Source organism: Anolis carolinensis, chromosome 2 (assembly GCF_035594765.1).
Source record: "Anolis carolinensis isolate JA03-04 chromosome 2, rAnoCar3.1.pri, whole genome shotgun sequence".
Lineage (NCBI taxonomy): Eukaryota > Metazoa > Chordata > Lepidosauria > Squamata > Dactyloidae > Anolis > Anolis carolinensis.
Window position 1 is genome coordinate 80,798,691 of NC_085842.1, and position 214,552 is coordinate 81,013,242.

The 214,552-nt window shown below is 41.6% G+C and overlaps 2 protein-coding genes across 4 annotated transcripts; one reads left to right on the top strand and one right to left on the bottom strand.

Moving 5' to 3' along the window:
* Positions 1-4,241: 4,241 nt before the first annotated feature.
* On the bottom strand, positions 4,242-177,177 carry grm2 (glutamate metabotropic receptor 2). 3 transcript variants are annotated; one of them, XM_062970066.1, is made up of 7 exons: positions 75,343-76,285; positions 70,747-70,809; positions 65,291-65,413; positions 47,617-48,454; positions 44,180-45,246; positions 11,649-11,823; positions 4,242-10,623 (listed from the first exon to the last, which is right to left on the bottom strand). In XM_062970066.1, exons 3-7 carry the CDS (start codon positions 65,303-65,305, stop codon positions 10,550-10,552), a joined length of 2,169 nt encoding a protein of 722 aa, XP_062826136.1. In that variant the 5' UTR covers positions 65,306-65,413; positions 70,747-70,809; positions 75,343-76,285; the 3' UTR covers positions 4,242-10,549. The 3 variants fall into 3 exon arrangements, with proteins under 3 accessions (XP_062826136.1, XP_062826135.1, XP_008103295.2); XM_062970065.1 differs by having other exon boundaries at positions 75,545-75,622; XM_008105088.3 differs by lacking the exons at positions 65,291-65,413; positions 70,747-70,809; positions 75,343-76,285 and adding exons at positions 98,780-99,530; positions 175,835-177,177.
* On the top strand, positions 65,694-79,471 carry LOC134296088 (IQ domain-containing protein F2-like). The gene is made up of 3 exons (XM_062970067.1): positions 65,694-65,807; positions 69,438-69,536; positions 79,036-79,471. Exons 1-3 carry the CDS (start codon positions 65,760-65,762, stop codon positions 79,393-79,395), a joined length of 507 nt encoding a protein of 168 aa, XP_062826137.1. The 5' UTR covers positions 65,694-65,759; the 3' UTR covers positions 79,396-79,471.
* Positions 177,178-214,552: the final 37,375 nt, after the last annotated feature.

A 214,552-nucleotide genomic window follows, 5' to 3' on the forward strand; every position in this document is an offset into this window, starting at 1 on the left:
AATAGGCTTTTCCTTGATCCCTCCTTATTATCCAAGATATTCGCTTATCCAAGCTTGCGGGCCCGTTTAGCTTGGATAAGTGAGACTTTACTGTATTTAAAAATGAAAACAATTTTAACCAACATAAACCTATCAGGATTTCAATGGGAAATGTGGGCCTACTTCTGGCAAATGAGATAGTCAAGTTAATTAGGATTGTTGTTGTTGTGTGCCTTCAAGTCATTTCAGACTTTGGGCGAGCCTAAGTCTAAAATTATTTATTTATTCATTTACTACATTTATATCCCGCCCTTCTCACCCCGAAGGGGACTCAGAGCAGCTGTACATACAATATATTATATTATTAGCATAGTAGAATATTAGCATTATATATTACTCTATTGAACTATACCACTATACTGTAATATTATATGTAATATAGAATTAATATTAGTATATGGTATTGTTATTAGTATTATATTGTATAACATATTATTATCAATATTATATGTATATACAATATATTATATTATTTAAAATCATATAAAATATTATATTATAAAACTGAGTGTGGGGGCCAGGTAAATGGCCTCGGAGGGCCGCATCCGGCCCCCGGGCCATAGTTTGGGGACCCCTGCCGTAGACCACAATATCCTTCTGGAGCGCCTCGCAAGAATGGGTCTTGGAGGTATTGTTCTTCAGTGGCTCCAGTCCTTCCTGGAGGATTGCTCCCAGAAGGTGTTGGGGGACACCTGCTCGGTACCACAGCCATTGTCCTGTGGGGTCCATCAGGGATCAGTACTGTTTCCCGTGTTGTTTAACATCTACATGAAGCCCTTGGGAGAGATCATCCGGAGTTTTGGAGTTCAACGTCATTTGTACGCAGATGACTTCAACTCTATCACTTCTTTCCACCTGCTACTAAGGAGACTGTTCAGGTCCTGAATCGGTGCTTGGCAGCGATGACGGGGTATAGGGTTACAGCCTGTGTTGGATGGGGTTACACTCCCCCTGAAAATGCGGGCTCACAGCTTAGGAACTCTCTTGGACTCATTGCTGAGCCTGGAGCCCCAGGTTTCAGTGGTGGCCAGGGGAGCATTCACACAATTAAAACTTGTGCGCCACTTGCTCCCATACCTTGGGAAGTCAGACTTGCCCACAGCAGTCCACGCTCTAGTTACATCCCAAATAGACTACTGCATCGTGCTCTACGTGGGGTTGCCTTTGAAGACTGTTTGGAAGCTTCAAATGGTCCAATGGGCGGCAACCAGATTGCTCACCGGAGCGGTGTATAGGGAGCATACAACCCCCGCTACATCAGTTCCACTAGCTACCAGTCTGCTACCAAGCACAATTCAAAGTGCTGGCTTTCGCCTATAAAGCCCTAAACGGTTCTGGCCCAGCTTACCTATCCGAATGTATCTCTGAGCTTAAGATAGTCTGGGGAGGCACTGCTCTTGGTCCTGCCTCCTTCGCAGGTGCGGTTAGCAGGAATGAAAGACGGCCTTCTCAGTGGAATTCCCTCCCCAAGGACATTAGATCAGCCCCTGCCCTCCTGACCTTCCGTAAGAAAGTAAAAATGTGGCTTTGTGACCAAGCCTTTGGAGAACTTGTGCAATAGATTGATATGGAATGATGTGCAATGACTATAGGAACTGTCTGTGGATTATGTGATTAATTATGATTGTATTGTTTTAAATGTTTCTAATTGTTTTAATGTATTTTATTACATTTATTTTAAATGTTCATTTTAATTGTACATTGTTTTTAAGGCATCAAATAGTTGCCTATGTGTAAAGCCGCCTTGAATCCCCTTCAGAATTGAAAAAGGCAGGTTAGAAATGTCAAATAATACTCAAAGTAGTTTTCTGGGGACCAGTGCCAGTCTGCATGCTAGCAACATCTGCTCCCAGGCTAGTTTCCAGGAAAGAAAGAATTGGTTGTAGCCAATGGATGCAGGTACTGTTCTGGTAAATGGTACATTAGCTAAAGAGATTTGCTTACATTAGAAGCAGTGCTCTATCTTTGAGAATGTAAATGGGATTTGCAAATCAGTTCTAACCTGGCTGGGATCTTTTAATATCAGGCTACCTGAAGATATCTTGGGTTCTAGGGGAAAGGTAGAGAATACATTTAGTAGTAAGAGTAGTAAGTTAATGAAGAAATTGCCATATATAAAGTTACAAAATCTAGGACTGACCTCTAGATTCTTGCAAAGAATTTGAAAATTTAATGGTGCATAACTTGAGTCACTAAAACTCAGTTGACCATTAATCAACAATGATGATATTGTTGACCGAAACAGGAATAACTTCTGTACTTTATAGCTCTTATTTTTCATCTATCATTCCCTTTTGCAAAAGTCACATTTCTCTCCTTCAAATCCATGCTGTATAGCTTGATTGCTCAGTCTAGATTAGGTGAAATGTGTGCTTGCAAACCTCTTTAATCTCAGAAGCCCTCAGTCACATTAGATTTGCCTCATCCATTTATTACTTTTCTTCAGTCTCCACTTGAAATGAACATCATAGTTATATGAATATTTATTTGGAAATAAGCCCCACACTGTTCAGTGGACCTTAGTCCCTATTAAGGTACACACTATTGCATTGTTAGTTTGTTTTGTACATACAAAAGGAAAAATATTCTTATTGGAGCAAAGATATATAAGAATTGAGTAACCTCTTCACAACATGAGCTGCTATTTTTCTTTCTTTACTAGTTTAATAACCAGAAAACCATTTATTTTGTAGATGTGCCCACTTTGCATAGAAAACAGCTGAATTTGCTAATATATTCAAGTTTAGTCATTCCACTCTGAAGCATCTCTTTGAAATTCTTTATGTTGAGATGTGTAACTTTCTGGTTGGCAGCCAAGTGTCTGAGAGACTGAAAGTCTTTCCTACTTTTTAAAAAAATGCTGCTAGTTGATATCTTGTTAAATTGAGACTGATCTTATGCCACAATAAAGATGCTTCAACATGGAAAGGGTAACATCTTTCCCATTGTAAAAAAGGACTTATTGCTGATGGTACAACAGTCACACTGTGCTCTCAATTGCTTCTATTTCTTCTTTCAGCATCTTGTTGAAATAGTCCATCAGACTGTCCTTGTGAATACTGTATATCTAATCAGCTGCACATATCAGGTAAAGATGGGCATAGAGGGGGTTCTTGTCTCTTATGGAAACTGTCCCCAAAGGCATATTTATGTTTCTAAATATTGCTGTAATCGTTACTGAATTCCAGGCTTAGGAAGGACAGCAGGGCAAGGCCATCATATCCCAGCTCTGCCTATAGAGCCTGGAAATAACAAAACCCTCAGGTGGTAGACTGCCTAATCATGAATTTTTGATCAGAAATTAAAGCTAGAAATTTACATATGCAAATATATATATATATATATATATATATATATATATTCCTTCATTATTTTAATTTGGGCATTAGACTATTCCAGAGTTATTTGTAATGTATGATTTTGTTATTTTCTCAGTAATACTGTGGAGCATGGATGTGGAAATCGGTTTTAGTTTCATTTCTCTGAATCCTGTCTGCATTTCCTGAATCTCCTTTTTTTACAGTAGTTTGTGACACCTTGTTTTCCCTTTTATATGATTTGTGCAATTTTTCTTTAATTTGTGCATTTTGATGCTCCTCGGATGACAGTTGTGCACATTTATTTTCGTATAACTTTTTTTAAAGGAATAATAATAATAATAATAATAATAATAATAATAATAATAATAATAATAAACTTTATATCCCGCCCCATCTCCCCGAAGGGACTTGGAGCAGCTTAACAACAATATGACAGTGCAAACAATATGGGCAATAATAAACATATAACCAATTTGAGATTAAATCAAATCAAACAATAATAATGCAAAATCTATATAAAAGTAAAAACAAAAATATAATATTTGTAGCTGCTTTCTGAGGAGATGAAGCCGAAAGGTGAGTCCTGCTGAGTATGTTTGTTTTACAAATCTCTTAATGTGGGTTTCTTTTCCATCTGTAGTCTTGAACACTAATGACGGTGATATTGTGTGTGCGTCTATGAGTGCAGCATTTTAGTATCACTCTTTCTGAAGAGAAGGCCGTGTGTATGAGAGACATGCCTTTTATAGAGTTCTCTAGAATTATGAATTACCTGAGAAAAAGCTTTTGTAGCGGTACTGCGGTTTCCTTGGTTAAGTCTGGATTCCTTATTTTTGAAATCTCTGACCACTCCTAATCCCAAAAAGTTCATATCACCATGAGTTCAGTAATAAAAAAGCACTTTATTTACATAAATTACAAAAAAATCACAAACTTGTCCACACAAAAAACTACTTTAAACTCTTGGTTTGTTTTTCGAACAATATGAATCACAATAACACTTTCTTTAATTCAAATAAAGCTCACATTCTCGTTTTTCAAACAGCATTTTTGTAGCAGCAGGAGCACTTTCTCCCTCTTATCTCCCTACCCACCCCCTTGTATTAACTGCTATAGATTCTTCATCCCACCTGGTGTTGGCAATTGGAAAGGGGCACTGTTAGTACCGTGCTTGTATATGCTATTCTGGAGGAAAATAACACTATGTAACAACATTTGAAAAAAAATCTGTTCCTGGTTTGAAAGTGTTTATTTCCTGTTTAATTGTGTGATACTTACTTTGAAAGTAGTTGTTATATTCTGGAAACTTTGTTTTTGTGGCTGCCACAAACAATGGTGAATTGGTTGAGACTATGAGATATTCATTAAAAATATAGCAAAATGTGCTGCAGGATGTCCCAGAAAAACAAAGTTTTTCCAGGTTAATAATTTTTTTCCATGTTTTTATGATAAAACCAATTAGGAAATGATGTTTATAATCCAGGAACAAAAATTGTTTTACATAGTGTAATGGGTGTGAGGTTTGAGTATTTCATTGAATGTTTTCCGTGATGTATGTGTTGCTTTTACTGGCCCTTTACGTCTTTTATTAATAGAAGTTCAACATTAAAAAAAACTGGGAAATGTGCTTTTCTTTGTAATGAGAGAAGAATCTGTCCTTCAGTGTAAAAATGCCTGTTTCTTGAAGGCACTGGTGCAATGCTAGGAGAAAAAATTGGCAATCCCACATTTTATAGTAGTTTAAACAGTACTCAAAAGCTGTATTGAAATGTATTGTGAGTGTGCCTTCAAGTCGATTCTGTCTTTTGGTGATCCTATCTTAGGGTTTTCTTGGCAAGATTTTTTCAGAAGAGGTTTGCCATCTTTGTCTTCTAGCCTCTTAACTCTAAAAAAGTGATACGTTTACTGTTTTGCATTTTTCTCAGAGCTGTGCAGTCATTGAAATAAACACCTCTGTCTAGAACTTTAATTCTGGTGCCCTGTAATATTGCATCATTCTAGGGATCTGGTGCTGAATTGGTATCTAAAATTATGGTTCAAAAAATCAGTCACTCAATGCATTATTAAGAACACATGGGCATTCGCCCAATTGATGTATTTAATGAGAGATTCTTGCAAATTCCATTTCTACAGCACGGGGGAAAGATTCACCTGTCTTCATCCTGCTACTGTGTTCAGAGTCATGAGATGTGGCACTTAACAATAGTTCATATAGGTTGTCAATATGGATGACAGGTGAGGCAAATGCACGTTATATTGTAAATGCCTCAAGTTGTCACAAAATTGTGGAAGAAATCTAAAATGGACATGCCATAGGTTTACTGTTCTGTTTTTAAAAAGTGGCACTGACACAACATTTGTAATGTTACCTATTAAGTATTGCTTTAAAAAAACACTTCTACTGTAACTTGTCATAACACGTTGCTTGGTTCAAACACTTAAATGAATACACAGGAAATACTGCAATTTGCAAATACCTTTTAGACACCCAAGTCCCTGTTTTCAGTGTCTTCATCACTTTGACTACCGCAGATGCCATTCTATTGCAGGTCCCATCAGGAAGATGATACATGTGATATTTGTAGAGGGGGGAAATCATTCAGCCTTTGAGTCAGTTAATTTTGACTTTTTAAAAAATTGAAACAATCCCATCACTTGAAATATGAATCTTCCTGGGATTGTGAGGTAGCTTCACCTTCCCCCACAAGCTTTAGGGAGAACTGTTTGTCCCCGAGGCAAGAATGAGGCCAAGAGTTTGTACACAGGGGCACACCTTCCTGGGTTTGGAAACCATGCAGTGCAGAATGCTTCTATAAATTGATTCCCCCCCCCCCAAAGAAGTAAAATTGTGCTTCTGACATTTTCATTTAACTTCCCTTATGATGAGTTACTAAGGCCTTGAAATATTCCCTACTCCATCCATGCTCTTTGGTTTTTCCCTGAACAAATTTGCTAATCACATAGCACAGTAATAGCAAGCATACCATTTCTGTCCCCCCCCCCCAATAGAGAGAATTAAATGGGAAATTTCATTTTCTTCATCTGCTAGAGAACAAGTATTCCAACCGTTCACAGAGAAGAACTTCCTTCCAAATGATTGTCAAGCATCAGAGTTGAACTGAGATTATACCGCAAAAATAGCACTAGGTTTCAAAACCTTTGATTGATGGCATCTCCTTTGCCATTTCTCACTAATACATCTTTTGTGGACCTTCACCAAAAGAGAATCTAGGCTTAGTGTATTTAGCATAAACAGAGCAAACACTGTGGTATGCAAAGCCAGCTGCCTTTTTGTGTAAAGAGAGCGATCAGGCCAAGTAGCAGTAGGAACCTCGGATCCCTTGTGGACTCAACAGTTCACCCCGATTAGTGCTGCCATACTGATTTTGATTTGGTGCAAATCATAGGCAAAGAAAATGTAGCCTACATTGGCCCATTATGATGCAAAGAAGCCAGTGTTCATGCATTCCTTATTCATCTTGCTTCCACTTTGCAACCTATTGGTAAATTGCAATATATTGTCAATCTGAGGCACCAAAGCAGGCACCTTTATCCAAAGCTTGAACTACAATTCCCACTATGAGTTATGTGGGCTAGGCTTTCTGAGAGTGGCAATCCAGCAATATCTGCGGGACTGTATGAGTCCCATCCTTGGTTTGGTGCTTTAGATTGGCAATACAGTGTGGTTTATCTAGAAAGTACACTTTATAGCAGCTGCCTATAATAGATACTGGTATGACTATTGGTACTGAAAAAATGGGTCTTCATCAAGCAGCACTATGTATACTCAAACCTATCAAATTTCCAGCACTATTGTAACACAAGAGTCTGGCCAGTGTTACAGCCTAGAGAATATTCTGTTGCCAACTTCTTGGCCTGGCAATATAGCTTTAAAAGGATATACTTTAACCTAGCTACTAAACACATCAAGGAGGGAACAATGCCAGATGCCCTGGAATGTAAACAACTGCACCCAAGGGTGGTGCACTAGCCTGACCCTCCTTGGAGATGGAGCAGGCAGAATAGTTATAATTTCTAGGAAACCATAGGGTCGATGAACACGGGCATCTAGTGTTCACGGGCCCATCTAGAATAGTTTATTTTTATTGGTCAGTGGACAAGATGAGTGGGTGTGGGGAGAAGATAAAAAGACAAAATAATTATTAGCAGGCTGCTTTCAGCATACCCGCAATGCTGCCCTAAAATGCTAATTTATGCTGGTACTGGAAATTGTTTTGTATGCCATCAAGCTGTTTCTGACTTTTGATGACCCAAAGGTAAATCTATCAAGGGATTTTCTTGGCAACCTTTGTTCAAAGATGGCTTGCCTTTGCCTTCCTCTGAGGCTAGGAGAGCATAAGATACCCAAGGGTTTCCATGACTGAGCAGGATTTCTCCCAAGTGTAATAATAAATGCTGCTTAGAATTAACAAAGAGATTACTTTTGTAAGCTGGGCACTCTGTTGACCAGAAGGTGATAATGAGACCCTAGACAGAATTCAGAATTAGCTGGCAAGTGGCAAAGATTCTTAATCCCTCCATCTAAGAGATAGGGGTAGGGAACCAAGCCTGTTTTGACAGTGAGTCAGCTTCATGTGCTCTATTACAGGTCTGTATCGGTGGAATCTTCTAGAGTGAAATCTTTCCTTCTTTACATAATAGAAAGACATAAAGAATATCTGTAACATATTTTAGGCTAGGCTAATGGAGAAAAAGAAATTTCTAGCATAAATTTTCATTGGGTTCAGTCCACTTTATCAGATGCAACAAGTGAACTGGAGTCCAGAAAAGCTTATGTTAGATTTTTTTTTTAGTCACAAAGATGTACCAGATCCTTATATATATATTGAAATGGACTAATCTACCTATGTCCAAATCCCCCTTTACATAATGGAAGAGATTGTTGTAGTGTTTGCTGAAAGACTTGTCCTTGTTTTGTGTGTCACATCAAAGATGCAAGGCAGGACTGGACGGGCTGTTGCCTTCAATTAGTTATTCCATTACTGCTCCCATGATTCTTCTCCACTGATTAGGACTGATGGAAGGAGTCCAACCCTAGCTATAGGGCTCCAGGTGCCCAACCCTACTTCATACATTTTATGAGGAATGAGATTGTAACAGCATCTTAGATAGATACAGAAAGGTATGGTCCTGTGGTTCCCAATCTGGACTTATAGATAATGTTAAGACTTCAGTTCTCAGAGATCCTAGCCAGCACAGCCAATGTTGAAAGATTCATAAAGTTATAGTCTGGCAAGATCTGGGGTCCAACAGATTGAGAGTTTTGCTATGCACTTCTCAGCCACTTAACATGAATAGTTAATACAAATCCACTGTTTGTACACCTACATAGAAGGTTTAGTTAGAATGGAAGAAGTGCAGGGAGGAATGGGAGACAAGGCAGCTTTTTCCATTAAGTGAAGTGCATTTTGAGCAATTTAGCATGTAGCTTGTAGAGTACAGAAATCTGTACAGAAAGAATACAGTTATTAAACAGCAACCATAGCATACCAGCTGAGAATAGGGCATGTACATATGAACTCAAGGGTCTACAAAAGAATGGACACATCTCCCTGCTAATCTTTCCTGACCATACTATTTACAGAAGTTTCTCCATAGCTCTCTGCTTCTTCTTTTACTAGGAGCTCTTTGAAGGCTACTATGCATTTTCCCCATTAGGGACCTGGCACAAAAAAAGAGCTTACCTAACATTTTAGGGGTGAATGAGCAGGTTTAAAAATGGCAAGCAGCTGGTAGTAAAATGCATGTGTGAATAGGATGGTAGTCATTAGTCCCTACAAAATGTCAGTGTAGAAGGCAAGCAGCAATATAGGCTCTTTGTCAGAAAGGTATTCTCCTCCCATTCCCATTCTACCAGTGAGGATTTTGTCCAACGTGCCTCTGCCATTTTGCAGCTGTGCTGAATTGGCTGAGGTTTGAAATACACTTTTCTGGATAAACTCTTCTTCCATGGTTCTACAGTAAGACCCACAATCTCTCTACAGATTAATCTCAATCACTAAGAAATGTGGAAATCTGATCCCATAAATGTATGCCAGCAATGTATTTTGCCCTTTGTTATTTACCATTGTTATGTGAATGAATCCTACAAGGGCCTTTTGCCTCTATGATGAGCTCTCATGCCAAGATCTGCATCTTTTTCCTACATCCTAGACAATGCAGAAGCAGCCTTCGGGATTTTTGGTCAATCGTTGCATCATTGCACATTCAGGCCTCTTCTTATTGGTCAAAGAACTGGTTATCTCCTTATTTCTGAACTTAATTACTGACAGTCCCTTACCAGAGCAAGTATTGGGAGATATTTTTCAGTGATCCCCTCTTTCTGTATTTCTGTTGTTATCATTACAGGCAATGCTGTAGTCTCCTCTTATGTGTTGTTTCCTGGATTCATCTGCTTTACTCAGCAGAGTAAACTGTCAGATCAAAAACCAGATGTGATTCTCTTTTTTTCTTAGATATTGTCACAGTTCGGTTTGTTTTAGGTAGCATCTCTGCTGGGACTATGCCTGCAAAGCAACAGGCAACCATAAGAATTCATCTATTTATGTTTTGAGTCACTGTAAGTATCTGTGTGTGCTGTCAGCTTTTAAAAGCGGAAGATTGTTTTATCCCATCTCTTCTATTGATAATACTGTAGATTCCTTCATATTCTTTCAGAGTTTGTAGCTATTGATCTTCCCTCTTCCTCTAATAGCAGAAGTATTGTTTTGTGTTTTGAGAAGAAGTTTCAGGACTTGTGGAATGGTAAACAAAGCATCATCATTCTTTTTCAAGTCTTGGAAGAGATAGAGGAAGATTAATACATACATAGATTTTTTTAAAAATAGAATGCCATCGTGTTGTCCAGGTGAACAGCTACGAATTCCATTTTGTTCAGTTCTTTATCCATACCATAAAGGTACGTCATGGGCCACTTTATAGATATGTTCCAGACTATGCTCAGGTTTTCCTGTAGCATTTTATTGATGCTGGACTTTAGGGGACAAAGGTTTAGTCTCAGTTCTCTTGTGCCTATTTCATTTTGTTGGGAAAAGCATATCCAACAAGTAAGTTTAGGAAACAAGGTTTTTTTTAAGGAAGCAAAAGGCCCAGTGGGAAAATAAAAGGCATGTGTTCATAGGGAATGAGCACAGAGGCAACACACAATCACTGATGGAGAACACAGGTGTTCACAAGGATGACGTTGTGGAGTCCACCACTTCACGGCCATTACACACAGTTGGGACATATTGAGAAGATGACCCTGTGAAATATAGAAAGCATTTTTTTTTAAAAAAAATAGCTGTTAAATATCCCATACTCATCTCATTTTAAAAGTTTACTCTTTCCCAAGCATAACTCCAACTCAACCCATACTGTGGTTTGCCAGTTGTCATTAGGCTGCCAAGGATGTCTTATTTTTGAATGGCAACAAGTAGATCAATAACAGATCTATATATTTTGTGGTATGTCACTATTGTATACTGTAATACTACATTGGCAGAATTTTAAATAACAGTAACAACAACAACAAAAATAAACAATTTTATTATTAAATATAATAAACAACTCAACAACTTTAACCAACATAGCCAAATGTGATAAATGATGGGAGTTGCTGGAAGGCCACTTGATTCTCATCTTTAATTGAGAATTATGTCTAAGCCAAAACTAGTTGCAGTATGTCTTCAAAATAATAAACTGTGGTTCAATGTAATTTGCAATTAGAGCCAATGATTATGAGCAGACTTGGACATCTGCTATCCCTTTTTGTACTTTACTGAGCATATGTGCTCTCCATCTAACCAATACAATTTGATCCCTGTTGATAACATCCTGTTGTGTATAGAGCAATTTCCCAATCTTTAATGCAGACATTGGGTACATCTAGAGTGATTGAAAAATCACAAGTTGTCTTCCTGTTTGTTTTCATTTTAAACTGGGAAGCTGGTATAAAAATATCTGATCATACTAGGCACTGACATAAAGTATTCTGGAATAAACAAAATGTGTATGGGTCTTCACAATAAAACTGGAATGAACTGGAACAAAGTTAGGACTTTCTCATCTTTTTAAACAATCTGGGCACGACCTCTGTGGAATAAACCAGCAGGTGACAGAGAATTTAACTTAGCAATAGTTCAAAGCCAATTCTTGTTTGAGAAAGACTAGCTTAACAACTGGATTGTGTTTATGTTGGAGGTGGGAGGGCAGGATTTGTTGTAAATCTGGTTGAAAACAAAGACAATGAAAAGGACATTGCTTAGAAAAGCCTGTTTTGTCACTCACCATGCGAATGGCTGGAGCCCACAGCTGTCACACTAAACCGATTGGTGGAAACCCGGTGACTGGCTACGTTCTTCTGGGGCTGGAAGAGGATGATATGTAGCTTCGGTGTAAAGAGGCAACCAAGGACCACTGTGCCACTGAGGCTTACTGAGATACACATTGTGGTAGTTTGGACCTGTGAAGAAAAAGCAAGAAACCAGCGAAGCAGTCAAGAGGGAAGGAGAGAAAGGGGCTCTTATATTTGCCCCCTCCCTCCTGTCCTTCAGGAAGAAAGTAAAAACCTAATTATGGGACCAAGCTTTTGGCTAGTAAGTTAGCGCAATATGAGTATATGAATCATAGAATCATAGAATCATAGAATAGTAGAGTTGGAAGAGACCACATGGGCCATCTAGTCCAACCCCCTGCTAAGAAGCAGGAAATCGCATTCAAAGCACCCCCGACAGATGGCCATCCAGCCTCTGCTTAAAAGCCTCCAAGGAAGGAGCCTCCACCACGGCCCCGGGGAGAGAGTTCCACTGTCGAACAGCTCTCACAGTGAGGAAGTTCTTCCTGATGTTCAGGTGGAATCTCCTTTCCTGTAGTTTGAAGCCATTGTTCCGTGTCCTAGTCTGCAGGGCAGCAGAAAACAAGCTTGCTCCCTCTTCCCTATGACTTCCCTTCACATATTTGTACATGGCTATCATGTCTCCTCTCAGCCTTCTCTTCTGCAGGCTAAACATGCCCAGCTCTTTAAGCCGCTCCTCATAGGGCTTGTTCTCCAGACCCTTAATCATTTTAGTCGCCCTCCTCTGGATGCTTTCCAGCTTGTCAACATCTCCCTTCAACTGTGGTGCCCAAAATTGGACACAGTATTCCAGGTGTGGTCTGACCAAGGCAGAATAGAGGGGGAGCATAACTTCCCTGGATCTAGACGCTATTCCCCTATTGATGCAGGCCAGAATCCCATTGGCTTTTTTAGCAGCCGCATCACATTGTTGGCTCATGTTTAACTTGTTGTCCACGAGGACTCCAAGGTCTTTTTCGCACACACTGCTGTCTAGCCAGGCGTCCCCCATTCTGTATCTTTGATTTCCATTTTTTCTGCCGAAGTGAAGTATCTTGCATTTGTCCCTGTTGAACTTCATTTTGTTAGTTTTGGCCCATCTCTCTAGTCTGTCAAGATCGTTTTGAATTCTGCTCCTGTCTTCTGGAGTGTTAGCTATCCCTCCCAGTTTTGTGTCGTCTGCAAACTTGATGATCGTGCCTTCTAACCCTTCGTCTAAGTCATTAATAAAGATGTTGAACAGAACCGGGCCCAGGACGGAGCCCTGCGGCACTCCACTTGTCACTTCTTTCCATGATGAAGACGACGCATTGGTGAGCACCCTTTGGGTTCGTTCGCTTAGCCAATTACAGATCCACCTAACCGTAGTTTTGTCTAGCCCACATTTTACTAGTTTGTTTGTCAGAAGGTCGTGGGGGACTTTGTCGAAGGCCTTACTGAAATCCAGGTACGCGACATCCACAGCATTCCCTGTATCGACCCAACTCGTAACTCTATCGAAAAAAGAGATCAGATTAGTCTGGCATGACTTGTTTTTGGTAAATCCGTGTTGACTGTTAGCAATGACCGCATTTGTTTCTAAGTGTTCGCAGACCACTTCCTTAATGATCTTTTCCAGAATTTTGCCTGGTATTGATGTGAGGCTGACCGGACGGTAATTGTTTGGGTCGTTCTTTTTTTCCTTCTTGAAGATAGGGACCACATTCGCCCTCCTCCAATCTGCTGGGACTTCTCCCGTTCTCCAAGAACTCTCGAAGATAATTGCCAGTGGTTCTGAAATAACTTCCGCTAGTTCCTTCAGTACTCTTGGGTGTAGCTGATCTGGCCCTGGGGACTTGAATTCGTTTAGAGAGGCCAAGTGTTCCTGGACAACTTGTTTCCCTATTTGGGGTTGGATTTCCCCCAATCCTTCGTCCATTCCGTGTTGCTGAGGTTGGAGATGGCTTTCTTTTTCTGAGAAGACCGAGGCAAAGAAGGCATTAAGTAGTTCTGCCTTTTCCCTGTCCCCTGTCGCCATCACCTCATCTTCTCCTTGCAATGGCCCTATCGCCTCCTTTTTCTTCCTTTTTCTACCAACGTAAGCAAAAAAACCTTTTTTGTTGTTTTTTATGTCCCTGGCAAGCCTGAGCTCATTTTGCGCTTTAGCCTTGCGAACCTTTTCCCTACAGGTGTTGGCTATACGTTTGAATTCTTCTTTGGTGATTTCTCCCCTTTTCCACTTCTTGTGCATGTCACTTTTGAGCTTTAGCTCAGTTAGAAGTTCTTTGGACATCCATTCTGGCTTCTTTGCACTTGTCTTATTTTTCTTCTTTGTTGGCACTGTTTGCATTTGCGCCTTGAGTATTTCACTTTTGAAAAACTCCCATCCATCCTTAACTCCCTTGTTTTTTAATATCGGCGTCCATGGAATGCCGCTCTGTAATTCCTTCATTTTTTGGAAGTCTGCTCTCTTAAAGTCGAGAATGCGTGTTTGACTTGTCTTAGTTTCAGCATTCCTTTGTATTGCAAACTCCAGGAGCACATGGTCACTTGCCCCTAAGGATCCAACCACTTCAACTGTATTGATCAGGTCTTCCACATTTGTTAAGATTAGATCAAGAGTTGCTGATCCCCTTGTTGCCTCTTCTACCTTCTGGACCATAAAATTATCTGCAAGGCAAGTGAGGAATTTGTTGGACTTTGTACTCTTGGCTGAGTTTGTTTTCCAGCAGATATCGGGATAATTGAAATCGCCCATGACTACTATATCTCTTCTTTGTGCCTGTTTGGTCAGCTGTTGACAGAAGGCTTCATCAAGTCCTTCATCCTGACTCGGAGGTCTGTAGTAGACACCCACGACAAGATCTTTTTGAGTCCCGGTTCCCTTGATTCTTATCCAGATGCTTTCAAGCTGGTTTCCCGGATTACAGTCTTGCATTTCTTCTGCAACGTAACTGTTTTTGACATATAAAGCTACTCCCCCTCCTCTCCCCTTTGTTCTATTTCTGTGAAAGAGGTTATAGCCCTCAATGGTTAAATTCCAGTGATGGGAGTCATCCCACCAGGTTTCAGTGATGCCTATGACATCGTATGTGTGGTGCTGTGCTAGGAGTTGGAGTTCGTCTTGCTTATTTCCCATGCTCTGAGCATTAGTGTAAAGACATGTAAGCCCCTGTGACCTCCCCTCGAACTGTTTATTTGGGATTATTGTGCTCTCTGTACTTGGTCCTTGCTGTGTTTGTGCAGCCCTCCGTTTAGCCTTTTGGCGGTTCCCTGTGGTCGTGGGTAATATAGTGTTCGCCAGGCTGTTGTTCCCCTCCCCCAGTGGATCTAGTTTAAAGTGCGCCTGATGAGGTTTGTGAGTCTGTGTGCAAAAAGATGTTTTCCTACTTGTGTGAGATGCACCCCATCGCTTGCCAGTAGTCCATCCTCTTGGAAGAGTAGACCATGGTCAAGGAAGCCAAAATGCTCCTCTTGACACCATTTTCTGAGCCAGTTATTGACCTGTACTATTTTTCCGGCCCTTGTAGAGCCGTGTCCTACAACAGGGAGGAGGGATGAAAAGATCACATGTACATTATACAGTTTTAGCTTTGTTCCCAGAGCTCGAAAATCATTTGTGATCTTTTGAAAAGTATGCCTAGCGGTGTCATTGGTACCTACATGAATCAACATAAGGTGGGGAGGGTGATGGGGCTTTAGGAGCCTGCTGAGCCTCTGAGTGATATGGTGTATTTTTGCCCCCGGGAGGCAGCATGTTTCTCGAGCCATCCCATCCGGTCTGGAAATGATGGCTTCCGTTCCTCTAAGGAGGGGGTCACCTACTACCAAGACCTGTTTCCTTTGAGGATTGACAGGGTCCCTTTTGTGCAAGACAGTGTGTATGTCCCCTGAAGAGTGTTCCTGTTGAAGTGAATCATGTAGGTGTAAAGTGTTGTCCTCCTCCTCAACATCCCCAGTGCATTCATCAATGACAATCCATTGAGATACATCCGAGAGCCCATTACTCTCCCAAGGATGTTCCTGTTGCTCCTGGTCTATGATTGGGGATGGAGCATTTGCATGATTACATAAGTGTGACTGTGGTGATGCACTGTCCCCGTCAGGGCTATCCCCTGCGCATTGATCCAGGGTGGTCCACTGAGTGGTATCTAAGAAACTGTGGTCCTCCACAAGATGTGTTTCCTGATTGTATGTTAATGATGTAAGAATTTCAAATCTGTTGTGTAAATGCAGCTGAGCAGAGGAGTTCTGCGGAGGCTGCCTGGTCCTGCGTCTCCTTCTATGGGTGACCTCCTTCCAAGCCTGAGGGTTGTCTACCTTTGAGTTGATCTCCCCATAAGGTTCCTGATCATGGTCTTGGTGGTGTTGGTGTGATGCAGGCTGCTGATCTACAGCAGCGTGTTGTGCAGTGTCCAAGAAGAGCTCGAGTGCCTGAATGTCCTTAAGGGTCTTAATACGGTGCTCGAGCTGTTGGATCCTCTGCTCCATCAGAGTCATCTGTTTGCATTTGGAGCAGATGTAGTTGTCTAGTTTTTGTGTGAAAAAGCGGAACATGCCACAGCTGGTGCATGTGATGGGAATGTTTTGCTTTTGTTGCATCTCTTGGTGAGCGTGGTGGCCAAGTGGGATCTTTGTACAGTTAAGTAATATGCACGCACTTTATGTGCAAACTGCAACAAACCACCTCTTTGTGTATTTGTTTATGTTGCTTTGTTTCCTGTATGTACTGCAAAGGATAGTTAGTAAAGGTGCCTTTTTCGTGCGCGCCGTGAGGCGCGCGCGACACTGGCAAATAAAGCTTTCCCAGAAACTCAATTAACAGGGGACAATGCCTGCTGTCAATCAACTTAAGTACCTGGCTCTCTTTCAACACAACAGTCACACAACAGTTAGACTTTGACCACAGGACCACAATGAAATTGTGAAATGACTAATGGAACAGCCTTGGATTTGACTCTGGATGATGTGACTTTAATAATTGTTTTAATATTTCTCTTAATTTTTTGTTTTAATGTATATGTTTATTCTTTACTGTGTGTGTGTGTGTATGTATGTATATGTATGTATATGTATGGTATCAAATTGCTACCTTTCTCTAAGGCTGTTCTGAGTCCTCCTTTTGGGGTGAGAATGGCAAGATTTAAATGTAGTAAATAAATAATAAATACATAAAATAAATGTTATGTCTACAATTGCTAGTCAAATAGAGCATTACTCCAAAATAATTTGTTTGTTTGTTTTAATGTCCCACCTTTCTCTCAGTATGGGACTGAGTGTATAAAAGAGCATTGTATTCTGGATATATCATCCAGAATACAAAGGTATCAATGTAGATACTAACTAAGAGAAGTTGGTAGCATAAGCTTTTATATAAAACTTCATTCATTTAATCTCTAAAGTGCTATGAGTTCCCTTCTTATACTGATATTAAAAACTAACATGGATATGTCTTTAAATTCTACTTCTACTTGGAATTACATAGCCCTTCCATATTTGTATATCGTATACTCGGGACTGAAGACTGGAGACCTCGGTACACTCCTTCTATACCTGGGACAAGATCCCAACAACTATCGCCCTATTAGCCTCTTAGATATTGACTCGATGTTATATAGTAGACTTCTGTTAAACAAATTAGAAGACTGGGAATATGATAACCAAATCAACTACCCTGAACAGGCTGGTTTCAGAAAAGGACAAAGTACAATCGACCAGTGTTTGACCTTGTATTTTTTAGCCCAACAAGCCATTGCCGGACCTACCAAACATCTATTTGTTGCCTCTGTTGACTTAGCAGCAGCTTTTGATTCTATCGATAGAAACCTGTTGTGGCATAAACTGGCTAACACCAGCATGGATAAGCGCCTACTGTTTTTAATCAAGGCACTTTATACTAACACCACGGCTAGAATAAGAGTTGGTATCTCTGGCTCATTAACTGACGCCATCCATACAAATAAAGGAGTAAAACAAGGATGTCTACTGGCACCAGCACTCTTTAATCTTTATCTGAATGACATAACACCAGCACTCTCAGGGCCAGAATTTTTTCCACCCACAGTAGGATCCAAGAAAATTTCCATTCTATTGTATGCTGATGACATGGTTCTAATCTCACTTACCCAAATTGGGCTGAGGAGATTGCTTTCTAAGCTTGGCACTTACTGTTCTGAAGAAAAGCTGAATATCAACTATAATAAAACAAAAGTAATGGTGTTTGGAAGAAGACACTCTCAACACAGATGGACCATCAGGGGTCACCAAATTGAACAATGCCAGGAATTTAAATACCTTGGAATCCATTTCACAGAAAAACTATATTGGAAATCCCATATAGAACATACTAAAACAGTGGCTTTGAAAACTATTGGAGCAATCCTCAGATTTTACAACACTGCAGGGGGTCATCTTGTTGTCCCAGCACTCAAAATATTCCAGAGTAAAGTCATAGCCCAGATTTTGTATGGTACTGCTGTTTGGGGATGGGATGAGACCCAGACAGTGAAACTAGAGACCCTTCAATATACATTTCTTAAGAAACTACTGTGGCTCCCACCAGGCGCCCCAGCAGCCTTAGTCCGGGCAGAGGTTGGTCTCCCTTCCATTAGATCACGTATTCACTTCACCCTATTTAATTATTGGAGAAGTGTAAAAGATTCATCTGTTAGGGTCCTCCCCAGGGGATGTTTTGAACAGATAGCAAAATGCAAAGTCTGGAATACAAGATACCAGAAGCTGCTTGAATTTCACCCCACTCTGACCAATACACCCTCCATCTTGAACTCAAGGGAGAAGCTCAAGGAATATATTTTCAATCACAGTGTTCACCTGGATAGGCAGGCTATTAATAACTCAAAATTTTCTCACTGGTACAGAATATACAAACTTGACCATGAGAGGACTATCTACCTGACTAGGCTCACATTTCCAAAACTTAGGCAAGCCTTCACAGCCCTTCGTTTCCAAAGTATGCCCACAGCTGTGATTGATGGTAGATATACAGGCATCCCTCTGGCTCTTCGTTTATGTGTGTGGGGGCCCCCAGAAATTGAGGATTTGCCTCACTATTTGTTTTCCTGCCCTCTGTATTCTGAGCCAAGAACTAAAATTCTGGGACCTATTCTTTATCCCCTCCTAATGAATACGGTGTCAGAAAGGATTTTCTACCTTCTGTCCGACATTAACCCTGCAGTTACTCATAAGGTGGCCCTTTTTGCCCTGGCAGCTCAGAAAATCCAGACAAAACTGATCTCCGATGTCGCGGTCAACTGTGCTGGGGATGCTTTTAACTAATAGTGGTTTTTTATATCCAAGGTGTTCACTGCTTGGGTTTTAATAATGCTGTACTTACTTGGTTTTATCTTGTTTTTAATTATTTTGGTGCTAATCCATGACATATGTAGTATTTGAAGGGCATATCCTTAGATTGATATTTGCAGCATTTTAATGTTTTAATGATTTATATAGGGTTTTAATGGCATGTTTTATATTGTATTTGATGGTCTGGCTTTTGTGTATTTGTTTGTCTTGCATGCGAAAGACCTATGGTCTAAGCATTAAATAAATTTGGATTTGGATATTTGTATATGTCAAACAGGACAGGTGATTAGAGTACATCAAGGATGAGAAATGCTAGCCTGCCCCCAGTATTTTCTGATGTGTAAAAATGTCCCAAAGGAGGCATTTGGGATTCCTTGAGATGAACTCCTCCATGCCATAATGCCATCAAGTACATCCAAATGAATAACTGTAATTGCAAATGAATTACGTACCTGAACCATTGTTTTGCCAGAACTGTTTCTCTGATGTTCATATGCATCCAAAGACCATTAAAACATGAGATATCAATCACAGAAAATATAATTCACATAAATAATAATATAAAATTAGTAACAATTCAGCAGCAATTTAAGATATTAAAACATAGTAAACCTAGTATAATTGAAAGAATTTAAAAGCCAAAATATTACAGATATATCCAGAAATCAACAAGACAACCTTGGGCAAAGTCGCACACTCTCTCAGTCTCTGAGGAAGGTCATGGCAAACTTGTTTTAAACAAACCTTGACAAGAAATCCATCTTTTCAAGCAAACTCTAAAACCCTAAATTCACCATTAAGTCAGAAATGAAGGCAAACGATGACAACAACAAGCTGTTTGAAGAATCATTTTATGATTCTTAACAGCAGAGAAACAAAGCAATTTCTTTTACATGTTTATTAGCATAAATAAGTCATGTACCAATAAGATCTTCCAAGGAATTTCCTAAAGCTGGATTTAATATGTCTGGTTGACTCTTCTCTATAAAAATTACAGAAGAAAAATACATGAAATAGAGACAAACTTATGTAAAAGGACGAACTTATGTAAAAAATGACCTGGAAACTATCTTCCAGTTTAGCAGAAGAAATAATGCTGAGTAGAGCTTTATTAAAATTATACAACTATACAATATTTAAAGATAGCCAGAATGGATACCAAAATCAGTGGCTATTAATGTCCCATTATATACAATGGTGTAAAATGTTGAGCAGCTAAAAATATTGCCAGAGAGAGCCTGAGGATTTGTGAAATGGTGAAAGGCTATGGCAGGGTATGCCTAAAGTGTAACGCTCAGCATGAAACAAAATCAAGGTTTACTTCGTGGATCCCCCCCCCCCCCCCCCGAATATTTTCAAGCCATGATACCGTAGGTTGAATCTTTGGATGCAGAATCTCCGGATATGGAGGGCTGACTTGAGATTAACTCTGGGTCTCCTCCCTTGCCATTACTATAGGATTGCCCTGGAAGTTAGCCAATACTTGTGTGGAACTTTAATTCAGTCTGCAAGGTTCAGCACAAGTCAGTGTTGAAAAATATAGGGAATTTGGAATCAAGATACTCGGTGCATATTTTGCAGTTGCATAGTCAAAAGAAGTGTTTAAAGAAGTACAGTATATTGAGTTTTCATAATAAGGAGAACAGGTCTAGGGAATTGATAGCCCCTGCCTTGAGTTTCTGATAAAACAAACATAGCTGTTCGGCAGTGGAACTCTCTGCCCCGGACTGTGGTGGAGGCTCCTTCTTTGGAGGCTTTTAAGCAGAGGCTGGATGGCCATCTGTCGGGGGTGCTTTGAATGAGATTTTCCTGCTTCTTGCAGGGGGTTGGACTGGATGGCCCGTGAGGTCTCTTCCAACTCTACGATTCTATGATTCTATCTATGATTCTAGTTCCATTTCTGAAAATCACTACATATTTTGGCACTCAATTGGTGCAGTTGCTATATTGACAAAAAGTCAACTCCCACAGCATGTAAAGAAAAATGAAGTGAAAATTATTGCCAAAAAAGACATGTAGAGACTCAAGGGATTCAGCTGAATTCATGAATATGTAGATACACAATTGTTTTTTTAAAAAGAAATCCTTCAACAGACTAAGAAATTAATATATCTTCTTGGCAGCTTTGCCGAGAATGTGTGGGTGGAAATGAAAAACGAAGCTCAAGCAACAAGAAGCTAACAGTGTGTTATTGAGAAGCTTGGTCGCATATTTGTGACGGTATCATAGGCTTGGCAACAACAAAAAATGCAGGGCTATGCTCCATTTTTAACCCCCATTCAGCTATTTCTTCCCCACTCCTTTTTTTTAAAAAAAAACTTGTTACGTCATCATTTTTTAGATACAACTCTACAGTTTGGCTAGAGGGGAAAGGAAGAATGTTTGTGTCTACAGCAGCAATCTCTACTTCCGCTCAGGTCCATAGCTAAGATTGCTTTTGTCCTGGAAATGGTGCACGAAAAAGGGCAGCTAAAAACAGAAGGGTTCTGGGGATAATATACTAATCCATCAGACCTGATTAAAATTCTCTATATATGCATTCTCTATTGTAACAGAATCAACGTGAGCTGTTAACATATGATGAAACACAATAGGAACCCATAATAGGAACCCTGAATCTGTTTAGATCCTTTAATAACTTCTAGGTCATTGCTATTTATTTCCATCATTTCTACCCCACCCTTCTCACCCAAGGGGACTCAGGGTGGCTTACAAAACTGGTGAAATTAATGCCAATACACCATAATACAATAGAATAAAACATTAAAACAGTTAAAACAATTAAATAGCATGATAATATACAATATACAGAATTTAAAACAATGCAAAGTGCTTGTGCCGTTCATCCTCAAACTGGTGGTGTGTATGCCATCAGCTGATGGTCTGCACTCAGTGTTCAGGAAAGAAACAAACAGTTAGAGCCAGTGGTACTAATTTGGTACCAACATGAGGGTATTGGGGGGAGGGGGGGGGTTGCTGGTCCACTACATCAGATAATTTTAAAGGTTCCAAGTCATTTCTGCAGTCACGCAAGCCATCTACTAATTGGCAGGGAATAGGGTTCCACCCAGCTATCCATCAGGGCAGGAGTGGCCAATGAAGGCAGCTATTTCAGGCAATAAGATAGCTGGGGCATCAGGAACATAAAGTATGTTTTTAGCTATTGGATCAATTTACTGCTAGGGATGGAGAGAACTGCTTATAGGATTTTCTGTCTCATATGCCAAAAACCCCTGCCTCTTCATTGGGCAGGGGGAGGGATGACAATTTCCTGCTTTGCCCCAGAAAACAATTTTGAGTGTGCAGAGCTCACTTGTGGGAAGCACAGTCTCTACTATGGCAGAAGCTGACTGTAAACTCTCAGGTTTTTAAAAATAGCATTTTTACATTTGCTATTTTTCACTTCTATGGAAATCCTGTGACCCTCCCCTTGCAAAAGTGGAGGGCCTACTTTATTTCAATTTTGATCTTTCTAAATTAAAATGTGGCTCTCATCTGCCACATCGCTTTCTCTGTTGATCAGACAAGCGCTCACTCTGGAAGCCTTTAAGAAAGATCTAAAATCCTGGCTCTTCCAGTGTGCCTTCAATGACTGATCACATATATAATTCCATGGTTTTTGACCATTTTCAGGCCTGATGTATTGTTTTCTCGCCCTTATTTGAAAATAATTATCTCTGTTTACCCCACCTCCGAATTCTCCCATTACACTAAAGCACTTTATTATCTACCTCATCAGATTTTAATTATGCTCTCTTCATACTACTGCCCAGTCTTTTATTATTTTAATTTGTTATATGCTCTTATTTGGTCAGTTTTACTTATTATTATACTGTTGTCTTAAATGGTGAAATTTTGTATAATTTTAATGTTAATGATGCCTGTCTTTGCTCTGAATTATATTTTTTATCTTACTGTAGTGTGGAAATTTTGGCTTGGCCCCATGTTAGCCGCCATGAGTCCCTGCGGGGAGATGGAGGCAGGATACAAAAATAAAGTTGCTATTGTTGTTGTTGTTGTTGTTATTGTGGTCATCTGACCCCTTGAAACCTCTTCCTCCTTTTGAGGGGCAGAAAACCACTAGGAAGTAGTACCCTATTGAATGCTTTCCTTTCTGTAAACATCTGTGGAATAGCAAAACAACAACAACAACAAAAAAAAAACAACAACAGAATTTTCCAAGTCTTTATCAGCATTCTTGAGGGATATTTTTTGCCTACTTCAACTAAGCACATAATCCATGTTGGTATGATATGCCACTGCAAAAGAGCATCATATTTCCTGGTTAGTCAAGTGTGTGTGTAAAGATGCACACAGCACTTCACCACTTGCTTCCCCTTTTGACAGACAGTTTATGATACTCTCCAAAATCACATGAGCACATGATTTCCAGCCACACACAGGTTCCCTATCTTGTTTCCAGATGATTCCTTCCAGTTACAGCTGTTCTCCAATATCAATGCTATAGCTGGGTTTGCATTTTTGGGACAGTCATAACCATATGTGCACTTCTCAAACTAATAACAAGTCAACAACATCATGGGCATAAACATTTAAAAACAACATCTTGAATTCTGGTACTTTGTTTCTATGGTTTGTGAAATACAGCTATCTCTCGCATTCAAATCAATCATCTAATTATAATCTAGTCCATGTTGGCATCTTCAGTTCCACTGAGAAAGCAAAAGAATTCTCATCTAGCTAGCAATGAAGAATATATTTGGTTGTTTTTTTGGGGGGGAGGGGTAGATTCTACAAGATCTGAAAGGGTACATATGCAGGCCTGATCCCTAGTTATACCGACTTATGTTGCCAATGGGATGCTGATCACAGTCATGTCTCCCCCTTCCCAGTGTCATGATTCCACAGCACAGACCTCTGTCAAGCCAGTAAGGATACAGCGCTCCCTCATTTTTCACGGGGGTTAGGTTCCAGGCCTGCCCGCGAAAACTGAAAAACTGTGAAGTAGCGGCACTATATTTATTTTAATATATAAACATTATTTTAATAGTTAAGTGGCCTTTCTCCCCTTGCAAAGCCTGGAGGGAGTGAAGCTTTTCTTACTAGTGCTGGCAGGCCCCTTGCTTTGTGGCTGCCATGTTGCCCTGGCTGCCTTTGCTCCTGAAGCCAGGGAAGAAGGAAGGCCGCTCCGCCCAGTAAGCGAGCGAGCGAGCAAAGGAGGGAGGGTGAGAAGGGGGGGGAGGCGGGCAGCAGCAGAGGCTCTACCTCGCTCTACCTTTTTGTGCCACCCCCAGCACCACCTCAGACCAAGGCACGAGCACTTTGGGACACGCAGGAGGCTCCTACCCTCACTTCCGGGTTCGCCCTGGTGGTGGCTATTTTTGGGTGTGCAATTTCAGAGTCTCGCGAGAGCGCCCCATGCGCAAGCCACACCTCCGAGGCACGGGGCGCTGTCATGAGACTCTGAAATCGCGTGCCCAAAAATGCCCGCCACCAGGGCGAACCCGGAAATGAGGGTAGGAGCTCCCCCCCTACTATTAAAAGCAGCAATGGGGGGTGGGTAAACAAACAAATAAATAATTTTTAAAAATCCGCGATAGAGCGAATCCGCAGAAAGCGAACTGCGGGATTGTGAGGGAACACTGTACTGCATAAAGCAGGGGGAAGGAGGATACACTTCCCCACCCAATGATCCTTGTGTCAGCTGCAAAGGATGATATTTCCCCATTGACCCTTTCTCCATGCTGATCCTACTCCAAAGACGTAATTTAAATGCTTGTGAAATGAGCTAAAATGGTGCAAGGCAAAATCATTCTATAAAACGTCTGTGATTTTGGACAAAATGTAGAATAATATACAGATTTTAGTTGCTCCCTGTACTCAGGGATATCGTATATGCATTACACAGGAACAATTAGTGACAGCTACATCAATGCAGAAGAAAAGCAAATATCACCTGCTATAACTTAAAGCAGACAAACTGGTCCATAGATTTTGGTGTTAAGAATAATGCTAGTTTTGGAACTCTTTTCCATCAATAAATCATAGATTTAAAAGAGAAAAAATTATTTGAGCTAAAACTAAACCTACCATTGATTAGAGGTTTAGTTATCTTCAAGTCTATCTGCGCTAAGAACTTGACAAGGTTAGAAGAGAGCTGCTAATCTACTCCACTTCTTTTCTATGTAATCTTGGATGAGTCACTTGTTACACAGAAGGTTTTCAAGGCATGTTACACTATTAGATCTCTATTATTCACAATACAATTTTAACAATATCTCCATGATACATTTCATGTGCCAAAATGTGAATAAGGGCTTTTTATCACACAAGGGGGCAAATCTCAATCACAGCAGGATAATAGCATTGTCTGTTGAGACTTCTCACTCAATGTCATGTCTATCTCCTTTTTGCGTTGCATGGATTACATCTTTTCATTGATAAGTGGAACCTGTTAACGGTTCTAATATGGCTGCTATTCAACTATTTTTTTCTGGTTTAATCATTTTATTCTGCTGCTTTTCCACTATCCGGCAGTCAAGTGTGTATGTGTGTGTGTAGTTCTCCTCCTCTTTCACTCCCTATCTCCAAGCAGGGTGAAGTCATGCTACTTCCGGCATTCAAACAAAGGGGACATCATGGTATACAGGGACAACATTGCCTGTATTCTGTTCCCTGGATTTTATTTATTTTTTAATTTGCTTTGCTGTAATTGCCCAATTGCATTGCCATGGTTTGCTGCAATTATGAAAGTACAGCAATGTTCCCAATTTCAATGAAGCATCAAAACTGCAATTGCATATATGTGTTACATAGGGCAGACAAGGGTAGGAAGGAAGTGTCGAGTGAAGCAGTGCAAAAGATTATCTGCAGGAACATGCATCACCAAATGGGCACCATAACTCTACAGGAGATAAAGTATGAAAGTGATTATTTCCATATCAGTATGTTTCTATTTGCTTAAACAATACAGTTGTTGTGACAGAAGAGACTTGTGTCATAAAGCCTCAAGAACACTATCATCTGTCAACTGTCTTCTGTCAACTTTATACATCTGAAAATAAGTGGAATGCATTTCTCTGGGAGAAATAAGTACTGTAGCAAATTCCAACTTGCTATCACACAGTCAACTGGCTGTTGAGTCTTAGGCACATAAGGCAACTTAAATCTTTTTCGATCCATGCCACTCTATGCATTCAGATGATCCCTCCAAGCTGCTCCCTAGCTCTAGAAATCCCTCCTGCGGGAAGCTAGTTGCTCCCTTTCTGCTGGCAAGTAAAACATTAAAGCCTCTAGAAATGGACTGTGATGGGCTTTTCATGGTGTTTGGAACTGTTTTGTTGATTTGTTGGGAGGGAGTCTTTTGATGGTTTTTAATGGCTTTAACTTTACAAATTGGTGTTTTATTGATTTTTTAAAACTTTTAAAATCTGTATTGTTAATAAGATCAATAATAATAATAATAATAATAATAATAATAATAATAATAATAATAATAATAATGCTTTATTTATAGAATGCCCTATATTTCCAAGGGGACTCAGGGCAGCTTACAAGAAAATAAAACACAATGGCAAACATTCAATGCTGATGATAGCATATATAAAATCAAAAGCAACATAAATAAACAAGACATAATACATTACACACAATTTGACATATAAATCCTTAAAAACTCTTCAAATTAGAGTAAAATTATTTGAATTAAAACATATTCAGCAGATTAACAAAGGTAGATATTCAACAACAATGCAGGGGGTGTATATAAGGTGTAATTAGTCCTCCTCCTCGTCCTCCTCCTCCTCCAGACACATTGAAACCCATTACTGTGGGAAAGGTGGAAACAAGTGAATAAAAGAAATAAGAATGACAAATAACTACTGTAAGCTAGTCACCTCACTTTGAGGTATCATCAGTGAAAGCAATTTGGCTTTATTTATAAAACATTATTTATCACTCCATTTGGATGATGCACTGTGTGAGTTGATACACACAAACATAGTAATTCAATCCACAAGCTGAGCTGAATATAGAACTATACAAACAGCCAGCATTGAGGTGATACAGTGAGCCTCTTCCTTGGCCAAACACTATCTATTCCTTCAGTAAAGCACTATAATTCACTGAAGTAGCCAGCAGGTGGTGACTAGTCTATAATTTTGATTGTGGTCTTTGAGGGATGCGGAAGATATTTAACACCAAGAAAATGATGTATAATACTTTAGTTGGAACCGTTGCCTGGAAATAACAAGTACTCCTTAGGGGATTTGAATAGTTCCCATTGCCAATTTGTCACTTTCCAGATATGTGCAGATCCCATAGTGTGATTTTGGGGTTGATGATTGTGGGATTGTAGTTCAAAATATCTGGAAAATGCCAGGTTGGTTTTCTAAAGCTCCATGGTGTGTAATTACTTTTTGAAACAGATCTGTTATATCTCTTCTTTCTTTTCTTACCACTTTCCAACCCACTTTCCAGTAATAGGCGTGCATTTTATTCACTCTTTCAAGAGTAGACAGGTTAGGAGATAAAGAGAAAGTAGGGGGATGGGGGAATGCTAGTTGGCTTATACAATATGCCCCGTGTACGTGCTGAACTGGTACCTGCAGTTTCACCTATCCACATCCAGCAAAAAAAGTCATCTCTGGAAACAGTCTAGGATGGCCATCTGGGATGACATATAGTACCACGCAGAGGAAGTTACTCATTTCAATAGGATTTGCCATCATCCAGAGTTTTCTGTTTCATGAATGTATCCCCCATATTTGCTCGAGGTGCAGGGGGTGAACTATAGTTCAAACCACTGCAGGAGGTCATCCATGTTTTTGGAGTCTGGTTCCCATGTTTTGAGGTCTTCTGGGGAGGCCCTTTGCTTTGTCCCACCACCCCACACGGACATCTGGTGGAAACATAGGAGATGGCCTTCTCAGAGGCTGCCCCCCGGCTCTGGAACTCCAGAGTGAGACCTTTTTGTTTGAGCAAACCTTTGGTGGTTGATTGCTCATCAAGAAAACAGCTTTTTAATATGCTGAATGGTTTGTTTGTTGTTCTCTTTTTCATGTTCATGCTCTCAGCTGCCTTTAATTTTGTTGTTAGTTTAATTACATTTTTAATGTTGATATTATATAAAATCTAAAGCTAGGACTTTAATTTTTTTTGTTTATTTATTTATTTTGTGTCAAAAGCATTGCATAATAAATAAGTTTAAAAGTGATAGAATAAAGGAATCACAAACAGCTAAATAGTTTTGGACCAAAAACGGGCAACAGCAATCGCATTGTCCATAGCTTTAAACAACTCCTCCTCCGTGCATGAGGCAGGGCATTGTGGGCAAGCATACATATGAGGACTAAGTAAAAGAGAGACATAACAGCAGCAATCATCACCACCAACGCCATCCATCTCAAGAGAAAGTCAAAATGTGCAACACTACGAAGACAGAATGTGTGAGAACCCATGACAACTGCACGATGCATCTAGGCCAGTGGTTCTCAGCCCGTGGGTCCCCAGATGTTTTGGCCTTCAACTCCCAGAAATCCTAACAGCTGGTAAACTGGCTGGAATTTCTGGGAGTTGTAGGCCAAAACACCTGGGAGCCACAGGTTGAGAACCACTGATCTAGGACATTACCAAAGCTTTAGGGATGTTACTTCTCCTACACACACACCCCTTTATGCATGGCTATATGCTTGGTTTTTGTGCAAAAAGCAACTTTCCCTTGTTCTTTTTTGCCTTTTGCTTCTATGCTTGTTTCCTAGACTTGGCTCTAATAGAGGAAGAGAAAGAAAAAAGCCATGTTTGAGCAGCTTTGTAGTGTATTTTGTACTAGCTTCTAAAGTTTTCTTGGGCACTGAGGGCAGTGAGAACCCTGTCACTCAGCACTTCAGAAGATAACAGCATAGCAGGATTTCTCCATTAACCAAATGAAGTTACAGACTTCAGCTGGCACATTTCACGCTGGCAAATTCTTGCTTCCTGGAGACTTCAATTGAAGCTTTGCTGTTCAGGAGCCCTAAATAGCACATTTGCACACCTTTCGTCTGTACTGAAATCAAAAAGTACTAATAAAGCTCCTCTTCTGCCCAGTTTCTCAGAAACATCTTTCCAAAGTTTCTCACAGAATTTCATTAACAAGCTTCCAAAGGGCCCTCTGTTCCACCTTTAAAGGCCAAGTGCATTTTTAGAAAACCAAAGTGATGGATTTAAGGCAGGATGGGCAAAGTATGGTTCATGGGCCTCTTACGGTCCTAAGACCATTTATGATGTCCCCTTAAAGGGCAACCAGGTCTTCCCTAGATTTCTGAAGGGTTAAAGGAAACACATGACCACAATGTCTTATTTATTTGCACATCTGAGATCCACATATACAGTCTTCCCCCAAATAGTCAGTGCTAAAGCATGGGTTAAACCAGTAGTTCTCAGACCTCAGTGCCTTTAGACTTCAGCTGCCAGGATCTCTGGCCATTGACCCAGCTGGCTGGGGCTTTGGGAACATCCCAAGACCAAGGCTTGAGAACTGTTGAGTTAAAGTATGAATCTTTTTAACATGAAGAGCTGAAAGGAAGTTTTATCTGGATGATGGTTGCATTATTTCAGCAGGCAGGAACCCATAGGCCAAGGATGATAGGGAGATCTAAGCCATGATGCCATTAAAACTGAAATGACTACCACCCGCATTATAGGATGCCACCTTTCCAGGCTCCTCTTACTTTGCAATTAAAGAGCACCCATCCAAAAGACATACTCACCAACATTTCACAGATAAATCCCAGGACATATCTAGCCAAGCTATACCACAATGTGGTCAAGATGGCAAAAGATACCAGTTAAGAAAAATACAGATGCTACGAAAGGCTGCAGAACTTTGATTTTGTTCTTTCCTCTCTCCTAGTTTATTTTTTGCTGAATTATGTGAATGCAAACTACTTTTGAACTCAATTTGCAGCTACTGAAATAAGCAGAGAACAATGGGGAGGGGGGAATGAGAGAAGTAGAAACTGCAACATTTTTAAAACAGCTGAAAAAGTGAAATGACAGAAGATGAATTAGGACTGGGGTGTGGTGTGGTTTCTGGGCTGTATGGCTGTGTTCTGGCAGCATTTTCTACTGACATTTCATCTGTGTCTATGGCTGGCATCTTCAGAGGACAAACCACTGGAAACCCAATGATTCTGGCCATGAAAGACTTCGACAATGAATTAGGACTGTTTCCAACAAAGCCCACCGGGAGCTATGAAACTGAAGACTCTGAAAGCTGCATGACAAGTACCACCTAGCTCTGAGCCCAACAGGTAGATCAAATATGATCAGTGTCTTATGGAGAAATCATGACGCTTATTTTCATGCAGAAATCCTCTGCTGCACTTCTTTAGTCTTAGCAACATACACACTAGAAGCACATTACCGTCATTAAACATTTTGGAAGCTATTCTACTATTAACACTTAAAAACCACAATTTTCTGCTTTAGAGTAACCTTATGTTTATTGAAAATGAGACACCCACACAATCTGTATCTCTCTCTGATGTCCACCAGGAGCTGCTGTTTCTCTAGTGAAAAAAGCCCTTCCCGAAGGCAAGACAGCGAGCAGTAAGACCTCAAAGGAATGGGGCAGGAGGAAGCAAGAGCTAAAAGAAAATACTTATTTTTAGATTGCCTAGAGGTTCAGAAAGTAATTATTTTCCATCTTCTAATTACTCAATTGCAGATAACCATTTGTGCTATTGCTAGCAAAGTACATTGTCCCCTGATTCAGAAATCTGATGAGTCTTTGTTATATTTGATCAAATCTGTTTTAAACAGCCGCAAGACTGGGAAAAAGTGGGGCCCTTTAGCCTCCCCTTGCCCCCAAACAACAGCTGAATTGCTGTAGCTTCATTATGATGGCAAGCAATGGCCTTACATAATTTAATGGTTCTTCTAAATTGCTTTCTCCACCAGGTGAGTGTGAAAAAATTCTAGGCATGTTTACTAAAATGTAAGTTGCACTGTGCGTTTATACCGCATGTTTTGTATTGGATTATGGTTGATTAGATTTTTATGATGTAAAGATGTAATCATAATACCCAGAGAAAATTCAGGCTACTATTTTGAGAGAAGCACCTCCAGGGCATTCCGCTGCCTTGGAGAAATCTTGGAGAATTATTTGCTGGAACAGAGGAAGCCGACGATACCATACAACAATTCCATTTTTTCCCAGGCAAGCCATGGGAATTCAATGCATTCCCAGTCTAGGCCTGGTCTAAGAGAAATCATAGGGTGAGGAGCAGTCCAATATATATGAGTATGTGTGTGTGTTTGTGTATACACACACACAGTAGAGTCTTGCTTATCAAACCTTCACTTATCCAACCTTCTGTATTATCCAACACAGTCTGCCTTTTAGTAGTCAGTGCTTTGTAGTCAGTGTTTTCAATGCATTGCAATGTTTTGGTGCTAAATTAATAAATACAGTAATTACTACAGAATGTTACCGTGTATTGAACTGCTTTTTCTCTTAATTTGTTGTCAAACATGATGTTTTGGTGCTTAATTTCTAAAATCATAACGTAATTTGATGTTTAATAGGCATTTCCTTAATATCCAACATTTTCGCTTATCCAACGTTCTGCTGGCCCATTTATGTTAGATAAGTGAGACTCTACTGTATACACACACACTTACTTGAATCTAATCTCACCTTTTTTTTGAGCTAAATTACCTCACCAAATTTCGGGTGCACATCAGATTTGCATAATAGTATTCTGAGAGCCAAAGCAAAAGAGGAAGCTCCTTCAGGAGCTGCACCTGGAGCTCCTACTTCAGGGATGTCATTTCTGATTTAATTGCCATGGCTCAATGCTATGTGTGCCGTCCGCCGGACAATAAAAAACTATAAAACTGAAACGTGCTGTCCTTTATCCGGGCGAACTGCAAATCCCTATAAGCTGTCCTATAGATATTGAACGACTGAGTCTGGATAACTTCAAAAAAGGATGTTTATTCATACAAGGTTGTAAACCTGGCACAGATCTTAAAGTTGCAGAAAATGAAACAAATTTCTATAGGTTTTAGGTACAGAATTATCCCTGGTTCCAGAAAGCAAAGGTGATTATAAAACCACTATACCCTAATCACGCTGCCTATATTAGAAGGAGAAACTCTTTCCTTCCCTATCTTTACAGCAAAGATTAGTTCTAGAAGCGATGGAATAACTCTGCTCCTCTAACTAGATTTCCTATTCCAGATCAATATAATTCAATACTTATCTAATTTGGATAGGCTTAGATTGGCCTGGTTTTGAGGATGATTTGTCCCAGTTAGCCTTGCACAGCTCCAGCACGTTGGAAGACTATAGCCAGAATGAAACTCTAAAATGGAGACTAGACCCTGGTAAAAAGGGCGGTCCTAAGATGTTGCACTCTTTGACCAATCACTGCAAAGAAAACTGCAGCCAGCTCTTGCAGATTCCAAGCCACTTTTCCTAGGCTTTTGCAGCCAGAGGCTCAAACAAAATGTAAAGGAGGGAAAACAAACAAACGACCAATAGGTAAGGCAAACCATCGTCCTGGGGGACGGAACACTCCCCGCTAAATTCCCAGGATGTGGGAATTTACCAATCAAAAACATACAAACACCTTTGTATACACAACAATACAACAGTATAAAACTTTAAACATCTCCAATAAGCAACACGAGGTCACTAATTGGTCTGTCCAGGACAGACATTTTGTCCTTACTATGAGTCTTTACTTGAACTTTTCTAACCTTACCGTCAGGGCAAGGAAAGGTCTTTAGTATAATGCCCATAGGCCAGGCATAGCGGGGCAAGTCTTTGTCCTTTGGCAACACAAGGTTTCCCACCTTGGCATTGTCCTTTGGGGTTTGCCAGAGTCTTCTGGTTGGAAGCTGGCTTAAGTATTCGGCCTTCCACCTCTTCCAGAAGTGGTTGGCTAAGGTCTGTACATGCAAAATTGGTGCCACAGTCCGATCGAATTGACTTAATTGGCCCTCTGAGGGCTATGAACCTTTTCAATGCATTTAAAAATGATGAAGTGTCCATTCCCTCTACATCCTCAATATAGACAGTTCGTTTTGACAAACAAGTAAACAAAACCGCCCATCTTTTATTATTTACAACACCACCCCTGGTTTTTCTGGTAACAATTTCCCAAGGACCAAACACATCGATTCCCACATGGGAAAAGGGTGGGTCTGTCAAAGTCCTATCCTGAGGTAGTTCTGTCATTAACTGACTTTGACAGTTACGTCTGAGTCGCCGACATTTGACACACTTAAAAATACAACTGTTGACCAACCTTTTGGCATTAACTACCCACAGACCTTCATTTCTAAGGGCTGCCTCAGTTAGAGTTCTACCCTGATGATGGATTTTCTCATGGTAGTGACGAACCAACAACAAAGCAATATGGCTATTGGGGGGTACAATGATGGGGTTCTTTGTACACACTTTGAGTTTAGCCTTAGCTAACCTCCCTCCCACTCTTAAAATGCCCTCCTTGTCTAGAAATGGGTTTAACTCACGCAAGAAACTCCGGCTGGGGGTGTCAAGCCCTTGTTCTAACCTGGCTATTTCTAGACTAAACTCATGCCTCTGAACTGACCTGAATATTACTCCCTTAGCCTTCAACATGTCCTGAACTTGCAAAGGCTGACTATCTTTGCAGACTAAGCGATGTATAAGCCTAGCAACTGCTCTAAGAAGACTGTGCCATTCCGAAAAACGTTCAAAATGGTGTCGTTCCAGACAAGATCTTTGGCCCATCTTGATTTCTGTGGTTGATTTGCAGGCTTTCACCTCTGCACTTCGTGAGACTTGAGCATTCATAATGTCCGAAAACCTTTGCTCATCTTTCGAGAGCGCTGTGGCTTCGTCTCTCTCAGAGACTTTGAAGATGGAGGAATACTCTGGAGTTATTGCTTGGCAGTAGACCGAGATATGACTTAGGCAACTGCGCACAAGTGTAGGACGTCCACCTTTAAGCACCTGTGCTTGATTGGAGTCCAACGACGATAGTGGGTGCATCTTGTTTATGCACACTGGGCCTATGACTGTCCAGCCTAATGGCAATTGTTGTGCGATAGGTGCACCTGGAGGTCCTTTAACTTGGTCGTTCACACAGAACAAGCTCGGGCAGTCCGAGCCAAGCAAAAGGGCAATGTCCACATCTGGCCGAAAGGCTGGTATAGCATTCTTTAGCCTTCGCAAGTGTGGATGAGCCTCCACAACTTCTCTGGTGACAATCTGCCTTTTGTTCCGGGGAATAGAGGAACACTCAATCAGGTCTGGCAACTTGAACTGTCTCTTCTGGTCGCAAGAGGAGACAACGAAGCCAGATGCTATGCGACCCTGCAACTTCTTTTTTCCTGCACACGTAGTCATAGTGTAGTCGACCATCTTGGTTTTAAGGTCAAACATGCGGAAGAACTCTGGAGTAGCCAGGGAGGCGTCGCTCTGTGAATCCAGGGCCACATAGAGTCTCTTTCTAAGCCAAGGGCTCTTGGCTGGATATACATCCGCTAGGCAGATAGGATGACAAACTCTGTACTGGTGCGAGTCAGAACACAGCTCTGTACAGGCGACTGCTGAAACTTCCACCTGCATCTCTGGTGCGGCTGGCTTGTCGGTGTCTTCGACTGCTGACTTTTCTTTTGGTGAAGCGTTCTCTTTGGGGTGGGAGATGATATTGGAGTTGTGCATTGCGGTGCAATGCTTGAGGCTGTTGCATTTCTCACACTTGATGTTTTCTTTGCAGTTGGATGCAAAGTGTGGAGTTGCTCCACAGCATCTAAAGCAGATTCCCTGCTTTTGAACTAGCTGTTGCCTTTCTTTGTATGTCTTTCTACTAAACTCCCTGCAGTTGGCCAAGCTGTGAGGCTTTTGGTGAATAGGGCAAAGCAACTCTTTTACCTCCGACCTGGGTTCGTCAGTCTTGAGTTGAGTTTCGACTGCCTTTACGCTGACAGGTCTATTGGCCTCTCTAGGTGGTTTCTTGTCCACTTCAGGTGCCTTCTCTGGCTGGGTCCCTTGGTATAAGGTGGGGAGGCCCGTCTGTGGATCATTCCTTTCTCTGGCTGCCCTGGTGATGAACTGGACCAAATGAGAAAATGGAGGGTATGCCTGGGAGTGGGCCTCCTTGTAGTTGAAGACCTCCTGTCCCCAGCGTTCTTGCAAAGTGAAGGGCAGCTTGGTCAAGATCTGCCTCTGGGACAGGTGCTGATCGAGGCACTTCAAACCGGGCAGTTCTGGATTCTCCTTGGCCGACTCTAATTCCGCAAGGAGATCGCTGAGGTCCCACAAGAGTTTGAAGTCTTTGAGTTTTAAAGCTGGGAACCTTTGGAGCTTGTCCATAAGAGATGCTTCAATCTCTGTGCTGGCCCCATACCTCTGCTGCAACCTGGCCCAGGCCTTTTCCAGGGCTTTGTCGGGATCGGCTACGTGGGCTGCGTAGATCTTCTTAACTTGTGAGGATGAGGCTGGGCCCAACCATGCAGCCAGAAGAGTCAGTTCTTCCTCAGGCAATAACTTTAAGTCTCTGATTGCTCTCTGGAAGGTGGCCTTCCAGAGAAGAAATTCCTCAGGCTTGTCCGAAAACTTTTCGACACCCTTGTCCTTAAGATCTCTTCTGGGACTTCTGATGATGGAGACAAGCTGGGACTCCGGCGTCGAAGGGAACAATTGAGGAGTTTGCTGTTGTGGAGTGGACTCCCACCGTGTACCTTGCGTCAACCTTTGGCCTCTTGGAGGGATGACATCGACCACTGACGAATCGATGGTTCCCTGTGCAGCTGTCTGTAGGGGCCAACTAGCGCTCGGCCTTGAGGCCCTGATTGACTGACCTAGGGTTTTAGCAGGAGGCACAGGTAGCTCGAGCAAGGGTGAGCTCCCCGCTATGACGCTCTGCTCTGCAGGAAACTCAAAAGTGACTTTGGGGCCCTGCTCTGGGTAAGGAGAGAAGTCTCCCTGTTCCTCATCTGAAAACTGGCTGTACATGCTGCCAAGGTGCGCAAACACTTTGGCAGAAGGGTCCTGTATTGGTAACTGGCTTACATTTTCTTCTGTGAGTGGCTCAATTAGGGCCTTGGCCAAAGTCTCAGCCCTTACCCTTTTGGCTGCGGCATCCATCTTTATTCTAAGCATCTCTATACGAGCCTGTTCTATTTGCATTTCGCTTTGTCTACGGGCCTGTTCTATTTGCATTTCGCTTTGTCTTTGGGCCTGTTCCATTTGCATTTCGCTTTGTCTACGGGCCTGTTCCATTTGCATTTCGCTTTGTCTACGGGCCTGTTCTATTTGCAGTCGTTGCTCTTCTTCTTTAAAGGGAAGGGTGAGATCAGCTGCCTTAGCATCAGCCTCCGCCCCCGCTACCTTGCTCTTTAGCTCCAGACGTGCAGCCTCCTTAATGTGCAAGGCAGCTAGGGAAGAGATGGCACTCCCAGCAGCAGAAGACTTGCTAGAGTGGCTGTGTTTAGACGATGCACGCTCCCTTAGTTTAGATACCTGGCTAGAGCGGTTGGACTTAAGACTAAGTGCCACAGCAGGTGATTTCAAAAGATTGGTCTCATGGCTGCATAAGGAAGCTAGGATTGCCCTCACCCTATTTTCTTTCTCATTAGTGTCAGCTAAAACACTCCCTATTTCTAACTCTGAATCCTTGGCGTTAATGCGCTCGAGGACCTGGACTAACTTAGACACTAAACCCCTCCAAAGACCGAAGGCTTCTTCGAGGTCTGTCTGTAATATGGCTGGCACCCTTGTGATACCCAAGCTCTCTATTCTGTCCATTAATGTTGTGATGCGCTCCCATGCCGAACCTAACCTCACATGGAGGAGCTCCTTTTCGTCTATTAGATGGGCTAGCATTTTGGCTGAAGGGTGCTTTATCCTTTGGGGCCTTTCATTCCTACTTTCAGCCTCAGAAGGAGGTATACCATCTGTATCATCTTGAAATTGCATAGACATTATGTATTCTTAATAGCAAGTAAATTTACAACAAAGGCAAATGCAATATACCTGCAAGTAAATTTACAATAAAAGCAAATTCAATATATAATACAATTCACAGCACTTAACCATAGCAATATATATCACTAAGTAACTATACTTTACAAAGATTGTGACCTTTGGCGCCAGATTTTGGTGGGCAAGTTGCAAAATGCCAACTGACAGCAACTTGTCACTTGTTACCTCCCTTGCCCGAGTGACGTAAACTGCCAAAATGGCGACTTCGCCAAATTTTCAAGCACCTCGTGCTCTGCGGCTCGAGGCCTGCCGCCGAAGGAGCACCGAGGCTGGCTTTGGAAAGGAGGAGAGAAGAGACGCCTCCTCCCCGCTGTGAAGGGAGGTCACCACCGCAGGTCGATGAAGCAGGTCACCACCGCAGGACGATGAGGCAGGTCACCACCGCAGGACGATGAGGCAGGTCACCACCGCAGGACGATGAGGCAGGTCACAACCGCCGGACCATGAGGCAGGTCAAAGCCGGCCGAGTGCTCCGGCCGAACTCCTGATGAAGAGGCTGTCAAAGCCGGTTGAGTGCTCCGGCCGAACTCGCAGCAGCGTTGCCAGGCCTGTCCAGGTTCTAGCCTGGTTCTGGTGGGCTCCACGCCTCAGAGCCAGCCAAAGAACTGTCGCTGGTGCTCCGCGGCTCGAGGTCTACCGCCGAGGGAGCCCTGGACGTTGCTGGGAACTGCACAGCCTGTGCAAACCCAGAAAGCCACTGGGCTACGTGCGCACACGCGAGCCAAATAGCAAGGAAATAGAGCCCCACTATTTGACTCCTTCAGGTCTGAGAGCGGGCTCCACTGCCTCAGACGCTGGTAGAGTCTTTAGGTATGCAGACTGAGCTCAGGCGGAAAAGCCGCAGCCTATACTAAAACTTCCTAAACTATAAAAAACTATAAAGCCGTGCAAGCTAGCTGAAGCGGAAAAACCGCTGATCGACCTCAAAACTGTGCCGTCCGCCGGACAATAAAAAACTATAAAACTGAAACGTGCTGTCCTTTATCCGGGCGAACTGCAAATCCCTATAAGCTGTCCTATAGATATTGAACGACTGAGTCTGGATAACTTCAAAAAAGGATGTTTATTCATACAAGGTTGTAAACCTGGCACAGATCTTAAAGTTGCAGAAAATGAAACAAATTTCTATAGGTTTTAGGTACAGAATTATCCCTGGTTCCAGAAAGCAAAGGTGATTATAAAACCACTATACCCTAATCACGCTGCCTATATTAGAAGGAGAAACTCTTTCCTTCCCTATCTTTACAGCAAAGATTAGTTCTAGAAGCGATGGAATAACTCTGCTCCTCTAACTAGATTTCCTATTCCAGATCAATATAATTCAATACTTATCTAATTTGGATAGGCTTAGATTGGCCTGGTTTTGAGGATGATTTGTCCCAGTTAGCCTTGCACAGCTCCAGCACATTGGAAGACTATAGCCAGAATGAAACTCTAAAATGGAGACTAGACCCTGGTAAAAAGGGCGGTCCTAAGATGTTGCACTCTTTGACCAATCACTGCAAAGAAAACTGCAGCCAGCTCTTGCAGATTCCAAGCCACTTTTCCTAGGCTTTTGCAGCCAGAGGCTCAAACAAAATGTAAAGGAGGGAAAACAAACAAACGACCAATAGGTAAGGCAAACCATCGTCCTGGGGGACGGAACACTATGCACTCCTGGAATCTGTAGTTTGGTGAGGCATCTGCACTCTTTGGCTGAGAAGGCTCAAGAACTTGTAAAACTGCAGCCCCTATGATTCCATAGCATTGAACCAAAGCAATTAAAGTGGATTTGTTCTACAGCATAGATGCACTCCAAGGTTTTCCTTTCAATTGCTGGAAGTGTTGGTGTTTTAGCATTTTTGTTTTTAAAGAAGGAATTCTTAGCAGGCAGAAACTATAATGCACACTTTTTTTTGGCCAAATTACAAAGAGTGCACTTTTTGTCACTGCACTTGACATTCAGAAGTAAATACTTCTATTTTTTTTGTTTCAGTGTTTTGAAAATTGAGGTATGCATTAGATTCAATTGTGTATTAGACACTAGTTAATATGGGCATACATATACATATATGGATGTTGTGACCCTTCATGAAAAAAAATCAGAATGAGCAAACATGGTTTCTGTTAGAGATGGCAAAAGAAGAGGAACTGATACGTCAGGATTTTGGCTGCCACATATGACCCATACTAGTCCACCTGGAGGCAAGCCAGTTAAAAGGCCAGCAATCATATTCATGCCCTTTCTCTTTCTGAATAGAGTGCAAAAGGTTGTCCTCTAGTCTCTTGTGACTCCATCCCAAAGCACCATCACACCAGGCAGTGGTCATGTCCCCATGGAGCCACTGATTTGGGGAAGGGAGGGACTTGTCCAGCATGCCCTTTGCAGTTTGGAAGAGGAAAAGCAACATTGGCGATACTTTCTTCCCCATCACTAATAGCGAGGGATGAATTGCATCTGCTCAAGGCATTTCTACGTAGCCATTTAAACTGAGTCAGGAGGTGAATTAAAGAGAACCGGGTCACTGTAGGGTGTCTACACAAGCACCTCAGGAACTGGTTGGAGGCTGGGACACTGGACACACAGACCCACTGATTGTGGATCAATCCAAAACCAGGAGAAAGCAACAATTTGGCTGGATCCCTAAAATGCATTGGGCAGAAGTGATGGGTTGTTGCTTTGTGCCTTTAAGTCATTTCTGATTTATGGTGACCCTAAGGCAAATCTATCATCAAGGGTTTTTGGCAAGATTGTTCAGAGGATGTTTGCCTTTGCCTTTCTCTGAGGCTGAAAGACTTGGCCAAGGTAACCCAATGGCTCACTCAATGGCTGAGCGAGGATTTGAACCTTGGACTTGAGAATCATGGTCCAATGCTGAAATCACTACTTTTTACTGGATCTCTTTCTGCAATTAGGTGACAGTAAAAGGAAACACAGTTTCCACATAACACTTATTTCATGCAGCTCTGACTTTCCCATTGAGAGCTAACATGGTGTAGTGGTTTGAACATTGAACTATGACTCTGGAGACCAGGGTTTAACTCCCTTCTAAGTCATGGAAACCCACTGGGTGACCTTGGTTGAGTTATACACTCTCAGCCCCGGAAAACCCCTTCATAGGCCCCTTCTACACTGCTATATACAATATATATGACTGCACGTTGCTTAAGGTGCAGGGTTCCATACTTTGCACTTTAACAACACAATTGTTCAATGCTAAGGCTTCCTGCTAAATGGAACTGTAGAGGAGAGTCTACTGAACAAGCCAGTCCCTGGCGCATACCAGTACTGCCATCTGTTGAGGAGCTACGAAGGTGGAGGCATTACTTTTCATTCAACCCTTGTAAACTCCATCTGCTTTGGACTGGATTATATGGCAGTGTAGACTCTTATAAATGGAGATGAGCATCAACCCCCAAAGTCGGAGACAACTAGACTTAATATCAGAGGAAAACCTTTACCTTTACTAGACTCTTATAATCCAGTTCAAAACAAATAATGTGCCGTATCTGTTTTGATAATCTGGATTATATGACAATGTAGAAAGGGCCATTCTAAAATCATTCTATAATGTTTGTTCACAAGTGAGTCCCTTGGAATTATAATGGAAAGAATATTGCTACTAGGCTAATAATGAATATTTTTAATTAATTAATTAGCACATTTTTTGTATTTGTGGTTCTGCCACGTTTTGCAGAGGTTCTGCGCCCCAACTCCTGCAAAAGTGTAAATGTCACTCCATACTGATCAAAATCCCAGCATTTGCCTTGAGTTTTTATTAAGACACTAAAGGTAACAACACTTCCCACTGTTACAAAATAAAGGGAAATGTGGCAATGTTTACTTTTAATGTGTGACTCGCAGTATATACATGCTAGTGTATCTAAAATACCCACCACAAATCCCATCAGGAGATGGGGGTGCACAAGGGAAGTCAGAAAGCACCTGACCACAGCTATAGATTGGTAATGTTACCTGGATGTTTTTGACAGAGTAGGCTAGCAACAGATGATTGCATGCAAAAAGATCTTGTTGCAGCTTTGAGCTATCTGCGTGAAGGAAATGGTAGCATAAGCTTTTGTAGACTTAAGTCTCCTTCCTCAGCGATCTCCACAACTATCTATATATATGTTCTGATAGTTTTTCCCTTAACTTAAACAACAAAAGTACACAACCAAAACACACCAAATTTGGCCACAAAAGACATGGTCATCCGGACTGTGTTTTTACATAAAAAAAACAAGAAAAATAAAGTCCTAATTAGAAGGAGAGGAATAATTGTTTATTTCCCATTGCTGCCAGTTAGAAGGCTAAACTCCACCGACTTTGTCTCCTAGCAACCCACTCAGCCATTTAATGGTGCCCAGGGCTTCTTCAATCAGGCCTCTTCCACACTGCCTATAAAATACAGATTATCTGATTTGAACTGAATTATATGGCAGTGTAGACTCAAAGCCCTTCCACACAGCTATATTACCCATTTATAATCTTATATTATCTGCTTTGAACTGGATTATCTTGAGTCCACACTGCCATATAATTCACTTCAGTATGCATTTTATACAGCTGTGTAGAAGGAGCCTCATATAATCCAGTTCTAAGCAGATAATATAAAAGTATAAATATACAGTAGAGTCTCACTTATCCAACATAAACACCCCAGCAGAACGTTAGATGAGCGAATATGTTGGATAATAAGAAGGGATCAAGGAAAAGTCTATTGAACATCAAATTACATTATGATTTTACAAATTAAGCACCAAAACATCATGTTATACAACAAATTTGACAGAAAAAGTAGTTTAATGCGCGGTAATGCTATGTAGTAATTACTGTATTTAGCACCAAAACATCACAATGTATTGAAAACATTGACTACAAAAACATTGACTACTAAAAGGCTGACTGCGTTGAATAATCCAGAACATTTAAGCGAATGTTGGATAAGTGAGACTCTACTGTAATATGAAATATTTACTGTAGTATAATAATACAGAACAATATAATCTCTAAAACCAGGACAGTAAATAAAGAGCAACACTCTGAAAGCAGGGAAATTGGGAATTCCAGAAAGGAAACAATCGGTGCCAGCTAACACTTCCCAACAAAGGATTCTCCCAGGCAGGAAGCAAACAGGCTTTGAAGCTGCAAGGGCATTAAATGCTAATCAAGATGGCTAATTGCAGCATTCATACCTGCCACACTGAGACTATTAATTGCTATTCAACCTGGCCAACCAAGGATTCCGCAAGGTAGAAAGCGGCCAGGCTTGCAAGCAGCAAGGCTACTCAGTGCTATTCAACCTGGCCAACCAAGATTTCCCCTAGATAGAAAACCCCCAAGTTCTGGAGTACAAGGCTACTACGTCCCGTTCAACCTGGCCTAGCAAGGATGCCCTATGTAGAAAACGGCCAGGCTTTTAAGCTGCAAGACTATTCAGTGCAGTTCAAGCTGGCCAAACAAGGATTCCCCTACTAAGGAAGTAGCCAGGCTTCAAAGCGGCTCTTTGATTAAGGGTGCCACTCCAGCTACTCCAGAAAACGGCCAGGCTTTGAGAGGCAACAGCTGGATAAAACCAGAGCTCTGTTGGAAAGGAAAACCTAAAAGCATTCAATATAGCTTCACCAAACATTAGAGATGTATAGAAATCAGGAGACTGATGGCTATAAGGTCAGTAGAGCAGTGAACTCAGCTTTTAGTCCAAATGTTAAATGATTCATGCAATGTGCTGAACCCTATTCACCAATTAGGCTTAGCACTTTGGATAATTCATTTAATGTTCAGACTAAAAGCTAAATTAAATTCACTGTCCCACTGGCATGGGAGGCACCACTGATAGAAATGGAAGTGGGACAAGTGAAAAAGCTGGATTGTAGGGCACGATAACGGGATGTTTAGAGTCCCAAGTGAGTGTAGAAAACCCAGCTCTGGAACAGGAGTAAGCTAATTGTCAAGCCAGCAGCCATGAACAAAACTCTCCATGAGAAGCAAAGAATAAGAATAATGGGGCATATCTGGTGGCGAAAGGCTCTTTGGATCATCTGAAGGATGCAGCTGACTCTCAAGTATGTGACCCTCAATTTGTTTCAGAGGTCTTGGAATATCTCCAAAACAGCATGGGAAGTGACACAGAAGGCTCCAGAAACAGGAAATTGGCATTTCCCATTCTGCTGCTGGAAGCATCCACTGATCCAGAGACTACCCTAAACAGATAGATGCACACAGCAATGGAGATGTGAAGTATACTGGAATGCAGGACAGTAAGAGGCTCTTTATAGAAGATACAGGCCGTCTATGTCTGTTTCCAAGGATGTCACTCACAGTATGTTCTGCGAAGCCTGTTCCCAGGTAAATGTACAAAAGATCACAGCTTTTATCAGGGATATCCAGGAATGGAACAGAAGTGTGGGGTGTCTGATCAGAAAGAAATAGTTATGAGTGAAGCTAAGTGATGCTAGAGGAAAAGAACTGAGAGTCTAGCTGCTTTCTTTTAGTTTTTGCCTGGTGTTTTCAAATGCTTTCATTTCCTACTGCAGACTTCAATAGGCACTTCTTAATGTCCTGCATGGTGCTTTAAACCTCTTTTATAACTTTACAGATTCATGTTAGCTGCAGAAAGTATTGGAAAGGAACCTGGATTTTTTTCCTCAGTTGCAAGAAGGGAATGACAATTGATTTCCCTCCAGCCACAGGTATCCACATCTCCAACTGTAAGGCAGGGCTGGGTAGCTACAGGTGATCTCTGGATGATTTGGAGGATCAAGTAAACATTGAAATAGATCTCATAAATCTTAAATTTTGTCCACCTGACCTTGCTATAAGAAGTATAGCAAAGAGAAGCACTAAGGAGCTGTTCCTGTAATGAATTTTACCTACCTCTTTGCGTTTCTCATTCCCTCCCCATCAGGATCAAGATTGGTGCAACCACAATGCACAACTATAAAAGCTTGGCATCACTTAAACAGCTGTCATTCCATCTTATGGAGTCCTGGGATATCTCCTTTGGTAAGGTCCTTAGAGTTCTCTATCCCGCTCTGACAAATTATAGCACTAGAGCTCCCCAGCAGAGAATTCTAAGTACTACAAATTCCAGGATTCCACAAAACATGGTATCTAAAGAGAAATTTCAAGGCTATAACTGTGCAGTATGAATCTCCTTCACCACTCTCCAATTATGTCTATGAGGTTCCCCCTCCCACCCTGATCAAGAAATTACTTACCCGGTAATCACTGGAGGTGACATAGAAGATGGGCAGGAAGGCCAACCAGATGATGCATGTGGTATACATGGTGAATCCAATAAACTTGGCCTCATTGAAATTTTCAGGACATTTCCTGGTCTTGAAGGCATAGACTGTACATAAGACGATCAAGAGGACGTTGTAGGTAAGTGAAATCAGCATACTTGAATCTCGGTTGTTGCACTTGAGAGTGACAATGTATCTTTTGTCTGGCTCTGTCTCCTTTCGTGTGCCAGGAGTTTCCACCATGAGCCAGATGACAACAATAATTAGCTGGCAAGAAATGAGAGCCATGCAGATAACCACCTGTGAAGTGGGGCTTATGAACCGGGGGCGTTGCACACCTTCTTTCACCCCACTGAAGATACGAGCGATACGGTTTGTCTTGGTCAGGAGAGCGGAATAGCAGACAGCAAAGGAGGTACCCAGTCCTAGGCGACGCAAGGTACAGACTGCAGTGGAGGGCTTGGCAATGAAGATGAATGTCATGCTGTAGCACATCAATACCCCAGTGAGCAGGATGTAGCACAGTTCACGACCAGAAGCCTTCACAATGGGAGTGTCATTGTTCTTAGCAAAGACCCCAAAAACAAACATCGTGGAGATGAAACCAAGGCAAGAAATAGTAACAGGTCCAATAGCCCAGACATCCTTCCAGCGGATGTACTCTTGGGGTAGCTCATAGCATCCATTTAATGTCTCATTGGGCCAGTAGCCAGGACCACAGTCTTGGCATGTAAACTCATCCACCAGATACTCATAAGGCTGGCACGGAATGCATATCCAACAGCACATGTCTCCTGGCTGCATGCTCTTCATCTCATTCTTCTTGCAAGGGTCACTGCACTGGGAAACAGGGATTGAGGTCTTCACCCATGGAATAAGGCTTGTGTCAAGGATGAGCCCTTCTGCCCAGTAGCCAACTTTCTGATAGTGATATCTCCCATTGCTTCTGTGGTAATTAAAGATATTGTAGCGGCCAATTCCATCTCCACAACTGTCAAATCGAACTGTACTTTTGGTGTCTAATGATGGCCGAAATGGAGCTGTGAAGCGGAATAGAAAAAAATCTAACTCAAATGATAGGAAACGGAAGAATGGTAAAATTGGATGTCCACATTTAATTGAATTGCAGCTTTGCACATACCTCTCTCTCTCCTTCCCGGGGAATGTCTATAAAGGATTAACTACAAAGGATGAACATACTTTGAAAGGAACCCGCTTCTGCCTATTGGCATTGACAAAAGAAAAGACTAAGAAAAGAAACATTTGGGCAGAAATAGGGTGTTCCATCAGAACATCTGCTCTGTTATCTTTACTTTTAGGGTTTTTTTAAATTTCACCAGCTAAGGAAGCACTGCAGAACAACCAGAATAAAAATACACGTACATATGTTTATAATTCTATTAAATATTAGTGAAATGTAATCACAACATTTCACAGAATGGTATAATGCTTGTTGGTTATCTCAGTACTTTTACATTAATTGACTACAATAGCTGCAGGCAGGAGCAACTTTAGGTGTGAATTAGATGTACAGTGTTCCCTCTGTGTGTGTGTGTGTGTGTGTGTGTGTGTGCCTCCGCTTCCCCCGTCACTCCCTCACACAGAAATGGCGGCTCTGCTGAGACAACCCAAGCCCCTCCTCCTCCTCCTCCTACTCCTTCCTTGAAGGCAGCCCTGCCCACCCACCAAGGGCCTCCCATTCGATGCCTGCCACAATCTTTTGATTGACAGCAGATGGCAAGGAGGGGCTGCAAGGAAGGAAGGAAGGAAGGAATCCCCTCCTCTTCCCACAAGCCTCTTCTTCTTCTTCTTCTTCTTCTTCTTCTTCTTCTTCTTCTCCGAAGGGCAGAAGGGACGTCTCCACTGCCCCCGCCCCCTCCATGTTGGGAGGCAGCCAGGCAGCGGATAATAGTGTATAACTACTAAAATAACATATACATATTAAAATAAATATAGCATCCCTACTTCGCGGATTTTCACTTTTCATGGGTGGTCCTGGAATTTAACACCCGCAACAAGTGAGGGAACACTGTACATAGATTAGAAACCACAACTGAGTTGCACAATGATTTGTGCCCCAAGGAACATATCTGATGTTGGTAGGGATTACACACATGGATATGCACATACTATGTGTATATATATATATATATATATATATATATATATATATATAGCACATTTAACATATCTCCCGCAAACTGAATATATAGTGTTCCCTCACTTATCGCAGGTGTTACATTCCAGGACCACCCGCAAAAAGTTAAAATCCGCAAAGTAGGGACACTATATTTATTTTCATATTTATACATTATTTTAGTAGTTATACACTATTTTAAGTCTTTATAAACCCTCCCCACACACTACATAACCCTTTCCCATTCCTATTTCTGGAGAGGGGTTGCTGCGCACGAAGGAAAGAAAACAAGATGTGACGGTTACTGAGCCAATCAGCAACTGGAATACAGAGCAGCATTCTCTGGTTGGTCGCTTTCCATCAGGCAACCAATCGTGTGTTGTTTACAATCTCATGTTGGCAAGTAGTGTCTCAAGCGGCTGCTGTGCAAGTCCTACTTTTCTGAATAAATATGCTATTTACTGTAAATCGTATTTTTTATTTATAATATTATTTCAGTGTTAGAATTAATATTTTTAATTTGCGAAACAGCAAAAATACCGTGATAAATATTTTACATTAATATTTATTGAAAACAGCGAGTCTGCAAAAAGCAAACCGCGAAGTAGCAAAGGAACACTGTACATACATGCACCAAAAGATTACATAAAGTCCTGTGTACCTCTGAAATAAAACCCCTACACTGTTTTCAAAAGGTGGTTGGTTTATAGCTTCCAAGCTTTCACACTGATGTGAATACAGTACCTGCAGAGAATACATTCCCGAATTTCACATAGATATACAAAACTACAGGTAATAGTAAAGCCTACTGAAATGAAAGACTTCTGGCCTAAGAATACTAGAGTCAGATATTTTGTCAGATATGGATAAATTAAACCACAGATACATCCACATAAATACGGGGATTGTACTGTAATGAACATAAAGGAGACCAAGTTATGACCCATTAAATCTTGAGACAGAGCTGGCACAGGTGAACCACAGTTAATTCTATCCATACCAAAACAGAAAGCCAGGAAGTTTAGTTGTCCTAGCAATAAAATTGAATTCTGGGGCAAGTTTCATCACAGAAAAACTCTCAATGGATCCAGGCTCCATGCAGCATATGTTCATATGAGGGTGAGAAAGGCTCTCATTTAAGTAGCCCTGGGATCTCACCCACCGCTCACTACCTTAGGCTGAACTCCTGCTCCCTTTGCCTCCTCCCCTTAACTCCTGTGTTTTAACTAACACACCCCAAGCATAGTGTTGCAAACCACAGTGATTAGCTTACCATCAAATGTCACATTGAGCATGAACTCCTTGTAGAATCTCTTGCCATTCACTGGCTTCATGGAATCACAAAGCTTGGTGGCATTTGGGCACAGCGCTTGGTACATGTTGTGCAGGGCATGGGCCATTGCGTAGACTGCGTTGACTACAAACATAATCTTTGATTCTTGCTCAAACTTTCCTGTTTTCAGGGAGAAGCGGCTACAGTTTTGGTGGTGGAAGCTGCACTGGAATTTGTGTTCCCAAAATTCCCGGAACCATGGGTTTCGACTGTTGTTGTATGGGTCAAGGTTCCGAAAGTACACAGCAAATTCCTGTACTGGATAGGATGCTAATTCAATCGTTATAGCTCCCTCAGCCACTGGTTCACTACCAGCCACTACACTCTCAAGAGCACCCCAGCCATCACTTGCTACCCATGTGAAGGAAACATTGATCCTCTGGGCAGCTGCCAACAACTCCCGTGCATCCTCACTTCGGGTGAACAGAACTACCACTTTTGCACTGGGCTTCTGCATCAGTGCCTTAATCACCCCGTCAAAAGTCTTCTTGTTCATGGATCGCCCCACTTTCTCAGAGGTAGCAATACAAATGTTACGGGCCCGGGCTTGCAGTTCAAAAGCTTCAATGCCTGTTTCTCCATAGTCACCTTCCGAGGCCACCGTGGAAACATAGGTCCAGTTAAAAAACCTCAGGATCTCAGACATAGCCTTAGCCTGGTAGAAATCTGGTGGGACGGTGCGAGCAAAATAATCATAGCGAGACTTGTCACTGAGCTTGGCACTGGTGGAAGCATAGCTGATCTGGGGGATCTGGAACAGTCGCAGTAGATTAGCCACCTAAAGGGAAACAAGAGAGGGAAGGGACTTGTTGAGCCACAGAAAAATGGCAAATGAAGATGCATACACGAGCAATGGTGGTTCAGACTATTGATTTCTGCTCCAGAGAAGAAAGCAATAACTGTATTTTAATTAATTGATTTGTTATTTATTAAAATATGTACATCCAAGGATTTCAGTGTAATTGACAATAAAATGAATTTTAATGGTTTAAATATCTCCAGGTCCTCCTGGTTAGTCGCAAGGCTGAACAGGGAATAGGGTTACAGCCTGTGTTGGATGGGGTCGCACTCCCCCTAAAGACACAGGTTCGCAGTCTGGGGGTTCTCCTGGACTCATCGCTGAGCCTGGAGCCTCAGGTTTCAGCGGTGGCCGGGAGAGCCTTCGCACAACTCCGCCTCATGCGCCAGCTGCGCCCGTTCCTTGGGAGGTCTGACTTGGCCATGGTGGTCCATGCTCTGGTCACATCCCAGCTGGATTACTGCAACACACTCTACGTGTGGCTGCCTTTGAAGACGGCCCGGAAGCTCCAGCTGGTGCAGCGGGCGGCAGCCAGGTTAATAACGGGAGCGGCTTACAGGGAGCGTACAACCCCCCTGCTAAGCCAGCTCCACTGGCTGCCGATATGCTACCGAGCCCAATTCAAAGTGCTGGTTTTGACCTACAAAGCCCTAAACGGTTCTGGTCCTGCTTATCTATCCGAACGTATCTCCTCCTATGAGCCCGTTAAAACCTTAAGATCTTCCGGGGAGGCCCTGCTCTCGATCCCACCTGCCTCGCAGGCGCGGCTGGTGGGGACGAGGGACAGGGCCTTCTCGGTGGCAGCTCCTCGGCTGTGGAACTCCCTCCCCAGCGATATCCGGCAAACCCCATCCCTCCTGGGATTTAGAAGAAAACTAAAAACTTGGCTCTGCGCCCAGGCATTCAGCGAATAAGCTCATTGGCTGATGTAATCGGGTCACAAATCTGTAATTGTAGCAGTAGTGAATGACTGAGGATGGTGCAATATCGCTACTTTGCAGCGTTTTAATTTTTGTATACTTTTTATCATGTTTTTATCATGTTTTAATTGTTTTGTTTTTATAGTATATTTGTTGCTGGCCCTCGTGGCAGAATGTAAGCCGTTCTGAGTCCCCTCGGGGAGAAGGGTGGGGTATAAATGCATGTAATAAATAAATATCTAAGAAAAGTCATATGTTGGACTCTGAAACAAGGGCATGCAGTAGATAATAATCATTTTAGTCCCCAGTTTGAGCAATTAAATTCTTAAGGTTCAATCGAGACATCTCAAATCATGGGTTAAGAAATATGGGAGTGGTTTAATGTTATATTTGAGCTGATACTAGCGGTTTGCAATCAACCAATCAACCAGAATCAGAAATCACAGTTTGAAGTGTCAGTGTGATGTTTAAACTGAAATATGCTAACTGTGAGCATTGTTCTTCTTTTAGATACTACAATACCATGGTGATGTGAAAGGACAACATTCAGCCATAAGGCTAAACAGAAGAAAAATAAAAGTAGACTTGAAGCTTGAAATCATAGTTTGCCTATTATACCATTCTGTACAATGTACAGTTCAGCTTGTTGCCTGGAATTTGTACCTGATCTTAATCTTTAAGTACACCTGGTTTAATAAAATGGAAAGAGAAAGCAAATTGCAAGGCACAGAAATTATGATACTATTGCCTAACCTATCACCTGAGACTTCACATGACACTGAAGACTTGTGTCCCATACTCAGAGAAAGGTGGGTTATAAACAAACAAATAAAGATTCATGCTTGAATTTTTGTGTGTGAAGACTAGAGAATTGATCTTTAAAAACATACAGCTCAAGTTCTCTTCCAGATACTATATTTTACAAAGTATTTGCACAAATGGGAGAGTGGGGGGCACACTGCAAATCTGATATTCAAAACATATGTGTCCATCTTAAGGTGGGTTCCCGGGACAGCTTGGGGATTCTGCTGGTGTACCGTCCACCCCGCGACACAGCAGTCTCCCTACCTGAGCTAGCAGAGGTGATCTCTGATGTGGCGTTGGTCTCCCAGCATCTGGTAGTGCTGGGGGACTTTAACATCCACGCTGAGGTAGCCTTAACAGGAGCAGCTCAGGACTTCATGGTTGCCATGACGACCATGGGGCTGTCCCAAGTGATATCTGGTCCCACCCATCAAGCTGGTCACACACTCGACCTGGTTTTTGTTGCTTTGGATGGTGGTGTCAGAGTGGAAGAGCAAAATATTCTTCCGTTGTCATGGTCTGACCATCACCTGATCAGTTTAAGACTTACCGTGACCTCAAACCTCTGCAGGGGTGGTGGACCCATTAAGATGGTCCGCCCCAGGAGACTTATGGATCCTGATGGATTCCTGAGGTCTCTTGGCGAGTTTCCTGTCATGGAGGCTGGCGATCCTGTCGATGCCCTGGTAGACCGCTACAACAGTGAGATGTCCAGGGCAATTGACATGATTGCTCCCGAACGTCCCCTCTCTTTGCGCAGAGTCAGGTCGGCTCCCTGGTTCTCAGAGGAGTTGGCAGTGATGAAGCGCAAGAGAAGAGGACTAGAGTGCCGCTGGCGGAAGACTCAGGACGCCTCTGACCGAGCACGGGCTAGTGCTGCTATTAGTGCCTACTCCGCGGCTTTGCGGGCAGCCAGGAAGACCTTCACGACTGCCCGCATAGCGTCTGCAACTAATAGACCATCGGAGTTGTTCCGTGTCGTCGGGGAGCTCCTCCACCCTCCTGGGGGTGGGGAGGCACCCGAGGACACGGAGACTCGGTGCAGCGAGTTCGCGCACCATTTTGCAGACGAAGTCGCTCAGATCCGTCATGACTTGGACGCTAGCATTACTGCAATGCCATGTGAGTTAACCGAGGCACCTGTCTGTCCTATCTTGTGGGATTCGTTTCAGCTTGTTCACCTAGATGACGTGGACAGGATTCTTGAGGCCGTGAGACCAACTACCTGTGCCATGGATCCTTGCCCTTCTTGGCTAATTAAATCAGCCAGAGGTGGGTTGCGAGACTGGTTTGTGAGGATAATTAATTCCTCTTTGGATCAAGGTAAATTTCCATCTTCCCTTAAACAGGCCATAGTGAAGCCAATCCTGAAGAAGGCCTCCCTTGATTCGACCATTTTAAACAATTACAGACTTATCTCAAACCTCCCTTTCTTGGGCAAGGTCCTGGAGCGGGCGGTTGCCTTGCAGCTTCAGGGTTTCCTGGATGACACTGATTTTCTGGACCCATCGCAGTCTGGCTTTAGACCTGGTCACAGTACTGAGACGGCTTTGGTCGCCTTGGTGGATGACCTCCGCAGGGAGCTGGACAGGGGGAGTGTGACCCTGCTGGTTCTCTTGGATATCTCAGCGGCTTTCGATACCATCGACCATGGTATCCTTCTGGGACGGCTTTCCGGGATGGGCCTTGGGGGTACTGCTCTGCAGTGGCTCCAGTCCTTCCTGGAGGGCCGTTCCCAGTTGATGAAGCTGGGGGACACCTGCTCGGACCCCTGGCCATTGACCTGTGGGGTCCTGCAAGGTTCCATTCTGTCCCCCATGCTTTTTAACATCTACATGAAACCGCTGGGTGAGGTCATCCGGAGTTTTGGAGTGCGGTGCCATCTCTATGCAGATGACACCCAACTCTACTACTCTTTTCCACCTAACTCCAAGGAAGCCCCCCAGATACTGAACCAGTGCTTGGCAGCTGTGATGGGCTGGATGAGGGCGAATAAGCTGAAGCTTAATCCCGACAAGACAGAGGTCCTCCAGGTCAGTCGCATGCCTGATTGGGGTATTGGGTGGCAACCTGTGCTTGACGGGGTCGCACTCCCCCTGAAGGCGCAGGTCCGTAGCTTGGGGGTCCTCCTGGACTCATCGCTGACACTTGATGCTCAGGTGTCGGCGGTGGCCGGGAGGGCCTTTGCACAACTAAAACTTGTGCGCCAGCTGCGACCATACCTCGTGAAGTCTGACTTGGCCATGGTGGTTCACGCCTTAGTTACCTCTAGATTGGATTATTGCAATGCGCTCTACGTGGGGCTGCCTTTGAAGACGGCCCGGAAACTTCAATTAGTTCAACGCTCGGCAGCCTTGGTTCTAACGGGAGCCCAATACAGAGAGCGGTCAACCCTCCTGTTTAAGGAGCTCCACTAGCTGCCGCTTATTTTCCAGACCCAATTCAAAGTGCTGGTGATCACCTATAAAACTCAAAACGGTTTGGGACCCATCTACCTTCGGGATCGTCTCTCCCCCTACGAACCTGTACGGTCTCTTCGGTCATCGAGTGAGGCCCTCCTCTCGCTCCCCCCAGCATCGCAAGCGCGGTTGGTGGGGACGAGGGACAGGGCCTTCTCTGTAGTGGCCCCCCGGTTATGGAATTCGCTGCCTAGGGAGATCAGGCAAGCCCCCACCTTGATGGCATTTCGGAAGAGTCTGAAAACTTGGCTTTTCACTCAGGCCTTTGGTTAAGATCATCTTTTTTCCATCACAATTATTATGCTCCTCGACCTTTTGCACTGGTCGCTCTTCCCGATTCCTGATTGATTGATATTATTCAGGACTCCTCCCTACCGTACCAAATGTGACCCTAAATGATTCTAATGCACTTTATCTATTTATGTATTTGTTACCTATAATGTGCACCGTACACTTTGCTTATCCACTATTGCAACCTCATTGTTTTTAACCTGATGTTTTAATTCTGCGTTGTGTTTTTAACTTATTGTGTATATTTTTTATTGGTTTTGTTTTTGTCCTGATGTTTTATATTTTATCATTGTTTGTATTTTGATTTTGCTGTAAGCCGCCCCGAGTCCCCTTCGGGGGAGATGGAGGCGGGATACAAATAAACTTATTATTATTATTATTATTATTATTATTATTATTATTATTATTATTATATGTTTTAAAGATACTTTGCTGTTGACAACACATTCTTAATTGGATGTGTAACCCATGTTACTTTCTTATATAAAGCATTAGGTTAACAAAGGACAGCAGTGCTGCCATCAATTAGCCTTGTCTGAACTAATTGTTTATGACACACAAGGGCTACTTTGAGATGTCTGTGACATGCACTTGAACTGTATCATATGCATTGAAAAGCTCTCTAAAAATGTTGGTGGGGTGTTGCCATGTTAAAAGTCTGTTAGATGGAGAAGCACACAAAGAGCAGCTGTTACATGATTTCTGAATCACATAAAATGCAGTAAAGATATCCTGTAGTGTAGAAATGGCCTTAAATTATCTTCTTGGACCACTGAAATTAACCCCTTGCTGTGCTGCATAGGGCATTTAATGGGCACTGTTAGGACAAACTTCTTGTCGTTTCATACAGGCAGATATCAACGTATACACTTGGATCCTATTCTGGAAGTTTTTCCTGGCAGCCGTAATGGCTGAAACCCAGGAGTTTAATCCAAATCAAATCAATAGGTATGTTATCACTGATCTCAGTAGGAGGTGGATTGCACTTGTTAAAAATGGCAAGATGGAATGATGTTGTAGTAGATAACATCATTATCACAAATATTTTTATGCACAGCTTCTCTATATGTTTTAACCTACATCTTTAATGGCATCGTTAGCTTTTTGTTTGTTACTCGGCTAAATCAGACCACGCAATTGCACTGGGAAAATAAACCAAAGTTGTTATGTGTTGTATTCAATGAGCCACACTGACCATTAGTTCAAGCAACAGACTTTTTATAATTGGGAACAGCACAACAGCAAGCCTATCTAGATTGTAAGAATGAGTTTTGATTTATAAAATCATTTTTTCTGGCAAATGGAATAGTGTCAGTATTGATTGTCAGAGAGACACAATTCCTCCTAGAATTGCATAAGCAGTTTTAATAAATACATGGATAAAGTATCCATATTGGCTTTCTTCCTAGCTATCTGTGTCACAGTTGGTACAAATGTCCATCACATTTGCAGAAAATTGCCCAAAGACAGTGCTTTGCAACAAAACAAACATTGATAGAACTCTGCCTCTTAGTGTTCAAGGCAAACCAGCTTACCAATTCTGACTTCCAGCAATGCTAGTGCTACAAATTAGAGAGGGCATAGGCTAGATCTTCTCTGTTTTGGATGTATGTCTCTCATGCATTTATTTATGAGCAGCAAATGTCAGAGTAGTGTGAAACAAATGTAAAAAAAACAACCTTGCAAATGATTTTTGTCTTCAAAAGAAAGGATGCCTTCTAGACACACAGATATCTCATCAGGAACATGGTCAATTGCTGTGAGATTTTCTCATTTTGGGACTTTGGGGGGGGTAGAACCATGTTTTTGTGCAGGAAACATATGCATTCTCAAGAGTCTCAAAGTGAAAAAAGAACAGTGAAATATACCCCTAACTTCTTATAGTTGAGTGAAAATTTCAATTGGTTTGACATACCTTGAGATTTAAAAATAATTTTAGGGTTGCCAGCTTCCATTTTAGGATTGAAAGCCCATCACTACTTAGGAAGCCCCAGTTCAGAGCAAGCATGTTTGGATTTATATTGCACCAGCGCAGCAGCCACCATGTCAAAAATCCAGGAGCAAGAGGAGAAAGGGACTGGTGAAAGAGGTGTCATCATGCCCATGCACTTGGTCTCATTGTGCCATTTTTGCAAGGCACTAAGCAGAACACCAAATGCATGATTCTTGAGCTTTTATATTGTATCATCCCTGGACAGCAGTGGTGATGGGCTTAGTTTTAGAATAATCCCTCAGTGGGCTGATGTTGATGGCAAAGGAAAAAGAGTGAGAGAGAGAAAAATAGAGAAGAGGAAGACCATGAATGAGGCTAGGAGAAGTGGGGGTTGAAAAAACCAGGGGATAAGACTAAGGACTTTGGCCATTTTCCCACCAGTATTATAGAATGGAAGCTATCGCCTGCCAATCATCCGAGTTGCTCTTGCAGAATTCTGGGAAATGTAGTTCAGGGCGGAGCTTTTGGAATTCTCAGCTAGAGGTCCTTGGCTTCCCTAAACTACATTTCCCAGAATTCTGCATGAGCAGATCAGTCAATTGGCCCCTGTTCTATAACACTGGTGAGAAAACCTCTTGGATCACACCAACTTCATGCAGTTGAACCTAATGGAAACATGCCAGTATTGAAACAATCACTATCACCGTTCTCTAAAATTGTGCTGTGTTGATGCATGGTCCAGCTACCACTTTTCTGCCCGGCTTAGTAAACCCTGCCTTCCTGCCCATACATGCCCTATATAGCACTTGCACATGTTTACATTTCAAAAGAAACCTCATCTTATTATGAAACAGTGAGGAGGAGAGGAGGAGAATCATGCCCACTTCTGCCACATGACTGCCAGAATATCACAACTGTAGTAGAAGGGATCCACCACACCAGAGACAACAGCAGTGATAATGGGAGCCATTGATGGGTTTCCTCCATCAATGTGAAGAGATACTCCACTAACAATTGAAATGCAAAGCAACATGAGATACATCTGATAAATTCCAGCTAAACACACTATTATCTTAATGTAACTGCAATTTGCCAGAGGGGGAAGGGGAAAGAAGGGAGAGAGGAAAGGCAGATTTATCAATTAAAACTGAGGTTAGGAAATAAAGGAGAAACAGGATAAAGGTCACAGGGAGAGCATCAGGACAACAGAAGACAAGAGACAGAGAAAGAAAGGGATAGAGGAATGGTCACAAGTATTTTAGATAAGGGATACTTCTGTGTTTTGTTATTATTGTTGGTAGCCTTTAGATTCTATTCTATTCTACATTTTATTTGTTTAGAAAGTAGTACAGTAAATCTACATTTCTCTGTACATATATTCACCCTTGAATCTCGTTGGATAGTCCCAACTAGAACAGACCCACCGAATCAGCTATTGATTGATAAGTGAACACGTTATTAAATCCCATTGATTCAAAAGGGCTGTTCTCATTGGAACTAGCAGGAAGATTAAATTATATTAATTATTACTTTCAAGACATAACAAGAACCCATTAATGGTCTCAAGATAAGGTATGCAATTTCAAGAGAATAGAGCACCTAATATAGTACACTACTAAAACAATTAATCATACTCTTCCTCCGGATACTTAGCTGACCGCATCTCCTCCTATGAACCCACACGAGCCCTGAGGTCTTCAGGAGAGGGCCTACTCTCGGTCCCGCTATCGTCTCAAGTGTGATTGGCAGGAACTAGAGAGAAGGCCTTTTCGGTGGTGGCCCTGTGGCTTTGGAACACCCTTCCTAAAGAGGTTAGAACAGCTCTCTCCCTGTTTTCATTTAGAAACCCAAGTTAAAACCTTCCTATGGAAACAGGCCTTTCCTGAAGGAGATCATTAGCATGACAAACACCAGATCTACATATGCAATATGCTAGGTATGTAGTAGACTTTCAGCAATGGACTCAATAATGGATTTGACTATGGCCAAAGGAATGGTTTTTAGATGGGATTTTAACTTAGAATACTTAAACAGCGTTTCTGTCGGTTTATTTATAATGTATGTCATGGTTTTATAATATAATTTTATAATTTTATATTGCTATAATTTTCTCTATTAGAGATGTTGTGTTTAGCTGATTATTTTAAAGTTGTGTAATGTTTGTTCACTATGAGTCCTGATTCGGGAGAAAAGCGGGCTAGAAATAAAAATATAAATAATATAATATAATATAGTAATATGCACTCCCTTCCTTTTTATATCATCAAACAGCCTGTAAGGCTAGTCAAACGGAGGTTTAACGACTGGGGCCAAAGTCAACTGAGCTTAATGATCAAAAAAGATTTGAACTTGAACATCTCCAATCTCCATCTGTCATGCTAACTACTGCATTGGCATACTGGCTGTCATGAGCTAGAACTGATTATTTCATGAGATGACAACATTGAAACTGATGCCTTAAATGAAAAAAATGAAACCAGCCTTTAAAGGACTCGGGTGACTATTTGAGCAGTCTAGCTAAACTGCTTTATGAAGAATGCTTCAACCCGAGGGTTGCAATAAACTCAGACAAGAGCTATTTTTAAAAATATAATATGATACACATAGAGATCAGAAAGAAGGATATATAACATGTTGAGAATCAGAGTACTTGTGGGATGTAGACAAAGAAAGGGAGGAGTCCTTTAAAAGTGTCATTAATTTTTTTTAAATCCCAAGAAGTCTAAAAGGAGAGAAATGTCTTGAGTGGCCAGTTGATCATTCCATAATCAACAGCAGTTTGAGCTGAAGAAATTATAAGATTAATGTTTTAAAACACTGTCACCTGCTAGATCAAAGTATCTGCAAAACAAACTGCTATTAAATGCACAGAATTAGGAACTTGGGGAGAAAACTTGATGAATAAGCTGTATGAGTACGCTTCCTATAATAGATAGGGTTCCCCGCACAGAAAAACTAGTTAATATCCTAGGAGGTATACATATAGAATAAGGTTCTCTAGTTCAAAACAAGAAATGTACCTAATCTAAATCATAATACACTTTTCTTTTAAAAAAATGCATACTGCTTTTGTTCACAACAAAACCAATTGGAAGATTGTAGGACCTCTGTGTCTTCTTAGAGATGTATCAGGCAGAGATGAACTGATGTGGCCATCTGCACCTGCCATTGCTCTAGCCGTGGAGGGAGAGAAGAGCAGCCAGGCACAGCTGTGTCATGTCTTGGCTCAGCAGCTGAAAAGAGCCCCTCACTCCATGGGGCAGACACCATTGCTCTGGCTTCTGAGTAAGAGAAGAGCAATCCGCATCTGCTAGACATAGCACATTACCACATAAGATCCTAAAATTGTGTTCCTGCATTACAAACCCATCCTTGCAGAGAGCCAGAACATGCCACGATAGCCACTCGTCCGATCACACAATCTGCGTGGAAATGGCTTTCAAAAAAGTTGATCGCACTTTCAGCAAAACATTGATCACACTAGCTCGATTTAACTTCTCCAAACCTGCACATTGTTCCAGATTGACAATTATTCCATTTTTTTTAACCACTGTTTTGTGGCTTCGTCACTGAGCATGTTTGCAGTTGCATGATAAACCACTTCCAGATTTTCTGAGTAAACACGTACTGTACCTCCCAAAACCTTTCCCCATTCGTGTATTCTGCAAGGGGGAAATGTACTTATGAGTGTCCAACCTTGTTTTGGGCTGCAGGATCTTTTCCAATAAAATAAAATAAAATCAGAAGTCTTGCAAACTGTATGGAAATGCTTATGCAAAAGAAATCCACATGCTCTGAGAATTACCTGTAAAAATGCAGTTACTTGGAATGTAAGACATATTCAAAAGAAAGCGAACAGGGCAAAAATGGGAAGTTATGGCTGTGCAGTCAGAAGTTTTCTCTGTCTGCTTGCCAGAAGTGGAATGACCAATAGCTTGGAGACAGGAAAGTAAAGTAGAGAAAAGTGACACTCACAACATACCCGCAATACGTATTCTCCCAAACCTGTTGCTGCAGCACTTTTGACTTATTGCTCCACTGCTAACAATGGAAGAAAGCGCTTTCTGCCAGCTAAAAATGGGAGTCCCCCATGACTATAAAAAGACAGCCTAACAATCTGTTGCAAACTGGTTTGAAGTGAGTTTGAGACAAAGTCATGCAATCAGAAGTGTCTCCAATTGTTGTCAGGGAGCTGCTAACACTTGGCTCGGCACTCATGCAAGTGTCCTTAATCACCTCTATTGTTGCCATACTGTTTCTTTTATGTGTCATGTCTTATTCAGATTGTAAGCATGAGGCAGGAAAGACATTACTCATTTATAAGCGGCCCCAGGGGCCTTTTTGGCTGAAGGGTGGAGTATAAATACTCTAAAGAAAGAAAGAAACAGAGAAATGAAGTATCTTCTCAATGCATCATTGTCAAGCATAGGAGACCTGGGGCAAAGTAGGGACTGCAAAAGCAGTTTTACAGGGACAACACCATAACCCTCTAATCCTGGGGATATTTCTCACTTATTGTACCTCAAACAACTTGGTTCAAAGAAACTCAAGGCTTCCTAATAGCAAGCTGTTATGGTTGAAATCTAAATCTCTCCAGAGAGTTAATGAATAGTGGCTAAAATAGTTTACTTCTAGTCATTATTTTCAGTGTCATTATTTCCCTTGTGGTCTAAGGTCGTCCAAGTTGTTATGAAACTATATTTTATAGAGTTATGGTGGTGTGCTTTCATTCTTCAGAAACCATCTCATAACAAACCCCTGCCTCCCAGGAATGCTGCATAATGATGCTTGCCCTTCTCCTGCATTGGGTGGTGTGGGAGAGGAGCATATGCTGACTTTTGTTAACAACATGGATGTGGGGGAAGCTCTCCCTGTACAGAGCAGAGCTAAAGACATATAAAACCAGTGAGAAGTCAGATCCTGAAGGACTTCTGCATTAAGCAGAAGAGTTGAAACAACACACTATACTTTTTCCACTACCTGAGATCCTTCCAATCCTAGAAGAAAAGGGAATCTCTCTGATTTACAAAAGGCTTTTTAAAAATAAAAGTGCTGATGGCAACATGATGTAACTCAATCAAGGGATCAAACTGCAGCACCTGGCATGTTCTCAGAAAAGACATTCCTACAAATGATGGAAGACATCTGTCACAGCCTATGCTTTCCCTCACCTATTTGTAATCTATTGGGTTTTATGAATGGCCACCAGAACATAAACAGGGGCTGTATTTCCATGTCTGATTTCTGCTTGAAGTTTCCAAAACACCTATTAGCAAATAAACCCTCATATTCCAAGTATAGAATAGGTTCAATCATATACAATACAATCCTCATATCAGAAAAAAATATTTGTGGTTTCATTTATCTATGGCATTTAGATAAGGGTGAGGAGGATAGCTGCTTTAAATCCCAGGGAGAAAAGTTCATATAGAGCAAATAAATGAGTAAATACTTAGGGTTTAACAAATGCATAAGACCTACCCTAAGATCTACAGAAGAAGGCTCTTTTTCAGTCCCATCACCAACACAGGCTCTCTTCAGGATATGGCTGCTCCCACTCACTGGAAATTCCTTCTGTTTTGTTTCTATTTTTTATTATCAATATTATTAATTGTTTTGAAAGCTGCCTTGGGTCCCACTCTGGGAGAAAGGCAGCATACAAATGTAGGTTGGATGTAGAGAGATTATTCAAAGAAAAGAAATCCTGTTAGAGCATTTTCTCTAACAACAACAATAATGCCTTAGGTGAAGGAGTTTGTAAGGACCAAAAGAAGGCAGAAAATAGGTTTCGGGAGCCTGAAAAAGAGGAATATTTACTGAACTATAATTATAGAATCATAGAATCATAGAGTTGGAAGAAACCTTAGGGCCATCCAGTCCAATCCTCTGCCAAGAAGCAGAAAAATTGCATTCAAAGCACCCACAACAGATGGCCATCCAGCCGCTGCTTAAAAGCCTCCAAAGGAGCCTCAACCACATCCCGGGGCAGAGAGTTCCACTGCCGAACAGCTCTCACAGTGAGGAAGTTCTTCCTGATGTTCAGGTGGAATCTCCTTTCCTGTAGTTTGAAGCCATTGTTCCGCGTCCTAGTATGCAGGGCAGCAGAAAACAAGCTTGCTCCCTCCTCCCTATGACTTCCCCTCACATATTTATACATATTTATACTTGGCTATCATGTCTCCTCACAGACTTCTCTTCTGCATGGAAGAGTAAAAATGGTTGGCAAGCATCCTCCAGCATGCCCTTTTCCATGAAGAGAGAGAGAGAACATGGAAAATGCCAAAACAGAATAATTGTCAGCCCCAGATTAGTTGATTTTGGTACAACAAAGTGCAATGATTTGAGTAACCATAGCTGAAGCGAATAATGCAATTGGCATTGGTCCTACATGATCTCAAGGATTTGTCTTTACCAGAAGAGCCTCAAGGAATTAGAAGTTAACATATTGATTTATTCATCTATTCATTTTATTACATTGCAGTTTGCAAAGTAATGTTGTAAGTAGGGCTCATAATGTCGGGCCCCAGTTAATAGTCTTATTCTCAACTACTTCTTTCTTGAATTGTTTTCAAGAGCTGTTCTACGTCTATCAGGTTGCAATAGTCTAAACTAGGATATAGTGCAGCCCCTGTACAACCCCTGATGGGAAGGACCAGTATTCATGGTTTCATTTACCCATGTCCCACAAAATGTCCTCTCTAGGCATTTTCTAGGACTTCCAGCATGACTTTGTGATATTCCTGGGCAGGAAGTCCTTCATTTCAAAAAGTTTTGCTATTATCTGTGTTTTTTGTTTCCACACAAAGTCCATGAATATATCCTTGGTGGGGTTGTACTGTACTGAGGTCTGGCCCTATATATCCATCTTATATACAAGGTATGCAGAAAAAAACATTTAGGAAACTTATTACTAAAAATTTTGGGATTTGCAACTAAAATTGTATTGGCAGACACAGGTAAATAAGGAGTAACAGCGTAAAAGAATTTTGGAGAAATGTTTAATATTAATGCACACGTAGACAGATGGAACTGGGAAAGGCAAAGAAAAATCTGCTAATTTTTAATTAGAAAAATGGCAGCCACCTGTTACATTTTGCAACAGAACTAAGCCAGTAGTACAAATATAAACTATAATGATGTTCATGCTACAAAAGCGAGCAAGAAGTCTGCTTTTTTCCCTATTCTGAGCCTATTATAACACAAGCTATAGTTTTATAAGCAAAGTTTGGTAAGAGGAAGCTTAATCCGTTGACTTTCTGCCTCTCACAGACTGCTGAGAGATAGAAAACGGAAGAACAGTCAAATAATTCATCAACCGTTAAAATGTGCACCCGAGCTGGGGATGGCGTTGCCGCCATCCATGGCTCAGGCTTTCTGCTTCTTCCAGATGCTCTGCAGTAATGCTCATTATCTTCAAAGGGGAAAAATCCTCACTAATGAGGTTGTTAAAAATACAGACTACAAAAGAGGCAGGCAAGAGAGGAATCTCGCCATCCGATAGGCTCTTCCCAGTTGAGAGCCAGAACGCACTTCACAACTCGGGATGTGTCAAAACCTGGCTGCATAATTAACATGCAGAAATAAATTTTAAGCAGAAAATTACATTCTATAACAGCAAGAAATCAGCCGGGGACTGCAATGACTCCCCATAGACCCTAGGCAATGTCAAGGGCATTTGCCCTTAAGCCTAATGTTTAACCACAGAGGAAGCAGAAAATAGGAAAAATTCTTTCACACCTGTCAGGTTTGATTTCTGGATTATAAGTCTGATGTTGTAATTTAGAATGCCTGCAGAATGGAAGTTCACAGAACCACATGTAAAACTTCAGCCTCCTTAATACCCTGGCAATAATGCAGCCCTTTCACTGCTATGATTTGTAACTTAGGAAGGCTGTGCTTGTAACAATTGGGGAGGGGAACTACACAAAATCTTTTGTTTGAGAAATCTGTGTAAGTAAAGCTGGTTGCCATTTAGACTTGTTTAATAAGATGTATTTATCTCTTGTCATCCACCAGTTGTTAACAGCTTCTCCCCAGGGAAGTACAAAATTGATATAAAATGCAGAATAAAATTGGCACTTGTCTCCTCCAATGGAACCTATCCAGAGGCAAATTCCATTTCTATTCTGCATTAAGGTATTATTATTCCATTTAAGAGAGGGTTTTTTTGTGCCTATTAGTTTGCAAGGAAAATGAGGCCACCCCAAAATCAGAGGTCTTGAAAAAGGCAAATGTTCAGACTCAAGGAAAGTTCCAAAATTCTTATGAGGGCAATACATTTTTAAACCAACCTTAGGTTCACAATAGAGCATTCATGCTAGTGCTTTTCACTAAGCCAGGTGTTACAAAAATGCAAGTGGGGAAATGCATTGTGGGGAGACAGAACGGGGGAGCTGGGCTAACTGATACTCAAGTTTTATCTGGTGCTATGGGGCTTCTAGGTTGTACTTAGCCTGCTGAGAGGAAATGTCTTCAGCTCCTTGAGGAAAAACAAATATATTATGGCAGAGATGGGAATCAGGCAAACTTTTATGCATTGTTGGACTACAACCCCCAGCATTCCTCACCATTTTGGAAAGTGTGGCTGGGAATTGCAGACCAATAACATATGATGGGCTGCATGATACCCACTCATGTGTTATGGCATATGCTTTGTAGAGTAGTGTCCCCTTTATTAGATGCATGGAATATTAGTAGAAGATATCTGTGTGTTGGGAAAATGAGAAAGAGAACTTAATATTAGAAATGGCAATATTTAAATACAGGAGAGTCTCACTTGTCCAAGCTAAACGGGCCGGCAGAACCTTGGATAAGCAAATATCTTGGATAATAAGGATTGATTAAGGAAAAGCCTATTAAACATCAAATTAGGTTATGATTTTACAAATTAAGCACCAAAGCATCATGTTATACAACAAATTTGACAGAAAAGTAGTTCAATATGCAGTAATACTATGTTGTAATTACTGTATTTACAAATTTAGCACCAAAATATCATGATATATTGAAAACATTGACTACAAAAATGCATTGGATAATCCAGAACCTTGGATAAGCGAGTCTTGGATAAGTGAGACTCTACTGTACTGGCAAGAGTAGATTTAAGTCACCGGAAATGTTCAGATGGCACCTTCTGAATGCAGACTTAATTGGGAAGCTGTGGGTTTAGAATGTTTTAAAAGGTTCAATTCATAGAATCTTAGCATTGACAGGGATCACAAGGGCCATATAATCCAAACCCCAGCCCTGCAGGAATACACACCTAAAACGCTCTTGAAAGATGCCCATCTAACCTCGGTTTAAACACATCAAAAGGATAATACCCCACCCAAGTTCATTATTAAACAGTTCCTACAATAAATAATTCCTTCCATAGTTTAATCTCTTTTTTATCATTTGAATTAATAATTTTTCTAGACTTTGGAACAGTAGAAAACAAGCTTGCCCCATCTTCTATATGGCATCAGATATTTTCAAAAGTCAATTATGCCACCTCTCCATTGTCTCTTCTTCAAGCTCATCAAACCTAGTTCCTGCAGTCTTTTCTCATAAGTCTTGGTTCCCAGTCTTAATCTTAGACACCTTTCTCTTGACACATTCCAGCTTGCCATTATCTTTTCCCAGACCTGGACACAGTATTCTAGGGGAAACCTGAGCAAAGCAAAATAAAGTGGGACTGCTACTTCCTTTGATCCAAATATTGCACTCTTACTGATACAGTTTAGACTTGTATTGGCCTTTTTGGCCATTACATCATGCTTTAGTCTGATATTTAATTTCATATGTGGTATACTAAGATATCTTGATCCATTTCAAATGTTCTACTTTTAAGCCAGGTGTCAAGCCAGTTCTGTGATCTCCAGCCTGAATCTGATCTCATGAATATGACTTTGTTTCACAATGCCATCAGAGATGTGCTATTATCGATGCTGTTTTGTGGATGGTCTTTGTGATTATTTTAATTTCAGTTCAGTACAGCAGGTGGCTTCTGTATCAGTGGGGCAGCAAATCCATCCCAGGCTTTAGTCCGATTTTTAAATGACTCACCAAGCTGCCAAACCAATTTTCAGGATAAGTATGTTCAGCTTGGGTAGCCCTTTTAAAAGATGAGTGAAATGCCAAAGCAGATTCACTACGCCAGTGAATCAGCTGGCTTTCCATTTAAACTGTAATACAATGATCACATCAGTATTTCTCCCATTTCATTTTCCTTTGACCCTCATTGCTTGCAATTCTCTCTTTACTCATTCATACACAAAACATTTCTGACTCAGGATCACATTACTTCTGATGAAGTGGCTTGCCTCTGGCCCCGGTTAGGGTTTTCCCATGGGTCACTTGTTCATCGTCAATCTTCAGAGCCTATTCATATCTCGTGTGTGTCTGTTTTGGCTGTACTACAACTGACCTTAATGCTTAACATCAGAAACAGAGAAGATGATGGTGTAAATCACAAGAGAAGTTGCCCATAGGCAAGAAACAGCAAACAACATTCATCTGAGCCATGAACTCCCCATAGCCACAGAGTGACCTGTAAAAGAAGGCAATGATGAATATGCTTGTATCTTGGAGAAGCAGTCACTTGCTTGGGGGAACATCCTTCCAAACTCTGCCTAAACTGTCACAGTGTCAATAAACAATCTGGGCCCAGAAGGGAATGTGATCCTATTTCTATGGCATGGAGAAGTGACACTGTCCAGCCCAGCCAGTTAGTGGTAACTGTTAAGACCAGTTCATCTTTAACTAATCATGTCTCAGTCAGAATCAGACTGGAGATGTCAAAGTGTTCATTATGACATCAGCATTTACAAGGCCCGCCAAGATTAGTCCACTAATAGAACTTCAGCTACAAGGAGCTCATCAATTCCATCAGATACATGATCATTTTCTGGAAAAAAATGTCAAACTGTTGGAAAAAATGTTGTGTAAGTTGCCATTTGTATGTTTAGCACAGTATGTCAATCATGTTTCTGAACTGTATTAAGCTAGAGCTGTTTATTGCTGAAGTATGGTATTGGACACGTAACTATGATGTTATGACTTTGCTCCATCTCCTGATTCATCTCCTCAAACCTATCTTAAAATCCAGGCAGATGTACAATGGGATGATGTTCTGCAGTGCTGGTGAGTGGGGTCCTAAAAGATTATCCAACTCAGACCCCTCCCACCAGCAAGTGGCATTGTGACAAACAGAAGCAGGGATGCAACTCCTTTCCATACTATGGCTCACTGATGGGAGGGGTCTAAATGCATAATCCTTCAGCCTACTTACCAGCATAGCAGAAATCCATTTCTTAGTACAAATGCCTAGATTTTAAGGTGTATGCGAGCCATTTCTGATCATGGCAATGGTGTGATAATCATGAATGTGAATACCAAACAAGGTTGTAAACCTAGCTTGCAGCATCATAGCTGGCTAACAGGATGCCAGCCACTTTGTTTAGAACATTGATCCCACTGCTGCATTGCTACACCCTGGTTCTGGTTGGTGTTTTCTTCACAAGCCAAATTAAAGCTGGGAGGGGCTGAGTTGGTGGACATCTTCGTGCAGTGAGAAAGTACTAATCCCTCCCTGCACAGTCATCCTGATGAGGTTTGCTATATTGAAATAAAGGGCATTGTCAAGTGGCGTGTTGAGTACCATATACAGTTTGGCCCTAATGCTTAAAGCCAGCCACTTAGGAACCTTTGAGTAAGAGTGCACCACCTGTGACCCTGTGGCCACATGAAGGAAGCTCTCAGTCTGTTTGGCTGACCATGGGACCCCTCAAATCAGCAGTATCTCCATGTCCTTTTCCCTGTAGACCAGCTGATCAGGTCATGTGTGCAAAAAATACTACTCCCTGTTTCCAAAATTGTTGGGAAATGTTAGAGACAAATGGCAATCTTAATCAGAGCTTGGAAAGTTACTTTTTGAATAACAGTAATGCTGCTTTGCAGATTCAGGAAACTATAGTCTAGAAAAATAGACACTGCTTCCAAAATTTAGTGACCCCATGTCCAAGAAGACTGTGTTCCTGTCTCAGTAGAATATATGCTTGTATACATGGTCACTATGCAGCATCCTGAGGCAGATCTCAGGGTCAAAATACAGTAGTTATTTGTTTCTGGTTTGAGGAACTACAGAAATCGAGGATTATAACATCACAAATCAATTTATGATGGAAAATTGGTTGTCTCTGACCAGATCAAGAATATACATGAACTAAAGATGGGGTGAGAAGATAGTTCTCATGGCATTAAAGAACTGGCAGTTTCTGCTTTGCAACTGTGCCTCTATAAAAAAAAATCCTGTAAAACAATACTACTGAAAGTGGGAGGTCCATGGATCAGTGCTGGACCCAAGCCGTTTCCAGAAAAGCAACAAATTATAATTGCAGGTCCCTCAGAACAGATGGCTTAGAAAGCATTGCTTGGTGTGGTCCTTCCTCTATTGCATTTCCATCTCCCTAGTTTAAGCTTCTCAAACATGTACATTTTTTCCAGTTAGATTAATGATGTTAGCTGTGATTCTTGGGTGGCATATTTTACAATGTCTCCTCAAATGTATCTCACCAGAGCTAGGAGGCATGCAAATAATTACCTGCAAGTTTCATATATTATCAAGTTATCTGGTAATTATGTTAGCCTTAAAATGTCCACATGTGGGATTAGAAAATGTAATAAATTTTAAATCTAATAGAAATGGAATTATAGGCTGCTAAAGCCAGGAGCCAACAGATACTGAACATGTGTAATGAATTTGCATATTAGATATAACTTCAACTAACCATATTGGGAATATATGAAGATTCCAGGGATAAATTATACCTCTAAAAATGGGTCATTCCATTTCTCTCTTCTTTTGATGTAAAACTTTGTTGGTATATGAAACTCAAACATGAACACTGTGGTCTCTATGCACTGTAGTAGCATTAGTCATTGGCTAGCGTCTCCCAGATGTGGGTGGGGTGCTTCTTTATCTGCCTCCAGGACCTCTATCCTGGACAATACTGAAGCAAAGAATTGCTGTGTTGGCTTCTCTGGGCGAGAAGCTTGATTTAATGCAGATCTCTCAAGATCTCCCATTCCATTCCAAATGTCAAAAGGTCACCTTTCAAACACACACAATGTTCATAAAGAGAGGGCACCTTTGGGGGTGCAGGGGATTTCAGTCCCTGCTAAGCAATAAGAAGCCTACATCTGGAACTGAGGACCCCATCACACTAGAGCTTGGATCCACTTTAAATCCATTTTAGGAAGGAGCCTTTAAACAGCTTAGACAGACAGGTCCTGGGCCTCAACAAACTACAAATCCCAGAATTCTGCAGGAGGCAGAAACTGGGTTTAAAGTGGATTCATGCTCTAGTGTAATGAAGCAGTAAGTAGAAGTAAGCTGAACATGCTTTTTCAGAAGGTTTAGAAATAACCTCTTTTAGAACATCTAATGGCATTCAATGTTTGCCATGTATATGTGCATTGTGATACGCCTTGAGTCCCCATCGGGGTGAGAAGGGCAGAATATAAATACTGTCTGTAAATAAATAAACACAAGTATATCACCTAGTCAGATGTTCCTCTATCTTCTTGCTCTCTCCAAATATGTGATTGCGTATGTGTGTGTGTGTGTGTGTGTGCATGCATGCAAAATCACATAATCATCACACACTTAATGATAAGTATATAGGGTTCAGTGTTTTTCATTAACGTGCAATGAAATGACTTGAGTGCTGGACTAGGACTCCAGGGGGACAGAATTCAAATCCACACTTCACCATGGAAATCTACTGGGCGATCTTAGGGAAATCACACTCTCCTGGTCTCAGAGGCATTGGCTAACCTCCTCTTAATAAATCTTGCCAAGAAAACCATGTGATAGGGTCATCTTAAGTCAGAGTTACCTTGGAACACACAACATGGGACTTTATCCCACTCCCCACCCCATCTGGTTAAAAAATGGTTCTAATCCATTGAGCTAATGAAAAGTGATTGAGCCATCCCATGATACAAGGGACTTCTTGTCAGTGCCCGTCACAATTCATTAGGGAACAGTCTAAAAAAGGGAGGGGGGGGGATGACGGTCAGTGTTCATCTCAGGAGCTCAGGAACCAGGATATTTCATTACAAATGACCCCAAACAAATGGGATGGGAGCTGACAGAATTGCCCACACTGAATCGTATTTATGCCGTGCGCAAATGAGCGGTGCTGTGGGTGGTCTCCTACCAAGCAGTGAATCCCTGGTACTAATGGAGCCGCCTGATCCTTAAACAGTAATTTTTTAAAAGTAAAAAATAGCACTACTTTAAGAGATTGCTAGTTTCCTTTGCCTTTAATGTTAGAGTTTAATCCTTTATGATGTCGAAGTTAGATTTTTTTTAGTAAAAGGGGAATCCACTCACTCGTGGGATAAGGATGAAAACTTATAGTAACAGATGCATAGTGGAACATAGTGATTTGCACTGCTACAGGACAAGACACCACACTTAGATTATGCTACCTACCCCCCCCCAACCCACCCGTGGGATAAGGTCCATGGTCTTTCACTTTATTTTCCAATCCCTTCTCTTTTTTCAGGGTAAGATCTGTAAATCTAAACCAAAATCTGAAGTTACCCCTGATCCAGATGAAGCTCCAACTGAAGAAGATGACCAACTTTTGCAACAACAAATTAAGGTACACACAAAGCTTTTCATCTAGTCAATTATAAAATTATGTAAATAAGCTCTGTCTTGCTATCTGACTGTCCTTTTAAATATGTTCACATATTTCAACTATTCTCTCAGACAATAGTTTAAAATTTTCAGAAATGCAATCGTGCAAACTGATGTTTCTCTAGTATGCATATGGCAAACATAATGTGTTGTTTCCCCTGCCTCTCAGAAAACCCAGCCTCCAAACCCAGATATTGCTCAAATATTCTCCAAACTCTTATTGGTATTCAGTATAGTCAAAAGTAAAATTTGCAATTGCTCATTCATAGAGGAATTGAATATCGCAGAGGAACTGCAAGGGCAATCTAACCCATTCCTTGCCATGCTGGATTGGACTACATACACACAACTACACACACACACATACATTACTAACACATTCCTGAGAGATTGGAATGCAATCTCTGCTTGCTGTTCTGTTCTTTGAGTCATTTCCAAACTTTGGCAACTCTTATCACTTGGTTTTCTTGCCAAGAATTTTTCAGAAGAGTTTTGCCCTTGCCTTCCACTGAGTTTGAGAGACTGTGACTTGCAAAGATCATCCAGTAGATTGCTATGGCCAAGCAGGGATTCAAAGCCTACTCTCCAAAGTCCTAGTCCAATGCTCAGACCACTACAGTACATTCTTGTTTAGAAGCCTCTGAAGGATAGTCCACCATCTTCCAAGACACTCTATGCCACGATTGAACAGACTGAACGATCAGCAAATTATTGCAATTTGTATTCATTGCTTTGTGTCCAAGGCCCATCTATCAAGGCCACATGAGTCAGTTTGGGGGTGAATTGACTCTGTGGTGCCTACAGGATATACAGCGGGCATGGGCAAACTTTGGCCCTCCAGGTGTTTTGGACTTTAACTCCTACAATTCCTAACAGCCTGTAAGCTGGCTGGGATTTCTGGGAGTTGAAGTGCAAAACACCTGGAGGGCCAAAGTTTGCCCATGCCTGAAGTACAGGATTCAATCGTCTTAAAACAGGGGAAAGCCAGTTAATGTAGTCTTGTCCCACATTTAAAATGTTGCAGGATGCCCAGGAGCTTCCCTAGAGCTTTGGAACTTGTCCACATTTTAGGCCAGTTGAACTGTTGAACTGTTTCCTGTTCAGAAGCTGCTGCAACTGTCCACCCCACTATTATGCCTTCCCCAGACCTGGGAACATAGGATGGCACTTACATTTCTCTGTGGTTCTTTCCTTAGTCATGATCACTGGACAGAGAAACAGTCATTGCTTGGGGCCTGTAATGATGATAGCCAGAATGACAAAATAATCAAATCACACACACACACCCCTCTCTAATTGCCTCGTTGTTCTGGCTAACATAACTACAAGGTCTGAGTGGTGACCACCACCATTTTCATGGCCATTAGTCATTTTTTTTCATGTCAGGAGCAACTTGAGTAGCTTCTGGAGTGAGAGAATTGGCCGTCTGCAAGGACGTTGCCCAGGGGACGCCCGGATGTTTTGATGTTTTACCATCCTTGTGGGAGGCTTCTCTCATGTCCCCGCATGGAGCTGGAGCTGATAGAGGGAGCTCATCCGCACTCTCCCTGGGTGAAATTGGAACCTGGCAGCTTTCAGGTCAGCAACCCAACCTTCAAGTCACTTAGTCCACTATGCCATCTGGGGGCTCCAGTGGCCTTGAAGGTTGGGTGCTGACCTGAAAGCTACCAGGTTCGAATCCCACCCGGGGAGAGCGCAGATGAGCTCCCTTTATCAGCTCCAGTTCCATGCAGGGACATGAGAGAAGCCTCCCACAAGGATGGTAAAACATCAAAAACATCCGGGCGTCTCCTGGGCAACATCCTTGCAGACGGCCAATTCTCTCACACCAGAAGCAACTCCTGACACGAAAAAAAAAAATTGGTCATCATTAAGGCCAAATTAACAGGGGCAAAGTAAAGATGATGCTTAACTGGTTTCTGCACTGCTGGGCTGGCTTGGAGCTGGCTGTGCGAACTTGGGGCTCTTCCACAAAGCCATATAACCTAGAATATCAAGGCAGATATTCCACAATATCTGCCGGGTTATCTGAGTCCACACTGCAAGATAATCTAGTTCAATGTGGATTTTATACAGCTGTGTGGAAGAGGCCTAGGAGACACATCCAGAGGTATCCCACTTCAGATCAGCACCACTCTTTGTGGTATATGTAGATGCTCACCTAGCGCAGCAGAAAACATGTTTTGTCTGTCTTCTACATTGCATCCCTTCAAATATTTAAAGATGGCTATCACATCACCTTGCAGTTTTGAAACTAAACATACGCTATATACATAAACTAAATCATAAGCTATTCTTCATAAGGCTTGATTTCTAGAAGTTTACCATCTTTGTTTCCTTTCTCTGAATATGTTCCAGTTTGTAGATATCCTTCTTCAACTGTGAAGCCTAAATATTTCAAGTGAGGTCTGATCAAAGCAGAATAGAGTGGGACTATTGCTTTCCTCAGTCTGGACACTCCTTTTGATGCAGTCTGGAATTGCACCGCTGTTTCTTCCTGATCCTTGTTTTCTCTTTTTGCTCTTTCTCTTCCTCAGTTTTTATCTTTATTAAACTCTCTAGCAAGCTTGATTTCATTGTGTATTTTAGCTTTTCTGACTTTCCCCACAGCAAATACTGGCTATTGTATTTGTTTGTGTTCTTTTTGTGAATTCTCTCTTCTTTCATTTCCTGTATCCTTTTCATACAATGGTACTCCTTCTCTTTGCCGTTTGGTCTATTTCCCCTGTTACTACTTTCAAGTGATGAGCTTCGCAAATTACCAGGTTATCGTGATTTGAACAACCTCCACAGATGCAAAGAAAAAACACAAAAGCACAATTCTTTCTCTTTTACTTAGAGAATGTTTGGTTGCCAGGCCTAAGTTTTGGAGATACTTTGCTTATAATCAGAATCATCCAAGCCATAGTATTTCTGAGGCCCTTTTCATACAGCCGAATAAAATCCCGTATTATATGCTTTGAATTGGAATATATGGCAGTGTGGACTCAAATAACCCAGTTCAAAGCAGATATTGTGGGATTTTCTACCTTGATATTCTGGGTTATATGGCTGTGTGGAGGAGCCGCAGTGGAGCAGTGGGTTCAACAACTGAGCTGCTGAATTTGCTGACCGAAAGGTTGGAGGTTCAAATCCGGGGAGCGGAGTGAGCTTCTGCTGTCAGCTCCAGCTTTTGCCTACCTAGCAGTTTGAAAACATGTAAATGTGAGTAGATCAATAGGTACTGCTCTGTCAGGAAGGTAATGGCGCTCCATGCAGTCATGCTGGCCACATGACCTTAGGGGCATCCAAGGACAACACCGGCTCTTCGGCTTAGAAATGGAGTTGAGCACTAACGCCCAGAGTCAGGCATGACTAGACTTATTGTCAGGGGAAAGAAAACCTTTACCCTTACTATGGCTGTGTGGAAGGGCCCTGAATTGTTGACAGTCAAGGCAGGAAGAAAATATGCTTAATTGATATGTGGTGCTAGAGAAGAGTTTTATGTATATCATAGAATTAGCTATATTAGATAATGTATATCACAGAACTAGATATGTATATCATAGAGAAATAAATTACTGTATAACAAATCAAGCCCGAACTCTCCCTAGAAGCCATTATGATAAAACCAAGACTGCCATAATTTGCCCATATCACAAGAAGACATGACTCACTAGAAAATACAATACAATAATGCTTAGTTAAGAATAAAACAATAGTCAAAGTAGAAGTGTGATCACGCGGTCGACAACAGAAGTTCACATTCCAGATAGATAGACTCAGTAATGGAAACCACCATCTTGAATCTGCAAGACTTGAGATCTATTGCTGACTTGGAGGTCTCTCATTCATAGGGTCACCATAACTAAACAGCAGTTAACAACAATTAATCATAACAGTTTAGCAGATATCTTAAAAAGCAAATGAATACCATAGGTTTTATTGCAAATGAAGCCTGATCTCTCACGGGAAACAAAGGAAATTAAATTGAGGCTGTTTGAAAAACTAGAAGAGGGAAGGCAGTAGGAAAAGAAGGAGGGTGCATTACATCTTGATCAATAGCTTTGAGTTTGGAAGACCTGAGCAAGTCAGTTGACAACAAATCCTCTCGGAGGTTTCTCATTTGAAAGGTTGTGATAAGTCAAAGTCAAATTAATGACAAATAACCACTGTTTGTAATTGTTGTAAATTAATTTTCAAATTATTTTATAGGTATCTTCCCTGAGTCCCCTTGGGGAGATAGGGTGCGTTACAAATAAAGTTTTCTTCTTCTTCTTCTTATTATTATTATTATTATTATTATTACTACTACTACTACTACTGTTTATACGTACACATTTTATCCTGTTAAATACAATGTTTCTGAATTTAAGCTTATTATATATAATTTGATACAAGGCGTATGTGCTATATAGATAATACTGGAATGGTTTAGTTGTTTACATCTTGTCCCTCCTTTTAATATTATCTGAAGGTCATATAAACATTTCAAGGCTGAAATGTGTTGGCTTTATTTGAAAAATAAAACCTTTTATAAACTCTTGAGACTTTGGGCCCTTCCACACAGCCATACAACCCAGAAAATCATGGGAGATAATCCACAATATCTGCTTTGAACTGTTTTATCTGAGTCCACACTGCCATATAACCCAGTTCAAAGCAGATAATGTGGGATTTTATACAGCTGTATGGAAGGGGCCTTTGTCACTCTTTTACATCTGCTCTTGATGTTATCTAACTCTTGCCGTTAAGCCATACTTTCCAAATTACTTCCTTCATTGCATGCATGTGGATGTCTTGTTCAATGTCTCACTTAATTTCATGGAATTTAGCTACCGAAATTCAGAGATGGTGTATTTAATCTCTGGGTCCTTTTCTCCAAAATAGCTGCTGTTAGTCATATTTGCCTTGCAGTGGTTATGTGGTAACACTCATTCTCAGCTTGGACAACATTGCATCTGTGCGGTAGATGCATTTGCATGCAATGTAATCACTTTGGAGCATTCAGCAGAGATATTGTAATTACAGTCTCTACTGGTTTATGGCTTCATAACACCCTGATTGGCAGACTCCACCAGGTATACTGATGGAAAAGCTTTGCTCTGAAAAGCATTGCTAGGCAGGGCTGGTCCAAGGAGACACTTTTTGCTGCTTCCAACAGAGCAGTAAATGTCTCCTCCTCCTCTCCAAGTCAAGTAGTATAGTGCTCAAGACTAGCTAAGGACCTTTCCCAACAGGCCATATATCCCAGCATCTGATCCCAGGTTTTCTGCTTTAACCTGGATTATATGAGACTGTATTGCCAGATAATCCGGGATAAACAGAAAACGTAGGATCAGATCCTGGGATATAGGGCCTGTCTGGTAGGTCCCTTAGTTATTTGTACACAAAGGACCCAAAATTCCACAAGTGTATTTTCTCCATCCCTGGAAGCAAAAATGCAATACAGGTTGAGTATTCCTTATCCAAAATATTTTGAATCAGAAGTGGTTTGAGTTTCAGATTTTGGGATGTACATAATTAGATGTCTTGGGAATGGGACCCAATTTTAAACACAAAATTCATGTCTGCTTCATATAGCCCAGAGGTATTTTCATTCACAATTTATTTGCATGAAACAACACTTGTATATATGGAACCATCAGAAAGCAACCATGTCACTAGCTCAGTCATCCTTATGGACAATCATTGTTTATGGAGTATTTCAGATTTCAGAATTCTGGACAAGAGATCTCAACTTGTAATAAATAATAATTTAAGCTCCCTCTGTGACATGGAAAACATACCTGACTGCGGTGGTTCTTTATTCTAACAAGGCCAGCACTGGTACTAGAAGCTGTCTCAGCTACTACCTAGGCATAAGGCTGTGAGTATCTGATGAGACTCTGCTGGGATAAGCAACTGGTTGTCGCTACCTTAAAACCATTTAAGTTGCTCTCACACATAATAGCAAAGAAAAATAGACAGTTCTATTAATAGCAAACACACCAATTTCACTAGGCGGTCTGCTACAGGTGGCAGAACTCCTTTCAGGCGTATCCAGGTCCTGGATACTTCCTTGCATGTAACTTACATTAGTGTAGCCTTGGTTATGACAGCGTAAGTAACCAAGATTATGACTGTGATGGTGACGATGATGACAATGGCGATGGTGCCAACAATGAAAAAGATCCTCTTTATGTCTATATTGCCTTTACCCCAAATGTCCAGGTAGCTTACACATTAAAATAAGGACAATATAGTTATACAAAGATTAAATTGAATTGCCACCAAAACCAGTTTAAAACATGCAATTAAAAATCAGCTAAACAATAGTAAAATGAAAACAATCCAGCATACTATTGAAAGCTTTTTCTTTTAAAATGTTCAGATCTCAAAAGTCTGCCAGAATATTTTTTTTAAGAAAAGTTCTTTGCCTCCTATCCAAAGGACTGGAGGGAGCAGGCTATTCCAGCCTTCTTACCCTGGACCTAACCCTGACATTCTTATCACAGGTTGCTTCATTCTGTACCTAGCACCAGACTCATCTGCACCATCCTTCAATTTTATGTTCCTTTTGGCTCCATTCTGCTGACATTATTCATTCTGTATTTAAAAGACGTGTTGTAGTCATATTCATTTAGTGCAGTAGTTCTCAACCTATGGGTCCCCAGATGTTTTAGCCTTCAACTCCCAGAAATCCTAACAGCTGGTAAACTGGCTGAGATTTCTGGGAGTTGTAAGCAAAAATATCTAGGGATCCACAGGTTGAGGACCAGTGATTTAGTGGGATCACATTGTAGAAAGCCTTGCTGTCAAACTAGAAATGCCTTGGACCTTGTTTGTACAACAGTGATGCATACATTGAAGTTTGCATGGTGCTTCTCCCCTTTCATTTTTTGTGGATGATGGATAATGTCATAATACCATTACTCATACCAGATATATCAGCCATTCCCCAAACAAGTGTGGCAGTCCTCATAAGGGCATTCACACACACTGAAGTGATTAGTTTGTTACATTCTCTGAAGCACTGCTTAAACGCTAGCTATTTCTCTTTTACTCTCTCACATACTCTCTTGTATTAAATGTGCCTCATGCCAGCTATGGCAGGTTGAGATATTGCTTTCTTCAGGTGTTGTCTTGTTCCATGTGCTTCAGAAGATGCATCATCTTCCAGGGTTTTCAGCCTGCCTTTGCAATTTTCTGCAGTATACTTTTTATCTGATCCATCTTTTAGCAAAAAGATCACTTTAGCTATAGGTCAGTTTTATCCCTAACCAAATAATAATGTGGTGAACCTCTAAAAGTGCCCCTTGCAGGCCCTATGCACAAGGCACTAATGCAACCTTTCCCTTCAAATTAATTTCTGATGAAATATTGGTTTCTCTCAACAGTTTCATTTCGTTTTAGATAGCTTTCTATTTGTAGTGGCTGCCAGGATAGGATATATGTTCGCATTTGGATTGGTGCATTCCTATCGACCCTATTTCCCAAGAGATGGAGCAAAAGCTTTACTTTTCTGTTTTGGTCAACTCCTTGCACAGCCAAGGCTTTACAGAACTTGAATTCTTCTTTCCACTGACATGGCCATTGAGATTGCTGAGAGATTAAACCAGATAAAATATGTTGCCTCGTTTTGGAAGAGAAGTTTCCTGAAGTGATGAAAGATGTCTGTGATTTTTCTCCCTTCATTCTTTTGTATTTGCTTTGTGATTGATCACTGGAAGCTAAATATGGCTTTAATTTTTAAGTTAAGTTGTTGAGGCATGCCTCCTTGACTAAATTATGTTGTGGGAGGAACATTAATTAATTGGAGACAGCATGTATTGCCCTCACTAACTACTTTGATCTTGTTCATGCTATCTAGAGTTCTTGCTGACTTAAGATTTCCAACTTCTATATTTTGGAGAAATCACACTTCAGCCACTGTCACCATGTTCATGATGCAAATAGAAACCTGTAGCAAAAAAACTAGACCTACAACTTTAGCTTATAATCAACTCCCTTTTCTGTTTAATAAGGCACTATCTACATTGTTATGTAGATGCATATTGAGTCTGTATTGAACTGCATTATATGAGTCAACAGCGACCATATAATGTAGTTTCAAATTGCATTATACGGCAGTGCAGATGGGGCCTAAGATTTAACTAAGTCATATTATGAATTTAATACAGTGAGACACAACTTCTAATAGAGTTATGGAGTAACTACTTAAGGTTGTTTTATACCATAGTCCAGTGGGTTCTAGTATTCTGCATTTAAAAAAAAACCCTAAATGACTTGTGGTGATTTTGAATAAGAAGAAAACAAAGTAAGAAAGTTGTTTGGCACCTTCACAACTAACTGATTTATTACGGCATGAGGTTTTGTAAGTGACAACCTACTTTCTCACAAAACTTTCCATTGTTACAACAATGGTAATAAACGAGTGTTTTTTAAAAAGTAACTTTCTCATATCTGGATAAAGGTTTCAGTGCTGCTTTCCCTGCTTTTGCCAAATTTTAGTAAAAAACCAAAACTAAGCTTTTCATTTCCAGTGGGAAAAAGCTAGAACAAAGATACTTTTAAAGTCCAGTTTTGTGTCCTTTTATTCTTGGTGTCTTACCTGGCTGGTGCAGATTATAAACCATCAAAGAGAATGTTCAACCATTTATTGATAGCTGTAAAATGCGACATGAACAGTATTTTGTACAGTGTAGAAGATCCTTATATGTAGACTCATATAATGCAGTTTAACTGCATTGAACTGCATTGAGTCTACACTGTCCATATAAGTGTGGCAATTCCAATGTATTCATCTATGAACCTCCTCATGTGCGGCACTGGAATTGCTGAGTATTGTCATGCCATGTGAGCATTGGGACCTGTCAATCCAGGCCCCGCACTGGGATGGCTCCCCCCACACCTCATTACACCGGGGGGGGGGGGGGAGGGGGAGGAAGCCTCAGGAAGCTGGCTCAACATGTCTTCCTGTATGAAAGATGCAAAGCCCCCTGTTGTGCTGTTTTCAGGTTTTATTGGCACGGTCACCATGAAACTGCCCCAGAAGTACTTTTCCAGTGTGTGATGAGAGCTGGCAGGCTCTGTGACGAAACTTCAAAAAACCTATCACCACCAATTTTTAGCCTGTGTGAAGAGGTCATTAGATTCTAGTGAGAGCTCAAGATCTGATTTGTTCTAGGACTCATTTATTTGTTTTTTAAGCAGTCCATGCCATCTGTAGAACTCTCCTCTAACATCACATTTGAAATAAGTTGATGTTCCTCTACCTATCAGCTTTTTTTTACTTGTCAACTTTCACGTCCATTTATAGAAATTAGAAATACTATGCCTGGCTGATTCAGTCTTTGGTACATTTTTAAAATTGAAGATCTTATCTAGTTCCTTCATAGCTATCTTTCCAGGTCTTAGCTTTTTTCTCATTTCTTAACTACAGTTTGATGAATGACTGATCCAAGCTATAGAAAATATGTAATTATTTCTGGTTATTTCAGGCTGCTATTACCATCCAAAAAGCGTGGCGTGGTGCACTGGTTCGGCGTAGTCTGAAGTTAGCCACGAACTGTGCATTAATAATCCAGAGATGGTGGCGCAAGACACTGCAACACGCACTGGATAAGAGAAAGATAAAGGCCTTGGTGATGTACATTTGGCCTGAGAAGTCTACTGTTCTCTTACAGTCATTGTTTAGGATGTGGCTTATGAAAACCAGATACAAGAAGTATCAAAAGGCGGCCTATGTCATCCAAAACCACTGGCGGAATTACTGCTTCGTGAAAGCATCCAGCACCTATTCTCTCAACAACCTGGCACATGAAGGCATAGATTTGAACATTGAAATTGTTGTTGGGTAAAATGACCCCATGGAGAAAGTAGAAAAGTCTGTTCTCAGGCAACAGCGGCTAGAATAAATTGATACTTTAAAACATAGTGGTGCTATTGCTCTCATGTTTGTATGGGTGGACCATCTCTATGACGTTGCCTCAAAGTCATGGTGAGCATGAGCTAGTTTTTGACAAGAGAATGGCCAGGGAATGTCTTTTTACAAAGTATTATGATTAGAAGATGGCTCTTACACAGCTGTCATTTAATATTGAGATCTCTCAGGAATGTTTAGATTATCAGCGTCTGGAGAGTGTGGGTTTGTGTAAATTGCACCTTAAGACAGAGAGGGAAAGATTAGGGAGGGGGAAAACTGTGAGCTAAGGACTAGAAACATCTGGAATGCGAGGTGCCCTGGAGCTCTGGTGGGAAATTTTGAATCTACTCTTTGGCAGAAATATTATTTTACCTTACCTCCACATGCCCACATCTATACACATCTTCTCTACCCATAATAAAAGTGAAAAAGTGCATGTGTGTATGTGGTAAAGGTGTCCACTTACACCAGCAGCCTCCCACCTCCACAAACAGGTATAGTTCCCACTGAGCAGGAGACATCCATGCCCCTCCCTCCACTGACATTGCAGCTTATCGTGAGCACCAAACCCTGCCAGTGTCCCCCACAAACACCATTCTGCCCCCCACCCAAGTGAAGGCTTTCATGTGGGGACAATTTAATTCTAGATGTTCTGTTTTTCGTCCAGAATGTACACCCCAGGGTTCCTTAATTTGCATGACCCCACCTACTGGCTCTACCATAACCCTTTCCTACCCCTTGCTATGGCACACAGCAACAGAGGAATTGATCAGCAACTGAACAAGAGGTTTGGGAAGGGTTCACTATGATTTGCAAGTTGTTCTTGGCCTACATCCAGAGAGCACTGTTAACCCAACCAACAATAGATCTGGACCAAACTTGTCATGGATGATGGGTCTTGCAGTACCTTTACTGATACTGTGACCCCCACCAACAATGGACTGGGGCCATACTTGACACAGAGAAGCCTCATGACCAACTGAACACACTGCAAGGGTTACTGGGAAAGGACCTTGATTTGGGGAGTTATAGTTCACTTACATCTAGAGACACTGTGACCCCCACGACAATGGACTGGGACCAAACTTGGCACAGAGAAGCCCCATGACCAACTGAACATACTGCAGGGATTTAGGGGAATGGACCTTGATTCACCTGCATCCAGAAAGCACTGAACTCAGCTGACATCCAAACTTGGCACACAGAGCCAACATGGTCAACTGTGCATACAGGCCTGGGTTGGGAGTGATTGACCTTGGATCAGGGATTTGTAGTTTACCCTTATCCAGAGAGCCCTGAACCCAGCCAACTATGGATCTGGACTAAACTTGGCACACAGACCCAACATGGCCAGCTGTGTATACTGGCAGGGTTTGGGGGTAATTGCCCTGGGAATCTGGGAGTTGTAGTTGACCCTTACCCAGTCAGCACTGAACCCAGCCAATGATGGGTCTGGACCAAGTTTCAGTGATATGACCTAACATCCCAAAACAAACAATGCCTTCTTCTAATAACGCGGGCACCACCGGGTCCCCAAGCTAGTTTATAAATAAACCAAACAATACAAAAGTTCCATGATTCTCCAATGATAATACTATGAAAGAAACCAAATTGTGATGGTTATGTGTCTGGAAGTTTTAACAGCTTAGAGCAGTGTGGAGTGCATAAAATATTCTCGCTCTGTCTCTAATGTATCTTCAATTAACAAGTAGAGGTCAAAGCCACAATTCAAAGAGATGGGTGAAATCAGTACACAAAGGAGAATTCAGTTCTAGTTTCGCTGTTTAGTCCCATTCCTGAGCCAGCAAAATTGCTATGGTTTTATCATGGCCAGAGCATCACAAAGGAAAGATTAATGCATAGCTTCCTTCTAGCCATTAGATGTAGTCCTAGGAACTTTTCAATATTGTTCTGCATTGGTTGTATTCCCCCTGCTTTGGCATAGGTTCCAATTTTCAATATTTTTTGAAAATATCAGAATCTGAATGTAAATTGAAGACCTCATGTAAACTATGAGACTGCTAGTAATGGATTCTGGAAACAGACATGGTTGGATACAGAAACAGAGTATCTGCTGGATTGTTCTAAATTACTATACGTGTTCATGTATTAGTCGACCTCGTGTATAAGCAAGGGCAGGTTTTGAGGCCAAAATTATGTATTATTATATTACACATATGTGAAATAGCACAGTTTTGGAAATTGGTGTACAGAAGTTACTACTCCATGATAATAATTTCTGCTAACCTACATACCAACTTGGGTCTTATGCACCTCAAAATGAAAGGAACAACTGTTTTTTAATCTTTATGTTTTGGCTGATTTTTAGATTAAAAAACAGTCGGGTCTTTAGCTGGGGGGGGATGTTTAAGGGTTCACCCCTCCCCCCCCCCCCCAATGTTTCAGGTTTTAAAAACCTGATTTATTCATAAATTTTAACTAGTTAACCAATTCATAAGTAAACCAGTTTTTTTAAATGTAAAACATTTGGGGGGTGTTAAATCCTTACCCCCCCCCCCCACACACACACACTACAGGCCTGACAACAGACTATATTAAATGGGTTGTGTGATGCAGACACTGACCTCCTTTTTTCCCCAAGGAAGCCAGAGCTATGTAGTGGTTTGAGCATTTGGCTACAACTCTGGAGATCATTGGTTGGCTCCCTGCTCAGTCAAGGAAAGCCTTTGGGAGAGTTGTACACTCTCAGCTTCAGAAAACTTGTGACAGTTTTGCCTTAGGATGTCCACAAGGTAGAAATAACTTGAACACACAACAACAACAGCAAGCGTATGGGTGTCTGATCTGGACTGAACTCATGCTGCAGGGAAAGAGAGATATAATCCCTCCTCAGCCATTTCACCTCCATTTGTCCCAATCCATAGACAATAAAAGAGATGTGCAAATAGTTTGTGTTATTTGTGATTTTATTAACTCTTTTCAGGTCCCATCTACACTGCCATATAATGCAGTTTCATAATAAACTTTAGCTACATTGAACAGCATTATATGTCACTGAAGACTCATATCATGCAATTCAGTGCAGTTAAACCGCATTATGAAACTGCATTATATGGCAATGTAGATGGGTCTTCAGAAAGGGTGGTGGTGAAAGAAACCAATTGGGAGGAAGGATTAATCCTCTCTTATTAATGTATAATGGCCCTAATGCCAACTGGGACTTCATGTTATTGCTTTGAGAATAGAATGGAGCAAAATGTTACTCTTAGCAACATGCCATTCCTACACTTTGATTTTTATTCACATCATCATCTTTGGAATACTGCTTACATGGTACCTAGTGTGGTGAACTCTGTGCACTAACTATAATTTATTTGGCTATATTTTCATTTTGCTCTTTGCTGCCTGGTGTTATTGCTATTATTCCTCCTTTGCCCTATTTTCATTTTCCTTTTTTTTACAACTACTGATCTGTTTAAATGTGGGTAAATCACCTAGATAGATTTTATTAATCAGTTAGCCCAGTACCCATTTCATTAACATCCACAGTAAGCAACTAGATGAGCAATTGTTTACAAACCTTCCCACATTCATTGGCATTGTTTCAAATGTAACACTTTGTTCCCAATGGACAATACAGAGCAAAAATATGTAAGAGATCTAATATGGATCATCTACCATGCACAGTCCTTATACGAACTCTTAGTTAAAATAGAATAACTGACATCTATTGTGTATACAATTTGGTTTCCCAGAATACAACTTCCCAAGGCTGGGTGATATGGGGAGCTGTTGTCCAAAAGGGAAATCTTTCAGAGTGCTACTATTCACTTAGTTTCATAGATTCTGTCCAAACATTTTTACATCCAAGAATACCAGCATGACTTGGTGATTTGAGCATAAGAGTATGACTCTGACCAGGATTTAATTCCCTGCTTGGCCATGGAAACCCACTCAATCCCAAAAATCCCTGTGATAGAGTCACATTAGGGCCACCTTAGGTCAAAAATGATTTGAAGGCATACAACAACAACAACTACTACTACCACTACTACAACCATACATACATACAAACTGCTTAAACCAGGTCAGATTCTCTGTCCATTTACAAGAATCTCCTACTCTGGCTATGGTTCTCCAGGGTTTCAGGCAGGAGTCTTTCATACTACCTATTTTCTTGTTGCTAACCTATTTCCCCTAAAATAAGACATCCCCAGAAAATAAGACCTAGTAGAGGTTTTGCTGAATCGCTAAATATAAGGCCTCCCCCGAAAGTGAGACCTAGCAAAGTTTTTGTTTGGGGGCATGCCCACCAAACAGAACACCAGAGCAGATTGGTAAATGTACATACAGTAGAGTCTCACTTATCCAAGCTAAACGGGCCGGCAGAAGCTTGGATAAGCAAATATCTTGGATAATAAGGAGGGATTAAGGAAAAGCCTATTAAACATCAAATTAGGTTATGATTTTACAAATTAAGCACCAAAACTTCATGTTATACAACAAATTTGACAGAAAATGTAGTTCAATACGCAGTAATGTTATGTTGTAATTACTGTATTTACGAATTTAGCACCAAAATATCACTATATATTGAAAACATTGACTACAAAAATGTCTGGTTATGCTGGTTTGTGATAACAACTACTGTCCAGTATATAATAAATGCTCATTTTTTTTGTTCAACAATAAATGTGAATTCTTCTTCATGGAAAAATAAGACATCCCCTGAAAATAAGACCTAGAGCATCTTTGGGAGCAAAAATTAATATAAGACACTGTCTTATTTTCAGGGAAACATGGTATGTGCTTTCAGGACATTTTTAACTTACCATTATCCTGAGGTGAACCCATCACAAGATTTTCATGGCAAGGGCATTTAATACTGTCTTCTTCTGAGGATGAGAAAGTGTGAGTTGCCCAAAGTTTATATCGCTGAACAGTCTACTACACCACATTAGCTCTCATCTGTTCCTTTTAACTGAAAAAGTAGCCCTACTGTTTAAGCAGAAGGAGCACTGTCCACATGAGAACCAGTGTTCTCTCCCAGTCATAAAGGCTATACAGTTTATGCTTAGATTTGGGAATATAGGTAGCAAACCAGAAGTAGTATGTTCCATCTCTGGTCAGTCTGTCCTCCACCTCACCAGCCTCACTGCACCAAGGAGAGAACCTGGCATCTTTGGCATGAATGTATCTGATCTGCCATTCAGCTATGATTCCCTGAACTATTGCCCCTTGGTAAGTATCATGAGCATTGTGGAGCTGTGGATGCAAAATGCTTCTGTGAAGCTGACCTCTGGTTCTCCTCTGTCTCTGAGGTGCACTCCTTATGCTGAGCTGCCATCTTCCCCTAGCTTACTGTGACAATGCAAAAAGAGGAACGCCTGCCTGCTTGGAGGTTAGTATGGGGGTCAGTTTATTAGTTTAAGTAGCTCTGCCGTGGCATGATACAGACAAGCAAAGAAGCCACAGGCTTGTGTACCCACTTAAATATCTATCGTACTCGCCATGATTGCAAGTCAACCTGTCCTTTTTGAGCAGGATGTGACCAACCTCCTCTTGGGGAAATGGCGAGGAAAGCAGAGAAGGTGTTAATCCATTGCCTGTGTTAAATACACGGTGCCTCAGCTGGATCGGATCTGAAGCCTGCCTGTGCCGACCCCAGGGGACGTGCGGAGGAGAATCAGAGAGACAGAACACACTCTGGTTTCCTCCAGCCTGGAGGGGACACAAAGCACAAGGGACAGCAGCGAGTGACAAGAGCCCAGAATTATTAATAAATGTCTTTGTGTTATCGGCACAGCGGCAGAGCTCTATGGAGAGGGACCGTCACTGTAGCCAATTTATCTGCTTATCTTTTTAATAAGCTGCCTAATTATCTTGCCATCATATCTCCCCTCACTTTGTGGAACTCTTTGCCCTGCTTTTTGTGTTTACCCAACTTCAGGGCTGTCAGTTTAGTTAATGACTCCTTTATCTAGATTACTGTCTATACAGTTTAGCTAGTTATCCTTCTGTATAGTGTAATCTGTATTTTTTGTTTATCTCATGGTGACATCCAGAAACAAGCAACTTCCTCCCCAGGGAGATTCCCCCTTTTAGTTCCACTGAGATCCCTTTAAATACACCTATCTTCTACCCTCACCTCCATTCCCCTCTCTGTGGCTTTTGTTTCTCCCCTCTTTTCATCTTTGTATTTCCTCCTTTCTTTTCTTCTTATATTGCTCCTTTGAGTTTCCATCCTTCCCCCCCCCCCCACGCTTTTGTGCTCCTTTTTGTTTGTTCATACTGTATCTTTCTCACACTGTCAGTCATATCTCTTATTTAGATGACTCTGGACAGAGGGTTTCTAACATCAAAAGGCACTGTGCAGATATAACATCTGCCCTTTAACATTTTTTGGCAGGAAAAAGGATGAAAGAAGCTACAGCTGGAAGATTCATATGAAACATACATGCAACAAAATCTGTGAATAAGTAGGATGACTGCACAACAAAATCCTCACTTGAAATCCTTTTTAATTTCCCATCGAATTCCCTTTCTTTCTCCCCTAGAACTTCCCCTCTAAAACCTGGCATCCCTCAAAAGAGGAGTTGGATATTTTCTTTCCTTTCAGTCCCAGGACAAGTGGCTGCTTCAGAGGGAGAGTGCTTTAATATTGGAAGTGATATAAGGGAGCTGAAATAAGGATTCTGCTTCAGCAAATGAAGAGTTTCCTTGGCTCTCTGACTTTCTAGGAATGCAGAGAGTGAGATGTTCAAAATCCTTTATACCTAGAACTTTTATTTGCTGTATTTTTAGCTTTGGTTTTAGCTTTGAATATGTTTTTAGTCAGTTTTTATGGATTTTAACTGTGAATTTTAATACCATTGATATTTAATTCTGTTTTATTGTTTATATATTTGTAGATTTTAAATTGTATTGAAAGGCTTTTAACGTAAGCTGCTTTGAATCTCCTTTGTGGAGAGAAAAAGTGGGGTATAAATCATCATCATCATTGTATTTCCTTGGTTGCATTGCCTGTCCCTTGTCTCTGGATACCTAAACTGTATTTATAAACACACCAGTTAAGATTTAAATGTGATGGAAGCTCCTGCCTTGGAAACTTTTAAGCAGAGGCTAGATGGCCATCTGTCAGGGATACTTTGATTTTGCTTTTCCTGCATGCCAGGGGGTTGGACTAGATGGCCCATGTGTTCTCTTCCAACTCTATTAGTCTATGATTCTATGTCTGCAGCACTAGAAATTTGGGAACTACAAAGAAAATTGACTTTGGGAAGCAAAACTTCTTATTTGGGAGGGGCATTGTATTCATATTTGCCCCTTTCTGGTAGCTACAGCCCCATGGAATGATTCTGCAATCTCCATTTTAGAGTGGAACACAGAAGTTGAACAAAGAGGAACGGTGCAATGAGGGGGTGGGAATAAATCCCATGAAAGGCATAAAGAAGCATGGAAGGAAGCAGGGACAAGAAGCAGAGGGGTCCTTTTAAACTTCCAGCCCATGATAAAGTTTGAGCAATGGTTTTGTGAAGAATAAAGGGTTAAGATTGTTGAAAAGGTTCTCAACCTTCCATAGACAGCACAAGAAGAAAAACACTCAAACCCTATTGTTTGTTGTTAAGATGGTTGGTTGTCATTAGAGGTCCTCAGCCTTAGCTACGTCTTTTGCCTGGAGTTTGGCAAGAACCCTTTTTCAGACCACAACACCTTGAGTCTCCCAGTCAAAATTGCCATTGGCTATGCTGAGGAATTCTGCATGTTATAGTACTAATAGATACAAATCAGGGGTCCCCAAAGAAAGGCCTGAGGGACAGATATGGCCCTCCAAGGTCCTGTACCCGGCCCCTGACCTAAACTTTAGACTTAGAGTTGCCCTCAGTCTGAAATACATGAAGGCACACAACAACAACAATTGATTTGATCAGCCAAAACCATGTTCACACTTCCCATTGAAATACTGGAAGGTTTATAAGGGTTAACATTATTCTTCATTTTAAATATTGTATTGTTTTTTTCATGTCTTTTTGCACTACAAATATGATGTGTGCCATGTGCATAGGAATTGGTTCATTTTTTTTTTCAAACTATAGTCCGGCCCCGCAATAGGGGCCATAAACCGGTTCTCTGCTTTAAAAATTTGAGGACCCCTGGTATAGATGTCATAGACATGACCAGTTCTGTTGATTCTAAAAGAAACAGTTATTTCCTAAGTGAATGTGACTGCTCTTAGAAAAAGTACACCAGTTGACTTCCCTCACTATACTGCTATGGCATTGTGATTCTACTTAAAAGTCTTATGGAATCCTGGGTTGTGTAGTTTGACAAGGTCATTAGAGCTCCCTGGCTGAGAATTATAAATGCTCCCCTCAAAACGGTAAATCCCAGAGATTCAAAGGATGTTTCCGTGGCATCAAAATGGAATCCTGGGTTTTTTTTAACTGTGTTGTGTGGAAAAGATTCACATAATCTTTATTACAACATGACTGACTGATCTACCTTTTCCTTCCATAATGGGTTTCCTGTAGGGGGAAAAAGAACTGCTAGGATGAAATAGAAGGATTACTATGAGAAGAGCAGCTAGATCCCCATATATGAGCTGGATCCCCAGGAAAATTCTGGGAATAAATTGAAATGGTTGCAAGATTTTTTTTTAAAAAAAATCTGGAAATACTCACCGAAGGCCCAATTGGTTTATACTATAACTGATTTCAGAACCAAGTTAATAGCTAGCTTTGGGTGCCCAGTGATCACAGCTTAACCCAGGTCCCTTATTTGTTGAATTGTTTTATCATTGTTTAATGTTTTATTGCCCGTCACCTGCCCTCAGTTTGCTAAACAGAGGATAGGATATTAATATTTCAATAAATAAATATTATGTAACCTTTATGAATTATTGTTTTGGCATACTTTGTGAGGAAAGAAGGGGTTGACTTGGCTCTAGAGCAGGAGAACTGAAGAGGGGAGGGGAGGGGAAGCAGTTTCTGGGGCATTTTTACTTGGAATAAGTACAGGTTGAGCATCACTTATTTGGAATCCCAAAATTGTTCACACGGTGGACGAAAATTATTACTGTATATGCATGTATGTGACTAAGTTTCTGTGGGATCACTACTTGTGTAAGTGTGTGTTAAGAGAAAAACACCTGGTCAATTACAACTCATGGTTGAGTAATTGGAACAATCAGGGCTAACAGGCTTGAGCCACTCCCAGAATGGGGTATATCTGGGAATGTTTGTAATGTCTTTTGGGGGACTTACTGAATGCTTGCTGAGAGCCTACTATGAAGATGCATGAATTTAATGCCAGAGACTTTATGTGAGTTTTGTTGCTGGAAGTTTTATTATGATTTTTGACTCTGCTACTTAAGAGTAAATTTTGATTTTCTCTTCCATTTTCGTGGCTTGTTTTTTCTTTTGCTCATTGTGGATACAACAAAGGACTGGATAAGTCTGGACAGGACTGCACGCAGTTTGTTTTTCTACAAACCCGTAACAGGTTATGGGCCCAGTCTCAGGTCCAGTTTCAGACCAGTTCCAGAAGTAATCCACAAAAGACTGTAGCAAGAAGAAATTGTTTAGTTTTGCATTTTGTATTTACTTGCAAACAAGAAAGATGGATCCTGGGGTGAATCTTGCAGCTTTCCCAATGGCCAGGCTTAATGGCAATAACTATTCCATTTGGAAAGTAAGAATGGAAAGTTATTTAAGGAGGGAATCCTTATGGGAATGTACAGAGAACCCAGTCCAACAACCAGCTACAGCAGAGCAACAAAGGGCACAGGAAAGGGCCAAAGCAACGCTTATCCTGGGTGTTGACGATGACCAGCTCGTCCATATATGCAGCCTGCCTACTGCCAACGCGATTTGGGTAAGACTGAGAGAGGTGCATGCTTCAGACTCAGCAGCAACAGTGGCTGTACTAGCGAGACGACTATATAGAAAGAGACTGAAGAGAAATGAAAGTCTCAAGGACCATTTGCAGACATTGCAGAGTTTGTTTTTGCAGCTAGAGGAGAGAGACTTTAAACTTACAGAGGCAAACAAATGTTTTATTGTGTTGTCCTCAATGGATGATAATTTTGACGGAATAGTGAATTCCCTAGAGTCGCTCCCACAATCACAATTAAACCTGCAATACATTTGTGCGAGACTTTTGGCAGATTGGGAGAGAAGGAGAGATCGTGGCCTGGAGTCTGCAAACACAGCAGGACGTTCCCAGGAGAAGCAGTCTTCTGGAGTTGCACACGAGGAAGAGACAGGGAGAGTCTGTGTGGTGAAAAGATGTTTCAACTGTGGGTCTCCAAACCACTTAAAGAGAAGCTGTCCAAAGCAACAAGGGAAGCAAGGGAAGAAGGTGAACCAAAGGAGGGGTTCATCGCATGTAAGAATTGTAAAGTCCCAAAGAAGTCCAGCAGATGAGGACATATTTTATGTGGACTCTGGGTGTTCCCAGCACATAGTGAACAACAAAAATTTAATTCAGAATCCTGTAGATCCTGAATGCTCAAATGTTACCCTTGCAGATGGAAAGCTTTATCCAGTTCAAGGCCAAGGGGAAGTTTTTGTTAAACATTTGGGGAGAACATTAAGAAATGTATTTTTAGTTCCAGAAATTGACTATAATCTTTTATCTGTTGGGAAACTAGATAAAGAAGGGTATGCAGTGAACTTTTTTGGAGGCAAGGTCAGGATTATGAAAGGGAATAAGTTATGTGGAATTGGGGTGTTACAGGGAGATTTGTATGTCTTAACCCCAAGAGGTAATACAAATGAGGTAAATGTAATTAGTAAGAATGCTCCATTACATCAAGGTTGCATTCATGATTTACATAGAGCACTAGGTCACCCAAGTTTCAAAGTATTATATAAAATGCAAGATTTCAGTGAAGGCATTAATTTGAAAGATTGCAAGAAGTTTCTGGATTGCAATGTATGTAAGAAAACAAAAGCACAGTCAGCTCCAATTAGTAAGAAAAGCTTAAGAAACTCAGAAGAAGCTTTTCAATTAGTGCATGCTGATTTAATTGGTCCTTTTCAGCCAAGTAAAGGTGGAGCAATTTATGTTTTGTGTATTTTAGATGATTATTCAAATTTTGCATGGCGTTTTCTGTTAAAACAAAAGAGTGAGGTTTTTGAAATTTTTAAAAATTGGGTGGCATATGTTAAGAGGCAGTTTGGAGCTGGAGTAAAAGCTCTACAAACAGATAGAGGAGGAGAATTTACCTCACACAATTTGGAACATTTTCTAAAGCAGGAGGGGATAAAGCACCGACTTACATGTGCTTATCAGAGTGCAGAAAATGGAAAAATAGAAAGGTTTGTGAGGAAAATACAAACAGTGAAAGATTCATTATTAGAAGATTCAGGGTTACCACAAAATCTTTGGGGAGAAGAAATGTTAACTGCATGTTATCTTATAAACAGACTCTGGTGTGAGCCTATTCAGAACACACCTTATTTTTTGTTATATGGTAAGAAACCTCCATTAGGGCATTTACGAACTTTTGGAATGCAGGCATGGGTTTTTGTACCCAAAGCAATGAGAAAGAAAGGACAAGACAAAGCTAGGAGGTTAACCATGGTTGGATATGCTCAAGGAGCCAAAGCTTGGCGGTTTTTAGACAAAGACGGTACAATTGTAATATCTAGATCTGCAAATTTTGCTCATAGCCAAAACTGGGATAAAATACATGCTAATCATGAAGTTTTCCTTCCTATTTCAAATGAGAAAACTCGTGAGCAAGGTAAACAATCAGAGCAGGGTAGTATTGCAAAGCCAACATCTGCTAGTCACCAACTCTCAAGTAGTCAAGTTACTCAGTCTGAGCTAGTCAGAACTAGGCATCCCAAGATAGAAGTAAGTGAACCTGAAGAAGTAGATATAAGACCAGAAGTAAATGAGCAAGAAGATGCCATGCCAAGTACTAGCCAGGGCATAGGTCTCAGAAGGAGTGAAAGAACCAGGAAGAAACCTGATAGATTTAAAATTCAAAATGTAAGAGTATGTTTGGTCAACCATGAACCTCAGACTTTTGAGGAAATAGAGAGTTTGCCACAAGGGGAGAAAGAAAAATGGTTAGAGGCTATAAATGAAGAATTAAAAAGTATGGAAAGGTTAAATGTATATGAACCTACAACTTTACCAGAAGGAAGTAATCCTATTGATACAAGATGGGTTTTCAAGCAGAAAATTGATTCTGATGGTAAGGTACGCTACAAAGCGCGTCTTGTAGCTAGAGGGTTTACACAGATCAGGGACATAGATTATACAGAGGTGTACTCACCCACTGTGAGCCCCAGTTCTGTAAGATTAATTTTAAGTCTTGCAGCATGTCTAAATTTAAAAACATATCATTTTGATATAAGCACAGCATATCTGAATGCTAATTTAAAGGAAAACTTATATATAATACCTCCACCAGGTTCTAAGTGCAGAAATACCAACACAGTTTTCAAATTAAACCGGGTACTTTATGGTCTTAAACAGGCGGGGCTTGCCTGGAATGATTGTTTGAATGATGCTTTGACCAAAATGGGTTTTCAGAGAAGCCGAGCAGACCCATATGTGTATATAAGAAATATACAGCACGACTATCAAATACTTTTTGTACATGTAGATGACTTATGTTTTGCAGCTGAGAGTCAATCAGAAATTGATCAGTTTGCAGAAGAACTAGGCAAACATTTCAAACTGAGAAACCTTGGTCCAATACAGTATTTCCTTGGAGTACAAATTACGAGAACTGAACAAGGTTTTATGTTGAGTCAAAAAGGAAAAATATTGCAAATTTTGGAAAAGCTAAACATGAAAGATTGTAAAGGGGTTCAGTCACCCATGATTTTAGGTTTTACAAATGAAGTAGAAAATTCTGAACCATTTGAAGAAAAGATTTTGTATAAAAGCATTATTGGGCAGTTATTATACATAAGCAATTACACAAGAGCAGACATAGCATTTGCTGTAAATTTCTTAAGTAGATATGCAAGCAATCCATCCATTTCAGCATGGAATGGACTTAAGAGAGTGGCAAGATATTTAAAACAAACTCAAGATTTTTGTTTAGTTTTAAGTCCGGATGACTCACTGTCTTTAGAAGTATATGCAGACAGTGATTTTGGAAACAGTGCAGATAGGAAATCAACAACTGGAGTTTTAGTTAAATTTTCTAATACAGTCATAGATTGGAAATCCAAAAAGCAGGGGTTTGTTGCTTTAAGTTCCAGTGAAGCTGAATTTGGTGCTCTCAGCTTAGCTTATACAGAAATCTGTGTGATAAAACAATTATTGAAAGATTTACAAATACCTGTTGAAGATCCTACAAAAATATATGAAGATAACCAAACATGCATTTTGATGGCAACACAAGCCAGAGTAAAACAAAGAAGCAAGCATGTCGATATAAAATACAGTTGTGTAAGAGATGCAGTAAAGAATGGTGAGATTGATTTAATGTATTGTAACACATCTCTAAATCTGGCTGATATATTGACAAAGCCACTAAGTGTTCAGAAACATGAACAGGTCTTAAATGATTTAGGAATTTTTGAATGTACTATGTAAAATGTATTATGTTTTTCCTCCTAACACAAGGAGGGGTATTACTGTATATGCATGTATGTGACTAAGTTTCTGTGGGATCACTACTTGTGTAAGTGTGTGTTAAGAGAAAAACACCTGGTCAATTACAACTCATGGTTGAGTAATTGGAACAATCAGGGCTAACAGGCTTGAGCCACTCCCAGAATGGGGTATATCTGGGAATGTTTGTAATGTCTTTTGGGGGACTTACTGGGGGACTTACTGAATGCTTGCTGAGAGCCTACTATGAAGATGCATGAATTTAATGCCAGAGACTTTATGTGAGTTTTGTTGCTGGAAGTTTTATTATGATTTTTGACTCTGCTACTTAAGAGTAAATTTTGATTTTCTCTTCCATTTTCGTGGCTTGTTTTTTCTTTTGCTCATTGTGGATACAACAAAGGACTGGATAAGTCTGGACAGGACTGCACGCAGTTTGTTTTTCTACAAACCCGTAACAAAAATTACACTCTTTGTTTGTACACTTCTGAGTAGTAAGGCATGAGAACAACCAGGTAAACCTTTCTATATGGAAATAGGGCAAGAGGGACTGGGGAGGACATGGCAGGAATGAAGGCCACTCTCCAGATGGTGTCCATAAACCGGTGCTCCATCATGACAGAGCTCAACCTTCTGACATGGCCTCATAAAACAACTGCAACCACAGTCCTGCTGTTCTGCCATCTGGGTTGCCTGCTGTGGAGTCAGGGAGAAGTGCCATGTTGTGCAAGACCACCCAGTACAAAGACACAGGAGGCCTTGCTTTGGAATCATGTGTTATCTCCTTAAAATATAATACAAACACACAGAGCGAATGTTGTTTGTTCTAGTCACCAACGGCTTGCTCTACCTTGTGTTTGAAGAAGGCAGGAGGAGGAGTTGGCCTTGGCATGCCTGCAAGAAAACTCCTGAAATTAAGTGACAGATGGTGATGGTCTCAGGTGCCTTCAAGAGGTATCCTGTAGCCTTCCTGCTCACGGGAATTGGGGTAGGATCTGATACTGAGGCAAAACAGAATGAAGCTGTTGGAGCTCAACTGCAGGGAGATGCAGGAGGCTGAATGGGGATTGGACAGAGGGATTCAACGCTGGCATTGTTGCAGCAACACCTCTTCCCTCCCTGACAGAACAACTCTGCTGATTAAATAAGTTCACCCTGAAAAGCACCCTGGTATTGATTCCTTCTTTTCCTCATGTTCTGCATTGGAGAAGTGGGCCAGAGATCTAACAGCAAAGCCCTGGCAACAGGCTCTTCCTCTCTTTGCAAATGAGACAGTTAGCAACAGTCGGTTCTCGCATTCTCTCCCTCCCTCCCTATCTGCAATGGGCTCCCCCTATACACGATAATGGTATATTAAATTGCATTAATTATAGCATTAATATATCCTTAGGGCTTCTTAGGAGCAGCAGCTAATTACTCTGTCATAGGAATGCTCTGGGAGATGGTCCCTTGTGCAAGGCAAGCCTGGAATCAGATCAGACTTTTGTTGAGAGGGATGAACCCAAAGGAAGAGGTGATGGCAAGAGCAGGTTTTTAAAAGATTGTTTCTGTTCTGGGCACAAGTATAGGAAGCAGTCTATGATTATCATTTTCATTGAGTCTCAGGAAACATCAACCAAACAAAGTGAGGACATTTGGAAACACCCACAAATCCTGGGCACACAAAAACATTTAGAGTTGAATGTCTCTGTTCCAAATATATCCACAGCCCTAATGACCATCTGCTATATTGCTCCAAATACATCCTCCCTGTTCTGTCTTAACACTTCCAAAGTGTCTGTGTATCTGTCAGGCAAAAATCAAGGTGTTCAACTTATTTGACTCCACCGCCTCACCCTAAGAGTCTTACAGCACTTCATTTTGGCAGGGTCCTTTTCTCTTTGATAGAGGAAAAAGGCATTGAAATCTCTAGGGTCCAAATCACAAGTTGGGAATGCAAAGGCTTAGAGGTGAGAAGCATGTTTGATCTGACAATTGAGACGTACACTTCCTGACACCAAGAAATGACCCATTTTGGAGCAGCAGAATTTAAAAGGAAGAGATGCATTTGTTTTATGGAGCTATGATGCAAGGACGAAGAAAATGTCCATTGTAAGAAACAGGCCCTGAAATCATGTATAGCATTAGTATAGCATCATTATATAAACAAGAGAGGCTTGTTCCATGTTTAGCAATACAACAAGCATGTTAGGAGAATGTTATACCACTCTCTCAAACTTTCTGTTAAATCTACTGCATATTTACAACATATCCCTAGGCTGTAAACAAACCATTACTGAAAAAGTTATCACTGGATACTGCCATATTTGATAACTATCAGCCAGACTGTGTACTGGAGTATGTGGTGGCTGCCAGCTCCAGGGGTTTCTGCATGAGATCAGTTATTCAGATCTATGTTAATCTGGTTTCAATCATGGTTATGGGACAGGGACATTTTTAGTAAACTTGGAAGATGCCCTACAACAGGAATGGGACAGGAGAATTGTGTGCTTTTAAAATTCTGTTTGATCTTCCAGAAACTTTTGATACCATCAGCTATGGTATTCTTCAGGACCAGTTTACTGGGATGGAACTTGGAAGCACTGTTTCATTTCTCCTGCCTGGAAAAGCAAGTACAAATGGTGATACTGGGGAATTCCTATTGAATCCCTTGGATCTTGGCCTGTGGAGATCCTCAGGCTAGGTATTGTTCCCCATAGTTTTTAACATAAGCATAAAACCAGGGGAAGAGATTATGAGGTGTTTTGGAATCATGTCATCAGCATGCAGATGACATCCAACTTTGTTACCCATTGCCATTTCCATCCAAGGTTTGGTCCTAAACAAGTTCATGTCATCAAATAATGGACTGGATGAAGGCAAACAAACCGAAACCCAATCCAAACAAGACAGGGGTGCTCCTGGTCATCAAAAGGCAGATCAGTAATCCCATTTGGATTATTGTAACTCTATCTGTGGCCTGCTTTGAAGAGTGGTCCAAAGAGTTGCTGCCAGATTTTTAACTGGGGCTGGCTACAGCGAGCACACAATTCCCTTATTGCAATAGCTCCACTGGCTACCAGTGCATTTCTGCACACAAGTCAAAATGCTGGTTATGACCTATAAAGCCCTGTATGGTTCATGTCCAGGTTATTTGGAGAACTATGCTCTCTCATACAGACATCCCTGTGTTTTGAGATCTGTTGAGACCCTCTTTTCTATCCTGCCATCCTCACAGGTACATTGGGTGGGAACACGAGAGAAGGCCCTCTTGTGGTCACTCCCTTTCTAGAGACACCAGGCTGACAGCATCATCACTATTTTTTATTTTGTTAGGCCCTTTCATCTTTTATTTATTAGGCGAAACAGTTCTCGTATAAGGGGCTGGACTTTGATTTTTTTTTTTGTAATTTGCTTTGACAGTTTCAAATCTTACAGTGGCTTAACTGGTTCTTAACCTTTGTATGTTTTAAACTACGCTAATAATAATAATAATAAAACTTTATTTATACCCCGCCACCATCTCCCCAATGGGGACTCGGGGCGGCTTACATGGGGCCACACCCAAAACAATACAATGTAAACAGCATATAAAAGAACAGCACAACACAATACAATAAACAATACAGTAAATAATATCCATTACAAAATAAAACAAGGAGACAATAAAAACAAGGGCAGACCACATGAACATTAAGTTAAAACTCGGGGTGAGAAAGACATAAAAATAAAAACCACAGCGAACAGGGTCATAAGGGAGTGGGGTATTCTGGAGGATAGATATTAGGGGGAGCAACGGAAAAGAAATATAAAATGGTTACTTACGTTGTAAGTTTTGTGACCATCCACCCCCAATCCCAAACTGGGGGGAAATTTGAATATGTTACTACTACTACTAAAACAGCAGCAACAACAACACTAATGCATATTCACTCCGATGTAAGTTCTACAGGGTTCTATGGGACTTGCATGTATGTGCATTGAAGTTGTCCACTGACTTGACCCCATGAATTTCACAGGGTTCTTTTAGGCAAGAAACAGTCAGAAGTGGTTTTGACTGTTCTTTTCTCTGAAATATAGGTCCAATCTACTCTGCCATATAATGCAGTTTTAAACTGCATTATATGGTCAGTGTAGAGTCATATAATGCAGTTCAGTACAGGTAAACTGCATTATTGAGTTACACTGACCATATAATGAAATCTCAAACTACATTATACAGCAGTGTAGATTGAGTCCTAGTCTACAGCACCTGACATTTGTTGGCAGTCTCCCATCCAGATGCTAAGCAGAACTGACCTTAACTTCCAAGATCAGGTAAGATCTGGTGCCTTCAGGGTATATAGGACTATCTCTATGGGACCAACTCCCAAATAAAAATGCATAGCACTGCCTCCTTAATGTTTAACAACTGAATGTGCTATTGAGCCATGGTAACCCACCCCAAAAAGAGATTTATAGTTAACCATGGGCTCAGAAATAAATATATGATTTTTCCTTCTTCTTTTTTTTAATAAAAAAAGCCCTTTCAGTACTTTTGCAAGTTCAAAGCATGAAAAGATTGAGATCAAACGAACAGCAGCTACAAAATCCTAAAGTCTATTGTATCCTTTAATAAATTGTATCTACTTTATAATTTTGTGTAACTTGCATCTTTCAACTATGTACTGCATCTATTTCTTATATATGAAATATATATAAACTGCCTCATAGAAATGTATCAAAATGTAACTTAGAAACAGCCACCTCTTTGTGACATGGTTCAGATAATCTCCTGGGAATGGAAAAGGTTAGGCACATCCCTCTGGCTATTTCCCAAGTCAGATAATAACCAGATTCATTGTGTGTATGCAAAGACAGGTGACTTCCTTTGCCAGTCAGGTAAACCCCAAATGTTAAACCAAATGTTGGTATAACATAAAGTTGAGAGTCTGCCACTCCTTCACAGAAGCAGAAGCTTATACTTTGTGCTTTTTAAAACTCTTTAATTGACAGCCAAGCCCTTGATTACCCAATATCAGCACCTTTGTTCCTTGAGTCTTGCACCTTTGTTTCTTAAGATCCATGTCTTTGTTTGGCATGGAACTGGACATTTGAGCTAATCAAAAGCTCATCAACATATCTTTGCCATTTGTTTACCCTGGACTGTGCCCTCCCAGGGGCACTTCTTCAGTTGATTGGTCCTTCACTCTGACCAATTCCCGGCTGCCATTCTCCTTCCCAGCCAATCCCAGCATGTATTCTAGCCCATCCTTTTTACAACCAATCAGAGGAGGGAGCGGGAAATTTAAATAGATGTCAGAACTGTATAGGATGTCTTATATTTCTCTGTTTCAGTCTGGCAGAGAAATAATGTAATAACTGAGGAAGATTTAGGACCCTTCAACATTGCCATATACTATCCAGATTATCTGTTTTGAACTGGATTATATGGCAGTGTAGACCCATATAATCCAGTTCAAAGCAGATAATGTAGATAATCTGCTTAATAATCTGGATTATATGGCAGTGTAGATCTGCAAACAGACCACAGCTAATGCAGTAATTTAATGAAGGAAATAGAAACATTTCTTCTCTTCTGATTTCAAAGTTGTGTTACTCTATTGCTTTTGTATTGGCATCAAAGCCATCTCTCTTTCAGGTCTTTTATCTAATAGAGAACCCCTCCACCCCACTCCTGTTTCCCATTCAATGCTATTTTGTTATCACTGTCCTATTGCAAGCCTAAAACATACTGTGGCCCTCAGCATCACACTCTGCACCTCCACAGCTCTCTCCCCTTCTTTCCATGGTACCTGGATTGAGACGTCACTGTAGGAGCCTCCAATAACCCCAGTGATAGCTTGAGGGACATCATCGTGGATGGCGTAGGACCCGTCAGGGCAGATGTGCTCAGAGCCATCGACCCTGGTGAGAGAGGCACGGACGAAATCCAGTGACTGCTCTAAGGCATAGGTATCCTTGGAACAGGTGTCTAAGATGTGCGCCCCTAGCTTGATGCCTGGAAGAATATGCTGGTTTTTGTTGATTTCATCTAGGGCAAACAACATGGCCTCAAGACGTTGGATGCCACGGTGTTCATTGATTTTGCCACACTCTTCTGTAGGGTTGCCTTTTTCATGAACTGGAAACAGGCCTCCAATGACCAGGTCTCCTTCCAAGCTGATCTCCTTCTTGGTTGTCACACTATAGCTAGAGCTAGGATTGTGACTGGCGGCATGGCAGACAATGGGACAGACCAGCAGAATCCATAGAGTGGGAGAAAAGGCCATTGTGCTGCTCCAAAGAGGCAGGAAAAGCCCCCCTAAAACACCAGGGGCCCCTAGTCAGGGCAAAGGTCTTGAGTGCTGTGTCATTTGCAGTGGGCAACTGAAGCAGGGACAAGTGTCCAAGCTGTCACCAAGAGGACAGATGACTGAGAGGACCAAGCACCGAGTTCAAGGGCTCACTTGAGGGAGCTTTAGCTTCAGACAAATTGTAGGAGAAGCAATCACTGTGAGAAGATGTACTTTTGCAAGCCACTGTGGTGGAGGAAGTGCACAACACCTTGGAGGGAAGACAGAGAAAAAGAGAAAGAAAGAGACAATTAGTTACAATACAAAAAAAACCCTAAAGAAAAATACTTTTCTGGTCTGGATTTGTAACTTTCCAATGAGGCCTGATATAAATACAAGCTTCCCTCAATGTTTGCAGTTTTGACTTTTGCAGATTTGATTATTCACAGATTTAATTAAAATATTCTGTCTTGGAATTTCTAGGTCCTCTAGTGTGCCTCCATGGACAACATCCCCCAGTCATGCTGGAGAACCTAGAGATTTTGGCAAAAACAGCTCTCTTCGAATCTCTGTGTCTTCCAATGTGATTCTATGATCAGCTATAACTGATCATAGAACTATAGAGTCACGCGGGAAGACCTAGACATTCGTAGAGAGGTAATCTCTCAGGTTTATTTATTTATTGTGTCAGAAGCAAACCGAAGGTACAAATTGTAATGTATTTGAAAACATTAGTTTTTTAAAAAACAACAACTTGGCATTATACTAAATGCCCTTTGACGAGTAGCTGGCCACTTGGAGTGCCTCTGGTGTTGCTATAAGAAGGTCCTCCATTGTGCATGTAGCAGGGCTCAGGCTGCATTGTAGTAGGTGGTCTGTGGTTTGCTCTTCTTCACACTCTCATGTCGTGGACTCCACTTTGCAGACCCATTTCTTAAGGTTGGCTCTACATCTCGTGGTGCCAGAACACAGTCTGTTCAGTGCCTTCCAAGTCGCCCAGTTTTCTGTGTGCCCAGGAGGGAGCCTCTCATCCAGCATCAGCCACTGATCGAGGTTCCAGGTTTTAGCCTGCCACTTTTGGTCTCTCACTTGCTGAGGCATTCCTACAAGTATCTTGTAGATCTTAGAAAACTATTTCTTGTTTTAAGGCTGGCTGATACCTGAACAGGGGATGGGCTGGAGATGTCAATACCTTAGTCCTTTCATTGCTGGCTGCTATTTCCAGGTGGGTGTCAGGTGGAGCAATGCTGGCTAAACAGTATAATTTCTTCAGTGGCGTGGGGTGTAGACATTCTGTGATGATGCAGCATGTCTCATTAAGAGCCACATCCAGTGTTTTAACATGGTGGGTTGTATTCCACACTGGGCATGCATATTCAACAGCAGAGTAGGAAAGCGCAAGGGCAGATGTCTTCACTGTGTCTGGTTGTGATCTCCAGGTTCACTGAAGTTAGGGCACAGGACTCTCATTAAAATGAAAACATGCAAATAATGACATTGTTGGCTTTTATCTGAGAGAATGTTGCAACCAGAAGTGACCTGCAACATTCTCTCAGATAAAAACCAACAATGTCATTATTTACATGTTTTCACTTTCATGAGGGTCCTGTGCCTTAACCTCAGTGAATGTGGAAGGCTGACAACAGTATATTGACATTTCTGTTTGTAAATCCCTAAACCAGACAATTCAAACTCAAAGTAGTTATTGAAGAAGAAAAGTGCATTTGCTGAAAAGAAGCTGGAATCAAGTTTTCCAGTGGGTTATGTTAGTCCTAGATAACATATTTTAGATTTGTTTTAGATCATAACATCTGAGTCTTATTGACTGTTCTCACAGGTTGGCAACTTCATATTCTCCATCTGGCAAAGACAATCCCAATGGATCCTCTGTCGTCCTACTTTTTCATCTGATTTTAAATGTCCAAGTTTTTCTCTTTTTCTCTCAATTTCCTTCAATTATTGGAAATTGGGTACAAAGTACAAACGTCTTTGGTATCCAATTAATTTAGGGTGCTTCCAGGCAGCCTCATAATCCAGAACAAACAAATGGGGTAAAAAAATCATGGTACCTAACAGCAAGTCCAAACATGGAGCTGTCAGTCCCGGTAAATGCTCTCCTGGCATCCTGAAGTGTTCGTTTGTAGTGTATTTCAGAAATCTGCAAGATGAATGGGGGACATCCAGCAGAGGTTTACTCTGAATATTTTTAAATTGACTCTCCAATCTGCGCTGGACCTCATTCAGATATCCGCGCTGATGCACATATCTGAATGTGCACACAAGCAGATATTTTGTCATCTCTCCTCACCTTCCCATTGTCTTGACTTTTTCCCTCTTGAACCCCATTTCCCTTAGGGTCATTTGCCTGCCATGCTGGTGCCCACTGTGTAAATTCAAGCTCTGTTTAATTTCATAAACATCAGAACAAAGGAATGGTTGCAGAGGGTTCTCATGGGAATTGTTGTCCTCTGATGCTTCCATTTAGCCACCTGTGTGTCTGTGGCTCCATTTGTTTACAACCTTCATCAGCTGTTTTGTAATTTTAAAATATGCACATGCACTGGAGCAGTCCACACCAACATATAGGAACAAAGTCATGTGTACTCCCTGAGTGCAGGGATATACAGTGATGTGAATATGCACACTAAATTCAACTGCATTTTGAAAGCATATGGAAGGAATTTATCAAAGAAACATTAAGGAAAGAAGATGGGAACCAACCCACACCAGAAGAAATGAGGTTCTGGTGGGATCATAAAGAAAAGGACTCCAGAGATGGGGAGCACAACAGGTAGCACATCAGGGAAAGGAGAAGAATTAATTATATGAATTGTAAAGATATTTTTTTAGTAATGGAATGAATAGAAATGTAATAAAAATTTAATTTAAAAAATTCAACTGCCTCTACACTGTCCTATATCTCGGGATCTAATCCCAGATTGTCAGTTTTGAACTTTATTATATGAGCCTACACTGCCAGATAATCTGGGATCATATCCTGGGGTATAGGGCAGTGTAGATCCAGTCTTCATGTCATATATGATGTTGTGTGTGGTTTGCCAGACTGCAAACTGGAGAGGAATCCTGTACCTTTAATGGTTATATCAAAGTGGGAATTTCTGAAGGTGTTGCTTGTTGCCTGGTTGCATGATACGCAACAAACAAGAGATATATGAGGCCAGTGTTGACTCCCGCGGCCCTAGTTGTGGGAGTTGTAAGGGGGATTGTTTTATTTTATTGTGAGGAGGATTCAGCACTGTTAACTGTTCCTTGGAGAACTGACATTTTCATTTTATTTGTTTGGAAAGGAGATATAAAACAACAACAACAGTTGATCTTCATTTGCAGACAACTCCAAAAGGGCACATTTGCTACTGTCCGTGGCTGCTGCTGATATTGAGCCAGTTAGCTAGGAGGCAAAAATAAAACCACCCTGGTGACAATCCTAGTAGTTTATTGTAAATAACACTGGTGCAGTTATTTCATTTTAGACCCTACAGAATATCATATATGACCTTCGTTTCAGAATAAGCAAAATCCACTGAACAAGAGCCTTAGCTTGAGATTGCTCTGTACTTTTCAGATGGTCAGATTTAAGATGCCCCTTTCTTGAAAAGGAAGAAATCCCTGGTTTGGAATGTTCCAGAGTTCCTTGTAGCCATGGTAACTTGAAGACAGACAGACAGGAATGGATACATGTGTGCAGCACCAGCTTTACCATTAAATAACGCTGTTAAATCCACACAAAGAAAATTCTGCCCATCCTTTACCCTTGTGCATTTTGCATAGTGAATAAGTCACTGTGGTTTGGGCTGCTGAACCTGAGTGCATTCAATGAATGCTTGGATTCTGGATCCAAAGCGTTTCTGGACAGAGCTTCTCTTCGCCCACAGCCAATATGTCTGGTAGCTCCTTTACATGGTCCTGCTGCTGAGGGAAATGATGTGAAGGGTATGCGTGTGTGCTTTTCAGCCCGTTAGGTTCACACTACCTCCTACTTTCCCATTTATTAGCATGTCCTTGTGATCATGGACTTTACTGCATGAGGCTCAAAAGATGGGTCTTGGCATTTGCAAAACCCACCTTGCTTTGAGCTGGAGCACAACTCTCTTCCAATTGTCACAGCTACTGGGATATAATCTATGCATTGCTCCCTTTTAATTTTCTTTCTGGAACAGTTGTACAGTCTCGCAAAGACTGGGACATCGCAGTTAATTACACCTACATTTCCCAAGTTCACAAGCACTCCACATATAAACACTTAAAATATTAATAAAAACAAAGATGCATTTTGCAATTCCTAGCCTTTTGCTATTTTGTGTATTCTGCAAGGGGGAGGTGTACTTTTGACTGGCAAACCTTGTTTAGGGCTGCACAAGCATGCATAACTTTTTGCAAAAAGGATGAAGGGGGTTTTACAAACAGAAAGGGAATGATCAAAAAGAAAAATCCCGATCTCCTGAAACTGCACAGTTACTTGAATAAAAAAAATAAATAAAAGGGAAGCAAACAAAGTGAAAGTGTGAAGTTATGGCTTTGCAGCCAAAGGTCCTCTTATCCTGCTTAGTGGGAGTGGAATGGTAAGCAACTTGGGGATGGGGATACGAAGTCATTGAAATTGATGCCCACAACACGTCCCAAGATTGCATCCGTGTTCTAAACTCACTGCAGCAGCACTTTGCACTTATCACACCACCCAAAAACACTTTGGAAGTGCTTTCTGCAACCTAAAAACAAGAGTTCTCCCATTTACTGAAAGTACAGCCTGTAAATGAAGGCTGCTTTGACATGGCTTAACAAAGACATGGTGCAATTCTGGGTGCTTCCAATCATTGCTAGGGAATTCTGAATCCACACTACAAACCTCATGTAATAATCTTCCAAGTATCCATGGATGAAGGCAAACAAGCAATGAAGACATCCTGTCTAGAATCAGAAATGCATAAAACTTGGTTGACTATTATTTCCCTTGCCGACTCCCTGTTGTTTTTTTTCCCCTTCTTTCCTTTTCTCTGAAAGCATAGTGGGAAGTTGAGGTTTGAGGCTCAGATTACTGAAACTCCAGAGTAGGAAGTAGATCTAGAAAGTGTACCGAGATGCAGGATGATTTGTAGGAGGTGGTCAAATCTTCTGATTACCAACTGGCTAAAGGATTTAAGCTGCTGGAAGAGGAACACAGAATGGAGAACACAGACCTATGCTGGAAACCACCCTAAGTCCCTTGAAAAAATAGGGTGGTATATAAATACATTATATTATTGTTGTTGTTGTTGTTGTTGTTATTATTATTATTATTATGTGGAAGGACCAAGGGTTCAAGACCCCTGAAGGGTAGAAAATTATTTTGTCCAGGGGCTGGGAAGGGGGCCCAGGACATGCAAAAAGAGTGACTACAACTGCCACGATTCAAGCCATAGGTCTGGGAAGAAGGAATTGGGAGCTTAGCTTCCAGCAGGCAAGAGGCAAATAGGTTGCCACTGTGCCACAACCTTTACACCTGTTTCTAAAAAGAAATTCATAGCAATACACTGTGTCATGAGGATGTACTATTCTGACACTAAAGATGCAAAAGGCGAAGGCCAAGTGTTTGCACAGAACTCCATGGCTGTCTAAGGGAGGCAGTGGCAAAACATAGGATGAGATGACAGCAGGGCTGATGTGGTCTTGACTCATCTGGGCAATGGCACTGGAATCAGCACTTAAGTGCTTGATCCAAGGCTGTTCTGAGCCAGATTTACACTGCCTGGTATAGACAAGACCTGGATCTTTGTCACTGCTGCTGATGCTGCCCATGTAGGTCTCTCCTAGTTTGCATGGAATAGATTCTGAAACAGAAGGTTCTCTTGTGCAGGAGCAAAGGGGACACAGGCAGAGAACAGTAAAAAATCAGCAGCAGCTGGAACGCCATGCAGGAACCTAGCAGATATTTGGAAAGAACAGATAGCAGTGTCAAGAAAGCAATTGTTCTCAAAAAGTCTCCATTTTCTATGGGAACAGGGTGGAGAGATTGCAGTGGATGAGGATACATACTTCCTTTCCCTGTTAGAAGGGATTGGACTTGGAGGGTGCATGTATCTTCTCTCCCAAGGATTCATGCAGTGGTGTAATGCTCAATAGCTTTCAACCAGCAGCAGCAGTGGGGAAAGAGTTGGCTTTCTCTTACTTGCTAGTGGAAATGAAAACTTCCACTGGAAGTGGAAACTCTGATCAACCCTATTATTAAGGAGTTAAGTTAGGATGAATCCCCACATTTAGAGAAGGCATAGTGTTGCATATGGCAGGCAGTCAGAGCAGCTCTGCAAGAAACACCCCTTTCCCCTTTCCTTTACTTACCCTGCTATATGGGTGCTTAGTTTTGGCCCTGCTCATTGTTGGAGTCTGAAAAGTGGGATTTCTCTTTCAGAGAACAAGGCAAGGTATCTACAATTGTCTTGAGTACAGAGATATCAACTTGCCAGGCTGTCTCCCATCCAAATGCTCAACAGGGCTGACCTTACATAGCTTCTAAGATCAGACAAACTGATGCCTTTAGGGCAGGTGTAGGCAAACTTCAGCCCTCCAGGTGTTTTGGACTACAACTCCCACAATCCCTAACAACCTACTGGTTTATAGGGATTATGGGAATTAGTCCAAAACACCTGGAGGGCCAAAGTTTGCCCACACCTGCTTTAGGGCACAGTATTCTAAAAAAATAATAATAACAATAACTTTTCTGAGCTTTAGCAATGGTACAGTAACTTCCATCAAACCGGAGGCTAGTTTCATAGGCCCAGACCAAATAGTATGGCACATAGCCCTGTCCTTCAACAAAGGGGAATTGCTGTGGACTGCACAAGAAGCAACTAGTAACCAGAGCAATCACCACCGTCTGCCTAATAATCATCGGGCTGGCCCTAGCAACAATGCCAAAGTTATTGTAAATTCAATAGCTTTCTACGGGGATTCAATAAGTGTAAGGTCATACATGATCATAGTTACTGCTGTTATTCCCCTTATGGCATAGTCAGTCTTCAAAAGTATTACTTTTTCTCTTGAAGCACAAAGGCGTTTATCATAATTGTAGTTGATTAAAAATTTATAGCATTAGAGTACGAGGGATGAGAATTTGTCACTGGGCATCTCTGCAGAAGAGCCATGCAATAAAGTTCAATCTTCAGACAGTCAGCATCCAAGGAACAATTTCAGATCTTTCCTTACCATTGAACAAAGGGCCTGATTGCAGCCTCAGAGCATGCAACACAAGTGGTAAATAACATGGACTGTTTTTGTATGTTTTCATTCTTGCTTTAATCATCCGTCAACACTTGCAGCAATATAAAAGCAAATTCAGCGGCAATTAGTTTTACAATGCTGTCACCCTAGCAATTATTTTAAAATGGGTAATAACTTGCTCAGAATGCATTATCTCAGGAAGAGCAGGTGGATATTTTCTTGAAAAATAGGCATTGCTTCATACACTGATCCTCAGTAATAAGGCTTCAACAGGAGTAATGATAATGTACAACCTTGGGAAAGATTATGGGGTTGAGACGTGGTCATACAGAATTTGGGGGAAAATCATTATTTTTAATGGGCCCTTGCTGCATATATTTAGTTTTGTAATAGGAGTAACTGAAATAGGAAACACTTCAATTATGTAAATCCTCATGTGAACCATTTGGTAGTGTATCTATTCAGAGGCGGTTGTAAATTGTGTTACAGTACTTTCGTTCTTCATTTGTTTTTGTTTTTAATTCTTCCATTGACCCAAACTATTTTCTGACCATGCCCAGCAACATTGTATTGAATTTGATTTTTGCATTACTTACGAGACATATAGAAACTTCTGCCACTTTTCTTTCATTCTTGAAGAGTTTTAGTGCTATAGTACATCAAGTCAAAATGGTACATTTGCACTAAAAAAATAATTTGGAAAGGAAGAATTTCCCCTTAAAATTACAGAACAATCTCAGAAAACCATATTCCAATTATATAAAAAATAGTTTCCCAAAAGTAAAGAAACTTAGCTACTACCTAATCCAACATTAACAACCTTAGATATGCAGATGATACCACTTTGATGGCTGAAAGCGAGGAAGAGCTGAGGAGCCTTATCACCAAGGTGAAAGAAGAAAGTGCAAAAGCCGGGCTGCAGTTAAACATCAAGAAAACCAAGATCATGGCAACCACATCTATTGATAACTAGCAAATAGAGGGAGAAAACACGGAGGCAGTGACACACTATATTTGTAGGTGCGAAGATCACTGCAGATGCAGACTGCAGCCAGGAAATCAGAAGATGTTTACTTCTTGGGAGGAAAGCAATGGTCAACCACGATAAAATAGTGAAAAGCAGAGACATCACACTGGCAATGAAGGTCCGCAAAGTTAAAGCAATAGTATTCCCCATAGTAACCTATGGATGTGAGAGTTGGACCATAAGGAAGGCTGAGCGAAGGAAAATAGACACTTTTGAACTGTGTTGTTGAAGTAAAATTCTGAGAGTGCCTTGGACCGCAAGAAGATCCAACCAGTCAATCCTCCAGGAAATAATGCCCGGCTGCTCACTGGAGGGAAGGATATTAGAGGCAAAGATGAAGTACTTTGGCCACATAATGAGAAGACAGGAAAGCTTAGAGAAGATAATGATGCTGGGGAAAATGGAAGGAAAAAGGAAGAGAAACCTTCCTTTTTCCAAGGGCAATGGATGGATGGTATCCTTGAAGTGACAGGCTTGACCTTGAAGGAGCTGGGGGTGGCAATGGCCAACAGGGAGCTCTGGCGTGGACTGGTCCATGAGGTCACGAAGAGTCGAAAGCGACTGAACATATAAACAACAACAAAACCTAATCCAAGGTATGACCCCTAGTAGCCACTTAACTGTGGTCTGCATATGTCCAGAGGTGGTGGTGGTGGTGGTGGTGGTGCTGCTGCTGCTGCTGCTTCTCCTTCTCCTTCTCCTTCTCTTTCTCTTTCTCTTTCTCCTTCGCATCACCTAATAGTCCCAAACCAACCAAACCTTTTTCCACACCAGAAATTGATTTGTGGACACTTTTAAATAGGGTTTTTAAAAGATTGTTTTAATCCATGTTTACTCAAGAGATCTTCAGGGCAGAAAATCGATCCCTGGAGGTCCTGCAGTTCTCCATCCCTGCTTAGACCCTGATGAGTCTCTAGGCAATCCTGGGGCATTTATATCCTATTTATTTGCATGAGGCTACTTTAAATATGATGGAATCAACCCATCTCAGTAAGCAAAACAGTTAAAAATAAGTCCCTTCATTTCCAGTTTTAAAAAGACCTGCAAAGATGAAATATTTACTCTCCGGCTTCAGCTAAAAAGTGCCAAAGCATCTCTTTAAGTACTGCACACCAGGTGCGTACTTGGTAGTTTAAATAATTGCTGTCACTTTCTTCTCAAAGCATCGTCTGATAGTCTACAATTAAAAATGTCGATATATATGTTACAAGAATTGCAGAAGATTCCCAACATGAACCAAATCACTGTTAATGTTTCCACAATTGTGGTCTCCTGCTCCTGGAAAATAAAACTGCAAATAATACAGTCCAGCTTCTATGGAGGTAACCATTTACTTATGCATCTGCTTGGAAAATGGCTTGGGAAGTCAAGTTCCTTACCCAATAGCTATAGGGAGTAAGAGTTTAGAAAACAGAATGCAATTTTCATCTAAATTCATTGACAAAGCAGTCTTTAACTTCGTTTCATTGAACTGGGGAAGGGGAAAGCAACAGCTGCGGTGAGCAACTGTTGCCCCTGTGAATCTGCTCCACATTTCTTCCTACAGGCCTTTCTTTTTCTTTGTTCTCACTCCTGCCAAAGGGTTTGGCAAATTGATGCTGATCATTATTGCAATCACCCTAGTGCTATAAACAGAAGTGCTTCCCTCCTAATGGGGACTTAATTATAAAATTAAACAATTATAATATCATTTCCTTTAATTGAGTCTATAAGCAATTCGATCTCACAGGCAGGAAGACGTGCACAAACATACACATTGGTCCTTCAGGAAACACTCTTAAGAGCTCACCAATCACTATCCTTATCTGTGAAGGCAGAGAAACCTGCCTCAGCCACCTAAGTTGTTTATCAGTCACCTAAGTTGATCCCATGCCTTTTTCCTAGGGTTTTCTTAAACAATGAATAATCTGAAATGGTTTGGCAGTTCCTTCCTCTGCAATATAGCCTACAGCATTAGGCATTTGTTGGTGGCTTCCCACCCAAGTATTAACCAAGGCCAGCCCTGCTTAGCTTTCAAGAACAGTGAGAATATGGTTCCTTTAGGGCAGGCACAGGCAAAATTCAGCCCTCCAGGTGCTTTGGACTTCAATTCCCAGAAATCCCAGCCAGTTTACCAGCTGTTAGGAATTGTGGGAGTTGAAGTCCAAAACAATTGGAGGACCAAAGTTTGCCCGTGCCTGCTTTAGGGTCTACACTGTTCCCTCACTACTTCGCGGTTCACTTTTCGCGGATTTGCTGTTTCGCGGTTTTTCAATAAACTCTAAAAGACTATTATAAATCATTAAAAAATTACAATTTACAGCTTAAGGAAGGGAGGAAGGAGAAGCCAAAGGGAGAGAAAAGGAGCCCAAGCGGCAATGGGAGGAGAAGGAGGCGATTTATCAACACACGATTGGTTGATAAAGACTTAAAATAGTGTATAACTACTAAAATAATGTATAAATATTAAAATTAATAAAGCGTCCCTACTTCGCGGATTTTCACTTATTGCGGGTGATCCTGGAACCTAACCCCAGCAATAAAGTGAGGGAACACTGTATACTCTTGCCACTGTTAAATCAGAGGGAGCCAACGGTTGCCCTCCATATATTTTTGCATTACAACTCACATCAGCCATGGTCATGATAAGAGAATAGCTTTTCAACAACAGCGCTCAGGAAAATACAGTTGCCTATTTCTGGTTGATAAAGACTTAAAATAGTGTATAACTACTAAAATAATGTATAAATATTAAAATTAATAAAGCGTCCCTACTTCGCGGATTTTCACTTATTGCGGGTGATCCTGGAACCTAACCCCAGCAATAAAGTGAGGGAACACTGTATACTCTTGCCACTGTTAAATCAGAGGGAGCCAACGGTTGCCCTCCATATATTTTTGCATTACAACTCACATCAGCCATGGTCATGATAAGAGAATAGCTTTTCAACAACAGCGCTCAGGAAAATACAGTTGCCTATTTCTGGTATAGATCTCACACTTCTTGTGCCCTTAGTCTTTGATTTATATTTTACAATTCCACGCACAGAAATAACTAGAAACCCACTCCCCCTGTGAGCCAATTCTGCTCACGTATTACAGGTTCTCTCAGACAAGGCTTCTTATTGCGAAATCCCTCCGACTGAGTCATGAAATTTTATGAAGGGTCTGGACAATGTCTTCCATTTCTCGATTCTCCCATCCTCCCCATTTTTCAGTGCTTTGATCAACTTTTCTCTCACAGAAAATCCATTAAAGAGGGAAAGAAAATAACTGCACAATGCCTTTTGATTGGTAGCATTAAGGACCTGCTATCTGGCATGAGCCCATTTTAATATAAATCTGTACAAAGAGGAGGAATACCTGTAGCCACATCCATTATTTATTTTATTTATTTATTTACAGTATTTATATTCCGCCCTTCTCACCCCGAAGGGGACTCAGGGCGGATCACATTATGTACATATAGGGCAAACATTCAATGCCCATAAACACATCGAACTGAGACAGAGACAACAGACAGACAGACACAGAGGCAATTTAACCTTCTCCTGAGGGGATGTTCGATTCTGGCCACAGGGGGGAGCAGCTGCAGCTGCTTCATTATCCACTCTGATGGCACTTCTTCACTTCCTCATTCCAACGTTGTAAATTAGTTAAACTTGCCTCCCCACTTTTTTATAAGTGGTACCTTATTTCCTACTTGATAGATGCAACTATCTTTCGGGTTGCTAGGTCAGGAACGAGCAGGGGCTATATTTTATTTTTAATTGACGGGTGCTCACCCCGCCATGGACTGGCCTCGAACTCATGACCTCATGGTCAGAGTAATTTATTGCAGCAGCTGTTTACCAGCCTGTGCCACAGCCCGGCCCCATTTATTTTTTAAAGAATTTATAGTTGGGAGATCTCAGAGGTGAATTGCCCTTACTCTCAGGCCCTGGGGGAGGAATCTCAAGGTGAGAGCACTGCCTTAAAAGTGCCTCTATCTATATATTTGTGTTGTGTGTATTTTCATCATTTTATTAAAAAATTATTTGAAAGGCTTTTTTGTGCAACTGTGCTTGATGCTAAATTTTTGACATTTATTTACAACATTTATACTCCGTCCTTCTCACCCGAGGGGACATCACCAGATACTGCCCTTTCTAACACTGCCCATTTAACATTACCTGTGAAATCATAAGGAGTCATTGCTGGGCCTCAGGTTTTGGCCTCGAAATCTCAAAGCTTGACATAATCCTGAACTGGAAACTCTGCTGCCCACATACATATGGAAAGTGGTAAAGCTGTGTGTCTATTTTACCCAAGCACAGCCCCACCCCCCACCCCCCAACCTGGAGCTTTTAGATGCAGCACCATCTCCTTGGCCTTTATGGGAAATGTGCTCAGGTTCACTCCATTCTGCATGGAGAAAGAAGGAGCAACCTCTGCTCTCAGCAAAAGGTTGCTGCTTCCTCCTCACTACTCAAGAGAAGCCAGAATCCCAAACCACCATGAGGCCAAATAGACAGTGATGGGTGGTGAGCAGGAAAACACGCCTGTACATAGTAGCTTCCCCTTCCCCAACTTTTTTGCCTGATGAAGAAGGGATCTTGCAGATATCTCTTCTTCCTCAAGGGCTGAAATAGTATGAGTCCCATATCTTTCCTAAACCTAATATGGAAATAGAAAACCATGGTTAATAGAGAATCATATTGACATGAGCAACTTCCACTGGAAGTTGCTATAGAATCATCCTGGGGGCCTAGAAAATTCCTGTTTTTTTCAGATGCAGGTAGCTGAAACTGTACATACAGGTCTGGTGCGTACAAAGACTGCACTGCACGTGTAACAAGTGTAACACAGCTATGCCTGCATACGTTACCAACAGAATGTTAGCCACAATAAGCAAAGCAAAATGTTTTGGATTTCTATGGAAAATGTCTAGTATCATCCTACAATGATGGCATCAGTAGGAGAAGCTTCCTGGTTTGGGTATGGGGGTAGTGATGGTAGAGTAGTCAACAACAACATCCAACTTTATTACGGTCCATGACTAGTACAAAGGGTAGAGTAGTCAGTCACCTTTAATGAGGCCATTGTGGACATTCCTTAAGGCAGGCATAGGCAAACCTCGGCCCTCCAGGTGTTTTGGACTTCAACTCCCACAATTCCTAACAGCCTGTTAGGAGGGCCGAAGTTTGCCCATGCTTTCCTTAAGGCATAAGTAGGAAACTGCAGCCTATGGGTCAAATGAATCTTTGGGGGCTTTTTTGTTTTTTGATAGTTCTTAAGACTTTTCCAAGACACCCCACCCTCCAAACAGTCCCATACATAAAAAGTTTGTGTGTTGTTTTTTTCACTTTCAAATCTGAAAATGGCAAACTACTGCTTCTGGAGCAGCAGTTCACCCTTAGTCACACCTCGAAGGTGGCACAGTTCTATTCCCAATGCTTTTGAGAGAACTTTTAGATTCTACCTTTTTCCTAGGCAAACATTTTTGTATAATTCTCCCAGCGGCAAGATCATTTCAGGCTGGGGAATGCCAGTAGGTGGGTGGTAACAGGCTTATTCAGGACATGTGTTAAGAAGGCGAAGGAGGTTATATGACAAAGCATGGTAAGCTTATGTCATCCTTGATACATAATGCTGGAGGGGAGGAAAAAACATCCACCCCGCAACAATAAAAGCAGACAAAAAGAAGAAAATCACTTTGCTCTGTTCTCTTCTCCTTTTCTTGACTCCCCTGTCATTGTATTTCTTCTCTTTGTTCCCCCTTTTCCAGTATATTGTGAGCCTTATTACTCTCTATGCTTTTCATATTTCACACAGCAAATACACTATGAGAGAGGCTTTAGACTAGGGGTGGAGAATATGAGGTTTTCAGGATGTTGTGAATTGCAGCTCAGTCATTGGCTATGCACCCTTGGTTCATGGGCATTGCAGTCCAGCAATATTTAGTGGGCCATAAGTTGCCAACCCCAGGTTTTAATCTTTGGCCGATGTTATTCATAGACAATTTAATGTAGACTTTCCTAACCAGTGACTTCAACATATGAATATCAACACACCCTCCTAAATCTAGCAGTAATTGCCCTGAATAATCATTTGCCAGCCTACTTTTTCAGCTGCTTTTAAATTATTGTAGTTTCTCCTCCCTTTGTCCCCAGCTGGTTTCTATTTTTCAGACTAGGTTCAAAGTGCCAATATAGGTTGCACTCCATCAACTCCACAGGGGAGAGCACCAGGAGAGACCAGAATCTTACCCTTCCCAGTAGGCTCAGATAAAAGCAAATGGTTTCAATATCTTGTCACTTGTATGTTCTTCCTCATTAATAACTTTTGCTATCTTAACCATACTGTGATATTGCTAAGCCACAGACCCCTCAATTCTCATCTGTGAAATGTTGGATGATATGTGACAAGCCCTATCATTCCCAATCATCTTGGCCATTGACCATGGTGTGGGCTTTAATCTTACACATCTGAAGGATGCTAGGTTGGGAGTGTGCTGGAAGTGTACATATATGTAAAAACAAGCACACACATACAAAAGAGGGACTGTGGGTCTTTAAGAAGGGCCAATGGATAGCTGTAAAAATGCAGTTTGCATGCAGTAAATTCTAGCTTCAAACTCCACCTTTATAGGAGTGACAAATCCCCTGTATAGTTGAAAATCAGTGTCTGCAGTATAGTATGACCCCTGTAACTATGGCACTTGTACCTGTGGCTTCACCTACCCACATCTAATAAAATATGCTCTTTGGGCAATTTTATGGTGTACTCTATTGGAAGTTACTATAGAATTGCCTTGAGGAACCTAACAAATTCATAGATAGCTCTAGAAATCTTAAAGATTGCTCATGGTGATGATCTGAATTCACAGTTTCCCATGGTTTCCTGACCTCACTGTAAGGTCAGGAACATGTCCCTCAGAGATACAGGGGTTGTGCTATTTGCCGTATTTTTAATTTTATTTTTTTTGGTTTTGTGTCATAGAATCATAGAGTTGGAAGAGACTTCGTGGGCCATCCAGTCCAACCCCCCTGCCAAAAAGCAGGAAAATTGCATTCAAAGCACCCCTGACTGATGGCCATCCAGGCTCCGCTTAAAAGCCTCCAAAAAAAAAAAAAAAAAAAAAGAGCCTCCACCACACTCCAGGGTAGAGAATTCCACTGCCGAACAGCTCTCACAGTTAGGAAATTCATCCTAAAGTTCATTCAGGTGGAATCTCCTTTCCTGTAGTTTGAAGCCATTGTTCCACATCCTAGTCTCCAGGGCAGCAGAAAACAAGCATGATCCCTCCTCACTATGACTTCCCCTCACATATTTATACATGGCTATCATGTCTCATCTCAGCCTTCTCTTCTGCAGGCTAAACATGCCCAGCTCTTTAAGCCGCTCCACTTGTTATCCAGACCCTTGATCATTTTAGTCGCCCTCCTCTTCCAGCTTGTCAACAACTCCCTTCAATTGCGGTGCCCAGAATTGGACACAGTGTGATTCCAGGCATGGCCTGACCAAGGCAGAATAGAGGGGCAGCATGACTTCCCTGGATCTAGACACTCTACTCCTATTAATGCAGTCCAAAATCCCATTGGGTTTTTTTTGCTGCCGCATCACATTGCTGGCTCATGTTTTACTTGTTTAACTTGAATGACCTGTGTCATGTCATAGTTACCCACTTTGAGTCTTTCTGGGGGGGGGGGGGGGGAAGCAGGATGGAAATAAAGTAAATAATAAATAAATGCTGTGCTGAGGTAAAGAAACTGATGTGCTCCCTCTGCATGCAGCCCCCAGTTATGTTTTCATGGCTCTGTCTGTTGCCTCTATTAACCTGTCCGGGCCCTGAGATCTGCTGGAGAGGCCCTTCTCACGGTCCCACCCCAGTCAAAGGCATGGATAATGGGAATGAGGGGAAGGGCCTTCTTGGTGGTGGCACCTCGGGTCTGGAACGCCCTCCCCCCATGCTTATGATTTGCAGGAAGGAACAGAAAGTGTAGTTTTGGAAGCAGGCTTTTGCTAATAGATAACTAAAATCTAATAGATGGAGGACTTAAATGGTATAAAAATTTAACTGGATTTTATCACTTTCACCAACTAAAGCAGGCCCTGGGATATTTTAATTGTATTATATGTGTCATAATAATTTCCCATTTTATTTATGGATGATATTTTTTAGTTATTTTTAAAATTTTCGGGTTATTTACTTTTCTTTCTTATCATATTTTGTTTTATTTGCCATTTTATTTAATTTCTAAGTTGTTGTGTTTTTATTGCTATTTTATTGCTTTTTTCTGTGAGTCCCCTTGGGGAGAGGAGGCGGGATATAAATAAAAAATTGTTGTTGTTGTTGTTGTTGTTATCATTATCATTGCTTGGTCTCTTTCATCTTTCCGCATTAGTAAGCCATTGCTCTCAACAGAGCAAAAGCCTTGCATGTTCTGAGGCATTATAGTGTGTGTTTATGCTCTAAAGGTTACAAGAATCACTATATTTGCAGAGCTTGCAATGACAGCTTCCATTCTCAGTGCTACTTCTGGTCAATTTCACACCCAAGCAGCACATGCTATGACTTGGATGAGGTGGTTAATGAATAAAGTATAATCCAGCTTTAATAATACAATGAGATAAAGCCCAGACTCACTGGCTTTTGTCTGGAGCAGATCAACTCAAAACTGATTAATGTTGAGGGATAAGGAGAATGGCCAATGAGGGCCTGTGCTAGTTATGTTATGGCGTCCCTTTCTTGAGCCCTGAAGGAGGCAGACCCGATAGGCCTCCACTGCCTGCTTTGTGGCACACTCCCATAGACTACCAACTTAATCATGATGTCTAGAATCACTCCAAAACAGAATGCTTTCACATTTAGAATTGCACCACAGAAGCAAAATCCATCATAAAAAAATTGGGTAGGAAGATAGACCCCCCCTGACCAACGGGGCCCTGGGCTTAAGGACACCTAAGCACAATGTTAAATCTACACAAAGCCACCCAGTAGGTACAGCTAGGCTTAGATGCATGGCTCCTCAGCCTCCCTTTCTTTTGAATGTCAACTGAAAGAAAGCAATGCATACTGGATGTGAACTGTGTATCTCTCCTAAAAGCTGGGATTTGAATCTGCACCACTGGGGATAGCTACACACTGTGACCCAGCTGCAATTACATGTCTATAATATCAGTTTACATAAGGCCAGCATTTGTGACTTCCATTTACAATATAGCATGGCTCTTGAACACCAAAATGATTCAACTATGCCCAGAGGGAAGGAAAAACAACCTTTGCTGCATTTTTCTTCTGTATGTGACCAAGAATAGCTAGAGGCAATTTTTTAAAAATCCATAGGGAAAACATAAACTGCCACAGAAGAGGAAAAAGGCACATGTATTCACACACCCCAGTCTATTTCCAAAATGTAAGGATCTAGAATTCATTTAGGAAAGTGGGATTGTCAATGATGAATATATTTTGTATGCCACTGTCCTATATCTCAATTTGATTGTTAGGTATTATCACAATCTGAAAGAGAACAGATGCCCTCTATATTTTATTTATTGAATATCCTCTCACAAGACTAGTATTTTTATTTGTCAATTATTAAAAAAAAACACACAAGGAGGTAAGGCAGGTGCTATCAGCTATGTTTCACAGGAAGGATTTGGCAAAACCAGCCTTGAGTATTCCTTATTTAAGAAAACTCATGGAGTTGAACTCAAAATTCATGGAGTTGCTATAAGTTAACAGGTGACTTGAAGGCGCATACACACACACAAGCTGTTGACATAGATCAGTGGTGATCTCTCCCAGTCTACCACAGAGAATGAGGCCCCTTCTACACTGCAATATAATCCAGATTATCAAAGCAGATAATCCACATTATCTGCCTTGAACTGGACTATATGAGCATACACTACCAAATAATCCAGTTCAAACAGATAATCTGGATTTTATATAGCAATGCAAAGAGGGGCAAAGTGAAGTTTTTAAAGAATTTCTTTTGCAATAAGTTTTTCAACTATTTTTATTGTGTCAGAAGCTACTTGAGAACATACTGCAAGTTGCTTCTGGTGTGAGAGAATTGGTCATCTACAGAGATGTTGGCCAGGGAATGCCCGGATGTGTTACCATCCTGCTGAGAGGCTTCCCTAGTGTCCCCGCAAGCTAGATCTGACAGAAGAGAGCTCACCTCATCTCACAAATTCGAATCGGCAAGCTTCAGGTCAGTAACCCAATCTTCAGGTCAGCAGTTCAGCCAGCACAAGTGTTTAACTTATTGCGCCACTGTGGCTCCTTCTTCAAGGATGGGAACTATAGAACACGATCACCTACTGACAATTTATAAACATAACAAGTACTGCACCATAGCATACTTAAAAGATGCAGATGAAACGAAAATACAGATTTCTGCTTCTCAATCCAGCTCTCCTACCACAGAAAATAAGCTGATTGGCTAAATCAGGGCAGACACATTCCAGATTGGGAGGGAGAGAACTGAATGTATCTGAAACTGTTGCATCAATGAGATATCTTTTTTTAAAATTTGGACCATTTCTGAGAACATTGGGGAATTCCAGTTTACAGCCATGAATGATGGAATGTGTCCAAAAAACCTTCCACTCTGGCCAAAGTGTCCCCAAAGCAATGGAGATCAGGACAATGGGAAAGGGTACCTGGAATGCTCTCACTGTCGTGGGCTCATTGAGAAGAAGCAGCTGAAAAGATACCCTGGGGTCCTGCCACAGCTACTTGTCCTAAGGCATCATGCAGCTTGAAGGGTGCTGTGATAATCAGTTCTCATCATTTCATTTTGTACATGAAACAAAGTTATTGTGCACTTAATAAAGGTAAAGGTTTTCACCTGACGTTAAGTCCAGTCATGTCTGACTCTGGGGGTTGGTGCTCATCTCCATTTCTAAGCCGAAGAGCCAGCGTTGTACGTAGACACCTCCAAGGTCATGTGGCCGGCATGACTGCATGGAACGCGTTTGTGCACTTAGCCAACTACAAAGCGAAGATAGCATTATCTCAACCATCCTTGTGGATAGTTTTGGATTTGGGGATTTTGCATAAGGGATTCTCAACCTGTACTATACTTTCTTACATTTCATATGCCTTCTGTTGCATCAAAAAACCAATGCAACAGCCAACTGTTCAGCGAGGATCTGGATGGTTATTTTGCTGCACCTAAACCAGCAGTCAGAAAGTGGGGCGTTCTATGGAGTCATGGCCCCATTTGCTAAAAAGACTGCAGAGAAAGAAATGCTCAGGGTCATTTGACACATTACGCTGCAATCCATCTGGATTTGCAACAGATGTCTCTTCAGCAGGGAGCCACAGCCAACGCTGGCTCCTTGTCAAATGTGCCTGGAACACATGTTCCCCACTCCATTTTCTGTATTCACACATGACATTTTGAGCCATGCGGTTAAGAGGGTAATGTGTGAAACAGACCCAGACAATGCGATTTGCAGAGTGAATGCAAATCCAGAACAGAAATGCCAAGGAAATCACTCTGAGCTCTTTACACAAGACAATTTATGCATCCTAGCCAGTTAATTAATTCTTTGTTTCAGGCACAATTATTTCACAATAGCAAAAGTACGAGGATTCTGATAGCTTTAAAAAAAACAGGTTTTTTTCATAGGCTATAAAGCATTGTTTTTATTCCTTGCCATTTCTTTCTATATCACCATTCCCATGGGTCTCCCTGATTATGTATTGATTCCTTGTGATACACACAAATGTATCCCTAATTAAATGATTTCAAATTAAATGTAGAGCACACTATCTCTGTACAAATGAGTGCAGAGGCTGGGGAATCAAAGCCTTTGCCACACACTTGGTTTCATTCCTCTTTTTTTTGAAGCAAAGGCTCTAGAGATTAAGTGTCTTTTCCAAAAGAAATGTTTTGTTGTTCATTTAAAGATGGCTCTAAAACAAAGTAATTATTTCCTTTCTCCCCCCCCCCCCATAGAATAAAGACAATGGGTATTTTCAAACACAAATAATCATCTGTAGGTTTCTAGTTCTTATTAGCATAAGAAGGAAAAACCAACAGATGGAGGAAAGGGGATTAAGAAAAGAAGAAAGTCTACCTTGTCCTTTTGAATGGCTGTGCACAAAAACAAGGCTGCATTTCCCTTCCTCAAACATGACTGGTGCTGACCTCTGAAGAGTCAACGTGTGAGATCTGCCCCGCTGCTGCTTGATCAACTTTTTGCTTCCAGCAGTTTCTCACAAGTTAGGCCTGCAGGTAATGATGACCTCTTGCCTTTGCTAGGAATTCAAGCCCTAGACTCCACTGGGAAATTTTCCTGCCTAAATCCTGCTTGTAAATTGCTTCCATTTATAGGACTGATACAGGCAAACCTTCTGGTAGGACAGAGATCTTGCTTCAGCCACTCCTGCAGTCCAAAGCCACAGAAAGGACTCGCCACAGATAGGGTTTTCTATCATTTAACAATAAGATTATTATTTGTCCATCATTTGGATGTCTTGTTAGCAACAGAGTGACTTGTGGCTTGAGTCATAAATGGGATTTACCTCTTCCAAATCAGTTAACTGGACTGTGGGAAAGAGAGGTCTTACTGACCTCAACCAGCAGATGTGACCCCTAATATTTTGCAGAGATGGGACAACCAATTGTAACACACCATATCTACGTAAATGTAAGTATATAGTACTCAAAGCCAGCTACATTATTTGTACCCATAAGATTGGCTATCAAATATAAGAGCAACAGATGACAAAAATCGTGTCAGTGTGGTGTAGTGGTTTGAGACCAGGGTTTGCTTCCTCACTTGGCCACTGGGATGAGTCACACTCTTTCATCTACAGGAATCCACAATTGTCATACGTTGGAAACAACTTGACGGTACATAATAACTAAAAGAACTAACCCTTTGCTGACTTTTCATGACATACAGTGTTTTCTGCCTGAATTATCTGCCTGACTTTGCCAAATAGTAGGGCCAACCAGATAGCCTCTTGCATATCATTTGTGCTTCTGGCTCTGCACTCTGACTGGCAGTCATGGCGCTCCAGGAATTCAGACTCTTGGCCTCTGAAATCAGGTGTCTTTGGGTGTGTTCAGGGTGGCATAGTGGATCACTAGGGAAAAGACTCTGCCCAAAATCCTGGAAAGTTATGGCCCATTAGAGCTGAAAATATGGGGATACTGCAGAGTGGGAAATCCCTTGCTCTCTATGGATGGGAGTGAGCTGCAATTTCCATCATCCTGGGGCAATCTCCCCGAAACCCTGCTAGTATTTAAAGTTGGTCATGATGGTATGTGTACCAAATTTGGTTCAGATCAATTGACAGTGGGGTTCGCAGGGCTCTCTAGAATTTGGAGCTGTCTTGGAAAACAACCACAAACTGACATACATGCATACATGCATACATACAGACATATTTTTGTGAGGAGAGGCGGGTAAGAAATGATTACTATTATTATTATATTATAGATGTGCATGTTTATTTTCTTTCATTTCCTTTCTTATTTTGCTTCTTGTTCTGAGTGTTTATTGCTTTGTGAATTATATTATTTGTGTTTAAATAAATAAATAAACCTTTAAAATGCACACAATTTAATGAATAACAAACCACTCAGCATTCGTGAATTATAGTCATGGGTGTTATAAGCAAAAACAAAACAGAAGCAGCAGCAACACATTCCCATTTCAGTGTGTTACAGCAGAATAATTTCATTAGAAGAAATGAGTTACTTCCTTCATTCTGGTGCAGTCCTTACAGCAGCGGTGGGCAACTATGCAGATGGTCTTAAGACTTTCCCAGCCACATTTGCCATCCTCATAAGCTAGCCCCTATGACCCACATACACTCCAAAACTAGAAGTCACTGGAAGGTTTTTAAACAAATTATTTTGGGTACAAGGTGTACTAATCCATTTTGAGGCCAATTTTTCTCCAGTGAAGTGGCTCTGGGGGCATTCTTACAAGAACTTGGAGGGCTGCATGCAGCCCATGGGCCATTCAGTGCCTGCTCTTGAATTCATTGCTAGCCATTTAATGTTGTCACAATGGGAGGCTTCAAACCTTTTGTAAATGCTTTGCATTCTACCCCAATGCTGTGGCTACTCAGAGGCTCCACTGGGGGGGTGGAAGGGTTCAAGTTTCCAAAGACATCAAGAGCCAATATGGAAAAATGGAAAAGGCTCAAGAAACCTTCATTTCAATTCCCACTTAGGCATTACATTGATTGGGTTACTTGATACCAGTCATTCCCTTTTTGCTCTTTCTCCTTTTACTGGATTGCTGTGATAATGAGATGTGATGGAAACTCCATGAGTTTCTTGGATAATTGGTGGGATAAAATATGATGAATGAATAAGAATGAAATATACAGTAATAGGTTTCAATATTCAATATTCACAAGAAAGTCACAAGCATCCAACTGTTGTAGAGAGAGTAAACAAAGAAGTATGGGGCAAATCTTCAAAATGGGTCTACTGGAAAACTGACAGTACAGTATAGGTATGAAGAGGGCAAAAGCAAACATCCATTATTATTTTTAAAGTTTTGCAGGCTTTTGAGCTTCAAATTATATGAAAGATGTATTCAACTTCTAGGCCGTAGGACTGACATTAGCCTCTGGGTGTAAATGGATTTCTGGTTTATTTTGCTGCCTCTGAATCATGCTATCATAAAAAGAGGTGGATAGGAAACAAGAAGATGAAACACTCTTATATCAACACTGTCTTGACCTTTCTTAGCTTTGGCAAAACTATCTAATCACAATTCCCTGGTGTGACCCTCCGGCCATCGCATTCACACTGTAAAAAGCTATATTGTTAACTCAAAGTTTGTGGCCCAGTTTACCCTGTTTTACTGCATATCATAGGGGTAAGCTCAATTCCTGGTATTTTAAAAAATGGGCTGCATGGGGCAGTGACAGGCACATTGTTCGAATAAATGAGAGATTCTACAACGGTACAACGCTTTCTTTTTGAAGACCATTGTCTGTCTTTCTCTCTGTTTGCATTTGTGCCTAATCTGAAATGAGAAAATCTAAAATTGCTTAAAATGAGACCATCTTTAGAAATGTCTAAGTTGACCGCCTCAGGCAGGAATACCACCCACCCCTTTCTTTTCTCACCCCAGTGACCCAAATAGTCCTGGATTTGTAACTGAAGCCAAATAAATTCTCCATAAATGAAGGACCAAGACATTTTGCTGTCTGAGGCAAAGCAGGAAATGACCCCTTGCCTTCTCCCAGCCACTGAAACCATGATGTATCGTAACTAAGGCTAACCAAGCTATTTTGATATGGGAGGCACAAAATTTCCAATGATTCTCCCCTACCCTGGCAGTTAAAATGACAATAACAAAGTGAATAAGCAGCAACTTTTCACTTTGATGCCCAAAATCTGTTTTCTGACATGGTTTCTTCACTGCCATAACTAAAGGTAGTGTTGAATAAAGTGACTAATTAACATAGGCTATGAATGGAAAAATTCCAGAATCACAGTTATTCTCAGTTATGACATTCCTAGGTGGCCTTTAGGCAAGCTACTGTCCCTACACCTTCAGCCCTCATTCCTTCTTCTGATAAGATAAAACTAACTTTGGAGATGTGTTGAAGTGAAACTAGTGTTTTGCAAGCTCAAAGGCATTGATTTTATAAATTACTAAAATCCATAGGAAAGAGCCAGGGAAGGAATAAAATCTCTTCCAACTACTAAACTGGGGAAAATTTTATCATTCCCCCCCCCCCCCCCAAATCTTCTATTGTACAAAGGCTACAGTTTAGATGGAATCAGCAATTGAAGTCTCTGGTTTAAACCTAGCCCTCCAAGAAACACTATCTCATCGCAAAGCTAAGCTAGAGATCAGAGTGGTGTGTAGAAGTCGTTGTGGCCGTAATAACAAAAAGTACAATGGATGATGGGTCCTCTCCGTTCTGTCTTCAGCATGGTCTCTCAATTGGTCCAGAGATTTTTTTTAAATGGATGGAATCCATCTATGACTAATTCCTCTAATTAAAAGCAACAACAATGAAAACTCTCACTGTTTATATGAAAAGCATACATGATTTTGAATATTTCTCACCTCTCACCTGCCCCTTCGAAAGGAATCCAGCACTTAAGACATACATTGGATAGAAGGCACTTTAATGAACAGGATGTAGCTCTTACTTAAGGCTATTATTGTATTGTGTTATTGTATTGTGTCGGGCATGGCCCCATGTAAGCCGCTCCGAGTCCCTCCGGGGAGATGGGGCGGGATATAAAAATAAATTTATTATTATTATTATTATTATTATTATTATTATTATTATTATTATTATTATTATAGGCAACCCTTCATTACATGTTTATACCACTCTTAGGCTCCCGAAGACTTGGAAATGGACCCAGCCCTTCCTTTGCCAGACAGCCTTCTAGCAACCAGCTCTTAGCAAGCCTTTTATGAATGGAAGATTCATGAGCCAAGAAAATGCTGGGGAATCCCAGGGAAAACATTAGCGTTGGAGGAGAAATACTTTTTGAATTACAAACTCCCAGATTTTCCTAGCCAGCATGGCCCTTGGCTGGTGGATTCTGGCAGTTGCAGTTCCCAAAAGTAATGTTCCTATGCTATGGGAAGCACAACTGATTAATTTATTTGTTCTGCCTTGGAATTTATTCAAGTGACCCCCCTCTACAATACCGGTAGTAATATTTTATGTTTTTAGGTTACGGTGCATTATTATAGCCATACAGAGAGAGTGAGAGATTGCCAAGTGCTATTTTAATACAGCACCTGGGGTAGAGGAGATCCACCATTCATTCACTGATTGTTAGTTCTGATGTATGGTCTGCTGACTTCTTTATATATACCAGAATCCAGCCTTCACCATCATGAATAATTTTTCAGGGAGACTTCTTTTCTCTTTGGTCATCATCCATTAAGTAAAGGGTAAATCATCAGTACATTCCTGACCTCCTCAATGGGGGTATTTGAACAATTCTGTTATTAGTGAATCTATCTTTGCATTTAATTGGGCTTGGGAAAAGATCTGTGACAAAATCCTTCTAGGCAAATGTTCATGTCATGTTTGGGATATTTGCAAAATGCAAGGCACATCTCTCTCAATTTCCCTTGACATAGCAACCATCTGCTATTGAGTTGAGCCTTATTTTTGTTCTTTTCTCTTTTTAAAAAAGTCAGTTGGCTGTCTTTCCCCCTCCAGTTTTGGCACAGTGTGTTTGGCATTATGTGGTTGTCTTCCAGTGTCTAGTGGGGCTAGAATCAGGATCCAGCAGTGCTGGCTAGTGTATCTCTAAGGCCAAGCGTTATTCACTACATAAGCTAAGAGTAAGAAGCTTATGGCTTTCCAGATCCTGTGGAACTATTATTCACACCCTGCCTCATCATTGGCCAGATTTATTCAGGCTGATGGGAACTGGAATTCAACAACTCCTGGAAAGCCACACATTCCTCAGCCATGTCTTAAATACAGTAGTCTCACTTATCCAACATAAACGGGCCGGCAGAACGTTGGATAAGCAAATATGTTGGATAATAAGGAGGGATTAAGGAAAAGCCTATTAAACATCAAATTAGGTTATGATTTTACAAATTAAGCACCAAAAATCATGATATACAACAAATTTGACAGAAAAAGTAGTTCAATACACAGTAATGCTATGTAGTAATTACTGTATTTACAAATTTAGCACCAAAATATCATGATATATTGAAAACATTGACTACAAAAATGTGTTGGATAATCCAGAACGTTGGATAAGCGAGTGTTGGATAAGTGAAACTCTACTGTACTAAAGGAGGGTACTCAGGTAAAGGAACAATCATACCCACCTAGGTTGATCAATTGATTGATGACAACTTCCTGTTGAACAGTTTCCAGGCAAAAATAGGCACATTCTGCCCAGATTTGCTATATATACATATATAAAAAGGCTAAGCCCAAAATCCTGTAGGGATACTAAGTGAGCATAAAATAATTGCACAAATTACTGCAGTTTCATAAAAGATGCATACACCTAATCCCTGGTGTAGCCACTCATTTCACAGGCCCGTCCTTGGTCTCCCCCTCTCTGAGGCTTGACTTGCTGACTGGGAAGCTATCTGAATATGGCTGGCCTCAAGGAAGCGATGCCCACATGCACAGTTAGCCATGTGACTATGGGTTCCATGTAACTACACAAGTGTATATTCACACTAACCTAAAAACATTTGGTGAAAACAATACAATACAACCCCCAAATGCATGAAGGCTCCATTCTGAGACTTTGCATAGATTTGTGAAACCATGGGCAATAGTAAACCATAGTTTCAATGGGGCAAATGATGGAGATAACTAGATGTGGTTTATGCAGAAGTCTCTAAGTGTATAAATGAAAGTATGGATAACTGAAACTATGGATATTGGTTTTGCAGACACAAGGATTGTATTGTACAACAATAATTTTTCCACTGATTCTGCAGATACGGGGTTCATATTGTACACCAATAGCATGCCCATCACTTGCTTTTGAGGCATAGCCAGTCAGATGAAATCATGTTCTGTGCAGATTTATTTATTTATTTGCAGTATTTATATTCTGCCCTTCTCACCCCTAAGGGGACTCAGGGCGGATCACAATGTACACAAACATTCAATGCCATATGAACATAGAGACAGAGACACAGAGACAATTTAACATTCTCCAGCTTCCAGTTTCCTGAGGGGATGCTCGATTCTGGCCAGAGGGGGAGCAGCTGCTTCATCATCCACTGTGACACTGAGTCCTTGATGGATACTTCCTCATTCCAAATGCTGCTGGATGATTTTTATGGTGTCGTAATTTAGTTAAATTAGTCTCCCCGCATAAGCGGTACCTAAATTTCCGACTTGATAGATCCAACTATCTTTCGGGTCGCTTAGGTCAACAACGAGCAGGGCTATTTTTTAATGGTCGGGTGCTCACTCCAACATGGGCTGGCTTCGAACTCATGACCTCTTGGTCATAATTATTTATTCCATCTGGCTACTAACCAGCTGCGCCACAGCCCGACCCTCTTTTAATTGGTTCTAACTGGTTCACAGAGTTGCTCTTTCCCTCATTGGAAGGTGGTGGCTCATAGTCCAGTGTAGATTCAGGCACACTAAAATGAAGAGCCTTAATCAGCTTTCATGGCTGACCACATTTCTCAGGAGAAAAGGGTTTCCTTTCAGCGGAGGGGGGAGTGAGATGTTTATCTGCTTCTCTGCACAAACCTTAATCAAGACACGGCATGCAAGGCAGCCGGGTGCATCGGTCACTGCGAGGGAGAGGAAAAGGAGATTGCAAGTGTGTAGGATCTCAATACCTGGAAGGGAAAGAGAGGAGGAGGGAGGGGCATGAAAGGTGACAGGCAGCATCAATTAGTGGTTTTAATTGTTTCCTCTCCAGGGACCCAGTGCCTACATCGTAGATCCAGCAGTTATTAGTGTTAAATGTTATCTGGACATCTGCCAGAGAGAATTGGCTACAATTATCTAATACCAAGGCATCCAGCTTCTGAAGATGGAACTGCCCCGAGGAAGGTATAATTTAGGCAGAGATAATCAGAAAGACTCCTACATCTGTGTTTCATTAAGGCTTGTACAAATGATTTTTTGCCCCTTAAATAATGAGAGAGACTTCATTTCCCCTGCTTTGCTCCCTCCAGCCCTGGGACTTGCATTTGTAGCAGAAGAGCGATACAGACATGTAATGAAGGGTTGCCTAGCCGTGGGAGGAGAAAAGGCTTTACTTTGGGATAAAAGGCCACTTGCCCTATTTTTATATTTTTAAAAAGAGTGGGGAGAGAGGTATGTTGCAGCGCTGGAAAAGAGAACTGTATGTATTTTGAAAGAAAAATGAAAATGGACAGGGAGAGAGGTCATCTTTGGCAGTTCAAAGTATTTTTAAAGGACTCTTGTGTTATAGATGGGAGCAGTTCAGTTTTGGAACATCTCCTCCTTCTTATTTTTTTTTATAAAAACATAACACAACCTGAAAAACAGCCCTCAATTGTGTGCATAAACCAAGGAAATCTATATTTTCATCGTCCAAGACATCACTGCCACTCTGCAGTCATTACCCACAAAATGTACACAACCATGTTTTGTAGACCCTGAATATTTAAATACTTTGAAGATCTGTGATTTCTGGTTTAATATTTTTTATTGCAAAATATTTCCAAATGTATTAAATCGGATAGGGTGGGGGGAGGGTGGTTGGCAAGGAGTGGGGTAAGGGGTTAGGGGGTTGGGTGGTGAGATTTGGGGGGGGGGAGAGAATGGGTGGAGGCATGCAGGGAAACATACAATGAGGTACAGAGGGGGAGTGGGGGGCGTTGACTTCCCGTTGGCTTCTTCATTATTCTTCTTATAATACATCATACTCATTTTCTTAACTTCAAGTAATCCTCGAAGCAGGACCAGTCTGTTGCCTTCGTTGCCTTCCCATTGTTTCTTCTAATCACAAAAGTTAGGTAGTCCATGTCCTTTATATCCAACACTTTGTCTATCCACAGTTCTTTGGTAGGGGCTTTATCGGATTTCCATTCTTTTGCTAGCACCATTCTGGCTGCCGTAATAAAAAGGGTAAACAATTTATCTGTATTAAAATCGATTTTAGTATGAGGGTCATAAAGCCCTAACAGGAGAAGCTCCGGTTTGTATACGAAGCTGGTTTTTAAGATTTTATTACATTCCTCTAATATATTTGCCCAATATTTTTGTAATTTTCTACAACTCCACCACATGTGATGGTAGGAGCCTATTTGATCTTTGCATCTCCAGCACTTGTTGTTGACGTTTTTATACATAAAACCTAACTTTTTTGGGGTCAAATACCACTTATGGATAACTTTTAACCAATTTTCTTTCATATCAGTTGAGTATGTAAATTTCATTTTCCTTCTCCAAATTGATTCCCATTCATGCTGCTGTATTGGTCTGTGTCGGGACCCAGGTTGCAAAGGCACCAATAACCAAACACAGAGGCCAGAATCTAACTAATATCTTTATTGAAGGAATATATAAAGTTAATAAAAGCAAGTATATGAAATAGTCCAAAAGCAGACCTTTCAGGAAAGGTCTAAATTAGTCCAAAAAAGCGATGTCCAATATGAAATATTAAGGTCCAAAGTTGTAATCCAGTAACCGAAACACTCACTTTGCCAGGCAAAGTGAGGGGAGATGACAAGGTCCTTTAGTCCATAAACTTGAGCAAGGCTAGGAAATAACTCGATACTTGAAGCAAGGCTTAAAACGTGGAACAAGGTAACAAGGAACAAGAACAAGATCCGTGGAATAACTTGGTAAAATCCGTGATACAAGGCAAGGATTGGTCCTGGGCAACAAGGCAAAGTCCGTAGGTAAACAAGGCTGGGAAGCAAGGCGAAGGCTGGAAAGCAGGGCAAGGCTTGAGCAGGAGCGAGGCTTGAATCGGAGCGCGCTGTCCAGACACAACTCGCTCCGTAGGCTGACGAATTGACTCCGCGAAGTTACTACGCGGGTAAAACACCTATATAGAGTCTAACCTTCCCACCGAAGCAGTTCTCTGGGAATCAGAAACGAAAGCTAAACTCTGAGACCAGATGTTAGACTCCCCAAAGATTCTCACGAGAAGCAGTCTTAATTGGCCACATTCTTAGCTGCAATTCTCGCACTCCTGCGCGAAGCTGATTCCAAACTTCTCTGTTGTTTACAAAACTCCCGGCGCAAGAACACGGGAGAAGTAGGCTCTGGGCTTGTTTGACATACTTCTGGGAGACAACTTTCTTGCAGGTGCAAGGTTCCCAGATCTGCCTGGGAAAGATCTGGCTGAGAGGAATCCAGTTCTGACTGGGAAGGTAAAAAACCCAAGTTTTCCTCCTCATCAGGAATTACAATGTCCTGAGCAGGACTACAAGGCCCATGGGTCATCACACTATCCCCCTCCTCAAGGCCCCTCCCAAACTGGGGCCCTCTCCCCGAGGCGCGAGGTCGCGGCTTGGCGGGATAGGTCTGATGAAAGCGGCGGGTTAGATCAGGAGCATGGACTGTGGAGGCGTCTTCCCAAGAGCGTTCCTCAGGGCCAAAACCCACCCAGTCAATGAGATATTGTAGGCGGCGGCGATGAAAGCGAGAATCCAAAATGTCCTCAACCTCGAACTCCTCCTCCCCATTCATCAAAACAGGAGGGGGGGCCGGTTGGTCTGTATCAGGACGCACACCATCCGCCGGAAGGAGCAGGGAACGGTGAAACACTGGGTGAATGCGCATTGAACGCGGAAGTTGGAGTTTGAAAGTCACGGGGTTTAATTGCGCCACCACTGGATAGGGGCCAATGAAACGGGCATCTAACTTCCGGCAAGGGCGGTGGGAGGGCAGAAAGCGAGTGGACAGAAAAACCCGATCTCCTACCTTGATTTCAGGGCCCGGCTGGCGGTGTTTGTCAGCGTGGCGTTTATAGTCCTCCTTGGCTTGGTCCAGTTGCTGGAGCAAAAGTTGTTGCACCGCTGTGAGTTCCTGCAGCCAATCCTCTGCTGCGGGAACTTCTGAAGTTTCAATGACAGGGGGAAAGAAACGTGGATGGAAGCCGTAGTTTGCAAAGAACGGCGTTTCTTTTGTAGAAGCTTGAACTCCATTGTTGTAGGCAAACTCTGACAGTGGTAACAGAGAAGCCCAATTGTCCTGTTGGTAATTTACATAACACCGAAGATACTGCTCTAAAGTGGCATTGGTGCGCTCCGTTTGTCCATCTGTTTGGGGATGATGAGCTGAAGATAAGCGAGAGTCTATGCCCAATAGTTTTTGTAGTGCCTTCCAAAAACGAGAGGTGAATTGAGATCCACGGTCTGTGACTAAACTCTTGGGCAATCCATGTAGTCTGAAAACATGTTGAAGGAATAGATCCGCAGTCTCTTTGGCCGTGGGGAGGCCTTCGCAGGGAATGAAATGGGCTAACTTGGTGAAAAGGTCCACCACCACTAAGATCGTGGTGAATCCACAGGAAGGTGGTAGGTCAGTGATGAAATCCGCAGAAATTATTTCCCATGGGCGAGATGGGGTAGGAAGGGGGTGTAAAAGCCCTGAGGGCTTCTCCCTTCTTATCTTGGAGCGCTGACATACTGGGCAGGTGTTGACATATTTTTCCACATCCTTGCGGATCTTGGGCCACCAAAAATCCCTTAGGATCAGATGCATGGTTTTAAATAGTCCGAAGTGTCCTGCTGGTTTGCAGTCGTGACACAGACGAAGCGCTTTTTCCCTGCCCGGTCCGGGTGGGATATAAACATGATTTCTATAGCAAAGCAGCCCATCTTTAAGCGAAAAGGGAAAATGCAGACCTTGGCGAAGTTGGTCCTGCGCCCAGGCATCTGCTTGCTGACTAGCCCTGATTTCTTGAGCACAGATGGGTCCTGGAGTAGAGGAAGTTGAACCAATGGAAATGGATTTGGTGTTCCCCACTGTGAGCGTGGCAAAGTTCTCGGGTTGTAATAGTTGGGATTCAAAGGTCTCCTTACGTCCTGCAGCGTATTCCGGTTTACGTGACAGGGCGTCTGCTTGCTTGGTCTGGGCTGGGGTCACGTAATGAATCTGGAAGTTGAAACGTTCGAAGAATAAAGCCCAACGTTGCTGCCTCTGATTCAGTTTGCGGGCAGTTCTTAGATGTTCTAGATTACGATGATCAGTGTGGACTTCAATGGGAAATTTGGCCCCTTCTAGCCAATGTCTCCAAGTTTCAAAGGCTGCCTTTATGGCCAGTAGTTCTTTTTCCCAAATGGTGTAATTCCTCTCTGGTGTGGTTAGTTGACGAGAGTAAAAGGCACAGGGATGGAGGTGATCTCCCACCGGTTGTAAGAGTACAGCCCCAATTGCCACATCAGAGGCGTCCGCTTGCACAACAAAAGGGGTTCCAGGATTTGGGTGCTGTAGAATTGGCTGGGACGTGAATAGTTTCTTTAGTTGCTGGAACCCTTTCTCTGCTTGATCAGTCCAGCGGAAAGGCTGTTTTCCACGGATGCAGCTAGTGATGGGGTCAGACCAACGGGCAAAATCTGGAATGAACTTGCGGTAATAGTTCGCGAACCCCAAGAAACGCTGTACCTCTTTCTTGTTGGTTGGCGCCCGCCATTCCAATACTGCTGAAACCTTGGCTGGATCCATGGAGAGCCCTAGAGGTGAGATGCGGTAACCAAGGAAATCTACCTCTTGTAGATCAAAAGCACATTTTTCCAGCTTGGCATAAAGTCCATGATCCCGCAATCGTTGTAACACCATTTTGACGTGGTTCTCATGTTCTGATTGTGATCTAGAAAACACCAAAAAATCGTCCAGGTAGATTATCAAGAACCTGTCTAGATAGTCCTGAAAAATGTCATTGACAAAATGCTGGAACGTTGCGGGAGCTCCGCATAATCCGAAATTCATAACTCGGGACTCGAATAATCCGAATTTGGTCTGGAAGGCGGTCTTCCACTCGTCCCCTTCTCTGATGCGAACTAAGTTGTAAGCCCCCCGAAGATCCAGTTTGGTGTAAACCTTGGCTCCTCGAAGCCGATCCAGTAGATCCGAGATTAAGGGCAGGGGATAGCTGTTCCGCTTGGTGATATTGTTCAATGCTCTGTAGTCCACCACCAAGCGTAGTTCCCCTGACTTCTTTTTCACAAACATCACTGGGGAGGCGGCTGGGGATTGAGAGGGTCTAATGAATCCCTTACGAAGGTTTGTCTCTATAAATTCCCTGAGAGCTTCTTGCTCTGGTTCAGTCAGAGAGTATAGATGCCCTCGCGGGATCGGGGCCCCCTCCACCAGGTCAATGGCACAGTCATAAGGTCTATGTGGGGGTAATTTCTCGGCTTCTTTTTCATTGAATACATCCCAATACTCGGAGTACTTCTTGGGCAGGGTGATGATGGGCTCGGTGTCTGTGGCATGGCAGACCTTGGCTACAAGGCAATGGTTTTGGCAGTACTGTGAAGCAAACTGCAGTTCTCTGTTGGACCAGGAGATGTTAGGGTCGTGGAGAGTCAGCCATGGAATTCCCAAAATCACAGGGAAATGGGGAACCTCGGTAACAAAGAAGGAAATCTCTTCCATATGTTCCCTTATCCACATCCTGGTGGGTTCCGACCACTGACTTACGGGGCCCGTCTTGAGGGGGCGGCCGTCTATGGCTTGCACCACACGGGCATTCTTGAAATCATGGTATTGTAATCCCAGAGAGTCGGCATACTCTCTATCAATGAAATTGTTGGTGGCTCCAGAGTCTATCATGGCGTGGATCATGACGGGTCCCCTTTTTGCTGACCATAAGGTGACCACGAGAAGGAACAGGACCCCAGTAGGCGGCTCTTGAATGGATTTTTTGACCGGGTTGGCGAGCCTCTCTACGCCCGGTCGTTGGCTTCCCCCGCCGGCTGTGTGCCAGCCGCCTCAGACGCCTTCGTCTCCGTGGAGGACGCCGCCGCAAGACGGGCGGCGGGCTTCCCTTTGGCTGGGCACTCTCTGGCGAAGTGGCCCCCGTTCCCGCAGTACCAACAGAGGTTTAAGCGTTGACGACGGGCCTTCTCGGCGGCATCTAGTCTGGGACGCACGTTGCCCAACTGCATCGGCACCTCCTCGCTTCCTCTGGGGTATGGGGTTGGTGGTGGGGGTCTCCACACTGGACGTGGCTGAACGCTGGCGGGAGCGGGGGGTTTTGCCCCGGCTCTACCGCTCTGGCCTCGAACCCACTGTTTCCTGTTGGCAATCATGACTTCAGCCCGTAAACATTGATCAATGAGTGCCTCGAGGGTCTGGGGAGGATCCACCTTGGAGATTTCTTCCAGCATTTCAATGTTGAGACCCTCCCGGAATTGTCCTCTGAGGGCTACATCGTTCCAGCCGGTGTTGTGGGCCAGCACTCGGAACTCGGCTATATACTGAGACATAGGTCGGTCTCCTTGGAAAAGGCGACGGAGTTTGTGACCGGCTGCCTCCAAATTGTCCTCGATTCCCCAAGTCTCCTTGAGGTGGTCCAAGAAGTGTTGCGCTGATCTTAGGTGTGGAGAGGCTTGGTCGAACAGTGCCGTCGCCCAGTTGGCCGCTGGCCCGTCTAGAAGACTGTAAACCCACGCCACTTTGATGTCTTCTTGGGGAAACTCGGCAGCACGGGCCTCTAGATAAGCTTGACATTGGCGACGGAAAACATGAACCTTGGAAGCTTCTCCAGTAAACTTGGTTGGCAACGCCATGGCCGGGAGGCGGATTCCGCGCTCCCGCAAACCCTTTATTTCTCCATCCTGGGCGTTGAGTCTGTCGCGGATGCGATCCACTTCGTCCTTGCTGATGGTGTAGCTCAGTGGCTGCCCACCGGGCACGGTTCCGGTAGACATTCTGGCCGAGGTTAATTGGTGCTTAGGGTGGCGGAGTCAAACTGTCGGGACCCAGGTTGCAAAGGCACCAATAACCAAACACAGAGGCCAGAATCTAACTAATATCTTTATTGAAGGAATATATAAAGTTAATAAAAGCAAGTATATGAAATAGTCCAAAAGCAGACCTTTCAGGAAAGGTCTAAATTAGTCCAAAAAAGCGATGTCCAATATGAAATATTAAGGTCCAAAGTTGTAATCCAGTAACCGAAACACTCACTTTGCCAGGCAAAGTGAGGGGAGATGACAAGGTCCTTTAGTCCATAAACTTGAGCAAGGCTAGGAAATAACTCGATACTTGAAGCAAGGCTTAAAACGTGGAACAAGGTAACAAGGAACAAGAACAAGATCCGTGGAATAACTTGGTAAAATCCGTGATACAAGGCAAGGATTGGTCCTGGGCAACAAGGCAAAGTCCGTAGGTAAACAAGGCTGGGAAGCAAGGCGAAGGCTGGAAAGCAGGGCAAGGCTTGAGCAGGAGCGAGGCTTGAATCGGAGCGCGCTGTCCAGACACAACTCGCTCCGTAGGCTGACGAATTGACTCCGCGAAGTTACTACGCGGGTAAAACACCTATATAGAGTCTAACCTTCCCACCGAAGCAGTTCTCTGGGAATCAGAAACGAAAGCTAAACTCTGAGACCAGATGTTAGACTCCCCAAAGATTCTCACGAGAAGCAGTCTTAATTGGCCACATTCTTAGCTGCAATTCTCGCACTCCTGCGCGAAGCTGATTCCAAACTTCTCTGTTGTTTACAAAACTCCCGGCGCAAGAACACGGGAGAAGTAGGCTCTGGGCTTGTTTGACATACTTCTGGGAGACAACTTTCTTGCAGGTGCAAGGTTCCCAGATCTGCCTGGGAAAGATCTGGCTGAGAGGAATCCAGTTCTGACTGGGAAGGTAAAAAACCCAAGTTTTCCTCCTCATCAGGAATTACAATGTCCTGAGCAGGACTACAAGGCCCATGGGTCATCACAGTCTGCCTATATTCTGAGCCCACTGGATCATTGAGCTAGTTATTTCTTCTGTTTCAGTGGCCCACGATAATAATTTCTTATACAGTATTGAAACATTCTTCTTGTCTATTTGAAGAAATTTGTCCCAAAAGTTCGGGTCAAGGTCAAAACCAATCACTCTGTCTGCTTTAAATGCCTCTTTAATTTGCAGAAGTTGATACCACGAAACATTTTTGTGTGATGATTGAATCTCTGTTAAATCTTTCAGTTGGGGATTATCCTTAGCATTAGGTATAATACTTAGGATTTCTTTATAGGTGGGCCAATTGGTCCATCCCAGTAGCCTTCTGTGGTATGCTTCTACCGGGGAAAGCCAGAGGGGAGTTTTTGTGTGGAAGCGGTTTTTGTATTTATTCCAGGTTCTAAATAGTGTAGATCTTATAAAATGGTTCCCAAAGTTTTTTTCAATTTTTGTTTTGTCGTACCATAGGTAACTGTGCCAGCCCCTTCTCAGGTCATGTCCTTCCAGAGTTAAGATTTTAATTTTCTCTAATTTGATCCACTCTTTTACCCAGTGAAGCACACATGCTTCATGGTATAATTTTAAATCTGGAAGGCCAAAACCCCCTTGCAATTTTGGTAAAATCATAGTCGAATATTTTATTCTCGGTTTATTTTTCCCCCAAATAAATTTTGTAATCTCCTTTTGCCAGCCCTTAAAAATTGTTGCCTGCCTAATAATCGGAATGTTTTGGAACAGATATATTAATTTGGGGAGGACGTTCATTTTTATAATCGCGATTCTACCCATCAGCGAGAGCTTCAAATTTGCCCATTTCCCTAGGTCTTGCTTGATTTCCTTCCATTTTGTTGTATAGTTTAAATTCAATAATTGATTATTCTTTGCGGAGAGCCAGATTCCCAGATATTTAATCTTTGACGGTGTTTCAAGACCTGAGATGGATCTCAACACCTCTTGATTTTCTTTTGACATGTTTTTCATAAGAATCACCGTTTTATTTTTGTTTAATCTAAAGCCCGCCACTGCCCCAAAATCCTCTAATTTCCTAAGCCAGTTTTTAATGTTTTGTTTCGGGCTATCTACAATACAAATCAAATTGTCCGCAAAGGCCCGATATTTGTAATTCTGTCTATCGATCCTAATCCCTTGAAGTTTGTCATCTTTTTTGATTGCTTTCAACAGAATCTCCAAAGCCATGATAAAAATTAGGGGTGACAGGGGGCAGCCCTGTCTGGTACCCTTACTAATTACGATTCTCCCTGTATCTTGCCCGTTAATTTGGATTTTAGCCCATTGATAATTGTAGATGCTTTCAATTCCATTTTGAAAATAGAATCCCATATCTAATTCCCGAATTACCAATTTAAAAAAGTCCCAATTAAGGTTGTCGAAGGCCTTCTCCGCGTCCAAGGAGAGTAGGCCCACCTCTTTCTGGCTGTTTTGTTCATAGTATTCGATTGAATCAATAATGGCCCTAACATTATCCTTTATGCTCCTTCCAGGAAGGAAACCAGTTTGTTCTTCTCCTACCCATCCTTCTAGGAAGTCTTTTAATCTATTAGCCATGATTTTCGCGAATATTTTATAATCATTGTTCAGTAAAGAAATGGGCCTAAAATTTTTCACGTCCGCTTGGTCTGATCCCTCTTTTGGGATCATTATAATTGTGGCTTCCTTCCAAGAATCAGGAATAATCTTATTGTGAAGGGCTAGATTCATAATTTCTTTCAGTGATTGAATCACTTCTTCTAATTGTAGCTTGTAAAATCCTGATATAAAGCCATCCGGCCCTGGGGCTTTATTGTTATCCAGTTTCTTAATAACCTCAATTATTTCTGTCTCTGTAATGTCTTTATTCAGATATAGTCTTTGTTCGTCTGTGATTTTGTCAAGTTTTTGGTTTCCTAGGTATTCCATTATTTTCCCTACATCTATTGAGTCTTTAGTATATAATTTTTCCCATAAAATATTTTAAACTCTTCTCTGATTTGTTCATCTGACAGGATAACCCTATCTTGTGCTCTAATTTTGGTGATCAGCTGGCTTTGTTTCTTTTTCCTCACTAGTCTTGCTAACCACTTACCCGGTTTGTTTGCATTTTCGAAATTGTTCTGTTTAATCCATCTCATCTGTCTTGCCAGGTTGTCCAACTCCCTGCTTTTTTTCTGTCTAACTAGCAGGTCTAAACTTCTTTTGATTTTTGGGTTTTTGGGGTTGGCTTTTAAATCTTTTTCTTTGGTCTCTATATCTTTCATTAACTTATTCCAGTGTGCTTCCTTCTGTTTCCTCTTTTCCGCGTTTAGTTTAATCAAGAAACCTCTCGCCACCGCTTTATACGCATCCCAAACTATTTGCGGTTTCATCTCCTGGGTGTTATTGAATTTAAAATATTCCTTAGTCATGGCCTTGATTTTTATTATATCCTCTTCTTGCTTTATAAGGTTACCATCTAATCTCCACTTCCTTGTCGTGAACCTCCTGTTAATTACTAAAGTTAGAGGACAATGATCTGATAAGTCTCGGGTAAGAATTTGGGTCTTATTTATCTTAACCAAAACTGATCTAGAGCACCAGATCATGTCTATTCTAGACCACGCCTGGTGTCTACTAGAATAGTACGTATAGTCTTTTAAATCCGGATTGAATTCTCTCCATGAGTCAACCAGATTGTACTCATCCATCAGCGCCATAAAATTTTTTGGTAGGGAACTGGCAACTTTACTACTCTTGGCCTTGAAGGTTTTATCCAGCGTCTTGTCCACCACCCCATTAAATTCACCAAATATTATTAAATGATCGAACTCTGTTTTGTTAATGTTGTCTTTTAGTTTATTAATGAATTTTGATTTCGGACCGTTGGGGGCATAAATATTAACAAGGAGGGTTTTCTCCCCCTCTGTTTCTAACCTGACTGCGATTACTCTGCCCTCTCTGTCTTTGAACCGCTCTTCTGCTTTAATATTATGATCTATATATAACGCTACCCCTCTTTTTTTTTGTACATCCGCCGAAACAAATACCTTCCCTAAGTTTGTGTTTTCCAGATAATTAATATGATTTTGGTCAATATGCGTCTCCTGCAGGGCTATGACACTGAATTTCCCTTTCCGTAGTTTATTAAATAACCTATTCCGTTTACTGGGAGAGTTCAGCCCGTTTACATTGTTAGAGAAACAAGAAAGACTAACTTTACTCATCATTGGGGTTGTCTGCGACATCTTCCAGTGCCCTCTCAGCCTCCAAGTCTTCGTTGTCTTGATCCGTGGCCATTTCCAGCTGCGCTACTACTAATTCCTCACTTCTCGGGGAAAAGAATCTTCTTTTTTTGATGAAGTGGGGTATTTCCCCGTCTCTGTTTGCGGGGATTGTTTGCCAGGGATCATGTCTCTCTTCAGTGTTTTATAGAATTCCTTCGCCTCTTCTTCAGTGGTTATCCATATCTTTTCCTCTTTGTATGTTGCCATTAATCCTTCAAATTTTTCCCATCTATACCTTATTTGCAACGATTTTAACAAATCCGTCAAAAAGTAATATTTTTTCCTTTTATTCATAATAGTTTTTGGGATTTCTTTCAGGACCATTATTCTCCTGTCCTTATATGTCACTGGATTGGTGACACTTCTTCTCAGGACTTCGTCCCTTGTGCTTTTCTTTAGGAAGTGTACAACCACATCTTTGATTGCTTTGTTTTTCTTTGTGTAGTTTGTTTGGATTCTGTAGACCCGATCTATTTGCCCGCATGCTTCCTGTTCCGTGCAGTTCAGCAGCTTTGCCGTTAACTGTGTTATCACCCATCCGGTATTTTCGTTCATTTCCTCCTGGACATTCCTATACCTCACTTGATATTCTAACTCCCGAAGCTCCATTTTTTCTTGAATTTTCTCTAACTTCTTGTTTTTCTCCTCTAAACTGACAATTTTATTTTGTAGTTTCGTTTGGGTTATGTCAATTTTCCTATTTTCCAGTCTCAAGTCATTTATATCATTTGAGTTTTTCAGGGATTCTTTTTTCATTGATCCAATCTCCTCTCTCAATTCTCTTTTCAAATCCGACATTTCTTCTTGGAGGGTTCTATTTTGCTGTTCTTGTTTCCTAGCCATCGCTTGGACTTCTCTTTGTAATAAATCCTGCTTTTCGGATATCTTCTGTACCTCTCGTAGAATGTCTTTCATACATCCTTCGTCCGGTAAAGATCCTCTACGAGGGTTCGAGTTAGTTTTCATATCCTTGACCTCTTTCTCCAATTTCCATCTTGCCACCGACATCTTGTCAATTTGTCTGAAGTGGCCGGTGAGCAGACTGGTTCTCCTACCTAATTAGTTTGCTGACTGTAGATATTGATTTGGTATTAGCTGCTGTTCTACCTTGATGTGTTAGTTATGTTATTAGCGTTGGTTTGGTCCTAGTGTCTCAATCCAGCCTTCCCACCAGCCCCTCTGAAGGAAACCCTTAAGTCCAGTCCGCTGCGTGGCCTCCTCTGTCTCTTTTGAGGTACAATGTGGACTAATACCTGCAATTCAATAGCAATTGATGCAGGGCCATTCCATCAATTCCCATGCGATAATTTCCATTTAAATTCATTAAGTATAATGCACACCTCCCGTCAAATCACCGCCTTTTAGTTCATTTAAATTTAATTCAGTTAATATCTTGGCCTGATTTGGTCCTATACAACCAAAATGAGACTCTTCTCCGACCCCTAATCTGCTTAATAGCACTGTGGGAGTTCCGCTTTTACCTTTGCCTCATACACACAAAATATGCTGTCCCTTCCCGTGCTTCCGTCTGGATCGTTAACTTCCTTTCTCCTTACTTGTTGATGTTATAGCCACTTTCGGTGGGTCTTTTAAGCATAGCTCTGCTTCCTTGCCCTGGGTCCTCCTCCGTCGGTCCTCCGGCAGCTGCTTCCTGAATGTGTGTATCCAATTGCTGTCCCTCCGCTCCCAGCGCGGACCTTTTACCTTCTTCCGGTCCTTGCCTGTTCCGCCTGTCGGGGCTCTTCCTCCTCTGATTGTTTACAAGAAGCAGCTCGTAGACACAACAAACCCCACCAATATGGCGGCCAAGGTCAGTCCAATCCTTCTTCGCCTTCTTCGCCCTTCTTAAGTTCTCTTATTTTATTTGTTGGATATCTTTGTGCAGCTTACCCCTTGCTCCGCTTCTTCCTTATATCCCGCGCCTTCTTACCGCACCTCGCTTGTTTGTCCTTAACGGAGACTGTATCCTTGACTACTTGTCCTTTGTTGACATGGGAGCAAGGCAGTCTCGTTCCCGGATTACTTTTCCGCAGGAGGTGATCTTCTACCTCCCTCTCCTTCTTACTGTCCGTTTGGCTGGCGCGAGTGGCTGGCAGTATATACGAGTCTAGCTCGCTTCCCGCAGGGTGACCCGCCAGCCGCCCCTTTCGGACCCTCTCGATCCTCGCCCTTGAGGGGCGAGGCTCTTTGGGGCCTTCGAAAGTCGAGCGGTTGTGGCGTCCCCCCCCAACTCGATCAGTGGGGGTGAGAGGGAGCTGACGCTCTACCAGATCTTCCCCTCGCGGTTGGATCGCCAAGAGCCCTTAGCGAACCCGACCTGTCGCCATACTCGCGCCACCGGAAGTCCCCTGAAGATCTGTGATTTCTATAGTTAGGCAGACCCTCCACTAATTCAGACTGCAACTATTTCACACTGTCACTCTTTTCATTGCCTGTCAGGCAGGGAGATTTTTGTGGAACTACATGCAGGGTATCAGTAAGAAAATGGATGGCTGATGACCTCTCTGACATGAAGACAATGGATCTGCCCTGGGGTTTAGTCTGTATTTTAAAGGAGCAATCCAAAAGGTCAAACCCAGGAGAGATTCAGCACATTGGACAGTTCTTTTAATGGTCAGGCAAAACCCAGAATGGATTCACTATCCTGCTGACATGGAATCCACCAGTTGCCACCAATTCCAAGATAAAAGGATGCATATGAAAAGAAAATCTAAAGGTTTGACTCTAGTTGTGAGCTGAAGGTTTTCAAATCTTGCTTACAGTGTTTGCAATTTGTGGTAATAGCAGACCAAATGTTCTTCTTCCTCTGAAAGCTCTTACTTCAGAAAAAAATGCTGTGATTTCTCCTCCACATCCACCCAGCCACCCATGCCCAGCTTTTAATAACTGGGTGCTGGAAAATGACACTTAGAACTTCCCTTACTATTTTTCTCCCTGTACTTAGAAGCTGCAACTAAATAATAACTAGTTCCCAGTAACAACTTGTTCAACATTTTATACACACCTGCAAACTGTTGGCTGGCATCACTACAGAGGTAAACCATGGAGTGCAAAATCCCCCTCTATCAGCAGAGAAAGCTGCCCTGGCCGATCCTGAGCTCCTTAAGAATCCACAGGGCAACTTTTTTTTTCTACTAATGGCAAGGGCTTTCTCTGATACCCAGACCATCACTGCTGCTCAAAAAGTCCTTTGTGTCTGCATGTGCCTTGAAATTGTCTACTATCCTGTGGTAGACTGCATGGATTTTAGAGAGTTTTCTTAGTCAGAGAATACTATGGGGTGAATTTACCAGTTCCTTCCTCCTTATACTTCCATAAAAGATTGTTCATTGGCACAAACTACCATCAGGACTGTAACCTAAATTATATATTTCTGTTGCAGTTAGAAAGCAATGCACAACTCAGAAAAAAAGAAATCAGCATATCAGTCCCAGTCCCAAGTTTTGTGAAGACCATGGATAAGGGGCTCTCCGTGTAAGGTCAGACTAAAATATCAGCCCCACGATATCCTCTCGGGTGGGACATAAAGTTAGGATGAGCCCCGAAACTGAGCAGGAAGGCAAATGGACAACAAATAGCAACTTTGGCCAAAGGAGCGATCCATTAATGTTGCAGTACATGCTTTTAGTCCAATTACTCATAGCACTGGCCCAGATATGTAACGTTTATTCCAAGCAACAGCATTTTATAGGACTTCAGAGTTATAAAGAAAAAAAAGACAAGTACACATGAGCAGTATCTAATATACACATGGTAAATCTGATCTAAGATCTCTCAGAGTCTGACCCACACAGAATGCTGACAGAGATCTTCTTTGTGTTGTGTATGAGAATGTTCTCAGGATCTGGCACTGTAGCCGTAACATTTGATGGTTGGCTCTGGGCACTTTATATTATGGTTAACATCCTAGGTCCTCCTTCTGTGCCAGGCAATGCTGGCCAAACACATGCCTCCTTCTTCATGACCCAATCGGAATACTAAGAAAGCTAAAGGAGTTTCTTTCCTCCCTTCACCCTTGCCATTATTTTCATGCTTAGAGAAGGCAGGTGAACAGCCTACAAGTAAAAGGAGGAGGAGAAAGAGCACGAAGCAAGGAAGTATTAAAGATTAGTTTTGTCTTTTCCCTACCATGTGATGTGAGCCTCGGCAGCTACCCTGCAATGCATTCCCTGATGGCGCTGAAACTCATTATTGCAGGGATGAACAATTGCATGAGGGTCAATGGCCAAGTCCTCCACCCACATGCTGCATTCTCACCCCTACTGCAAGCCTCCATTTTCTATAATGTGTCACTTCCTGTGCCAGTTTGATAGTGACTGCAGAAGAAAATTGAGGCATTTTATGCAGGGAGTCATATGGTGTTCTATATTTTTAAACAGGCTTGAGCATTGGATTATGTCTCTGGAGACCAGGGTCCAATCCCCCACTTGGCCATGGAAAACCAGTAGGTGGCCCAGCACCAGAAAACCATATTCTCCTTAGGGTTACCATAAATCAAAATCGATTTGAAGGCATAAAACTATTGGTCAACAAATTTTTGGAAATGTTTTGTTTCCTCCACAATTTTGGGTGAACTAAGTAAATTTTAACATGCTGAACACAACTATGTATTTATTATGTCTGTAACATGTACAGTTTTCCAGAAAAAGGCAATACAACCTAAACATTGCCATATAGGTTGCTATGAATAGTCATAGCTGACAGCTGTGTGTCTATAGCGGCATACACTATGACTGCAATGGTGTCATCAGCAAACAAAACTAAAATTATTTTGCCACAGATTTTTGTTTGCAAACCCAGTAGAATTGCAACTACCTTAGGATCACCTCACAAATTCCAGTTGTGCTTTGAGTATTAAAGGTGGTTTAGCAGATGTTGCATGTTTTCATATGATTCTTTTATATGTACAGCATGTCCAATAGGTATAGAAGGTTCGATATTGCCGCTGTGCAGCAAAACAACTTTCAAACTTAAGAATCTGTGAGGGGTACTTTGTACTTTTCCTGCAAGGCAGGGGGTTGGACTAGATAGCCCATGTGGTCTCTTCCAACTCTATTATTCTATGAATCATGAGTCAATAAACAATCACCATTCTGTTGAGTCATGGTTATATATGAGAGCACAAAACAATCCGTTGATGTCACAGCCAAAGGTCAGACTGTCAGCTTGGCTAAAATATTTTGTCAAATCTTCATCATGGTGGAGAAATTTTGAGATTTTTGTACCAGATGACAAAAAATTCCATCTTTGCAGTCTTGATCCAAGAAGCTCTGCCTGACTATTTGATAAACCCAAATTTCTGATCAGATCTTTCAGCTTTGGTTGAGATATTAAATGAGCATCACTGGATGTTGAAGGCACAAAGTCAGGATCAGCATCAGCTTCCATCTGCTTCTGATTGCCATCATTGCCTACCTCCTCATCCTCTAGTGTCCATGCTTTTGGCATGTCCGAGCAAGTCTCTACATGATCAGAAATTTATTCTTGTGGTATTTTCAGGCTGGGTCTCTGTTATATGTTATATGCATATGTCTTTGTACATTTGATGTGTTTTATATTGTTACTTTTTTTTATCTTGGTTCGACCCTTGTAAGCCATCCCAGGTCCCTCCGGGGAGATGGAGGTGGGGTATAAATAAAGTATTATCATTATTAATATTATTATTATATGTATAATATTGCTTATGGCTTTCAAAGATATGAGCAATCTTAAAAAAATCATGCAAGTTACTGTCGAACAAAGAAATATTTCAAAGTTTTGCAGTAATTGTAAAACAAAATTGGCAGTTTCTCAAAAACCTTATGTGATGTGACAATTTTGAAGTTATTTCTGTAATCATTATTTGGTACACAAATAGTGTTTTCCAGTGACAATAACAGCAACAATGGGGTTCAGGAGGGCTTGTGAGGAGGATTTGTAATGGGCATAACATATATGGAAAACATGTACAGTAGAGTCTCACTTATCCAACACTCACTTATCCAACGTTCTGGATAATCCAACACATTTTTGTAGTTAATGTTTTCAATACATCTTGATATTTTGGTGCTAAATTCGTAAATACAGTAATTACAACATAACATGACTGCGTATTGAACTACTTTTTCTGCCAAATTTGTTGTATAACCTGATGTTTTGGTGCTTAATTTGCAAAATCATAACCTGATTTGATGTTTAATAGGCTTTTCCTTAATCCCTCCTTATTATCCAACATATTCGCTTATCCAACATTCTGCCGGCCCGTTTATGTTGGATAAGCAAGACTCTACTGTACTTGCAAGCAAACATATCATGCAATGATACATGAGTCAGGTAGACAGGCTGAATTTCTGAGTGCCAATTCAGTGCCAGAACAAAATCTGCTGTTGTGAGAAATGTCAAATGCATCCCACAATAGCATCATTGTGCATATATAGAAACACTACTTCATATTCTGTGTTTCCAACACATCTAATGCAGCCTCTTTAATATTTCAAACTCTAGTTTCATGTGTATTACACTTTGCACATTTTTACTCAAGAAATCTGGAAACAGAGATCAAGAGAAATACTTGGTTATCTGTGAGGAGACACATGGCTGACGCTCCCTTAAGAAACCAGCTCCCCTGGAAGAGGCTTGCTATTGGTGATGCAAACATGGAGATTAGTGAATGTTATTAGTTTTCCCTAACACAGTTCATCCTGCAGGTCAAATGAGATGTGACGTGTTTATCAACAGCCAGGGGACTGCCTACTTGCAAGTTGTATGCATTTATAATTCATACATGAAGCATAGGAAAATATGTAAACGGTGAGGAGTGTGACAAATGGTTGTGAAATAGGGCAGGTGTTTGCCATGGAGAGGGCATATAAACAAACAGCACAATAAATGTAAAAGTGTGAATCTTCAAGAAGACAGATGCTCCAATCCCCTCTAAAATGGGACCTCATCAGGAGCCTTGCGTGTGTGTGCAACCTGCGTGTGGCCTATATATAATCTATATAGACACACGTACACCCAGCAGACACATACAATCTGTGAAATAGAAATAGAATATATATCTAAAAATAAGACAGGCAAAGGACAAGAGGATAAAAAAGAGTTGATTTGGGGTCACCAGTCTTTGTATGTGAATGATGTGAGAAACCAGCACTTTTGGGGAAGCTGAAATGTCCATTCCGAAAGCACATACACTCATCCTGTTTTTATTGTCTACGTCAGCAGTTCTCAAAGTGTGCTCTGTGGTCCCCTCCTCCTTCTCCCCCCTCTAAACTTTCCCTCCTCTTTCCTGCTCCTATCCCTCCCACCACCCCAAAAGCCTTTTTTCTTGCCTCCCTTTCCCCCCCCCCACCTCTCTTGCTGCCCAGATCCTTTCCCCCTCGCCTTCCTTACTTCCAGAACCCTATTTCCCTCCCACCACTCAGTGGGTGCTTTCATTGTAGTTTTCCTGCATGACAGAAAGGAGTTGAACTGTATGGCCCCTGGGGTTTCTATTATTATTATTATTATTATTATTATTATTATTATTATTATTATTATTATTATTACTACTACTACTACTACTACTATTACAAAGGCTGGGTGGGCATCTGCTGGGGTGCTTTGTTTGTGCTTTTTTCTGCATGACAGAAGGGGGTTGGAGTGGATGACCCCTGGGGTCTTCCACTGAAATAGTGTTAAGTTTATGTTGGTTAAAATTGTTCTGTATTTTAAATATCGTATTGTTCATTCTTTCTTTTTTGCATTAAAAACAAGATATGTGCAGTGTACATAGGAATTTGTTCATGGTTTTTTTCCAGTTAATTCACACAAACACTCTCCATCCATGGCCCAGCCCATCTGCCAAATTTTAAAACACAATGGGTCAAAAAGCTTGCCCATGTCTGATATATAGACATTACCTATAATATAATTTCTAATATAATATATAAACATTTTTTGGGGGGAGGGGGGGGCTCCATGAGAAACTTTTGCTTCCAAAAGGGCTCTGTGGTTTGAGGACACCTGGTCTAAGTAAATGCTTTTTTTAAAAGCATTTTAAAACAGGTTGTTAATCCTATCACATGATTAAAGGGACAACATGCATTATTCTGTGGTGTCTGATAAAATTTTAAAGGAGCTGTTCAAGGTGCTGAACATATTTGAGCACTCCTATGTGACACAGTGTGAACCAATGTTAAGGTGGGTTTAAAGGTTCAACCCACTTTGAGCACTGGATTACAACTTTGGAGACCAGAGTTTAAATTCCCGCTATCCTCACTCTGCCATGGAAATCCACTGGGGAACCTTGTCCCAGTCATGCTCTCTCAGCCTCAGAGGAAGCCAAAGGCAAAGCCTCTCTGAACAAATCTTGCCAAGAAAACCCAGTGACAGGGTCACCAAAAGTCAGATACACAACAATAGTTTGACACCATAACAAACTCCTTTAAAGTTCAGACTGAAATACTGAAATGGAAGCCATCAGTTGTGAACAGCATTAAATTATGCTGTCATGCCATCAATCAGATTTGACTTTGTAACCTCACAAAGTCATGTTGGAGTAAGCCTGTTTCTTCCTACATTTAGTCCAAATGGGTGAAGCCTTGTACCCTGATCAATCGGTGGAAGTGAGTTGAGTTCTACATCTATGTTTTTTCAAGTTGTGCCTCATCATTTCATCTCAATCCTGTTGGGTAGTACAGGATCAAGGGAAAGAGGAAATCTCATCTGTAGCACCAACTACTAGACCATGGCATACTCCAAGTAATGTGAATACCAATATACAGCACAAGAGAGAGTGGGGAGGAGGCACACACTGCAAACAGTCTTGATGAATTATGTATTGGATCAATTTAACCTCTTTTTCCATTCCAGGAATCCCCGTGAGCAAATCAGCAGTTCGTTGCATTTATTCATTACTGAGAATTATTCAGTGAAATTTTTTTTGGCTCACAGTCTTTCTCTGAGTGCAAATGCTGGGCAGAAAATGTTTTCTGCTGAGAGTTGCGAGGGATGCCCAGCCCTGTTTAAAGAAGGTCTGATGTGGCAGCCCATTCCTGCTGTGAGGCTCGGGGGCAGAAGAATTCCTGTGCCTTGTCTTGGGCCACTCTGCCTTATTTGATCCACATTAAAGAGATGGAAATTGCTTTCAGTGATTACCTGGCCATAAATGAATTGCAAAGCACAAGCTGAAGCACAAGGATGTAACTAGTTTCTCACAGGTGCCCCCGCATACAGTCACAGGGCAACATTGCCATGCAAGATGTATCAGGGAAAGGCCAGCGCTAATAACAACTTTGCAAGCACCGTAACTTATTCAGTACAGCACAAAAATATGTGACTGCTGAAGCCTGTATGCATAAATCAAAGTTCAGTGTTGCTAGTTAAATTCTTCCTGATATTTATTTATGTATGTGCTTTAAAGCACCAATTGGGAATGCTCATGGGACAGTTTAAATCCCAGGCATCTCAACTCTTCCTTCCCATTACTGCTTCCACTTATGGATTTCCTTTATTCCACCTACTTTGCTCTCTGATGGAGCAGATCTGTTTGAGCCAAAGAAGGATACTTCACTATTTTACCCTCCTTTGCCCTAGGCCCCAAACTGCAAGTGGGATATTGCCACAAGCTGTCACTTGACATGTTACACAATGCTCATCACGCAAGCTCAGGCTGACAGATTTAATATTTGGGATGATCTCAAGGTGTGTGATTTTTATGTGACTTTTAAATTGGTTTTTCCCTTGCTCTACCTAAAAGTTCAACATCTGTCTTGTAATGTATAAATACAAAGTGCTATTCAGAAAATGAAGTAGCTTTGCGCCCTCCTCTTAAGTATAATTTAGCCTTCAGAACCTTCTTTCTTTATCTTCTTTGTTTATATTTCTACCAGCGTAACCCAAATTCAGCAGTCAGGCTGCAACAGAAGTCGCTCCAGAAATATTATGTAATAACTACGGTTGATTTTGTTCTAGCTTGCAAAAAATATGCATCTTATAAGAGGGGAAGCCTGACATTGAGGATCTTACTCACACTTCCATTTCTAAACAAACTGAGCTGTCTTTTGGCTAGCAGCTTACAACATCGCAAGGTTCAGAATCTTATATATTGGTTATCCACAATATGAATTATTCAAAATAATTCAGACCACATGAAGGTGCAGAGAGGAGGAAGGCAAACTGAGGGCACTAGAGCACACTTCTGATGTGGGGGCAGAGCAAGGCTGGAGAACCTGTGGCACTCCAGATAGTGTTGAACATTCTTGTCCATCAGAGCCAACAAGCATAGCCAGTGACAAAAGATGTTGGGAGTGGCCATTTCAACATTTGGAGAACCACAAGTTCTCCACTGTTTTTGAAGAGTACTTTTTTGGATCTGCTTGGCATTTGACCTTGCCATTTTTCCACGTATATATCTGTGAAACTACACTGATTGCCCTTCCAATTGGTGTGATATTTCCAACCCATTTCTGCCTATATGTTTCCAGTCTGATGAGGAGTTGTGTCAGAGGTCCTGGTTCTGATTGTTGCACCACAGATGGCTTTTTTTTTCATGTCAGGAGTGACTTGAGAAACTGCTAGTTGCTTCTGGTGTGAGAGAATTGGCCACCTGCAAGGATGTTGTTCAGGGGACACCAGGATGTTTTTACTATTCTTGTGGGAGGCTTCTCTCATGTCCACGCATGGAGCTGGACCTGATAGAGGGAGCTCACCTGCACTCTCCCCGGGTTGGATTCAAGCCGTTAACCTTCAGGTCAGCAACCCAACTTTCAAATCAGCAGTCCTGGCAGCACAAGGGTTTAATCCACTGTGCCACCGGGGACTCCACCACAGATGCCTGGTGCAGGGGGAATGCCACACTGTTGCATCCCGATTGCCAGCAGGAGAGCAGCTCCTGACTGTTATGTAGACTTGGAGGTGTATTTGCAATTGTGGAATTAAGTGTCACATTTATCATTATGGAGCAAGACTAAATATGCAACAACATCAGATCTATAAACTAGGTTATGCCACCTTAACTGCAATGTAGGATGCCAGCCCAAAATAATGCATGGGTTGCAATAGACGTTAGCCAGTACCTGTCAATGATATATGGAATTGTATAACCACTGTATATCTCCATACATAGTTGTTACAGAAGTTGTCATTTTCTTCTTCTCCCCCCAATGACTAATGGCCTCCACCACCCTGGAGACACATTTTTGCTGTGATGATCCCGCTGAAGGCCATTCTATGACTAGTAGAGAGTGCAGGATCTGTCTGTGTCCTTGTATTGGGATACAGCCCAATGAAATCATCTGCTGAGACCTCTGGAGGCCTGCAGTGGGTTGTGGTAGGAGAAGTCTTTGATTTGTGTCTGGTTGCAGGACACATCCAGGCACTTCTCCGACCCCCTCCTTGCTCTCCATCAACCACAGAACAGCCTTGGGGGGTTGTGAGTGGGAAACTGTGCCAGAATCTTAATGCTACACTGGATAATGTGGGATCTCAGCCATTGTTTTAAGAAAAAATCACACTTCCTGATACCTCCTAGGAATGTGAATCTTGGGTTTTTTTAAGATTAAAAAAAAACAAGAAAAGGGGAAATTCTACAGACTCAGGACTTGATTTCAGGAGGGCTCCTGAAATCAATGTGTGCCCATAAACTATATTTTGTTCATTCATGGGTGAAATAATAAGCCATTTGAAAGACTAGGTTCCAGTTGGGGTAGTGTAGCGGAAGCCTTAGTAGTCCTACCAAATAATGCAGGCGGAGCTTCTTGGAGTAGCAATGTGGCCCCTGGCAGTTCCTTCTGAACTTGGAAGTAAATATGTCTTGCACCTCAAAATTAGTCTATTGTCTTCAGCAGTAAGCTAATACCACCAGGCTGAACTGAGAGCATGCTGTGAGTCCAGTCAGTTTCTGTACATGCAGTAGAACTTACCCTTTGTTTCAGGTTGAAATAGGGTCACATTTTCCCCAGCCCTTCCTAGGGTTCACCAGCTACGTCTTCAAGGGTGGAGCGACAAGCTCTTACAGGTTCCTTCTCTCACCAAAATTATTCCACTGTAACCAACAATCCCAGCAAAAGGGGTGCACTAAAGTGTGGCCTTGAAACTCTTTTTCTAAATTTATAGAGCTTGTAACAATCTTAATATGACAAGGCTACCAGAGCGGCAGCTTAAAGGTTTTAAAATCTCAGTAATTATCCTATACGCAAATGCATTATCTAGCCACAGGAAGCCCAACAGCTGCTGGCTCTCCTCCTTGCATCTACAACTTAATAAGGTCAATGTTTTTAATTTCTGTCTGGTGAAGGCCCACAATGCAACACGAGAATAGGTTTTGTTTGAAAATGTTGAAAAGGTAGGAGGAATACAAAATACCACACAATTTAACTGACACTTTTTCATAACTACAATGAAAGATTGTACAGAGTAAATTCCTTCCCATGCAGATGGAGATTGTTTCCATTGCATGTTCAGCTCTTCATTGGAATGAATGTTCTTAGGCCTACAGGTGTGGAAGTTGCCATTTTATAAAGTAATAACCCTGATTCACCAGGCCTGGTCTTTAATTTTTCCAGGAGTTATTGGAGAAGCGCACACGGTTAAACAGAGTAGCAACTCATGGTTTTAATGTCACTGGTGTGGCTCCATAATTCAGAAGTGCTGAACTCCATTCTGCAAAATAGGTTCAGCATTTTGTATAACACCATTAGATTCTAATTAAAATCTGGAGGGGATCCAATGCCCCACTGACATAGAAGCCACTAGCTTCCCCCTTCAAGCATACATACCAGAAATCTTATTTCCTGGCTAGGAGTAAGTAAAAATCCTTTTTATCTCAACTGCCTCCACTACACACATAGAGAACAGATTTCTCGCTGGAAAAAAGAGAGCTAGGAGTCTTAGTAGACCTCATGCTGAAAACGAGTTAGCAGCATAATGCAGCAGCTTTAAAAGCCCATGTAGCTCTAGGGCCCTTCTACACTGTCCTTATATCCCAGGTTATCTGCTTTGAACTGGATTATACAGGTCTCCACTGCCAGATAATCTGGGATAAGATCCTGGGATATAGGGCAGTGTAGAAGGGGCCTAGGATGCATCAACGGGAATATAGTGTCCAGATCAAGAGAAGTGACAGAACCATTCTTTTATGCTTTGGTCAGATCTCACCTGGAAAACTGTGCCCTGTTCTGGGCAACACAATTCATGAAGGATATTGAAAAGTTAGAATGTCTCCAGAGGAAAGCAAACAAAATGATCAATGTATTGTTGAAGGCTTTCATGGCTGGAATCATTGAGTTGCTATGAGTTTTTCGGGCTGTATTGGAACCTATGAATATACCAGCCACAGATGCAGGTGAAACGTTAGGAGAGAATGCTACTGGAGCATGGCAATACAGCCCAAAAAACTCACAACAACCCAAAATGATTAATGTCTGGACTGACTATCGGGAGTGGTTTAGGGAGCTGGGTATGTTTAACCTGGCAAAGAGAAGATCATTGGGGACATAATAGCCACGCTTAAATAATTAAAAGGATGCCATATTAAGGATGGAGGAAGATTTTTTTTCTGCTGCTTCAGAGACTAAGGACCCTTCTACACTGCCATATAAAATCCAGATTATCTGCTTTGAACTGGATTATCTGGTAGTGTAGACTCATATAATCCAGTTCAAAGCATACAATGTGGATTCTCTGCTTTTGATAATCTGGATTATCTGGCTGTGTAGAAGGGATCTAAGACATGGGGCAATGGATTTGAACTACAGAAAAAGTGATTCCACCTAAACAGTTGGAAAAACTTCCTGATGGTCAGAGCTGTTCAACAATGGAATATCTTGTTTCAGAGCCAGGTATAGTCTACTTCTCTGGAGGTTTTCAAGCAGAGGGTGAAAGGCCATCTGTCAGGAGTGTTTTGATTATTTGTTCCTGCATGGAAGGTGGTTGGACTGGATGGCCCTTGTGGTCTCTTCTAGTGCTATGATTCTATTATTCTACCCGTAGGAGGAAAGTAAATAAAAATATTTCCAATCCCAGAGGCTGGGAAAGGATTTCAGAAGGGTAATGAGAAGATGAGTTGAAAATGCATAACATCAAAAGGTCTCAATTTTTTCTCTCTCAAAATGTTCATTTCCCCACCCAGCCCCAGATCCCTCACGCCACCTTTTCCCCCTCACTGCCAGCAGCAATAGGGACATTGCATTTTGCAGGAAATTGATGGAAAACTGGCAAGATGCTCATGGAGCTGCAGATTTCACTTGAGAGACACAGGTTACGCACTCCTGTTCTGGGAAAAAGATACCAGGAAAATTATTAGGGTAGCATATTTTCAGGACAGGAAAGAATAAAAAATATGACTTTCTTAGATTTTCCTTCATAGTAAGGTTTGTTGGATTGCTATCCATGCAAATTATTTTCATGTGTCGTGCTGGTGTTCCTGTTAGAAGGGGCACATTGCTTTTTACTTGACTTTCCCCCCAGTGACTAAACTAAGGCCATGAGATTTCAGTTCCTTTTACTCCATTGGATGTGGTGGAGAGACCTCGAGGCCAAAACAAGCTGCATCCAAGTTCTGCTCCCACTCTCCCAATGCTTTTTGCCAAGTTCCTCTCAGCTTCAGCTCCTGAATTTTTAACGGAGGTACAGCAGTGGCCACTTTAAGAGGGTGTTGTGAGAATAAACACTGTAACACCACAACCATCTGTCGAATCTTAAACATGTTTATTCAGAAGCAAGCTCCAGTGAACCCAGTAGGGCACTTTCTAATTAGTATGCTGAAAAGCCCTCAAAGCAGCAGAATAATTGCCTAAAATCAAATTATTTTGAAATAGCTGGGCTCTATGTGTATGTCCTTCTGTTTCATATTTGCGAAGCAGGGTTCTAAGGGGAAGTTATTCTCATTTTCCACCTGCCCATCAGTGACATTTTATTTATATCTCAGATTTTACAGAATGGGGGTCCATCACCCCCTCCCACACATACATATGTGTTTTTCATATGTTAGGATTACTATGTTGTCAAAAAAGGAATTAGATGGTCAGAACTGATGTATCATCACTAGTCGTAGAACATGAGATGGCAAGCACGATTTCTTTGCAAAGTCTTGCACACCAGGGCTTCTGTTGAATAAACCTGGATCCCATCTATACTGACCATTTAACACAGTTTCTAACTGGCATTGAATAAAGTGGTTTGGATGTGCAGATGATTACATAAGAAATCCTGGAACCAGTTTGAGGCTTGCATAGTGATTGATTACACAAACTACAAAGTACTAATGGGTATTACGGGCTTGCTTTTGTGTGCTATTGTGGGCGTTTGTTGTCCGTCTGCAGCAGTTTGAAACTAGCTTCGAACTGCATTACATAGCAGTATAGATGGGGCTTTGGTGGCTTTGGGGCTTTGCTTATTACTTCCCATTACCCTGTGAGACATTTTAGACTTCAGCCTGTCACCTAACATGGAGTCAAGGTGCAGAGGTGTCTATGATTAAGATTCCAAGCTGCCAACATCATCTATACAGTGCTAATCCTGGCTCCGTTTTTATTAGAGAACAACAGGATTGGAGCAGGTATGTCATTTTATTCATGTTTTCTATCCACAGTGAAGGAGCATGTATAGCAGATAGCAAGGTGAGGAGATAATGAGGTGGCAGAATGTTGTGTTACTAGCTGCTTTGGGCTACAGATGACATGTACCACTTTTCAATGAAACCCAGTGTGCATGCATTGAAAACACAATTCCCTGAAATAAAAAAAATAAAATGATGGTTTTGACATAAAAATTAGACTCCAAAAATAGGAATTATGAAAGGTGTCACCATTGAGACATACAGAGTGCTCATAATGCCTTCTCCGCTTCATCCTGGAATGTTGCCTCACCACACCCCGGACTATCATAATGTCTTCGCAATACATCAAGAAACTTTGGAGGACCCACAATGGGCTTGTATAAGAACCCCTGAATGCTTTTTCCTGTTTTACCTGATATGATCTGAGTTATCTCTGGGAATGTTTACTCTGCTATGCCCCCAAACCAGACCTATCCCTGCAACATTCATTGAAACGGCCAACACTTTGAACACCATTGTATTAACCAGAGCTGGAATGTCAAGACCTATTTCAGCTCATTATTGATTTCCTCACCACATTCCTTTCGAATCAGCCCCCTCTCAGGGATCAATAAATAGTCACAAACTTCAAAATAATCCAATGACGGTTTATTCAATTTTCCCGCCACAGCGAGAAGTGGCCAACCAGTGATGATGTTGGATGGAACTTTGAACCAACCAGAAAATGAATCCTTGCTGGACACTTTCTGGACCATTCAGGAATTGGTGCAGGAGTCTTGCATAGCTGTCAAAATACAATATATATCCTCTGTATTTGCAATTGCAGCAAGTCAGTTCTTTGGAGTTCTCTCTCCACTAATATTCCCATTAGCCACTGAGAATGAAGCTTCTGATTTCACCTTCAACTCATTCTCTGTCTCATCTGGCCTTCTAGTAAGCTTGATACGCTGGGCCCCAAATCCATGGTTCTTGCAGAGGCTGAAATTCGCAGAACACCTTTATTGTGAACGTTCTTCTAGCTCTAACACTTCTTCCATTCTCCCAGTTTTATTTTTGTCGATATACCGTATGTCGTCATCAATTGTAAGACGTACACTAATTTCAGTACCACAAACAGAAAAAAGCCTTATTTATATATATAAAGAGTACTCACAATTCTAAGGGCCCATCCAGACAGGCCCATATCTTGGGACCTTTCTCGATTTTTACAGAAGGTGTTCAGATGATGCCTCCAGTAAAAACACATTCATTTGGGACAAACCAAGGTTTTCCTGGTTTGTTCCAAATTAATTTGATACACCACATATCTGGGCCTTCCTGAAAGGCCCAGGTTTAATGGGGTATTGGGCCTGTGGGGACTCACTACCGGGTAATCCTGGGACTACCAAGACCCCATTGCCATCTTGCACCTTTTGGGCTCCTGGAGCACAAAGGTGTGGGATGGTGCCCACCCCTTCCCCCCAAGACTTCTTAAACCCATTCCCGCCCCCTCCTGATATGTCATTTCTTAACACCAGAAGGGTGTGAGAAGGGAACCTATGGCAGCCAGGTAACTCTTACTTTGCTTTTAGGGGGAAATTGGGGATTTCGGGGTGATGACATGTATCCCCCCCCCACACACACACACACACTGGGAAAGCCTGGGTATTTGGGGCGAGTGGGAACCGAAATCTAGGCCAAAGCTGATTTTAACCCACTTTGGCACAGATTTTAGTCTTGTCTGGAGGCACCCTGAGACTCATCCAATTTTAGATATACTTGTATATGGAGGGAAAGTTCATCTTAGAACTGAAGAAATACAGTAATAGTAATGATGGCGACGATGATGGAGATGGCAATGTTGGCTGGAGAATTCTATTGTGGTCTACATTGTTTAACACATAATTAGTTACAAAGTAAAGACAATAAGAAACCCTGTCACTTAATTGCAAGTATGAGTAATGGGCCACCAGCAAGAGAATCCAAATGTGCATTGAGCTGCACCAATGTCCATCTGCACTCCCTAGCTGATGTCCAAATGTGTATGAGTTCCAAAAGTACATTGGCTCCATTGTGCATCAAGTACAAAAGTGCAATGGTCACTTTGCTGGCTCCCTTATGTATTAATGTAACAGTAACCTGGTGCTGAATACAAATGTTGCAAAATGTTTCAGTTCTATTTCCCACAGATCTAAGTCCACTTACAAAGATATAAGTTCCCAAGAGAATGCCAGCTGATACCACACCTTAGTAGTGGGATTCAAGGTAGTTATCAAGTTATTAAAACTGGTATAGATTTAAAACATACAAAAATACAAAGGAATTTTAAAAAAAAGTTTGGAAGTACACAAAATGTGATTTCTTCACTCAGTTTGCAGTGGACAGATCTTGAAAAATGTACAGTTGTTCCTTCACATTGGTGGGGGTCAGGGTCCCAGGGTCCCTGTGAAAGTGGGGAAACCACTGTACAATCTACCTAACTCCTTCTGGAACATGGCCACACAGCTCGAAAGACATACAACAACCCTCCTATAATATTCTTTGATTTTTTTAAAAAAAACTCAGAATTTCCACCTACATACAAGTTTTTGCATATAACTTTTTAAATGTGTGTGTGCACTGCAAGTCGTCTCTTGACTTATGGAAACCCCATGAATTTCATAGGGTTTTCATAGGCAAAGAGTACCCACAGGTGCCAGTTCCCTCCCATGAATTATAACCCAGAGCACCTAGTATTCATTTGTGGTCTCCCATCCATGTACTAACCAGGGCTGACCCTGATTAGCTTTCAATAACCTATGGGATCTCGTGCTAATAGTGGAGGCTCCTTCTTTGGAGGCTTTTAAGCAGAGGCTGGATGACCACTTGTTGGGTGTGTTTTGAATGAGATTTTCCTGCTTCTTGGCAGGGGGTTGGACTGGATGGCCCATGAGGTCTCTTCCAGTTCTATCATTCTATGATTCTAATATAGGAATTCTAAAATTCAACTAACTGTACAATCAATCACTTGGAAAAGAAACCCTTTAGACTACAAATCTTTCAGTCGACAAATACATCCAGTGGTTTTTTTCAAGCTTTAGAAAGACATCGAGTCACCTTGTGGACAGAAAACGCAGGGTATAAATAAACATAATAATAATTGGGTCTCAATTTGCATGTTAATCTGGGAAGTGCAACTAAAGCACATTGGCTTGCAAATGTGGATTTAACAAAATCCTTTGCAATCTCAATTTCATGATATTCATGTAACCAGGGGTTTGATTTTGAAAGGAATTATCGGCAACATTTAAGAAGTGATTGGGTTTTTGTGTGTTTTCCGGGCTGTATGACCATGTTCCAGAAGTATTTTCTCCTACTTCTGGAACATGGCCATACAGCCCGGAAAACACACAACAACCCTGTGATTCTGGCCATGAAAGCCTTCGACAACACATAAGAAGTGATTGTTTGCTGTAAGGATCCTTTTCTATTGAAAGCCTCCAACGGATATTCCAGTCCCATCATGCTTAAAATGATGGTGAACTCAGCCCTCTCTGCCCCCCACCTTGCTATTTCCCCAAAAGTAAGTTCTGCAGACTCTCCCAAAGCTATTATGAAGCAGAAGACTGAGTGAAATATAAATAGGATGATGCTTGCTTCCTTGAATTAAATATTTGCAGAGTACCCCCTGACCTTTCCCTTGCTAATGGCATGGCGCTGCAGTCAGCCACGTCCCAGGGATCCAGGAAGAAACATTAGCCTACTGCATTCCATAAACATGGCTGAGTATAATGCATGATGCTGCAACAAAATGGAAAGGCAGAGTGGCATGCTAAGAGACTTGGAAACATGTACGTTTAGACCTGTGGGGTTCAGAAGAAGGTGAGAGACATAATAATTGAATTAAGAGGTTATTTCTACTCTCACTTCAGGGAGCTCCAGCTTCTACTGACCCCGATTAAGCTCATACTGGCTTCTAACTTTACAACTAGTATTGGTTGCAGCATCAGAAGCAGCCATGACTGGCCAGTGAGAGGAACAACTTTTGCCCATACTGAGAGAACCACATCTGCTTTTGACATATACGGAATGACTAATAATTCATCTAATCAACAATATGCCTTTGTCGCCAGTTCATCACCAAGAAGCGTTATCACATCCATGCCAGCTAGATGGATGGACAATGCCAGCTCTACCATTATATATTTATATATTTATTTATTACAGCTGATGACCAGCAACAGAAGCTCTACCATTAAGCAGAGTAAGATAACTGCTTCAGGCATCAAATTTTGTGTTTCATGAAAGGGCAATTAATTATTATTGTCATTGTTGTTGTTTTATAAACAGAAATTAGAGTTAAAGGAATGTCAAAATAATTTTGTGCTATGTACCATATATGGATTTGGGTGAGTGGTAGTGTACCATTTACTGTTCTCAGGCAACAAAATTTTTAATGTATATTCTTAATTTTATTGTAATTTTTAATCTCGATGGATTTATATATGTGTGTGTGTGTGTGTGTGTGTGTGTGTGTGTGTGTTTATATTGTCAGCCGCCCTGAGTCCCTGATGGGGGAGAAGGGCGGGGTAGAAGTGATGTAATAAATAAATAAATAAATAAATAAATAAATAAATAAATAAATAAATAAATAAATAAAATGCCATGAGTTGGCCCCGATGAAAGCATAGCATTCTGAATCCACTTGTAGAGGCTGATTGGACTGGTAAAAGTTGGCAGAACATTTCAAAATTTTTATGCAGGAAGGAAATCTGGGCAAAAGGAGATGGGAATTGCTGCCTTGATCTGTGAGGCTGCATCTACACTGCCATATAACCCAGTTTCAGACTACTGAATAATATGAGTCTACACTGCCATATGGGCCACCTGGTGGCACAGTGTGTTAAAGTGCTGAGCTACTGAACCTGTGGACCAAAAGGCCCCAGGTTCAAATCCCAGGAGCGGAATGAGTGCCCACTGTTAGCCCCAGCTTCTGCCAACCTAGCAGTTCGAAAACATGCAAATGTGATTAGATCAATAGGTACCGCTCTGGCGGGAAGGTAACAGCGCTCCATGCAGTCATGCCAGCCACATGACCTTGGAGGTGTCTATGGAAAACGCTGGCTCTTCAGCTTAGAAATGGAGATGAGCACCAACCCCCAGAGTTGGTCACAACTGGACTTAACGTCAGGGGAAAACCTTTACCTTTACCTATAGTGCCATATAATCCGGTTCAATGCAGTTAATGTGCATTCTGAAACTGAATTATATGACAATGTAGATCCAGCCTGAGACTAGCTCAGCCTGTTGAAAGACCTCTGAGCTTAGCATGAGAATCTCTTAAAGGTCCCTCACAAAATCATGGCTAGTATCTTGTAAGGTGCCAGATTCTATCTGATCTTGAAAGCTAAGCATGATCAGTCCTAGTTAGTGTTTGGATAGGAAACCACCAATAAAGCTGTAGGCCAGTGGTTCTCAATCTGGGCTTCTCAGGTGTTTTGGCCTTCAACTCCCAGAAATCCTAACAGCTGGTAAACTGGCTGGGATTTCTGGGAGCTGTAGGCCAAAAACCTCTGGGGACCCCAGGTTGAGAACCACTGCTGTAGGCTGTGGGGTCACTATAGGTTATCAGGCAACTTAATGGCACATACACACATACATTCTGCTGGTGATATACATTGCATTGTGTCATGTTACTGTTAGTCACCTTGAGTCCCTATGGGGAGAAAGGCAGGATAAATTCAAAGTAAATAAACAAACAAATACAGCTATGTAAGTGTAATACACACACATTAAATGCACAAGCTATGCTGTAGTTTATAGATGCTTTTTGTTGACCCTTGATAAAAAAAGGCTCTTGCTATTTAAGAATTTACCCCTGCACTTTTCTAATATAGTATATGTTGGTGCTGGGATGTGTACCCCAAACTATATATATTGTGGATGCCAATCTCTGGAAATATAGTATCTTCCTATTCCCACTGACTTTCCCCCCCATCCTTGCTTCCTACCAGGATGCCAGACTTCATTTCCCTCCTTTCTGCATTGAACTTTTGTGTGCATTTTAGCGTGATAATGTTTATCTATACATTTACCTAATGCACACCCATTGACTAAAGTGAGTTAGAGTAATTTATACCCAATTTTTCCAATGCATTTCAAAATATGCACAAGGTTTAGTGCATAGCTTATTTCTCCAAAACATTGTGAAAGCCTTATTTTTCTTCCTGTCAATGAGCCTTAAAATGTGAAAAAGCTTCTTTTGTTGAGACTGTTGGATCCAACTTTATTTTCTATTCCTAGTTGCAGGTGACGTTGCCTTTCTCATGTGATGGCAGAGAAGCCTGATATCATTGGAATTTTGGTGGCATTTCATTTTTAGGGAATTAATTTCATCTGATGGAGCATTCGTGAGGTTGAATGGAAAACCATGATGCAGCCCCTCAAAATCAAAATGAGCTGAAAACCATTTGAAAAAGAAGTAGTATTCTTCCCCTCCTTGAAGAAGATTGTGGAGATGTTTCTTCCATTACTGTGTGAAACTCACATTTATTGATTATTTTTTTATATTTTTTTCCAATTTTGTTGTAGTTCAAAGATTTGGTAATTAAATTTAAAGTCCCGTGTAACTTATGACTTTGTTGTTGTTAACAGCTTTCTAGTTGACCTGAACTAATGGCAACCCTGTGAATGAGAGACTTCAGGCCACTCTATCCTCAACAGACTTGCTCAGGTCTGATAGACTTGGGACTGCAATATCCTTGACTAGGTCTATTCATCTGGAGTACGGTCTTTCTCTTTTCCTACTGCCTTTTGCTTTGCCAAGAATTATTGTCTCCTCGAGTGAGTTGTGTCTTCCATTGTTATGGCTAAAGAACAACAGTTTGGTTTTAGCTATTTTGGCTTTGGGAGAGAATTCAAATATAATTACTGTAATTCATTGTTTTTTAGAAGTCTAAGGTATTTGCAGAACTCTTGTCTAGCACCATACTTCAAATGAGTTGATTTTCTTCTTACCCACTTTCTTCACTGTTGATACACCGTATATACATAGAAAATGGAAATACAATAGCATGGAGCATCCTAGCTTTAGTTTTCAATGGTATATCTTTACATTTCAGGATCACAGCTACCCTTCCAAGTCCTAGTGTTTTCCTCATTTCTAGTCTGCAGTTTTGCTTAATGAGTGAGACAAAGTACAGGGAATCCTTCTCATTGTCTATTAGACAAGATTTCCATTTTCTATTTCCAAATGAATAGACTCAGTCAAGGAAGCAACAAACCCAAGTCTGCAAGAAATAAGTAGGTCTGTTGATGGCATGGTGGTTTGGAGGTCTCTCATTCATAGGGCCACTATAAGTTGAAGCCAAATTGATGGCATTTAACAATACAACAGAAGTGAGTCTTTTACTAAGAAGACTGTCAAAAAGAATGGAAAGACCATGTGATCACTGAAATATATGCTGCTTGTGGAGCAACAGAATGAGCTGGACTGACCATGGCCTGATCCAGCAAATTTATACATATCTTCTTGTAAGGAGAATTCTAACTGTAGATGATTAGTAGTAAAAAGAACCAAGGAAATATAACTTCTCTTCCTATTGGGCTTAGCCTTTTAAGCCTGTTCAGGAGATGAGTAGGGAACTGATTCTGTCTCACCTTATGTCTTAACCACATCTGACAGTTCTGTTCCAGCCAGCCGGCCTGAGAGTGGAGAGAGAAAGATTGCAAAACAGATAGAATCAAGTCCTGACCATTTACCATTTACTATTGGGGGTGGCTGGAGGAGGATAGATACAGATTTTACAGAACCTCCAAGTTTCCTAAAAATATATCTGACCTATGATATATTCTCCTGTTTCCCTTTTAATTATTTCAACATTGATTGTGTATTGGGGGAACACATCGCTTTTGTGAAGGTCAGAGACTACTGAATGGAAGCCAGACAGTAGAAAACAAAATAATTAATGAACTTTTTTTGTTACCAAAAAAATAGCAAGTGTTGGCTTTTGGGAGGCATTGGCATCCTATAGGGCACAGGAGAGGATTGGAGTGATTAGAGGTCACCTTCCTTGGCTGTTTGGGTGCTCCTGACTGCCAGCACCCCTGTGCCAACTATTGAAAGCTACATTGCCAACTCAACCCATCAGCAGTGCTGGCTGAATGTGGGATGGGATCTATTTAGCAGACATAATATGTTGAATTTCTATGCAGTCTACCTATTGGCTATAACATGGCCTGGGTTGCTGAATTGGAATTTTACATCCTTAATAGAATTGACCACCTCAAATGGTGATGGCTTCTGCTTTGCTGAAGATTTTTGAATGGATGTTAGCTGGTTATCTTTCAAGAGTGCTTTAGTAGTGTGCTTTGAGCATTTAAACTTGACTCTGGAGACCAGGGTTTCATGCAATCCCATAGACACGTTTAGCCCATCTCACAGCAAACCTTAGGAGTGGGGATCCCAGACAAAACAAAACAGTTTTTTAAAAGTGCTCACAGAGGTAGATCATTGAAAAAATTGTTTAAACCACACATGTCAGAACAAGAACCATGGAGCAGATGAATTAGATATCAATTCTCAAAATCCATGCACTATAAGCAGATTCATATCCAAATAAGGAGATTTCAAACTGGCAGCAGAAACACATTGTGCAAGGGTGCCAAATTTAACTGAGAAAAATCCTTTGCCCAGCTCTTAGACAACCACATAGTTTTTTTCTCCAACAGAAATGACCTTTTGCACCTACCATAAGTCCAGCATCAGAAGATGGAGACCAAATGCTAACATGCCTGGAAGACATACCCAGTGAGGAATAGCTTATGGTGCTCAGTTTAGCTTGGAGAATGCTAAGAAGTGATGTGATGGCCATATTTAAATATCTGAAAGGATTTAATATTGCAAATAAATCAAGCTTGTTTTCTGCTGCTCCAGAGACAGGGACTTCATCAGATAGTTTTTATCCTCCGTTTCTACATACTTCAAAGACGGACTCCCATGGAGCCCATCAAATGATGCAGGACTGCGTCCAGTGGTTGCTTATGGCACTCTGACTCCGCAGCGTGTAAAACGGGAGAATTAGAAAGCTGGTCAGGAATTGACTAACTCCTCTGCCTGAGTGTAGAAATGCCTAAAAACAGATGTTTTCCCTTGAGATGGGAAGTGGTGTTTACACTCAATTTTATGAGGTGCCTCTCCATGATCCTTCTATCACCATTAGTGGTTTGAAGACAGTGTGAGTCCCATTGAAAGAAGCGCTTTAAAAGTGTGCTGGTCTTCTCAAGAGAAGGGATTCAAAGCAGGGGAAATACCTATTTAAAGGAGTGTTTAAAAGTGCACTGGTCTCCTCAAGAGGAGGAATTCAAAGCAGAGGGGAAACTCCATAATCAATTTATTATACTTTCCTTGGCCTTTCCCACCACTCTTATGGTGTAAGAGTGTGAAAATGATTCACAAAGCAGAGGGGAAAGTCCATTGAAAGGAGTGTTTAAAAGTGTGCTGGTCTTCTCCTTGATATGGGAAAAGACATCACCAGCCCATGTGACAGGAAATTAAGCATATGGTTGAGGTAGAAATGGAAAGTGATGCGGTGTATTGGAGGCGAGTAAATTCTCCATTTTCTTTAAAGGTGGAACACCACAGAACACCTTAAAAAGAAGGCGATTCAACCCATCTCCCCCCTCTCCCGCGTGCGCTTTGTGGGATGAGGCCCTAGGACATGGAACAATTTATTCAAATCGAAGGAAAAAGATTCCACCTAGACATTAGGAAAAACTTCCTGATGGTAAGAGCCAGGCAGGTAGCTGGTGGGGGAGGGGGGCAAAATTCTCAGGGTCGTCCACGAGAAGGCCTTACATTTATTATTTAAACTGTTATGTTTATTCATATCATGATCTGAACACCATGCTCAATATATCCCATATGCATGGGGGTATTGGGATAACGATACAAAAGAGTTGCTAGGGTAGATCCTCTCTCACTTACTCAGCCTCCCCCCCCCCCCCAAATCAAAATCCCAGCCCCCTCCCGAGGCAAAATCCTGGTTACGGGCCTGGTAAGAGCTGTTCTGCAGTGGAATATGCTGCCTCGCGGTGGAAATTCCTCTCTGGACATTTTTTAAGCAGAGGCTGGATAGCCATCTGTTGGGAGTGCTTAGATTGTGCTGGGGTTGAACTCAGTGGCCCTTATGGTCTCTTTCAACCAATTCTATGATTCAGATATCTGTTCCCGACAACAGATGCCACATTTTTGCACTTCCTAATCCATACAGTTTCTGGAAGAATTAAGTGGCTTCTCTCTCAGAGTACAAAGTAACCATTAGGCTTCAGAATCAAATAGTAATCTTAAGCATTCCAGGAAAATATATTCTAAGATCATATATTCACATTCCATTGCTTAGAATTGTATGTTTGTGTTTTAATGTTTCCTGTCAACTTATGGTGATCCCATACATTTAATAGGATTTTCTTAGACAAGGAAGACACAGGGGTGGTTTTTCTCCATTGTAGTATGGATAGGAGACAGGGTACAGTAGCTGTCACACCACAAAGGTCACTTGTGATAACAACTAAATTTGATTTAGTTATCCTATTATCTATTTATTCCTCTAACTATCATTTATCTCCTTATTTGTGAATGTCAAATTTCCCTTTCTCCTTAAATAATAACTGTCAATTGATTTTGAATTCATATAGCAATTTACACCTTGAAGTGTGGAATTAAGGCATTACATGTTGAAAACAGCAGCGCTGTATTTCCCCTCCCTTTTTTTGTTTCTCCTTTAATAAGTGAAGAAAAGCTTAGCACTTGAAGCAATATCATTAAACTTCATGCCTATATATTGATCTACACTCCACTGGCTGCTGTTTCCAGGATAAAGGAAACTCAAAATGCAACGCTGCTCCTTCACATAAGATATGGAAGGCTACAGTTTTTAGTGGTTGTCATCATGTGTCAGTTGAAATATCTGACTGTACTTATGGAGAAAATTCTATATTAACCAAATCCTATGTTTTATCGTTCAAATATGGATACAGATTTTTCAAGCAAACAAAAAGATTTTGTGGATGGTTTCACTTGCTTAGCATTTCAATTGTTTATAAATGTGTTTGTGAATGAGTATGCAATAACTCTGTTGGTATTGGAATAAAACTGACTGCATATATTTGGGGTTTGATTCTGTATTTCAAGTTCATCCCTAGTCAGTTGAGGGGTTCCTTCCACTGAGGAAACGTGTTAAAGGGATTAGAGATAATTAGACATAAGGGGATATTGCTATCTGTATAGAGTGATATTCCACTCTATTACTTGTTCTTATGAGGCAAGAACAGCAGTGCTGCTGGGAGGCTTTTGCTGAGGAACCAGACTCAATGTGCCAAACAGCTGCTGGACACTATCACCATAGCTAACAATTGTTAATATGTGTAGAAGAAAATATAGCAAAGCCCTTTGGGATATTTTTTACATGTAAATCTTCTCATCAGACAATCCAAAATGAAACAATAGATACTGCCATAAAGCGATAGCATAGCATGCAACAAGCTACTCAAGTACAAGAGAGGGCAACTACGAATAACGCTGTAGCTAATGGCACACCTGGAATAAGCCAAAAAGAAAGTTCAGCTGTTGACATGCTCAGAGGTGAAAGGCAAGTCCAAAGCTAGACAACACGTACTAGAGAACCATGTATGAATCAGGGAAGCTAGTCATAGCAAAACAAAAAAGGGACAGATAAATATTGCAGTACTTGAACTGAATGGGCTAAAGTGGACAAGAATAGGGGAACCCAACCCAAATGAATTTTGCCAAGAAACCCCTGTGATAGGGTTGCCTTAGGGTTGTCAGAAGTTGGAAATGCCTTAAAGGCACGTAACAACAACAACAACAACAACAACAAGGATGCAAAGGACATTATAATCAAGTATCTGAAAATTTAAATTCTGAATCCCTAGAAGCCAGTAAAAATAATCCTTTGCCTATTTGTGTTTCAGGAAGCCCTAACCTACTGGCAAATAACTGAGAATTGTACAGTGACTAAAAAGCCCAGCTGAGACATTAAATGAAACTCTGTGGGGTTCATTTAAAAAACCACCATAACAGCTCCACACACTGTTTCCTATCACTTCCCCCCAAACTGTTTCCAATCTGGTAATAACATTTCTGTCATTGTGTCATGAGCCAGGAAAATAAAACCAAGCCGAGTTGCCACTTTGGCCAAATGCATCACAGCAGAGTGCTGTTCAGGAGAGAACTAGCTTGGGGAACCGCAGAGCAGTCAAACACATGTTGGCCATGGGGAGCTTCCAGATTTTATCACTAGTATCTTAATTTTTTTAAGAACCAAATGCCAGGGGACGGGAAATGCAGAACAGGCACTACAAGGCTAGAAGGACAAATGCTCTGATAGTTCCTTCAAATGAAACATACTACTAACTTCCAGAAGTTAGTAGTATGCTTCATTTGCCTTGCCAATCCCAGTACAAAATACATCTGTCATTTATTCACCTATTTCTTACTGATTGCATATCACATTTTCCCCAAGGTTGTGGATGTGGATGTGCATCATGCAACATTCCTATGAGAGAGTCTGAATAAATATAGAGTGGCTGACTTCATGGCTCAGTTACTATTTGGGTGCAAATCTCCTTTCTCTAAGTCAACACTCTGTCAACTGCTACACCATGTTAAGTCTATTTGGATGTTCAGTCATTTCTCATCCAGTTATTTTCTGTCTTCTTGAAAGAGTCTTCATTTGTCCTGGCCAAATGCAATTTTTCAACCAGTTTAAATTGTGTGTCAACCTGTGACATCAAGTATCCAGTTTGTTAGAACCCATAAAGTGTCTATCTTATTTTGATATCACAGTACAATGAGAAACCTGACATTCAGAATTTTACACTGCATTCAGTTTTGAGCAGCTTGCCTCCAAATACCGATTCCTGAGCAACATGTGGCTGAAGAGGATGTTGATTAGTGATTCACTTGTGTCCAGAGAGTAGGCTCCCCGGAGGCTATGCCCCATGCAATTGTCTGTGGGAACAGAATGCTGCCTAGAGAAGGCTCCCGTTTACTTCTGATTCATACTGGGCTTTAATTCCCACTCTTCACATTGTATATTGAAGCGTCTCAGGGCTCAACCACAGCACCTGACTCCTTCTTAGTAAACAGCAGCTACCTTTTCCTTGCTACACCTGACAGATGGTTTACGTCATGTTTTATGCCTGTTGTTTTGGCATTCCTTTGCTTGTAACACATTGCCCGTATTTATACACACCTGACTATGTGCAAATATGATGTCTCACACTCACATCCGCATCAGCATCAACAATAACAACTTTAAATTCATGCAAAGATGCAAAGTGTAACAGTCATCAATAAAGAAACATCTGAATTAGCCATAAATAGATGGAGAGATAGCTTGCAAAGCATGAAGCCCTTGGCTGATGCACCCCAATTCTGTTTGTTCTGGTTGGCTTTTCCAACACAAGGTTTCAGTTCAACATCTTCCTTCTGATTTGATCCATAATTGAATATGTCAGAGGGTACTCTGGGATGCAAAATATAGAGTCTAGTATTGACTTTTGACCTTTCCCAACATTGATAAAGCTACAAAACTCATCATTCTTTGGCAACTGACACACATCTGATGGCATTTTGACTGACAAAGATACAGACAAACAAGCAGCCAGCCAGCCATGTGATCAACAAAGAACATGACAATAACAAGAAGGAAGGAAATATGAAGCTTTAAAAGAAGTGAAATCTAGTTGTCTAGACTGCCATGAAGTCCAATGTTTGCAGATAACTCCTGACTTTGCCTAAAGCAGAGGAAACAGCAGAAAACTCAGGACATGTATTGGAGTTTGCTATGTGTCATGGAGACAGCTGGCTCTGGATTCGAATCCAAGCCTTTTTTTTCTACATTTAGATAAGCCCTAAGCCGAACAGCATGTTATGTGAAGAGACATAATAAAACCCTGAAATAATGAACAATATTTTCTGAACAAACCAGCAAAGGTGTCATTGCACAGAAAAAAAGAGGACTCTATTATGTAGCAAAACTACTGTCTGCCAATATTCCACTACTCGTCCTCTTCCCCATTTGGGTGCCAGATATATTTCTGAGCGATGTGCATGGTCAATCAGCACTGGAAACCTCACAAGATGAAACATAACTGCAAAACTGCAGGCGGGAGGATCAGGAAGGAAATAGTTCAATCGTTCCCTTCCCCAGATGGTTCTCTTCTATCAACTGAACTCTTTAAACCCTCTTTAAAAAAAGAAAATTGCCGTATTACATAAATTAAAAGTACTGGCAATAATATTTAAAATCCTCAATGACTTGAGGGATCTCAGTACTGGAGGGAGTGCTTTGCTCTACATATATGCCTACCTGAGATTGAATTCTATTGGAGGGTCTCTCCTCCATGACTCATCTATGGCGGTGGGTGGGGATATTGTGAAAGAAGGGCTTTTCTGAAATGGCACTCCAATTGTGGAATTCCTTTCCTCTGGAGACTCAATGTTACAATAATTTTGGCACCAAGTTGTAACCTGGCTTTTTAATAAAAGACTTTAGGCCAAACTGATTTTAAGCAAGTGGCACATGTTCTATAGCTATATCATTTAAGATCGTTTAAACCCATTTTAATGTGTCTCTTTTAAACTGGAAAACTACTTAATATGTTTTTAATCTTTTATTCTTTTGTAATTATTTATTGTTTTATGTTGAATTTATCATAAGATTTTTGGATGAAAGGTGGGATATAAAAATGAAATTAATTAATAAACAAATGTATGGACATGTAATATGTAGTTTGGCCCACAATGTCTGAAACAGTGAATTTTTATGTTATAACCAGTGCTTCCTCTCCATAATTTCAAGCCCTTAGTCCACCCATTTAGTTCACCCACCCATGAAGATAACAGAAACTGTGTTTGGTTGCTGGTTGAAGTCATTATTTATTGCCACGATGTTGTTGTTTTTATTCTGTTTTCATACTGTTTTTATATTCTGAATTGCATTTTATGTAATTTTTCATTTTAACTGTGTTTTTGGGCTTTGCCCCATGTGAGCCACCCCAAGTCCCCTGGGGAGATGGTAGTGGGATATAAAAATAAAGTAGTAGTAGTAGTAGTAGTAGTAGTTGTTATCATTATTAGAAACACAACAAGATGAATCCACAGCAGACACTCTGCTGGCTGTTGAATTGGATCACACGTCGGACACTTCCCAAGTATCAGCGAATAATGCGAGCAGATCCCAGTAAGGTGACCTTCTGCAGCTGGCAGGTGGTAATTTTGTCAGCACCGATTGTGTTTAAGTGCAGGCCAAGGCCTTTAGGCACTGCATCCAGTGTGCCGATCACCACTGGGATCACCTTGACTGGCTAGTGCCAGAGTCTTTGTAGTTCGATCTTTAAATCCTCATATTGTGTCAACTTTTCCAGTTGTTTCTCCTCAATCCTGCCGTCACCTGAGATTGCGAAACTAACAAACCATACTTTGTCTTTTAACACAATCGTGAGGTCGTATTATTATAGGATACAAAAGTAAATATGTAAAAATGTTCTGTCTTCTTCAGTATATTCATTGTGGAGGTTCACAGGATTTCATAGCATTAAGCCATGGCAGTTCAGGTATTGGTAAACTGTATTAACTGTATAGTGTAGACACATCTTTAGGACAGTTCTACATAGACACTAAAATTGAGTTAAAAGTAAAGGTAAAGGTTTCCCCTTGACATTACCACGTGTTGAGTCCAACTCTGGAGGAATGGTGGTGCTCATCTCCCTTTATAAGCCAAAGAGCTAGCATTATCCATAGACACCTCCAAGGTCATGTGGCTGGCATGACTGCACGGAGCACCATTACCTTTCTGCCAAAGTGGTACCTATTGATCTACTCACATTTGTATGTTTTCAAACTGCTAGGTTGGCCGAAGCTGGGGCTAACAACAGGAACTCACCCTGTCCTGTGGATTTGAAACACTGACCTTCCAGTCAGCAAGTTCTGCAGCTTAGCGGTTTAACCTGCTGCACCACTGCAGCCCCAAAATTGAGTTAGGAAGTTAAATAAAGTAAACCGGTTCCGCCGTGGAGCACCTACACAATCACCTCAGGAACTGTTTCGAGGTTGGAATGGTGGTCATTTTATCCATTAAATGTGGATTAGAACTGAATCCAGAAATGTTTTCTTACCCAGTTTGCTAAGATGTACTGATGCGCATAGCCATGTCCATTCAGGATCAGTGCTAGACCTTGGGAGAGCACAGGAAATGGGAGCAAAGTGGTGGAAAGCTAGTAGTCCCTTAGAAATGACGTAGTTTTCAGTTTTGGGAGTGTACTCGCTTACCTTCTAGCCAGCTGTTTTCGGCATATTTTAAAGCATGTCAGCACTTGCAATGTCCTGACAAGCATACTATGTTTTTCAGTCTCAGAGACCTTCATGGGATATACTCTGATTAACTGCACTTTATTTTCTGACTTATTCTCGACTTTCTGGTGAGTTTTATTAATGTGCTGTTTCTAGCTTAATTTGTGCTGCAGCATGCATTGAGTATATACATTTTTTTGATATCCCGCCCTTGCGCCAGCGTTGAACTACAGTATAGTGTCTGTGTAAAGATTTCCCCTTGACATTAAGTCTAGTTGTGTCCGACTCTGGGGGGATGGTGCTCATCTCCATTTCTAAGCCAAAGAGCCAGCATTGTCTGTAGACACCTCCAAGGTCATGTGGCTGGCATGACTGCATGGAGTGCCATTACTTTCCCACCAATGCGGCACCTATTGATCTACTCATATTTGCATGTTTTTGAACTGCTATATTGGCAGAAGCTGGGGCTAACAGTGGGAGCTCACCCCACTCCCAGGATTAAAACCACCAATCTTTCGGTCAGCAAGTTTAGCAGCTCAGCGGTTTAGCACCACTGGGGGCTCTACACAGTGTCTGTGTCGAACCAGCTTTAGTCTACAAAAGCTTATGCTACCAAATGGGATCTCTGCTGATAGCCTCTAAGGCACCACAACAGCATCATCCTATGTTTGCTCATGTACAAACATTTTCACCATACATTCTGAAGCCCAGAGCATCATCCTATACCTATGGATTGATTCAGCACAACCATACATTCATTCTTGAAAGTAACTTTCCAAGTCACTTGTCATATGGAAGGCATACAGTCACATATCCTTTTATTGGGCTTGAAATCAGAATGTTTGCTCATGTCTGAAAATGGTCTCAATGTCTCTTCCATAGCTAGCAATATAAAAAAATCACCCCTCTCACTTTCTATTAGTTAAACATTTTATAAACAATTATTTTAATATTTATTCCTGCAAGAACAATAGTAATAAAGACTTCATTTATTACACCAGAGGCTCAAGAGATTACAAACATTCCTATTCATAGGCCTACAGAGACACAAGAAAGGATTCTCCGGGCCTTTTTATTTCATTCACCCCTCCCAAATGAAATCATAATTGGATCAGATCAAATGAATATTTAGCCTAGCACCCTGTTGTTATTCTTTTAAAAATCTGAATAGTGTTGCTTGATTTAAATAAAATGTCTGAAAGAAGAAAATACAGTCAGAGGCTTCCATTCAGTATCAATCATTTGGAGACTCCAGAGTTTCTATTTTTAGAAATGGCTCCGGTGATTGCTTTCTTAATTAATGGTCTTTGTCAATACTTGTCTTGTTTATGTATTTGGCTTGTTGCTATTGTTCTTTCAGATCCACTACTGGCAGTGATCATGTAAGACCTGTGATGATCAAACCAATACTTCAACTATTCTGGCATTCTGCTTTCTGTTGTGTCTAGTTCAGAACTGAGAAGAGTTATTTTTGGATAACAGCTTCCAGAATCCCCCTCCAAAAATAATAAATTCAAGCCTTGGTTTAGATAAATATTTCTGGAAAGCCCCTAGGCTGGGCATTAAGGCTATTACCTTCTCCCTTTGTATTCCCAAGAATTGATAAATCCAATCCTATGCTAATGGAGGATAAAGATCAGTGTGTAAGAGGGGGTTGCCTTTTGTGAACATTGTTGTCACATATTAATTTCATTACATAGCCTCTGCTTCTTCAAGTTCGTGGGATGTTTAGGGTGAGAGGAGATTTCCTTTCCCCTCTATCTAGGGCATTCACAATCGTAGGCATTCCTAACCTTTTTATAGGTTTTTACTGTAGACATTTCTGTTCCATCTTTGATTAGCTACGGTAGTGCAGCAATAACCTTATGTAATATGAGTTAAATGTTCTCTCCTGTATTCTCCTCTATCCATTTTTAACAATGTGAACATTTTGTTGTTTTTTGAAGATTGCAGACTCAGTATGATATGCGTATAAGAGCAATAGAGCTCACTTAACTTGGTCTCTAAGCCCTCCCACAGGGAGGGAGAATCCACTTTCTAAGCCACCCTTTTCCTGGATGGTCAACATTAGTCAACATGGTCCCATCAGTGGCTGGCTTGTGGGGTGAGATCAAGTAAGCTAGAATAATTTATAGTTTTCATGGAAAGGGACCCGAGATAGTATTTTTCTTGTTAAGTATTTCAGAGACATTTTCAATACTGGTGTATATATCTTGCCTTATTTTAAAAGTCTCTTTGTTATGAGAGTGTAGTTTTCCACCTGCCCAACCAAGAAGTGAGAGACATTGTCTTGGATCCATGTCACAATTGCTTTTATTGGGTTTCCATGTTAGCCTGTTGCAGCAAAAATGACTATGAGTTTTATGGCAGCTTAAGTGAGTTTTGTTTGGCACAGATTTTGTGGGGTGATGAAATAAGGTGCAACCCTGCACATTATGCCAGATTTAAAAGCCACAAGATTTTTTGTTGGTTTCATTGAATTGAATCCAAAATTGTGCAGAGTGGAACTCCACGAATGAGACAATCTTGCAGGCAGAAGTGTGCTGATGGGGATATATTATTTTGGCCAATTGCTCCTCCCCTCTTCAGTTAATATGTCTCTGAAAAATGTGCCCTGATCAAGTTGGGAAGTGGGTCTTTCCAAAACAACACAAGAAATAGTTAAGGAATTAATGAAAACATTTCTTTACTCCCTTCCTCCAGTAGGGAGATTCCACAGGAGCCGTTCTTTCTGTTTCTGAAAGATAAACACTTTATCAGGCATGTTATCTCTCACAGCTTCTCTTAGGCTAAAAAGGTACCTCATTTGCTATAAATATATATCAACTCAGCCATTGCCACTGAGATGAACTGCCACACTATCCTTCACATCATACACAATAGCAGATACATGTAGATATAAAAGACCCATTTATTTAATTACAGCGTGACCCTTGTATCTGTAGGACTGGTATTCATGGCTTAATTTATCCACGTTTAATTTATCTTACCAATAAGTCTTCTCCAGTCATTTTCTGGATTCTCCATTATGACTCTATGGGATTCATGGGCTAGAAATTCTTCATTTCAATAGGATTCACTATTATCTGTGATTTTGTGTACCTACACAAAAGTCTAGGAACATACCACCTTCAGATATGGGGTCATAGTATATATGGCAAATTATGAGTCTTAGGACAGAATCCATAAAATCATCCCATTTTATTTTTATGCCAACCCAGTCAAGGAAGGTTAGATGGAGGTAGTGTCTGTCTTAGTGCCAGATACTTAGCCCCAGTGGTGCAATGTATTAAGCCATGAGATGGGGTGAGCTCCCATCTGTCAGCTCCAGCTTACCATGTGGGAACATGAGAAAAGCCTCCCACAGGATGAAAGCACATCCAGGTGTCCCCTGGGCAATATCTTTGATTCTCTCACAACAGAATTGACTTGCAGTATAGTCTCATTTCACTTCTGACACAATAAAAAGTGCCACTTAATAAGGTAGATGTCTGGATGAGTTGAGACTTCGATCTAATTCTTTATCTGATGTTATAATATCAGCATATTTGGCTCCTGTCTGTATCTTGTTTGTATGTGTTTTGTTGTTGTACCTCACCTTGATCCATATGGAGAGATAGGTAAGAAATAAATACTTTAAAAAATAATAATCATCTGCTCCAGGTTAGTTCAAAGTTAAGAAGCATTCTTGAGCCAGATAAATGCAATTAGAAAATGCCAGCCTCAGCAATGCCATTATCTTAAGGTGAATTGGACCTTGGCCTTTGGCTATTTATGTTTGTCAAGATAGTTTAGCAAATGCCCTGCAAGATCTACGAAGTGTCTAGAAGTACATCCGTGGTTCATCAATTGTGAGAGGAGCAGACAGTCAAAGCAATGGCTCACTGCAAGCTGCCACAGCACTGCTCTGCTTCAACCACCAACCCCAAAGCTCTGGGCAATGATTTGCATTCTGAAATATACAAGGAGATTCTGAGGGCAGGACCCAGGCTCCTTTGGCTCCGTGCTTAATTGACACCATCAGTCACTTCAGTGCATCACCCCAAAAGAGATGTTCTGTAGGGGCAGCTTCCTGAGTGGGAGATGATCTGTCAGTGGTGGCCTGATTGATGGTTGTCCAGGGTGATTCTATATTCACATAAATTAATTCAGACTGCCTTTCAGAGTAGCTGGTAGGTCAAGCAACATTTCAAAGACACCAGTGGGGAAATGGACAAATCAGTCAGTCTGGCTTTTCAACCCCACTCCTCTTTTCACAAGTGTTTTTGAAGAAACTTCTGAAACAATGCAATAAGATATGCCTTTGTTCCATAATAACGTAGAAGAATCAACTTTTTGCATTTGAGCTTTTTGTATGTTGAATGATAAACAGTGCCTTTGTTGAACATGTGATGCAACGTGAGCTTATCTGGCTAATTCTTTCATACTGAGATACAATTCACCTTCCATCTTTTCCCTCAGGAGTTTGTGAAATGCTCTAGCATCCTCTTAATAACCTGCCTTTGGTTTTAGATTATAGAGAAGATATCTCTGCTGGAAGGCTGCACAGGAAGGAAGGAAGGAAGGAAGGAAGGAAGGAAGGAAGGAAGGAAGGAAGGGAGGGAGGGAGGGAGGGAGGGAGGGAGGGAGGGAGGGAGGGAGGGAGGGAACTTCTTTTCACTAACTTGGTGCAATGGGTTAAACCCTTGTGCCAGCAGGACTGATGACTGAAAGGTTGGCAGTTCGAATCCGGGGAGTGGGGTGAGCTCCCTTCTGTCAGCTCTAGCTTCCCATGCATGGACATGAGAGAAGCCTCGCACAGGAAGATAAAACATCCGGTTGTCCCCGGGTAACGTCCTTAGAGACGGCCAATTCCCTCACACCAGAAGTGACTTGCAGTTTCTCAAGTCGCTCCTCACACACACACACACACACACACACACACACACAAACTAACTTGATCATTGTTCCAATACTTTTTAAAATTAGTTGTATGCATAAAAATATATGCCCAATTTACACTTTATTTTTTGCCTGCTCCTATGGAGGTTCTGTTCATATCTGACAAAGGGTAAACAACAAAAGGGGACATTGTTAAACTAATAAAGAATCAAATACACTCATGAATTAAAATGAGTGATAAGACATCACAACTTTGGAGTACCAAGAGCATTAGCATTTCTCTATCTCTTCCTCTCCGTGTCTATTTTTGAAATTTCTCTACATATTTTCCTTTCATTATTGAGACATAAAATATGCATGCGGAAATGCTAATCTTGCTATGTATTCTCAAATCTGTACATTTTAACCAGTCCTGTTCTATAAAGCATCACTGAATATTTCAAGTCACCAGAAAAAGCTCATCAAACAGCATCGCAAAGTGTTCTGCCGCTGATAAAAACGAATGCCCCTTCCCAAAATTCTTTGGTAGAAGCACCCATTGGAAAACATAATGTTTTTTTTCCTGCTTTCAAGATCTGAAAGAGTGGTTCCCACATCTTTCCACAGCCTCATACCCGGAGCTCCGAAGTAGCTTGATAATGCCTGCCAAATTAAACTTTAAAAGAAAATTAATTACCAGAAATGCCTGTGGGTGTCTGGCAGGGAGTCAAGCTAGCTCCCAATGCAATCTTCTATTAGCTTCTAAATCTATTGGGAAGAATAGGATTAGGTGCCAAGGATATCTATAGGATTAGCAGGCAATGTGTCGGACTAATTCATCCCGCTACATTCAAACACCAAGGAGGGGAAAGGAAGAGCAGGGAGCCTGGGAATAAAAACATCAGTTGGGTTCAGTGAAATGAGAGCAAACACTGTAGAGCACATACAGACATAGAAAAAGAATACCTAAGGAAAGAGAAAATGACAAAAAGGGAGATAAGGTAAGGCTTCCTGCTCAGACTTTGTCAACACATTTGAATAGCAATGCTTACCTTGCCAAGTAGAGACACCTGTTAGGCGAGGAGAGACGCATCTCTCTCTCTCAGTCTCTCAGTCTCTTCCCTTCTTCCTTCAGTGCTGGATGCTTTCGTGGTTTCCCAGGCGAGCCAGGCAGCTGAACTTCTTTGCTGTCCTTTCCTTTCTTTCCTCCGTTGCTGTGGGGAGGCCACCTCCGTCAAGGGGCAGAGGCGCCTCTGCTCCTCGGATGCCTCTCCGCTTGCACAAGGAGCTGTCCACAGCCGCCCTGGTGCTGAAGGCGCCTCATTTGCCTCGCTTCGGAGCTGCCCTGGTGCTGGCAGCCTCTTTGGAATCCGCGTTGGAAACTCCTCCAAGGCAGGCTGGATGGATGTCAAGCAGGCAGCTTGGCAAGCATTTATTAGCTCGCCGGGGGAGCTGTCCGGATCCCGGGAGCGGGGATCAAACTCGCGCAGGAAGGCGAGGGAAGGGAAGGGGCCGGAGAAGGAGCTGTCCAACAACGTGGTGCTGAATCCCAATCCAGAGGAAAGGGGCGGCGGAGGGGAAGGTGGGAGGCTGGCAGGCAGGGAGGGAGAGGGGGGAGGATGGAGGGCTCCAGGCAGGGATAGCTACACCTGCAGACCTTCTTCCGGAATACTTTGCACCCCACCAGGAGACTGTGGGGGGAGGAACATCTGAGCCATAGCAGCAAGAGCCTCTCCTTCTTTATGGGTTCTCTGCCCTTTGTTCTGGGAGCCAGGAGGATCAATGCAGACACTTAAAAGCCATTGCGGGGAGGATAAATGTATTTATTTATTTATTTACCATATTTATATCCCACTTTTCTCTACCCCGAGGGGGACTCAAGGCGGCTTACAAACGGCACCTATACAACACCTTGGGCATAGAACACAGACATGAGAAGGAATTATAAAAATTAAAACAGAGATAAAACATAATTAAAATACATTCCAATATGAGATATGTCATCCAAAGGCAAGGTCTAAAGCCGTTCCAAAATCCATCGCACAATTTCCAGGTTAAAAAAAAATATTTTTTTGCACTACGCTATTTATCAAAAGCCTGCTCCCAAAGTTTTTATTCTCTTCCTAAAGGTTAGGAGGGAGGGGGCTGAACTAATATCGCTAGGGAGGGAGTTGTGAATAGGTTGCTGTGTGTTTTCTGGGCTGTATGGCCATGTTTCACCCACATCTATGGCAGACATCCTCAGAGGTTGTGAGGTTTGTGGGAAACTAAACAAGTTTATATATCTATGGCATGTTCAGGTACAAAGCAGCCAGGCATTGAAGCTGCAAAGGTATTCAAAGCTAACCAAACTGGCCAATTGCAACATAATAATAATAATAATAATAATAATAATAATAATAATAATAATAAATAATTCTATTATTTTTTTACCCCACCTCCATCTCCCCAAAGGGATTTGGGGCAGCTAACATGGGGACAAGCCCGATCAACATAATTAAAATAACATACTAAAATACATGAAACAATATCATAAAACAGAATAAAAACAACAACATTATAACAGAGTATATGTCAACCATTGAACCAACAACTAATGAACCTGAAATAGCAATCAGTTTCTGGGCATGGGTGCACAGACTGATGCAAATCAATTTTGAGGATAAGGCTGACAGATAAAGTGTGTAAGTCGGAAGGCAAAATTAGGGATGAAGGGCAATGTAACATGGAGCATAGTATCTTTGAGTAGAGAACAGTATTAAAGTGCCAGGCTGAGATGTTATGTCCTAATTGGGGCCAAGTTATGTGAGGGATTGTCTAGTCAAAATACCCATTCACACTTGCCTCAGGCACACAAGAGTTCTATCCCACTCTGAACATTCCACAGATACGAGCAAATAAACCCCATTTGCCTAGTTTCCAACAAACCTCACAACCTCTGAGGATGCCTTAGATAGATGTGGGCGAAACGTCAGGAGAGAATGCTTCTGGAACATGGCCATACAGCCCAGAAAACTCACAGCAACCCAGTGATTCCAGCATGAAAGCCTTTGACAGCACAAAAGATAAATGGTCTCTGAGTGTGGATTGCAATATAGAAATCAACTTCAAGGTTCTCTAGGTTTGCTTGGGATGCCTCAAACAAATGGGTATTGTTAACCTGAAGCCATGAAGGCAAATTTGCATCCACAGTTTGGAAATGGTCCTGCCTTTTGTAGTTTAACATAACAGAGAAAGAATAAAAGAGATTAGAGGAGGGAGTAATTGCAGGAGATAAATAGAAAAGGAAACCAAAAGCAAGAAGGACAGATCCAAGCAAATAGGGGATCCCCAAGACATTTAGTTTTCATATTCAAGCAACATAACCTAAGAAATGCTGGAGTCCACTTATACCCTGTTAGTGAAAATCCCTCATCAAAATATGGGAAAATACAAAGTTTCATATTTTAAGACTTATTGCTTTAGTGTCATAGAATCTTAGAGTCATAGAGTTGGAAAAGACCACAAGTTTCAGGTCCAACTTGCTTATCTGACCACTCTGCATACTATCCGGCCTGCTCTTTAAGATCTTCTGGTGAGGCCCAACTCTCACTTCCATTGCTAATGCGAGTGACATCTACGAGGGAGAGGGCATTTTCAGTGTCTGCCCCGACCCTGTGGAACACCCTCCCAAAAGAAATTAAAACAGCTCTTTCCCTTTCTTCTTTCAAGGACCAATTAAAAGCTTTCCTGTTTAGACAGGCCTTTAGTGAAGGAAACTAATCTGAAGTGATAAGAAACACCATAATGTTTGTGGACTGGAACAAAGTTCAATATAATCTGATATGATGCCACAAGAATGTGAATGTATGTTATTGTTGTTTTAAAATGTTTATTTTATGATGTTTTATGCTTATTATTGATGTATTTGGATTGTTGTTGACATTATTTTAATATGTTGTAAGCCGCTTTGGGTCCTGTGAGGGAAAAAGCAGGATATAAATAAAATTATTATTATTATTATTATTATTATTATTGACACAAAGACAGAGTATGACACAGCAAACAAGATCTATATGCTGGATTTCGTATCACAAAATCACAAGTCAAACACTTCCCAAGTGTTTAGGACTGTGTGATATATTTTCAGATGATGTGAGCAGATGATGATGATGATAATAATAATAATAATAATAATAATAATAATAACAATAACAATAACTTTATTTTTATACCCCGCCCCATCTCCCCCAAGGGACTCGGGGCGGCTTACATGGGGCCTAGCCCGATAAAACAATCAAATATCAATGATACAACAATAAAACAATTATACCAATAAAACATCAATTATCAATAAAACAATCGATAAAATCAACATAAAAACATACAATATTAAAACAGGAGACTAATTCATAAAACCCAGTACAGAATGTGCCGGAATGGGAAAAGTATTTCACGGTTGAAATGGACAATAAAGTGCAAAATAACATTGGCAACAGCTCAAGAATGGGGCTATTATAAAATGGGCAGATAGATCAGTCTGACAACAAATTAAGTGTCAAAGGCCTTTTGAAAGAGCCAGGTTTTTAAGCTCTTCCAGAAGGAGAGGAGGGTGGGGGCCTGCCTGATCTCTCTAGGAAATGAGTTCCAAAGCCGGGGGGGCCACGACGGAGAAGGGCCTCTCTCTCGTCCCCACCAACTGCGACTGTGAGGGTGGTGGGAGCGAGCAAAGGGCCTCCCCCGACGAGCGAAGAGAACATGCGGATTCATAGGGGGAGATGCGGTCTCTAAGGTAGGTGGGTCCCAAACCGTTTAGGGCTTTGTAGGTGATAACCTGCACCTTGAATTGGGCCCGGAAGATAAATGGCAGCCAGTGGAGCTCCTTAAACAGGGGCGTTGAACGGGCGGAAGTGAGAGGAGGGCCTCCCCCGACGAACGAAGGGATCGTGCGGGTTCGTAGGGGGAGATGCGTGCTCATTTTCCACTACCTTTGAAGGTCCCAGTAAAGTGGCCTTTTGCAGTTGACAGATCATAATTTTGTCAATGTTTATTGTTTACAAATGCCGGGTGAGATCTTTGGGCACGGCACCCAGTGTGCCGATTACCACTGGGACCACCTGTACTGGTTTACGCCAGAGCCTTTGCAGTTCGATTTTGAGGTCCTGATAATGGCTGAATTTTTCCTGTTGTTTTTCATCAATCCGACTGTCACCTGGTATGGTGACATCAATAATCCAATTTTTTTTTCTTTTTCACAACTGTGTGGTCTGGTGTGTTGTGTTGTCAGTCTGGATTCGAAAGTCCTACAGTATTTTTTAATAATAATAAATAATAATAATTTTATTTTTATACCCCGCCACCATCTCCCCAGAGGGACTCGGGGAGGCTTACAGATATAAAGCAAGCATACAATGGTATCAAATACAAAAAACACACAAATAAAATTAAAAGGCATAAAATAAAATCACAATCATTGTAAGACACATGTTAAAACACAGTGATAAAATCATAAGATGAACTGGGCAAAGTGCACTGAGTAAAACTTGTAAACATGAAGGAAGTTAAGGTGCTATAAGATCATGGGGAGAACCTTAAACTGGGGTGAACCCCGTGGCTATGTCGAAGAGTTAACCAACAGGTACAACTGGTCAGAAGTAACCGCTAGTATAAGGGTTTAACGTACAATGGATGGTACTTATTCAAAAGCCTGTGTGAAGAGCCAGGTTTTCAGGCTCTTCCTGAACACTTCCAAGGTGGCAGCTTGCCTAATTTCCCTGGGGAGCGCGTTCCAGAGCCGCGGGGCCACCACGGAGAAGGACCTCTACCTTGTCCCCACCAACTGCACTTGTGACAGAGGCGGAAGTGAGAGGAGAGCCTTCCCCGATGAATGAAGGGATCATGCGGGTTCGTAGGGAGAGATGCGTGCTCATTTTCCACTACCTTTGAAGGTTTGTGATACTACCAGTTCTTTACTACTGGCAGGTGGTACTTATGACATAAATTCCAATGGATCATTTGGGCCACATAGTTGTGCCTCTGTTTGTAGTCTGTCTGTGCAATTTTCTTACAGCAGTTGAGGATATGATCAATAATTTCGTCAGCTTTCTTGCACAGTGGCATTTTGGGTAACTGATTTTTCTATCTTGGCCTTAATTGCATTTGTTCTGATGGCTTGCTCCTGGGCTGCAAGAATCAGGCCTTCTGTCTCCTGCTTCAGTGTCCCATTGGTGAGCCATAGTCAGGTCGTCTCCTTGTCAACTTTTCCTTCAGTTTTGTCAAGGAACTGTCCATGCAATAATATTATTATTAAGGGCCATCCAGTCCAACCCCATTCTGGCATGCAGGAAAAGCACAAAATATATCTGATTGATAGCCATCAAGCCTCTGCTTAAAATCCTCAAGAGAAGGAGACACCTTCAGACTCTCAGATGGCATATTCCACTGCTGAACAGCTCTTACCATCAGAAATTATTTCCTAATGTTTAGGTGGAAACATTTTTCCTCCAATTTAAATCCATGTCTCCATGTCCTAGTTTCCAGAGCAGTAGAAAACAAACTTGCCTACCCTTGAATATGACTTCCTTTAAAATATTTTTAAATAGATATTATGTCAGCTACGGGCCCTTGTTTCTCCAAGTTAAACATACACAGCTCCCTAAGCTGTTCCTCATAAGGCTTGGTTTTCAAATCTTTGGTCATTTTGGTCACCCTCCTCTGGACACCTTACAGCTTGCCAATATCCTCTTGAATTGTGGTGTCCAGAATTGGACACAGGATTCCAGGTGAGGTCTATTCTGGGGTTTAGTTCAAACTTAGCTATGCAAGGTTCTGAATCTAAATGGAGTTAGCAGTTATTCCCTTGGATAGCTCCTTTAAAATCTGGACAAATGTCCAAAGCAGATTTCCTGCCCCACTGTCATGGAAGCTCTCAGGTGCAGTCCTTATTGTCCCTTTGCAAAGTCCTCATTATCTGTGTTCATGACCTTCTGCCTTTGTATTTTCTCTTCCTCAGACACCCAGATGGCCTATATTAAGATGTGGAGTACAAATAAAATAGTCTCTGCAAAAAGCAAGCCTTCCCTTATAAAGCAGGGCACTGATTTTCCAAATAAAACTAGCCACAACCCCTAGCCTGACCTGAAAGATTGTGAATTGCCCCAAATTTAAGGGGGGGTTGGTTCTTAGGTTATTTTAATGAGACCCCTCTAGAGGCTAAGACTATGGCTTGGGATGAACTTAATTCACTAAGTGGGCAGATCAGCCCGACGGTGTGGAAAGGCAAATTATTCCCTTGAGTAGTTCCCAGGCTAGGGATAGTCTGCACTCAGGGCTGACATGTTTTTTCCCTTTATTTATGTTAATCGTCTCTTTAATCAGCTGCTAATTATGTGCTGTGGGGAAACAATTTAGTCAAAAGGCCATCTTTCATCCTCCCCCCCCCCCCAAATAAATATGCTTTGCATTGAACATCTTTAATACAGAACATATACATTATCAGACTGGGGAGCCAGTCTTAGTAAAGCAACAAGGTTCTTCTGTAAGTTTCATTCTCCTCCAGCACACAACCACCCCCTTTCCTAACAGAAGAAACTCCCGAGGAAAATATGAAACATATTAAAAGGTATCTGTGTTGATTTGTACAACAAAATACCACACAACTCAAAATCTGCAAAATATCAATAATGTTATTGGCCAACCAAAAAGCAGGAAATGCATCATGCAATTTTTCAAGGCTTCACTGGCTTCTTTGAAGCCCCCGGTGGTGCAATGGTTTCCGCAGGACTGTTGACCGAAAGGTAAGCAGTTCAAATCCAGGGAGAACATGTGAGTTCCCTCTGTCAGCTCCAGCTCCCCATGTGCGGACATGAGAGAAGCCTCCCACAAGGATGATAAAATATCTGGTCATCCCCTGGGCAATGTCCTTGCAGACAGCCAATTCTCTCACACCAGAAGCAACTTGCAGTTTCTCAAGTTGCTTCTGAAACGAAAAAAAACCTGGCTTCTTCACCAGAAAAAAAATTGTTTTAAATCTTCCAGGGGCTGGAAAAAGAGTTGGTTTTAAAATGTACTCTGAAAACTTGTTTATTTTTGAGGGGTAGGCAAATTCTAAGAATTTCCAAGAATGATATCAATGGGGGATGCAGTTTAGGTACTGCTGGACTGTAACTTCCATCAGCACTAGATAGTGTAATTAATGGTGAGAGACAATGGGAACTATAGATGAACAATGTTAACTACATTTTTAATACCAAGGATATTTAATTCTGCTTTAATGTTTATGTATTTGTAGATTTTAAATTGTAGTGAAATGCTTTTAATGTAAGCCGCTTTGAGTATCCTTGTGGAAATTAAAAGTGGGGTATAAATAACTAGGGTGGTGATGATGATGATGACGATGACAACAACTATGATGTCTGGAGTGCCACACAGTCTCCAACTCTGTCTTAGTACATGAACTGACTGCACCCTTTCTTTCTTTTCCCAAAATATGTACAGGTAAGTACACATATAAACTCCACCCCTCCCACCACTGACACCTCTACTTTGGGGTCATAATTTCAGGCATCAGCATAGCTGGTCTCCTATGCTCCTGAATGCCCTTGGTCACAGTGCTACATCTTAAGGCAGAATGCTAGCTAGGCTTCTGAATGCAGCTGAAATAGTGCTTGAAGTAGCAACCAAACTGTTGTGAGGCAGGGTTGTTTCTGTTCCTTCTTCTGAAATGCAGTCTAGAGTACCACTGTATCTTTTGGCAGTCTCCCATCCCAAGTACTAACCAAGCCTGACTCTGCATAGCTTCCAAGATCAGATGGGATCTGGCACATTAGGATTTGTAGGCCTTAGAAGAAGTTTGGCTACACACACTGAAAATACATGTAGCCGAACAAAGGATGCTTGGCTACATATAGTGCATCACCTTTTGCAGCCACTTAAAAATTAGTGCAGGGGTAATGATTTACATCTTTCTGAATCCTATTACATCCTATCCCAATCTCACAAGTTTATATATATGTTTTATACCTGTGGCCTTAATACTGTAGTTCATGGTTCATGGTTTATATCCATGAAAGTCCATGCTAATCTAAAAGGTGCTTTCACATTTCTTTTGCTTCCCGTTCCTTCCTCCCTTTTCTTACATATTGAAAAGGAACACCAACACCTCTGAAATGCTTTGAATTATCTCACTGACATTCATATGGGATGAATCATACTGAGAAATTTCGGTGATGTGGAATTCAAGCTAGCTTTAGATACAACTGGGCAGAAGGCATTTTGGATAATGAGCCCCTTTGAATGTGACCTTTGGGGTTTTCTCTTCAGAGAGGGCCACCCAGCACCTGAACAATTATCATGGCTGGAATCCTGTACAGCAGTTGCAAATACATACGCACCATAATTATGTTGCTGTGCAGTAACTGCCAGCACAATCCTCCCAGGAACCCACTTACCAGGCAGCAGCTGCTGGGATCAACAGGGAGTCTGTTCCCCAGTTGTTCAGGAAGCTGCTGGCTGCCATTCCCACCCCCTTGTGCAAGTGATCTCTGATGTGGCAGGCAGAAACAGAACCCATGTTGCAATTCCCCCTCACAGCAGAGACCATTCACATCAGGGGGTGAAACAAGAAGCAGCAGGAGAACAGACCCCATCGATCCCAATTGCTGCTTCCCAATAAGGGTGGAATTGAGGGACTTGCATAGTCCTAACATAGCCCCTGAACTAAATCAAACACATTCCCTAAAATAGATACTATGTCGGGATTGTAATTTGGTAAGAATCATAAGTTCAAACCTCCATAGAAAATTCAGGCCCATATGTCTGTGCAGGGTGGGGTGGAAGAATATCAAATTCTTTCTATCCTATTTGCATTTTCTTCCCATCCTCATTTCCAATTGGATTATGAGATTTTGTGTTTTGAGTCATGTATGTTTTAGTATATACTTTCTACTAATGTATTCACTTCTTAGCACGTTTTTCTTAATGTGTTGATATTTTTGTACACATTTTCCCCATTACATGTGATTGCATTTTAGTGATGAGGAAATGGGTGAAATGTGCAGACTTTTATTAATAGTTTCACACTTTCCAGATTGGATAAATTCCTTTTTTAAAAAATGGCTCATATGAATTTCTTTTTCTGTCCATAGTGCCAAATAAAGATCTTTCTGTTCTCCCAGGCCTGTCCTGTCCTGTTCAATTCAATCCTGCTGCTTTTAACTTTTTGCCTTACTGCTGGCTCCTATTGAACTGCCATGACTGTATTTTGTTTCTATTTTTGTAAACCACCCTGGAATCTCTATGAAGACAGCAATCCCAAACTGTACAGAAAGCAGAGCATGATCAAGCGTACCAAAAAAGCAAGTTCCATTCTAAAGATCTGCATCTTCCCCAGCCTCATTTGGTGGCTGGTAAGTACAGTGTCTAGATTCAAGGAAGTCATGCTACTCCTCTATTCTGCCTTGGTCAGACCACACCTGGAATACTGTGTCCAATTCTGGGCATCTCAACTGAAGGGAGATGTTGACAAACTGAAATGTGTCCAGAGGAAGGCGACTAAAATGATCAAGGGTCTGGAGAACAAGCCCTATGAGGAGCGGCTTAAAGAGCTGGGCATGTTTAGCCTGAAGAAAAGAAGACTGAGAGGAGACATGATAGCCATGTATAAATATGTGAGGGGAAGTCATGGGGAGGAGGGAGCAAGCTTGTTTTCTGCTGCTCTGGAGACTAGGACGCAGAGCAATGGCTTCAAACTACAGGAAAGGAGATTCCACCTGAACATTAGGAAGAACTTCCTTACTGTGACAACTGTTCAGCAGTGGAACTCTCTGCCCCGAAGTGTGGTTGAAGCTCCTTCTTTGGAGGCTTTTAAGCAGAGGCTGGATGGCCATCTGCCGGGGGTACTTTGAATGCGATTGTCCTGCTTCTTGGCAGGGGGTTGGACTGAATGGCCCATGAGGTCTCTTCCAACTCTATGATTCTATGATTCTATGATCTTTTGATGGGACAGTGTGCAGCCAGAATCCCCTATGGCAGTTATTAATGTGTAAGCTAGGGTTACACATTTGTGACTTATGGTTTCATGATCCCTACATAGCCCCTAGTTTCCATCAACCGCTACTTTCTAGCCAGCAGATACTGAGATCAATGGGAATCTGTTCCCCTGTTATTTGGGAAGCAGCTGTCTAATAATCTCAGACACTCCCCTGAGCAAGTGATCTTTGGCATGAAGGGAATTGTGACAGGCTCCCTGCTTTTCTGCTGCAAAGGAGATGGCTCACAGGAGCAGTGGAAATGACACTTAGCTGCTTCCCAAATGACAAAGGAACAGACTCTCATTGATTCACAAAAACTTAGGGGAGTGGTTGGGATGGAATTCGCTGTATAGCTCCACAACTGAAAAGACTGTGCATTCATATCTCCCACACAGGATTCCAGCCTACATGCTTTCATTGTAAAAGATTTCAGGCTCAAGGCCTGGCATCTCCACTTCCAGATGTGGAAGATCTCTCTCTGAAAAGCTGGAAAGGTTATGGCCATCAGAGCAGAGAAGACTGAATTGCCCAGTGGTTTAACTTTGGCAACTTCCAGTAGACCCTTTTGGAGGTAAAAGAACCAAACTACACATAGTAATGTGGTTGTGCTATATCTCTATCTGTCTGTCTGTCTGTCTGTCTGTCTGTCTATCTATCTATCTATCTATCTATCTATCTATCTATCTATCTATCTATCTATCTATCTATATCATCTATCTATCTATACACACATACATACATTAACATTAACATCAGCATTAATCTCAATCATTTTTCTAAAACTCCTGGGAGAGAACTTGCCCTTTTCACAGCATCTTAGAAGTGAGCCAACTCTATATCACTTCAACAGGAAAGCCATAGCCAGTTCAGAACTGATTAACATAAAAGGTGGCCTTTCTGATTAAATGTGTATCATACACTAGTTCCTTAAACTTCATTTAGCCATTTTATTTATAATTCAGCCAGTTAGAACGGATTCTCTTGGAGCTGTCTCTAGTCCATTTGAGTTGTCTCCACCCTGAAAAGTTTAGTGCTAGATGGCAAATGTCTGCACTTCTATACTACATTGTAGTTTACCTTCACACAAAGGGGAAAATATTATTTATAATTGTGCCCCTTATATAAAAAAGCAAAACTGTTACATAAAATGACAAATCTAAGGTTTGCCTTTTAGATTTTTTAAATATGTTCAAGCCATAGATGATTGAATCTTTGGATGCAGAATCCATGGATATGAAGGGCTAACTGTATTTTCATAGTTGTAATTGCTGTGGTAGAAAGAAAAGTATTCCATTTTCCAACTGTCCTTTTACATTTCACTTTCTACCACTCCCTTGGTGACTGCATAGAAACAGCAAATTTTCAACCAATCCTCCAGAGTACATTTTCGAATTGAAGACATTTTCCCCCAGAGAGTGCACTGATCAGCAATAAAATATATCTTTCTACATCTTTTCCTGTAGCAGTAGATATAGACTGGACGGAAGCCTCCCACAATGCACTTAGCAATTCAACTGGAACCCAGATAATTTTAAGAGTCTGATAAATGAGGAACGACACCATGTATATCATGGCCAAGAACCCCATCTGGAGATCAAAGATGGAATGTCACTGATCAATGTGGACAGATTCCCACTCATTCATCCTGACCATTCTAGGCTCAAGTACATTTCAAAGGAAAGGCATTCAAATGATCTCTCAATCTTGCCAAAACAGCAGTGCATTTTTCAAATTCATACAGTGCCATTTCATAGCTATACATAATCTTTATCATGTTTGAGAGGTTATACCACTGTATGACATTTTAGATATCATGGTTGCTTCTTATGCCTATTCAGATTATTTACTTGCTTATCTGTTTTTCACTTTCTCCCACACAAAACTCAAAGTTTAATATAATGCAATGAAGAAAAGCATGCTACTATAAGCCAGGGGTGGAAATTATACAGCCTTCCAGATGTTGTGAGACTAGAATTCCCAATATTCCCAGTCTATGCTGGCTAGGCTCATGGGAATTGCAGTTCCATGATTTCCAGAGGGCTGCATGATTCCCACTCATACCTAAGGAGAACATAATGCAAGAATCTTAATTAACAGCGCTATCTTTATGACCTGTTCTTGCCAAATGTGAGTAGTCATTTCCCATCAATAAGTGTCTTACTAGTCAATACATATTCAATCGACAGTTAAATTGCAATAATTCCACTTTATTTCCTGAAGCACAGAATACCAATTCTCTGCAATCAAACAATTATGATCCTCTCAATCTAAATTATTTTTGGCAGTTCTAGTGGAGCTGATAGGAATAATATTCACTTTAGTGGGCCTAAGTATGCTTGCAAACCCAGGCTATTTTGTACTAGCCAAGGACTGTGGCCAATTTGCTAAAAAAAATCCATTACATTGTTGGAGGATTCTGAAACCCAAACAATTGGGCTTGTTATTCATTTGGTATGCTATATTTCAGAGGAAGGAACTGAAAAAACTGAGTATTCCTTGCCTAAAAGCCCCTGTGTATTCATAGAGTTGCCAGTTGGTTACAGGTGACTTGAAGGCATATATGCACATGGGTCTGAGTCCTTCCTGAATAGCTGAATTTCTGTTAGAGTTTATGAAATATTATTTGTGGGAAGGTTTCAGAACTGCTTTGGTTGACTGTCATCTTGTTCCTACTGCCATTTACCTGTCTCACCCAGGGAAGGAGGTAGTAGATGTGATGAACTGCAGAAACAACTCACGCTTCAGAAGTGTCACTGGTTTTCTGAGCATTGTGAGCAATCAAGAATCTAGCCATCAGCTTCAGAAAAGGTGCTATAAATCTCAATATGAACGTGACCTAACTTAGGAAAAGGCATATCCCATCATGTCTTTACTACAGGGCAGTGATGGCAGCAGCAAATAAAACTTCTTTGCCACCATCATGTCTTTGGCAAATTACACCCTGGAGCTCCTGAAGGTGGAAACTGGAGCAATGAGACCAAATGGGCTCCTGGAGGAGTTCTATGTTGATTCGGCAAAGCTTTTGGAAGGCAAAGCCATGCACTGCCATACCAAACATGACTCCACAAGAGTTTCTTGTCTTGTTGAAATATTCAGAACACCATCTGGTCATGGGCTTTGGGATCAATATCAGTCATTTTAACCTGAAAATGTGCCAGGATGCAGCTTAGGAGTGCTGCTTCATCTATCTCTCCAAATGTCATTCCAAATAGTGTTTATTATCACCTTCAACTGATATGACAGCTGTGCCCCTTTCTGGAATTGGAAGAACTAAAGATGGTAGTGCATGCTCTGGTAATCTTAAGATTGGACTTCTGCAGTGCGCTGTACATTAGGTTAGCCCTGCACCAAGTTTAGAAACTCCAGTAAGTTCAAAATACAGCACCCAGATTGATTTAGAGAACATCTGGGAGTGAGCATATTACACCTATACTAAAATAACTCCACTCATTGCCAATTAGTTGCAAAGCAAAGTACAAAATGCTGGTTATTACTTTCAAAGCTCTACATGATTTGGATCCAAGTTACCTGCAAAACTGCCTTCTTCTGTATAATCCACTCCATATACTGAGATCCTCTGAGGAACATTTACTACAAACAGCCAGAACCCAACTAGTAACTATCACCCAGAGGACTTTTTCATCAGATGCTCCTAGACTGTGGAATCACCTGCTGGAAGAGATTTGACAACTAAATGAGTTATCAGTATTTGAAACAAGCCTACCTAGTTAATTTAAAACTATGAATTTTAATTCACATTTTATTGGTATGCAAGCATTTAATGTGTTTTAATCTTTGTTCTGTGCCTTTTAATACATGTATTTTAGTGGTCTTATGTTTTATCTATGTATTTTAACCATGTTGCACCCTGCCTCAAGCTATGTAGAGGGTGAGCAACAAATAAATTATATCATTATAAATTATATCATTATAAATTATATCATTATCAATAAATTATACCATTCTTGATCCCTACTTTTCATGGCCTGTGAAAACTTTGAGCACTGAGTTGGTAGGGTGGGCTCAGGAAGTGGTTAATTCCTTGACATGGCAGTGTGTGCTATGCCTCTCACCATGCATGCAATGGTGGTACATACATTTACTTTTGAAGGGGCCTTGTCTAAACATAGAGATGTAGAACATTGCCACTCCAATGTCCTGTTCCTGGAGTTATTTCTTGAGTGCAGGTTGTCATTGAAGGCCAGATAGTAATGAGCAATATATATTTAATAGCTTCCTTGTACTGGAGTAGTGAAATAAATTCTTTGCATTAAGTCCCTTGAAGATGGTCCAGAAAAGACAGTTGCCTTGGTATGGACAGAGTGGCAAGGTGAAGATATTATCACACCAGTTTTGAAATGTCTGCACTGAGGAAAGCCAAAATATGAGAACTTTGTACTAGTCTACAAAGACCTAATGATGCAGGATCCAGGTACCTGGAGTTCACTTTCCTGAGTAACGAGTAATCCGATGTTTAAGCTTAGATGCAAAACTTCTATGTGTACTACAGGTGGCTAATGAGAAAACTATACATCGCATCATACACATAGAACTCCTTTTTGGTAGAAATTTTTACTATTCCCCATGGAGCTGTCCTTTACAGGTTTTTTGGAATATAGGTCATTGATCTGTTTGTTATCTTGAAGATCGATCTTCTAGTTTTGTTGTATTTTATTATATATTTGTGGTTTTAGAATTATGCATTTCATTGTGTTTTCTTCTAGGTTGCCACCTATCCTGCCTTCACTTGAGAGGGGTGGGAGCTATAAATCAGATCACATGAATAAATGGAATGAAACCAGTGTGTTTTATCACATTTTCATCCTCAGTGACCTATTCAGCAAATACTAACTCCATTCAATTTGTGGCTAAAGGCAAATTGTAAATAACAGTATCCAACCACATGTAAAGCCCACTACCCCAATAATGTGTGCAATCAAGAAACAGCATATTGCTAGCCCTGAAAAACAGAGATCCTAAACAAAGGCAGAGACAACTTCCTCTTTGGATTTCAATTGTTAAAGGAGAAAACACTAACTACAGAGGACTGAGAGCACAGTGAAACTTATGAAGCTAGGAAGAGTCCAGAGGAATCTCCACTCTAAGGACTTATCACATGGTCTTAAAACTGTCTCTGGTGCCCTTTGTTTACTAGTTCCTACTGGCCCTATCACATAACGCAAAGTCCATTTTGTATGCAACTCATAGACGTTTGGTATTTTTGCATATATTGGTGTGCTCCTCTGCAGGTCATCTGCATGTCTCTATCCCAGTGACTTCTCTTTCAGGGTGAGTTGGAGGGTGGTCTTTTTATGCCACTTGATTTCCCTTTACCAAAATGGCCAGTATTGCACTTCCAGTGTCAGTTGGAGAATGACCATGATTAAACCAATCAATGTGTTCTGCTTTACCTGTATTGCTTCCCTTTAAAACAAATGTCAGAACTGTGCTGCTCCAAAGAACAGAAAATATATTTTTGCGTTTCTTCAGTAGCACAAATGAGTGGAGTTGCATAACTGGGCAAGATTTGGTCAAAAATGTTTTTTTTTAGGGGATGACAGTAATGTACAGAAACATTGGATGGATTGGGAGGAGTTGCCCATTGGTATGTGATAAGTGAAACATAGAGAAAAGAAGAAAAGTGTATGTGATGAGGTGGATATGTATCTAGTATATACACAGTCGCCATCTAGTCTTCTTTAACCATGGGTTGCCTACTTAACAGGCATTTTCTCTAATATGTGTGATAAGGTCCTCAGAGACTTTTGAATTCCTCACAACTCCATGTCCCTCTCTATGGATTCCAGTTCCACCTCCTTAGTCCACATATGACTCCAACCTCCCCTTTCCCTGCTGGTGCATGTAGCATTGCTGAAACATAACCTCGGTGCCCACTTAGAAAGTGGCCATTTAGAAAGTTCATTTTCTAAACTGTGCTAAGAAGGTACAGAAAGAATATTTTAAAGGCATTTAATGGTGTTATAGTGGCAGGTTTCCAACCTGTGCACCACCCCGGCTACTAGGAGGTTCTGCTGGGGAGAGGCAGGTTGAAGGCATCATAGACAGTTCGAAGGGTGAGGCATAAGATGTGGAGGTCTTTCAGATATTGTTGGATGAGAATTCTCATCAGTCCTAACAAGACAACAGAGAGAAATGTTGGGCATTACAATCTAGCATCACCTGGAGTTTCACAATTTTTCCATTCTTGAAATGGTGTTTGGAAGATTGGGGGAAGGATTGAGGGGACATGGGTTCAAATCCTTCATTCAGGTCATGTAACTCATTGAGTAACCTTAGGCAAAATACTGCAATTCCATCTCAGTCCAACTTACTTGAAGATGACACACATGATCATCACTCTGTGCAGTGAACATGGGATAAAAATGCAAAACAAGTAATATGTATTTTGCTTACATGCAGCATCTGTTTTCTAAAGCAATGCCCCAAATATTTTCAAATACCATTTGAGAGCCCTTTTTTTCAACCAGAAAATCAGTAACCTTCTCTGGTCTCTGCCTTCTGTGCTGAGCAACAGCCAAGCAATTTTAGCTGCCTAATGACCAGATATACAGTCATACTCTGCATTAGCCTGCTTCTGCAGTGACATTTCACCCTAACCTCTGCAACAGAACAGATGCATCCATTCCCAACCAGTTTGCTGGAGACATGAACTGATGTGAACCACCAGTGTGCACGACACATAGGCAACATTGCCCCTTTGACTCTGGTGGTGGCTAATCCACTGTAAAATTAAATTAAAAGGAAACCCAGCATGCATGTGTGTGCACTGCTGCCACTTTTACACAACGCAGGCAGCCTGTCAGCATTCCCTGTTAGGGATTCCTATGTCTACTTTCCACCCACTCAACCTAGTATGAAAGTGCTTTCTTGATCAGACTCCTCACAGAATTCATTAAATATAGGCCGGTAAGCCACACTTCTATGCAGACATGTCAGCCTGCCTGCACCTCTGGTTGGGGATGGAGGACTGAATCTTTTTTCTCTTCCAAAGATATAGATTCTGGAATGTGAATCATATTGATACCAGAATTAATTGCACATATTGCAAAGGATGAAGTCTCTAATACAGTGCAAACCTAAACTGTTTCAAATTGGGTTTCTCTTGTGGTTTTCCTCAAGAGAAACCTGGAAATGGCAGCTCCACATACAAATCATCTCTCTCACAGAATAACAGTATCATGGTTCATATGTTAGTCCAAGTTGGTAGTCTGTAGAGTGCTTCCAAATTGGAGAGAGTGGGTGTAGCATAATAAGTCAACATGACTAAAACAGAAGCTCTGGCTTTTTAATCTCAACATTCTACAGCCAGTATATGTGAGAGATATTAAGTTCAGCCATAATATCTCTTGAAGTGTCTATTTCTTCTTGTCAAAACTATGGAGCTAGCAAACTCAATCTTCTGGACTCATGCAATGTTCAGTGGATTGCATTCTTGTCACATTTTAAATCCTTGGTGGGAAAAAAGGCTCCACCCAGCATTGTAAAAGAACAACAGCCTTGAAAAGGGGCTAAAGCCCAGGAGCAAGAAAACTGTCATAATGATATCTTGAATAAACAGGGACCGATTTGTTGCTGCCTGGCCCAAATTCACACAACTAAGACTAGTTGTATATTCTTCTTAGAAGAATTGAGTGTTGTAACTCTTCTCCATATCCTTAGGCTGAGATAAGATCACAAGGGAAAGGGGCATCCTAGATTATGGCAACCAGACCGATTGATAACTGGCAAATAGAGGGAGAAAACATGGAGGCAGTGACAGACTTTATATTTCTAGGCACGAAGATCACTGCAGATGCAGACTGCAGCCAGGAAATCAGAAGATGTTTACTTCTTGGGAGGAAAGCAATGGTCAACCATGATAAAATAGTGAAGAACAGAGACATCACACTGGCAACGAAGGTCTGCATAGTGATAGCAATGGTATTCCCCATAGTAACCTATGGATGCGAGAGCTGGACCATAAGGAAGTCTCAGCGAAGGAAGATAGATGCCTTCGAACTTTGGTGCTGGAGGAAAATCCTGAGAGTGCCTTGGACCACAAGAAGATCCAATCAGTCCATCCTCCAGGAAATAATGCCCAACTGCTCACTGGAGGGAAGGATATTAGAGGCAAAGATTAAGTATTTTGGCCACATCATGAAAAGACAGGAAAGCTTGGGAAAGATCATGATGCTGGGGAAAATGGAAGGAAAAAAGGAAGAGAGGCCGACCAAGGGCAAGATGGATGGATAGTATCCTTGAAGTGACTGGCATGAACTTGAAGGAACTGGGGGCGGCGACAGCTGACAGGGAGCTCTGGCATGGACTGGTCCATGAGGTCACAAAGAGTCGGAAACGACTGTGTGAATGAAGAAGAAGAAGATGCTGTTGTCTACATAGACAAAAACATTCAATTCACTGCCATTCATATTTTCTTCATCTGTAATGACCTCCACAATGTGGGGTTGTTGTATGTTTTTCGGGCTGTGTGGCCATGTTCCAGAAGTATTCTCTCCTGACTTTTCGCCCACATCTATGGCAGGCATCCTCAGAGGTTGTGAGGTATGGAAAAACTAAGCAAGGACTATTTATATATATCTGTGGGAAGTCCAGGGTGAGGGAAGAACTCTTGTCAGTTGGAAGCCAGCTTAAATGTTCCAGTTAATCACCCTAATTTGCATTGAATGGCTACATCTAGCTACTTTCTGCCTGGAGGCATTCTTTGTTAACTGCCCCTAGTTCCCATGTCTCAGAGTGTTGCTTCTTATTTACTGTTCTGATTTTTGAGTTTTTTAATACTGGCAGCCAGATTTTGTTCATTTTCATTGTTTCCTCCTTTCTGTTGAAGTTGTCCACATGTTTGTGAATTTCAATGGCTTCTCTGTGTAGTCTGACATGATAGTTGTTGGAGTGGTCAAGCATTTCTGTGTTCTCAAATAATTTACTGTGTCCAGGTTGGTTCATCAAGTGCTCTGCTATGGCTGATTTCTCTGGTTGAATTAGTCTGCAGTGCCTTTCATGTTCTTTGACTCTTGTTTGTGCGCTGAGTTTGGTGGTCCCTATGTATACTTGTCCACAGCTGCATGGTATCCGGTAGACTCCTGCAGAGGAGAGAGGATCCCTCTTGTCTTTCGCTGACCGTAGCATTTGTTGGATTTTCTTTGTGGGTCTGTAGATAGCTTGTAGGTTGTGCTTCTTCATCAGTTTGCCTATGCGATAAGTGGTTCCCTTGATGTATGGTAAGAACACCTTTCCTCTGGGTGGATCTTTGTCTTGACTCTCATGGCTTGTTCTTGGCCTTGCAGCTCTTCTGATGTATGTAGTGGAGTATCCATTGGCCTGTAGAGCCCAGTTTAGGTGGTTTAGTTCACCTTGGAGGAGGTGAGGTTCACAGATTCTTTGTGCACGGTCTGTCAGGGCTTTGATTGTGCTTCTTTTTTGACTTGGGTGATGATTAGAGTTTTTATGAAGGTATCTATCTGTGTGTGTAGGTTTTCTGTAAACTGTGTGGCCCAAATGTTGATTGGGTTTGCGGATGACCAGAACATCTAGAAATGGCAGTTTTCCTTCCTTTTCTTTTTCCATGGTGAATTGGATGTTTGGGTGGATGCTGTTAAGGTGGTCCAGGAACTTGCTGAGTTCTTCCTCTCCATGGCTCCAAATTGTGAAGGTGTCATCTACGTATCTGAACCAAACAGTTGGCTTTTTTGGTGCTGTTTCTAGGGCTTGTTTTTCAAAGTGTTCCATATAGAAATTTGCTACTACTGGGCTGAGTGGGCTCCCCATGGCCACTCCATCTTTCTGTTCATAGAATCCATTGTCCCACTGAAAGTAGCTAGTGGTGAGGCAATGGTGAAACAGGGCTGTGATGTCTTCTGGGAAGTTTTGTTTGATTAGTGTGGGGGTGTCAGCTATCGGGACCTTGGTAAATAGGGACACCACATCGAAGCTGATCAGGATGTCCTTGGTGCTTAGCTTGAGGTTGCTGATCTTTTCTATGAAGTGTGTTGAGTCCTTGATATAGTGCGCAGTTAGCCCAATATGGGTTTGTAGCTGTGTAGCCAGAAATTTTGCCAGGTTGTAAGTCAGAGATCCAATGGCACTTACAATGGGTCTGAGTGGGATGGAGTCCTTGTGGATTTTTGGGAGTCTGTAAAGCCTGGGTGGGAGGGCTTCTGATTTGCACAGCTGTTGGCGTATGTCAAAGTTAATGGAGGAGTTCTTGATTAGAGTGTTCGTTTTTCTGGTGATTTTGTTAGTAGGGTCTTGTTTCAGTTTCTTGTAAATTGTGGGATCTAGAAGTTGTCTGATTTTTTCTTTGGATTGTTCTATTTCCATGATTACCGTGGCATTCCCCTTGTCAGCTGGGAGACCTCCACATTGTTCTTATTAAATGTAAGTGAAAGCATCATTACCAGGCACACATTTCATCATGCAACTGATTTCAGTGTTAAAGGGTGTTCCTGAAATGATCACACATGTTGTACTTCACACTATTTCTGATCACATGGCTGTAGTTGCTCTTGGCTCCCCCCTCAATTTATGTACATGTACACATATATGTATACCCACATTTTTATGTATGCTTCTTAAGGAAAATGGCTGGTTTTTAAATGCAATCTCTGTAAGCCACCCTGAGTCCCCTTGGGTGAGAAGGGCGGGGTATAAATGTTCCAAATAAATAAATAAATAAATAAACTAGACACAGGTGTGTTAACACTGATATGTAATTATCTGTACAAATGCACCTGCACAAAATTATGGCAAATGCTCTTCAAAAAATAAAAGCAATTGCATTCTAACATAATGGAAATAAGTAAATTTTTATGGCAGAAAGTATCGGGGGACCTCCCATTTACCTGGCCACAAATCCACTCATAATGCTGTCCGCTGATTCAACACCAAAACTATCTTAGATCATGACATATGTAAAATAACCTTGTTTTTTCAGAAAACATTGGGATGAAAGGTCACTCTTTTAAACTTGGATTTAAAGCCTGGAAAAAAACTGAATTAGATTCGAACCTTCAATAATGTCTTATGCTATGCTAGCACCAGATAGAAGGCGAGTATCATTTTTTCTGCTCATTCAGACAATCTCCATGTCTTTTGGATGCTGTGGAAAACATTTTCATTCAAATTAGTTTTATATGACCAGGGTTAGGAAAGGATAATTAAGATATTATTATCCTCCCCTAGAGGCATTGGAATAGGTTGGGCTGTAAGTCCTGAATTGGATTATAAATAAAATAAAGGTTGGCACTTCAGAGGTCATGGAAATTGCTGCTGATCAAAATCTATTCATTCCTGGCTAATGGTTTTATCTGGTCATATTATCACAGGCCTTATAAGAGAGGTGTGGGGCATATGTGAGTCAGTCTTGGGGCAAAATAAATGGAAGGAACAAGTACTAGATGTAGTATGGTTAGAACAACGCACCACTGAACTGGGACTTGGCAGAAAATCTAAATAAGTGGTTCTCAACCTGTGGGTCCCCAGGTCTTTTGGCCTACAACTCCCAGAAATTCCAGCCAGGTTACCAGCTGTTAGGATTTCTGGGAGTTGAAGGCCAAAACATCTCGGGACCCACAGGTTGGGAACCACTGATCTAAATGAAGGGAAATGAAGGAACAAGTGACTATGCAAAAAGTGGAAAAATGCATGGAAAAAGATGCCATGTCCATTGGGAGGTGGTGGGGAAACTGAAATAGTAACTGGAAATTGTGAGGCTGAGGATGTTCACCAAATCCTTTGGGCCCCACATTTCTAACATACCATTTCCCCCCTAAAATAAGACATCCCCATAAAATAATTTCTAAGCTTTTGCGCAATATAAGCCATACCCCAAAAATAAGACTTAGTGATAGGCATGGCTATGCAGAGCACAAGGTCGACTCCCCCTGTCAGGTTCCAGTCGTTCTGTGCGTGCTGCAAACTGCGGCATAGAGGGAGACATAGAAAGTGAAAGTCTCCTCAAGCTTTAGATATTGTGTGTCCTCAGAGGGAAGAAAGCAGAGAAGCAGCGTTTCTCTGGTTTGGAGAGTGTGGATCGTCTCCCTTCTTGCAAGGGAGGCCATCCCCACTCCCCAAGCAGAAAAGTGGCATTTCTCTGGTTTGGAGAGTGGGGATTGCCTCCCTTCTCGCCAGTAAGGTGATCCCCACTGTCTATCGCCACCGCCGCTGCCGCGGGGGCACCTCAATGGCGCCCTGGAACAATGCGCCACAGGCGACCGCCTAATTGGCCTCGCGGGTGGACCGCCTCTGCTTGGCACACAAACCCAACATGACCAACTATGCATACAGGCCTAGTTTGGGGGTGATTGACCTCATATATGGGAGTTGTAGTTCACCCTTATCCAGAGAGCCCTGAACCCAGCTGACAACGGATCTGGACCAAACTTCAGTGATATTACCTAACACCCCAAAACAAACAATGCCTTCTTCTAATAACCCAGGCACTGCCGGGTCCACAAGCTAGTACTTAAAAAAAATAAGACAACCCCTGAAAATAAGTCATAGTGTGTGTTCCTGAGAAAAAATAAATATAAGACAGTGTCTTGTTTTCAGGGAAACACGGTAAGCAAAATAACTGTCAATATTATTCATTAATGTCTAAAACTCTTAAATTGTTCTGTGCTCATTCCCTTGATAACTTTATAATAATATAATAATAATTATTTTATTTTTGTACCCCGCCCCATCTCCCCGAGGGGACTCGGGGTAGCTTACATGGGGCCAAGCCCAGGCAACAAGCAATATAAAACTCAACAATAAAAACAAATCATAAACAAATAAAATTACATATACTAATAAACAATAAGCACACTTTGATAAAATCCTGGGTTGGCTCCTAAAAAGGGTAGCGGGACAGAAAAGTGCAAATAATTTTGTACAGTACAGATTAGGAAAGAGGTAGGTACCAGGGACTATTATCCCATTAAAGTGCTGGAGGAGGCATACACTTAAAGACTATGTACGGCTAAGGAGTAAAAATGCTATAAAACTAGAATGGACAAACAGGGCAATCCCAAACTAAGGAAATCAGTCGCCAAAAGCCTGTTGGAAGAGCCAAGTTTTCAGGCTCTTTCGAAAAATAAGGAGGGTAGAGGCCTGCCTAATCTCCTTGGGGAGAAGTTCCAGAGCCGGGGGGCCACTATGGAGAAGGCCCTCTCCCTCATCCCCACCAACCGCGATTGCGATGGTGGTGGAATCGAGAGGAGGGCCTCCCCTGATGAAAGGAGAGACCGTGCATGTTCATAGGGGGAAATACGGTCACAAAGGTAGGTGGGTCCCGAACCGTTTAGGGCTTTATAGGTGATAACCTGCACCTTGAATTGGGCTCGGAAAATAAACGGCAGCCAATGGAGCTCCTTAAACACGGGGGTAGACCGCGCCCTGTAATTTGCCTATCTCTGTTTGGCAGAATGTGGCAGAATCCCATTGGGCAGCTACAAAGGCACAATGACTACAGAGCTCCACAGTAAATTCGAGCCCACATCCCATTCATCCCCATTTATTTGGAAACAGCCAATACAATTGGCAGGGATCTCTTTCCCCATCATTCGGGAAGCATGTGACTGTCAATGTCATTCCTTCCCATGTGCAATGTTCATTGTGACAGGCAGAAACAAGGTCCCTGTACTCGAGATTGCACATGCAAGTGTGGGGGACGATTGTCAGTTGACTGCTTCCCTAGAGACAGAGGAATAGACCACCATTGATCGCAGTGGTTGCTGCCCAGTAAGTGGGGATTGGGGGGCATTCACAGTCCTATGGGTCTCCTAAGCTAGGCGATCCCCCATGGCCGAGGATTATTGTCTTCCAAGGGTTGTCTTGGTGGTGGGTCCTTAAGTGATTGTAGAAACCTGTTCTGGATCCACACAGTCTTTCACAGTGAGGACATACATGTCCAGATGGAAGGCGGTCACAACAAGAGTTTGCTTGATGCACCTACCTCTCAGCATGTTTCTCCCTTTCGTCCTCTATTTCTGCCTCTTCAAAACCTCCAGTTGCAACACTCGAGTGCCAGGGCTTCCCAGTTCTTGATGTTCATACCACATTTTTAAAAGTTAGTTTTAAGCCCATCTTTAAATCTCTTTTGCTGTCTACTGACATTCTGTTTTCCATTCTTGAGCTGAAAGTAAAGTAACTGCTTCAGGAGATGGTGATTAGCAATTCAGATAATGTGGCTTCTGAACTGTATTTCTAAATCAGCCTCTCGGTCTTTTTTACTCTAGAGCTGTGGTTCCCAATCTTTGGTCCTCCAGTTGTTTTGGACTTCAACTCCCAGAAATCCCGGCCAGTTTACCAGCTGTTAGGAAATGTGGGAATTTATATCCAAAACACCTGCATGATCAAAGGTTGGGAATCACTACCTTAGAGGAACCCTTGAGGTGATATTTCATGTCAGAATCAAATATTTGGGGGGAAATATCTGAGTGAATAAGAAACCCACTGGGAGCTTGTCAGAAATGACTGTATATCGGATGTTTGCAGGGATTTCTGCACTGATCCTTTCAGGCCCTGCCAGCTTTCTTCTTGCGCTTGTGAGGTAAGGGATGAAGACCTACTGGGCAGATGGTAATGCAAACAAGAGCAAAGCTGCCGTTGCTGCTGCTGCTGCAGTTGTTTTCCTGCTCCCTGCAAATTACAAAACTGCCAAGTGAGATAAGGCATCATCTTCAAGATGTTTTCTTCCAAATGATGTTTTCCTAAAGGTGACCCCTCTTGTGACTTCTAGACAAGACTGATACTTTCATTTGCTTTTGAAACTAGCTTCCAAGAGTGAGCCAGAGACAGGTGCTGGGAAGGGTTTTGGCAGCTGGTGGCCAGAGATGTGCATGTGTTGCATAGCTGATGGATATTAGCCTCCCTTGTCCTTCCTCCTGCTGTATCCACATATGGCCTCTCTTCTGGCAAACGGAGACTTGCCATGCAAATAAATATTTTTGCCGCCTCTCCGGTGTCAGTAAGCCACTCTGTGGGGTAAGGGTTTGGAGTCTCAAAGCACTGGACCAGATATCCATTATGAGGGGACGCGAATGTGTTTGTGTGTGTGTACATATATGCACACTGACTGAGTACAGCAGACTCCTATACTCTTTGATTCCCAGGCTCCTAACTCTGTTTTAATAAAATATGATACAGTGCATTCCACTTACAGCATACATTGCATAGTACTCAGTGCTGCACAAGACAAAAAAAGCCATGGTAACTATTTTTCATAGAGAGCCATGCTGACCATATTCATGCACCCCCACACTTTCTCCTGAGTGCACCATATACAACAGTCTTTCTAGCCATACATAAATTTCCCTGTTAATATTTGGCATTCACAATATATCCCTGAGAACTAATGATCTGGTATGATATACCAGTAAGTAAAACAAATGCCAGGGGGAAATCATCTTAGGATGACTTTTGCAAGTCAAGAAATGAGCATGAGAGAGAAGTCTCACTCTCTGCATCTTCTTTCCATCTTCTTGCCTTTCACCATTTTCTTCTCTGGTGGCACCAGCTTTTCTCCTTCCGTTGACAAGGCATACAGATAAATTGCTTTTTGGAATCTCAGTCAGGTAGCAGACCTCTCTACAGCTGCAGCTTCGCATAAATATTTCAGGCTTTTGTTGTTGCTGTTGTTATTTTGTAATACCAAGGAACAAAGATAAACACATGGGGAGAGAGAAATATTTTCCATCCAGGCTGCAGGATTTTAATCTTTTATCAGCCAACGCACAAAATACTCCCGGAATGATCACATGTCAATGGCTATTGGAGAATTAAGCCTGACCTTTTAAAAACAGGATGTCCATCACATTACCAAAAGAAAGCACCTGAAATGTCTGCCTTTCCACTAAGATGAAGTCACCAGGCACAAGCTTCCAGGAACAAGAACCTTCTTAATAAGAAGAAGCAAAGGCTACGATGAATATCACCTTGAAATGCTAGGACTCGCTTCCCCAACTTTCTTCAAACAACCCCAATGTCATTTGAAATCAGGAGCATGATGTCTGTCACAGATGGAGCTCTGCTTACCTACATATAACAGAAATGCTTGTTTTTCCTGCTGTGGAATCTTGTCCTTCCCAAAGATTTCCTGCCTAGTTAGAAATTGGCACATCAAGGAAAATCATAAGAAAATTTAGAGGGTATTATTAACTGCAAAGCTGGACTAGATACTTTGTTTACCAGGCTAAGGAATTTATTTTCATACCTGCCTCTTTGGCTTGGTTTAGAAATTAGTTGTGCAATGCACAACTGAATATGCTTTTGATATGAAGTGCAAAATCAAATGTATACCCAGTGTCTGAATTAATGAAGGAGATATGTGTGTCAAGGAAACGTTTATGAAACCCACAAGCCCCAACTCTCTCGTTTTAGCCTAATGTGCCTTTCAAAAAAGTAGATTGAGGTGGCAACAAAAAAACACTTCATTTTAATTTGAACATTTACCCATAAGATTCTTATTCCTCAGGGAATAACTGTCTGTATGACATCTTGAATATCTCTGCTTACAACAAAATATAGAGAATTGCAATTGTGTCGTTGCCTAGTCACATTTGATGGGAAGACTAGGACAGGTTTGTGGCATTTCTAAATGCGAGCCCAGGTTCAGCTTTTTCAGCTTATAACTAGAATGACATCTGCACTACATCATTATAGTGCAGGTTCACTATCCCTTATTTCAAATGCTTTGGACCAGTATTCCTGATTTTTTTTTACAAGTTTTGGAATACTTGCATATATATAATGAAATACCTTGGAGACGGGACTAAAACAAAACATGAAATTTATTGTGTTTCATACATATTTCATGCACATAACCTAAAAGGAATTTTATACAAAATAGTTTGATAATGTGCATGAAACAACATTTGGGTACACTGAACATTCAGAAAGCGAGAGTGCTACTGTGGGCACTTCTACACTGACACTATAATGCAGGTTGCAGCTGGTTTAGGAGAAACCGGTTTTGCTGTCCATGTGATTAGGGACCTCATCACATTGAAGTCAAAATTGTGGGCGAAAATGGGGGATTTGCCATGCATCATGGCGAATCCAGCAGGCAGCTTCCGGTGTTCTCCTTGCTCTCTCTAATGACACTTTCCCCTCAGATCAGGGATGGAGCCCCGCTGGAAGTAGATTTACGTTTTCTGATGGGATCTGGTGTGCTCCATCCCTGAATCAAGGAGAAAGTGTCATAGGACAGGCAATTTTTCCCGTGTGTTGAGGTCGTAGACTGACAGGTCTGGAACTCATTTCGGACCAAGAAGGTAATTACATTGACCCATAGAAGCTAGTCTCAAACTGTTCTGTGGGGTTTATTTCCAAGGGAGATGAGCAAGGGAGATGAGTGAGGGGGGGGGTGGAGTGACAGCCAATTAGGGCCAATTAGAATCATAGAATCATAGAATCATAGAATAGTAGAGTTGGAAGAGACCTCATGGGTCATCCAGTCCAACCCCCTGCAAAGAAGTAGGAAATCGCATTCAAAGCACCCCTATCAGACAGCCATCCGGCCTCTGCTTAAAAGCCTCCAAAGAAGGAGCCTCCACCACAGTCCAGGGGAGAGAGTTCCACTGCCAAACAGCTCTCACAGTGAGGAAGTTCTTCCTGATGTTCAGGTGGAATCTCCTTTCCTGTAGTTTGAAGCCATTTTTCCGCGTCCTAGTCTGCAGGGCAGCAGAAAACAAACTTGCTCCCTCCTCCCTATGACTTCCCCTCACATATTTGTACATGGCTATCATGTCTCCTCTCAGCCTTCTCTTCTGCAGGCTAAACATGCCCAGCTCTTTAAGCCGCTCCTCATAGGGCTTGTTCTCCAGACCCTTAATCATTTTAATTGCCCTCCTCTGGACGCTTTCCAACTTGTCAACATCTCCCTTCAACTGTGGTGCCCAAAATTGGACACAGTATTCCAGGTGTGGTCTGACCAAGGCAGAATAGAGGGGGAGCATGACTTCCCTGGATCTAGACGCTATTCCCCTATTGATGCAGGCCAGAATCCCGTTGGCTTTTTTAGCTGCCGCATCACATTGTTGGCTCATGTTTAACTTGTTGTCCACAAGGACTCCAAGATCTTTTTCACATGTACTGCTGTCTAGCCAGGCATCCCCCATTCTGTATCTTTGCATTCCATTTTTTCTGCCGAAGTGAAGTATCTTGCATTTGTCCCTGTTGAACTTCATTTTGTTAGTTTTGGCCCATCTCTCTAGTCTGTCAAGATCGTTTTGAATTCTGCTCCTGTCTTCTGGAGTGTTAGCTATTCCTCCCAGTTTGGTGTCGTCTGCAAACTTGATGATCGTGCCTTCTAATCCTTCGTCTAAGTCGTTAATAAAGATGTTGAACAGAACCGGGCCCAGGACGGAGCCCTGCGGCACTCCACTTGTCACTTCTTTCCATGATGAAGATGACGCATTGGTGAGCACCCTTTGGGTTCATTCGCTTAGCCAATTACAGATCCACCTAACCGTAGTTTTGTCTAGCCCACATTTTACTAGTTTGTTTGCCAGAAGGTCGTGGGGGACTTTGTTGAAGGCCTTACTGAAATCCAGGTAGGCTACATCCACAGCATTCCCTGTATCGACCCAACTCGTAACTCTATCGAAAAAAGAGATCAGATTAGTCTGGCATGACTTGTTTTTGGTAAATCCATGTTGACTATTAGCAATGACCGCACTTGTTTCTAAGTGTTCGCAGACCACTTCCTTAATGATCTTTTCCAGAATCTTTCGTGGTATCGATGTGAGGCTGACCGGACGGTAATTGTTTGGGTCGTTCCTTTTTCCCTTCTTGAAGATAGGGACCACATTCGCCTTCCTCCAATCTTCCGGGACTTCTCCTATTCTCCAAGAACTCTCGAAGATAATTGCCAGTGGTTCTGAAATAACTTCCGCTAGTTCCTTCAATACTCTCGGATGTAGCTGATCTGGCCCTGGGGACTTGAATTCGTTTAGAGCGGCCAGGTGTTCCTGGACAACTTGTTTCCCTATTTGGGGTTAGATTTCCCCCAATCCTTCGTCCATTCCATGTTGCTGAGGTTGAAGATGGCTTTCTTTTTGTGAGAAGACCGAGGCAAAGAAGGCATTAAGCAGTTCTGCCTTTTCCCTGTCCCCTGTCGCCATCACCCCATCTTCTCCTTGCAGTGGCCCTATCGCCTCCTTTTTCTTCCTTTTTCTACCAACGCAAGCAAAAATGCCTTTTTTGTTGTTTTTTTATGTCCCTGGCAAGCCTGAGCTCATTTTGCGCTTTAGCCTTGCGAACCTTTTCTCTGCAGGTGTTGGCTATACATCTGAATTCTTTGGTGATTTCTCCCCTTTTCCACTTCTTGTGCATGTCACTTTTGAGCTTTAGCTCAGTTAGAAGTTCTTTGGACATCCATTCTGGCTTCTTTGCACTTGTCTTATTTTTCTTCTTTGTTGGCACTGTTTGCATTTGCGCCTTGAGTATTTCACTTTTGAAAAACTCCCATCCATCCTTAACTCCCTTGTTTTTTAATACTGGCATCCATGGAATGCCGCTCAGTAATTCCTTCATTTTTTGGAAGTCAGCTCTCTTAAAGTTGAGAATGCGTGTTTGACTTGTCTTAGTTTCAGCATTCCTTTGTACTGCAAACTGCAAGAGCACATGATCACTTGCCCCTAAGGATCCGACGACTTCAACTGTATTGATCAGGTCTTCCACATTTGTTAAGATTAGATCAAGAATTGCTGATCCCCTTGTTGCCTCTTCTACTTTCTGGACCATAAAATTGTCTGCAAGGCAAGTGAGGAATTTGTTGGACTTTGTACTCTTGGCTGAGTTTGTTTTCAAGCAGATATCGGGATAATTGAAATCGCCCATGACTACTATATCTCTTCTTTGTGCCTGTTTGGTCAGCTGTTGACAGAAGGCTTCATCAAGTCCTTCATCCTGACTTGGAGGTCTGTAGTAGACACCCACGACAAGATCTTTTTGAGTCCCGGTTCCCTTGATTCTTATCCAGATGCTTTCAAGCTGGTTTCCCAGATTACAGTCTTGCATTTCTTCTGCAATGTAACTGTTTTTGACATATAAAGCTACTCCCCCTCCTCTCCCCTTTGTTCTATTTCTGTAAAAGAGGTTATAGCCCTCAATGGCTACATTCCAGTGATGGAAGTCATCCCACCAGGTTTCAGTGATGCCTATGACATCATATGTGTGGTGCTGTGCTAAGAGTTGAAGTTCATCTTGCTTATTTCCCATGCTCTGAGCATTGGTGTAAAGACATGTAAGCCCCTGTGACCTCCCCTTGAGCTGTTTATTTGGGATTATTGTGCTTTCCGTACTTGGTCCTTGCTGTGTTTGTGCAGCCCTCCATTTAGCCTTTTGGCGGTTCCCTGTGGTCATGGGTAATATAGTGTTCGCCAGGCTGTTGTTCCCCTCCCCCAGTGGATCTAGTTTAAAGTGCGCCTGATGAGGTTTGTGAGTCTGTGTGCAAAAAGATGTTTTCCTACTTGTGTGAGATGCACCCCATCACTTGCCAGTAGTCTATCCTCTTGGAAGAGTAGACCATGGTCAAGGAAACCAAAATGCTCCTCTTGACACCATTTTCTGAGCCAGTTATTGACCTGTACTATTTTTCTGGCCCTTGTAGAGCCGTGTCCTACAACGGGGAGGAGGGATGAAAAGATCACATGTACATTATACAGTTTTAGCTTTGTTCCCAGAGCTCGAAAATCATTTGTGATCTTTTGAAAAGTATGCCTAGCAGTATCATGAATCAACATAAGGTGGGGAGGGTGATGGGGCTTTAGGAGCCTGCTGAGCCTCTGAGTGATATGGTGTATTTTTGCCCCCGGGAGGCAGCATGTTTCTCGAGCCATCCCATCCGGTCTGGAAATGATGGCTTCCGTTCCTCTAAGGAGGGAGTCACCTACTACCAAGACCTGTTTCCTTTGAGGATTGACAGGGTCCCTTTTGTGCAAGACAGTGTGTATTAGCCCTCTGCTGCCCAGCCGTGCCCTTGGGACACTTTCAACTGCTCCTGTGCTGGAGTCTGTAATGCACCTCAGAAGGGGCAGCTGTCTACAATGCACTCTGTATTCTGTATTCTGCTGAGCCGATTTTACCCTGGATCTGCTGCACATTACTTGGCTAAATTAAGATTATCTGAGATTTTTTTAAAATACATTGTACATCCTTAAATATGTGCTGCAGCACATATTGGTGGCATGCATTTTGTGTCTGTTATGGTTCTGAGTTGTCTTGAAGCATTATGGCATCAGTGTAAATGGGGCCTATCTCAGCTATTCATGTGGACAATTTTGGAGTACTTTGGATGTCAGAATTACCTATAAGGGATATTCAACCTGTAACCTGATATCACTTTAACTGCCACATAAAGAATCCTGGCAGTTTTAATTTGAGGAATTTATAGTTCTAGGCCAACATGTTCTAGAGCTCTAGCTCGGAAATAAGGATTATTTCTACCTGACAGAAAATTCTTTACTATTAGTGTGCACCTTCAAGTCATTCCTGACTTATGGAGAGCCTAAGGAGAACCTATCACTGGGGAGGGGGTGTCATAGAATTTGTTGAGAGGAGATTTGCCCTTGCCTTCCTCTGAGTGGAAAGAGTGTGATTTACCTGAGCAGGGAATAAAGCTCTGGTCTCCCAGTGTCCTCTTTCAGCACTCGATTCCAGCACTTCACTAATGTACAAATCCCAGAATTCTTCAGGAAAGAATCAGAGCAGTTAAAGTGTTATCAAAGTGCTGTAGCTGTGTATGGTTTATTGATTCTTGTTGTGGCAAAAAGTGGACATTTTGAGCATTTCTTCTTCTGTGTTTCTGGGTGTAGTTCATGGTTGTGAGCTTTTCTTTTCTTTTTTCTGTTTCCTTCAGTCAGTTCATATCCTGTATCCCCTCGCAGGACCATAGTCCAACATAACTCTTCACATGTCTCAGTTTGATTCAGTTTTTTGGTTTAGAAATCCAGACCCAATCTTTAAAACAGAAGCGGAGGGCAACTTTCGGCCCTCTATATGTTGTAGGACTTCAACTCAATTTACTTTTCACTACTATTAGCTCTACTCGCTTGGGTTAATGGTAGTTGCAATCTGTTCACAACTTTGCCTTTGCCTTAAAATATCCCAGAATTCGTCTTAGTCATTGTAGTTTAATATAATTGATAGCATTGCCTTATATTAACACTTAAAGATTACCAGGCTGCCACTTTTTGGTGGCACCACAGGGTTCCTGCATTAACGTTTTAGACCTGGGCTGTACCCACACTGCAGAATATAGCCATTTGATACCCATTATCTACAATGGTCTCATCCTATGAAATCCTAGGATTTGCAGTTTGTTATGGCAGTAGAACTCTGTGGCAGAGAAATGTAAATATCTCACAATACTCCAGAATTCCATAACATTGAGCCATGCCAGTTAATGTGGCGTCAAACTGCTATAATTCTGTAGTGTGGATAAAGCCCTGGAAACAATTTGAAAGCTGATCAAGAACCAGCCAGGATTCCCATGTCCCAACCAAAACATCTAGTCAACTGATGAAAAGAGACAATGATCAAATCCTTCTAAACCTTGCCTCTGCTGAATACATCCCTCACTGCACATCATTCAGTTGGTCTTTCAACTATTTTCCTGTTCCCATTAATTCTGCCATACTTTGTACTTTCTCTGGCTTTCCCCATACCTTCTTGCCTTGTTTCCTTTCATGTCCCTGACTGTCTCACCTCTTATGCTCTTAACAGCTTCAGCTGGCTAAAACTTTTGTGTAACTTTCCCCTTTTGTGCCCAATTTTGCTCTATTTAGCAATTCAGAAGTCCCAGAAAGAAGACAGCTGCTTCTCCCCATTAGGTAAAGAGCCTTCAGAAATAGTTCAGATCATAGTATGCAACATCGCAGTTAGATATCAGCGATGACACTGCCCTTTAGAATATAACACATAGCATTTCATGAGCAAAGTGGGACAATTCAGTTTACTCTTTTGGAAAATGTGTGCAGGCTGGTTGAGCAGTGCTGTGGTTGTTAGCCAGAAGTTGGGCATGTCATGTAATGACATGATTGCCTAACTAGACAGACTGTCTAACTAGTCCAGCATTATGTAGAAAATGGGCCCCTTTAGTTGACTTTAGAAGGATTTTTAAATATATCACAATTCCACTGATTTCCACTTTTCAAGTATTCAGTAGAATCATCATTCATCTTCTTCAATGGTTCAAATGAACTGAACAAATAGCCCTATGATAAAGAATCTGGTGCCTCCTATGCCTGTTTTTTTTTCTGAACAGGAGATGAAGGGACAAGCTCCTTTTGTCACTGAATTGTTTTTAAAAATAACTCTTCCATTGACCTCAAAGGGGAGGGAAATCAAATACACCAACATCACAGGTAGCAATTTATGGGCAGCATTTCAGAGGAGTAACAGCGATTTTACAAATGTATGTGGATTCATTTGTGTGTTTTTTTAACCTAGAAGCTGTATTGCAACAAACCTTTGGGCTTCTTGGCATTGGAGTGACATTCTTATCTGATTGATCCGATAGTGAGAGATGATGGGACTGGCAGAACAAGATCTGGAGGGCCACAAATTGCCTACCCCTGTAAAAAAGAACTGGAGGGGATCCATAAAAGTATGTTTATACCTATTTTCCAAACTGTACCACAGACTACTGCTCAGGGCCGGCCCTAGGTAATTTTCAAGTGTAAGCAAACAGAATTTTGGTGCCCCCCCCCAAACCAATCACTGAAAAATAAAAGCGTTGGATAAGCGAAAATGTTGGATACTAAGGAGGGATTAAGGAAACGCCTATTAAACATCAAATTACATTAAGATTTTACAAATTAAGCACCAAAACATCATGTTTTACAACAAATCAACAGAAAAAACAGTTCAATACATGGTAATGTTATGTAGGAATTACTATATTTGCGAATTTAGCACCAAACACTGAACTGGGATATAGGGCAGTGTGGACTCAGATAACCCAGTTCAAAGCAGATATTGTGGGCTATTCTGCTTTGATATTCTGGGTTATATGGCTGTGTGGAAGAGCCCTGAGGGTCCTTCCACACAGCCATATAACCCAGAATATCAAGACAGATAATCCACATTATCTGCTTTGAACTGGATTATATGGCAGTGTAGACTCAGATAACCCAGTTCAAAGCAGATATTGTGGGTTATTCTGCCTTGATATTCTGGGTTATATGGCTGTGTGGAAGAGCCCTGGGGGTCCTTTCACACAGCCATATAACCCAGAATATCAAGGTAGATAATCCACAAGTATGTTTCAGTCTACTTGGAATACACAAAGCGTGTTTAAGAACCAGTCCAACAGTCCAGAAGAGCCTTGACTCCCCATATGACCATCATCCCACTTTCTTTGCTAGTTAACTTGAACCCAGTATGCTTTATTATGCCAATTGTTTGCCTTAGATCAGGCATGAGGCAAACTTCGGCCCTCCGGGTGTTTTGGACTCCAACTCTCACAATTCCTTATCAGCCTACCAGCTGTTAGGAATTCTGGGAGTTGCAGTCCACACACCCGGAGGACTGAAGTTTGCTCCATGCCTGCCATAGATAGTTGAGCAAATAGTTTTCATAGTTGCCCCTGGCTGTTAGGAATTGTGGGAGTTGAAGTCCAAAACAACCGGAGGGCAGAAGTTTGCCTATGCCTGCTGTAAAGTAAACAAATGCAACCTGGCAGCACTTTTAACTGCCATGACTCAATGCTATAAAATCCTGGGAGTTTCGGAAAGTCTTTGGGCCGGTGCTTTACCAAACTACACTTTCCGGGATTCCATGGCATTGAGATGTGGCAGTTAATGTGGTGTGAAACTGCGATAATTCTGCGGTGCAGAGGTGGGAATACGCTAGGACGACCGGGCATGGGAACAGCAGTGGGCAGCGCGAGGCTGGCTCTGTTCCAGCCACTTCTTCTCTCCTCCCTCCCTCCCTCAAACCCAGGTATCTGAATCAACCAATCAGAAGGCCACACCTCAGCCCTTCCGGGAGCACTAGGAGAGCTCCTTCAACCCCCTTCCAAACCCCCACCCACCCCGGGTTCCGGCTTACGGCGCTGAGGAGCTGGATGAGGGCTCGGGGCTGCTGCAGGAAGCGCCACAGGTTGAAGGGTCTGCCCGCCTTGGCCGCTCCATAGGCGCCCCTATCGCCCTGGGCCCCGCTTTCCACGCCGCTGCCCTCCATTCTTCACCAGCGCTGGGAGCAAGTTGCGGCTGCCACGCCTGAACTTGAGTGGCCTCCTCCTCAGGCCATGCCCCCAGGGAGGAGACTTCAACTCCCAACAGCCTCTCTGCTTTGGCTTCGGGGTTGGTAGGAACTGGAGTCCAAAACACCTGGGTCACCACTGAAGCTTGGAAAGCACTTGAAGGAAGTCACTCTGCATTGCTGCTTTAAAGTGAAGGCACCTCGGTGCCACTTTAACTGCCATAGTGGCCCAGCTGTCAGCAGGGATGATGGGTAGCAGAGTGTTTTCCAAGGATTCACCATCCCGGTCTTCACCTCCTCCAGACTGTCTCCCGTGTGGAAAAAACAGCACTGGACAAACAAACTTCAGCAGATGAGGTTTCGGTTGGAAATCCAACGGCAATAAACTTTTATTTACATTTCTATATACAAACAGAGCAAATCAGTCCTTCTCTCCATGAGTGCTCTTTGCCGAAGCGACTCATGCACACACAGCACACTGCTCAACTGCTCTTCTCCGCTCAGGAAACTCCTCTGCATTCCACAGGAACAAGAAAGAAAGTCCCGGTCAAAACAAACTTGACCTCATTGGTCCTGTGATACATCAATCATAGCAGACTCTCATTAACTCCATAACTGCTGAAATGCCTTGCCGAAAAACTAACACATAAGGCATTTCTAATAACCCAGATTGATTTTAACATTTCACAATACACAATACCCTGACACCGGCCACTGCGGAGGCCAGACTAAGCCAGGCCTGGCTGCGGCCGCGGAGGCAGGAAGGTCACACCTGGGCAGAGGTGCCTCAACGGCGCCCCCTAGAGGATAGCACCTTCAGAAACCGCTTACTTCGCCTAATGGTTGAACCACCCCTGCTGCTGCTGTTATGTTTCACACCTGTTTTCTGCACTGGAGTGGTAGGGCAGGGAAAACAGTTTGCCCGATGTGGATTCAAAGCTATTCTCTTCTGAGACTGTTTTTACTGCTCCACAGAAAATACCACAAAGCAATTCTGTTAGTGGCTATCATTTTGTGGATGTTATAGCAGTGTCCACCAGCTTGGCTAAAATGGATTGGTTCACTTCATGTCTGCTTTGCATGGGGGAATCATTGCTGTTGGCTCTTGATGGGCAAAGTTTGCCAGATTTACCAGGAACACTGGTAGAGTGTCGTTTCTAGTGTTTTTATGTTTTTGTGTTATATTCTCCCCACCCCGCCCAGGAAACCAAGGTCCATTATTTCACTTTCTGACTAATGAAAATACCCAGGTCATAAATCCTATGGGTACACCTCAATTCATATTCACAGCTTTATTTTTCCATTTATTTTGTTGTAATAGAGGTACTTCATGCCCATGAAAACTTCCATGAAAGAAGAAGGAAGGAAGTGGAGGGGCAGGAGGCTTGTGGGGGGGGGGGGGACCTCTCAGTCCATACTCTTGAGTTTTGTAAAGGTTTTTTAATGCCTTCTCAATCATTTTCTCTCAAACTAACATCAGCCCACACCACTTAGCCCTCACTTGGAAAGTGCTACTTTGATCGTTATAATGGTTCTTTATAGTTGTATAATGTAATATTATTTTTAAGTTGCAGTGGTAAAATTATACACATTCTTCTAAATGCAACAGTACCATATATTATATTAGCCTACCTCTGGGTTTTGTTTTTAACCATTTAGTTCCATAATTACAAATCATGATTAAATTTGGTTTTGCTACTACTGTGGCACACAAGATTTAGATTTTCTTCACGATAACTCAGTAGGAAACCAAGGCATACTGTCTTATGGTTGCTCACCACATTAAAACAGTGGATGTGGCTCTTAATGAGACATGCCGCATTATCACAGGATGTCTACACCCCACACCACTGGAGAAATTATACTGTTTAGTCGGCATTGCACCATCCTCCAGGAAGTAGCAGCCAGCAATGAAAGGACCAAGGCAGTGACATCTCCGGCCCATCCTGTTTGAATATCAGCCAGCACGCCAACACCTTAAATTAAGAAATAGTTTTCTAAGATTTACAGAGATACACACAAGAACACCTCAGCAAATGAGAGTCCAAAAGTGGCAGGCTAAAACCGGAACCTCAATCAATGGCTGACGATGGATGAGAAATTTCCTCCTGGGCACACAGAAGACGGGGCGACTTGGAAGGTGCTGAAGAGACTGAGCTCTGGCACCACGAGATGCAGAGCCAACCTTAAGAAATGGGGCTACAAAGTGGAGTCCACGACATGCGAGTGTGGAGAAGAGCAAACCACAGACCACCTATTACAATGCAGTCTCAGCCCTGCCACATGCACAATGGAGGACCTTCTTATAGCAACACCAGAAGCACTCCAAGTGGCCAGCTACTGGTCAAATGATATTTAGCATAATGCCAAGTTTTTTTAAAAACTTTGTGTTCTCAAATACATTATAACTTGTACCCTCGGTTTGCTTCTGACATGATAAATAAATAATATGGTTGATAATCCCAAAATAATGTGGCATTTCGTATTATGTTGTTCATTCTGCTGGAAGTAGGTGTTTGTTCAAGTAGTTTTAAAATAACTGTTAAAAGGATTTAAAAGTTACATTAAAAGCAAAAAAGCGAATCAAGAAAAGAAATATAAAGCAAAAATGCAAAAAAGTCTATAAAAAAAGAAAGAAAAAGAAAATGTAGATGACCTCCAGTCTATCCTGGTCAAAAGAAAACAACGTAGGCTTGACCCGCTAGGCTTCCCAATGTTAACTTCTTTATCAAACAAACCCCACTCAAATTATCCTTCTCTTCCTTGTGCAAAAAGCGAACAAAAGGTTTCCAGTCTTTCATCCCCCCCACCAATGTCCCTTCTTTTAGTGAAAAGGTTCATTCATCCTGCTGCTGCTCAGTCGCCTAGTCGATTCCGACTCTTCGTGACCTCATGGACCAGTCCACGCCAGAGCTCCCTGTTGGCCGTTGCCGTGCCCAGTTCCTTCAAGTTCATGCCAGTCACTTCAAGGATACCATAATTCATCCATCTTGATCAAATCCATATGTTTTATCATCCATTCCTTTGTTGTTGGTGCTACCAAGTTCTTCCATTTCTGTGCATAGAAATATTTTTATCAGTTTGGGATTTCACCACATTGAATTTTTTGGTGTTATTCATAAACTTGTCTATCTCACTTGTCCTTGTGAATAGTTTATGGGTAAGTTATATAGAAGTGAAGTTTAGTATTTAGGGAAGTCTTTTTCTGTTGGATACAAAGTGGTTTTAACATCAATTCTGTGCCTTCTAATCCACATATCATTGCATGGAAAGGGTTATCTGGATACTTGTGTATTTTTTATGAACAGTAAGAATAGTGCAGCCAGCTATTTGGTACAAAATGTCAGGCATATCCTGAACTTCTCCCACACGTCCGATCTACCACAATCCAATTAGCTGGTCTAAGGAAGTTGCATCTCTTTTCTGCACGGATTCAAACCTCAGTAATATATTTGTCAGTGTATAGATCACAGCATCACGGACCTAGCATAACCAAGATTTTACAATGTTTTTTTTTTTTAAAAAAATTGTTGCAAGCAACTTTGAGTCTGG

Bases quoted from the DNA above. Each gene is read 5' to 3' on its own strand.
- LOC134296088 (XM_062970067.1), top strand. From the start codon at position 65,760: ATGATCATTTTCTGGAAAAAAATGTCAAACTGTTGGAAAAAATGTTGT. The intron at 65,808-69,437 runs GTAAGTTGCCAT...CTCTTTTTTCAG, and splicing joins ACTGTTGGAAAAAATGTTGT to GGTAAGATCTGTAAATCTAA. The intron at 69,537-79,035 runs GTACACACAAAG...TGGTTATTTCAG, and splicing joins TTTTGCAACAACAAATTAAG to GCTGCTATTACCATCCAAAA.
- grm2 (XM_008105088.3), bottom strand. From the start codon at position 99,256: ATGGCCTTTTCTCCCACTCTATGGATTCTGCTGGTCTGTCCCATTGTC. The intron at 45,247-47,616 runs GTAAGCTAATCA...TCCGCTTCACAG, and splicing joins GCTCAATGTGACATTTGATG to CTCCATTTCGGCCATCATTA. The intron at 10,624-11,648 runs GTGAGTGACAAA...TATATTTCACAG, and splicing joins GGGCTCCAGCCATTCGCATG to GGTCATCTTCTCAATATGTC.